General features: G+C 40.3%; 3 protein-coding genes across 4 annotated transcripts; 2 read left to right on the top strand and 1 right to left on the bottom strand.

The window, feature by feature from the left end:
- Positions 1-2,533: 2,533 nt before the first annotated feature.
- Positions 2,534-54,947, top strand: LOC146674163 (serine/threonine-protein kinase 26-like). The gene is made up of 12 exons (XM_085394447.1): positions 2,534-2,816; positions 41,787-41,855; positions 42,029-42,190; positions 42,395-42,451; positions 42,877-42,985; positions 43,918-44,075; positions 48,935-49,120; positions 51,456-51,598; positions 51,701-51,806; positions 52,080-52,136; positions 52,355-52,482; positions 52,719-54,947. Exons 1-12 carry the CDS (start codon positions 2,796-2,798, stop codon positions 52,732-52,734), a joined length of 1,212 nt encoding a protein of 403 aa, XP_085250573.1. The 5' UTR covers positions 2,534-2,795; the 3' UTR covers positions 52,735-54,947.
- Positions 54,948-55,225: 278 nt separating this feature from the next.
- LOC146674162 (FERM domain-containing protein 7) lies at positions 55,226-76,517 on the bottom strand. Its single transcript, XM_085401046.1, has 12 exons — positions 76,389-76,517; positions 63,841-63,945; positions 63,720-63,762; positions 63,514-63,592; positions 63,341-63,438; positions 61,793-61,907; positions 61,280-61,427; positions 60,788-60,883; positions 59,856-60,019; positions 59,273-59,341; positions 58,970-59,045; positions 55,226-58,659 (listed from the first exon to the last, which is right to left on the bottom strand). Exons 1-12 carry the CDS (start codon positions 76,515-76,517, stop codon positions 57,424-57,426), a joined length of 2,358 nt encoding a protein of 785 aa, XP_085257172.1. The 3' UTR covers positions 55,226-57,423.
- A 50,879-nt stretch (positions 76,518-127,396) lies between these two features.
- Positions 127,397-246,039, top strand: dachb (dachshund b). Of its 2 annotated transcripts, XM_085394426.1 has the most exons (12): positions 127,397-128,286; positions 192,501-192,616; positions 212,101-212,211; positions 220,680-220,907; positions 223,275-223,444; positions 224,368-224,473; positions 224,932-225,006; positions 229,996-230,096; positions 230,911-231,058; positions 231,212-231,388; positions 231,982-232,047; positions 244,837-246,039. In XM_085394426.1, exons 1-12 carry the CDS (start codon positions 127,643-127,645, stop codon positions 244,872-244,874), a joined length of 1,980 nt encoding a protein of 659 aa, XP_085250552.1. In that variant the 5' UTR covers positions 127,397-127,642; the 3' UTR covers positions 244,875-246,039. The 2 variants fall into 2 exon arrangements, with proteins under 2 accessions (XP_085250552.1, XP_085250562.1); XM_085394436.1 differs by lacking the exons at positions 223,275-223,444; positions 224,368-224,473; positions 224,932-225,006.
- The last annotated feature ends 2,755 nt before the right edge of the window (positions 246,040-248,794 follow it).

Raw genomic sequence — 248,794 nt, 5'->3', positions numbered from 1 at the left:
GCCGTGTCCAAGTTCATAGGCTGCATCCTCCTGAGGACCTGGCCTTCACAGTCTATGTGGACCAGGTCCTTCGAAGGCTGGAAGTGAGTGGCTGTGAAATTGGACCGTCTAGTCTTCAGATTTGCATCACCGGCTGTTTCAGTGGAGTTTAATAAACTCAGCCGTCTGCTCCTTGCTATCTAAAATATAACAGGATATTGGTGTAACTTCTCAATCATGTCACACTGCTGTTTAATCAGTTTTCCGTTTGACATTTATTTAGCTATAATCTCAGCCAAACCAATTTACTCACAAACAAATAAAACACGTGGCAGCACGGTGGCACGGTGGTTAGCACTGTTGCCGCACAGCAAGAAGGTCCTGAGTTCAATTCCACCATCAGGCCAGGGTCTTTCTGTGTGGAGTTTGCATGTTCTCCCCGTGTCTGCGTGGGTTCCCTCCGGGTACTCCGGCTTCCTCCCACCGTCCAAAGACATGCAGTTTGTGGGGATAGGTTAATTGGATAATCCAAATTGCCACTAGGTGTGAATCTGTGAGTGAATCTGTGAGTGAATGTGAGTATGAATGGTTGTCTGTCCTTGTGTGTTAGCCCTGCGACAGACTGGCGATCTGTCCAGGGTGTACCCCGCCTCTCGCCCTATGACAGCTGGGATTGGCTCCAGCACCCCCCGCGACCCTGAAAAGGATTAGCGAATGGATGGATGGATGGACAAATAAAACATTGAAAAAGCCAAACAATAAAATTTTTAGGTTATCTAAGTGAATATATTATATTATATTATGTTTAACCTGAGTAGCGAAAGACCGCGGGGGACTGAAAACAATGTGCCAGGAGTTTGATGTTCTTGCCGGCTCTAGTGAGCCTTGATCCCCCGGCTAGCTATCAAGCTGGTGGGTAACAGACGTCTCCGAAAAAAGTTAGAGCACTTTTGCAAATATTGATGTCTTAATAAATCGAGCAGATATTTGAAGTTTACACACCTACATTCTCGCCTGAAAATATGTTAAAAGTTTATTTTGTGACCCAGAAAGAGGAATAAGAGTAATATTAAAACTAAGTAGTTTCTGCCATTGTTGGAAAGTGGAATTGGCTGGGCTGCGCTATGAATTCTGGGATATGGTGGGCCATGAAGGATACACCCGACCCATCCTTCAAATCTGGGGAAAAGGAGGATGCGTTTGTCTGCTGCATTTGGAGGAGTCTACGAATTGGGACAGCCATCAACGCGTTGCTGTGACGTAATCGACCTACAAATGCAGCCTCAGAAGGATGCAGGCTATGAATTTAGACGCCCACTTAGAATGATGCTGAAAATCTAGTTCATGCATTTATCACTTCTAGGCTGTACTACTACAATTCAGTATTATCAGGTTGTCCTAAAAACTAAAATGCTGCAGCAAGAGTACTGACAGGGACTAGAAAAGAGAGAGCATATTTCTCCCATACTGGCTTCCCATTGTTGGCTTCCTGTTAAATCCAGAATTGAATTCAAAATCCTGCTCCTCACATACAAGGTCTGAATAATCAGGCCCCATCTTATCCTAATCCATATCACCGCATTAGAACACTGAACTCTCAGCCTGCAACCTTACTTGTTGTTCCTAGAGTATTTAAAAATAGAATGGAAGAGAGAGCCTTCAGTTTTCAGGCCCCTTTACTGTGGAACCAGCTTCCAGTTTGGATTCAGGAGACAGACACTATCTCTACTTTTAAGATTAGGCTTCAAACTTTCCAAGCCTGGCCAACTCAGTTGGAAGAGCATGAGCCTCTTAATCTCAGAGTTGTCGATTGGAGCCCCATGTTGGGCACTCCTGTTGCATATTTGTCCTTAGGGATTATTACATTATTTTAATAAATACTACATAGTTTTATATAGTATAAAAGGATTTTAATAACCCATATAGTTAGGGTTGGATCAGGTGACCCTGAATCCTCCCTTAGTTACTCTGCATTAGATCTAGGTTACTGTGAGATTCCCACGATGCACAGTTTCTTCTTCAGTCGCCTTTTTTCACACACTGTGTATTTAAATATTAGTTGTTATTAATCTCTAGCTCTCTTCCACACTATGCCTTTGTCCTGTCTTCCTTCCCATAACCCTTAACCAGCTGTGTCAGATGGCCACCCCTCCCTGAGTCTGGCTCTGGTGGAGGTTTCTTCCTGTTCAAAGTTTTTCATTCCCACTGTTTCCAAGCATCTGCACATAGTGGGTCATCTGATAGTTGGAACTTCTTCTTAAACCCTTCAGTATAAAGCCCTCGAGGTGCCTCCTGTTATAAATTGGTGCTATATAAATAAAATTGAATTGACCTGAACCGATGTATCTAATGAAGTGGCCGGTAAGTGTAGGCAGCTGTTGATTCGAAGCAGTTTTGGACTTGCACCTGAAGGCAGCATGAACCACAGATAGGAACAGTTATGAACAGCAGGTGGCAGTAGAAGTGTGTGCGAAGCTGACATTCACACACCGTCGCTCCTCCCTTGAAGGAGGCAGAAAGCTGCGCGTCATCCTCTCCGTGCACTTCTTCTTCTGTGCTCACTTTGTCACTGTGTGTTTGTAGTTTGTTCACTTCAGCCGCCTGCAAGTTAAACCGCCGTTCCTCTCGGATACAGTTTCTCCACTTCGAAGTCAAACCTCTTTACTTATTTTTCTTTCGAGAAGTTTATTTCCTTGTGAAGAAGCTCGACGAGGATTAAAAAAATATATATAGTAGAAGGCAGTAGTCAAAGAAGGAGGAGAATAAAAAGTGACAAACCTGGAGGAGGAACAGGGCGTTCATACTTCGAAGTAACCATGGAAGTTCCTGGTATGCAGGTAAGGAGAAAGGTGGACGTGCTGCTGCTGCTCTTCTCTGGGTTTTCAATCGTCCTCATGAGAAAACTGAAGCGGGTCTTTATGAGAAGTGGAGGGGAGATTGTGCAACTGCTGCTGCATGTTTCTTTCTTTTGTAAGAGTGATTGTTGTGTATATGAGCCATAGGAACATACTAACATACAGCGCTGTGTATTCAAATAAACAGACATAGGTCTCCACATCCAGTTAAAAAAACATCAGGGAAAAGTGACTCGTCAGATCTTCTCTAGCTGTGGAAAATGAGTTTATGGTCAAAATCTCACATGGTGTCTAATTGTGTATTTATACCTGTTTATTCGACCTTAGATGTGCATGTGCTGACTCATAAAGTGATGTAGCTTCCCCAGATTGTGGCTCTGCGCTGTGAAATGAAGCTACACTTGTGTAAAATGTAGCTTTGGTTCCTTAAATTGAGCTGGCTTTTATTTTATGGTGTCTAAATCCCTTAAGTTTTGGCATTATATTTACATAGTTGCTCAATACCTTGCTCTATCAACCTTTGTGTGTTTACATCTGTAATAAGTGTAATTCCAATACCTCTATACCAGCTTATATCATAACTTTGGTGCTCAAAGTTTAGTTTACAGGGCCTTTTCTCTTGATGTGACCTATAGTGTGGATTTAATGACCCATAAAGTTATTTAGCTTATTGAAATTGTGAGGTTGTGGTATTTTATATCGTTTAAAGTGTACTCATAATGGAACTCTGGGGCCATAAATTGAGTTTCCTTTTTATTTTGTGCTTTTTAAATCACTTTAAAGTTGGGTGTTTTACTCAAATAATTGCTTAATAATGTGACTTAACTTCTCCAAGTCGACTTGATAATAACCTTGCATTATTATCATCTATAATAAGTATAACTATAATCTATACTAGCTTATATTGTGACTTTGGTGCTCAAAGTTTAGTCTAAATTTTGAATTGAAGTTTTTGTTGCATCAAGTGCGCCTAGTTCTAATGTTTAAATCTTTTAAATGAAACTGTAATCTTCATAGAAAGGTTTATAAGGTGGCTCGGCTTCTACAAAATAAGCTTACAGTAACTTTTTAGGGTGTTTTTGTGTCTTCAGTGGTAACTGTGATACTTGCATACACATAGTTCACAGTGCCCTTACCTCTTAATGCGACCTATAATGTGTGTATGATGATTTATAAGGTGACTTTTAGCTTTCTGAACTAGTGAATTTGTAGTGTTTATACAATTTAAGGTGTACCCATGATGTCTCTCCGGTTCCCTAAAACGAGTTTTATTTCATGGTGTTCACATTTTTTAAAGTGAACTAATATTTATCGATATTACCTCATTATTGAGTTTACTGTATGTTTAAGGTGGTTACAGCTGTAAAAGTGTGAAAATAGTGTTTCTGTAGTGGCTTATGTGTTGGCTTTGTTGCTTCATATGTACTTTACAGTGTCGTGTAATGTGTCACGATGGCTTGTGTTGTGACTTTGTTTTACCAACCCAAGGTGAAGTGTGACTGTGGTTTACGTACCGTCGGATATATACATGCGATGAATTACAGTGTGACTCTGCTGCTGTATAAACGAGTTTATTTAACTCTCTTGTGTATTTAGGATTTAAGACTTCTAAATAATCCAGATTTACCGTGACTTAATGTGCTGCTTGTAATCCAGGCACACTTTATGATGACACAATGTTTCTGCCTCTTATCACATCCATATATTTAGTTATTATCAGCTGATATCGCAGACTCACATTATATTGACCTTAATTCTCCTGAACCTGATGTATTTTCTGATTGTATCACTTTTGTGTTCATGTAATGTTTCCATAGTGACACATTTTATAGTCCTCTGTCTTTATCTCCTTAATGATGTGAGCTATGCGTAACTCAAAAGGTGTGTCTAGCCTTCATGATTTCCCGTAACACTCCATGTGTTAATGGCCCATTCTGTATCTGTTGCTCAGGAGCATTGATTGATATCTTTTATAGGACATCCACTGCCTTTAGTCTAGTTGATTAAAATCTACTCTGGGATCATCCTTCCCTTGGAAGTCATATTAGAGGAAAATCTTCAGGTATGCCAGACTTGTGCCAGTAAGAAACAAAAGGTGTCTAACGTGCACTAAAAGTGTGTAAACGCCTCCAACCTGTTGCTCAGCCGGCTTTCAGGTGTGTCTACCTGTGGGACTGGCTCGCCGTGTCTGCTCTGTGCGTCCCAAGTGGGCGGGGCCACAAATGGTGTCACAGGCTGCTTACATCAACACACCCAACGCCTGGCACCAGCTGCCACAGCATCGAGACAGACAGCAAGGTTTGCTGCCAGTAAGAGCAATGATGCATAGTGGAAAGTGCTGTGCAAGACTGGAGCTACCTGATCAGTCGATTAGGTGATAGGATATTTATCACTTGTTGGGTATTCTTTTAAGCATAAATATCAGTTATGGTGGCTTTCAGATCGCTTTAATAAAAAAAAAAAACCCAATATGTATATATTTGCTTATGTGGCTGGGAATTATGTATTGTTGGCCTAAATGTATAAGTAACTTTGCCACTTTGATCTCTGGTAGCTTAAAGGTGATATAAATAATTTTTTATGTTAAGGAAGAATTGAATCGCTAAGTGCGTTAAAAGGGTGCTTATATTATAACCACTTGGAAATAATACCAGAATTTGTAGTGAAGATGAAGGTACCTAGCATCACTATAATGCTAACCAACTGACCATTGGCATCCAGCGTACAACTAGACATGCAGTGCAAGCTGCTGTGGCGAGCCCTTGTGACAAGATTGGTTAGCAAGCTAAATTTATAGTGTATGAAAGTATCAGGTGATAAGCGTTTTTGCTAATTTCATGCTAACTAAAAGAAATGATAAAAACTTTACTAAAAATGATGATAATAACAAAATGAATGGGCTAGTGGTCTAATAAACTGCAAATCCAGTAATTGTATTTAGCAGAAAATGGATTAAAGGTGTTAAAGTGTTAAAGTCATGAATAGAGTCAAAAGGTCCAGTACAGTGACTTGAATTAGCCAAATGGGCAAAGTTACCTAAGCTAAAGGGCTTGATATTTTTTTTCCCCCGCTAAAGCAAAACAAACTTGGAAGAGGAAACAACATATCTGTTTCGCATAATGTCTAAAACTTGTTTTGACTGCCCCTAGGTAGCCAAAAATTTCTTTTAAATCAAGTTTAAGACGCATGGTTGCCATTATTGCAACATTTGTTGTTATTAGACAGCTCAAAAAATAACCCAAAATTTGTGCTGGAGTGTCTCATTTTGTAAGAATTATCCTGTAACAGGTGGGGGGGTATTTAGCTTAAATGAATGAGTTTACAAAAGCGGTACAGTAGCATAATGGATGATTTGTGGCTCAGGATATCAGTTTCACACATACTTTGAACCTCTAGTTCCTCTAGTCCTTCCTTTCTGCTATCAGTGGAAGCTGCTGAGAGATCCCAGCTCCATGGAAAATGTTGTGTAAAGCCTGAACGATATCACTCGGCTGACTCTTACGTTGGTTTCTGGCTTGTGACCATGATTCAGAGCCTCTTTTGAAAGAAATCTTACATAATCCAGAAAAATAAGCTTGATATCATTTGAAACAGTGCTATCATTATAATTACACAAGTGCCCCCAGCTGACTCCTTTGTTTATGTCTTTTACAGTCTGTTACGAATAATAAGTTCACTGTCTGACTGTGATATTTGCTGCCTTGGGCATCACATCGTTGTGTCAGCTCTTTCATGGGTTTCCACACTATGTTAAAATGGAAATGACTCTCTTAACAAATGCCCTCAAAAATACATGTTTGTTATATTGAAACGCTTTCTTCTTCTTTTTTAACCGTGCAGACATGGCAAAACGTAAGATTTCCATTTTACCAACATGGGGGGAAAAAAAGGAAAGCACAAGGTATTCACATCTGAGATCACTGAACTTATAAAGTGATCGACAAACTTCTTCTCTAATATCAATAGTCCTACATTACGCAAGGTTAGGCGAGGCCTAATCTTCATTGATCATAAAATCTCATTAGCGGGATTGAACGCTTAATTAGTGGAAAATTTTGCAATGTTGGGATATAAAAATTGTGTTTATTTTTCCACAGAATCCTAACACTGTGGGCGAAATTCCATCTTTGGTGAAATGTACAAATTTCCACTGATGCCTAAAATCAAATCTAGTGGCGCCACGAAACACAGCTACTAATGTATGATCTCACACTTGCAAATCAGAAGCATCTTGACAGTATGGTTTGAGTTGTTGATTGTCACAGAAGAAAAATCCAATGACTCAGCTGGCACTGTGATTGATTGCGTGCTGGCAGGTATGCAGGAACATGTTTTTATGTTTGTTCTTTCAGTAATGGGCTTTCAGTTTTAGTGCCCCATGGCGGTTTAAGGAGGTCATTCCCTGTCAAACAGTACAAACTTGAGGCAAATTCCACCACTTAAAGGTATTTCCCCAAGAGTTTGATTCTGGACATTTGCCTACCTTCCTCCTCGGGCTCCTGCCTCATGCTACACTAATAAATTTTGTTGATCTAATATGAATTTATGTTTAATTCGCAGAATATTATTAGAACTGTCACTCTGTTGGGCTTTGAACTAAATATGACAGTTTAGTTGAATCACATATTTTGTCAATCCAGGGAATCACCCTCAAAGTCAAATATACTTAGGATTTCCAGCCAGCCTTCATTTGGCCAAGAAATGGCAACCAGAGATGTACCAGTCCTACTTTCTACAGTTCTGATCTGATAATGATCAATGACTTTGGGTATCAGCTGAAATCCAGTAGTAATCTGATAGCAGTGTCACATTAATGAGCTGTGATTATGTTTTTTTAAAAAAAAGAACCGGGAATCGTTCTTTTGTGTAAGACAATGAATTGAACACTGGTTTCGTAACTTCGTAACTACAAAACAATTATCTCTACAAATATAAACTGTACTGGTAATAGGTTTTTCTTTTGTTTTTTCTAAATTTAAGGTACAGATGAACATAATAAAACAAAATTAATTTATATTATCCCTTTAATTTATTCACTCTAGTTTATTTTCAGCTGTCTGTTAGTCTTTGCTGCTGTTAATAACGGCCACGTTAGATTCTCCTTCCCTGGTTCTCCCCTGTAGAGGGGAAGCTGAAAAATATAAAGCCAGGTGACGGCAGAACATTATATTACCATAAGTGTCATAAAGTATTTCAGCAAGTCTTACACCGCTTGTAACGAAAGTTACAATTTTTTTTGGTTGTGTCAGCTAACTTGACAACAGTTGCTGGTTTGAATTAGTGTCATGGCACTAATTTGTGCGACGGGTCAGAGCATTTTTGATGATACCCGATCCAGCTTTTAGATTGGACTGATATCCAATCCAAATATCAGATTAGTGCATCCCTGCAAACGATTAATGGAAACTTTACCCCAATCAAACAATAGCATTTTATCAGCCTCGCTGAGTAACAGTTGTGTAATTTTAGTACCTGAAGTATGGCTGGTGTAGATTTGAAGTTTTATTAGACTGGAAGTGCAGCAACTTAAAAACCAACTTAAAGTTAACTCAGCTGGCAGACTAGCATAAAAAATGGAGCTACGTATGGAGAGAGAGAGGAAAAAACTAAACATGGGTTTTAGGTGTTAAACGTCTGGCATTTTCCTGTTCCTGCCATTTTTTTTTAATTTTTTTTTTACTTTGATTCCTGCTCACTGATCCACTACAGGACTTTACTGGCCTTAAAATACAAAAACAAAAAACCCACATATGTGGATGCATCGCTTAATTATTCACAGATACCAACTGTCATAAGGTGAACTACTAAATTAGCAAATAAAACTGTCATTAGAATAAAAACCAATCAGCGATTGACCCAGCTGGTTGCCTGAAGCAGATATATTTCAGTCACACAACCCTAATGCACTGTAATGTAAAAGAGCCTCTTGAGGCCTCTTGAGTGCGTTCTGAAAAAAACAAAACAAAATTTTTTCTTCATTCAAACTTCATTTAGGACATTTAGCAGCAGTGAGAAATCCTAAAGATTTCAGGATGTCAGCGCAGCATCTAGCTCGGCGGTAGCTCGTTAACGGAGATTTGCCGTGTTGTGGCGTTAAGGTCATTTCAACGAGATTAACCTGAAAGCACTAGTGGGAACACAACGAATATGACTGCACATTTACGCCGACATCATCCTAGTGCAAAGACAAAAACAACAAGCATGCTACTAACTTTAGCCGAGTCATTTAGACAGCTGTTAGCACATGATTCTCCTTATGCTGCTGAGAATATAGCCCAGAAGAAGCGGATAGTATAGCTTTTATTTTGGAAAGAGACATTTCTCTGTAATAAACTCTCTTTTCCAAAGATGAGTGATTCCTCAATCAGATACAGGGCTTGCAATATCGCTAGCCCGACGTCCTGGGGCTAGCGATTTTTTTCAGTCGGGCTACCAAAATCTATCTCTTCCCTGCCCGTCGGGCTATTGTAGGAAAAATATATGTCAATGCTTTTGCATTCTTTCAGAAATGTAGCTGGGTAATTATGTCATTGGCAGCGGTGAGCCACTGTCAATATGTGACATATTGAAATCGCGTTTGAATTTGCGCTTGTTTTTTTGCTTTCACTTTGCAATCGTGCGAACTGTGTATAGAGAGCGACAGCACTGATCTGTGAGTGATGATAATTTGCGCACCAATTCCTCTGACATCGTCTTATTAATCGTTAGCTTACTATGCAAACATGACAAGTGAAATCTCCGGCAGCAAGCTTAAACATGTGAGAGGTTGATCGCGCAGAGAATCGCTGAGCTTATGTGAGTGCGTCTGTAAAAGCAGCAGGATATATATTTGACTACGATGACCTGGATGACTGAGAACCTTCACAGACAGATATATATTTTAGTTCTGCTGAGCCAAATAAGACAGGTCAGGGTGAAGAAGTGACAGCCAAAGAAAAGCTTACCACAAAACGGAGAAGTTATGACAAATCAGACTATAAGGCAAAAAGAAAGTGCAGCTTTATGGTTTCATGGACAAAATAATTTCTGTGGCTGCAATATGACGAGCTAAATAACCAGGGCTGCACATAAGTGGTCCGCAGGTGCGCATTCGCTGTCAAAATAAAAAACACGCACAAGGGTTAGGGTTAAATTTAAAAACTGTACTTTTGAGTTAAAATATATATTTATAATTTTAATAAATGACAAATTAAGAAGGCATGAACATTTTTTTTGTATCGAAAAAATATCGAACCGTGACACCAAAGTATCGAACCGAACCGTGAATTTTGTGTATCGTTGCACCCCTACTACAAACGTCACTGCTGTTTAGTTTTCTGTCTTCATTTATGCTGGAAGTGATAACAGAGCTGTACGTTTTACTTTGTTCCAAAACCCCGCAGTCAGGACATGCTATATTGTTTTTAGATAGACGCTAGCGAGCTAACTTCCTGCTAACTTCTAACTCCATTAAATGTCATAAATTCCGTTTTCATGGATGCCTGGATGTTAAACTCAGTTGTTACACCTGGTAGAGCAGAACGCTGATCATTTTATTAAAGATGAAAGACTTTAGACAGTTTTTCAACTCTCAGTAATGCCATAGTGATCGTTTGATATATGGACCTGCAGCGGAGTTTAGACCCAGACACGGCTAGTGACGTCAGACTGAACAATCGGATTGTCAAAGTGGCATACACCTGATCAAACACCTGGGAGTGGCCGCTTCTCCTTCTGCTCTTTGTCATTTTTACGGCTGCACCTTTTCAGCGCTCCAGTTCTCACAGCCTGTACGTATCTGTGGCTATATATAATCACAGGCTCCACCACCCTGAAGGTGGTGTGTTTGTGTTTTCCTGAGTGAGGAATTATCAGCAGCTACCAGCCAGCTGCCTGCAAGTTTTGATTATAGAGCGTGAGTCAGTCTTTCTGCAGCCTGAATCATAGTAGAGCATTCTCACACCCCTCTGTTCATGCGTTTGTCTTGTTTATCTTCACATTTTCCTGGATGAGGACGTATAAACAGAAACCGCCTGACGGCACAAGCGGCTCCTGTGTTGGACGGAGTTTGAGTCATTCAAGTCTTCAGTTTCACTCAGTGCTGGCTTCAACATCATTTTGAGGAAACGAAATGATACAAATTATACAGAAATGACTGGCAAGTTATAAAACTGGCCACTTTGTTGTAATTGAGATGTTTTTTTATTTCTTGTGTGACTGAAATTGGTCATTTTTGTGGTTTGAGTTGTTTTATGTAAACCTACCAAACAATTAGTTGATTCTTTTGAAGAATTGATAGATAAATCAGCCATTAACCCATCAAAACAAAAAGAGTTGGTGGTCTTTCAAAGCCACACAGTAACTCAAACAGGGCAGCGGAAGATCGGTAAGTCCTGTGAGGTAAAATGACAAAATTACTGTTGTTGTCTGTGGAGTCTGGGGGATTTTGAGAGAGCAGTATAATTACTTCAGTTCCTCATTGGAAACGGCTGTCTGATGAAATGGTGAAAATACTCTAAATATAGCTAACACTTATAATTTGTGGTTATCGTTTTTTTCAGTTGACAGTAAAATATTGTGGTGCTGATTGTTCTCAGCATTGCATTGCTTATCATCTTGTGCAGCTGCCTGCGTTTAGATTAGGGCATAATTTTTAAATGTTGGATTAGTTATAGGCGACACAGTAGTCTGGTGGTTAGCACTGTCTCGTCTTAGCAAGAAGTTTTGTATTCGCCAGCTGAGTGGGACCTTTCTGTGTGGACTTCTGCATGTTGCCTCCAGGTACTCCAGCTCCTTTCCACAGCTCCAATAGCTTATGGGACCAATTATTGATTTTAAATATTTTTTTGTTTTTGTTTCCTGCTTTAAAATAAAAACAGCCAACCACTAAAGAGGATTTTACCTTCCACCAATGGAAAAGCACCAAATCTGTGATAAAACATTATTTGACCAGTCTTTTTTAGCATAAAATGTTTTTTCAGGTGGCAAAAAATAACTGGACTGCACCGGGCTTCCTTTAGATTCAAAGTTAACCTAAGAACCACAGACTCAACAATTTACAGACCAGTCAACCTTATAAACATAGTTATTCTAAAGCTTCAGTTTGAATGGGTGAACAACATAAAAGCTAGTAAGTTATAAGTTCTCTGACAGCAGGTTATCCAGCAAAACTACTTCCACGCACACGGGTATTTTTCTAAACAGAGATTTTCTGTTTTCGTTTACAAAAAACAAAATCCCGTTCACACGTGCAGTTATGGAAATAATATCTCTGTCGGCATGTAAATGCAAAAAACGAAGTCAAAGCTCTTAAGAGCACACCAAAGCAACAGGTGGACAATCGGGAGTCTATGTGAATTCTGTCTAAATCAGTGGTGCACAGTGTGACGTCAAAAAAGGCCGCACTCCTTTTACATTGCTTGACTAAATCTCTGTTTTCCTCATCCACGCGTAAACGGCCAGACAAAGTTTTTGAAAATTTTCACATTGGCAGGACTTCTTAAAACTCTCCATTTACGTGTGGATGAAAGGCCCAAACATGTAGAAAAAGCTGCGTTTTGAAAGATACCAGTGTACGTGTGGAGGGGTGGGCGGTATAAACGGTATACGGTAGAAACAATATAAATTTGGCCAACGATAGAGATTTTGACTATACCGCTCTACCACGATAGGGCATGTTGATGGAGTCATCGAGCTGCGCCTGTTTTGGTCAAAAGCATTGCAGCGGCTGCAAACAACATCATCTGTAAATTATGCCGGGCGACAGTAATAGCAAAGAGACGAAGCACTTTTGGAATATGGGGAAAGCCAAAAATAGCGCTTCCTCCACTTCCCTACCATTGATTCATTAGTGCTGAATTCTCTCGCAGCTGCTCTATTCCCATGTTGTTGCAGTAACCTGACTAACCTCGTATTGCGGATGGATTATCTCAGTTGTTCTCTTGACTGAAGTTTGGTCCGTTTATAGCATTTTGCCATGCAATTGCATTTGTCCCTAACCACCCGAAACCCTCACATTAACTTTTACTGAGTGGTAAAAAGTTTGCGTTCATCCTTCAGCTTCACTGTGCTAATGTTATGCTAACATAGCTGTTTTGCTAGCGATCACGTAGCACGTCATTATATACCAGCTAGTCCGACTTCAGTAACCTTACAAAAGTCACTGCTGTTTAGTTTTCTGTCTTTATTTATGTTGGAAGTGATAGCAGAGCTATACATTTTAATTTTTTTTAGAAATCTCTCAGTCAGGACATGCTATATCATGTTTAGGTGGAAGCTAGCGAGCTAACTTCCTGCTAACTTCCAACTCTGTTGAATTTAATAAATTCAGTTTTCATGGATGCCTGGATTAATTGTTACACCTGGTAAAGCAGCAACGCCGATCATTTTATTAACGATGAAAGAATTTAGACAGTTTTTAACTCTGTGATGCTGCAGTGTTCGTTTGACTTTGGGACCAGAAGTTAACGGAGTTTAGGACCCAGATTACTCCGTGAGGTTCCTGACTATGGCAGCCGTAATGCTCCAACAATCCATCAAGCGGTGCGGCTTCATAGCTTACCAAAGTCGTACTAAAATATTTTTGACAGATTTCTGCGCGCTGTGTACCACATAAAATCGGTTCGAGGTCAGTAAGCACAACCAGAATTCCTACATAAGGTACACTGTCGATTTTTGAGAAAATTAAAGGATTTCAAGTGTGCCTTATTGTGTGTAAAATACGTTATACAGAAGAAAAGAATATATTGCGATATATATCGTTACCGCACATGCTTCATATTATACCGTGATATGGATTTTAGGCCATATCCCCCAGCCAAATGTGGTTCCATTTTTTTTATACATTGACAAGATGTTCAGTTAGCTCAAAGTCTTTCAGTGATTTTGGCTTTCAGACTACAAAACATAGTACACTTTTCAGCTTTCAGCTTTCTACTGCTGCCATTGCCCTGTGTGCTTGGTGCTTGTTTTTCTTCATTATATTGCATGAGTGACGTCACATGGTCTTGCAATCTTCTAATCTGAATGTGTTCTCCTTTGGAAATTTGGCACAGGTTGATTTAGTGTGAATCGGTGCTCTGTAGTAACAACGTAGTTTACTGCCCACTTACTGTACGTAATACGCAGCTAGTGCTGGCAGGTGGCAGAAATATGTGCCATTTCCCAGCCTCAAAATTTGGATAAAAATTCATTAAAATACCAGATACTGCCAGATAAAGCTTGCAGGAGCTTGGAGTAAAATCTTTGGATAATGGTCAAATAATTTTATTTGTAGATAATATGTACTTATTTTTGATATATATTTGACTAAATGCAAGCCATTGGTTTACTTATTTACCTAATTTTATCTGGTTTGAGAGCGGGAGGAAACACAAATTCTTTGGAGACCGCGTCATGAAGGGCATCTTGCAAAAACATCTGCCAAATAAAAAGTGCAGGGCCAGCCACAGTGGTGACCCATTGTGAAAAAGAGACCAGCCAGAAGTAGATATTATTTTGGCTGCACATCCCTAGACTTTACTTGTTTTTAACTTGTTTTAATAGTCAACTTGTTGCCAATCACCTATTATTGGCCCTACTTGTCCTTGATTTTTTTTCAGTACTGGCTGTAGGGCAAAAACAAGAATCCTAAATATCGTTCACCTGCTCCCCACATAGTTGCTCATCCTGCAGCTGGACATATGCCAACATATGGAGCTGTAGCTGTCAGCTATAAACGGTCTTCTGCTCGGAGGATCTGCTGTTAGCTGGAGAGCCAGTCAAACCAGAATCTGCAGTATGCTGAGAGCTGTTTACATGCAGCCGCTCACCGACGTTCCTCGAGGACAAAGAACTGCCATCTGCACCTGCAGTCTAAGATGTGGAGTTGTAGTCCCACCATAGGAGAACAGACAGATAAGTGTTGCAGAAGGTATTTGCCACAAAGTAAAGAAAATATTTTCAGAGGAGTAACATGTTTTTAGAAAAGCAATATCCGTAGAAATTATAAGTGCTTAAAAAGTCTTTGTTGGTGGCTTTTGTAAGCTTTGGATGAGGGCTGTAGTCAATCATTGTGTAGGTGGTAGAGGTGGGCAGCTCAATATAAATATTGATAGTATCGATACTTGCACTGGTATCAGTATGTGATTGATACTAGCACAATTGGATCGATATTTTCTTCCTCTCCTCAAAGTCTAGTATGTGGAGAGTGGGCTGGGCCTATCCCTGCTGTCTTAGGCCAAAAGGCTGGTTACACTGTGGACAGCTCGCTAGTCTATCGCAGGGCTACCACAAAGAGATCATTCACACTCACATTCATACAATGTATGTATGTATGTATGTTGCATACAATGTATGTACTGCACTGCTGTCATATGACATGAACCATTCTCACCCTCCAGCAGCTACTCTAGAGTTTTGACTTAGAGGAAGCAGTAGTGAAGGACTTAACTTATTGTATATAATAAAATATGTTGGTATGTAAGGTGAAAGCATGGTGCCATTATCATTTTACAAAAGTTGTTTTGGAAATTTCGCATCTTGGGTGATTCAACGCATCATGTCATGTTTAAGAGGAAAGAGGAAATGTTAAAGAGTGCTGAGAGTTTCACATGATGCTGTCTGCAAAGGTCATTTTGGAGAATGCTGTGTTTGTACTTCCTCCTCTAGCAGCTGTGACCTTTGACCTCCAACAGGGACATACTTGTACACAGACTTCTCTTGTTTTTGGACAGCACTTGTTAGTAAAAACATGGTCCTTTCTTGCTCAGTTGCACAGTTTCCACAGCTTTGTCCAAGTTTTCCAGGGCAGTGTCATGTTTGTGTTAGCAGCTCACTGACCTCTAACTTTAAACTTTAAACGCTTCTCTTTAGTGCTTCTACCTGACCCGACTCCACCTCTTATCACCTGCTCTGAGGTAGGGCTGGGCGATATATCGAGTTTTTTTTTAAAAATATCTATATATTTTCATACGAGATATAAGATGTGACAATATCGTTTATATCGATATAGTCTATGTTACGTTATAATTATACTTGTGGAGCCGCAGGTTTGCCTCTCTTTCGTCCACTTTTGTCTCTATGCAAGGTTACTCGGCCTCGCCTCTCCTTCACTGAACACAACTCCCCCTCCCCCATAGCTTCACCTGCAGGCAATGACAAGATGAAAGCGGAAAATCTCTGTTAGCGAGTTACCGCGGATCGCCCCGTGCGTGGGGCTGGACGGCGTCAACGTGTTAGCGAGCTAACCGCGCTAACCACATGCAGCCCGGAGGGGCTGCATGGCCTAAAATCCTTTAATTTTCTCAAAACTCGACAGCGCGCCTTATGTATGAATTCTGGTTGTGCTTCATGACCGCGAACTGATTTTATGTGGTACACAGCGCTCAGCAATCTGTCAAAAAATGTTTTAATATGACTTTGCTAAGCTACGGAGCTGCACCGCTTGATGGATTGTCGGAGGATTACGGCTACCGGGGAGGAGCCTTGCGGAGTGATACGTACTGTGCTTCCAACGCAATCAATCAATCAATCAATCTTTATTTATAAAGCACTTTTCATACAGAAAAAATGTAGCACAAAGTGCTTTACATAGTTAAAAGCAGCCCACCCCACCCTCCAACTCACTCCCCACACTCTCAATACACATATATCCCCCCACCCACACACACATACACACACGCGCACACTTAAAGAGTAAAAATTGGGCTGGGCTCGCATGAGCCAAGTGAGGAAACATTATAACAGAGAGCCGTCTGCACCGGGAGCCGGTCACAGACCGCAGCCTCCGGGCTGGGCACAAAGCCGGAGGGAGGCAAAGGAGCCCCCCAACCAGGCTGAGAGGACCCCAGAGACCCAGCAGCCACGGTCAATAACAGCCCCGGTGCAGAGAGCGCCCTCCGAGGAAACACTGGAGATATGACGCAATACGATGTATACAGGGTAAAATGATAAAATAAATAAGAACAGGATACAATATAAATATAAATATAAATAGAGTAAGAAGATTAAAAAATGAATAAGAATAAAATCAAGAAATATTAGGTAAATCCTAAATTAATAATAGAATAACAGGATAGAATAAATAAGCATAAAAAATAAATAAACGCTAAGTAAAAGCTAAATTAAAAAGGTGGGTCTTGAGCCTGTTCTTAAAAACATGTACGTTCTCTGCGGCCCTGAGCTCCTCCAGCAGGCTGTTCCACAGACGAGGACCATACCACTGAAAAGCTGCCTCTCCGTGAGTATGTGTCCTGACTTTAGGGACAATCAAAAGGCCAGTACCAGAGGACCTCAGGGTCCGCGAGGGTTTGTATGGTAAAAGCAGATCTGAGAGATAAGAAGGCCCAAGACCATTAAGACATTTAAAAACCAATAAAAGAACTTTAAAATCGATCCTGAAACACACGGGGAGCCAGTGCAGCGATTCTAAAACCGGTGTAATGTGGGCCCGCCCTCTGGTCTTCGTCAGCACACGAGCTGCCGAGTTTTGCAAGAGTTGTAAAGTTGAAATATTCTTCTTAGGAAGACCAGAGAGCAGGGCATTACAGTAATCAATGCGACTGGTAATAAAAGCATGCATCAGCATCTCCGTGTTGGCCCGAGAGAGAATAGGGCGGACTCTGGCTATATTTTTTAGATGATAAAATCCAATTTTGGTTACATGTTTAACATGTGGGATAAAACCAAGCTCAGAGTCAAAAATAACACCCAGGTTTTTCACTTGTAGCAAAGGACATAGTGAAAATGCCTCTAATTTAGACAAGAGTTTCTCTCTCTGAGCCTCAGGACCGACAATTAAAACTTCAGTTTTGTCCTGGTTAAGCTGTAAAAAGTTTTCTGCCATCCAAGATCTTATATCCAAGATACAGTTAAAAAGGGCATCCATTGGTCTGGTGTCATCGGGAGACACAGAGATGTACAGCTGCGTGTCATCAGCGTAACTGTGGAAGTTCACTCCATGCCTCCTGATGACACTGCCGAGAGGCAACATATACAAATTAAAAAGTACAGGGCCTAGAACCGACCCTTGAGGCACACCACATGTCATTTTATGGATGTTAGAGGAGCATGTATCCATACTCACCATAAAAGATCTGTCAGAGAGATAGGAAGTGAACCAGTTGTGTACAGCACCAGAGAGGCCCACCATGTGTTTCAGTCTGTTTAAAAGAATAGCGTGGTCTACTGTATCAAAGGCTGCGCTTAGATCCAGTAGCACCAGGACTGAGAGCTTTTGGGCGTCCCAGTTACATCTAAGATCATTTAAAACCTTTAGGAGAGCAGTCTCTGTGCTGTGGTTCACCCTAAATCCAGACTGGAATATCTCCAGGATCTGTCTATCATTGAGAAAATCAGTAATCTGAGTAAAAACAAGTTTTTCTAAGACTTTACTTAAAAATGGTAAGTTGGATACAGGTCTGTAGTTATTAAAATCATTACAATCCAAATTGCTCTTCTTCAGAAGGGGCCTCACCACCGCCGTTTTAAAGGCAGCAGGGAAGACACCCAACTGAAGAGAGCAATTCATCATGTATAAATGCTCAGCCTCAAAAAATCCATAAAGTGTTTTAAAGAGTGAAGAAGGAATTGGATCTAAAAGACATGTGGTGGGTCTCACTGTGGAGAAAACCTTCTGAAAGTTCTCAGCATTAACCAGGACAAAGCTGTCCAGTGTCTCCTCAGGTACAATCGAGCCCTCAGATGTGTTTACAATCATATCGCGATTAGATAAAATATCAGATCTGATGGCGCTGATCTTTCCCCTGAAGTGGTCTGCAAACTGCTCACAGAGTTTTAAGTTGCTCGGAAAATATTTGATGGTTGATATTATTTTTATTTTTCCTCCATCTCCTTTCTGCTGCCCTGCAATTTCTTTTGAGTTTCTCGTTCTTCGTTTCTCCAGGGTGATGCATGTTTTACGTTAATCTTTTTGGTGGTGAGTGGAGCAACGGAGTCAAGGCTTTTCTTCAGTTTGCTGTTAAAATAACTAAAAATCAAATCGCAGGGTGCAGGTAAAATCACAGGGGGGCATTTGACTAAAACCCTGGTAAAATTTGCAGCCACTTCAGAGGTTAGATAGCGCCTCCTCACAGTTCGCACCGAGGTCTTCCGCTGAATAAAACCGGTGATGTTAAAAAACACACAGTAGTGGTCAGAGACAGCCAAGTCAACAACAGAGGACACGCTGGTGGACAGCCCATGGGTGATGACCAGGTCCAGAGTGTGTCCTCTGTTGTGAGTCGGCTGCGTGACGTGCTGGATAAAATCCAAACAGTGAAGAATGTTTAAGAATTCTTTTGTTGCAGGGTCAGAAGGATTATCTATGTGCAGGTTAAAATCACCGGTTAAAATTATCATATTATATTTTGAATGTATGTTTGTTAAAAATTCTGAGAATTCCTTGATAAAAGCAGCGCTGTCTTTAGGTGGTCTATAAATTGTGACAGATAAAACTGGAGGGCTGCTGAAAACAATAGCATGGAATTCAAAAGTGGTAAAATGATCAAATAAAATTTGTTTGGTGGTGAGTGTGTTGTTGGCTAAAGATGCAGTCCCACCACCTCTCTTACCACTTCTAATAGAAAAAGAGAAATTAAAATTTGGTGGGGAGGCCTCAGTGAGAACAACTGGTGCATCCGAGCCCAGCCATGTTTCAGTTAAAAATAAACAGTCAAGTTTATTATCTAAAATTAAATCATTAATAATAAAAGACTTGTTCGACAGAGAGTGTACATTTAAAAGTGCCATACTGATTGAGACTGGTGGATTATTGACAATAGAGTTGAATGGATGTTGATATTTTTGAAGAGGCCGGAGGTTATTAATGTTTTTGGAGTTACTGGATTTATGATAATTCTGTTGCTCTCTGTTTGTGATTATGACGGGTATTGTGTTGACTGTGGGAGAGAAAGGTCCTAGTCCAGAGTTTTGTGTATTACTGTTAAAAGTGGAACAAATATAGGAGCTGGGACCAGGGGAACATCAGTCAGTGGCAGACAGTGGCGATGTGCGGGAGTGCTGTACGCCAAATGCCAAATTGGCGGACAGCAAACGGCGTCCCCAGGCGTTGAGGTGGAGCCCGTCTGCCCCAAAAAGATGCCTCCTCTCCCAGAAGGCATCAAAGTTGTTAATAAAACCCACGCCGTGGGCGATACAGGCAGAGGAAAGCCAGGTGTTAAGGCTGAGCAGCCGGCTGAAACGGCCTATCCCTCTGCCACAGGTGGGGGTGGGCCCAGAGATAAAAGCACTCACCTGCAACTGACCAAGGAGGCTGAAGAGTTCGAGGAAGTCCAACTTCAGCAGCTCAGATTGCTGTTTGGGGATGTCATTGGTGCCGATGTGGATGATGAGCCGGTTAACCTGTGGGTGGGATGCCAGAATGTTGGGAATTCTGTCCACTATGTCAACAACAGTGGCTCCCGGGAACGACAGCGTGAGCGCCCCCCTCATCCGCACGTTCCTGACGATGGAATCCCCGAGGACCAGCGTGGAGAGAGGAGGTGCCACCGGGGGCTGTTGGCCATCTGAGACGCCCGCGCCGTGACACCGGGGGTGTTCAGATGGAGATGCGCCAGCCGGACTGCGTGAGTGACTCCCAGGTAGCCGCGCCATGGGTCCTCTTCTCCGAGGAGCCGGGGTAAAGCACAGCTCTCCGCGGTGAGTTTGCACCACAGCGTCGGGTTGCCCGCCGCGGCTCCGGGGGCGTAGTGGTGGAGATGGCGCAGACCTCAGCGACACAGCGGGATGGCGAGGGCTAGCGGTCAGAGGAGGAAAGTCCACAGGATCCAGGACATTGAATTTATTCTCCAATACTACCGCACCGGAGGGGTGAGGGTGCGAGAGACGGATCCTCCTGCCCCCTCTGCAGCCACCACGCGTCTCAACCATGGTCCATGGCGCTGGTTGGAGTGGAGTGGAGCTGACCAGAGCCTTGGGTCTGGCCCCTAGCTGAAACCAGGAGTTCTCGTCCTTGGCAGAAGCACCAGCGACGCAAGTTGAGAGCCTGTGTTGACTGTTGGCGGGATCTTGGGACACAGCAGCTGGATGGTGCACTGTGTCGGCTAGCTCAGCGCTAGTAGCGGTGGTTTGAGCAATATTACCGTACTGTGTGTGTGTATAAGGACCACAAATGGCACCTGTTCAGAGACGTGGTGCAGCTGTGAAATCTGTCTCTTTGTTATTATGCTCAGCATCTATTAGTTTACATTTTGACTGCACAATTGTGAGCTTTTTGTTATGCACAAAAATAACATTGTTTTCTTTTATTTATGGACCATGATTATTTAATAAATGCTGATAATTTATTTTTGAGTAATTTCTTCATGTACATCTACGCTGTATGTAAATAAAAGTGCCCGTGTGACAGCTGGGACACAGTGTGACTAAGAACTCTCTTTTTGTTCTTACTTTATGGCTTTAAAAAAATATCGAGATATATATCTTATATCGCCATCCAGCTAAAAAATATCGAGATATGAATTTTGGGTCATATCGCCCAGCCCTACTCTGAGGCATGTGTGTCGTCACTATATATACATCATCAGTCTCTGTGTGAGATCAGTCTAAATATAAAACACGGCGTATCTTATCTCAGAAGCATATAAGAGGCTATAAAAAGAATGGAAAAATGGGCTCTGCTGATTCAACAGGAATTCCTTCAGGAAGTTTGGAAATGTGAACCAGTTCCAACTTATATTAAAGAAACCCATTTTATTATCTATATCTGGAAGTTGTAAATAATTTAATATATATAATTACACTTGCAATTGGGTGTTTCCGCTTCATAGAATGAGTGGCGCTATGTTAATTAGCTGAGCGATCGATATACTGATACACAAAGTCGGTGTTTTACCAATGATTCGATCAGAAGAGTCACTGACTGTTCGCTGTTTGAACAACTGTGAGAAGCAGGTGTGGTTTAGTCGTGTTCAGTCATGCATGACCAGATGAAGTTCCTCTTTTACTACATTTATTCTATTTTAATTTGTAGTTGTGGTGTTATTTTTAGGGCATGCTTCAAGCTCGGTCATTTGCATATAAACTCTTAAATTCACTTCAAAAACCTTCCACATGCCTATTTTCTGTTTGTCACATAGTTTTAAGGAGACACCAGTACATATTTATGGAAGTCTGTAAATTTAAAGTCATTTACAGTAAGCAATGACCCTCAGAGAATATTTACTTTTCAAATTTGTTTTTGCTGTCATGCACCAGATAATGTATTAAACCAGTGATCCTGCTGACTGGTTAGCTTCCCAGCAGTTTCTTGAGGTTAATGGTGCTTGTGACCTAATGGTGCTGGTTATTTAATAGTCTTCCAGTGTACCCACTTGATATCAACAATGTTAAAGCCAGTTAAAATGTTTATCGAAGTGACAAACAGAATGCAAATACACCTGAGCTATTTTGCATTTGCTTAAACGTTAGCATGAAACGCCTTTTTTCTGAGTATGGGAACTTGGTTTGTTTACCTTTTGTCTAATTCCTGAATGCCTCTAACTGATAAGCCAACATTAAAAATTCCCCTGCTGCATGTCTAATCAGACCCAACGTGAAACAATAACTAGAGCCATTTTTCTTTTTTTGAAGTCTTATAAAAATGGATAATTTAACAGTAACTTAACAGTCTGTAAAATGGTCAGTAATGGTTGAGCAGCTGTTGAATCTTTAACTTCCTCCTGTTACCCAACTGTTTTTCTTTGAGCACCCGGGGACAGAAAGGGCAAAGTGTGACCTCTCAGGGTCACGTAATCCTGCTTTTATTATGATCTATTTATATTTTTTATAGTGTGAACCCCAAACCAGTTTTTCCCTGTCAGTGTTTTCACATGACAGGTGAATGTTAGCACTGTCATTGTTGGATTTTTTTATTTTTTATTTTGATGCTTCATGATTCAGTTACATCTATGAAACGGCGATTCTACACCTTTTTACTATGTCGATTGTAGTTTATGATCAGCATATGCAATATGTCTGTATTTACCACGTCTCCTCCTTAAGGGATGAACCTATCTGAACGAAACTTTGCAGAAACATCATAACATCTATATGAACATCGACATGTTTAAAAAAACAAAACAAAAGTAACTCCCCAGTTGTTGGGATTGAAATGTACATGTTCATTTCATCATCCTCATGTCAAAATGAGTTTTCCAACTTCACAGTCACCACAGTTTGGATGCATGATGGAATGTTGAGCATTTTTACTGTTTACGGCAATATTTTTTAATGGTCACCGTAGTGGCTATATTAATTTCTTCAAGTTCTCTCTTACTCTTATATTTAAAATGACCACCCTATGGATGGACAAGCCACTGTTTTTATGCGTACTTATGTTAACAACAACAATAACGACAATAAAACTATTGAGTGGCTCCGCACACAGAATTTACAGAAAATGCACTATTTTGTTATATATATATATCGTTATTGGGATAATAAATGTTTATGTCAGGATATGAGATTTTGGTCCTATCGCACAGCCCTATTTCGAATATGAAATAAAGAATTGAAAAAGTGTAAATGTGCAAGGACTTGATGGAAATGTATCAAACTGTATATGAGTTTTATACTCAAAATAATCCTTTCTGTCTACGCTGTTACGTTAAAGGGTAGCAGTTACAGGCCTTTAAGCTACATGAGGGTGTGGTTTGTTTGTTTTTTTGTTTTGTTTTTTTACAGCAATCCTAAAAAAACACATTTCGCAGTGGATTTGCTAAGCAGGGCAAAATAGTGTTTACATGCTCTCAGTAGATAGCTTTACAGGTGAATTACAACAGTTGTGCTGCTTGTTAAAGACTCCTTTTCTGTAAATTCTGTGAATCTCGGGCAGCTCGACTTGCGGGAAGTGTTTCCAGGTGGGTGTCGTGTACCTGGAGTTGAGTGTTTTAACAGATGCATGAAACGATACATTTTTAGACACAAGTTGTAAAGGCCGCCGTTTTCTTGGTGAGTATTTATTACACGGCGTGCTGCGGGGGAAAGCCTGTTCTAACGTTTGAGTCTAAGGTAAATTTTTTAGCACCTGCCGGCTCTTTTTTTGCTTCTCATCCGTAAATAATCTGCTCTTTCACGGGATTCAGTTTATTTTGAAAAGTCTCAACGGGATCTTCAGCTTTATTGTGGAAGGTTTATGTGGAAAATAAACAAGCGGATACGCGATGGTTTTACCGTCGTTGTTGCTAACGAAAACGCATAAAAACAGACGCTTGTCCGTCAGTAGTGTGGTTATATTAAATATAAGAGAAAGAGAGAACTTTAAGCAATTAATATAGCCACTACAGTGACCATCAAAACGATGAAAGAATATTGCCGTCAATAGTTTATTTTGTGACACCGCGAAACAAACGATAGCGTAAAATGAAACGATAGACGTTTTTATATCGTCATCCGATATATATCGTTGTATTGAACAGCCCTAAAGACAAGTTTCTTTCTTGTTTAAAAATAAAATTTATTAAATTTAGACATTTATGAAGGAAAAAAAATTTCCACTGAGCAAACATGTCAGTAAATCTGGGCCTTGAGCTGTGTTTAAAACTGCAGCGTCCACTCAAAGTGTCACTTTGTGAAGAGAAAATCATGTTTTTGTTCAGGTTCAGTGTTTCAGTAGCAAAACTGATCCAGTTTAATGTTTGTGATGTAAAGGAACAATAGTAAAAATTGGTTTGCTGGATGTTTTACCCGTTTTCTGATAATTCACATCAAAATTTGAAAGGGTCATATCACCATGTAGCACAGGTCAAAACGGGCTATAATATATGAAAGGACTTTTTTGAATTTATAGGTCATTGGACTTGAAATGAATAACAAAAGCTTTTTTTTTTTTTTTTTTTTAACTTTTACACAAGTTACACACTAAACTTTAGTAGTCTTTTTTTTTTAACTTTTTTACTTTGTTCAAATTAAGTTTTAAAATGCTCGTTAAGAATAAAATTCTCAGTTTAGTCATGGCTACTGTACAGGTGTAGATAGGAATGCTTGCAAAACAGACGGTGTCTAAAATATTTAATATTCTCTATTTTCTCCCCTCTGAAGACTAATGTCTTGGTTTTTGCTTTAGCTGTTTCTATTTTAAGCTGTGACTGTTTGCTTTCCAAACCTTTTGATGGAAACACAGAACACCCGACCAGAACAGAGCCGTCTCTGTGTCGGTGGAAACGCCCCCAACTGACGTGCTTCCTCCCTGAAGGCAGACGTGAGCGTGCTGCTGCTGCTGAGAGGTTCAGGAGCTCCAGCTTTCATACACTCTCTCAAAACCACCCATAGAGACCACCAGGGGCCTGTGGGTGCTATTCTTGGTTTTACCGCCCATTAGTGTTTTTGCATGTTATTTACTTGCAGTTAAAATTACATTTATGCTCCGGTGATGACAAAAATGCACAGTTTGAAAGACGGTGGATTTTAGCGTATTTCCTGCGACTATACTAAATGTGAAGCCTCTGCGCTTTTACTGCACAGAAAGAAAAGTTAAAACATCTGCAATTTAATGTTTAAAGACCTCTATTGTTTAGTTTTACATATAAGAGTCTCCTAAACTCTGTGGCCTGAGGAGGAGAACACCCAACACTGAAAGTATTTGAAATATGAACATTTAAAGGGCCAAAGAGGAATAACAGCACTTAAAAATCCCCAGTCTGCTCATACTTCTAGATTCGTGGGGTTAAACATAACATCTGATTCAAACATTTTTGTGCTAAAGTTTTGTTAAAGTCATTTGGGTGAAGCCATGAGGGCCAAGAACTCTATTTTTCTTTGTTGTCATCAGCAGGTTTATGATGGCTCGGGGGTAAAAACAACGCTGAGCTCATGCTGCTAAAATAATGTGACTGAAAATGATAAATAATGCTGATTGGATAATAGACGAGGGAAGGGAGAGACACTTTCTCTCCGTCTGTCTCTGTTTGTCTTTGAGGAAGCCACGTGGCTCTTTTATCATATTCTTAGATCATAATTGATAAATAAACAGTCACTTTCAGGACTTCCTTATTGGCTTGAAGTGAATTATGAGGCAGGCGATTATGGATTTCCCAGATGGCAAACAAGATTGTACCAAAGGCTTTAATTGCTTTTGGTAACTTTTGCCTTACTGTAATGTAGATGTAGATGTTAATGTAGATTTTTATAGAATTCATTTTATTTAGATGCTTTTACAATTTAGGTTTTACCCCTTTTTGTGCTACATGAATGATTCTTTCTGTTCTCTTTTTTTTTTTTTTTTTTTTTTTTTGTTTATTTCCTTGATTTAAGTTTTGGTCCATAAAGTGTCAGAAAAAAAAAATATATATATATATATATCAGATACCCTAAACCTGGGTATATTACATTTGTTTAATATGTAAAAAATATTAAATGCTGGAACCTGAAAATATTGATCCTTTAAAGAGAAGGAGTGGCTAATTTACAACCACAAACAGCTATGTAAACCGAAAATATGTCAAAGGGCTGTCACACTCACACAGGTATTTTAATTGGCTGTGACAGGTGGGTGTAGCTGGGCTGGGAATTACAGGAAATGCATTTAAGGGAATGATAAAGACATCACTCAGATCACTCAGATCCAAGAGTAGAAATAACTATTTCAGCCTGAGTTGGAAAAGAGTAATCTTTTATTTTTTCTTTAGCCTCTTCTTGTTTTTGTTCAGTCTTTTTAAAGTTGTTCATTCACGGTTCAGTTCATATCTCAGTTTTTGGCCTGCAGTCTGGAGCTCTTTCTGTAAAGACGTCAACTACATCAAAATTAGAGCAAAAATATTTTGTGATGTTCTTAATTACAGCTGCATAAACAACATGATCATGTGACTAGTATACAGATACATGTTTATAATACTAAAGCATTTTCAGTGTTGGGAAGGTTACTTTTAAATGTATTTCACTACAGATTGTAGAATACAGGGCCCAAAATGTAATTACTCAATGTGAGTAACGTATTCTGAATACTTTGGGTTACTTAGCATATTAGTCATGCTTTTCACAACTACATGAATGTAGCAATGACATCCTGCAAATTCTTGTTTGTTTTTCTCTACCAATTGGCTTGTAAGCCCAAATCTCACTGAGTAGACAATTTATTTACTTTAGGGGAGAAAAGACGTATGTCAAGATAAGATGCTAGCTTGGTGGCGAGTAGCCTTCAGTAATAGTAATAAATCGCACAGCAATAGAACATTGAAAATACTGAAGTGCCATATAACTCAGGTAGCTACCACAACTAAAGCAAGGTAGTTGCAGCAGGCTAACTTTAGTTTTTAAAAAGAACTTCTTCCAGATGTTTCTTTAGGTTGGAGTCTTTTGACGCTGAGAGCAGCTTGTTTGTTGGCAGAGTTTGCATTGCACGGTCAGATTTCGCTCATACCTTTCTTCTTTAAATATGAAGTGGTGGAATTTCCAAATAAGAAATGCATTCCTGCCCGTGCACTGCTGGCGCTGTTGTGCTGGCTCCAGGTCCATTGTGTAACTGACGCCATCAACATACACAGAATGCTTACATTAGTCTCTTATTGCGTGTTTTGTTTGGGTTTCCGGCAATGCATTTAATTACCAAAATTAGAAACGGAAATGACCCCCATGAAATCCATTTATTCCAACAAAGTAACTGCATTGTAATTATCACCTATTTAAACCGTATCTGTAACAAAATACATTCATATTTTGTATTTTAAATACATAATGCCGGTACATGTATTCCATTACTCTCCAACAATGTGTATTTTCTTTACCTCAAACTGTTTTACCACGAAGCTCAACTCAGTTAAATGCTGTCATGTAATCCTCCTGATCTGTGTTTCTTAGTTACGTTCTTGATGACCACCCTAAAGTCAAATTTTAAAAAAACTAAACAATCAGGCCAGTTGACAAACCTAGAAGCAGTTCAACATTTAGACAAGAGTAAAAATGTTTTTATTGACACCTCTATAACAACTCTTTGTGACTGGTTTCTTGTCATGAAAAGATCTAGATTAAAAAAAATTACTTACTGTACTTATACTTAGAGATGGCACGATACCACTTTTTTATGTCCGATACCGATATCATAAATTTGGATATCTGCCGATACCGATATGAATCCGATATAGTGTTTTTTTAATCAACAAAACTGTTTTTTTAAATATCTTGCTGCATTTTGTATAAGTTCATACTGAAGTTTAAAACAACAACTACACTAAAGCTATTCTGTTATACCTGTATGCAAAAAAAAATGTTTCATAGTTCAGCAATACTGATCAATCTAATAAACTTAAACCTACACCATCCTCCCTATTCTGGTATTTTAAAGAGTACTTAGCGTAAATATTAAGCAACCTAACTAATAGGGTTCCAACTCCCAGCAACAACAAAAATAAATAAATAAAAAATAGGGAACCACCCCTCACGCTCCACCTCATGATGCTTAATCGACGTAATCAACTTTAATTTGATGCAGTGTGAAAAAAAAAAATGCACAGAAATCAATTATTTTTCAAGAAATATTAAATAAATTCAACATCTTTCTTCAACAAAATTGCAGACTGCACAGATGGTACCTTCCCAAAGGAAAATGTACTATAGCTTACTAGGGTATATTAGACTTAACAGTTACTATATACAGTAATGGACTTCTATACATTTTACATCAGATTAAAACTTTGGGTGTAAGATTCAGATAATTATTTATTAAAAGCTCGACATTTTAAATGAGAATAAGAAAGAAAGTATGTCTTTGTGCCCCCTTTTCCCTGTTAATGCCCTATCGGCCCCCCTGGCTAAACTTTGCTAGATCCGCCCCTGCACAGTTACCAGCGTCAGCTACGTAGAAAAAGATCCTGGTGTAGAAAGTAATATTAAATAAATTCTAACAACAGCTGATCAAGCTTAAACGTGCTGCTGTTGTTCAGCCGCTGGTTTCCTCTTTCTGGTGCAAAGTGGGCCAAAAACAAAGAAGAGAGACGGACTCGCGACAGAAAAGCCGATCAGCTGATCATTGATCAGTTTCATGATTGAAGTAGCAGCAAGAAGAGGCAGTCGCTTGTTAAGCTTAACGCAGGAATGCTTTACAAACATTCAGAGATGCACTTACACACTTGCTTTACTTCTCTCGGGATAACTTTGTCGGAGATGAAATGCCGGGTTGCTAGCGAAGCTCCAAATGCTATCCAGACCACCACAGGTCCTGCATGCCACAGCCGCTCTATCACGTGATGCATACTGCTCCGAGTGCTAACGTTCTGAGGCGAGTTACGGCGTGTTGCAAGTTTTGTGAGGTGCTTTCGTGATATTTAATGGATCAGATTACATTTTTTATTTTTCTCCGATATCCGATCCAGTAATTTAGGTCAGTATCGGACCGATACCGATACGTAATATCGGATCGGTCCATCTCTACTTATACTGGCAGCAATTTCTCACCTTTAATCACGTTTTTCAATAACCAAATACATTTTATTCCCTCCACTATAGCAGGGGCGTCACCAGGTTTGTTTGTTTTTTGTTTTTTTTTAATACGGTGTCATGAGGCTCCAACAACTAAGTTGGTGGGGAGGTTGTCGGAAAAGCCATACCACTGCATCCCTTTAGATTCAGACAGGCACCATGGCCTGTATAAAAATATGATTTAGTTATCTCCTGTTTCTATTGCATCCTGTCATGTTATTCCCTTGACTTAATTATCTATTGCTTTTTATTGTTTTAATGTACATTTTAAATGGATTTACCTTTTTTGAGCACACAAACTGTTTTCATAATCCTAGTCACATTCATACAGTGCTTTTCTCTAAAATTCACAGACCGATGGATCCACTTGCTTTAAGTATCTTGACAAACTGAGTTGGTCAATCTGCCAGCCTTCAGATTGCTAGATGACCTGCTTTACTACCACAACTGCCCTGTCCTAGTGTGCCTAGATGTTAAATGTGAAGATATAACTGCAGTTTTTGTCATTTCAGCTGTTAGTTGTGCTTTCATGCAAAATGTTTTTTTTACTTAGTCACACAGGCATATTTTCCTTCAGTTGCTCCTGCGTCATGGTGCTTTTACTGCTTTGTGTTTGTTGGTTAGGTTATTAATTTAGGTTATTGTACAGAAAGTTATTGTCATGCTCTGCATTGCTGTGTTCTCCTTTCTGCATTCATCCTTTTTTTTTTTTTTTTCTTCGCCTCTCTGCACCAAGCTAAAAGTATCATTAAACAGTAACCGCTGTATTTGCTGACAGGGTGTGGCAGCATTGTGGGTACTGAGTGCGCTTCTGTGTGTGCGTTCTTTTTTTAGTCCAGAGAGGAAACTCAAACAGAATCATAGGAATATCATACACTTCTGTGACCAGCACGTTTTTTACATGTTACTCCAAGTCTGAGGACAAAATGTGAGTGTGTTTCATAACAAGTGCATGAGGCCACTTAAAACACAAAAAAGGCCCAGAGTAGGGCTGTTCGATATAACGATATATATCGGATGACAATATAAAAACGTCTATAGTTTCATTTTACGCTATCGTTTGTTTCGTGGTGTGGCAAAATAAACTGTTTACGGCAATATTTTTTCACCATTTTGATGGTCACTGTAGTGGCTATATTAATTTCTTAAAGTTCTCTTTCTCTTATATTTAATATAACCACACTACGGATAGACAAGCACCTGTTTTTATGCGTTGTCGTTAGCAACAACAACGATAAGACCATCCCGTGTCTGCTTGTTTATTTTCCACATAAACCTTTCAGAATAAAGCTCAAGATCCTGTTGAGACTTTTCAAAATAAACTGAATCACGTGAAATAGTTTGCAGAGTATTTACGGGTGAGAAGCAAAAAAGAGCTGGATCCTCAGGGGTGGCTATAGCTCAGGTGGCAGAGCAGGTCAGCCACTAATCAGAAGGTCGGTGGTTCGATCCCAGGCTGCATCCTGGCTGCATGCCAAACATCCTTGGGCAAGATACTAACCCCGTGTTTGCCTACTGGTGGTGGTCAGAGGGCCCGGTGGCGCCTGTGTCCGGCAGCCTCGCCTCTGTCAGCGCGCCCCAGGGCAGCTGTGGCTACAATGTAGCTTGCTATCGCCAGTGTGTGAATGTGTGTGTGTGAATGGGTGAATGACTGAATGTAGTGTAAAGCGCTTTGGGGTCCTATGGACTAGAAAAGCGCTATACAAATGCAGGCCATTTACCATTTACCAAGAGCCGACAGGTGCTAAAAAATAAACCTTAGACTCGAACGTTGGAACAGGCTTTTCCCCGCAGCACGCCGTGTAATAAATACTCACAAAGAAAACGGCGGCCGTTACAACTTGTGTCTAAAAATGTATCGTTTCATGCATCGGTTAAAACACTCGACTCCAGGTACACGACACCCACCTGGAAACACTTCCCGCAAGTCGAGCTGCCCAAGATTCACAGAATTTTCAGAAAATGTAAAATTTTCGGGATTTATATCGTTATCGGGACGATAGATGTCTTATATCGGGATATGAGATTTTGGTCATACCGCACAGCCCTAGCCCAGAGTATATCACACCGAGATAGGAATCATATTAAGAGCCAGATATGGATACACTTAATGGACGCTTAATTGAACTGAATATGCACATCGCACAAAGCCTTCGCATATATATATATATATATATATATATATATATATATATATATATATATATATATATATATATATATATATATATATATATAATGGTGGAAGCTCCTGTCAGGCATCATAGCAGCTAAGATGAACAGGCACATGGGTCAACACATGAGCGGGGCACAGGAAGGGATGGGCAAGAATAACAGAGGCGCAAAACACCAGCTACTTGCAGACCAAGCAGTCAGCCGAGACTGCAGGACCAAACTGACCAACCACTGCCTGGATTGATTACAAGAAGGCCTATGACTCAATGCCCCACACCTGGATCCTGGAATGCCTAGAACTACATAAGATCAACAGGACCCTGTGAGCCTTCATCAGGAACTCAATGGGGATGTGGCGGACAACACTGGAGGCCAACCTCAAGCCCATAGCACAAGTCACCATCAAGTGCGGGATCTTCCAAGGAGATGCTCTGTCCCCACTCCTGTTCTGCATAGGCCTTAACCCCCTCAGTGAGATAATTGACAAGACTGGCTACAGATACCGACTACATAATGGAGCAGTTGTCAGCCACCTCCTGTACATGGATGACATCAAGCTGTATGCCAAGAGTGAACGAGACATCGATTCACTGATCCACACTACCAGGCTATACAGCAATGACATTGGAATGTCGTTCGGGCTGGAGAAGTGTAGTCGGATGGCAACAAAGAGAGGGAAGGTAGTGGATCAAACGGAGGGGATCAAACTACCAGAAGGCAACATTGCAGACATAGAGGACAGTTACAAGTACCTGGGGATCCCGCAGGCGAATGGGAAACATGAAGAAGCTGCTAGGAAAGCTGCAACCACCAAGTACCTGCAGAGGGTCAGGCAAGTCCTGAGGATTCAGCTGAACGGTAACAACAAGATCCGGGCTATCAACACCTACGCCCTGCCCGTGATCATGTACCCTGCTGGGGTAATAGGCTGGCCAAAGGAGGAGATAGAAGCCACTGACATCAAGACAAGAAAGCTCCTTACCATGCATGGAGGGTTTCACCCCAAGTCCAGCACCCTGAGGCTGTACGCTAAGCGGAAGGAAGGGGGCCGGGGACCTGGTAAGTGTCAGCACCACAGTCCAGGATGAGACAACGAACATCCACGAATACATCACGAAGATGGCCCCAACTGACAGCATGCTCAGTGAATACCTCAGGCAGCAGAAACCCAAGAAAGAGGAGGAAGGCGAGGAACCATCATGGAAGGACAGGCCCCTGCACGGTATGTACCACCGGGAGACAGAGAAGGTGGCTGATATCCAGAAATCCTACCAGTGGCTGGACAAAGCTGGACTGAAAGACAGTATGGAAGCACTAATTATGGCAGCACAAGAACAAGCACTAAGCACAAGATCCATAGAGGCTGGGCTCTATCACACCAGGCAAGACCCCAGGTGCAGGCTTTGTAAAGATGCCCCAGAGACAATCCAGCACATAACAGCAGGGTGTAAGATGCTAGCAGGCAAAGCATACATGGAATGCCATAACCAAGTGGCCGGCATAGTATACAGAAACATCTGTGCCGAGTATAACCTGGAAGTCCCGGGGTCAAAATGGGAGATGCCCCCAAGGGTGATGGAGAATGACCAAGCTAAGATCCTGTGGGACTTCAAGATACAGACGGACAAAATGGTGGTGGCTAACCAACCGGACATAGTGGTGGTAGACAAACAGAAGAAGACGGCCGTAGTGATCGATGTAGCGGTTCCGAATGACAGCAATATCAGGAAGAAGGAACACGAGAAGCTCGAGAAATACCAAGGGCTCAGAGAAGAGCTCGAGAAGATGTGGAGGGTGAAGGTGACAGTGGTTCGAGTAGTAATCGGAGCACTAGGTGCAGTGACTCCCAAGCTAGGCGAGTGGCTCCAGCAGATCCCGGGAACAACAGCGGAGATCTCTGTCCAGAAGAGCGCAGTCCTGGGAATAGCTAAGATACTGCGCAGGACCCTCAAGCTCCCAGGCCTCTGGTAGAGGACCCGAGCTTGAAGGATTGACCGCCCACAGTCGCCCAGCATAATTTGCAGATGATGTTGTTTGCCGCCTCTGCAATGCTTTCAACCAAAAAAGGCGCAGCTTGATGACACCATCAACACGGCTATCACAGTAGAGCGGTATAGTCAAAATCTCTACCGTTGGCAAAATTCATATAATTTCTACTGTTTCTACCGCCCACCCCTACTGTACACAATGATTAGTAAACAGTTAGTTAGTGTTGTTTTAAGAGATCTGAAATGTAAATGTGTCCATTTCTAAAGCGTTAACAAGAGGCCTGTCTCTCCCTTATCTTAATTTTATCTCACATTCTGTGCTGGATAGCTTGATCTCCATTTAGTCTGCTGAAGGGCAATTTACAAAGATTCTGGACTTTAATGTGTGATCTATATCAGCGGTCCCGAACCCCCGGGCCTCGGACCGGTATCGGTCCGTGAGTCATTTGGTACCGGGCCGCGAGAGTTGAGGCTCAGGTGTGAAATGTATAGTTGTCAGGGCTTTTATCGGTTTTCAGCCTTATTTTGTTATCGTTTTTATCATTTACTCGGTTTTCCTTGGTCTTTTCACGTGTGTTATGAATAAATGTTCTTTTTTTCAGTACCGGTACTAGTTTTATTTTGTTGTATTTATCCGCGACACCTTAAAGGCCGGTCCATGAAAATATTGTCGGGCATAAACCGGTCCGTGGCGCAAAAAAGGTTTGGGACCGCTGATCTATATTATACATGATGTAATCTAACTAAATTGAAACATTTTATTGTGAAAGGTTTTAAAAAAACCACATGGACAAGTTACAGACTTGCTTCTCATCTGTAACTCATGCAGTAGACCACATGCTTACCCACAGATTATAATAGAAGTGGGTTGATAAAACCCGTTGCAAAAAAATGGCCGCGAAATAAAGATGAGTCAAGTGAGGTCAGAGGAAAGGTAAAGCATTGCTTGTTTGCAGGAAGTCGGTTATGCTGTCATGCTGTTGACTGACATGGATAAAACCAGAAAGACCAGCAGCAGCAGCAGATTTGGTCCCATAACTGTGGTAAAAATCAAGAAAAACAGGCAGGAAACTGCAGCAATGATTGCCTCAGAGATCTAGATCTATCAGATATGTCTGTTTATGGAGTGCTCAGAGTAAGAACGAGTTACATGACGTAACCCAACCGCGAACTGTGGCAGTGAGGCTTTGATAGCAGGTTTGAGAGAGCGTAGGTGGGAACAGTCCGAGAGTTTAGAGCTGTTCTTTATAGAAACGTAGGAGAATTTGATTGTGAACCAGAAAGAAAGCTGGTAAATAGGACCGTTTTTTTTTTTTTGGTTGCCTAGCTGAGCCTCTAATGGATTGATATTATGTCATATGTCAGCCACCAGTATTCTTCACTCTTCATGGTAGGTAGTTGTTCAGTCGCTCGTCTAGAAGTTTATCTTTGTCCACATCCTTTCAATTCTTTCGCCCATCGTAGCAACAACATTCTGCGGACTTTGGCCATCACTTCGCTGCAAACGGCCTCCTGCATGAACATAGCTTTAGACACAGAGTGCTAGGAAGCTGATAAGCCCGAACATCAGTCATGTTTTCTCACAGTGATGTTGGGGAATTGTTGATGCAGTCATTAAACCTAGTTACAAAATTAACCAGAAAATAAAATATCAGATGGAAATCTCACAATTTGCCAGGCATTAGCCAGTGACGACATCCTGGATTATCCTCTTTTGTGACTTTTAGAAGTTTCTCAATAAAAGAAAAATCTGCAGATTTACTTTGTATTTTATTCTGAGACTGAGCTTATAAAGAAAAGGTGTTTATTGCGGTCATAGCAGAGGGACATTTTTCCATTGGCTTCTTTTTTCAACCAGATGAGTTGCCTCCTGCTGGTCATTAACAAAAATGCAGCTTCCATGTTTGCAAAACTCGAGCCATTTTATGTCCGTGATACTCCGAGAAGACTTAGGCTACGTTCACACTGCAGGCGAAAGCGCATCAAATCCGATTTTTTTTGACCCTATGCGACCCATATCCGATCATGGTATGACAGTGTGAACGGCACAAATCCGATATTTTCAAATCCGATCTGGGTCACTTTCGTATGTGGTACTGAATCCAATACATATCCGATGTTTCAGAAAGCGACTGCTGTGTGAATGGTCATGTCGCATTAAATCAGTCTTTTACGTCACTGACACAAGACAGACGCCAATTATCAGCGCCGGAGAAGTGCCCGAGAAGACATCGCGAACGCTTCCTGGCCATCCGGTGAAACTGCATAACCTGCAGATTCTGACAGAAATCTGCAACTATCCTTTGAAGCACCGCTCCCCTAAAACAGCAATAAGGATCATTATTAGGTTATCTACATTATTATGTAAATAACAAAATAACTTAAAGCAAAAATTGGGAAACATGAAGTCCGAAGTCTTTATATGCGTGAATGGGTGGATGACTGGATATGTAAAGCGCTTTGGGGTCCTTAGGGACTAGTAAAGCGCTATATAAATACAGGCCATTTACCATTTATATTAAGGGCCATCAGTCAAACAATATAGTTTGCTCTGGGTCTAAACAGAGCGCGTTGTGTGTGACGTCTTCTTTTGCGCATGCGGGCCGCTTTGAGCGTTCACACTAGAGCGCGTTTGCTGTCGCATTTTATTTGTAGTGTGAACGAGCAGACAAAAAAATCGGATTTGATCAAAAAATCGGAATTGAGCATTAAGACCTGCAGTGTGAACGTAGCCATAGTTGTAGAAACTGCTCAGAGAATAGTGAATTACACACAGTGTAGAGGTAGGCGATATAAACGATATACAATAGAAACAATATAAATTTGGCCAACAATAGAGATTTTGACTATACCGCTCTACCGCAATAGCGCATGTTGACGATGTCATCAAGCTGCACCTGTTTTGGTCGAAAGCATCGCAGCGGCTACAACCATTATCATCTGCAAATTATGCCGGGCGACAGTCATAGCAAAGAGATGAAGCACTTTTGAAATATGGGGAAAGCCAAAAACTGCGCTTCCTCCACTTCCGTAACATTGATTCATTAATGTTGAATTCTCTCGCAGCTGCTCTATTCCCATGTTGTTGCAGTATATTAATAACTAACCTTGTATTGTGGATGAATAATCTCAGTTGTTCTCCTGACTGAAGTTTGCCCCGTGTATAGCATCCTGTTATGCAATTGCATTTGTCCCTAACCACCAGAATCCGTCACATTAACTTTTATCGAGTGGAAAAAAAGTTCATCCTCCAGCTTCACTGTGCTAATGTTATGCTAACATAGCTGTGTCGCTAGCAATCACGTAGCACAACATTATATACCAGGTAGTCCAACTTCAGTAACCCTGCAAACACCACTGCTGTTTAGTTTTCTGTCTTCATTTATGTTGGAAGTGGTAGCAGAGCTGTACGTTTTAATTAGTTTAAAAAAATCTCTCAGTCAGAACATGGTATGAAATGTTTAGGTGGAAACTAGCGAGCTAACTTCCTGTAAACTTCTAACTTCGTTAAATTTAATAAATTCAGTTTTCATGGATGCCTGGATGTTAAACTTAATTGTTACACCTGGTAAAGCAGCAACGCTGATCATTTTATATGAAATAATTTAGTCAGTTTTTAACACTCAGTGTTCATTTGACTTTGGGACCTGAAGCGGACGGAGTTTTGGACCCAGATTACTAAGCTCCTCACTACGGCAGCCGTAATGCTCTGACAATCCATCAAGCAGTGCGGCTTACCAAAGTTGTACTAAAACATTTTTTAACAGATTTCTGCACGCCAAAATCTGTTCAAGGTCAGTAAGCACAACCAGAATTCATACATAAGGCACACTCTCAATTTTTGAGAAAATTAAAGGATTTTAAGTGTGCCTTATAGTGTGTAAAATACGTTACACAGAAGAAAAGAATATATCGCGATATATATCGTTACTGCACGTGCTTCAAATTATACCGCGATATGGATTTTAGGCCATATCGCCCAGCCCTAACGCAGTGTGTGACACAGAATTAAATGTGTGTGACACAGAATTAAATGTGTGTTTCTGATTACTTTGCACAGCAAAATGAAGATGGTGTGCTTTACATTTTATTGGTTTAGGTGATTAAAAGTGTCAAACTTTTAAGTGTGGCTTGAGTGTAAATGTATTTCCCAAGAACGTTGCAGTCTTAAAATATAACTGGAAGTTGCATCAGTCTGAACTGCTGAGCTCATTCTACATGTGAAGCATCACAATGATAAACACGGATGTTTTCTTCCTGTCGATCAAAACTTTCTTTGTTTTTCAAGATTTCTGTGAAATTGTCTGTGCCTACTTGTCAGTTTTCAGCTTTGAGCACTGACTCCTTTTTGGGCTTCTTTTTTTTTTTCTGTCACGGCCACGACGGCTTTGCTTGGAAACTCGTGCAGGGTTTTGAGTCTGTGCGAATGCAGAAATGGGAGAAATGAACTGAAATGACGTGTATTTCAGTGTAAGTGCTGCGCTTTGAGCCGCAGCAGCTTTTAGGAAATGAGTGTAACTCAGATAAGTACTGTGCGCGCGTGTGTGTGTGTGTGCTTGTGTGGTCACGCAGCTGTGTGTGTTCAGTTCCTGTTATCTTCAACTGTCATGCTTGTTTCCTTCTGCACCTCATTGCTGTTTGTGTGTGTCTGTGTGAGTCTGTGGTAACAACATTGCATTCATGTTGCAAAGTTTTGCGTGTGAGGAAATAAGGCAGGTCGCTGGGAATGTGATCAAGTTTTTTTGCGGGTTTTTTTTTTTGTTGCTCTAATAATTCATCTTTTATTTGGTTTCACTAATGGATCCATATTGATACAGTCTTATATCTTATAGCTGTTTTTGTTTTGTTCTGTTTTGCTGTTTTCACTGCCTTTTAAAGGTTTTTAAACCAACATTTTAATTTTTACGTGTTCATTTTTGTTGTTAAGTATATTTAATTTACATGACAAGTCAATGTGCTATATAAATAAAGTTGTCACTGTCATTATATCAAATGATAAATACTGTTTTAAAAAATTCTCTCTGTGTCCTCAAAACGTTTTAGTTTGCTTTGAGGGATGTAAAAATCCAAATGTTTCCATCCGTCCATCCTCTTCCGCTTACCCTTGTCAGGGTCATACGGGGGGGGGAAGAGAACACCCTGGAAAAGTTGCCAGTCTATCGCAGGGTTAACACATAGAGACAGACAACTATCCACACTCACATTCACAGCTTTGGCCAATTTAGAATTACTAATTAACCTAACTGCACTAACTGCATGTCTTGGACTGTGGGAGGAAGCTGGTGTACCTGGAGAGAACCCATGCATGTTTTAAAATATAACGTACAAAACATTTGGGCGGTGGAAGACAGTATAGTGTTTGATATTTTTTACATTGTTATATTGTATCGATACAAGGATACTAATGTTGGGGGTCCAGACTGCATTAACTCAACTGAAAAACCACCCAACACTAAACACACTGGGTTTGCTCTGAATTAGAAAGTAGCTTTATCAAGCTAACGGCTCAGTCACACGAGTAAAAATACTACAACCAGCTCCGTACGTCTTTAAACTCCTGTGGCACTACGTATGGCAGGTTTTAGTGACAGTGTTGCATTCTTCTGTCTCATTATGCAGCAAATAAAACTGAAGTGAGATCATTCTTATTGAATAAATCAGATGTTAAAAGATTTTAACTTTGAGGATGTAATTTGCATTTTAAAAATGATTATAAATTGCAATATATGCTGTTTCAATACTCAAATTAATGCAAAATGTTAAAAGTCACTACACCAAAAGGTTGATTCTGTTCATCTGGATGTAGCGTTTTCAGTGGGAGAAATGCCCATTGTTCATTCAGTGGTGCTAGTTCCAGTCATTGTGCAATGACTTTATAAGATTGGGGAAACCTGCAGTCAGCTGAGACTGAAGAAGTCACTTGGATGAGTGACGAAACGCTACGTCCAGATGAACACAGTCAATCTTTGGGATTTACTTACCTGGAAGATTGAGCATGCATCAAGATGTTAAAAGTCACTATAATATCTTATTATTCTGTCTTTCTGCCTAATTTCAGTGATTTTATATTTAAAACAAATCCTGCAAAAACAAGGGCAGCAATTACTCATTAGTAACTCCTCTGCGAATCTTTATAGCTGAAATATTTTGTGCATGATAAGCAGCTGTTTGTTCAGTGAATTCAGCTGAGGGTAGTTCAGCCTCGCTGACCTCATCGTACCTGGTGCCAGTAAGGGTGACTCTCCAGCTTGCAGCGAATCTGCAGAGCAGGCACCTGTATTTACACAGCAAGGTCAGCACACCCACAATATCTTTCTGGGCTTCTCTTAGACTAACATCTGCAATCAGGCTTAGCGACTAAAGGCGGCTATCAGCTGGATAAGTCGGTCACTACATCAGAAACGTAGACTGGTCTATTAGCAGCTGATTTTTAACTATAATTAATTCTGTGATTTAATGGAAGTAGAGCAGCTGTGAAAGAATTCAACATTAATGAATCAATGGGACGCAAGTGGAGGAAGCAAGAAGAAAGTTGAGTAAAGTTTGACTTATCTGACTGTTTTGTTTCCCTTAATGTGCCTTATAACCCGGTGTGCCTTATGGATGAAAACAGACCCATTCATCGACAGTGCGTCTTATAATTCCATGCTCCTTATGGTCCAAAAAAATACGTATTTGACTTATTTATTTGGCACACTGCAGTTTCATGTTGCAAAGCACCTCTTTTTATATTGTGTGGATATCATACATGGTTATGCTCGGGATATATCGGCCCATTTCCAATGGAAATGCCTTTTGGTTAAACTGTCAGCAAGGAATTTGCACTGTAAAGTTTTTATATCGCTTTAATGCAATTATAAAGAAACAGCTGCTTGTTTAAGTGGAAATAAATTGATGCTGGTTTTTTTGCACTAATAAAGTTGTGGAGTTGTAAAGTATTTTGTCTTGTGTCAATTATATTGTCAGTTATATCGTTATCGCAAATTATCAAATATATATGGTGATAAATATTTTGCAATATTGCCCTGCCCTACTCCCAGTTTGTCTTCGTACCCAGTAGGCACCAGCTGTGATGCTCTGATGGTTGCTTTTTGATGTGCTGAAGGTTCTGGTGTGTGTTATGCACCTTTGACAAGGAATAATTAACACACACCTGAACTTTTAAACATCCCTGCATCTAAAGCATCATCAGGTATGCAATGAAGGAGGCTGGTGGATGTTTTTATTGAAAGGCCTGTAATGTTTTATGCTACAGCTAGGGTGTGGATGCTACCTTGACCAGGTCTTTCTTAGAAGTTAGATTTATAGAGCAAACAAGGGAGGATCTAACAGGTGATAATCCATTACATTAACTGGCTGTTTATTGACATGCTTAACAGAGTTTTAGGCCTGTTCTTTCCAGCTGCGATGGCAAATGAAGAACAATAGTCTGTAAGGTCACCTGGTACAAATAGGTTCCCTGTTTTACAATCATATTACCATATTTAGGTTCTTGGTTTTTGTTTTTTTGTTTTAACTAGCTTGCAGCCAACAGGAAAAAAAAGGATCCTCGTATGAAGCTATACTTCTTAATGATGCTCATCAGAGACAGACAAAAACTTTAGACACTCTTGAAACCCTCCTGGCAACTGAGCGCTGAGATCCACAGGCCTTTCTTGGAATAGACGCATACCTGTTGAGCTCACACGTGACCTGCTCTGGAGGAGGTTTCATCTGCAGCTCAAGTTACCGTGGTGATGCACCTTGGGAAGAAGCACAGTGTAAAGCACAGGTTGAATGTGAAGTTAAGAGGATAAGTCCCTAAACTAAGGAAGGAGCGATAGAACTGCCTGAACTTTCAAAATAAGAGTTAATTATTTACTAGTAATTCCTGATCAGTTTACACATGATTGTTACACCTGGTGGCGCGCCTGAATAGGCTCAGTGTGTCGATGCATTAACACTCATGAGCCAACAGTTTTACTGGAAGTTATATAATATTCAAATGTGTAATAAACACGCAGGATGTGCAGATGTTTTTGGATCAATTTGACGTCAAATGTCACAGCGCTGCTGAGCTTCAGTAACAGAAATCTGGTTTTCTGTTGCTGTTGTTGGAATTGTAAAAATACATTCAATTTCAAGCTACAGCTTATTTAATAATAAGAGAGACGTTTGTCTTAACCAGACTGGCCATTCCACGTCATGATGTCTGTCCGATATTCCAAGCATGCAAATGACTTGGATATCTGCTTCTGGATATTATAAATGATAGAAATGTGTTTTTAATCTATTTGCAAATGAGCAGCATGAGTCTGTTTGTGTTTCAGCCCGTGTGGTGCATTTATCTTAATTTGTTTGAGACCTGTAGTTTTGCTAATAGTTTATTATTTTTATTATTATTATTATGGAGCTGTTAACTCTTTGTTCGTCGTCTCCTCAGAGTACTCAGCTCGATCCAGAGGAGCTGTTCACTAAATTGGATCGCATTGGAAAAGGATCTTTTGGAGAGGTGGGTGTAATTTATTATTTTTTGTCATCTTCTCTCCTACATTCACTTCCTTTATCCCCCTCATTTTTATTCTTTCTCACCTCTCTCTTTCTCTTCTTCCTCTCCTGGTGATCCACTTTTGTTTTCTTACATCCATGTTTTTTCACTTCTCTGCCTCCCGTTCCCTCCTGCAGGTCTTCAAAGGAATCGATAATCGCACTCAGAGCGTCGTCGCCATCAAAACGATCGATCTGGAGGAGGCAGAGGATGAAATCGAGGACATCCAGCAGGAGATCACGGTGCTCAGTCAGTGCGACAGTCCGTACATCACCAAGTACTACGGCTCCTACCTGAAGGTAAGGCGGATATTTTCATTCAGCCCGGAAGCCGATCTAAGTCAGGTTTAAAAGGAATTCCACAGGAGTGGGGAGTGTTATTTTCCCACGGAAAATTTTTCACCTACTGCGAACTAAGGATTTTTTTTTTATTCCCAGTATATTGTAGTTGAGTCATTTTTATAGGCACATTGTTGGAAGTTTATTTGTAATTCTGTCTTTCAGGGAAGTAAATTGTGGATCATCATGGAGTATCTTGGAGGGGGCTCAGCACTCGACTTGGTGAGTCTTTATGTCCATTTGTAGAGGATTTATTGTCCATGAAACCTAGTAAGTGAAATAATATCAAGTAATGACTAGAGCCAATGTTTGTGAGGTCTCGCTAATAGATGTAGAAAGCGTTTAATCTCCTATCCTTTAGTTTCATCCTCCCTGTTTTGGAGAATTCTCACTTATGAGTATAAACATCTCTTTGCACATAAATACAGAGAAATTAAACTTTAATTCTTTTAAATCAAAATAAAAAACAAAGTTTTTAAAACTCTGTTTAAAATGAGAAAATCTGATTCATTAACATTTGATTGTCTAATTTTCTGTGTTGGGACTTGTCTTGATTGAAACTGGAATAGGGTGTGTTTGTGAGCCTCCGGCATATCACAGTGTATTTTATACCCGTGTCATCACTCTGCGTGTGTGTGTGTGTGCAGCTGCGGGCAGGTCCGTTTGATGAGTTTCAGATTGCCACCATGCTGAAGGAGATCCTGAAAGGGCTCGACTACCTGCACTCTGAGAAGAAGATCCACAGAGACATCAAAGGTGCGGCAGGTGCTGGTTAGACTGTAGCGCCCGGACCTCTAACACCGATTCAAATATTATATCATTTAAATGAAAGTAAGATTCAGAATCTGAGAATCGGTGCAGGTGTTGGTGCCTTAGGGGAAACGAAACTTCCCACAATTGACGACCTCTTTCATTGGAAGCCCGTCCATTTAATTTATGTCGCAGGATCCATGCAGAAAGCTTTCTTGATCGCTGATCACTACTTGATTTTCTCACATTTGACAAAAGATTTTCATATTCTGCGAGGCTGTGACACTCGAGCGTTACTGAGCTGGGTATTGAAGTAAACACTGTCATAGAAACAATGAAGAACTTCAACATGTTCTCATTACCAACTGTGAAACAGCTCTCAGGATGTTGATCCACCCACACAGGCCTGAGAGCAGGTTTAACATGAGGTCTGAGTAGTTTGATTCACCCTGATGTGTTTAAATCATATTTCAGCCTACTTATGGAACAAAATGACTGGGCGTGCATCAGAAGTTAGTGAGGGTGATCTCTGCCTGTGCAGATATTCTTGGAAAAGCGCAGAAAACGATTCTAATGTTTGTCAAACTACGTCTTTATTGATATATCCTGATGTGTCAAAAGTCATCTTTAAGAGTATAGGGGAAGTCGTCAGAAGGAGGAAATGGAAAAAAAAATTTTCAAACCCGTGAAATTGATACTTACTTGATACTTATTCTTTAATATGTGCTAACTTTGTACTCAACATCTTAGCTGTAGGGGTTCAGAGATGAAGGACAGCCGCTTTAGTGGAAATCTGGAATTCTTTTGCGATTTTTATACTTAATTTGACAGCATTAGAATCAGAATTACATTTATTGCACAAAATAACTACCATTAGTTGATGATGTTACTCAGTCCGATGATGTTGCAGAAAGGTTAAATTATTTGCTTCTCTGCAGCTGCCAACGTCCTGCTGTCGGAGCAGGGTCAGGTGAAGCTGGCGGACTTCGGAGTGGCAGGTCAGCTGACAGACACGCAGATCAAGAGGGAAACCTTTGTGGGAACGCCGTTCTGGATGGCTCCTGAGGTCATCCAGCAGTCCGCCTACGACTCCAAGGTAAGACACCTGTTTATACCGTTGCAGATTTCATAAAGGCCATTCATAATCTTTAGCTTATAACTAGAAGGTAGTTGTGGGAATTTCAGAATGCAGAACCACCTCATATTCATTCAAAATGAGCAAACTCTGGCTGTACAAATAAGAGACATTTAGAGGAAGTGTCTTATACAACAGTTCTGCTTGTTTACATCACCCGGACAGCGTGAACTTTTGAAAATGTCCATCAAAACCTGAAGCTTGTACTTCCACTTCCATCTAACAATGAAACTCTAACTTAAAGTCAACAACAGCCATGTAACAATGAGCTTGACGACTCTGCTGAGCATGTGCTTGAAAACAAAAGAAAACTGCCAAATTTGATCAGAATTAAATGTCATTAACATAGTTGCAGTTGTACAAACTGCGTCTGCACTGGACCTGGAGGCATAACACGAAAGAGTTAAATGTAAAACAAACAAAATACTTTCTATTGTGCTGCCCTTCTTCACATCCACTCAGCTCCTCTTGGAAACTGTAATTATCCAATTATGTCTGAGGTGCCATAAGTATGCAAGGCACGACAGACATACCTTTCTATATATGTCTTATTTGCACAAAAGGACAGTAGGCAAAGCATATTTTCACATTTATTTTTAGACTTTATTTTGTTGTTGTTGCTTTTTGCATATAGTTTTTGGGTGTGTTTTTCCAAAAAATATACGCTAAAATTAAGAAAACTAATCAAATTAAGAGCTTGCACATACTGGTGTATTAGCTATACTGTTAAGTTAGGCATTATCCTAATATTGGGTGGTTGTCTAATAAATTTGTTAAACTTGAGAGAAAATTATTTTCTCATAAGTTTAATGACTTTGGGCAAGGTTCACAACAAAATAAAGTATAAAACTATTCTTATGTTAAGCTAATAGCTTCTCATAGTCAAAAATACAAATGCTAAGGAATGGAGAAACCTGTGCTTGTTAGCATGTTAGCATGCATTTCTAGCTAAAGGCCTGATTGTGATGCTGCATTGGTAGTCGGTAGTCACATAACAGCCTTTAACAGAAAACTTCTAATCAGTGTTTGAGACTTATTTTGAAAGAACCATCTTTTAGATTAGTGCAAATTTTCCTAGTTAATTCAAACAGCACCTATCCTTATACCAAGACAGGCATTTTCTCACCCTTTAAAAGTCCACCAGGTCTTAAAAAATAAAAACAATAGACTATCCCGCTTTGTGATTTTCCTCCTACTCTGTTTGCGTGTTGCTGTAGCAACCCAACACATGTGGATTTGTTGTTGTGGCCCACTTTGCATTATTTCCACAGTCTCTAGGGTTTATTTGCATCCAATAGAGACGCTGCTGCCATCGTGGCGATTTTAGCTTTTATTTGATGAGGATGATGATGATGATCGTCCACTTGGTCCCCAGTTTAGAAGGGATTCCCTCACCGTGTCCTTTGTTTGTGTATCAAAACAATGACTTCAGCAGTGAATGGAGTTAGAAATGCACCTTGCACCTGCTGGCATCAAACACGCAGGTTTTGATGCAAGTCACAGAGCAAACAAAACTGATGAAATTTGTATAAAGAGGCGGAGCTGCTTTCTGTCTGCTTGTTTTATAAGTGTGTTCTTTGGAAATAAGGCAGATCCATTAGGGTGTTTTCACTTGACCTCTTGATGTGGTTTGGTTCATGTGTCTTTGTGCGTATATGTAACACTGCCTTCATGTGCCTTTGTGATTTATATTGTGTATTTTGGCCTTAGAGGGATCAGGTAACAAAAAAGGTCTATAAATGATCTAGAAATGTGACCAAAAACTCATTTAAGCTGGACTCGTTCATTATCTCTCTGGCACAGTTTAATTGCTCAAATATCTGCAGGAGACCATCATTTAAAGCAGGGGTCCCCAATCTCAGTCCACGAGGGCCGGTGTCCCTGCAGGTTTTAGATCACCCTGGATCAACACACCTGAATCACATGATTAGTTCATTACCAGGCCTCTGGAGAACTTCAAGACTTGTTGGGAAGGTAATTTATCCATTTACATCAGCTGTGATGGATCAAGGACACATCTGAAACCTGCAGGACACCGGCCCTTGTGGACTGAGATTAGGGACCCCTGATTTAAAGGTTTTTTTTTTAAGTTTTAAAGGAATAATCATGTAGTTTGTGAAAAACAAAAACAGGTTCAAGTATGAATGAATGTTTGAGTCTGTACTGTTTTGTTTTTTTGTTTTTAAAATCCTCTTTAAAGGGAAGGAAGACAAAGTGCAACTTGTTGAAATACCGAAGGCGGTTTGGAGACTTTGCCAACGGTTACGTAAATGTAACCTGAGAAGTTAGAACAAGCCTGCAAACAGAAGACAGCCATTGTACTTTGCTGTGTGTGTGTGTGTGTGTGTGTGTGTGTGTGTGTGTGTGTGTGTTGCCTAATCTCATATCAGTCTCGGTCACAGACTGTCAGTTGTCCTATTAATACATCAACCATGTGACTTTGACCAGAGGTATTTGAATCTCCGCACCATTTACAGAAGCACTTCCTCTGTCAACCAGCAGTATTTTCAACTTTCTCAAAATAATCTTGTTAGTTGATGTTACAGCCACTCATAACCCATAATTCAGTTATATTTCTAAGAAGTCTTGCCCTGTTTTTCAGTGACTGGCCTGAACAGCCATTAGCGTGAGAGCAGTGTAAAGCCTGCCAGAGGCTGATTCAGGACAGTGACATGACTGAGAAATGTAAATGTTTTTACAAGTTGAATATGTTTCTTTAACTCTGCCCTACTGTTTGCCACTAACACCACAGTTTCCTGTGGGGTTTAGTCCATACAAGTAAAAAAAAAAAAAAAAAAAAGCAGACAGGAAGTGGGGGGAACCTCAGCTAGATCGAACTGTAGATAAGTGTAAGGGTTCATCTGATGCACAGATCAGCTGCTCTGCATCACTGGTTGTATTAGAGGTGGAAGAGGCTTGGATCGCCTTTTTTTTTTTTTTTTTTTTTTCTTTTTATCTATTTTTTAAATAATAGTGGTCTGCCTCCAGCTAGGGTAATAGTTCAAAAAGGTGGTGCCTCCTACACTTTATGTTGTGTTGAGCTACAGTTGAGAGTTGTGCATACACTCACCGGGATAGTTTTTGTTTATTCTTCTACGTAAAAAAAAAACCTTTCCAGGCACAGAACAAATTTTTGTTAAATCCTTCTACATATCACAGAATTTATGAAATCACATTAGAGAAAAGAAAACACTGCAAAAGCTAAAAAATAAATAAATACATAAATGATGAAACAAAGCAGACGTGTTATTGGGGAAACAATAATGCAATGTTCGACCTGATGAAGTGACAAGCTAGCAGTAAATGGCTAACATGAATATACAGTGTTATATGAATCACTGATTAAAACACACGTTACCTCGTCTTGTTTTCCTCTCACAACAATGATGAAATCTGTGCTTCTTTTAAGCGTGCCTCAGTGCAGTCCTTTACATGTTTTGGTTTTTGTTTCTTCTGCCAGTGGTCCGTCACGATATTGTGTCCCCAGGAACCTTTCTGTTTTTGCCCTGTCTTTCTTCCCTCACGCCAAATCTGTCACGGCACATTGCTGTTCCTGGTTTGCGCCAATATGAATAAAATTTTATTCTACTTTCTCTGTATTTTTAGTGCTTTTGCAGCATTTTTCTATTTGCTGGAGTTTTATTCGTTTTTTTTTTTTGAGTGCAACTTACGGGACCCAGACTCAGGCACAAATTTGGTCTTTTTCCTCTTTACATGGAAGAAATCTAATAAAACCTTATCATGAATAATCTCTAGATGAGTAGTTTTCTCATTTTTGTAGGTATTTATTGAGAATTAACTTGTTTTATACCATTTGGTGTCCATCGGGGGGGGTGGGTGGGTGGGTGTGTGTGTGTGTGTGTGTGTGTGTGTGTATTCCTACCACATGCTGCCATATGGTCAGTGTGACTGTAATGGAGCTGGCAGAGTTAACAGTCAAATAGTGACTGAGCATCCTGTAGTAATGTGACCCTGAACAGCACTGCTACAGCTGAAGTCTGTGTGACTGTGTGTGCATATATAAGACAATGTCTGCTTCTTGTCTGGTCTGCCACATGATTGTTAGAGCAAGTTGAGAAGATGGGATATTCAATCGTTCATGCATGAGTAACGGCTGTGTGTGTGTGTGTGTGTGTGTGTGGACAGGTATTAACATCTTCATGGGGACCAAAAATTGGTAGTTTACTATACTTGTGGGGACAAACAGCCCTTGTGGGGACCAAAATCAGGGTCCCCACAAGTTTGAAGGCATTTTTGAGACTCAAAATGTGGTTTTAGTGTCAGGTTGAAAATTAAGTTGTGGTTAGGTTTAGGGTAAGGGTCAGGGTTAAGCATTCATTTTTGATGGTTAGGGTAAGCAGCTAGGGAAAGCATTATGTCAATGAGATGTCCCCACAAGGATATAAATACAGGTTTGTGTGTGTGTGAGTGTGTTCCTCCTTACCAGCTTGACATATGTTTAGTGGGTGTCACAGCCACCGTGCAAACAGAAAGTCAGCCTGACTCAGCATGTTGGCGTGTTTCTGCCTTTATGTATTAATAGCTGCACAGCCTGTATTCCTGTATCAAAGTTGTGCTAAAATAATCTTTACCCAATCACATGAATGTTTAAAGTCATTTATAAGGTTAAAAAAAAAATCAGATTCCTTCATGTGTCTCTGTCAGTTTGTTGTTAAGAATACAAAATCCCCTGTGTTGTCTGGGTATGAGTATGTCTGCTTTACATAGCCATAATCCACCTATAAACATGCAAAAAGTCTGTTTAAAGCTTTGATCACTGTCAATAACATGTAAATGTGTTTATTGTTTGCCCCTCCCAGGCGGATATTTGGTCGCTGGGCATCACGGCCATCGAGCTCGCCAAGGGGGAACCGCCGAACTCCGACATGCATCCAATGCGAGTGCTCTTCCACATCCCCAAATCCCCTCCTCCAACACTGACTGGTGATTTCTCCAAAAGCTTCAAAGAGTTCACAGAAGCTTGCCTCAACAAGGACCCTTCTTTTGTAAGACTCACAGCTGACACACACATTTAATGCAATAAACCTTTGGGGGTTTTGTAATTTAAAAGTATTTAGCTGCCATATCCTTTGAGTTCTATTCACATTAAAAATCTATGTTATTTTAACACTGGTGGAAAGTGCTTAAAATTTTCTCTCTGCATTTCTGTGACATTTCTGGTTTTACTTTAGCACTTTATCCCTTTAATTCCTACTTGGAGTAATCCATATTTCTCTTTTCTGAACTAAGTAATTTCTGTCACATTTCGCTCCTGCTTGTCGAACAAAATAACTTTGTGTGCATCACAAGTTAGTGAGGGTGGTCTCTGGACTTCGGAAAAACCCAGAAACGATCCCAATGGTTGTCAAACCGTGTCTTTATTGATATATACTGAGGCATCAAATGCCATTGAGTGTACAGGAGAGGTCATCAGATCTTGTTTTTATGGTGAAAGAGCTAGAGCAGTTGCATTTACGTGACCAACAGTCTTGGTAACTTTCTGAGGTCGTTTTTTTTTTTTGGGGGGGGGGTTTCAATTACCCAAAATAAGCTGCCTTGTATGTTTTGTTGTAAACCCAGAGTTCATGTAGCCTTCTGTACATTTACCTCTAAATGTACTGAGTTTAACTCACTGCTTAGCGTTTTGATATTTGCAGCATTTCTTTCACCACATCACGAGAAACTAGCTTTGATTTCCCTTAATTTAGCCCACTCGGTCTGTATGTAGCTGGCTGATGGAGCTCCTTACTAGCTGACAGTGTAAAAGATGCGATGTTATTATAGCTAGCTAAAACTAAAACTCATTGTGGAACATACAGTTTAGTTGACTCAAATAAAATAAAAATAATTAACTTTTGAAAAAAATGAAAACTAAGTGAAACAATTTTTTGAACTTCCTAGAGAACTAAGCTAAAATAAAAATGCAAAGGAAAACATCCTTAGTTTTACTATCTGTTAGTTTGTGAGTCACCAAAAGACTCTGGATGTCTATGAGACAATGACACATTATGAGTCACCTGCTTTCAAAAAGTCCACTGTTTTTTTTTTTTTTTTTTATTGCAATACCTCGACTAATTTTTCCCCTAATCTTGCCTCTGGCACGTGCGTTTGTCACTGTTCAGCTAGAAAGAAGTCTGAGAAACTGAATAACATTATGAGCAGCATCCAGAAACACTGTAACAGAAGCAGATTGGTTATTTGAAAAATTAACTTAATAACCAGTAGGTTGAACTACAAAACTAATTTGCTACTTGGTATTTGTTACACTGGTGACCACATACAGCTAAGAAAATTGTTAGATTGTAACAAGTTCCAGATGGCAGTCGCTTCCAGGTGTCAAACCTGGGCTACGTTTGGCGTTTACAGCTCATTTATGGACCTAGAAGTTGTGTTAGCTCAACGTGGTCCAGGTATCGCCACACACCTGACATCTGGCCGATATAAGGTGAACCTGGGGCTGAGTTAATGTAGCCTGAGTCAACACCATCTGCTTCCCAGCTGGGCCCACCGGGGTGTGGGAAGCACTTGGATAAGTGGCGCTGGTGTCAATACTTAGGCACTATTTACAGTGTTTTGTATACTTACTAGCAAAGCTTACGAGTTCAATTTCCTGGCAGTGACGAGGCTGTCGGCATACACGTCTTAGACTGTGTTTACATTAGCTAGTAATATGAATAACTAAGGAAGTTAGTTTACATTTGTACTAATGTTATATCAGTCATAAATGTTAGCATTTCCTGCTGTACGGAGAGACGCGCTACCACATATGTGGCTTTATTGACCCCAGATTATTCATAAGCTGTGTCAGTGTTGGGAAATGGTAGCATGGACTGGGACTTCTATTGTGCGTTTTTACTCTGATTGAGCACACAGAGTGCTTTCTGCTAAAAGTCCCATTCATGCAGCCCGTAATATCTAACAATCACCCACACACAAACTCTATTGGTCATCAAGGGCAACTTAGGCTTCTGATTGGTGGCTTTACCTGCTGGGCCGCCATCCTTGTAAACTCCCCCTTTAGTATTTTGTGAGCTTGGCGCAGATGGCTTCATTTCCTACAGTTAGGGTGGTTTGAATATTTCAGGACAGCTTCCCTGTTCTCTGTGTGTGTGATTTACGTTGGATCCTGCTGCCCCCTGCTGGTCACTTCTGTTTTCAGCCTATCTTTCTGATATTCTTTTTCTCCATCTCCTCCAGGAAAGCTGAAGCTTTTTTAACTTTTCATCTTAAATCTATAGACTAATAACATCATGACCTGTTTTTTTTGTTTTTTGTTTTTTATCTCTTTTCAAAAAAAAAAAAAAATAAAAAAAAATTACAATCAGTTTTCTTGTCCTGCAGCGTCCCACAGCCAAGGAGCTGCTCAAACACAAGTTCATCGTCAAACACTGCAAGAAGACGTCCTATCTCAGCGAGCTGATTGACAGGTACAGGAGGTGGAAGGAGGAGGACCACAGTGACAACAGTTCAGACGACTCTGACAGGTATTGTCTCTTGATTTAGCTGGAACTTCGTCTTCAGGTGTGTGTGAGCAGAGAGGTCCGACATCTATCTGTGCATTTAAATGTGTTCATTTTTTCTTTAAGTGAATCTAGTAATAAGGAAAACAACGAGTCTCCAGAGTGGTCCTTCACCACTGTCCGTAAGAAGAAGCAGGACAAGTCAGATAGCAGGACCATCCTCAATGGAAATGTTAGTACCACCTGTGTGTGTTACTTTGTTTTTTAACTTGTAGTTGTTTTTACTTGTATTTTAAAGTCAAATCAGAAGTATGGTCCATAATGGTCTCGCTAGTAATGCCTCAGTCTCAATCATCTAGCCGGACCAGCCACTTTATTAGTTACACCTTGCTAGTACTGGGTTGGATTTTTTTTTTTTTTAATGCAATATGAGGAAGTCGGAGGTCAGTATAACTTGGATTCTCACAGTCTTTTGTTTTCTTGTCCTCTTCATCCTTGGGTTCAGGATCAGATGAGTAAATCTGCCAGTCTCACCACAGTCATCTCCCCCGTCTTCACAGAGGTTGGTATACACAAGTCTCCTAAACATCAATACACTCATCCTTTTGTTTCAGACACTGTTTTTGGGATCAGGGAATATGTAGTTATCCTGCCATTGATTTTGGGCTTTTGTGCTGATTTTTGTTGGAGGGTTTTGTGGTAACCTGAGAGAAGTGAGCTAAAATAAAATTAAAAAAAAGATTTTCAAAAATGATTCTTATTGTTCAACTTCTTCTGTAGTTGAAGCAACAGCACAAGGAGCACTCTGAGCAGCGGTTGGCCATCGAGGAGCTGGAACGTAACATTCGAATAGCTGAAGATATCTGTCCAGGCATCACGGACAAGATGGTCACGCATATCATTGCCAGGTACCAGAAGTGTAACCTTTTCTAAATACAGCGTTGCGTTCCTGTTTCTTTCAATTATTTATGACAACCTTCTCTCATTACTCAATTTCTTTTATTGGAAGTTAATTCTCTTATTTATGCCAGAATATGATGCTTTTATTTGCCCTTCGTCCTGTTTCTTTCTCCCTCTTTTACATTATTCAGAACAGAACATTTGTATCCTCCTTCATTTGTTAACCAAATATCTTCCTCCTCAGATACACAACAAATTGAAAGATGGATGGATCGACCCAGGAAAAAGAAAAAACATGAAGAGAGAGAGACTGTGTTTCCTTTACGGTGACGCTGCTGGATGATGAAAATAAGGCAGATTTGCTGTGCAGTATCTGCTTGCTGTACACACACACATCTCAACACACACTCACACACATGCACGCACACACACTACCAATGTAATATATACACTATATTAAACATATACATATAAATTCCCTGCTGCTGGTTGAAAACCTTTTATCTCCCTATGGTTAATTAAAAAAAAAATCCACAACAATAACGAAAATAAAATCTGATGTATAGCTTTTATTTCTGATCTGCCTTTACCATAATGTGCCTTAGTTCTTTTTGTTATCAGTCATTTTCTACATTTTCTGCTGTCACTTGTTTTCTTAAGAGGTTTTTGTAGAAATGGCTCACGAAGGAAATGTAATACCAAAGAAGGTTCTCGTCCATCAGCAGTGGTATGTTTTTGTGTCATGTTTTTGTGTCATGAGTTGCCTGGAGTCTGTAGATGTCTTTATTCTTGTTTAGTAGCACTTGAGACAGATGATATGCCAATATTACATTTGTTTTTTATTTTTGTTTTTCAGTAATGTCTTTCAGTTACAGTTCCCTGATCCCAGAATTCATTCAAGGTGGTTTCTGTTAAAGCAGTGTAGATCCTTCAATTTTACTGTTTTGTACAGCGACTTTCTTGAATATTCAAGGTGAAAAGCCTCCTACTCTAAAATGGTACAAATGTGGTGAATTTATGGAACTTTTTAATGTCCAAATGTTCCTAAACTTTTAAATTTCCCCATCAAGTTTAATAGCTTATCTCCAGTCTCTGGCTAGCTTGGCTAGGTAGCCAGTTGCCTGTTAACTGGTAGGCTAGCTGTTATTGTAGCTACCCAAAGTTGCTGGCAAGATATGAGTAGTTAAAATGCTGAAAATGGCTGCCATGTGAATAAGGCTGGTTTAGTTAGTTTTAGTAACAAAGCCACTGGCAGCACACAACTGTTAGTCCAGATTTATTTTGTTATGTTAGTCTTGCTAGCCAAATAGTTAGTAGCTTGCTAAACAGTAAGCTAGATAGCTGTTGTTGTTACTGCCCTTCTCTAATTAGCAGCAGTTAAGGCTTTAATCACAGAGGCTTAGAGACCAATCGGTGACCTAGTAGAGGGGGGAAAGAAATGTGTAGTCCCCGATTGATTGGCAAGTGGTTGCTGGAGTGTTCTTGCACTTGCTAGCTTCAATGCAAACCTCCTACCAATTGCTTTGGTTGCTAGCAGATTGCCACAGTTGTTTGTAGTTTGTACGGAAGATGCAAAAATTGTCTACACTGATCAACTACACCAAGTGGTAATGAAACCTTGAAAAATGTGGTGCCAACTGGAAACAAAGAACGTTCCTTTGTAAGTTTTGCCTTACCACTGAAACCAATACATTTCATTAGGCACATGTCCTCTGTTTCCATTACAAATTTTTTCCAGTTTCACTACCACTCGGTGTTTGGTTAGTGTTTGCAGATAAGTCGCCATCTTCCATGCAGACTGCTGGCAAACATGGCAAGCTGCAAGTGACTGAAGCAGTCACGAGTCTTTCAGTGCAACACACTCAATGCAAACACGTTTATCACTTGCCAACTGATTAGGAGGATATGCCTTCATTCTTAGCAACTGGAGGTTACCATGCAGTCACTGACCAGTCTTTTTGACTGAGGTACAGGATGTTAAAATGATGAAAATGGCTGCCATTTGGTGAGTGTAACTACGTTTGATAACCCACACCCAGTAAGATTGAAGGAATCTTTTTTTTTTTTTTTTTTTTTTTTATTAAAGAATACATGTTGACATGTAGTTATGACACAAAGGTCTTCCAGTGGCTGCTTCATTATATGTAGCATTTTGGAAAACTTGGTAAGTTTCAGATTGTGTCAGAAAGTTTTACGATATCTTCCTTAATAGACAACATTGGAAAGTAGCGCAGGTTTTTTCAAGGGCATGAAGGGACCTGCAGTTGAAGGTGTTACTGATAGTTTGTACCAAAGACACTATATAAAATTCAGTCGCTGTATATTTGTTTCGTTTTTTTTATATATATCATAAGGGATACAATGCTTGTTGAGGGGTAGATGTAAAGTGAAAGATGTAAGATTTTACAGCAATGTACTCATTTTTTGTAGCGGGACTTAGAGTTTTATGAATAAATATTTAAGTTTGATTCAACTGCTTTCACTGGGTTTTATTCAGTGATTATGAGTTCCTTTATTATATATTTTTTACAATCTTGCACTTTATTAATTTTAACACAATTGTCTTCTTGTTTTTAATCCTTTAATGACAAAATGCGACTGTAATATATATAAACCCAAAGTTCACTTTTTTCTACAGAAGTAACAATACATTATATAACTACATCACCCAGAAAATGATTCCACCAACATTATGAAGGCATCATACCCACACACAAAGACTTTATATTTAAGTCCTAGAAGGTCCTTTTCCAACAGACATCAAGATTAATTTAGTCATTTTCACACAGATTAAAAATTATTTATTTTTATTGGTGTTTGATTATTTATTATTATTGTTTTGCTCTGTTTTTAAACCATTGCCATTAGTCTGAAATAATGTCTCCAAATACAGCAGTATGTCAACATTAAATAACACAACCTGAAATTCAGATGATCTGATCGGGATCAAATTGACCACCATTTTAGTCTGTGGGAAAGGTTAAAGCCAGCACAACTACCACATTGCTAATAGTTCGCTGGTCCAGTGGGATCAAAACAGACTCCACATGATTTCAGTCCAATCCACACAATCTGTGAATGTTAGATTCCAGTGCTTGATAGGCTGGATTAACTGGTAAGGGTATGGCTAGTGTTTGCATATAACTATAAATGCATATAAACGGCAACAGGGATTTCATTCTCTCTTAGAGTTTTTTTTTTTTTGTTTGTTTGTTTTTTGGATGTAGCAACAAGGGTCTTTGTTGATACACATGTCGCTTATGTTTTACTTTGGACAGTCAGTGAGGACGATCACATAGAAATATAGACAATTATGGACGATTAAAGGTAATGCCAAGAATGCAGATTCTTGGCGTATTCTTTGTACTTTAAAACTCAGTTACACACAGATCGGTTGTTGTTCCCTTGGCAACAACTATTTAGTATGCAAAAAATATGTTTTCCCTTACCAGCTGGCAGTGGAGGTTGCTGCCTGTGGTTAGCAACGTCAAAGATGATAAAATCAACACTTTCCAATAGATGCACTTTTCAGAGTTTCACCACCACTAGGTGATTGTTTGTAGTCAAGTCTCCGTCTTCCACGCAAACTGGATCACCGTAGTGATCTGCCAGTGAGCAAATCAATCAAAAAGAGGTTTTCAGTGCAGTACCATATTCATTTAGCGGCTCTCACTTGGCATCCACTGCCCAGTCAATTGGGGAATACAGATTTTCTTTATCTACCAAGATTTCAGGGGGGTTGTGACCAAACACTCTCCTTTTTTTACCAGCAACTGATAACTTGTCCAGATATGGTAAATTCTGGCTCCAAAAACTAGTGTAACAGTGGCCGAAAAGCTAACGTCACAGTTGCTTCATCCATTTTTTTTTTCAACCTAGGTATGCTTTTCACACATGTACTGCACATAGCTATAGAGTGCTTCAATGAAAGGGGTTACAAAGCAAAAAAGCAACATAGGCACTGGTCTGCAGAAATGTGGAAAAGTGATACGTTTGGGTGAGCCATCCTTAACCATACTGTCAATAAGTGAGAGACTGCATAAAAGACACACATAAAGACATCAAGAGAAAAGCACAGCCTAGAATGCTCGGCCCTTAGAGCATCTGTTGGCTCTATTAAGACATTTGGGGTATTTTGCGGTTTCCTTTTTCCGAGGGGCCACGTTAGAAACTGGGACTTTTTTGGATGGCCACACCAATAAGCTTAATTGATGCAGCCCTGCAGTCCCAGTTTCTCATGTAGTCCCTTGGAAAAATTATTGGCCCACCCCTGCCTTAGAGGGAACGAAAAATGAAAACCAATAGAAAGTTGTTCTGGTTGACCAGTTGTATGGGATGTGAGTGGTCTATTTCAGGATGACAGTGCCTCCACCTATATATGGGCCTACCTTATAGTTAACACGGCTTAAGGAGTAGCCTATGAACTTCACAGTCACCAGATTGCAACTAAAATTAACATCTTCAGGAGACCAATGTGTCTCCATTTGATGATCATCATCAAGACATGAAATGAGGGAAAATATTTAAGAAACATGGTGCCCATACCCCTCTGGTAAAGGAATGTTTGAAGAGTTAATGTTGTAGTGGCTCAAACACCTTAACAAAAAATTTAAATTGTTGTCTGCTTTAATTTGTCAAACATCTTTAATTTCTAAAATACTAATTATTATTATTATTATTATTATTATTATTATTGTTATTTATTTACTTGTTTTTGTAAGCTTGCACCTATAAAATAGCCACTAAAACAGTAGCCCCTTTTCAAAATCTGAGGTTTTCACTTGAAGAAGGCAAAAAAATACATTTCATCTGCCAGTGCACCTCAAAACGACACACTTCTTATCTAATACATTTATGGTGTTATCTACAGTCTGCAGAGGATGTGCTATTTTAAATTATCCTTCCAGTTTTGACTGTGATCATCAATCGCTTTAATGTTTTAATCTTTTCTACAGCGTCACTTCAGTAACCTTTGCCGCTCCTTTCGTATCCGCTCCTCCTTCACTCTTTTCTTTCTTCTCCTCTTCACCCTCTGGCTCCTTCTTTGCAGTTTCTTTTGCTGTTGCATGCTCCTTCTCTTCCTCCTCCCCCTCTTCCTCCTCATCAAGTTGGAGACTCCCCGATGAAAACCTCATCCTGGCTAGTCCAGCGGACCGTACCATCTTGCCTACCTGAGGGGCAGGGCAGTAGTATGGATAGAAAACCTCCGGGTCTGAGTCGCTGTAGCTTCCCGCAGTGCTGCCAATCATACATAGTGAACTGGGGCGTTCAGGCAGAGGGGAAGAGTTTAGTGGGAGGTAGGTGGGTCTGGAGGGGCGCGTCAGGTGGGGGTAGTAACCAAGAGGGCGAAACTCAGAAGCAGGGTTAAAGGCAGTGTTTGAGCTCCTCGAGAGGTTTAATTTGACATCAGGTTGGCTGGCTACACGGCGAGGCAGTCCAGGAAGGAAGTTGGAGTCATCGCTGTAATGACCCGCCTCTGTATGTCCAACGCCCCTGATTCTTGCACCATTGCTTCCTGGTTGGTACATTCTGGCCAATCCCAGCCCACCTGAACCACTGGAGCGGAGGTTTCTCCTGATTGGTGAACTAGATGGCGAATCGTGACACATTGGGTAAAAAGATGGCCGTGTTATGCCATCCATTGTCACATAATCCCGCCGTCTTGTATGTGGAATTCGTTCCAGTGAGGAAACGGTAACAAATTCCGACAAGTAGGGATGTCGGTTGAGTGGCGAGGAGCCACCTAATGGGAACGATGGGAGGACAGGATGATACTGGTAGGCAGGGCTGTTAGGGTAGAGAAGGACCAGCTGCTGTCCTGCGTCTGGATGTGGCTGGGGGTTGGGTCGACGTCTAGATCGGTTTCCATAGACACCAGCTAACCGCTGGGCTTGGCGCTGTGTCCCGATTCGTACCCCCCTTGCGTCCTCTACTACAGATATCGAAGCAGATCTCGTCTTCAGTGAGGGTGAAGGCGGCGTTGTCTGGTTGACAGATGGAGAAAGAGGAGTGACTTGGGAGAGGAGGCGAGGCCTCTGGCTGACCTCAACACATGAATGGCTGCGTTTAGCCACTCTTTCGTTGATTTCAATATCATTGTCTTGATGATGCGGGTCCAGCTGATCCTGGCTGTGTATTGCCAGAGCACGACTTGACCGTGGGAATGGGTGGGAATGTTCGTACACCTGAGAAGAAAAGGCACGAACACTCGAGTTGTTTTTATTACTAATATTTTGATTATGCTACCATTAATTAATTCGCTCATATGATATCAGAGTATGTATGTATTAGATAATATCAGAGAACTGTAAAAAAGAAGAAAAAACGGCCCAAGAACATGTAATGAAATTTTGAAAAACCCATAGCTCTTCAAGTTAATTAAACAAAATCATTAAAAACAGATAATAGAACAGTAGCTGTTTTAATTTTGTCAGACATGAATATGCTTTGTGTGTCAAGTAATAGTTTTAAAGACTGAACAGTCATATTTATTACCTGTTTGGAGACATCTGTGAGGAGATCAGGAGAAGATCGACATTGTCTGGGGTCACAGTCAGTCTGACTGTACATCCTGGACAGACAGAGAAAGGAATAAAATAACGGATGTTATACACAGACTATAAAAATTGATCACAAAATATTCCTCTGTTCCAGATCCTTTGACCTTTACATAAGATGGCTTAATAAAATATGTTGCCGTTTCAAGTACTTAAAGCTCCTTGCTTTTGAAGTACATGCATAAGCAAGTTTCTTGCTTATGAAAAGGAAATTGAAGCATCAATAAAATCTCTCTCTCACTTTTCAAAGTGTGAAGGCTTCTTCTCCCCTGATCCCAGACACTCCAGCAGCTGCTTCTGGGTCCGACCACTGCCAAACAACATTACTAACATCAGATGGACACACTACCACACCTGACTGAAAACAAAGAGTCTGAATATTCATCAGAAGAAAAGGGTAATAAAAAAACGCTCACAGTCCATCATATTTCTCAGGTTTTTGCTTATAAATCAGCAAATGACTTTGAGCACAGTTTGGTTCAATTCTAACCAATACTATCAGTAGGGATTCTTGTGAGTTGTGGACAGACTGATCACCACGACATGATCTGTCCTTTGGATAAGCTGGAAAGCTCAGGATGGTTTATTCAAACACTACAAGAGTAGGTAAGTAAAAAGTTTTGTGAGTCAAAATATTTGTGTACAAGCTTAAATCCAGATGATGTACCACTAAATGGTTGGAGAACAATTCATGCATAGTAGACACTGGAAGTAAATGACTTTGATTTTGGGCAAAAGATGATTAATATATATATATATGTATTATACAAAAGCCTGAATGCACCTTCAGATTATAGCATTATGTGCACTTGTCTGCATTTTACCTGTATCTGAAGCTGGAGCCTTTACATGACAGCAGAGTTTTGTGTATGGCCTTTGGTTCCTCAGCCAGCCTGAAGAAAGCATGGTACTCCACACACATCTTCCAGAATGATTTACACACATCACGGCTGGCCATGGCCAACTCTAGTGTATCCTTACACGAGGGCTGGATGGACATGAAATAAGACGATGATGAGTCAAATATTTACAACCGCCTCTGTATAGCATGCTGTCTGCACTTCAAGTCCCAAAAAGTCTTCTACCGGAGAACTTAAAAGCCCCCATAGGGTGCTCTGTGGGAACTGGCACCAGTGCTCTAGCTGTAGAACCTTTACATTAGTAACTTGGTAGCTGCTATGGATCGGATTTGATCTTTACATTGCCTATTTGCATGCTGTTCACAAGTACTTAGAACTACTGGCCAGGAGATCTCCACAAAAGCCTTACTCTTTTGGCCAGAATGTTTTGTTCCTTCCAAAGATCTCTTAAATATTTGGACCTGCCCATTTTTCATGCATCCATCACAAGAGTCCCCTGTTCACTCACAGGGGAGTGAGACATAAACTCACTCATTATTCCATACTAAATACTAATGGTAGGTGTGCCAGTTTAGCTAACTGGTAGAGCAGGTGACCACATGCCATATGGCTGAAATGCAGATGTCCAGGATCGAGTCTGGCCCATGGCTCATTTCTACATGTCTACCCCACACCACCACCACCCTTTCTTTTCTACTCTTAACAGCTCAACTATTGAATAACGGCCAAAAAAAACCCCCCATCCATCTGCTTCCCCTTTTCCTTTTTCAGGGTTGCGGGGGAGCTGGAGCCAATCCCAGCTGTCTTAGGGTGGGAGGCAGGGTACACCCCTCAAAGATAAATCTTCATAGGACAAAAAGCAAAACCGTGTGGCCCAAACTGGACCAGTTTCTCACCCCAACTTTATCATGTAGTTTGATGAGGAAATGCTTGCGTTTGAAGCTTAGCTTGCGGATCTTTGCCCAGCTGAATGTGTTGATTTTTGTGTTTCCCTGGAAAAACACAAGAAAAAAATAATGAGAGATTATATGTAATGTGTAGTGTAGCATCTGCACACATATTTAGCCTCAAACAGTGTTCCTCTCCTAAACCTGTTAGTTGATTTTTGAGAAATGCACATGGAAATTGTAAACTTTTATTGGTACTGTAAAAACTAAAAAGGATCACCGACGTCCTCAGGTTTTATCTCTACACATCTCGCATATCTTGTTTTATCTCGCATACAATGAATGATTGTTAGTTTATTAGATCCATTAAATTTATTGTGTTGTAACTTCACAAACCAACTTTTTTATGCTAAAACAGCAACTCCTAGCTTAGAAGAAGAGGAAATTTTTCTGATGGAAAAAAATAAAAAGATTTGTCCTTTTATGTGGAAGTGGACACACCTGAAAGACTAGCACTCCAGAGTGTGTGACAGCCAGATTGATCCTCATTCCCTCCCCATCATAGGCAGGGTAAGGCCTGATTCCATACATGTCCAGCTTCCTCGCCACCTCCAGCAGCTGGATGTCGGAGTTTGCTGGAGAGAGTCCTCTATGGACAGAAACAAAGAATCACAATTACAATCCAGCCTCTGATTTATGGAGAGTTGGATGCATTGCTGTTGTTTTGCTGCCAATTTGACCCAGCAGTCACTTCTGCTTTTCCAACAAAATTTCTCCTAGTTAGACTCAAACAACACGTCAAATGCATGTTTCAAAAGTGGCATTTTGGTTGGAAACCATCATATTTTCAAATCTATCGTCTTTTTAAAAGAATCTATGGGTGGGATGGGGGAAAGAGGCACAGTCCTACGTCCAGTTAATACTTTGCCCTTTCTCTCTGGTCAAAATTAACACTAGTTTGACAAAACTGTCCGCATACTACAGAGCACCAGTGTCTTCTGCTTCACTTCATACCTGTGTTTCTTGTGAAACTTGATGATTTTGTGGTCCAGATATTCCTGGTTGGGAACATAGTGCTTCATCTCCAAATGCTGGCAGTCCAGCTCCTCATCATAGTCCCCTATCTCTGCTGTAGCACAAATGCAAATGCATGCAAACACATATTTAGTTTCTCTGCGTTTTAAATATTTAATTGCAGTATAGTCACCATTTTTGGGCCATTTGGGAAGGAGAGAATCGGAATGGGTCGTTGCTCTAGAGGGAAATCTTTGACTAAGTAAATGCAGTATATGAAACACATTTTCAAAAACATAATGTATATAATGACTATGTACTCCCCGGACCCTTTATTAGGTACACATGCAGAAAAATGCATGTAGCCATGTAAACATATAGATTTCCTACCAAAGTTCAAATTTTAGTGTGGCACAGTTGTTGGTACCACATGGGCTCATCTGAGCATTTCAGAGACTGTTAATCTACTGGGAATTTCCCTCACAACCATCACTAGGCTTTACAGAAAATGTCCCAATAAAGATAAAATATCCCACGAGCAGCAGCTCTGTAGGTGAAAATACTTTGTTGATTCCAGAGATTACAGGAGAAGGGCCAGACTGCTTTGAGCTGATAGGAAGGCAGCAGTAAATCAAATAACATGATATGAAGGTATGCAGAAGAGCATCTCTGAATGCACAACATGCTGAACCTTGAAGCAGATGGGCTATAGCCGCAGAAGACCAAACCAGGTGCCACTGTTGTCAGTGAAGGCCAAGAAACTGCCGGTGTAATTGTAAGAGGATACTTTCTTAAAATACACATTTAAACAGTTGAACATTGTTTGAATGCCATTGCCTATGCCTATCCTCTGATGGCTGCTTCCAGCAGGATAACACACCATGTCACAAACACGACAATGAGTTCACTGTACTCAAACGCGCTGCACAATCACCACATCTGAATCTGAGCACCTCTGGGATGAGCACCTGCGTCTGTGTAATGCTATCATGTCAATATGGACCAAAATGTCTGAGGAACGTTTCCAGTACTTTTCTACGGAGCCCCGCAAGGGACATGGGGGAAAAAAAAATTAAGACGGACTTTTGCGAGATCTCGCAAAACAAACTCAGGATCTCACAAAAGTTTTAGCCGCATTCTTTGGCGGCCGCCAGCTCGAAGCCGACCGGGAGGTCGAGGCACGATGTGCCGGGAGAGCGGTGTTCCTCCCGGCTGTAGTAGGTCTCGACCTCCCATTAGCTTCGAGATGGTGGGTGTCAGATCTCCAAAAACGTCGGAGCACTTTTGCAAATATGTGATGTCTTGTAAACCGAGCAGATATTTGACGTTTACATAGCTACATTCACAACTCGAAATATCTTAAAAGTTTTGCGACATCTCGCAAAAGTTTTGCGAGATCCCGAGTTTGTTTTGCGAGATCTCGCAAAACTTCATCGTAATTTTTTTTTCTGCCATGTCCCTTGCGGGGCTCCATACTTTTCTGAATCTTCCGCAAAAATAAAAAATAAAAAAAAAATTACAGCAGGTGTGATGCACTTTGATGCTTACACTGCAGTATGTGAGAGACCAGCAGGGCGGCACTGTTGTCATTACAGGTCAGACTGCCATTAGACAAGTCCTGCTTGATCTGTAAGGCAAAAAGATACCTGTGCACACACAAAACAGTATGAGTACACCTACTGTGGCATTTCACATATATCACATCTATGCTCAGACTTTACCTGGTGAGGCCTCTCTTGAGTTGTCCAGGATCTGGTGGAAAAAATTTGACTATAAACCTGAAGAATAAATCATTGGTGTCTGACAGAGGGGAAAAGAAAAGAGATTATAGACGTAGGACAATGGTGCCAACGGAGACGTTGAGATCTGGAAATATTTGGAGGAAATATGAAGTCAGAGCACTAATCTTAGGACAGATATGACTTACATTTGATCTGTTTGACCAAAGGTTTCAGCAGCTCCAACCAAACCTGCAACAGAAACTTGTTAAGACATTAAAAACCTCCCGCACTGATCTGTGCGTATCTGTGTGATCCAGCATTTCTTACATAATTGCCACTGTGGTGTCTGAACTCCAGGCCAAAGTACTCCTTCTCCAGCAGTTTCAGATGACCGCACACTTTGTTGTAGAAGTCGCCACCTAAAACCTTTTGCTGGAAGAAAGAGTGGGAGAGAATTAAAGTGAGAAGGATAATAGGACTTTTTAATTGAGACGTTCTTAAAACTAAAGTCCGGGAGTGCTCCTGGGAGCCCAGAAAAATGTGCTACAGCTCAGTTACTTTATCCACTAATACTTTGCTTAATGAGAGTTTGCATAATCATGGCCATTTTTTTTCTTTCATATTTAATTAATCTGTGGAAGATATGCATAGGGGACATTAAATGATTAAAAGACAACAGACAGAAAAAGTTGAGGCATGACAGAGGACAACGGCAGAAAATTTTGAACTGTATCCATGGAAACTGAGACCTTCATTGCTCGTCTTACTTAACCTCCTAATGGTGAACACGTCAGGCGAAAGGTTAAGATTAGGTTTGTTTGTTTTTTTCACTAGTTTGTTAATTAGGCACATTTTCAAATATTAGAAGGTGTTGCCTTTCACATGAAGTCTCACACATTTCTTTTGCCGTCATGGTTACAAATCTGTAAAAATGGTGTATTTCAACTAATGTCCCTGACTCTGGATTCCAGTGACTTTTGGGTCATTGGAAACTCAGTTTGCTGGCAGATATGTATAGATATATAAACCTAAGGGGTCTTCTCTGCCAATGCCAAAAGCACAACTATACAGGCTGATTTGTGACAAATGCTGGTTGATGAATGGGATGCCATCCCACAGCAGTGTGTGAATGAGCTGGTGACCAGCATGAGGAGGAGATACCAGGCTGTGTATGGTTCTTCCACATGGTACTGAGGTCCATTTGTTCAATGAATAGACTGTAAACTGTTGCTATGTCTTGTTTCTTCAGACTTCAATTATCCAATCCATTAAATTAAACCAAACAAGACTCAAGAATAAATTGTTTGGCCTTGGCAGAGAAGGTCTGGCTTGTTTTTCATGGACAAAACCCGCATACTCAACTCTGCTGCTCAACTCACAAATGTATTTCCCTTACAAACGTGGCTCCATTTGAAGGGAAATAATGAACAGATTATAACAGATATATACACTGCATTCCAAATTATTATGCAAATTATATTTTTCTCTGTTTTTCCGAAATAGTCGATTCATATGACAGTCGGCATCATTTTCGAGTCATCGACCAACAGAATATAATTCAAATGTTGCTGAACAAAACTCCCAATGAAAACAGTATGTTCTTCAAAAATAAAAAACTTAAAATGCACTATTCCAAATTATTACGCACACAGAGCTTCAAAAGATTTTATAGGTTGTAGAGAATTCAAAATAGTCATTTGTTGAATTTGCAGCATTAGTAGATCAATTTCACTGAAATCAAAAGCTATTTCAATCAAAAACATCTTAACAGATCAAGTTACATATTAACATAGGACCCCTTATTTGATAGCAGTTTTACAATTCTTGCATCCATGGAACTTGTAAGTTTTTGGAAAGTTTCTACTTGAATGTCTTTGCAGGATGTCAGAATAGCCTCCCTGAGCTGCTGTTTGGATGTGAACTGCCTCCCACCCTTATAGTTTTTTGCTTGAGGATGCTCCAAAGGTTCTCAGTAGGATTGAAGTCAGGATGGGGACCACAACATGAGTTCCTCTCCTTTTACGCCGATAGCAGCCAATGACCCGACTCACTGGACCCTCTACAGTTTGCATACCGCCACAACAGGTCCACTGATGATGCCATAGCCCTGACACTACACACTGCCCTGTCACACCTGGAGAAGAGAGACACGTATGTGAGGATGCTGTTTGTAGATTACAGCTCAGCATTCAATACCATCGTTCCCTCGAAGCTGGACAGGAAACTGCAGGATCTAGGACTGAGCAGCTCCCTCTGCAGCTGGATCCTTAGCTTCCTGTCTGACAGACGCCAAGTGGTCAGACTGGGCAGCATCACCTCATCCCCCATCACACTGAACACTGGTGCTCCACAGGGGTGTGTACTGAGCCCTCTCCTGTACTCACTCTACACCTACGACTGCACAGCCACTAACAGCTCCAACATCATTGTGAAGTTTGCGGACGACACTACAGTGGTGGGTCTTATCACCAACGGTGATGAGACGGCTTACAGGGAGGAGGTCAGCGCCCTGACCCACTGGTGTCAAGACAACCATCTCACCCTCAACGTCGCAAAGACAAAGGAGTTGATAGTGGACTTCCGGAGGTGCAGAGAAGTACACACCCCCATCACCATCAACGGCGCTGCTGTGGAGAGAGTGAGTAGCTTCCGGTTCCTTGGAGTACATCTGGCTGAGGATCTTACGTGGTCAGTACACACAAACAAAACAGTGAAGAAGGCGCAGAAGCGCCTCTTCTTTCTCAGGAGACTGAAAAGATTCGGCATGAGCCCCCGCATCCTCAGGACCTTCTATCACTGTGCCATTGAGAGCATCCTCACTGGATGCATCACCACCTGGTATGGCAACAGCACCGCCTACAACTGCAAAGCTCTCCAGCGAGTAGTGCGGTGCTCTGAACGGATAATTGGAGGTGAGCTTCCCTCCCTCCAAGACATCTACAGGAAGCGGTGCCTGAGGAAAGCGGGGAGGATCATCAAGGACTCCAGTCACCCCAGCCATAAACTGTTCAGACTGCTTCCATCAGGAAGGAGGTTCTGCAGCATCCGGTCCCGTACCAGCAGACTGAGAGACAGCTTTTTCCATCAGGCCATCAGACTGCTGAACACTTCATAGACACCTCAGCTTCACTACTGGAACTTCAACATTATGCACTCCACACTGTATATAAATGCCACTTATTTTGCACATATTCAACTCTGTATATTTTATATATTTTATTATTATTATTATTATTATTGTTTTATTTTATTTTTTTACTATTTAATTTGTAAAAATGTGTATACACACACACACACACACACACACACACACACACTCTCACACACACACACACACACACACACACACTCACACACACACACACGTAGGAAAATATTTAGTATACACATCCAGAAATGCATACACTATTATATATTGTACATATATTTATTAGTTTCAGGTTGGCCATTCTTGTATTTTGCTCGTTTGTGTTGTTGTGTTTGCACATCTCTGTTGCTTGTGGGGCTCGCACACAAGAATTTCACTCGCATGTGCTGTGCCAGTGTGCCTGCACATGTGATGTGACAATAAAAGTGATTTGATTTGATTTGATTTGATGCAGAGGTGTTCCTTGTAGCATGAGATGGTGCATTGACTAGCATGAAGATGGTTATGTTGCAGAAGGCACAGTTCTTCTCTTTCTACCATGGAAGAAGGTGGTCAGTCAGAAACTCCACATACTTTGCAGAGGTCATTTTCACACCTTCAGGGACCCTAAAGAGGCCGATCAGCTCTCTCCCCGTGATTCTGTCTCAAAACATGACTCCACCACCTCCTTGCTGACAACGCAGCCCTGTTGGGACATGGTGGCCGTCCACCAGCCATCCACCACTGCATCCACCACTGCATCCATCTGGACCATCCGGGGTTGCACTGCACTCGTCAGTGGCCAAGACTGTTTGAAAATTAGTCTTCATGTAGTTCTGGGCCCACTGCAGCCATTTCTGCTTGTGAGCATTGGTTAGGGGTGGCCGAATAGAAGGTTCATGCACAACTGCAAGTCTCTGGAGGATCCTACACCTTGATGTTCACAGGGCTCCAGAGGCACCAGCAGCTTCAAATATGTGTTTGCTGCTTTGTAATGGCCTTTTAGCAGCTGCTCTCTTAATCTGATGTATTTGTCTGGCAGAAACCTTCCTCATTGTGCCTTTATTTGCATGAACCCATCTGTGCTCTGACTCAGCCACAAATCTCTTAACATTATGGTGATCACGCTTAAATTTTCGTGAAATATCTAAGGTTTTCATTACATGTCCAAGCCATTCAACTATTTCACTCTTTTCAGCAGCAGAGTGATCATTTTTCCTTCCTATATTGCTTGAAAATGGTGGTCTGCTTCATAATGTGGAACATCCTTCTTTAGTAGTTTTTCCTTTAATTGGGCTCACCTGGCAAACAAATGATCATAGGTGTCCGAGATTGATTTCAGTGATACAAAGAGCCCTGAGACACAATTCCATCCATGAGTTTAATTGAAAAACAACTTATTTACTCTTTATGACACTTAAACACAATTTGCATAATAATTTGGAACGCAGTGTATATAAGCTGTGCATCTTTCCTTTAATGTTTGTTGTTAAATTACAATGTTTAAGAGTTTCTGCTACTACTTTTGTTTGCACACCAACCTAATTGGTGTGACCCCCTACATCCATGTGAAGTTTGTGACTCCAGCCAGAAATTAAATCACTTTGAAACTGGGTGATTATTTTTGATATGTCCTGTTTTTACCTCCATTTCTGTCCTTTAAACTAACAGTTATATTTCCTCTATTCCCCCCCCCCCCCTTTGTTATTTTCTAAAAACTGATATTTATTCAATCTTGTCACAATCTTATATAACCAGATATTTTACTATTTTAATCACTTGTTATTTAAGTATTTTGTATTTAAGGGGCAGCCAATCAGAAGAAAGTCCAGTTAAAGCGAGGTTGGGGCGTCAAGCCACACTGGAAAATGTAAAGTCAGGTGCATCTCCCACATCGTCATGATTATTTTGAACTCTGGATCATGCAAAGCTTTTCTAGTAGAGTCCAAGAATAGAAATGTGGAGTCAGATCAGAAGAATGGGTCACTTTAACCACATTAGACAAAAATACAAATGACACTACAAACATGTAAAAGTACTGCCTTATTGTTTATCTATTTTGAAGACCCTGTGTCTTAAATTTAATTCAGGATTAAATCAAAGTAGTAGTGTGTGCCCACATGGAGCCCTGAACCTGTCTCTGGTGTTTGTGCGGTGTTCACTTACTGCAGTGACACGTTTTTGCTTTTTTTTTAGCCTTCACCGTCTTATAGCTGGTGTTTAGTGCCCTGTTGGGGGGGGTCACTGGACGTCCCTCATTAACTTGTCATGAGGGAAGGAGAAAGGTTATTAGGGGAGAGGGAGGATGACGAAGGACATGGCAGCTGTAACTGATTATAGAGAGAAGAAGAGGCCTAACTGATAATTACTGGAAGCAAACAGCCGCCCACAGATCAGCAGAGCAGTTAGTTTCCAGCAGAGCAGAACAGAGGAAAAAGTGAGCGATGTGCAACTTTGGATGTGAATTCAAAGCAGAAAACAGCAAAACAGTTTCATTAATGATATCTGCACAAGCTTACACGTGTTTGTTTGACTAGTGAAGGGCCTTCATTGCATACAGCAGTGGAGTGTTAGCTCGTTCCAGCTGGTTCCAGAGGAACAAACGCAGTTTTGTCAAATCTCAAAGACAGGCACAGAGTTACCTTTGTCATAGGTGTCATGACACATTGCGAGGTAGCAGTAACACTGAACATGTCCAGCTCATCACGTACGGACAAGTTTAAATTTCAACATATTGGTTAAGTATTATTTTTCAACATGTGCGGTTGTACAGGCCATCAGGCTACTGAATCACTGCCTGATTATTGAACTGTGATGTACACATTATAATACAGTTTTATATAATAACACCTGTACAATCTGTATGTCCTACCTTAGTATGACTATGTACATCTAATTGTACTTTATATTTGGACTTAATTCTACCCTGATATATAGTTCTTGCATTATTGCTGTTTATTTCTATTTCTTATTATTCTTTCACATCATTTTATTTATTTTACTTTTGTGAATTGGACACATGCAGTTCACAGAAAATCCACCAGGGATCAGTATTTCATGCACCAGAGGGCACAAAGTTGCCAGATGTAGCAAAAATAATACAAATTAAAACTCAGTCATTGACCCAAACCAGTTAACCTTAAAAGCTTTGGACTGAAACCAGAGACTCCAGAGGAAACTCAAGCGTGTAAGCTTTATTCACAAGTTGTTCATAAACCAAACATAGAAATTGCTGTCATGGTCCAGTGACGCGTCACAGTTCTCTGTTTTAATCAGCGGACTCACCTCAGTCTTGGTGTCACAGCTTTGATAAACTAATCTGAAGGTTAAGAAAACATGACCTGAGTGACTGAACCATGCACATCGGGGAAAAATTCAGCATGACAGAACATGTCTAACATTTTACGGATTAGCTACCACAAGCTTTGCTAAACATCCACAAGGTGCTGCCATAATTGTTAAGCAGACTGTAGCAAACAAACACTATTGTGTATTTCTGTACCATTAAGCTATGATGAGTAACATATTCAGTTCTTCCTGTTGAAACAGAATAAATTCCAGCAACCTATAACATCTCCAAGTTTCTGGCTTTGATCCTCAACCCGCTGGTAGGCAGCTCTGAACACCACATCCAGAACACCCTGGATTTTGTTGAGAAGGTGAGAGATGTCATTATGGAGGCAGATGAAACCATGGTCTCGTACAACATTACATCTCTCTTCACTTGCATCCCAGTCACGGAAGCATTGGAGGTAGTTCGTAAGCGATTACCGGATGACCCAACCTCAGCAACAGGACCACTCTCAGCATCAACCAAGTGTGTTTGCTTTTGGAACTGTGTCTTCATTCAACCTACTTCACAAGGGTCAGTTCTACAGGCAGAAACATGGGTGTGCCATGGGCTCCCCAGTTTCACCCATCGTGGCCAATTTGTACATGGAAGAAGTGGAAAAGAGGGCTTTGTTATCCTACCATGGAACACCACCAAGCCATTGGTTCAGATATGTGGATGACACCTGGGTGAAAATCAAATCTGAGGATGGACCACAATTCACGGATCACATTAATTCGGTGGACCAACACATCAACTTCACCAGGGAGGATATGAAAAGTGGCAGGTTAGCCTTCTTAGACTGTGAGATTTCCATCAGTAATAGGGGATATCTAAAAGCTGACGTGTACCGTAAACCTACACATACGGATCAGTATCTAAGGTTTGACTCTCATCATCCACTGGAGCATAAACTGGGTGTCATCAGGACGCTACAACACAGAGCGAACACCATCCCCACTGACACAACGGCCACAGAAGCAGAAGAGCATCACATCAAGATGGCCCTGAGTAAATGTGGTTATCCCAGCTAGACTTTTGTCAAAGCTGGAAAGGCACCTAAAGAAAGCTCCAGCTGATCCAGGAGAGAAAGACAACCGCTGCCCAAGCGAAAACCTGCAGTGATCCCATATGTGTCAGGAGTATCGGCGCAGTCGAGACACATTTTTTTCTAAACACCGGGTCTCTGTGGCTTTCAAACCCCAAAACACGCTGCGCCAAAAACTGGTCCGGCCCAAGGATCGGGTCCCCGACACAAACAGAGTAACATAGTGTACGCTGTTAAGTGCCAGGAGGATTGCCAGGATTTATACATCGGGGAAACCAAACAACCTCTGGCGAAGCGGATGGCACAACACAGAAGAGCTACCTCGTCAGGCCAGGACTCTGCAGTCTATTTACACCTATAGGCCAGTGGACACTCTTTCAAGGATGAGGATGTACACATCCTGGACAGGGAGGAACGCTGGTATGAGCGCGGAGTCAATGAGGCCATTTACTTGAAAAGGGAAAGACCATCTCTGAATCGAGGAGGGGGCCTAAGGGTACATCTTTCACCATCTTACAATGCTGTGATTGCAGCCATTCCCAAACTCTCTGTGAATGGTACTCATCGCAATTCATCAGTGATCTTTGATCAATGAGCCTTGATCAGTGGTGTTGATCAATGCTCAAGAGAATTTGCATATTAATGATCAAGGAACTGACCTCCCAGCCCATTGTTCCTTCAGTGGGCTGGTTTCAGTCATTATGCAAATGTACTGTTTATAAGATTGGGGAAACCTGCAGTCAGCTGAGACTGAAGAAGTCACTTGGATGAGTGACGAAACGTTTCTCCCACTGAAAATGCTACATACAGATGAATAGAATCAATCTTTTAGGACTGCACAGAAATGGTTCAGGAATGGTTTGAGGACCACAACAATGAGTCTGAGGTGTTGACTTGGCCTTGAAGTTGCCCATATCTTAAGCAAGCATCTGTGGGATGTGCTAGACAAACAAGTCCGTTCCACGGAGGCCCTACCTCACAGCTTACAGGACTTAAAGGATCTGTTGCTAACATCTTGATGCCAGATAGCACAGCATGCCTTCAAGGGTCTAGTGAAGTCCATGCCTCAGTGAGTCAGGGATGTTTTGGCAGCAAAATTAAGCTAAATTAAATTTTATTCATATCACACTAATTCCCAACTACAGTCACCTCTAGGTTCTTTATATCATAAGGTAAAGACCCCACAGCAGTACAGAGGGGGACCGACACAATATTAGGCAGGTGGTTGTGATGTTATGCCTGATCAGGGTGTTTACTAAATTTATCACATTTTATTTTTTCCCTATTCTGTCCATCCATGCCTTTTCCTTCAGCTCTCTTTCCTCTTGTACAGACTCTGCTAATGTCCCGGAGGCCGCTGGGAAACTGACAGGGAAGAAAGCATGGGCATGGAAAAATGGAGCTCCTTTGCTAGCACAATACTGCAAGCCATGCACACACACTCACACACACTCACACACAGATTCTTTTTAGATTGCAATACTGCCTTGCAGGCGACGTTACCATGTTGAAAAAGAGGCCCGTTGGTCTGCTTTTTCTGACCTGGATAGTAGAGCAGCACATGGCTGTTCATAGACAGCAGAGTGTTTACACCTCACACAGCTGGTAAACATCTGCAGCTGTTTGGCCCATTAAAAAAATAAAATAAATCTTTCTTTTGACAGACTTAATTAAGTCACCAAGAAGTGACTGTTGTTGTGATTTTAACCTCCTAAGACCCGAACTCTTCCACGACACGCATTTTTAATTTCTCTTTGATATTTGGGCTGATTGGGGCCTGATGAATGTAAAAACAAAGAATTACCAGATTTTATTTTATTTTTTACCTTATTTTTTTTTAAGAAAAATAAGAGCCACATATGAGGATATTAATTTCATATTTTGATAGAACAGTAGCAGTATAATGTCCTCGTAAGTGGATATCAGGCCCTTGTAGAGCAAAATTGAGTATTTTAGTCTAAATAACCCAAAATGTGATGTCCACATATGTGGACGACAGGTCCTAGGAGGTTAAATAAAATTAAATTGAATTTTCCATCTAAGTTTAATTCTCTGTCATTACTTTGTGGTGGATGTGCTTACAGCCACATGACTTATGAAGCTGGTAACAACATTCAGGTTTTAGGAGGTGTTCAGAGACACACTGTACATACAACCACAAAACTTTTTCCAATAACTTTTAGCAATGCAGATGTTAACAACTGTGATATTTCTGCTTGGTATCACTTGATAATGTCAGATAGATCAGGCAGCGTTTCATGAAAGATCCACTTCCTGATGCAACCCCAAATGGCTATATGTGTCTCTAACTGGAATTGTTGACATGCTAACATTGGAAACATGCTAGCACAGTGATGATACTGCATGGCATATATGTATATGCATCTGCATATGTAAGAGCCTGATGCTGTGGCCTGCTTTTATCCCTCAGGATGGCGTTTCTCTGCTGTACGGCTATTTCACTGCGAAAACACATGCTGGCAGTGAAGTTTCTCTCTTCTAATAAAAGAGAAAAATGAGTTCAAGAATAACCAGAAATGCATAGGAGTAAACAGGAGCACTTAAAAGACCTATCAAAGTGCGCCGATTTGACATATAGTAACATTTCTAGGTAGGTACCTATCAACTTCCAGCACACCCACAGCATAGATTTGATATTGAAATCTATATCATGGTAACTTTAAAGTAGCTCGCCAACATCGCTAATCCAATAGCTAGTTCTCTGACAATGTTGACATGTGCCATTTTTCTGGTTTCCGTAGCTCTAATAACACGCTTATTGGCCAGGGGTGATTCTGAAGTCTTCTGTTTGCTGTGACAGTAAAATCAGCTGTCATTCAACATTTATCAGCTCCAAGTCCAACATGAACAGCTCAGGCAGTCCTGATGGCAGATCAGGAACATCAATGCACAAGTATGAATGCAAACAGTACAGGCTATCTTTCTTCTTCTTCTTTTGTCCCTAGCTGGTGGTTGTCCACGAAGCCAATACATCGCTGTGGGTGCCGTAGGGTTTCCATTTTGGTCAATGATGCATTCCCAGGCCTTGTGGTCTCTTGCCTTCACATTTGCTTGCTCAAGGGTTAGGCGTCATTGTTTAAAATCGTCTTCAATTTGCTTGATCCAAGTCTTCTTAGGCGAGCCACGCTTGATTCTCCAGTGGGCGGGGTGCTGCTGCATCAAAAGGTGATGCGGCAGATGTGGCCAAATCATTGCAGTCACTTCCTAATCCACTCTTCCATTGAGGGCTGCTGGTGACATTGACTACGTATCACGCTGTTGCTGAGACGATCACGGAGGGACACTGAGAGAATCTGACGCTAAACAGCAGATTTGGAAGCACTCCTGTAGGATGCTGTTCAGCAATCCTGAAGCACCTACAACTGTAATGAAACTTTTTTTTTTAAATCAGGTTACAGGGTATTTTTTAACTGACTTCTGCCTGTCATTATGTTACTGAAGACTGCATCAGTATATTTAATGCTGAGTGAAAATTAAACTGTATTAGTAATGGCAGTATTAGTCACTGTGATGACTAATACTAATATTTAAAGACAATTTCTCTCATTTGTGCCTACCATGTGAAACAGCCCACGTAAGAGTTTCTGAAAAGACATTTTGGAGCTTTTCCATTTTTAAAGAATGAAAGTTTAGACAGGAGGTGGTTCAAACACACCATTTCTAATGAAGAAACTGGGGTTTGAGCCTCGTTAATGCATTAATTTCAGTTTTTAGGGGGGAGAGCAGTCCTAGCAATGCATAAATCTACACAAACCTGCCTTCACAAACACTTTTCTGTCGCTAAACAGCACCTGCAAGACAAACAATCAACTGTTACAGCTGTACCAGTGTTGTCAGAAAGCTTGAGAGTTTGTTTCCCTATTTCATCTTTTTCCCTATTTTACTGGACAAACTAACAGAGAGAGAGAGAGTCAAGAGTGGCAGTAACTCAGGTGGGAGAGGTTTTGATTGTTCTCCTCACTTGTGCTAAACTGCACTTGGATATGACACTAAAACTCAAGTTGCTAATGTTAGTAGGCAAGCAACTCACATTGTAGTTCTCTTTGTGAGCCACTAAGGTAAAACGGTGTTATGTAAGTGCAAGCAGGAAAGGACATAACACACATTTATCTCCTGTGTGTTCTCCATATCATATAATCCATCATTTCTTTTATGTCACAAAAGCTGTGAAAGCTGCCGGGGGCAAATGTAATTGCATGTAAACGGACCAAACTTCAGCCAGGAGAACAACTGAGATAATCCATCCACAATACGAGGTTAGACATTCATATACTGCTGCATGGGCTGGGCTGTAGTTACATCGTAAGGTTTTAAAAACCGAGCTCTAAAATGAATAGTGGCAATAATCACAGAGAGAGTCTCACAGTTATCACTGACTTTTTAAAGGTGCTTGTTCAGATTAAATAGAACAAGATGCAAAGCATTAAAACATGTTAAAAACACAACAGCCTTAATAAACTCAGAGTAGTTTGGACCCGGAAGCAGGGTTCATACATCATCACCGAAAGACCAGATTGACAGACCTGAAACTCTTTCCATCTTTTTATACAGTCTGTAGTTATCTGTAATAGATAAATTAATTGATTATTGAGTGCAGCAATCTTGTGCTTTTGTATCTTTGATTGCAGTTTTGCCACTGATTGAAACCCACCTGAAAAAATAAGTACATGGGAATATGGTAGTATTGCTACAGTATACTGGCCACAGATCTGCTATTTATTTAAATATAACTTGCAGCGCTCTTCTTCTGTTTTTGATTGTTCAACAGAGATAATCAGAGACACGGGGTTTGTGTCGGATGTTGGTGCCTAAGAATAAGGAACACTCATGTTAAGCATAAATGTGAAGCACATTTATGCTTAAATGGTCAGTTTCTGTTTTGCAGTCTAACTAAATAAATACTTTAGTACAAGTACACACTCTCTGCTGCATAAAGCACGCTATAAAAACCTAAAATAGTGTCTATAAAGCAGGTTTAACTTATATTAAACAGCAGATTAAACCCTGTCAGACCAGAGAAGTGCATGACCAGGTACTCCCAGATAATAATCCTCAATATTATATTAAAGCGTAAATGTTGGAGAAGAATCCAGTCTGAACAGAGCCCGTGGTGGATTCCCCCTCTTTGATTTCTTTCTTTTTTCAGGAAGGAGGGGAAGAAAGTTGCAAACAAAGTGACAGAAAGCTTTATCAAAACGGGGAAAAAATAATATCCAGACAGATTTAAAACGCATATTCGACACATTTGATCATTTATAATATTGTTTTGAAGAGAGACACGTGCTGTATGTGGATCCACTCAGAAAAGTAAATATGAATGTTTTCACTGCCCCCTGTGAAGGGCTTACCTCCACTTCGAACGTGCGCTCGCTGTCATCCAGGAAGACCACGCGCAACCGGAGCTTGGTCTCCTTGGAGACCCGGGACTTGGTAGTGAGGTTCTCGAGTCTCCCGGTCCGCCGCTGTCGGTCCCCCATCTCTCCCGCTCCTTTCTGTTTGTCTGCGTCTCTCAGGAGAAGTAACAACTAAAACAACTACGATCGTCCATTAAATCCATGTCCACGAGAGTTAATCCCACGAGAAACGGCTTCACGCGCTCCCCGCCATTACCATCAACACCAAAACCTCCACGATCGTGTTCATCCTCCCCTTCGCTCCTACCGCTGGAGCGCGCGCTCTCCGGATGCGCAATGACACGCTGACGTTGTCTCCAGACAGCCAGACCTCATCCAGCTTCTCGTTCACTGAGAAATCACTGGATTAAACTCACTGCACATAAATATTACTGCGCTTAAACACACTTTCATGTACTTGTACTTTAGAGGAGTAATACAGCTCCCACCTTCTCATCTATTGTGTCTTTTTATTGGCTATTGTGACAATTTCTTATTTATTTTACACTCACAGGGCTTTGTCTTTAAAAATCGCCTAATAAACAAACTTTACTCACATTTCACTGCATTCACCTTTAAAAAGTGCTTAGAGTGACTTCTAACACTGTGATCTTAAAAGTTGATTATTTAGACTAAAAATATCATCATTTGCACGAAATGTGGTGATTTGATACTTTTTAACAAGTTACTGGGACTCAACGGGACACTGTCACTGTGTTACTGATGAGGAGTTCTCACTGTTTTTTTTTTTTTTTTTTTTTTTTACGTTTTAATACAAAATAGTTTATAAATTAGCTCCACATCAGCCACATCAAAAGAGTACAGCTCTACTTGCAGTAAGCATCAATGCATGCGTAATAATGATCTAATACTTTATAACAGTACAACAGATCATTATATGAGCACACAGGGGGCAATTTGAATACTTAACGGATACTTACTCTTTACTCATAGCAGAGGTTTTCTGTGGTCTCCAAGGATTAATTCTTAGACCTGTTAGAAATCCTGTATTGATGTGACTAAAAAGGCACCAGAAATTGTTTCGTTCATCTTTCTTTTATATTAAGGAATGTATCCATGTTCATCATTACTACCTATGCACTACACCACAACTGTCATTTTTATGCTGTAGTTAGCTGAATCAAAGATAATAATTCACTATACATATACACATACGTGAATATGTACTGGATTAAAAAAAAGGCCAAAATGTGTGAATATAATAAGAAAAATGTTTCAATATAAAATTAATTTTAAGATGTCTTTATGAGTCTGTTAAAGTAGGTGCTGTCGTGTTTTTATGGCTTATTGTACATCTACCAACAGCTATCAGTAGTACATTTACCAAAGTAAATTTTTATGGACATATTTAAATTTTATGCTTGTAAAACACATTTTTAGTAAAATATGTAGGCATGTTCAGTATATAAAGAGACAATATATGGTGTGTGTGTGTGCATGCGTGTGTGTGTGTGTGTGTGTGTGTGTGTGCGCGTGCTGTGTGTGTGTGTATGTATGTGTGTGTGCTTCACGGGAATAATATGAATTTCACGGTGGCTGGACGCTTTTAGAGGACTGACCTGTCCAAAAGTAGGCTAGTAGTGCAATGCCTTCAGTCGCCTCCAGCATGGACTGAGCACTTTGTGCGCGCGCGCGCGCGTGTGTGTGTGTGTGTGTGAGAGAGAGAGAGAGATGGCACACATATGAAATGTTGGTCAAGACACATCCTCACTTGGCTTCCTTTCTTTCATCTCCTACCGTCATAGATGCACACGCTCACACACTTACACTAAAATGATGAAAATTACAAATTTACCTGAGTACATTTGAAGCTTTTTCACATTTCCGCTTCATTATTTTTTCATTTTCGGGTACTATTGTTGCATTTTAATTTTAGCATATTTGTGAGGTAAGTTAAATATTTGATCAGATTTTATTCCAATATGTTGATTTGAAAACTTCAGCTACAAGTTACTTAATAGTTTAACATTATGCACACTAAATATTTTTGAGCTTTCAATTACTTAAAGAAATAAACATGAAAAATGACCAAAAACAAGTGCAGGTGTCACATGTGTTGACTGACTGAGCTGACATTTTTTCACTATTTTTTTTACACCTCACAAAGTAAATCAGTGGTTCAGTCAAGAGAATAATGAGCAGATTATAATGTTAAAAAGCTATTTAGAGGTTAGCAACTTTAACAAATTAATTATAAGAAAACAATGTAGCAAATCTGAAAATATAGAATATGATAATTATGATTGTTTCATTTATCTTGCACAGATATAAACAGAGCCACATAGTGATTACTCAGGACAACAGCAGATTAAAAAACTAAATGTGTTATATTTAATTACATGTGATGTAAAGGTAAAAAAAGAAGAAGAAGAGAGAATTAAAGCAACATAAAGGTCTTTATCTGTTGTACTGTTTGCTGTGATCATTTTCTTCCGCTGTGATCACCAGATGTTTTAGGCCGTCACATCCTTTTCTGTCCAGCAGGGGTCGATGTTGAGGCAGCTTTTGTAACTCTTTTTTTTGAGCGTCTTAAAGATGTGGCAGAGCTGTTTTAGCCTCCTCATCTTTCAGCCCATCTTCCAGGGGCGTAATTTCCGGGGAGGTTATGAACCCCCCAATAATCAGACCCAACCAATAAAACCCCCATAAAATTATGAATAATCTTGCATAAATAGGCTGTTGATTTTCTTTACTCATATCCGTTATTACCAGCAAAATAGTTTCACGTTTAATCATCTGAGTTTACCCAGATTTATTTATTTATTTAGACAGAGATCTTGACCCCCCCCCCCCCAATTTTCAGCACAAAGTTACACCAATGTCTTCTCTACTGTTGCAGACCTTTTAGGCTGTGCAGGTGTTGCAGATCCTTCTAAGACAGCTGGAAGGTGTCAGTGTTTTTCATGTCCTTCTGCACTACCCTCCAACATCCTGAGCCACATGGTAGCACCGAGTTAACATCACTATTATAGAGCCTGGTCTTGGTTTTAAAGTTGTGTTGCTTCAACTTCCTGAAGTGACTGAGCTGGCTATAAAAGCACCTCAAGCTTTGTTAACTCTGCCTCTGATGTCTTTATGGTCACTGCCTATCAGGCTACCAAAGTACTTCAGCATTCTTCAGGGTCGACCAACTAACATGTTATCATCATTTCTGTCTACTTCTGGTTGATATATAGACCGGTTTCCTTGGCATAGTTACACAACACAACATAAGATGAGGCCACACAGCTGAATTTCCACTTAAGGTGAGAAATTTAAGAATAAATGTATAAGTGCTCAAATCATATAGGGACTTTTAAGCAAAACTGGAGCCTTTGAGACCCATCGCGTTCTTGGTAAGAAATCTACTTTGTGATGTAAGATTATGTTTGTAGAATAAAAGTTTATCTAAGCAAATCTGCAAAGATCCAAAAAGGCTGAATGAATAAAAATACAACAGTGATTCAAAGGACAGAGAGCACAGTGATGATTTTATAGTGCTGCAGCCTGGTGGATCACATTTATTTGTCAGTACTACAATCAGACCACTAGATGGAGATAAAGGCCTGAGGATAATCCAGAGTAGCTGATAAAAAGGTCCAGTGCAGTAACACACACACACACACACACACACACACACACACACATATTTGTGCTTGCATCTTTGTGAATACACTTGCTGACTTCATCTTTACCTTAACCTGAACTTTTTGGATTTGTGCATTTTGACAACCCAACATTTGTACCATCAGTAGCAAAAATTTGGGTAATTTCCATGGGAAGAATGTCATACTACCCACAATCTGTAGGCCGCCTTTGCCAATTATTGTTTATTTCTTTTGAGGAAACCACTCTTGTATCCATGGATCGTGGGCCCATCAGTTCTGTGGTTGCCAGCATTTTCTTTTAGAATAACTTGTCCTAGATTGTTCACAAGGATTATGTGTGTTGATGGAAAATAGCTAATAGTCAGCTAAAAGGTCCTACTACGGTCAAAAACTCAAACCAGCAGATTCCTGAAATATGACTTATACAGATTTATTCTTCGTCCCATCTCCCCACAATATGAATAGTACAAGTACTAGTATAGAACAGCTCTTTGAAGTTATATCCAAAGACCCATGGACTAAAACTGAAGCCAGTTCTCACAAATACAGCAGCAGAGGCACACTTTATACCATCACTTAAACTAAAATGTGTCACTGAAAGTTAGTGATTTACATAGTAAATTATTATTTTTAGTTCACAAAGACAAGGTGTCCACAATTTGACAGTCTGCTTAACATGGACTAGCGTATTTTTGTGCTTTTGTTTGTGGTAAGTACCTCAAACCCAGTCTGAACACCCAAACATGCCTTTAAAAGTCTGTCCCACAGTGGGGACCAGCCAAAGTTGTCCTTGCCTTCCTTAAATATCAGAAGAATTAGAAATTTAAATTTAGGGCTGTCTGGCAAACACACACATAACCTTTACTTGGATAGGCCTATTTTGTAGTCTGCTTGGAGAACACTTTTATAGTTGGTGCCCCTATGCCAAAATGTGTGGGCCTGAGCTGTACCACCCCCAGTTTGTCATAAAGAAATGGGAGGTACACAGACATTCACACAAAGCCTTGCCCCTCTGATTCAAAAATTTCCATTTGCTGGACCCAAGTGGAGTGTTGCAGGTGTGGAAGGTATAACAGTTATGTAAATTTAAACTTCAACCTTGCTTTGCTAGTCCCCACAATATGTCTATGCAAACAAAGTCCCTAATACAGGATCACACACAATAACTGCTGGCATAAGACTTACTTTACAAGTTTTCACACTAAAACACATTCACAGCAAACACATTTTCATCCCCACAACAGGAGTAATACAAAGACAAACATGGCGAGTGTACAAACTTTATTAGAATACACGAGTGTTACTTTTTACTCCAACTTTATCTTTCACAAATTAATCGCTAAAAGTGAGCCGGAGGCCTCGATCGGCCTGTTGAAGCTGTAAAGAGAGGCCAAAATGACAGTTTGTCCACAGGGATGCAGAAAATGTACAGTAAACATGAGGAGTTATTCTGATACTGCAATATGAACCTGCCTCTCTCCATCTCCACTCACCATCTGCCACACACACACACACACACACACACACACACACACACACACACACACACACACACACACACACACACACACACACACACACACACACACACCTACCTAACCTGTCTGACACAGTAGCATCTGGCGTCTTTATGCTGCTGCCTCTCTCCTGAGACAGACACACACACACATACTCTTTACTACTGCAGCAGCAACATGTCACAGGATCATAATTTACCTGCAGTTTAATAACTGACACAGGAAGTCATTTAGTTAAGGAAATCCCAGAAAGTTGAATCTCCCGCTGAAAACGCTATGCCCAGATAGGGACATTGAACTTTCTGCGACAAAGTTAAAGTGTAGTTAAGGCACATTCAGAGCTAAATGCAATTAAGTTTTATTGCCGCTACAAAAAAATCCAAATATGAGTTTTACATTTTTATCATATCATTGGACTTTATAGACTTTTTGCTGCTGTACATATTTTAATCTATTTAAAACAGTTTTATATTTAAGTAAAAAATTTTCTCCCGTGTTGAGCCAGTGCTGGCTGTATATTGAATGACAATAAAAAGTCTGTCAGTCATAACTGAGTCGTTGAGGATGTACATTGTGTTTTGTTTGTTTAGGTGTATAATCTTTTGTGTTTTGAGGTCAAAGAAGAACGCAGTCACTGCTGGGAAGTTATAGTATGAAATCTTTGTAGGTGGAAATCCAAACCTGTTTTATGAAACACAATAAAGTTATACCAAATTTTTACCACTGTACAGTTTAAAGGATGAAAAAATATATGACATGGCAACAAGACTAATAGAAAAGAATAAACTCCAAACTCCATAGCTGAATATTGCAGTTCCCCCAGTGGCCACTTGAGGCTGATCTACATCAGTCCCCACAGTTGATGTAAAAAGGTCCAACTTTACAGCATTATGAAGCAAATTTACAACATACACAAACCTTTGTGGCCAGTTTCCCTTTACATAACTCTGAGGTGGATTAATATATTTGCATACTGGAGTTAGGAGTGTGACCACATTGATTATTAAGTGTCCTGACCAGAGATAGGCAGTAACGTGTTACTTGTAAAGCGTTACTGTAATCGAATTACTTTTTTCAAGTAACAAGTAAAGTAAGGGATTACTATTGCAAAAACGGTAATTAGATTACCGTTACTTTCCCGTAGGAACGCTGCGTTACTGCGTTACTAAAACCGTGATTTTTTTGCGAGAATGTCTCATGACAGTGATATAAGGGAGTGCGCTGTTAGTGACAACAGCTGTGTGCAGATCAACAACGGACAATATATCGAGTGCTGGGAGAGAGTATGAGCGTGCAGCGTTTAACGCTTGGAAGTACTGACCTTACTTTGAGTTTGATTCCATAAAAAGTGACAAAAACATTAGTGTCCGTTGTGCGTGGGAAGAAAACTTCTTTTTACAGCGAAAAAAACCCCTAAACTTCCAAGCAAGCACCGAGTGCGCAACGACGTAATGGGAAACTCACAGAGAAACTCGCAGATTCTTCCACTGACCGCTGCGGCACACCTGCACCAGGGTAAACCTCCGCCTACCCTACTCCTGCTTTACAGGTGAAAATAGAGCAACAGGACCGCTAGTCTTTGATTTTATTTATTTTCTGCTGTGTTTTACTTGCATCTATTTGAAAGAGTGAGTGTAAACACAAAAAAATATTTTATTTTATGTGCTGGAATGTGTAGAAAATAGCTTTAAATGATAATTTCTTCCAGTAAGAGAATGGTGCATATAATAAAATTTTTGCTTGATGCATAAAGTTAAAAGATTAAAACTAATAAAACAAGTTTTAAAAAGAGACTTTTCCATTTGATTACATTTTGTATGATGGATTATGTAGGAAAAGTAGAATTGGGCTGAAAGATCTATCGCTTTATCACCTATTCAGGTTGTAAATCGTGTTTTTAAAAAGTAACTAAGTAACTAAGTAATTAATTACTTTTGAAAAAGTAATCAGTAAAGTAACGTGATTACTTTTTTGGGGAAGTAATCAGTAATTAGTTACTGATTACTTTTTTCAAGTAACTTGACCAACACTGGTCCTGACACAGGAAGCTCTAGCCAAAGTGTGTCTGCAAGGGGTCAATCCTGCCAACTGGAGTCACTGAACTCCACTATGTTTGTGCTGGTGGAGCATTTTTAGGGCATGTTAATGGACTGCCTGATGTTATGGGATGCTCTGTGGTGCAGGGCATCCAATAGGTGTATATACGAGTTTTGGTGAGTAAAAGTCTAATACTTTATTAGTCTAGTATTAATTAACAGGTACTTACATCTGTACAGGTTATGGATCCAGTCGGTTAAATATATTAGTTGGTAACTTCAGCCTCTTCTCTAAATATGGCAGTTTTGTCTCCAAAAAAACAACAACAACATCAACAAATGGTTATATCCATGTTTTTACATTACAAAATTTTTCCATTATTCGTCCATGTCTGCCTCATACCCAGCCCTCTGCTCATCCCTGAGGAAGTAGTCCCACATGGACTGTGTTTCTGTTCTGGATTGCACCACCTGTCAGCGAAGTTCTCTATTCAAGGCAGCCTCAGGTTCTGTAAATCAATCCACTGGGACTCACACGCTAACCCACACTGAGGAATTCATGTATCTCTGGGTGTTGCTGACGAGTGTGGAGTGGTGCTTTACCCTGTACCGGATTGCTGTTGTGTATGGCAGCTCTTGATTTACGTGTTAGAACTCTAGAGTCCTCAAAGGTCTCTGCCCTTACAGACTCGATTTTGATTCAAGAAAATGGATGGATGGATGGATGGATCTTGACCCACTTGCCAAGTTTGTGTGGACTACAAGTATGGCACATGTCTAATGTGACTGCTAAGCCCAAGAGCAGTACTCTAATGCTTCTCTAACTACAGATGTCTGCTAATTTAAGCTCAACTAGAAATCACCATGTTATGTTGATCCACCCTTTCCCCCCCCTCTCATCCAAGGGTGTGTGTAAGGGTGGCTGTCACCGGGCTGGGATTTGCAGGATACAGCCACGAGAGCTCGCCAGCCTGTCTAACAAAAGTTAGAGGATAGAGGGTCACCGCTTCGAGAAACTGAAGTGTACTTGGGTCCACATTGTTAAACACAGGCTAATGAGGAAGTGAGGAGGAGGAACAAACATGCTTGACTGTTAAATCTGCATCGTAGCTATGTCTTAACTGCAAACTTTTTGGTAACCCTACACCGTAACCTGATGTGTATCTTCCTAGAATTATAACCACATCTTGCTGTTGATGCAACCCACACAGATATAAATCCCGTAATGGTTTCGACCACTTGTTTATACCACATCTTAGGCTCTAAATAGATCCTCCACCAAAGCATAACTTTAGCATCAAGCACCTGGGCCTCTTAGAGATAGTTTAGGAGCAAAAGCTTGAAGTTGAATCAGTCTGAACTCTGATCAGGATGCCTGTAACGAGGGTTTCAGAGCTGGTCCACCTGGTAGGAGACTCCAAGGGTAGACCAAAATCACACTGGAGAGATTGTGTATTTGGACCTGGGTCACCTTCAGATTGTCCAGCCTAGACTACATTCAGCAACAACAAGCCAGGGAAACAAACATTTATTGTTTATTTATGCAAGTGGAAAAATTGTACCCCATTTTTTTTGTTTGTTTGTTATCTTTTCTATTAATTTTGTGTCTTTTTGTTATTATCAGATTGACTTTTCACCAATAAATGCTAATAAATAATGTTAAACTGGGGCTCTTCACCATGAGCCTTTGGGTGTGCCAGAGTCAGTGACATGCAGACTGGTTCAGTAATGCAAGTCCACAAGGAGATGGGAGGCACTACCCATAATAACTCTGCCCATTACCTATTATGAGACAACCATCAAGAAATTGATAGATCCTTGGTAAACACTATTTTAATACTTCTTTAAATAACATACATGGCAATTTATAAATGCCGGATGCATATTTTTAGATGCAGAGAGTTGGTTAGGCAGCAAACGTTTAAATATGCCAAACTATGAAAGTCAGAAGAAGAAAGAGAAGAAATGTTCAAATACAGAAGTTAACATCTGCTTATGGGGGAAAAAAACCGACATTGAATAGTCGGTCATTATGAAACAGGAGATGCACCGTGACCAAAAAAAGGGGACAGGATGTGGAAAAACCAGGCAATCTGACCGTACATGTGCTGATTTTTGAAAAGTCTGATGAAGTGTCTGCTGGAAAAAAGCTGCTGAGAACAGAGCAGGGCAGGTGCAAGCCATTAAAGCCTGTGCGGAAAGTCAGAAAACTGGATGAGATGGAGAAAGGGAGCGAGACAATGGCCACCTAAAGTCACCGACAGTCAGACTTTCTGGCTCCGCGATCAGTAAACTCCACCTGCCTGTTTTGCCCAGGTGCTCAAAACAAACTCCACTTTCACTTTCTGCTCATCTCCTGCTTCCTCTCCATGTTTCCCATCACTGCAGACATTTTTTGATCATATCAGGACACTTTAAAAAAATTATATATCTCCAAACTTGTGTATTTGACCCCGTTTATGTGTCACTGATTTATTTTTTAATGTAAAACTGAGGAAGGAAGCCAAACTTTGGGAATAATTGGACAGAGGGACATTATTTTAGAAGCAACACCATTTCATACAACTATTTTTAAAAACTTTCCACATATAAAGAACTGAAATGTCACTTACATTAATGGGTTTTCAGCATTTTAAACTGCTTTTTGGCTTCTCGGTTGGGCAAATCAAACAGCTTTAAAAACGTGGGAAACTAAACGGGCACTTCTGACAATTTTGTGACATTTTAGACCAAAAGATTAAATAATAAGCAGAAAAAAATCCCACCGATTATCTGACAATGAAAATAACCCTTAGTTGAGGAAACTTTATGTTAAATCTCTCCAAAAACTCCCTATATTGTGATTGGATCTCTTCTGTGGCAGTGATGGATGAGCTGTTTCCTGCTAAATGAGTGAAAGAGTCGTTAGGCCGAGCTGACTCTCAGATGTATCAGTGATTGTGTCACATGAATTTATCAGCGGTCAGACTCAACATTTAAGGCCTGGAAAAGGTAAAAAAAAAAAAAAAAGGAACAGAAAAAAAATGAAGTGAGTTTCCTGGCGGGTTAATGGGAGATAATGGAGGTCTGATTGTAATGTGCAGCAGGACGGATCTGATGTGGGAAAACAGAGAGAAAGCTGAAGGCAGAGATTCTATCTGCTGGGAAAAACAAACCTGCATCGCTGCTTTTCGTTCTTTCTTTCTTTCTTCTTCCTTTTTTTTGCTACTTCTCTCAGATATGATGCAGTGCAGTTTTCTTTCACATTTCCTCTTCTTCTACTTTCATTTTTCTTTGCTTTTTCAAGCATTCCTGATTCATTCATGTTGTTTTACTCCCATCCTTCCAGCCTCTTTCCCATCTTACCTCATCCTTCTCGATTCTTTCTTTTCTCTCTTTTCTTTTGTTTTCTCTCTCTCATTGCTTTGTGCTTTCTTGTTTTCTCGTCCGTCTTCCTCCAAATAATTAATTATTTTTCCTGAACTCTTCTACATTCCCCTGTGATTCTTTCTTTTTCCCTTTCCTTCCCGGTTCACTTGTTTGATGCGTCTCATTTTTCTCCTTTTCTCCTCTTCCTTGATTCCATCCTTGTCTCGTGCTTTTCTCTTGTCCTTTTTCATAAACCTTTCTCTTAATAATTCAGTTTTCTCTAAATGTTTCTTTCCTTCAAATCTGTTTTTGTTCTCTCAGCAGTTTAACGTTTCTGTCTTTCCTCTTAACCCCTTTTTCTTTCTGTCTTCATTCTTACCGTTTGTCACAGCCTTTGTTTTTACTTTTTTAATGTCTTCTTCAAAATATTTTCTATTTCTTCATTCTTGGTGCTTTCTCCTCTTGTGATCTTTCCACATTATCCTCCTCTTTTTCCTCCTTTTCTTTACTTTCTTCTTCCTTGTCTTCTTCTCTTTTTAACCTTAAATAATTGTGGTTATTATTAAATTACTCATATTACATTAAAATCCATTTTTGGTGTTATGCAACAATGTTTTCCTTTTTTGGGAGATCTTTTGATTAAATGTGGTTATTTCCTGTTTTTTAAATTAACTATGCAAACTATTGCATATAAAGGTCTAATTTTTTATTATTTGAATAAATCATTTGTTAAAACTTGACCTCTGCTTTCTTTCTGTTTCTTTAGTTATTTCTTTTATTTTTGCCGCTAAAGTTTGTCCTCCGTTTCTCTCTGCCTGTGTCTCTTGTTTTTTACATGCATCTTTTATTTTGATGTAATGGGCACTTTTTCTTTTTCAGTCTCCCTTTTCCCTCCGTCTCTTCATCCCATGTTTTTCTTGTTCTCTTCTCTGTCTTTGCCTTCTCCTCTTGTTTTCTTTCACTTTTTTGTTTCTACTCATTGTTTTTGTTTATTCTTCCTGTTTTTATTTTCTTATTTTCATGTTTCTTTCTCTGCTATTTGATTTTCTTTCTTTTATTTATTTTTTTTATCCTCATCCACCTCTTTCCACCTTCTCTGTTTTTAAAATGCTGCTCTCCTTCCTTCTTTCCTGCCTTTATTTCTTCCTGCTCTTTTCTCTGTTCTTTCCAGTTTTCCCAAAAATTACCTTTTACCCTCCCTTTCTTCCCCTTTGTCTCGTTCCCTCATATTCCATCCCCCCCTCCTTCTTCTCCACATCATTCCTCCATCTCTGCAGTGCTGAGGGCTGCAGAGGAGCCTCGACGGTTAATTATCCTGCTTCAATTACATCCACTTACAGCGCGACTCCATTTCACACCCCGTCGTCAGCCTCGAGAGGCACGCACACACTCACACACACTGAATGAAAGAGATATGGAGAGCACAAAAGGTCGTGTAAATTCTGTCTCACTCTGGTATTAAAATGCTTTTTTCCCCTCTTTCACATGTTCTCCCAGCCCATATGTGCAGCAGTGCAACGAACTGTCAGCACCAATTCAGGACGACATCTGCCGAATTTCCTGGCTTAAGTACAAAGCCTAATTTTCCAATCACATGATGACGAGTGTGAAGATTTACAGATGTGTCTGGCGGATGTCAAAGTGTGCTCCAATTATGTGAGCAGTAAAACACATTTTCTTTAAATGTCAGTAGACTGCAACTGTGCAGCTACACATTTCCCATTAAGGCCTTAATGGGAAATATGTACTCTATTGGCAACAATGTAAGACGACCCTGATTATGAGATGACGCCCATTTTCCAACAGCTGGTTTTGTTTAAAAAATAAATAAATGAAACTTTTGCTTTCCTTTATTAAAAAAATGGGAAGCAAAAGTTTATTTATACCCTTACGTGTATAAATAGCCTTCCTCTCAGTCAGTGTCACCATCTGTGAATGCATTCTTTTGGAAAGTTCCTTTGAGACTGTGTAAATGTTTGGGTTTTATCTCAAAAGCCAAACTAGGGGACAGATCTGTATACACTGTATACAGATCTGAATAGTTGTAGATGAAGGTGTAATTGTCCCAGGATTTTATGCTTTTATTAAAATTATTAAACCTTATGATATTTGCAAAAGGGGCAGAAAGATGTGAAGTGTAACTGTAGGAGTTTTTCTATTTGTTTTTATTTCTTTCTTTTTCAAAAGAAATATTTGAAATTGTGTTTTTATAGCATGTTTCAAGAACAAAAGTCAAAATGTGCTTTACAATATAAAATAAGACACAGAATCTATTTATGCCAAAATGGCATAAATAGATTAAAAAAAAAAGAAATGCAAACCTACACAGATGAGTTTCAAGCTTATTTTTAAAGATGTTGTCCACAAATGGGTCTTAGCTCCACAACCTCAAAATCTTCTTTTGACCTTAATGTGGTCAAAGGCACCACCAACAACCGCTGACCAGCTCAGAGACCTAGTAGTTACATGCAGATATATTGGTTCAGGAATACAGCAATCTAAAAACAATTCCCAAAATCTTTAATTGAACTCTACATTTTCTAGGGAGTAAGTGTCAAACGGACATCAGTAACTAGATTACGCCTTCAATATAGAAGAAAGCTGGAGACACCGTGTCCAAGCAGATCCCTGTTACACTTCTCTGAAGTTTACTGCCTGGAGAGCACGTGTTGTCTGTGCTTTGTAATGTAACTTCGATGAGTTTGCTCAGTCAGGCACAGGCATCCACACAGACTCTTGCGCTCGTCACCTGATGGCGAAATTTCCATAACGCAGACCCAGGCGGACCCTAGCAAACTTTGAGTAATTTTCTAAAATTCATTCAAATTGTTCATTTTTTTAGTTGTGACTGGGCTTGTCTAACAAAAGCTGTTTTAGCCCCGGGCTAGCTTTTGTCTGATTGGCTGCCCCTCATAGATGGAGGATTTTTACCACATGGTGGGTGGGATCAAGTGCCCTGAGCTTTTGGCTCATCAGATTACGTAACTCATTGTAATGCTTTAACTTTGTTTAATATGAACATTAAGTCAGATGGCTCCACCTCCTTGGTTTTTTCATTCTCGCTTTCACCCAGTCCTTGCTCATACTGGGTCGTCTGAGTGTTGGGATCTTCTCTGTCTTTGTCGGGTGTTTATCTTACAGCCTGTTGTGACTGTTTGGTGCTATAATTAAAACGGAATTGAAAATCTAACATTGCAACAGTTCATATATGACAGAATAGGTCTCCAGATAAAGTAGAAAAAAGTAGAAAAGTGCTATGTAAGAACTAGTCTTACCATTAACCATTGAAAGGCACTTCATCTTGAATTATTTCATGGAGACAAGGTTGCCTGTAATCGCACACTTGTCCTGGTTTGGCTGCACAGTAAAAATTACTCAACACTTGACTGGAAAAAAAAAGAAAAAAGAAGTAGTATTCGTGTTCTGTTCACCTGTTTTCAGTGACTTCTTTCCTGTTTTAAGCCTGAGCAAAATTTGGCATTGAAAAAGTAAAAAGAAAGAAGGAGGAAAAGAAGATTGAAGGAGGTTTTATCTTGTGCAACAGGCAGCGTTAAGAAATGAGACGGGTGTTTTTTGACTGAGAGGGCAAAGCAGAAAAAGGGATTTGTCTCCAAATGCAGCTGTAGCAACAGGCAGTGTGAGTGTGTGCAAGCACAAGTGTGTGTGCAGCTAAATGAGTTATTGAAGCAGAGACATCCTCGCGTCTGTTCTTGACTGATGAGAGCTGAAAATAGGATTTATGTTTGAAACAGAAGGGGACGGCTGTAAGCCAGTTAAGACGGCTGGAGAGCCCATTTCACACTGAGGAAATGGAAGTCGGTGTGAGACGTTTGTTTGAGGGTTTTGCTCTGACAACAAAGATTAAAAGGTACAGATTTTTAACATTGTCGATAGCAGAGCATTTCGACAAAACCCTGCAGAGTGGATTTAATGTGAAAACATTGGTTTTGTGTTTCGGTTCGAACATGGGGAATAGAGCTTTTTGATTGTTGTACGATTGTCAGGCCTTCAAAGATGTAACTGAGTTTCCTGGAGAAGAGGCCAGCTTTCTCTTGTATTGGTGTCAGTGAAGCTCAAACAATACAGGCGCCTGTTGCCAGATTAGGCTGTTTTCTGTCCAACTGCCCTAGTTTTTCTTGAACTGAGTGGGTATAAAAAAAATTTGGAACAATTTCTTAGCATTTGGGTGGGTTACATTGCCTTAAAACCCTTAGAGCCCAATTACCACAATTTGTGTCATGAATGTTGTCTGATTCACATATTTAGATCCAGTGCGAGTTACACTTTCTGGGCATATAGATATCTCAAATGGCTTTTATGATTAAACACCCTCAGACTGGCTTAAAAAATTATACAAAGAGATTTGCTTTGTTAAACTTGCTTGAGAATACCTTGTTTTCAATAGATTGACAGATCCCAGTTAATTAAATTGAGCACTATTAACATTAGTTGCTAAATGCAAATTCTGTATAATTTCTTTTTTCCAAATTCGAATTCAAAGCGATGATGAGCTGGTCCTGATGGGAAAAAAACAAAACAAAATTCAGGGTTCATCCAGTTCTCTTCAGAAGGGAATAGCATGGATAATGTCATGATTTCATCCAGGAGTTGAAGCTATATCACGGCTGCTTTTGTACATATTTCAGGATATCAGTGCGCCACTTTGAGCTCTTGTTGACAGAGTTAGGTCCACATCTGAGGAGGAAGAAAAATAGTTTCAGAGAGCTGACTGACCTGGAAGATCGTCCAGCTGTGTCCCTGAGGTAAAACAGTATTATTTTAGTATTATTATTTCCATATCGTTCTATACTAAGTACCGGTGTGCGTTTTGAGGTATGCCGACACTTGTTGCCAAATACAGTGATCTGATTGGTCAGATCTGTTTATTCTATTTGTTTTTTTAATCTGAAAAATGTGGTTCGAGCTGCAAAAGTAAGTGCTGCAAATTCTTCCTGTGAAATTCCATGTTTGCTGTGAATGGCTTCATTAAGAATAGGCGACTCCAAAAAGTATTTTTAACCCACAAAATATTTGCACAAATTTTACACGTTTGTTGTGTAAAGGCCTTCACACTAAACGGTTGTGTCATGGTTCTGAAATTTGCCCCAGAGCTTTTCTGACTTAAGTCTTCTTATTTGATACTCTGTTTGGTTCGTAGTGGGTTGTTATTATTAGTTTCATTTCCATTTTTATCTTAGCTAGGATTTTTGTTTTTTAGTATAGTTACACATGTTATTTTTCTTAGCTTTTCCCTTGTGTTCCTCTTGGTCAAGGTTTCTCTGCATTTAGTTCCTGTATTGCTTTGGTAGTCCTTTCAAATAATTTCAATCCAGTTTTATTTACATAAATCACAACAACAGTCACTTCAAGGTAGGGCTGCGCAATATGACCAAAATCTCATATCCCGATATAAGAATTCTATCATCCTGATAACGATATAAATCACAAAAATGTAACATTTTCTGTAAACTCTGTGAATCTCGGGCAGCTCATCTTGCGGGAGGTGTTTCCAGCTGTGCGTCATGTAGCTGGAGTCGAGTGTTTTAACAGATGTATGAAACGATACATTTTTAGACATAAGTTGTAACGGCCGCCGTTTTCTTTGTGAGTATTATTACATGGCGTGCTGCGGGGAAAAGCCTGTTCTAACGTTTGAGTCTAAGGTTTATTTTTTAGCACCTAGCGGCTCTTTTTTACTTCTCATCCGTAAATAATCTGCTCTTTCACGTGATTCAGTCTATTTTGAAAAGTCTCAACAGGATCTTGAGCTTTACTGTGACAGTTTATGTGGAAAATAAACAAGCGGACACGCGATGGTGTTACCATAGTTGTTGCTAAGGACAACGCATAAAAACAGGCGCTTGTCCGTCTGTAGTGTGGTTATATTAAATATAAGAGAAAGAGAGAACTTTAAGAAATGAATATAGCCACTACAGTGAACATTAGAACGATGAAAAAATATTGCCATAAACAGTTTATTTTGCGACATCACGAAACAAACGATAGCGTAAAATGAAACGATAGATGTTTTATATCGTCACCTGATATATATCGTTATATCGAACAGCCCTACCTCAAGGTGCTCTAAATTGTAAAATTAAGACCCTTCCATATTACAATGAAACATCTCTCTTGTTTCTTGTACTTTATCCTTGTACTTTCAGTTTTACTTCATTTGTCTCGTTACCCTGATTAGTCTCTCAGCTGTTATTTGTTCCACACCTGTTCCCTATTTCCCTGATTACCCCTTACTGTGCATCAGCTTGTATATATAACTTACGTTTTCCATTTGTTTGTTCTGGTGGCATCTGCATACGTTTATTTCAAAGCATATTTCAAAGTATGTCTGTCACTGTATTTTGCTGCCTTCCACATGGACTTTGGTTTCTTTGGACCTTTGCAATAAAAGTTTTTCTTTTTTGTTTATTTCTGCCTTATTTTCACATCTGCAGTGGGTCCTCGTTGTGCTAGATTATGACAGTTTGGCTTTTTTAACATCAAATGTGTTTGTTTAATTTTTAAGGTAGTGAAATCATAAATGAATGTACCAGATTGTTTGGAAAAGAGAAATAGCTTCGCAGTTTCATCTATTTTTCTACTTTTCAGCCGCAGGTCACTCCAGGAGGGCTGGATACTATCCCAGCTGTCGCATATCAGGGACCACCACCATCATCCCACCCAGCCTCCAGGTCTTCTGAAACTGTCCAGTAAAGAGGGAGGTTTTAAAACAAAACAAAACTGGTCAACCATGTCTCTAACATGTCTACTTGGCATCTTTATATTGTCAGAACCAAAACATGCCAGAATCTTCAATCTTCAATCAAGCTTATGTGTTACTGTAATCACATTACATTTTTAGCAGTTCAGTAGTATAAATGCTGAACAAATTCAGTCATTTCATTACTGTTATATTTCCAGTTACTGGTGTTACATTTTTTGTGTGTGAGGGATATCAGAATTGAAAACACCCACTGGCAGTAGATCAAAAAAATAACTGGCATCTATTTATCGTCACATAAAACATGTCCATAGCTACAACTGTATCAGATAGTAGTGGCCTACAGTTTGAAATATGGAGAAATTGACTCTTTGTGATCATAATGTTGTGTATGTTGTGAGAATTATTATTATATGCAGATTATTTACAGTACTGGTGTGCTTACAATACACAATGTCATAGGTTACTTGTATGAAATACATTTCTGCTTTCTTGGATGACTTAGATGAAAGACTTGTCTCTATATTTTGTCATAGTCTTTGAGCTCAGCTGCAATTCAAAACCTCAACCTCTTACAGAGCTTTGTCAAAGACATGGGACCTTCAGTGCAGTACTTTATGAATCAGAATCCGAATACTTTATTAATCGCTAAGGAAATTATGTATGCATTAACGTAATTCAATTCAATTCAACTCAATTTTATTTTATTTATATAGCGCCAAATCACAACAGTCGCCTCAAGGCGCTTTATATAGTACAGCAACGTACAACAACGTAAGCATTGAGAATATAAACTGATGCTTTAAAGGTACATTTTGAGTCGGGATGCCTCTCTAAGGTGAAGAATTTTCGATGTAAAATTTAGGCCACAGTCATTTTTATATTGCACAAATATTTTCACCATACCAATAACCAAATAATAAATAAACTCTGTAGATAAGTAGGTAAATTCATGAATGTCAATGTGGTATCCCTTCAAGAGACAGAGACCCTGCAAACGGCAGTGTGGGGATAACAGAAATAATTTAGAAGCAGCAGCAGACAGGACAGAAAATGACATTAATTTAAGAGGTTGAATCTTTTACATTCATTTTCGGGGCAGAACACAGGATTTGCCTCTGACACAGCAGAGAGCATTCATAAGCCAGTTAGGAGTTTAGTGCAGCCTATTTCACACTAAGAAAATAGAGCCACATTCAATACAGAATTTGAAGATAAAAAATAACCTAATTACAGCAGCATAACACTTGATTTAATTCACATTTTGCCAAAGAGATTATTCTCTTTTTCTACCACATAAATGGTTCTCAACAAAGCTGACAAAAAAAGACACCAAAGGCTAATCTGTGGACGAGTCATAAGCCAGTTAGAAGAATCGAACGACAATTTCACACTAAGTGAGACTTCTTTGACATACTTAGCTTTGATGTGCAGAACAATACCCTACTTATCAGTTGCCTCCAATCCTTTGTTTTCATGTCATTTCTCAGCTGTTTATTAAATAGCAAAAGTTGCGTGAATATTTGGAAACATCTTAGTCATCTGGTCTAGGGTGGCACCGGCCATTTGTTAGTGAGGTGCTTTCTTGCAATATCTTTGTAATGAAAAGTTATTGTTTCCAGCTATTCCTCGGGAAACATGCCTTTTTTTTAAAAGTTACCTTTTATTACTATCCCAAGCTTCCAGGTAGGTAGGTAGGTAAAAAATGACCCCATTCATTTCCTATGGAATTTCATGTAAACCTATGATTGCTTACCAATTGTGACTCTCAAGAATATATATTCTGTGCTTAAAATGATTTCACACAGCACGAACTAACAGATAGCAGGTAGCGATTCATCCCCAATAATCGTGTCGCTGTAGATGAACAGCTTGTACCATTCAGGTGGAGTTCCAAGTTTCTACAGGACATGCCAAACTAGCCCGCCAAGTATGTCGAAAGATCTTTTATAAAGCACGCACCATAGATGGAATGGATTACACAAACATTGCCCAGAAGTCGTGCAATAGATTCAGAAACACAGGGTGCAACTTCACCACAGATAACTTTTTCTCCAGTGCGTCTCTTGCCCAGCATCACTTAGAGAAGGATTTCATTGTTTTGGGGACACTACAACAGAACAAGGCAGACATCCTTCCTCTGATTCCTTCCACGCCCAGCGAGTTTTACAGCACAGATTTTAGATTCAGCGGCAGCCTTACCATGTTCAGCTGTGTTAGAAAAAGAGGAATGGCTCCTGTGCACAATGCATCACAGCAAAGTGGAGGATGGAAAAGAAGTGAAAAAGACCAGAAGTGATCACATCTTACACCGAGACCAAAGGAGGTTTACACACCATGACCAGATGGTTGGCACCTACACCTGCAAGCATCAAACACTGAGGTGGCCCACGGTGCTGTGGTACAACTTACTTGACATCCCCACTGTGTATGCCTACACTTTTTCACAGCTCAGCACCCTGAATTCAAGAATAGCATCAGCGATGGATGACAGGTCACACACGAGAAGCTCATTTTAAAGATGTTAAAAGTAAAAATAAAAAAATATGTCAAACATTAAATCTCTCAAGTGGGACCAAATATAATACAAATGATTACTCTTAACAAAAATAACAAATGTGGCATAAAAAGACATTACTCCGGGTAATTTTCCTAATCAGTCGTGCATCTAAGGGTTGATGTTGTGTTGGTATGTTGCCATCTTACTGTTTTGAAACTGACTTTTGGAGGTTTTTTTTTTTCAGGCAAGGGGTTACGAAAGGTTTTTGACCTTGGTAAGTATGCTCCTGTAAAGACATCCAAAACCCAGAGCAACATTGTGGGGATAAGACAACGAAGTCTGGGTGAGCGTCATCATCAAAAGACACCTTATGAAGCAACTCATTAGTTATTAAATCTTCCGCATCTATATAATGATTTTCTTGACAGTTACTGTTTGTTTACTTGACACCAAAACAAACACTCATGCACAGGGAGGGGATATGCTAGTTTGTTCAATGCCACAGGTGCTGATGATGCTGATTATGTTAGCCCTCTGTAACAAGACATTAATGAACTTGATGATAGAAAGGCTTTTAAAACCTTTTTTGGGGTCAATTTACCAAATACTTGGTTGGAGAAGATGGCTGCTGAGTGTCCAGAAAGACTTAGCTTCAATTAGCTATTAGCATGAGCTTGGCGATGTGCTTCTTACTACCTCATTCTATCATTGCTCATCACAATGATCAACTTCTTCCTCTGGATGTTTTCATAAATGTGATTTCATCAACTGGCGGCTCCAAGCAGAGCTACTGAAGCGAAGCAGAGTAACGGATCCACAATGCAGTTCAACGCTGCATGACGTCAACCCATTCAAAGCAAATGAGAGGCAAAAGCGGTGAAACCCGAAACACACACCTGTGAGTGGCCTTCTGTGGCCTTCTGCACTGAGCAGCGAGTCTCTGGTTTGAATTTTCTGCATATTACTCTCTTCAGTATTTTCCATCTGTCTCTCGATGTCTATTAAAAAAACAAAGAATAAAATAAGAATAGGTTTCAAACATATGTGCAAAATCAGTCATTTCTATTTATTTTTTAAAAGTAAATTTCCAGGATCACCTTCTTCTTTACTCCCACTTTTGGCCTCTTCTGTTTCCTCTCTGCTAAACTTTGGTGGCCTCTTTTTTTTTCTCAAGTTATCAGATCTTTCGCCAGAGCAGCTCAGTCAGAAAACAAAGGTACAAAAGTACTAAGTGCAAATTAAAGAAGCATGAAAGAGAACGTTACCTAAGACACATGAACCCAAATTAGAATAACAAATTACATAAGGTGTGTAACAAAAGACTATGTGTAATGTCATTAATAGGGTGTATAATGTGACCAGAAACACTGGTGGTGGAAAGCAGCTGGTGCAGCATGTCTACGGTTACACGTGCACTCACTCGTGTTGCATTCATTTTGCACTTTGGGATGGTTTGTATTTTTAGTGTCTGACCTGGCTATTCTTAATTATAAATAAGATGACATAATCCAAACATGAGCTTCAACATAATCCAGTAATTTAAAGAACTTTCCAAATTGTAGTATTTTTGCCTCCGTTGTGTTTGTATCTAGACAGCATGAGTTTAAATACTGCTACATACACTCACTTAAAGAAATCCATAAAGTGATTAAAACACAAGTCAAATTACATGTCTGACCTTAAATTTATATGGTTAAAATAAAATCCCAGGCTCGAGAGTGTGTGTGAAGTATGGTGTTAAAAGGATTGGAGCAGATCTCATTATTACAGTGGACGGGTTTAATCATAGTTTTCTAGATGGTGTTTTCCACTTGGTTAGCTCTCTGTCTCTTTTTCATCTTACAATTAGACGTTTGCTAAAATATGCCACGGCTGCTCTTAAAGCACTCCTTTTTCCTGTGATTGGTGTATTTTTAGATTTTTGTTTCTATTGCTCCTTTTGTTATTGTTTTCTTACATTCCACCAATGCTTTCCTTGTATTTTCACTGTTTTTTTCTTTCAATGTTGTTAAAAAAGAGAATATTAAATAGTTTCCAATGGTATTGATGAAATGATGAAAGTTATGGAGAGATCTACTTTGTCTTTAATATAATGGAACTCAGCAGTACTCATGTTGGCGTGCACAAAGTGCCAAAAAAACTAAAAAGTAATGTGGTAATATAATTAATTTTCTTTCTGATCAGATCCCCCAACAGAAGTACCATGCAGCGTACTTTACAGTCCAGCTCAGTGGCAATGTTTATCTGCTCTCACACTGTCACGAACATGTGTTTTCATCATGGGTAGTTGGTGTAGACATAGCTGCATTTTAAAAATCATGATGAATACCTTGATACCTCTGGTTTGTGAAACCACTTTTCTGAAGCCTTCTGTACACAAGACTTTGTACACAAGACGGACCAGTTGCAGGAACCCAAAACACGGTAGGTGTGTTTTATCATGATTCATATAATACTGATGACAGATTTTTAGGCTAATAATTAGGCTAACACACTTACCTCTCATCTTCTCTTTCCTCACAAAACCGATAGATCCTAAACTTCTTTTAAGTGTCTCCCAGCACAATTCTTAGCATAATTTTGTTCCTGCAACTGGTCCATCGGGTTATTGTCTCCCCAGACACACTTCCCTTGTGCTTTTGGAAATCTGTTTTTTCCTATTTCTGTTGTTGCTTTTCCTATTTCTGTTGTGTTTTGTGTGCTTTTGCAGCGTTTTTCTTATTGCTTGTGTTTTCTTAAGTTGCCATCCATTTGGCTTCTCAGGGCCACCGTAGTTGCCACATTAGTTTGGGTACCAACAAAGTCCTCCACTGAATTTCGTTGGTGAAACTGAATCACACTAAAGCACTGAACATTTTTCTGTACATCCTCCATTTGAGTCCTGCATCAAAATTGGAAGTCTGGTGTTATTTTGGTAGAAAAAAAAAACTTAATTTATTATTTGTGAGCAACTACAGATAAAGTGTTCCTTGACCAGAAAGTTACCCAACCCAGTTGTTGGGTGATGTATGGCAAGCCCCCACCAAAAAACCCAAATAGTTCTTACAGATGTTTGTGGATATTTTGAATAACCTGTTATGATTTCTTTAAAGAGAATTACTGCTGATTTATATGAGATTCACCCTTTCCAAAACTCACAACCAGAATAATCTTGATGGATAAACAGCACCACGTGGCTGTTTTGTTTCAGGAAGTAGAGAAGGTTGATGGTTTCGATCCATCACACCAGCGTGTTGAAGTATCCTTGGACAAGATACTGGGCTGTAGTATAAGTTAAAGGTTCTTAGGCAGAGAAAAAAAAAGCACTTAAATGAAAAAATAAACAATCCTTGTAGTAGAAAAGCATCATGCTAGCCCACTTACATGCTTTAAATACATAAATTCAGTGTAAGGACATCATGGGAGGTTCCCTTCTTAATGAATTAATTCTACATATAAAGCCATTGAAGCCATGAGTCAACATTTTGGGTTCTTATCTTAAAACCTAAAGTTGGGTTTCAACTTACTCAATAATTTGAGTCTTAAAGTCAAAATTTCAAGATATCTAAATCAAAATTTGGATTTAGTTCTACCCTACACATTTTTTCTTTTCAGTGGCAGAAACAAGCTTGCTTATAAATAACCCCTGTCTTTTTTTTTTTTACATGAATTATTTCAAGGTGATCAAAGTTCAAATCATGTCAGTTTTTCTGTCCTCAATCTCAGTCTGTCACTAATCTGGACAGCAACATATCAAACCATTAAAACTCTTTCAGGATCATTTTATAAAACATTATAGACTTTATAAGAGTATGAGTTCCCTACCCTTGTTTTGCTTGTGTTTATCCTTGCCTTTCCTTTGTTGCCCCATCTGTCTTTTTTCAGTCTTTGGATGTTCAGCTTTTATCTTCTGTATTTTAAGACCCATAAAATCTTGGATTTTTTTTTATCTTAAGCTCAAACCTCAGCCTCTTGCTTTCTTTTTCCCTTCTAGATTTCCCTCTCATTCTTTCCATCGATGCATATTTTTATTTGTGTCCGCACCTTGCACTTGCTGTGCAGGAATTCCCCTAAACTTTCCTTCCTCCCTCTATCCATGTCTAATCATTTTCACACACTTTACAGGACTTTGATGGTTAGGTTGGATGAGCAGAGGAAAAACAAAGAAGAGCAGGGTTGTGGAATATCTGCGCCGTGTTAACTGGCACCTCTTTAGACAAAATAAAAACATTCCTTCTTCTTTTACGGAAAAATTGCTAATAAATAATCCATCTATCTGTTATACATTCACAGATCTGTCACACCTGAGTTCATCCTTCATCCCCAGTGTCCTGCTTCGTGTTTTAAGTTGCACCATGTGGCATTTTATTAACAGTAAATCCCTAAGACATTTGTTTGCTGACACGGCATCAAATTTTGTTGATAACAAGCCGGATTGACTACAAGGAAGCACAGGAAGAGGGCGCTGTTCAGACAAAGTGTGAGTTTTCTTTTAGCTTTCTCAAAACAGAAAATCCTTTGGGGATTGGGACCAAATGAAGCTTGACAACCAAATGTTTTAACGTAATACGACCAGTTTAAAAAGCTGGTAATGTACATTAAAACTTACAATTCAGTTCAATTAAGCTTCATACAGTTCTGTCAAAATTTAAAGATCACTTGAAAAAAGGCAAAAAATCATATTTTGTATGATTGGATCTTAACAAGGTTCCAAATAGAGCTTTAACATGCAACAAGAAGGAATGAGAGTGAGACAAAAACAGTTTTTAAGCATGTCATTTATTAAAACAACACTTAACATGAAAAAAGGCTGTTTTACAGCTGATCAAAAGTTTAGGACCACATGCCTTTAAACGGTCAAATCTGGGCAAAGATGTGGGTTCATTGTCATTTTCTGTCAGGTAGTCACACTGTCATGACGTTCTGATGAACGTGGTCAGGTCGTTAAACTAAATAAGCAGGGTCTCTCGCAGCACCACATCGATGCAGAGGTGGGATGCAGTAAGACAGTCATTTAGAATTTCTTAAATGATCCTGAGGGTTATGGAACAATAACGTCAAGTGGAAGCCCCCTAACCATCAGATGGCATCTGAGGCTGAAGGGCTTAAAATAAAAAAAAAAGTCTTCAAAGGCCTCGGATCCTTGAACGCCACAGAACTGACTGTTCGGACTTCGCAAGAGAGGACCAAACATGGGACATTGAAATGTGGAATAAAGTGTTATTCTCTGATGAGAAAAAAAATGTAACCTTGATGATCCTGATGGTTTCCAAAGGTACCAGCATGACAAGCAGATCCTACCTGAGATGTTTTCTACGTGTCGCAGTAGAGGGGGCGCCATAATGGTCTGGGGTGCTTTTTCCTTCAGTGGAACAATGGAGCTTCAGGAGGTGCAGGGGCATCAAACGGCTGCTGGCTGTTACAAAAATGGACAACAGTTCTAGACAGTAGATGCCCTTCGTGCAGCCATCTTTACCACTTGGACAAATGTCCCACTCACCTCATGGAAACCCTTGCATCAAGCATGCCACAACAAATTTCTGAAGTGATCAACAGCAATGATTGAGCTACTCATTGCTGAGTTCATGTTTGGAACTTTGATATCTGTTTTGGGGGGAGTTTACAGGTTTTTGTGGAGGTGTGGTCCTAAACTTTTGATCAGCTGTAAAACAGCCTCTTTCAGTTTAAGCATTGTTTTCAATAAGTTGCATGCTCAAAAAATGTTTTGCCTCACTCCCAATTCTTCTTGTTACATGTTGAACCTCTACTTGGAGCCTTGTTAAGATCCAACCATGCAAAAATTTTTGCCATTTTTTGCCAGGACTCTATAAATATTTATTTATATATGTATATGTATATATAACACCAAATCACAACAATAGATGCCTATGATCATGTGCTTTGGCGACAGTGGGAAGGAAAAACTCCCTTTTAACAGGAAAAAACCTCCAGCAGAACCAGGCTCAGGGAAGGGGAGCCATCTGCTGCCACCGGTTGGGTTGATAGAAGGAAAACAAGACAAAGAAACACTGTGGAAAAGACCCAGAGATTAATATTAACTAATGATTAAATGCAGAGGGGTGTATAAACAAAGATGAGTGAAGAAAAACACTCATCAGTTCCAACAACATGCCCACATATGCTGTCCAATCAAGAATCTGAAACTTTTTAAAGAAGAAAACACACAGAAAATGTGGGTTAACTTGATGAAAACAGCACATGCAGTCACTCATAAGCATAACCAAATTTTGGCATATTTTTAAAACATCTCTGGTAATGTGTTTAGAAAACAACAGGAACTTGAGAGTAATATGACAGCTGATCAGTAAGACGGCTAGAAACCTGATTAAAATCAACATCCGGAATACATCTTTGGGGAAAAAAGGATTAGGATGAAGTTTTAGGTATTTAGCTTCGTTCAGCATCGTGTCACTTTTAGCTGCGTGTGGGATTATTAAAGATGCAAAGTGCGTGCTTGGGTGTGTGCGTGTGTGTGTCTTTGCCTTTTACTCGGCATCTTAATGACACCGCTGCTGAACCAGCGAAACGGAGTGAAGAGGATGAAAGATGGAGAGTCGGGATGGAGGGAGGAAGGGAGGGTTAGAGAGGAGAGATGGACGGTAAATGCAAAAGATGCAAGACAGGATGAATAAAGAAAGAGATGTCACAAAACCATGGAAAGAGGGACAAAGAGGAGAAAGATGGGTGCATCAAAAATAATAAAAATGAGATAATAAAATGTGATGACAGATGACAAAAATTATATTTATTCATATTTTGCTTGTTTTTAGTAAGTTTTGATGTGCGTTTGGATTCAACATTACCCGTCATCCCCATATGTGTGTGTGTGTGTGTACTTTAAATTCACAGCTGCGCACACTTATTCCCTGTATGTGTGTGTATGAGTGTATGTGCCAGGCTAATGCCAGCCTGGGTGCGAGTATATGCGAGTGCATGTGTGTGTGTAAACAATAGAGTTGATTAGGCGTTGCGTGGCAGTGACAGCGCTGAGGGGAGATGATTAATGATTCTCTGTTTAATGTGATTAGTCCATTAATACCTCCTGTGATAGCTCAGACTGGCTAACACTGGGGAAAGGTCAGTACACACACATACACAAACACACACACGCTGCTGTAATGGATCATTAAGGAGGTCAAAGAAAGGAGTGCTGCTGTAGTTTCCTGTTTAAGAGTCAATAGTATTTTCACTTTAATGTGATTTTTCCATTAATACCATTATACACACCTTAAAGTGAAAGCAGTGATTTCACTGAGATACATACGCATGTGAATTATGGAGACTTTCAATGCTGTGAAGCACTCTCTGAGTTATTTAACGGATTATGAACATTATTTCAGGTAAGGCTGTGGTATTAGAACATATCCGCAGCTGCAACACTGACCTGAAATCAACCCGAGCATGCAGTACAATAAATGACCACTAGATGCCAGTGCCAAAATATTTCTTCCATAGTCCATCTAATTGCAGATTTATGTTTTTGCTACCCATGTTAAACTGTAAACTGAAGTAAACATATTTACAGCCTTGTGCAAAACACGGTTTTTGTGTCTATATAAATGTAGCACAAAACGTTAGGAAATTTCTGTTTGGTTGACTGCTTCTTATCTCTCGTACCAATGGAAAGCCTGTTTATTTTCTCCTAAATGGTGACTGTAATGAAAATTTGTTTGTGTGTTGAGAAAAGCTTCTCTGCCACTGCCAAACAGCTCAGTCTGGTATTCAGTCTCCTGAATACCAGCAGGGATAGCCTACTCTGAGGAACCCCTGAGTAAGGTACTGTCCCAACACACTGTTCCCTAGATTGGTGGCTGCCCACTGCTTCACTGAGTGAATGGGTTAAATGCATAGAGGAATTTCCCCACGGGGATCAATAAAGTACACATTATTGTTATTTCCGTAATTTATTGGATTGGATAATTAAAGTCTAAAGAAACAAGACATTCCTGCAATGTAACAGTTTATTCGTTTAGCAAACAGAGGCCTCGGGAGTATGTGGAAGAACCATGCACAGCCACGACAGACTGGCACCTCCTCCTCATGCTGGTCACCAGCTTGGTCACACACTGCTGTGGGATGGCATCTTATTCTTCAACCAGCATCTGTTCCAAGTTTGTGTTGTTCTGTTGGTCACAAAATAGGCTGTTTGGCATTGGAAGAGATTTGGTGAGCAACCCACATCCTCAACTATGCTGCTCATTGTTTAGTTGTTTCCTGTTTTATTGTGACAGTGGTTGTTCGCTGTGTCACATGTTAAGGTTAACTTTCCCCAACTGCATATTAGGTTAATTGCCTGCGTTGTTTTCACTCAGGTGTTTTCAGTTGTTTCCTCCCCGTGCTTGTCTGGCATGCATTTATTGTCCCATGAGTGTATGTTTCCTTACCCTGAGTTCTCTGAGTTTTCTACCATTGGATTCCCTGCTTGCGGTATGAGTCGATCTTTCTCTTACCACCATTCTGGTCTACTGAGTCCTGCGTTTGGGTCCACACCCAACCTCCCACAGAGCCAATCATGACAGTTGGCTCCTTTTGGAGCATTTTAATATAATAATATGGATGCATAGTTAATTTTAAGTTTAATTTTCAAAAAATGTAAGTGCCCACCTTTTTAAAATGTAACCTGGAACTATAGATATAGTATTTAATGACTGCCTAACAGATTTGTTTTTATTTTACAACAAGAAAAACATGAAACAGGAGCAGGATTATCAGTTAAAACATATCAACCCCACATTTGAAGTAGATATTTATCCTTTATGTTAAACTGATTGTGACTGGAGGTGTTACTGTACAAACCTAAGAGTATGTCATTTATTTGCACATTTTAGTCAGGAAATATGGAGGAGTTGCTTCTTATTTCAGCAATTCCGACTATTCATGTGAGTGCAGAATGATCAAACTTCTGGTTTGACCCCCCCTCTGTGCCGCCTTTGTTCAAGCCAGACCAGTTGGAGCGTTAAGAGAGTTCACATTCTTCCATTAATGCCCAGGTGAAATTCCAGCTCTCAGTCAGCCCCTCTGCGCGTGTGCAAAGGAGAAAACCCCTCGGAAATCAAACATCTCTGCTGCTGTCTGGCAGCTTTGAGGAGGAAACTCTGCCACGTTGCCAGTTTCTCTCCACAGAGCTCGATCTGTTTACCACCGAAACCAACACAATACAGAGAAAATCACCAGCAGTACAAACAGGCTTGATTTCTAGGCTGTGTTTGAGTCGGTGCTTTTTTATTTATATCTGTGTGTGTCTGTGTGTGTGTGTGTGTGTGTGTGTGTGTCAGTCTGCATGTGGCCTGATCCGTGTGATTTCACAGCGCTACTTTTTGCGTTTGTGAAGTAAAATTGTATCTGTCACTTAATTTTTGACTAATCATCTATGAAACTAATCAATAGTCAGCACTGAATTGGTTTGTGTATTTTAATGCACTTCAGTTGTGTGCGTGTGAGTGAGTGAGTGAGTGTGTGTTTAAGTGTTAATCTAACCAGTATAGTTAATATGTTGTTCTCATACTCTATTAGCCACTGTTGACAGCTGATGATTGATCTTCTCATCATTTCTCCCTCCAACACCCTGCGGTGACTGTGTGTGTGTGTGTGTGTGTGTGTGTGTGTGTGTGTGTGTGTGTGTGTGTGTAGAAGTGAGAGGTGTGCAAGTGTTTGTGTGTATTAAACCTGACTTTGTGTCTGGTGTGCCTTGAATGTGCTCCTGCAGTCTGCTGGTTAAACTCATAAAAGTAGCTTATTTTTTCAGTGTTGTGTTGAAACCATGAGGTGACAACTGCTAACAGCTAAGCTAAAACACTGGACTTTAACAGTGTTAAACTTTTAAATATCTGCTGAGGTCCTTTGGTCTTTACCTGCGATATTCTTTATTAATACAGGACGCAAACAAAAAAAGATGGAGAACAGTAAGAATGTGATGCTAAGTTTTCCAAAAAGAGATATATGTAGCAAATTATAAAACAAGAACTACTGAGAGAGAGAGATGAAAATGATCAAAATGAGGTGTAAAATAACCAAATCATGTGACCCAAAAATGTTAACACACCCTCAGTGACCGTTAAAAAAAGGCACAAAATAATGCACTTTAAAACAAACACTACTGCTATCACTTAATTAATTAATTAATTAATCACTTAATCCCACAGCTATAAAAAAAAGAAGCCTCTGTCACACAGGCCTAGACACCTGACAGCAACCAGCACTAACTCGTGGTGAAAGAATATGATTCTTGGCCATTCATGCAGGTCTACAGACAACTCAGTGAGCTCCTGGTAACCACTGGTTGCTATGGTAAAAGTGTGTACTCTGCAACCGGTTGGTAAGTGGTTTCTGGCAGTGGTTGCCTGTTGCAAATATGAAACTGAGTGCAAAGTGATTACTGCAGCTGCCTGTAGCTTTTAATGGACAACAAAGAATTATCTGCAAACACTCTGTCAACTACTCGTCAAGCAGTAGTGAAACTACAAAAAGTGAAACTCAAACCAGAAACTGAGAATGTCGAGAAGCTGGTGTCTTCCATGCAAACTATGGGTAACTGTGGCAATCTGATAGCAACCAACGCATCACAAGGTTTTTGGTCCAGCACCCTCTTTACAGTTTCACCTGGCAACAACAAGCAGCCTCCAGCAACCACACACTAGCTGGTCGATGAATATTAGTGGTTGTCCGGAGGTTGCCAACTGGTCTCTTGGCCCGTGTGACTAAGACCAAAAGAGATCAAATGAGACAAAATAATCAAAATGTGAGACACAAAACTGGAACTTGATGTCGACACTACTGGAGAAATTAAAAAAAAAAAAAAAAAAAAAGATGAAATAACATCGAACCAGGTCGCTTTATTGCTGTCTTTATTACTGCCCCTCTTCTTACCACACACTCAAGCCCTAAACTGTACAAAAAAGTACCCTTTACTTGTCCTTGTTGGGAGGCGCAGGGAAGAATTTAAATCCTACCAACTATCTGGAAAGGTCATAATGATTTGTTAAATTATGGCATTACAAGAAGCTTTTACTACAATGCTGATGGATTTTGGCTGTGCATCTACAGGATGACTCTATTTAAGAAATAGAGTCATCCTGATGATCTTCTGGGATTTTTCCACAGGACTAGGGTTTACACAGAATGGCCCAATAAAGAGAAAGTATCCAATGAGCAGCACTTCTCTGGGTGAAAATGCCTCATTGATGTCAGAGGAAAATGAGCTGACAGGAAGGCAACAATGACTCAAATACTTGTTGACACAAGGTATTCAGAAGAGTGTCTCTGAACGCACAACACCTCAAACCTTCAAGCAGATGACCTGCAGCAGAAGACCACACTGACCACACAGCTAAGAATTGAAGCTACAGTTTGCACAGGCTCACCAAAACTGGACACAAGAAGATAGAAAAATGTTGCCTGGTCTCACGAGTCTTGATTTCTGCAACAACATTCGGATGGTAGGGTCATCCTGCCTTATGTCAACACTTCAGACTGCTGATGGTGGCATAATAGAGTGGGGGATATTTTCCTTGCACACATAGGGCCACTGAACATCATTTAAACTCCACAGGCGACCTGAGTATTGTTGCTGACCATGTCCATCCCTTTATGACCACAGTGTAGCCATCTTCTGATGGATGCTTCCAGCAGGATAACAAATCATGTGACAAACCTGAAATCATCTCAAACTGGTTTTGTGAACATCCCAGTAAGTTCACTGTACTCAGATGGGCTCCACAGTCACCAGATGTCAGTCATGTAGAGCACAACTGGGATGGAGCGAAACAGGAGACTGATAGCATGAATGAGGGTGATGCTGTTATGTCAACATGGACCAAAATCTGTGAGGATTATTTCCAGCACCTTTGTGAAGAATGTATATATGATGATTATATGAGATGATGTAGGATACAGGCAGGCTAGTGGAGACAGCTAGAAATAGCAGAAATGTGCACAAAGATGAGAAGCAGAAACACACATGAAACAAGGCATGACATACTTTCAAAATAAAACAGGAAACAGAGAATAAAGGTGTTGCTCTAAGTATTACAGCTCAGAGGAAAAATGTCCGGTATGATTTGGAGGTAAACTGTCCCTCTCAGTCTTGATCTGGGTTCAGTTTTGTTTTATGTAGTTTATATTTCCAGGTGTTTCACCTTTGAAATCCCCTGCAGCACTCCCTGAAAGAGGTAAGTGTGTGTGTGTATATTCCTCGTGTAATACGAATAAACAGGTGTTAGTGTGAGATCAGAGACTCTTTGTGATTCTCCTGCCGCACACTTGCTTTATGATTCCAGCCGATAAGACGGGCCACATTTTTTTACCTTAAAATCTTACCTGCCGCAGGTTTAACCTTCCAGCCCGCTTTGTTTTATGGAGCTCACCTTCACTGAGGCCTTGCATGGTCTTGGGAAAGCCTTGGCAGCCTAACACAGCCAATAACTCACCGCAGCTCTTCAACAACGCCGTTAGAACTCAATTATTTTCCACCTTTGTTGAGTCCCGAGCAGCACTCGAACAACCCTCTGCAGCTCAAGAGACACGTGAAACCGCCCAAGTTTTGCAACCACGTAAAAAACGCCTTTTACATTCGACAGCTTAAAAACCCCTTCAAAGCGGATCAATCGCCAAATCCAGACTGGGGGAAAATTAAAGCAGAAACGCCTTGCGCGATGGCTTTCAAGTTGGCAACTGGAAAAAGTTTTCGGGAGGCTAACGAAGCTGTTATCTATATGAGAAAAGTTAAGCTATACATTGAAATGCATATCTGAGGCGATCGCAATTTCAAAGAGTCACTGGCGCTTATCCAATCACACAGCAGTCAGCCTCCCCCCTCCCACCCCCTTCTGTCTTTTTCCATTTTATCTATACCTCTCACACGTTCCCTCGATCCCACTCCCCTCGTCTTCTACTACTTCTTCGTCTCTGTTTCGGCTCCTTTTCTCTGAATTAGATCCATGTTTTCCTATCTCCCCCCCACCTCTCTCTCTCTCTTTATCTCTCTTAAAGAGTGTTGATCCCTTCCTCGCTCTAGAAACCTTGGCGACAAGCTCGAGAAAACACACACATAAGCACACGTGCACACACACACACGCATTTTAATTAATACATAGATTTAAATTGTGATGCCTGTGTGGTGAAGTGATATACACCCCCGCTAGTTAAAAGTCTTTTTTATTGCTTAATCAATGTTGAAATTAATATGATTTAACTCCCGACCTCTCGTTACACACACACACACACACACACACACACACACACACACACACACACACACACACACACACGTACGCACACACATACACATGTCTGCTGGGTTATTAATTATAACACTAATTAACCTACAACTAATGATTTGGCCTCTATGTGTGTGAGTGTGTGTGTGTGAGATGAAGATATTGCGCTTGCATTAAAAGTGTGTGAGTGTGTGTGTCCATGTAAATATATGTTAATTTGATTCCCTGATATGATGGATTACAGCGGCTTACGATAACGACAGTGAAACTTCTCTTCAAAGCTCCGGGTTCGTTTCCGTAATTCCGTTTGGCACCCGGATCAATAAAGTTTTCCGAGTCAAATTTAAAACCAGAGCCCTCGTCCAAATGCTTTTCATTCTTCCTGTGCCATTTCCCAGTCTCCCCTGTTGAATCTTTATTTATTTATTTAATTAATTATTATTATAATTTTTTTTAGGAAATGAAATCTGCAGCACCTCCTGGGGGGGACCCGGAGAGTAACCCCCCTGCCTCGGAAACAAACCAGCTTTGGTTTTGATTTTATTCGACTGAAGGTGGTTTCCTTTCAGATTTTACTCTTTAATGTTCACTTCTTAACTGGTGAACGACCGGCTCTCCTACCGCTACACTCGGGCTAAGTGCTGTCCTCGAGGGCATTGCAGAAGGAGTTTAGAATTTTCCCATCAAATACTTTTTTTTTTTTACATTTCAAAGCTGATTAAATGTTTCCCAGCTGGGATTTGAACCAGCAACAATCCAGCTGTGAGCTCTGACAGAGTTACTTTCTACCTAAAATCACAGTCAGTCATTACCGGGAACTTTTTGCAGTGTTTACATGATGACCTTTAAAAACCAGAGAAATCACAGTGTTGGTGTTGTCTTTGCATTGGGTCATCTTTTAGTATTTCTGTCAAAACAGAATAAAAATTGTGGCACCCGCTCACACAGGAAGTGAGTAGCAGTGGAAACCGCTGACAGTGAATGACATTCAGCGATGTTACGTCCCAGATTACATGATTTAAAAAAACAGGTATGGAGGAGGGAACCCAGTACACAAAATTATGATTTGGGTCAAAAGAACATCTTTAACCAGTCATGGATGAAATAACTGCTAACCCTCTGGATCCGGAGAATCAGTTCAATGTAACTCTGAAGCTGGGTGAGAATTAGTTCATGTGCTGATTCGTTGGTAGCTCAGTGAGGCTGCGAAGCAAACTGAGGACTACCGACCCAAACTAAGGCTTTAATTCAGCTGTTTAAGAAAACATAGGTGCTCCTCACGTCACATCACGCTCACCCTACAGATACTAGAGCTTCTAGATTTTAGATTTTTAGCTCCCTTGTTGGACTGCGGGACCACTTCACGTGAACGTTTACAAGTTTAATGGCGTTTATGGAAAATTCAGTTTTACGCACTTTCTATCCATCTGCCTTTTCCTTCCTGCTTTTCCTTCCTTTGCTCACTTGCTTCATCTCCTTGCATTGCATCCTCTGTCCTTCGCCTTAGGACGAGGACTATTGATTTTACACACCTTGTTTAAATTGCGTCAAATACACACTCACAGTCTCTCACTTCTTTATTTATCCCTCTCCTGCTGACACACACACATACACGCACACACAGAGCGGTGCATTGTGACAGCCAGGCTGACAATAGGTGGCTGTCACAGTGATTGATGGCACTGATTATAAGTTAATAATGAAATAAACATTAAAAAACACATTCAATAAAGCTCCCCATTAATGAACCTATCTATCTATCTATCTATCTATCTATCTATCTATCTATCTATCTATCTATCTATCTATCTATCTATCTATCTATCTATCTATCTATCTATCTATCTATCTATCTATCTATCTATCTAAAGGAAAAGGTGTTCAGTGACACAGATGATATTTCAGTCGTGATGGTATTTTTTAGTGTTAATAATAATAAAAATATATGTTCTGATTGGCATCTGAGACTTTTTTCAAAGAGAAAAGACAGCATCATCTGTCATTTCACCAAATCTGTCAAAAACACATGTTTGCACTTAACTGATGAAGACCTGTAGCCTGTTGTAATTCTGACTGAGACAGACATAGAAAGTGTGGGGAGGCTGGGGTGGATGGATGGGTTGGGAAATAATTCTACTGTTACATGGAAGGTTTCTGTTTCTACCGACTGTGAGTGACTGATTTCAAAATAAAATTCAAAGAGGCGTTCAAATAAATGTTGCTGATGTCATAATTTAAAAAAAATTGAACTGATAAGATTAAAAGATAAAAGTTGGAGACTAAACATACTACTAACTCAGCTTAGATATTAAAATCTCTGCACCACTATGATGACATTAGCATGCAGATTATGCCAGCTAATGTCTCTTTACTAAAAGCTTTTTGCTAGCAGTTTTCTGTGGAAGGCACCTGGTGTGGTCTTCTGCTGCTGTAACTCATCTGCTTCAAGGTTTGCTGTGCATTCAGAAATGCTCTTCTGCATACTTTGGTTGTAACAAGTGATTATTCAAGTTAGTTTCCTTCCTATGAATTCAAAGCAGTCCGGTCAACATTCACAGTCACGTAAATCACCTTTTTCCCCCAGTCTGATGCTCAGTTTGAACTAGTTGCTGTCGTGTGGTTGGCTGATTAATACATCTACACTATTGGTGTGTAAAGCTATCACATATAGTTCAATTCTAAGAAGAATTTTATTTGGGTAAAGACTAAAAAAACAAAAAAAGGAAAACAAACTCTGCATTGCTTTGACGCACAATCATGTAAAAACATGACCCAGTAGGAGGGAGCTGACTTTCACATCAGCAGTTTCTAAATAAATAAATAAATAAAGTTGAAAAGTTTTGAGAGGAGAAAGGGGGGTAGAGAGGGAGAAGTGCGCATTTTGGTAAAAACAGAAAGCAGGACACAACGGTAACCGACGGCAAGCATCATCAATCAGAGTTTGAAGACATCGCTGTTGGCAAAGACGACAAGAACAGAGAGAGAGAGGGTAGCATCAGGATGAAGGGATGTAAATGCAAAAAGAAAATGAGTTAAATATAAAAACAGAGAAAGAGGTGATGATGGAGGATGCTTTTAACCTTTATCCATGAAAATGGTGGGGATAGAGAGAGAGTAGAGAGATTGTGTGAGTATGAAAGAGACATGGGGAGAGACAGAGGCAGCTGTGTTTTTGGCCTCTTTAACTGTTTTAAAAGAAGAATTAGGACAATGAGCAGTCACCTTGAGACCTGCCCTCTCTCTCCTAATCTCCCTTTTTATGTCTCTCTTTCCGCCTCTCATACTTGCTGCTGTTTTTTCCCTTTCTTTTATCTCCCACTGCCCAGTCGGATCAAAAAGTGGCACAGTGAAATTCCTTTGCAGATATTCCTGAGATAGGTGGTGCTGGGAGCTTACGTAGCTTGTAGTCCTGTTTTTGATCCTTTTCCGCCACTGCTGGCTGTGTGGTGCACGCATAGGCCATCAAGAGGAGGGGGTTAGACATTGTTCCCCTACGTGACACAAAAGTTCTTCAACTCTGTCAAGTTGCATGCTAAGTCAACCTAAAAAAAGCATTTCCTCTTGTTTATTCTGAGCTGCCACTGGTATTAACTACCTGACCTTGAGCCAAGACAGCGCAGAGATCCCTGTCCCAGTTAACACCACTGCAACAGGCATCTGGATTGGCGCCATTTTCATTCATTTTCATCATTAATTCTTTAACAAAAGAAACATTAAGTTAAATTGATTGGGGCAGATGAGACAAAGACACACTGTGGAAGTGAGTGGGTGAAATAGAAACACTCAGTGTATCATGGGAAGCCCCTAGCAGCCTACACCTATTACACCGTAACTAAGGGAAGATTCAGGGTCACCTGATCCAGCCCTAAATATATGCTGTATCAGAAAGGAAAGTTTTAAGCCTAATCTTAAAAGCAGAGATAGTGTCTGTTTCCTGAATCCAAACTGCGAGCTGGTTCAACAGAAGAGGGGCCTGAAAATTGAAGGCTCTGCCTCCCAATCTACTTTTAAATACTCTAGGAACAACAAGTAAGAGTGCAGTCTGAAAGCAAAGGTCTCTGTTAGGTACTTTGAGGTCTTTGAGATATGACAAGGTTTCAGTTGACCCAACAACAATAATAATAAGTTGTACTTAATTGGGAGAAAAGTTAAGCAAACTTTGTCTGGAATAAGCAAACAAGTTAAAAGTTTGAGTCCGGTCACATCAACATTTTCAACTGTGTGTGTGCACTAAATCCTCATATAAAGTTAATCTTTGCCCAGCATTTGTTAAGAGGTTGTGTAACTTTATTAAATATATCTGGCATAGTAAAACTAGCAGTACTGTAGTCCTGTGGCATTGGTGAAGACTCCCCTTTAGACACACGCCTAACCCTGTTTGTGTTTTGGTTTAAAGCCTTGTTTTAATTTATCTTATGTTAAAATCACTACATCAAACTGCAAACATAACATTTCCTGTAACCGTTTCAAATTAAAAGCCCCATGCATTTCAGTGGAAAGAAGTGCACTAATGAGCTTTAGAGATAAGCTTTCATTCATGTTTATGCTAAGCTAGGCTAATCACTTCCTGGGAAAACAAAAAAACAAAAAATTGAATCAGTGTACATCCTGACATGCTTTTTTTTAATTTTTTTAATTTTTTAACATACTTGATATCTTTATACAATCCACCAATTTTAGACTGTGCTGCAGCTCTCTTGTGGAGTAGTTTATACCCCAGGGAAGGAAGTTATATAAAATTAAATGGTGCGACACAGCTAAAATGATAGCTTCCTCAGTTTAGGACTCTCTGACTGTCAGTTCCTTCAGAGGTCAGTGTGGTTAAAAAGGTTTAAAATCACTCAGCAGTGCAAACTGTCTCACAATCAAGTTCACAAAAGCTGGATTTTAAACAGAACTGCAGGTTTTGAGGGCGACTCTATTGTCCCAGAACTTTGAAATTAATTAATCAGCACTGGACATTTTACTTTTTGCGGGACTGGGTCCTTAATTTTCCTTTCTCCTAAGTCTCCTCTCCCTCTGTCTTTTCATCCCTCTGTCCTCCCTCTTTCTCTATCCTTGTCTCCATCCCTCATTCATTTCTCCCTGTCTCTCTCTCCTCCATCCTCCTCTAAACTCTGTTCTTTCTGGATGAGCAGGTTTTATGAGTGGAGTGATAAAGAGAAAGGGGGGGATGAAGGGCAGAGAGGGAAGGAGAGGTGGAGGACAGAGAGGGATGGAGGTAAAAAAAAGAGAGGGGGGGGAGAGAGAGCGAGAGAGAGAGAGAGAGAGAGAGAGAGAGAGAGAGAGAGAGAGAGAGAGGGAGATGGGGATAGAAAGAAGTAGAAACAGGAATGAGCTCAGTCTTTATTACACCAGACTGGATATTGCCCAACATTTTTTATGGCATAAAATGTCTGTCCCTTCCTGTCTCAAGGTTCATTCTGATTTGAAACTTTTAAACTCATTTGTAAAAAAAAAAAAAAAAAAAAAAAAAATCACAGTGGTACCTGAAACGATCTCAGCATTCAGTAATACTCAGATTTCAGTAATACATTAACTCCTTCTATTTTGATTTTATTTCTTTTTGATGAAAGCTATATTTTCAGGTACAACACAAAGATTTGTAGTTAATTCTATGAACTGACTTCATAGCATATATTGCAGATTACTGCATTCGCTCTGTGATATTTGTTGATGTTTTCTGGTTACGATCAGGCTTGGTTTGAGTTCAACATGATCCAACTTGATTTGGGACAGGACAAAAGTGTGGGTTGTAAAAAGCGTCCAACAGGAAGCCAAATATCAAAGATACTGAGTTTAGTAATGTCACTTTTAGGGCTGCTGATTGGACTTCAATTCATAGATTAGCCTTATTGTCCCAAGGAGTATGTGCTTTCACAGCCTTCATTCATTCCACAAAGAAACATCTGACAACAAGTAACAACACCTTCCCAGCAACCTTACATTATGACATTATGGCCCACACATTGAGTGAAGTCATTTCAACACCTGTCTCACAAGTGACTGGAGTAAGTGAATGTTTTCACTCGTAACAAATGAGGCAGCAGACACCTGCGGACCAGCAGCAGTGCAACCTGAACTGTGCAGTTCCGGCAGATGCGATCTTTTGTTTTGTTTTGTTTTGAAACATTTTTTGGGGGCTTTTTAGTCTTATGTCAAGGACAGTGGAGAGAAGAGAGGAAAGCTGGGAGAAAGCTGAGGGGTAAGACACACAAAAAATGGCCCTGGGGCACATTCAAACCCTTATATCATTTAGGTCAATTGCTCAACCCAGTGAGCTAAACCGGCACCCCTAGCTGGGGCAGCCTAATGACTGTCTCAACTTCTAGGTTGTTTAGATCCAGCTCCTTTCTGAGCTCGAACTCCTGGTTCCAGATCCCGGATGAGCCCCCATTTGTCACAGTCCCCAGAAAATCCAAGAGATGCCTGGGAGTAATCATAAAAGTACCCAGGCTGATAAAGGAGAGAAGAAGATAAAGTTGTGAACATAATTAGAGAAGTAAGGTGGAGAAGATTTGGACATGTACAGAAGATTGTGATTGTGAATATTGTGAATATATTGACAAAGCATATTGAAGATGAAGCTGCCAGACAGGAGGAAAAGCGGAAGACCTCAAAAGAGGATCATGGAGAACATTCAGAGGGTTGGTGTAACAGAGGAGGATGGTAGAGATTGTGTGAGATGGAGGCAGAGGATTTACTATGGTGACCCCTAAAAAGAGCAGCAAAAAGAATAATAATAATTAATAATTAAACTTAAAAAACAAAACAAAAAACAAGCTGCTATTGTCAATTTAAAAAAGGAAATACAACAAAACCAGGAAGTTGGTCAAAACAAAAGGTCACATCACTCGTCACCCAAACACAAAGCAGCGTATACCAAGCACTTTAAGCTCATTTTACATCGTACAGTCCACTTTGATCTTAAGTGGGCCAGACCAGTTAAACTCTCCTGTCATTGTAAGGAAGTTTAACTAAATATTTAATCTCAGAGATTCAATAAAAAAAAGAGCAATTTCACCAAAATGTCTAATTTTGTAATAAATAAAGTGTAAGAGTAGGAAAAGTACAAGTTCTGGTAGCTCATTAAACAGTCTGTCCTGTAATTATATAACAGGAAGTTCTAATTCACAGAAAATTTGTTTTTTTTTCCCACTATGGAAAGTGACATTTCTATAGTAGATGATAAAAAAACGAACCTTAAGTAAGTGTAATATAAATGGCAATGGTAGCGCTGCTGATAGTTGCTGTTAGCCCCTGATAGCTGCTGTTAGTTGATTCCAACACTGTTACACTTTCTCAGTCGGAAAAGATAACCTATGAAAATACAATTAAATGTCCAAAATGTATTCCCTCCTTCACCTGTTCCAAAGTCATCCTGTGGACCGAATTAGAATCTTTGCTGGACTGCCTTAGATTTGACACCCCTGGCCTAGAACCTAATTACTCCTTTGCCTAACCACTGAGTTAAGTCAGCTGTAGGTTCATCGCAGTAGGCCTGTAGCACTGTAACATCAAATATAACATCACTTTACTTTGTCCTTTACCCCTGCTGTTACTATAGACAGCAGAGGGCGCTTGCTAGTGTGCACACAACCTTGAGAGGTCATGTTACAATAAAATATACGTCTAAATTTTCTGGGTTGTTTTAAGGGTAAGACTGATAACTTTGTACAATTTGCCTCTTTTATTCTAAATATACAGCTCCAGAATTGAGTGTTATTTCTCCTTTAATAATGCAGTTTCCTGAATCTACACAACTTATTATCTTAAATGATGCATTGCGTTATTTTGGGAGGTTAAAGAGCTTTATTCCAAGGAGCAACAAAGCCATGTAAGTGCCAAAAAGTGACAGGTGAATACTTACTTTTTGATAAATACACCCTTTCCTATGATGTTTGTCAGGGGGGAAGAAAAAAAAACAGTTTAATGCATCAAGCTTATATTGAATGGTTTCACTATCGACGGATCTATTTTCCACCTCATGTGAGCGTAAAACAAGACAGGGATTTTTATTGAGTATTTGGGCCGTCCATTGAGTTTTAATTTAGCTGATGAATGTTGCTTGTGGAAACAAAGCATCGCCGTCGCTGCGCCCCGGCCCCGAGATGCTCACACTGCAGTTTGACACTTGGTAATTGTGTTGTTGAATTAGATTATTAAAGAACACAACTTGAGCCGCCGTCGTCAACATCATTGCTGGAGGTACAGCCGAGGATGATGGGAAAAACAAATACAGACACACTCACACACATACACACTCACGTGCCATCCCGTACTTACTGTAGATCATCACAAACTTGCCTGTATGCAAGCAATGTCATCTACTGCGCACACACAAACACACACACACTGTAATGGCAGCTGGGGGCTGTTGTGTGTGAGATGGATGGTTTGACTTTAAGCTTGTATAAATAAAAGCTAAATAAATCCTGATGGCCTCAAGTGATGGCTCAGATATAGCAGCAGTGTGTGTGTGTGTGTGTGTGTGTGTGTGTGTGTGTGTGTGTGTGTGTGTGTGTGTGTGTGTGTGTGTGTGAGTGATGCTCAAACACTTTGGTCAAAACCTGAAGTGCTTGTGTGTGTGTGTGTGTGTGTGTGTGTGTGTGTGTGTGTGTGTGTGTGTGTGTGTGTGTGTCACAGAGACAAGAGTTTGCAAAGACACACACACACTCACACAGCCCGAGGCTCTTTCTCATTCATGTTTTTGTCCCAAAGTGAAATAAAAAAAGAAAATTATAAAAAGCCGGCAGACCAATGTCACCCAGCACTGGAGTCTAAAATATTCTCCCTTCATCTTTCTCTCATGTCCTCTTTTCTTTTCTTCATCCTTTTTCTTTTCATCTCCCTCACACACACAATCTTTGTTGACTTGTCCATCCACCTGGCCACTTTGAATTTTGCTTCATTATTTGCATGGCGAGCAAACCTATGGAGCAGTTTGAATACAGATTGTCACTACACAAAGACGTGTGCTTTAAAATGCTCTTGAAACAAAGTTTAGACGCAACCTAGGTGTTTGTTATCTGTAAAGAAGACCCCAACAACTCTTCACTCTTTCAAAGGGAAAACCTTCCAACTTTTCCCACCTAGCGAGTTATCATTTTATTAAATGCTGAGGTAATAACAATGAAGTTCAGTTCAAGTCAGCTGATACAGACAACTCAATCAAAGCAGCCCGTTCTCACTCCCGAGGCATAATATAATGACGATTTGTCGAGTCCGGCTGCTTTCCTGAGGAACGTGAAAGGTGACCGTCCGCGTTCTTATGCTACACGCCGGGTTATGAATGAAATCCAGTAGAATGATGCTCCTGCAGTAATACACGTTCCAGCCATGTATTCCAGCCCTAACCCTAACCTTATCCCTAACCCTAACCAGCCCTTTAATGACGTTAGATAGTGTTTTCCAAAGCATTTTAAGTAAAGCGAACGTACGTGTGTAGATTCATTCCAAACGGTTCTCATGTTTCCTAATTTTTCCGATCTCGTAATCTAGGCACATGTTGGGTGCCCGGAAGCGTAATATATCGACGATTTGTCACCTAGCGTAAAATGTTATGCTTTGGGAGTGACAACGTATTGGTCAAGACAGGTCTCATGGTCCTGTGCTGAGGCCAGTACTGTGAAGCAGGATTTTATCTTATTTATGTCAAGGTATGAAATCACCACCAAACTACCAAAGAACTTTTGGGAAATATTATATGCACTTCTGAAGCATCACCTGGACCTCTGTGTCTATAAGAATCAAAATATGATCATCAAACAGGACACCTACACTGTAGTCACTGACATCATGCCAAATTTGCATGTAGACCAAGAGTATGTTTCAATTCTGTTTTTAGGGCCTGAACACTATAAGTACAAAGCTCCTTGTGTATCTGCTCTGTTTATTATTATTCAGGCAAATGCAGGGATAGCGCACTTTCCCCAGAGATGGACAGCCCCAAGAGCCGGCAGCTAGTCACATTTTTGAGGGTGAAATCAGGCTCAGAAATTTTGCACACACATCAGGTCTCGTGAAAATGTACGTATTTCATTGGACTTGTACATAAGTGCTGCTTACTGGAGCCTTCAATTTTCAGGCCCCTCTTCTGTTGAACCAGCTTCCAGTTTTGATTCGAGAGACAGACAGTATCTCGACTTTTAAGATTAGGCTTAAAACTTTCCTTTTCACAAACCATATAGTTAGAGCTGGATCAGGTGACTTTGAATCCTCTCTTAGTGACGGTGCAATAGGCGTAGGCTGCTGGGGGATTCCCATGATGTTGTTGAAGTGTTTTCTTCTTCAGTCACTGTTACGGCTGCTGTCACAGGCTGAGGTTCTGAAATGTAAATTTGAGTGTGCAGGTGCACCTCCAGGAGTGGTGGATCCCGAAGATGGTGGGCCCGGATTGGATGATGACCTGGAGGCGGAGTATATGACGGCGCGGTTGAGGATGGCAATCCATCCAACCTCAGTTTAACCCAACCTGCTGGGGCTGCAACATGCTCTGTGTTGTTTTGTGAATCCAGGGGGAAGTAGGGGTGGATCGCCTTTTCTGAGTCTGTTTCTGCTGAATGGTTCTTCCTGTTAAAAGTGAGCTTTTACATCCCACTGTCGCCAAAGTGCTCATAGTGGGTCATATGATTGTTGAGGTTTTCTCTGTTTTCTGTAAAGAGCATTCAAGAAACTGTGATTTCTTTCTGCCAACTATGATTTGGCATTATATCAATAAAATTTAATTGAATGGAATTAAATTATAGTGGTACCAATAAAGTTGGAAAAGGTAAGCGCCACTGCTGTATTTCACATACAGATATGAAATTTGGTACACATATTAAACATCCCAAGATGCACAAAACATCCTCTTGGAGTTATCCCCTAAAGCCAAGAGGAAGTCTGCCATTTTGAAATTATGATGTAATTTTGGCATCGTTGTTGAGATTTCCGGTTGTTGTACTTTTTCAAACTGCTCCTAGGGTTCTAATGGGATCATTTTAATTTTGGGTCAGTAAGAACTACAGATGTGGGCCATGCTAAATTACCAAGCTTTTGAGTTTTTGTTGAAGGGTGTGTCTATGACACCATTGCGAATTTTGCTCATTCGCCTTAAAAGTTTAATTTGCTGTCATTCACACATACTTTATCCAGTCTGGACTAAACTTCTTGTGTGTGATAAGGGCCCACCCCTGAACACATCTGTGTGGAAATATTTAATGATAGTCAGAACACCACCTAGGTACAGAAGGAAATGTCATGTTTTAAACTTTGAGGTACAGATTTACCGTGGTTGAGAAGAATTAGTTAAAATTACATCAGGAAAATCTTAACGATCTTTACTTTATTTTGAAAACAAATTTCAATGCATCACCATAAAGCATGAAATGACTGTAACTCAAAGTCACATTCTTCAGTCTGGACCAAACATCACAGCATTGATAAGAGTTACGGTCCAAACTGTTCAAATGGCTCGATCAGCTTGAACCCAGTACACCCTCATTTGCACTCAGGTATGAGGGCCCTCTCATTGTTGCTTGCAGCTTTAATTATATTTATTCTTTTTCTCAAACTCTTAAACAACACTGAAGCTGCAGCTGAAAAAAAATTGTTCTTTAAACATTTATTTAATGGGATAATTAATAATAATAATAATAATAATAATAATAATAATAAGTAATTAGATTGATTATAATCATCACCCATCATTTAGTTAAAGTCTGTGGTACTTTGTTTATCAACAAAAACATTTTTATAAAATCGTTAAATGTAAGGTAGCCAAACACGAACACAGATTCTTTTTGTAACCACAGCTGTCAAACTTTTCTGATGTCTTCTTTGGTTCAGTTAAAACCCAGCAAACTTCCCTCAAGCATACATCATTGTCAAGTGGCACCGTACGACCTGCTGCCTGCACGGGAGTTTCTCTTTTCACTGCTGCAACTCATGTGGTTAAACAGATGTTTCAAGGAACAGAGTCCTGGATGTAGGAACGCTGACTCTGCCTAATGAATCCTGACAAACTTTGGCGCAAAGATGCACCTGTTGGCTGCACTGTGTACTGTTTGTCACACTCAGAAAATATAAGACCACATTGTGTTTAAATGAAGATAATGACTGAGTGAAAAAGAAGCCTCTCATTAATAATGTTATAGTTTTTAGACTTTTAAGAAAGCACAATGATACAATAATGTCACAGCCACATAAGAGTGTAGTGTCATGCTGTGACTCAAATACTCCAATGAATATCACAGTATGAATATATTAGAATTTTGCAAATATATACATGAAACCAAGTTTTGCATTACTTACTTTCTAGCCTTAGGAAAAACAGCACCTGTTCACTTCAGATTGAATAAGGGATCCGGTAGGTTATGCTAAGAAGGTCTTCATTGTCACTTTGCAGCACAACAACATTCCCCAGTATGACAAAAAGATGTGTACGGTCTCCATGTAAAATATTTCCAATGTAATATATTTTAGATTTCATGCTTTGATGTGTAAATTATATTTTACTTTGTGCATTTACCTTATACTTCATGCACAGTCCTTAGGTCCTATATTTCCTTCCCTCCTTGTCCTGTACCTTTAATGTTGATAGTGTTGCAGAGATCTGGTGTTTCATAGTTTTTATCTTTCTCTTTGTCTTGTCTTAAATATCACACACCTTGTAAGTTTTTCCAGCTGCAAATCTATTACAATGACAATAACTTGAAGTCTTGAAGTTCTTCTGAAGCCAAAAAGCGACAAGCATATCACACACGCCTCCCCTCTGTAACTTTATCAGCAATCGCCAGCTGTTGGGCTGACAATGGGCAGTTGTGAAATGTTAACATGGTGGTGTTTTTTCTCGTTGGTGGAGAGCAGTGTGACATCATCCATGAAGGTGAATGTGAGTCTTTTCCTGCAGCTGCTGCCACTTTTTCTTTACCCCACAGTAAAAACTGCACCAACACAAAAAGATGACATACAGTTAGTCAGGACGACTGATTCAATACGCAGAAAGCAGTAAAAAAAAGCCTTTTGTCACTTACATCTTCCTCTGTGTCTCCTCAGGGGATGAAGAGCATTTTGCAGACAAGTTTTTCCACTTTTGTCACTCTCCTCTCTCTTGTCACCTCCTTCATTTTGCCCTTCTGTCACTCTCCCTCCCCTCCTCATCTCTTTCTCTCTTCTGTCTCGGACTTCGCTCCTATTCCTCTTTGCCTCGCTCTCAGCATCCCAAAGTCCAACTCCAAGTTCATATCGGTCATTATAACCCCACAGAGAGATATTCACCTCCACTAAGAGCTCATCTCTCTCTGTCTTTCTCTGAGTCCAGCTTCAGTCTGATCATTATTAGTCCTGAGAGACAAATTATTGCCCTCGTGTCCCTCTGACACTCTCCTTACCTCTCTATTCTTTTCATCTCTGTCTTGTTCCGTCTCACCTTTTTCATTTTCGGCTGCTGCTCCACCTTTCCTCCTTGACCTCTCTTGCTCTTTTTTCACCTTTATACTTGTACTTTCTCTCCTAAATTCTTTAATCTTCATAGAACTACTATAGAGGTCATAAAGTCATAGATTATGGCTTTTTTTAAAATCATGCTGCATATATATTTATAAAACCCCAACAAAAAGATGACACCCTTTGATCAAGCAGAGAGTGACATATAGACGCATGGTGAGTACAGAAACAGTGCATCATGGGAAGCCTAGACCTATTGCAGCATAACTAAGGGTCACCTGGTCTAGCCCTAACTGTAAACTTTATCAAAAGGATTAAATGCAGACTGACAAGGCCCTGGGAGATGGGAGTTACTGATTCTGCCATGACCAGGTGCTGATGGTTATCCTAGAGTCACACCAGAGAGAGGTTACAGCAACATACAAACCAAGCAGGAAGTCTTGGTGGTTGAAAGTCAACCTGTGCAGACAAGCACCGTAATGTGGTTCTTGTGTCAGATTTATTTCATTGAAGCAAGTGGTCCTGCTGGAATTGACCATCCTTTTGGAAGACCGGATGGGAGAGAGGTGATAAAATAGAACCACGTATAAGGAGCTCACAGGTGACTGTCTAAGCAGGGAATAGAAGCCCGATGCTAAGGTTTTGCCAACTTTGACCTTTCAACACCGACCTTGAGAGTCAACAGGACCCTCAAGCTTCTGGGGATTAGATGATGGCACAGCAAGAGAGCCATCAGGTGTTATTAGCGTTGCTGAAAAGTTAGAAAAAGTAAAATTTCACCTCTAAATTGTGTTTTCTTACCCCTCCCGATGCAAGTGCATAATCACGTAACAGCTGCTGTTTACCTCAGCTATCAATGCTGGGTGAGAAGTGTCAACCTTTATTTGCTCTGGAGGAGGCTGCAATACTTTGAGAAACGAAACGAGGATATATCCCAAACTTTTATGTTGGTAAGTGCAACTGTTTTGCCACTGTTAGCCTCTGTTAGCTGCTGTTAGTGAAACATTCTTTCAAGAGGATCAAACAATGTTGGACTCAGACACTTAGTGAATAAACTCTCATAAAAAGTGAGAATGTCACACTGTTTATCAGAGGGTAAATTAGAGTTTTTAGGACACTTAAGCCAAATATTACCCAATGATGTTAGCTTATAACCAGCTCTTGGTGTTGTTTAACTTACTCATTGTCATCTTTCCGCAGATCCACACATGGAACAGTCACATGTCTAATATGCTGACAATAAGTAATTGTGACAATATTGAGAATAAATGAGCATGTTTATGCACATTTTCATGTGTCAGAGCTCTGACTTCAGTTCAGGAGATGAGGCTTGAGGTGAGGAGGAGGACGATGACATTTTTCTTCCCCTTCTATTCTTTAGAGAAGGTGACTGTTTCTCTGATGATAAAACATAGGCGTGATCCTTCATAACTTGAGTCTGCAGTTGTGAATTAATATTTACCTCCATAGCACGTTGACGCCTACGAGTTTTCATCTCCTAGTACTACGTATGTGGCCGTTCTTTAATCACAAGTAAAACATGACTGAGCAGTGATGCTCGTCTCATCTAAGTTTATGATGCATCAGTTACACACTAATCAGTGCATATTTTTGAGTACAATAAATTTTTTCATTAAATAAACATAAAATGAGTGTGCCTTTAAAGATGTGATGTGCTTTATGCTTGAGTTTTTGTTGCCGTCCATGCAGCATTAAGACAATTTAAAACATCCCAAACAAAAGTAAAAATAAATGCACAGAAAAATGCCTTCCTACTTTAAGTGCAGTGAGGGATGGAAGACAGAAAGCAGACTTCTTGTTTCTTAAATCTAGTGTCAAGTCAGAAATAAATCATCCAAAGTTCCTTTCTTTTTTGTACTAATTTCCCTCTTTTGTTTGTTTTGTCGGTGCGACATCTCGGTCCTGACTGAAATGATTTGTCTCATCAGAGTAAAAACAGAACATACCAGACTTTCTGTCAGTCTGTGCAAAGTAAATCTGGATTTTCAAACATTATTACAAATTTTAGCGAGCTCTTCTTTCTCCCCTTCAGTATCATCATCTTCTCTCACTCTGTGTGTTTCTCTCTCTTTTCAGTCTCCCTTTCATTCAGTCAGGGTTTCTCAGTGTAATGAGATTACACGGGATTATAAAGCTCCGTCTGTCTGTAATCCACACCACTCAATCCCATTTCACTGCTTAAACACACACACACACACGCGTGTGAGTCTCTTTGATGCTGCACAGTGATCTCTTTTCTTTTAGAGCTTTTGCTTTCTTAATCCCTGTCCTCTTCTTTTGTCACATAAATGATCACCATGGGTCATTTAGCTTCTGTTCTCTTCCCCAGCTTCCTTTCCTCATCCTCTTGTTTCCTTTTCTATCTCCATTTTTGGGTTTTCGATTGTTATCATTCTCCCGACAGCATCCTTCCTCTCTGTTAAACAGAAAGACTAAACCAGTTTGTTTCTTTCATGTCTCCTCTTATTATTATATTTTAAATGTCTGTGTTTTCATCCTTTCTCCTCTTTCCTGCCTTCCTTCCCTCCTATGTCCCTTCCCTCTTTACTACCTTCTTTCCTTTCGTCATCAATGTCCTTCCTTTCATGCTTCCTTCCTTCCTTCTTTCCTTCCACTTCTGTTTTCTCAGAGCGTTCTTCCAGCCCTAAACCTAACCTTATCCCTAGCCCTGACCATAACCTTATTCCTGACCTTAACCAGGACTTTAATGATGTTAAATAGCGTGTTTCTAAGCGATTTGAAGAATAAGAGCGAACATGTGTAGGTTCAGTCCAGACGGTTCTCATATTTCCTCTTTTTCCGAGGTCGTCATTTAGGAACGTGGTGGGTAGCCGAAAACGTAATATGGTGACGATTTGTCACCTAGCGTAAAATGTTACGCTTTGGGAGTGAGAACGGGTTGGTTTTCTTTGCCTTCCTTCCTTCCTTTCTCTCATTGTTGTTCCTTCTGTCCTTTTTTGTATTGTTACCTGCTGTTCCCTTCTTTTCATTTCCTTCCTTTGCTCTTTACTTCCAAACTGTGATTTCTTTTTTCTTCCTTCAGCCCTTCTTGTTGCTACCGATTTTGTTCCCTTCATTCCTTCCTTCCTTTTGTCCTTGTTTATACTTTTTTCCACATACTTCCTTTCTCCTTCCTTCCTTCTACACACCTCTTTCTTGTCCTTACTTTTTCTCCCTTCCACTATATATTTACCCTTCCATACTTTTCATCGCCCTTCTTTCCTTATGTTTATTGTTGTTCTTTCTGTCCTGTTTTATTATTTATCTTATTCTTCCTCCCTTCCCATCCTTACCAATCTGTCTTTGTTTTCCGTACTTTTTATCATCACCTATTTTGTTCTCTTTCTTTCTTCCTTTCTTACACTGTCTTGTTTCATTCTTTCCACATCTGTCCTTCCTTCCATTTACTTTGCTGTCACCTCTTATTCCTTCTTCTTTTCTTTTCTTTACACCTTTGTTCTTTTTTTTATCATCACTTCGCCTTTGCTCAGTTTGTTTCCCTTCTTTCCTTATTTTATTTGTTTATTTCACTGCTCTCCCTCTCTCTTCCCCCTCCATTCTTCCTTTCTTGTTCCTTCCTTCCTTCTTTTCTCTTCCTGTCATTCATTGCTTCCTTTTTGCCTCTTATTCCTCTTCACTTTGTTAATTGTCACGTATGTTGTTTCTTCCATCCTTCCTTGTCTTACTTTTTGTCTTTTTCCTTTTGTTTTCCTCTACTCATGTCCTCCTTCTCCTTCCTTATCACAGTTTTATTATTTCTTCCATCTCCCCTTCCTTCCATTTCTTTTATTTTTACCTGTCCACACCTTCACCTCATCATTTGATTTTGATCTTCCTTCCTTCTTTCCTTCCTTCCTATTGTTGTTCTTTTCATTCTTCTTTACGTTTACCTACATTATTCCCTAACTTTCTTCCTTTATTTCCTCCTTTCTTCAATCCTGCCTTAAATTTCCTTTTCCTTGTTTCCTTCATTAAATATATATTCCTTTCATTTTCCGTCTTTCCTTGTTGTTATTGTGACCTGCTATTCCTTCTTCCCTCCATCCTTCCATCCTTCCTTCATTCATTCCTTCGATATTGCCACCTATGCACACTTCTTCTTTATTTGTTTTTCCTTCCTTGTTATTTCCATTCTTTTAATCGTTACCTGTGTTGTTCCCTTCTTTCATTCCTTTTCCCTTTTCACCTGTTTTTCCTTCTTTCTCCCTCCTTTCTTCCTAAACCTCAGCTGTTCGCAGGTCATCCTGCACACGCACAAACACGCAGCATGTAATTAAAAAAAAAAACTCGAAGAAGAAAAAGTTCCCGTTAGAGACTCAAGCAACTCGTGAGAAAGTTCATGTAGCCGCAAAGCGAGAGATCTGACCGATACCCTCCACACATACACACACAAACACACATCAATGGGGGGCAATAAAGTCCTCCTCTCATTTCTACACCAATCATCTTCACAGTCCTACAAAGGACCGCGTCTGATTGGCCCAATGTTTAGTCAGTCACGCCTACAGGAGGCGGGGCTACGGCGAGGGCTGACCCGGACTCTGCTCCAGTCGCTTTTACGCACAGACCGGACAGTCCGCTTTCCACGCACGGATACCCGGAGCGAGAGCTCCTTCTGGATAGAACGAGAGGCGAGTGGAAGCTGAGGCGAGGAAATCAAAAATAGAAACGGAAAAAGTGAGCGGAAGCCCAACAGCAGAGACGCACAAGTGTTGTTTTTCCCTCTCCCAGCTGGACAGAGCGAGAGGACGAAAGAAAGTGCGTGTGAGAGTGTGAAAGCCTCAGTGCGTGCGCGCGTCTTCACCGCTGACCTTCCGTCATGTCGCTCCCCGGCTCCCCTCCGCTCCTCTCGCCGGGCTCGGGCGCCCCAACTCCGGTCGCGCTCTACCGCTCTGCCCCGGATGCGCTCCACACATCCGTCGCCTCCACCGGCACCTCCAGCCCGGCGCACACCAACTCCCACTCCCACTCCCTGTCCCCGTCTCCACGGCTCACCAGCAGCATGCTCAGCGCTTTCCTGCCTGGACCGGGAGGCGCACTGGCCGGCTTGGGGAACGGCGGCTCCACCGCCCCTCTGGGTCCCCTGAGCGGGTTGGGCTCGCTGAGCACAGCCGGCCTGACTCCGGGCTCCCCCAGCCTGGCGCAGACTTCGTCCGGCTCGGGTCTGTGCAGCGAGTGCAAACTGGTGGAGGTGCACGGCGTGAAGGTGGCCAGCTTCAGCGTGGACGGCCAGGAGCTGATATGCCTGCCGCAGGTGTTCGACCTCTTCCTGAAGCACCTGGTGGGCGGGCTGCACACCGTCTACACCAAGCTGAAGAGGCTGGACATCACGCCCGTGGTGTGCACCGTGGAGCAGGTGCGCGTCCTGCGGGGACTCGGCGCCATCCAACCCGGCGTGAACCGCTGCAAGCTCATCTCCAGGAAGGACTTCGAGACGCTGTACCAGGACTGCACCAGCGCCAGGTCGGTCCGCACTTTACGCACTTTTTCATATTTCAAGAAAAAAACCCAAAAAGAGTTTGTCTAATTTTCAAACTTCTTCCAGCGTGATTGAATCGCGACATTTAGAGAACTTTGAGTCAGTTTAGCGGCGGTTTCATCCCCCTTTTAGGACTACAGCCTTGGATTGGCTCTGCGTCCGCACGTTTAAACTTGTGTACAAAGTGGTCCTGCAATATGTTTTTTAATGAAATGATTAAATTTACTGTGACAAGCATGTTTTTGGTAAAACACCGAGCTGTGGGAATCCTGATCTTTTGATATGAAGTTTTTCAGCAAAATCCTCCCGAAACTTTCCTGAAATAAATCATCCAGAGTCTTTCTCTTAATTTTATCCCACTCTTGTTTCTCTTTCTGTTCACAGCTCATTCATATTTCTATTTAGACTCCTGCTTCCTTTGCATTTCTCTCTCTCTCTCTCTCTCTCTCTCTCTCTCTCTCTCTCTCTGTGTGTGCTTCTAGGGTGCATTTTTATGACACTCTGCAAACATTTGTTGGAGGCTCGGGACTGTTTTTGATTAATGGTTATCTTCCACACTTCCTGTTCTGTTATCAGCACTGTTCCTTATTTTACTTTGGATGATGCTTTTACTGTATCGACTTTGGAAGGTGTGTGTGTGTGTGTGATGCTAAATGAGCACACAGACAGACACATGTTTCATTAGTTTGGTGTTTTTTTACAGGAACAAAAAGCTTATGGCAAACAAATGCAAAGTAAACAACCCGCTGCTTTGTCCTGTTTACACATAATCCATTACCTTATATCTCACCAGCAGATCTGTGTGTGTGCGTGTGTGTGTGCGCATGTGTGTGTGTGTCAGTGAAAGGGAAAGAGCTTTTCTGTGTCTTTATGTGGTGTATGAAAGGTAATATGTGTGTGAGAGGCTTTAACGGGAATCGAGTGGATGTGTGTTGCAGAAATGCAGCATTGATGTGCGTTTGTGTGTAAATAGGCTTTTCACTGTGTGTGTGTGAATACTTGCTGTACACCTGCCACCTCACCTGTCTGAGCCCACAGCTTCTATTTAGCTGGCTTCAAGTTCAAACTCGAAAGTGTTTGTTTTTTTTCTCCAGTGGGTTAAATTTTGATGTGAATCCACAGAACGAAGCAAAAATAGTTCACAACACACATTTCAAATGATTTCAAAATAACTAAAGAGAAGTTAGAAGCTGCAATGAACTCTTTGGACTTGCTGTTGCTTCATTGCATTCACATTTTAAAAAAATTATTGTCACTAATATAGAAAAGATTAAATCAAGTTTTGTTCAGACAGTCAAACCAAAGAAGTTAAAATATTTCTCCAGTTTAGCGCTGAGTAGAAGAGGCCTCACAGTTTTTAGAAATGTCTTTTATTTGCTCAGTTCTGTTGTTTTTAACTGTGTCGAGCCTCATTTACAGAACATATTGGAAGACGTTTAAATCAAAGTGTTTTTGGTTTTACACGATTTGTGTTTAGTTCTTCTTTTAGGCACCTCAAACTGAATTGAAGTGAATTCGTTTTGGACAGAAAAAAATGTAACTGCCACAATTTTTAAAAAACCTTTTGCAGCATCTCCTGTGAAATTTCCGATTTTCCGCACCCTCTTTAAACTCTGACGTTTACTGTTTTCCACAAAGATGACTTTAAGACTTTCTCCCCGCTTCTTTTTTCCCTCTTCATATAGATTTAAAGTATTTCGGTTTTAAATTTAAACTTTAAAGATGTCGGGGAAATTTGACATAAAGGTTAAAAAAAATTGGTAATTGGTCATGTGAGAAGGACAGATGCGTTCTGAGTTCAGAAAAGCAGGTTTAAATGAGTTCATCACTCAGACTTGGCCTTTTTACCAAAATGGTCACAGAAGTTTTTCTTTTATTATTATTATTTTTAGCTGTATTTTGCTCTGATGGTCGTCTTGGAAAGAGTCAAGTGATCCAGTACCAAAGTTTAGAAAGATCACCTTCAGTCAGTCTGCGTTCTCAGTTTAAGTAAAGTGAAATTCATTCATTACTTAGAAAAACACTGACGATTTAAAATATTTAAAACCAGCCTTGAGTTCTGGCCAAACTCGTGCCGCGATTGTCGAGTTTATTTGATCACCTCTGCCGAGGAGCTCGTGCTAATTGCTCGGTTCGCCCGTCTGTTAGCGGGAATCTTCAAACCATCTACAACTCGTTGTGGATGGAACAGGTGGTGCTTGGCCTTTCTTAGAAATTAATATTTTCTTTTACCGCTGCGAGGCGTTTCACGTCAAATCTTCACAAATACAAATCAAATTACATCCCGAGATAATCTGACAACTCGGTTCGTGCCAAGAATTACCAGCCTGGGTGGGAGGCGCTTGTCCTCGGACTGCTCTTGTTCTTAATTTTACACTGATGGGCTCGTATGCATTGGGCTGTCTCATGCCATGTTTTTGTTGCTGACTCTGGTTGCATAATTTATTAAAGTTCACTGTCCCTGTGCAGGAAAAAAAAACACTTGGCAGCCGATTTCTGCGCTTTGTGCCAAAATTTGCACTTCTGCTTATGATCATTACTCTGATGTTAATGTTTTCAATGTCAATCTCTTATAGACATCCATAAATCTGCTTAGAAATCAGACATAATGGTACACCTCACAAAACCTGGAACCTACCTGAGAATCATCTATAAGTTTACGTCACTATCAGTGTGATCCACTGCGAGCTGCCTGTACAAGCAGACGGGAGCTGCTACGTCTAGCTTTAATGAGACCAAACAGGCAGGCACACTGGACCCCATCAGCAGCTTCTCTGATGGCTGCGTTATTCTGGGGGAGGAATTTTGCTGGCCCACCTTTGCTCTGACCTTTATTGTGTGATAAAGCTCTTCTCCTCTGATGGGAGCGATCCGTTCTGGGGTGACACTGTCTCCCTATCCGTGGGGCACCAGAGATGACTGAAAGGTTTAATTATGATGGAATTTAAATCCACTTTTAACAACCTAAACCAAGTGCTTCACAGCGCTCTCCACGCTCATGATTGAAATGCTAAGTGTGGGAATCTTATTTGGGATAATGGTGCTCGATTCCCTCAGGTAGACTTCCACAGACTCGGATAATCAGTGCTGAGGAGGGGTGGAGGTGTTCTGGTGGCTGAGGATTTGAGGTGGATATTTACCACTAATACTGGAAAATGTTGGGGTAACGTTTGTGATAATCTCTGGGCTGCATCTCTGTCAGTGAGTTAGTTGCTGGGGTGGCGGTAGCTCAGGAGATCAAGCAGGTTATCTAATAGTCAAAAAGTTGGTGGTTTGATCCCTGGCTGCTCCAGTCTGCATCCAACATAGCCTCAAGCAAGACAGCAAACCCGGAGTTCCTTTCTGCTGCATCCATCAGCGTGTGAATGTTGGACAGAAACCACTTAGGTAGGAACAAAACTGCTTATATGACTGGGTGTCAAAGGAGAGTAGAAAAGCACTGTATAGGAATTGATCAAGTCAAACGTGGCTTGAGGAGTCTTTTAGTTACGGCTGTTTGGCCCGTTTGTAGCTGAGGCATCATCTCGGTGAAGAAGCGGGCTGTTGGGAGAACTTGCCTTCTGTGGATTTCATCTCCATTGTCTTCTGTCTCTTTGTGTAATCCTGGGCTGGCTCCATGATGTTGAGATCAGGGTGTGTGTGGGTCAGACCATCTGTTGCAGGATGATTTGTAGCTGAAGATGGTTAGTTTTTATGACTCCTGCCGAGTGTTTGAGCGTGTCAGCTCGCTGCAGAATGAATTTAGTACCAGTTGCGCCCGCTTTCTGATGAGAATCCAAACCTCTCAAGCGCCTCATATATTGCTGTGTTTCCAGAAACTCCTTAACAGAGAAAGAAAGAGAGACAGTGAAAGTTCACGCGAGGGCTGCAGCTGGAAGCGCAGGATGTCGTCTGCTGTTATTTTTGTTGATGGATGAACGGCTTTTTGTTTGCGCTCGTTCAGTATCGGCTAATAATTAACGGCAGATCATGTTGCTGTGGAGTCGCTGGACTGGTGATGAGTGGCCTGTTTGTTTCTTGTTTTTTGTTAAAGCTGACCACACACACTAGGTTACACTCTATTAAGCATGACATGTTCAGTCCTCTAGCTATTTCATAAAGAACAGAACAGGCAAGGTTCGTTTTACGACTTTGCCTAAATTCACAGGTGTAGTTCTGTTTTGGGCTAATTTTCTCTTCTTCCCAAACCTTTCTCCTCTCAATCTCAATCACCCTGCCTCCCCTCTCTTGCCCTCTGCTTCTCTCACACACACTCACTTTACACAGCGGTACATGTCAGGGGTAATAATGGATCATGCGAATGCACATGGAACAACACGGCTGGAGATCCATTGTTGTTGAACGCACAGCGAACACACACACTCCTCTCTCTCCAATCATATTGACATTCTTCTAATGCCTCTCGCTCTCTCTGTCTCTCACCCTCTTTAATGCCCCCTCCTCCCGGCTATTCCCTCCCTCGCTTAACATTATTGTCTGGGAAAAGAAAGAAAAAATTAAACGCTCAAAAAAAAAAAAGAAAAGAAAGAGAACTCCCACTGGGCTTCTGCATAGTTTGTCTTCTCTGTAACCCGTGTGTTTGTGTTTCTCTGTGAGTGTGTGTGTGTATAAAAGCAATCACCGCTTCTATCCACTCGTACCTCTGGTGTCGGTTTTGTTAACTTATGCCTTGTTTTGTTTTAATTTAAAGTGCTCTTGATGTTGTTTTTATTAAAGATCTGCCCTTTTATTGACGTGAAAGAAAAGAAACAGGAAAAGGAGACCTGATGCGCGCGAGTAAGAAAGTGAAACAAAGTTCCCACACTTGCAGCAGCTGAAGTCTGGCAAAATGAAATATGAGTTATTTAACTCATTCACTGCCATTGACGTCTATAGCCGTCATTGGCAGTGAATGAGTTAAAGGAGGTGACATCAGCTGCTTGTAACCTGCGGACGTTAAATTGAGCTTACAGCGCAGACCTTCAGATCATTTTATTCTTTGTTTCTGCTGGAGAAAGAGGGAGGGACGCATTTTTAATGTCTTCAGTGTCTTTGTTAAACTTTCCTTTAAATAACTTGAGAATCGAGCCTGGTGTCACAAACGGCGCGTGAGAAAGAGGTCAGGTCATTTTGAGTGTTATTGCGGGATCAATGTTGAGAGTGGTGCCCACCTGAGTGTCATTTTACGCCATTAAATGACATGTGAGAAGTTTAAAATGTGTTGACGTGACAAAGGCAAAACATACTACCTTTGGGTTGAACACACAAGCATATTTTGCTGCTCGTTTTATTAACTTTCCATCCAACTGATAAAGTCACAGTCTGAGATTTATTTTGTAGTGCACAATCACTGTGCTCTAATTTTGAAAGTTTAGTTGCTTATAACCGCCCAGGCCTGACCTTCCCTGTCTTATATTTCCCCACCTGCTGGTTGACCAGGTTGTATCATGAACTCCACCAATGCCACCACCCCAGACCGCAGCCAGAGGCAAAATCAGATTTCCCTAAACTGATGTTGTTGTTGTTCCTGGATCATTGTAATTAACGTCGGTCCACATTCAGCACTCCAAGGGACCAATCACACTGTTGTGATGTCATAGTTTTGCAACGTGGAAACACCCTCACACCAATTGCACAACCCTAACCCTGACCATGATCACGTCTTGACCCTGACATCACAAATCTATGACATCACAACAATGCGATCGGTCCCTTGCAGTGTTGAATGTGGACCCAAGTTTATTTCGATGATCCAGGAACAACACCAACACGGGGATATTGGGTGCATTGGATACCACAACCTGCATTGGGTGTACAACTACTAGAAATGTTCTAATGCAGCCCACTTGCCCGCTGCGAATGCGATGCAACATTAGCTGTGCTAAGCACATTAGGCATGTTCCTTATGACTAATTTGTTAGCTGTTTTTAAACAAGAGAAACCCTTATTGACTAGAAAACCCTCAAAAAACATTTAGAACATCCCTTCAACCGTCCAAGTTAAACATTAATCACGCCCCTCATTAAACAAATCAAATGTAGCTGAAATATGCAGCACATTGACCCGAGTATACTGTTGCACAAAAACACGCATTGTCAGATCAGTTTGCAGAGTTTGGCTAACCTTATCAGTGCTAGCACCAGAAGCCTTGGTTTCTTCTTTGCTAGCGTCTACACCCTGGTGCAGAACAATTTTACGCATCGGTTCAACTGCTTTTGTTATATTCTAGTTATATTTTATCCTGATGAAGCCGACAGCCAGGCGCTCATTTTTGTTTTTACATCAAAGTACAGCAAAGGAGTGCTAGCTAACACGGCTGCCATTGATTTGTTTTCAACCTCCGTTTGTTTAAAACTTACATTCAGAGGGAGCGAGAGAGGGGGCTAGTGATGTTGTAACATCTTTAAACTAGCAGCTTAGACGTTAATAAAATGATAATAACAATAATACAGTATTTCTGGTGCTAATGCGTCGATGTTAGCAGTGTTAAAGCATCTGGTCAGCATACTTTGAACCAAAGAGTTCACAGGTTAAAGAATGGTTAACGGTCAGGTAACGTACTTAATACTTGACTCTCGTTACCACAAGTTGCACAATTTGATCTGGTTGCCACATCACTGCTAGTTTATTTGTGTTTGCGTGCTCCATTTCGATGGAGTCGAACTCTGCACTCTTGCAACAGATCATTTTAACTCAAACCATAATTTTTCCGCCCCTAAACCTAATCAAGTAGTTTCAGTGACTAAGCCTAACCAAACAGCATCTGAAAGCCGCTCCCAGATGAGACTCATCTGAGCAAAAGTCTGTGTTTTTATGGCACCCACGAAACTCCCCTGTATGCAGTTTCAGGAATGCTCACAGGGATCCTTTAAGACTGTTGATGTGGTCATGTTGTTGGAGGACTGGTTGTTTTTGTTGTATCCTTGAGAGTGTTTGTGTTGCCCTCTAACTGAACTAAAAAGGTGGAGGACTGGTGTCTTTACTGCCTCCTGAATGTAAACATTATTTTGCTTAAAAACGAAGCAGACGATCTCTATCAAACCGCAGAGCTGTTTTGGACTGAGTGTTTTCTGCCTCCTTGTCACCTCCTTGCTTGTGTGTGTGTGTGTGTGTGCGTGTGTGTGAGTGAGAGAGAGAGAGAGAGAGAGAATCGATAGTGAGTGACAGGTGGGAGGGTTGCTGATGTCGGAGTGTTATTCTGGTCTCTCCTTATCACGACAGGCTGTTAGAGCCCACACACACACACACACACACACACACACACACACACACACACACACACACACACACACACACACACACACACACACACACACATACCGATGACGGAGGTCGCATTGTCTGCAACGCAGGGGGAGAAAAGTCGTTTTGGTTTGTTGAAGCGTTGCAGCTTCACACACTCTCGCAGAATAACATCCGCACACACTCAGCGTGAACTCCTTTCATCAATTTGCTGTTTTTCATTCTTTTACATGGGGCATTAAGTTCTTTTAATGGAGCACAGTGGTTTGTAAGACACACAGTCAAATGTGGTCAGTCGCTTTGCCTTCTGCCTGAGGTGTGTGTGTGTGTGTGTGTGTGTGTGTGTGTGTGTGACGGAGTAGAAAGCACAAACAGAGCTATCAGTTGTCACACTGTGTCAGGTTACATCTGTGTGTTTGTGTGTCTTGTTCTTGTCATGTGTGTCCTGCTGGTGCTTGTGTGCGTGTGTGTTGTTTCTGTTGGTGTGATGTTTCCCACGCACGCGTGCGCGCAAGTGTGTCTGGTTTCAGCTCCGCTTTGTGCTGTTGGTTAATTGATAAAGGTTAAAGCGTTGGCCGGCGGGGAGCTGAGGTCACCTCGCTGCAGTGTGACAGTGCGCGTTAGCAGCGAGGAGGTGACCAATCGGACGTAATCTTCACACATTGCATTAATCAGATTGATCCGTGACAAAGAGGTGCTTTTTTTTCCACCCTTTTTTTCTCGCAGACAGGCACAAAAAATTCAAGTTTGTTTAGAAGTCTCTTATAATCGCCACACAGTATGAGAGTTTTATTGTTGTTCATTTATTTGATTTTCTGAAAGCATCTGCTCACATTAATGCACACTGTGAGCCCGACAGGTCAGTTAGAGTGCTGCTTTTCACCTGTTTAACTGTAACTGGAGACGCCACAATACCAAACATGTGGCCGTTGGTAGTAGTCCAACTGAAAGAACGTGGTCCTCAGGTCCAAACAATCTGTAACGTGTCCCTGATAATTTGACTCGCACACAGAACAGCAACAATTAGGTCTCGTGTTTTTCTTTCCAACAAAATAGTTTCCATTTTTAAAGATGTAAAAGGAAACGGGCTACAGTATGATCTGCAAAACCTTAACTCATGAAACTAGTGTTCAACTCCAATGTGGCAGCACAGAGATTTTCCTCCATCAGGGTTTCCAGTGTGATGAGTCCCACTGGGCAAGGAGCGACACTAAGACAGCAACTACCAACTAACCACTAACTAACCTGAAGAGTTACACATATGAGTATCTGAGAAATTTTAGTTATTGTTAACACATAATTGAGAATATCAGATTTTAACTTATTGCAATCTGGATTAGAGCCTGACCGATATCTTAAAACTGATACTGATACCAATATTTGGTGGTTTTAAAATTTCCCAAACGATGTGTGTTATGTGTGGCTAATTATGAGTAAGCTAACATGCCAGTGCAGTTTAAAAATATTCTTGTTTTATTGTCACAGCAAGTTGTGGATTGCTCGTTTACGCTCCGGATCAGCTGGTTGTTGTTTTTGCAGCATTCCAAAGAGTGCCCTCTGGTGGCCAAACTGTGCAACATCAGTATTCACAACATGGTTGTTCCTCCCATCTCTTCTTTACTACCTTGATTTTCATTTATCGTTTCATTCATTTACAATATACTGGTGCTGGGTTATTAGAAATAAGGAAAGTATCAATATTTGATTTATTTCGTTCATCCGGCTGATTGACCAATAAGTTTATACCGTAGCAAGGTGTCTGTTGGTTCCTCTATCTGTCCACTATTCAAAACAATCACTACTCCTGCTATCTTCCTTATTTAGTCAGATTTGGTCACACTGATCGTGTAATTGATCTTCACTCAAACTGCAGACAAGTCACACTTGTCCTTTTATGGCAATAATGATGGATTGTTAACTGGTTGGGCCATTGTCATTTGTGTTTTGTTTGTACATTGCTTTGACTTCATGTCTAAAAACACCAAAAATGTAATTAAATGCCAGTTAAATTCAACCTAGTCTCTTACAAATTAATATCTAAATATTTCTGAAATGTTTTATATGTTGTAATTTTTTTCCAGTTATTGAGCTTGACTATAATTGCTAAAGGGCATGCAAGCCTCATCATTTTCGTATCGCAGACTCAGGGTTGTGTAGGTTCCTGTATTTTAGTGAGTGAAAGCAGTTTGCTTAAGGTTTAAAAAAATCTGGTAATTTTGATTTAACATAAGTAAACACAGTCTGTGTTTTGACTGTGGGCTTTCTCTCCTTTAACTTCTAAATACGTGCTTTAAATTACGGTGCTGATCGTGAGCTCAACAAAGATGCTTAACACCTATAATTCGTGCTGATATTTCAGGCATTAAAGAAAAAATGATCAAATGAACAACAATTAAACGACAGCAAAAGACTAAAAAGTGTTTTCTCTGCCCTTATCAAACTGCTGTTATCGTTTAAACACTGTCATGAAGAAAGAGAGCTGACATTTCGGTTGCCATCGAACATACATGTGGCTTGTCTTAATCATTAAATCGACTAGCTCGCATCATGTTGATAAAACACGTAATTATGGCCACAGTTATGTTTACTCAAAAACATCTCTGTGTCGTATCAGCAGTATATAAATATTTCTGGGAGATGGGCTTAGACAACTGCACAGCTCATCTCAGATTATCGGGTTCCTCACACCCTGTGTACAGTTTGAATGTTTATCACATTTTCTATCCAGCCGCTTGGTGGCTGAGTGTGTGCTTGTGCATCTCTGGGGCCGAGGAGGTGGTTTCATGCTTCACTTACCAACCTACCAACCGGCCAGGGCGAGCGACACTGAGGAAAGATGCTCTCTCTCTCTCCTCCTGTTTTCTGGATGAAAACAGATAGAAGAGAGTGAAGGATCACAGAGAGGGAGGGAGAGCGTGAGGGAGGGAGGAGTGAAGATCAAAGCAAGAAATATGACCCTCTGTCACCATGGAAAAGAACTGATCCTGTGTGTGTGTGTGTGTGTGTGTGTGTGTGTGTGTGTGTGTGTGTGTGTGTGTGTGTGTGTGTGTGTGTGGACTGAACAAAACGGCAAAAGGGGAGAGGCAGGTCAACGTGTGTGTGTTGGGAAATAGATAATGTTTCACAAAGGCTGCTTCAGTCTCCAACTTTTGAGCCAGACTCCAAAAGCAGGGGGCGAGGGACACTGATAGTTCTAAAGAGAGAGCGAGAGAGGAAGGAAGTTGATTTCAGCAGGAGAGCGGGAAGAATAACAAAAATACAAACATTTTCTATAACATTCTGACTCTTTTTGTGAAACATCATCTTTTAAAACTGCTCATCTGGCCAGCTGTGGGTCAGACATGCTAAGTCTCTGCTCCCGACTGGCAGACATCTCCTATACTTAACCATTAGTTACGTAATTAGTAGCAACAGAAAAGCAGCTCTTTTAATAGTAACCTGCCTTATAGGCTGGTACATATATGGCACTGAACACTCACAGTGCTGTTGACTACATTCACACAGTGCTTTATTGTGTGTGCCTGGGATCGAGCCACCAAACATCAGAAACACCCTAACATTTCAGTCTGTGTCTGCAGTGTAATGTATATTTATTTCTGGCCTATCAGATACTGTTGGGTTGAAATGCCTAAAGTGCCCCTTGACCTTTGGTGTTCTTGTTACCCTGCTTAGTCTCAGATACAGATAGATCCTGCACTGACTGAACAATACTAGCAGCTAATTTAGTTAATTAGTAGAACTAACTTGAATAAGTAAAAGTGAAAACACGCAAATATTATGACTGTTATCATAATTTCATTGTGATCTGGGGCGCTCCTGCTGGTACAGCCTACTTTACTTTCTCTTCATGCTGGATAAACTCCTCGCTCACTCTTTTTCCTCTTATGTGTTTCTTCTTTTAAAAGTCAAAATTTATTTTTATAGCGTCAAATCACAGCAGCAGTATGAGCAATCACTTGGCGACAGTAGGAAGGAAAAACTTCCTTTTAACAGGAAGAAATCTCCAGCAGAGAACCAGGCTCGGGGAGGAAGACAGTTTATTAAAAGTTGCCATTATTATTTATTTCTAATGTATTATTATGTTATATTTGAGATTCTTTCAGATGATGGTTCTAGGATGGTTCCCCAGGTCACACACCTCTTCACCATCCCTTTCCATAACTATTTATTATTATCATTATTATTATTGTTTTAATTTATTCTGTGGTGTGAATTATTGCTCTTTGTCAAACCTATCAGTGGTTTTGGTCCGTCACTTCCTGTTTGTACAAAGATGTGCACAGTTATTGTCTTTCTTCTGTTTACTCTCACACCTGTTGCGACAGATGGCTGGCCGCCCCTCTGTGAGCCTGGCTGTGCATAAAGTTTCTTCCTGTCAAAAGGGAGTTCTTCCTTCCCACTGTCACCGTGTATAAAACAGGCGCGACTCATAAACTAATGTGTCACAGTCTTTGTTTTCATTTTTTTCTTTTTTCTTTTTTTCCCACTGAATGTAAAAACGCTCCAGCTCACTGTGGACAGCCGGCGAGAGCTGTAAGAAATGGAAACCATTTTTCAGATTTAGCTGCTCGGTGTGGACGCACTCCAAGTGACAGAGAGAGATCGAGGGACGGGGAGGTGAGAGAGGAGGGAGGGAGGTTGTTGTCTGCAACAAGATTATTTGATGCCTGTGAACACACACACACACACACACACACACACACACACACACACACACACACACACACACACACACACACACACACACACACACACACACACACACAGTCTCTTAGGTGCACTTAGCAGATTGGTTTAGAAATCGCATTAGGGAGTGTCACAACAGCTTTTCCTCTCGTTCACCAGGTAATCTCTCCATCTCTCCTCCTCCTTTCACCTCCTCCTCTTCTTCTCTTTCTTTACCCTTCTTCTCCTCTTCTAGTTTTATCCTTTATCGGGTTTAATCTTATTTTCCATCCTGCACTTCTCTTAACTCCCTCCTTCTCATCTCTCCCGTTCTTTTCTCGATTCAAACCTTCAAATATTTCCACGTCATTTTCTTCTTTTCTTTCCTTTCCTCTGAGTCTCCTCCTTCTCTCCTTACTTCCTGTGTCTCTCCATCTGTTCATCATTTTTTGCCATCTTCCTCCTTTCTTCCTTTGATACTTCATTTTTACTTTTTTCTCCTCTTTCTTCCTCTCTTCCACCTGCCCTGGTCCCACACCTCTTTTTCTCATGTTTTTCTTTCAGTTAATCTCACTCCTCTCTTATCCCCTTCCTTTTCCTTGCAGTCATCATTCTCCAACCCGTTCCTCCTTTTCTGTCCCTCTTTACCTTCATTCCCCTATCCCAGTGTGTCTTCTCCCATCACTCCTCCTCCTCCCTTTTTTCTTACAGCTTTCCATCTGTCGCCCCTTTCCTCCTTTCTTTCCGCATCTCCCGCCTTTTTTCTTTTCTCCTCGCTCTTCTTGTTGTTCTTCCTCCTCTCCTCCTCCTCCTCTTCTTTCTCCTCCCTCCCATTCTTTATTTTATTCAATCTTCTTGTCATTTACCCCTCCCTCCCTCCTCTTCCTCCACCTGGTCTTATCTCTCTATTTATTGTGACAGCTTGTCAGAGGTGTGCGTTTGTGTGTGTGTAGAGAGGGGAAGAAAAAGAAAAAGCGGTTGACAGATTTACAGTTTTGAGCGAGCGGCATCCGCAAACTGCAATATCAAAGCAAGGGAGAGCGAGAGAAGAGGAGGAGGAGGAGGAGGTCAGAGGCGAAGGAGGAGATGAAAGGAGAACAGAGAGGAGGAGCTGAGAGAGGGTAAAGAGAGGGCAGCTAGGGGGGATGACAGGTGATGTGTGTGTTTGTGTGTGTGCGCGCTCTCCCACAGACAACATATTATTAATAAAAACAGGAAGAAGACGTAATTACTATCCATTTTTAAAACACAGTGACGTGCAGATGAGAGAAAATAATTATAGCTGAAATCAATTAAAAACATGACAAGAGCATACATACATATCCGAGTGAGTGTGTGTGTCTGTGTGTGTGTGTGTCGCCCACCACTGCTCGTCATACAGAAACTTTACCAGACAGCGTGTTATTAGCAAAAACTTTGTGTAATTTGTCATGAGCAGTGTGAAAACATGTCAGGAGCATGTGAAATTCAAAGTCACTTCTTCGTCTTCTTCTTCTTATTGCGCGTATTTTCATTTTTTTCTCCCCCCCCCCCCCTTACTTTTTATGCATGTGTGCAGCTTTTGTATGAGTGTTTAAGTTTTTATTGTTGTGCCTCTGTGTGTGTGTGTGTGTGCTTCACCACCTCCCCGCGCGTCAAAAAATCCTTCCCAGACAGCGTGTTATTAATGAAAACGTATAATAATCCATTTAAAAACATGTCATCATGATTAGAATAATAACAGTGGTTAAACTGACTGAGACGTTTATGGAGGAAGAAGTTCTCATCATTCTACCGGTGTGTGTGTTTGTGTGTGAGTGTGTTTGTGTGTGAGTGTGTTTGTGTGTGTGTGTGTGAGCAAACAAACACGTTAGCGCTGCAGTTGAGTGCCAACTTCCCAAACTCCTGCCGTTTCTTCTTTTGTTTACATATAATAAAGAGATTCTGGACAAGAAAATGATGTTACAACAAGCGCTGTTCACCAAATAAAGTTTGGAATTTGACAACTTGGTCATGTAAATTATATATTTTTTCTTCTCTCGTCTCGTGAGGGGATGAAGTCTGTACCTGCAGTTTGAAGTCTAACATGTGCAAAAAATAAAACAAGATCCCGAGGATTTAGACTCGAATACTTTCTCTGTTAGTCAAAGTTTTGCTCCGTTAAGTCAGTGAGAAACTTGAGAAACTCAAGTGATGTAAAACGTAAGGAAACTGCTCATATAGTCAGGTTGCCGGACTAAATGCATCCAGATGCCTGCACTGAAGAATCTAGTATGTATTTAGGAACAGGTGACACGTAACACAGGCATTTAAGGAGCTTTTACAGGATCATATTTCATAATCATGAGCGTTAGCTTCTTATTGTCAATAAATTCTATATCTTATTCCTCGGTGACATAAACCTAATTTTTACTGTCAAAAACTGTAGATCAGCCGCACTTCCACTGTTCTGCTGCCCCGAATACTCACGACAGCATCATATTTGTATTGATCTGCAGCTGAAGCGTTACACAACATGGACAAAAGTACTGGGCTAACCCGCTTCATCTTTGAATGCAGGTGTTTTGAGTCCCTTTGCCACAGGCGTGCAGTCTGTCTTTACAAGCACTTAAAGAACGGGTCGTGCTAAAGAGCTCGCTGAGTGTGATGCTGTGATCAGATGCCACCGTGGCAACAAGTCAGTTTGTGACATTTCTTCCCTCATATATACTCCACAATCAGCTGTAAGTGATAAGATTACAAAGTGGAAGTGTTTATGAACCACAGCGGCTCAGCCTCAAAGCGTCAGACCACATAAAGTTACAGCGCGGAGCTGCAGAGTGTGTAAAAGTCACCAGCGCTCTGCCAGCTTAAAGCTCCAAACCTCCTCTGGCATTAACAGCAGCACATTAACTGTAAACCAGGAGCTTCATGCCATGGCAGCTCCTGGAGGTGTCATGTGTAGGTGTTTCAGTACGTTTTGTCCACATAGTGCAGACCCCAACAAATGTACCATTTCCTCCAGTTTGGTTAAACGCAGCTGTGCTCAGCTTTGGTAAGAAATAATTAAATCTGTATGAATTTAAATTTCATATTTTAAAGTTGTTGTGAATTTGTATCTTAAGTAAGAAATAATACGTTTAGGGTTTAACGACTTTAATGACTGTCTTCCTTCATGGGCCATGTACTATGCAGCCCAGTTGGGCAAAGCCAGTAAAACCAGTGGAAAGTACAACGAAACAGACATTTATAAAATACATGAACAACCTCAAATGTCTTAATTTTCCCGTATTTAGTTGTTTTTTTATTACAAATAAAAGCAAAGGAATGCGTTAGCACGGCTCCTTGACTGAAACCCACCAAACTGGGACAAATGAACAGTTTGATTAACAAAAACTCTGAGATGATGCTGAAGATCACCAGTGAACCACTTCGGAGTAGGTTCAGGGTTAGGTTTGTAGTTTAACTGCATGCATAGTTTCAGAAACGTAATCGCAGCTCTTTAACATCCATTTTGATCCTGGATTCTCCTGTGCGTATGGCAAACAGGTAACAATACCATGCATACATATGAACGTCCTCCCACACTTTCAAAAAATGTTTCTAACCTCCTGTCACGCTTTAAAATTCTCATTTCACTGAAGTAGTTTTCATGCTTCAATAAAATATGTTGTATAAGTTGATATAATTAGTTCCAATTTTTTGTGCACGGCTAACACGATATTATTCTGTTTATTGTTCTGCTTACGGTGTATACTAATGTGAATGAGATATACGTTTAGGTGCTTGTTATTATGCCAAAATAACACATTTCCTATGAAACACTGCTAGTGCTACACACTTTACTTTCTAAATTAATTGTATGTGCTGTAAAGCAGCTTAGTATGTTCTGTATTTTAGTTTCAGCACAACTGCTTCATCTATCCTTTAAGATCTTTGTAGCAAGTCCTCAACCAAACCTAGGATCTTCAGTCTTCATATATGAGCTTGTTAAACTTTGCAGCACCTGCACATTAGCATTTTTTTAAAATACATTTTTACCACTTTAAGGCTTCCTCAATTCACAGCTTCACCTGCAGGGAAAAAGCTCTCATTGTGAAAACAATGTTTGTTATCCCAGCTATGAGCTTGTCATTTAGTAGCAGCGTGGTGTGTATGTGTGTTTGTATGTTAATTTATCTATGCATGCTATTGCTTATCACATGCTTTGTGTTGTGTGTGTGTGTGTGTGTGTGTGTGTGTGTGTGTGTGTGTGTGTGTGTGTGTGTGCAGGCACACATGCTGTCGTTTTGATAGCTTGTCATTGAAGCGATCCGGTCCACTGTAATTTTCTACTCCAAGAAAACAATGCAACAATACATGCTTCGCTGTCATAAAAAGACTCAGCGCTCTGTGTGTGTGTGTTTGTGTGTGTGTGTGTGTGTGTGTGTGTGTGTGTGTGTGTGTGTGTGTGTCCATGCTTGTGTCAACTGGACTTGTGCAATGTCTTTATGTCTTTCAGGCTCTGTTTTCTCTCATTTTTTCTCTTTGCTTTATGTTTTCTCTTGTATCTATTTTTTTTACCTGCTGCTTGAATGTTTGACGTATTGGTGTCACCAATAAATCATTGCACGAAAGTGGGGAAAGAGGGACAGGTAGAGCAGAATTAGACACGCAGTGGATGAAAGGAGGTTTGTCATGAGATTTTCCTGGAAAAGGTGGAATGATAAAATCAGTTTTAGAGTCAATTTTGGTCTTGGGTGTAACTTTCAAAGAAAGTTTTGTTGTTCTTTTCCAAAGCTGATCCTTCTTTTTTCTTTCTTGAATGGCTTTTTAAGTCAGCTGAGTCTTCATTGAAGTTGATGCAGTGAAGTTAATCATTAAAAAGTTTAATGATTTAATGATTAAAATTCTTGTATGTGTAGAAAAAATAACACAACTGTACATTAGCCATATTTTCTATCTGCAGCCTGGCAGGTTGATGAATTGTATGAACGTTTAGAAAAACATCCTCACAAAAGCCCATAAACACATAGTGGTAAAAACAATGACATAAAACATGAAAAACATAAATAAAAAGTTACTTTTAATGATGATGTCTGTGTGAAATCAAAGTCAACCAAACAAACATGTGAATCGCCTGCAGGAATGCAATAAAGTGAAATTAAACTGCAGCTTAAAGCCAGTAAAATCACATACTGCAACCTGACATAAAAGCACAGTGGGACCAATAAAACTACATACTGTAACATGAAAGACTGCTGAAATATAGAGCAGTCATGCATAAAGACCAATACTGTTCATTCATTAACTCAGTTTTAATTATGGTGGTGGGCAGTTTAGTGTACAATTATGGTTTTGTAGAGCGTTTATAAGTTAAAGTGGACCATTCTGGCCACTTATTTGCTCCTATAACTAGCTGGCTGTTTCCTGTTTTAACTAGACCACCTTTTAAATACAGCTCAACTCTTTCATCTTGTCTATAGTGTTGCAGGTAGAAGTTATGCTAGAAAGCCTGGTGCCAGTCCATACTGCAGTAAGTAATGGATTTCATTACTGAACTCAGTTAAACAGTTTAAATTAAGAATGTTTACAAAAGTTAGAAGGTTTTCTGGCATTAATTAATTAATTCAGCCATCAACTGGTTGAACTGCACCAAAAAATTTCTTAGGATTGGTTTGGTTGCTAGCAGGTTGCCATCGTTGCCCATAGTTAACATGAAGATGTTGACTAGCCACAAATTTAATGATGATATTTACTTTCTAAGTATTGCTTGGCAAATATTGGAAAGTGTTGGCAAGTGTAGTACTTGGCATCTTAATGCAAAATATGGGTAACTATGGCGCTCTGCAAGAAATCAAAGCAAATGTACAGGGATTTTTGGTAGAGCATCATACACCTATTCACAAGCAATTTCACCGAGTGACAAAAAGCAACCAATCCCCAACTGGTTTGGGAATACACTTTTCCCCTCGTGACAGAGGGACACCGACTGGTCTCTAGGCCTGTGTGGCCTGGGCCTAAGCTGGCAGTGTTGAGGTAGATCATCTAAATATGAAAATAGAAAATATTTCATTAAAAATGTTTAATTAAAGCTGGTGAAGACTAATTTTCACTGGGAACTTGGAGTGTTCGAAGGGTAACCCAAACTACACTAAAATTTTCTGCAAATTTGTCTTACTAGCATATCTCCAAAGGTTGCTTCTGTTCATCTGGACGTAGCTTTTTGTGGGAGAAACATTTCGTCACTCATCCAAGTGACTTCTTCAGTCTCAGCTGACTGCAGGTTTCCCCAATCTTATAAACAGGACATTTGCATAATGACTGAAACCAGCCCACTGAAGGAACAAAGGGCTGGGAAGTCAGTCTGACCTGCATCCAAGTGACTGAAGAAGTCGCTTGAATGAGTGACGAAACGTTTCTCCCACAAAACGCTACGTCCAGATGAACAGAATCAACCTTTGGAGATTTACTTACCTGGATGATTGAGCATGCATCAAGACGTCTTACTAGCATACTTATTGATAACTTGTAAGTGCTCGTACTGTATTGCTCTACATCTCTATTAGGTGCTGGTATAAATGAGGGAAAACTTACATTTTAAGTCTTCTCATAAACTTTGTTTTGTAGCTTAAATACAGTTTAAATATTCCAAGATCACATCTTTAATTTGAACCCACATATACCGAGCCCTTTATTATATTCCCAAGTAATGTGTGTAGCTTCATAGCAGTGTCAGCTAACACCAAGACACAAGGTCAATAAATCAATAAATTCAAATGTTCATCTGATTAAATTAATGTATGAATTCGGTGTGTTTATTGGTTTGAAAGGTTTATTTTCATTAGGTGGTAATCAATTACGCTAGCAGGCTGTTTTTAAATTACCACAATCTGATAATAAAAGACTGAGTAATATAGATTCAGTCACTGGAAGACCACTAACCAGGCTTAGTTTAACTCTTAACCAATTTTATGAGCTCTTGTAGACATCTGACATTTTAGAGTCCAAGCAGATAGTAGCTAAGCTCAGAGTTTAGCCACAAATACAAGCTGACACAAATCAATGAATCAGGGACTGAAGGTAATCAAAATCAATTTGCTTTAAATAAAAAGCCTTCAAATCTTAATCAAATGTATAAAATCTTTAACACGGCCGACACAGCAATTTAACACCAGCAGAAAACGGTTAAGCTACGGGGCTCTGTGCTAATCTGAGGCTGCATTAATCATTGATTTGGTGTCTGCCGGTAATTGATATGTAAATAGCATGTTTAACCTTCATTTACATGTGCGTTTGTGTTTGTGCCGAAGTCGCACACAAATGAGTGTGTGTGTTTGTGAGAAAGCCGGAGCGAGTGTGGGAGTGCAAGAGGCATGTTGAAGGAGGGGCGGGGGGTCGCTTCCAAGTTACAAAAGAAGTTAATTAAAAATGAAAAAAGAGATCGAAGGGAGGGAGGAGGAGAGGGAAGACGGGAGTGGACGGAAGCAGTCGGGGGTGGATGGAGCGGGAGGGAGGGGAAAAAATAAAAAAAAGGAGGGAGGGAAGCAGTGTTTTATTGAAAACGGGTGGACAAACAGTGTGTAATTGGCTGGGGCCGCAGGGGCTAAAGGAAAGGTTCAAAGAGAGGAGAGAGCGATAGAGAGCAAATTAACAGATAGAGGAAGAAAGATGAAGGGGAGGAAGAGGAGGAAAGGAAAGAGATGACAAGGGAGAAAGACAGGGAAAAAAGAAATTGTTGACTCAGAGAAAGATGAGATTGGTGGATAGAAGAGTGAACTATGTTGCTTGGCCAAAAGTATGTGGACAGCATAACACCAGTGCATGGTTGTTAAACTTCTTATTTCTAAAGCACAGGTATAAATCCTCTGCTGGAGAACCCTCCTCTCATCTGGGAAAGTTGACCAATAGATTCTAGGAGACTTACCTCCACGAGTGTGTTGTTTCAGCTTTGAGTGAGATAATAACAGACAATCCAAGTAGTCTGGTTTGAGTTATGGATCAATGAACTTTGGAAGATTTATCCATCTTGTTATGTTGGACGTTGCACTTCATTTGGACAAAGTTATCCATTGATTTCCGGTCTTGAGGTCGCACTTAAATTTGGCCTTTCAACTCTCCCAAGGTGTGGGATGATGTTGAGGTTGGTTCTTTGTAGAAGTTAGTTGGGTTCTCAAACTCTACTTGGAAAACAGTCTCTATGGGTTTGAGTCTTTACGTAAGGCAACAAGTCCTCCAACTAAATAAGAATCTGATATCCACTAACCATCATCCCACCCGTTATCTGAAGAATAAAAGTGCAATAGTTTGAGTTCATGGAGAATAAAACACTGCATTTTCAGATTATCTCAAAAACCAGCAAACATTCGCTCCTTGGCAGAACTATTTTATGCAATTAGGAATATGTAAATGGTCAGAAAGTTATAAAGCTTATGTGTTTTAATAATCATTATAGGACCTATTATTATATATTTGTTGTTAATTGACGACTCTTGATTAAAATAGCTATTAGAGTCCTTCTCTGAGGGACATTACAATGCTGTTTTCTGCCGTTTTCTAGCTCTTTCAGAGCTAAACTGAAATTTTGAGTTAGTATCTTAAAAAAATCAACTCACTAAGAGTCTGGAACTTTTGTCTTGCCGATGAGTAACTTAAAATTTTGAGATACATATTCTGAGAACCCAAAACATCTGGGGGAACAAATTGTAAAAATCAAATCTTGACTTACAGACAACAAGAACATTTTTTCCAGAGGTGGAAACAAGCGTCCACACGTAGATGATAACAGCAGTCACATTTGGACAGTTTCATCCAGAATTTCTATTGATGCCTGCAAAATCTTTGGCTCCACATCTCGTCTCACACTGGGCTGTTTTGCTTCATCTCAGATAAATCTAAAAAAAAAACAAAAAAAAACAGGGCAGTCCAACTACTAGTTTAAGTGTAGTGACTGCCCCTCAGGTATATAAGGTTTATTAGCATGTGGTACATGCATGTCTGTGTGCGCACGTGTGTGCTGACGAAGGTTTATCAGATTCTCAGGAGGCGAGGGGGGAAAAAGCCAGAAGAAAGAGAGGTAAGGGAAAAAGACGGGAGGACGGAGGTATTCTCTCGCTCCCTGTCTGATTGAATGGAAGCTGAAAGGTCGCGACCTCTCTCTAAACACTCCACGGTTCTCAGCATTAATCAAATAACACTCAAACACACGCACACACACTCTGAAAAACACACACACAGTCCTGCGCTGACCTTCACACACTTGCATTCACGTACACCGATCATGCATACATTTAAAAACACACACACACACACACACACACACACACACACACACACACACACACACACACACACACACACACACACACAATAATACAGGCTTACGTAGGCAGATGCAAATAGCGGGGTGGCTTGCATGTGACACACACACACACACACACACACACTCTATCAGGTGAATTTCGATGGGATTATACACGCATGTGTCACTATATAAACAGTGTGAAATATCCTGTATGTGTGTGTGTTTGTGAATATGTTTCTCTTAGTCTGCATCTTCTTTGTGTGTCTTCCTTCATGTGTATATATATATATATTTGTGTGTGTGTGTTTGTGTGGTCGTAACAGTGACATCTGCACCGTTGGCTAAACAGCTTGCGAATATGCTGATAAAAACAACGCCGGCAGCCAAATTTACAACACCTATAAAACACACTCCTCTCTCCCTCACACACACAGACAGAGGCTCACACATACGTAAACACACACACGTACACTCAGAGGGCGTATTATAGTGAGATTTACGATGTGTCTGTGTGTGTTTGGGTTTATTGCAGTTTACAGGACGGCAGGATCGTCTGTGTAAGCAACAACTACTATCTCTGTGTGTGTGTGTGTGTGTGTGTGTGTGGGAGAGAAGTGTGTGTTTTGTTTTAAAAGGACATCCAGACTCAGAATTTGACTGTAAGACTTTATTTTGTTTTGGTCGCAATTAAATTATATGTTCGTGTTCCTTTTTCTCTTGTCGTTCCTTTTTGTTTTGCAGTTGTTCATCACGCGCAGCATTTGTCGCCACTTCTGACCTTTGAGCTGTTTTAATATTGTGTGTTTTTCTCTGTTGGTGCTAAATTAAATGGGAACATGATAGTTTGTTATCTGTGTTGTTATATTAGTAGGAACGACTGAAGGTTTCGTGTCGTCACCTCAGTCGACAGTTGGCTGCAGTAATGTGCTGAGGACGTTAGCGATGTGGTAGTAAAGGCCAGGACATGATGACTGTAAAAACGTAGATTTACAGTGCATGCAGGCAACAACAACAACACAGCTCTGTCAGCACACCTTAAAATGAGACATTGTGTATATATATATATATATATATATATATATGTAGTGCAATTTCTGTGCCCCATACACCGCACAGTTACAGGAAAACTCTTATTTATTTACTTTTAATGATATTTGAAGAATAAATCTAAACACGGTCATTGTCCTTAATCGGTGCATGAGTACTGGTCACAGTGGTTTGATAATACATTGTTCTTTACCACACAAATACACATGAATCCTAGTCTAAACATACCATAATTAATATAATGACTACATTAGTACTTTGAGGATATGAAGTTAAATGACAGTCCCATGAGTCTTTGTGTTTGCAGAAGAAGTTTACATGCACCACTTCTCATTATGTGGGGTAAAAAGTACAGTTAAATTAATACAAGCAAGTTCAAAAAGTACTATAAATTGCAAAGCTGGTGGGTTAAATCGCAGGAAGTCGGTCATTGTTGAATGTTAATCCTTTATCCAGAGATAAGAGGGAACCAGGTCTTGTTTAAGTCTAGTCACAAATAACACTGTATATGGGTAGGAACCCAAAGCAGAGCATCTGAACAGAAGGTAAATATTAAACATTTCCTCCCCTTCCTTAATCAGGATCGCCATTGTGCCATCGGGCAAGGCACTGACCTCCCAGCTTCCAGAGCGATCTGCAGCTCAGTGTGCCTGTGAATGTGTGGGAGTGTGAGAACGTGCAACAGGAAGTCATTAGAAATGAGTGTAAACATGCTCATGAAACATTTTTGCTGGATAAATACGGCACCATTCTCAAAAAGAGTCAGTGCACTCGGAGCCGGAATAAAAGGCCACGTGTGTTTATGCAGCCCTATATCAGGAGCTCTTAGCCCTGTTTTTCCAGCATGTAACCCACACTGAGTAAATTTAGCCTCAGCCTGGGACTCGGACAGAGACAGAACACACGTGGCTGTCAGGATCGAGTGGACCAAAGCTTGTAACCTGCTGCATTTTATAAGAGACCATCAAGTGCATACCAATTAACCAAATGCTGTTTTTTTATGTCAACAATGTAAAAGGAAATAGCTGAAAATTCACCTTCCAGTGCTCATGAGTTGACAAGAATGCAACACGCAGTTTGGACACCTGGCTGAAAGCATACATGACAGGTAATCATCCCTCTACAGGCTTGAAATGTGGCTCTATAACGGTGCTAGTGGCAGCCTGTTTTTAGAGTACAAAACAAAACATAAATACATACTTTTCAGTCCACTTCTGAAGCCACATATACTGTATTTATTCTAATGTTTGTATTATGAAGGTTTTATAGAAACGAGTACCCTGGCAAGTACCTCAGCGTTTATGTCTACAGATAGTTTGTAGCACCTGTCTGTAGATACTCCTGCATCATAACAAGAAGATAAGAAAACAGGCAGTAAATGTATATGAAAAGAGCCAGTAAAAGTACTAGAAACCTATTTGATGTACCCCCACATGCTAGACTCAAGCATCCTGTCATCCACACTGTTTCTCATGCTCAAATGCATGTAACTACTCTAAATAAACGTTATTTGACATCGAAATCATTTAAATGGCATTTCCTAAAGCAGTCAAACTGTCATTGTTTAGGTCTGTTTTGTCTAAACTATAAATACATTCATGTAAACCAGGGTGTTGTAAACGTTATCCGGCATGCTCCACTATACAAGCCAAAAATAAGCTTCCCACACCCACATTTTTTTAATGGTCATTACCATTAAAGAAGAATCCAGAAAATTCATGTATGTAGTGAAGGAGGACATGCAGAGGGTTGGCGTGACAGAGGAGGATGCTGGGATAGAACAAGATGGAGGCTGATGATCTGCTAAAGGGAGCGGCCGAAACAACGAGAAGATGAAGACCAGTAAAAAAAACCCAAACATTTAGTTAAAGGTCATCAGAAAGCATCCAAAAACTATTTTTATTTATTATTCTGTATTTTCATAAACATAGTTATGTAAAGCTTCAGTTACACATGCTTGGAGATTGAAACCCTGCCAACCAGCGTGTATTCCCCAACCTGTTGGTGAGTGGTTGTGATTTTAAGTAATCTTTTATGAAATCATTTTAATTCCATTTATGTTTTATATTCATTTGAACTTTTCAGGTATTTACATTTTTTTATGAATTCATTTCAGGTTCATGAGTACACCTTGTCGTTGCTTTACCCTCTTTTCCACAAGAACCTACAGTATTTGCCTCGGCTCGTCTTAACTCTGTTTGGATTTTAGGGTTTTCCATTAGTTGGTAGTACCTGATACTAGGTACTTGTTTTTGTACCTGCTTAGCTGGGGTTCCAAGTGAGCTGAGATGATTGGCCATTGCTGTCACTTGATGAGTCATAAGAGCAAAACTGCCATGTTTAAAACCCGTGCCCCTCGAGTCTGACAAAAAGCCATACAGCGTGTATCAGGTAACCGTCACTTCGACATCCTCCATTGCTGTGGTGTGCCTGTGCCGCATAAAAATGTATATAAATTTTTTTTAAATATATATATATATATATATATATATATATATATATATATATATATATATATATATATATATATATATATATATATATATATATATATGTGTGTGTCTGTGTGTGTGTATGTGTGTGTGTGTGTTTGTATATTACAACAGTGAGCTTGAATTCTGTGTCAAAGATTCAAGTTGCAGTTATTTATATGTCCTATCACCTTAAATCTTCACTCAAAGACAAGTATCTTTGACAGTGTATATATAGATGTATTATACATAAGAGACAAATGTTGTTCCTTCAGTATGTTGGCATTACTAAATTTGGCTCAATGCTTACATACATGTGTAAAAAGAAAATGTACGAGCTGTGAAAACTGTTGCTGATAGAATGAAGAGTAGACTGATATAATTAAATATTCATTTACTGGGTAATAAAATCATACCATGTCATAACTGCTTTAAGTCATACAGAATAGATATCAGAGCCTTAAACAGGCTGACTTCTGCTAAATGGGTCAAACTGGGCAGAAAGTCTACAAACACATAACATCCTTATAGAATATGATGTAACACTATAGATCAACTTACCTCAGAATATATAAAGCATATAAACAATTACAGCAATATGATGCAACAAACACAGCAGTGCTACTAATCCAAAATACTCAAAGCTTCATAGAACTGAAACAAACATTTATTTTTAGCTCCATTCTGCTGCTGATACATACTTTAGGTTTCTGAATGTTAAACTTGTTGCTGCCTTTCATAGTGTGTAACTTGAAGGCCCTGAGTACTTTCTCCCACACTGCAAACACTGGGAGGATAAAATTATTTGAACATTACCTAATAAGGCTGAATCAGGACAGACAATTAGTTATTCTAAACTTTTCTAGCAGTCCTTCACAAACAGGGAACAGTCTGTCTATTCTCTCCATCTGTCAGCTGCTGCTGGCTCTTCCTCCTCCTCTTCCTCACACACTGCTGAGTTTGTCCTGGTAGATCATCAGGGGTGCAAAGCCTCACAGATGATGTGCAGCAGTGGGTCCCTCAGTCTGTCCTCACTCTGGACACTTGCAGTTGTCACACATGGAAATCAAATGTGTGATAAGCTGCAGGATTCAAACACAAGTGTAACTTATAAATACATGTTCATACTTTTATTCCACAATCAGAGAGAAAGAAACAGAGAGAGAGAGCAGGACAGACAGGTGACAGTCTCAGGTGTATACACTGCTACAAACAGGAGGATTTAGTTTGTGTTATTATGAGTGCTAAACAAGAAGAGTTCCCAGATGGTACAGTGGACACATGTGTGACTCCTGTGATTAAAGCATCTTTCTTTCAGCTTAACGAGTGAACCATCAGCTCGTTCAAACACACGTTAAAGTCCGTTTGGCTCGACACCACCGAACAGAGGCAGCAATATAACATAGCTAACATTAACAGTGCAGTGAATCCTGCTTGTGCCGTGATATTCAGGACTGGAGAAAAAGGAGAGTGGAAAAGTACGAGTTGTAATCGAGCAGAAACGGGAGCTGGAAGCATGTAAATATAATAATAACCACTGCAGCCAAAAAGAGTGCCTGACGAGCCCAGTTGTAAGTAAGCTATTAAGATTCAACTGTACACCGTGTTCATGTTTTCCTCTGAAACAATAAGCTCCGCTGCAGCAGCCTTTCAACACCTCTCTCTGTCTCTCGCTAGCAAACTTGACCCAGACAACAAAGTAAAGCTATTTTTCAACCAGAGGTCCCTTTACTACGGTTCGAAGCCGCGGACCTTCAGTAATAGTAATAAATCACATTCACGTAGTTGTAAACAGCATAATAATTTATTAAGTAATCCAGAGTATTCAGAATACGTTACTCTCATTGAGTAACGTAACTGAATACGTTACAGAATACATTTTGGGGCATGTATTCTGTAATCTGTAGTGGAATACATTTTAAAAGTAACCTTCCCAACACTGGATAATATATGTAAACTACCCTCACATCAGGACAACTGAAAGTAGCAAAAAATAGATTTAGAAGTTTATTTTTGGTCATTTTTCTGGAGAAAAAAAAAGCACTTAAAAGCTCATATTATCAATACAGATGTGTAATGTTGAGTCAATATTAGCTGGACTTTTCCACGTTTGCTTAAATAACTATTGTGTGTTTTACTTTGGTCCTTTTAAGTGTTTCATACTCAAAAGTCTAATCTGTGGTGTGGGGTAACAGTTGAAATCCAATAGGATAAGCTGGTCTTTAAGGTGTTTACATGGCAGTTTGCAATAATAAGAGGCTTAAAGTGGCTGTAATTGAATTTTTGGAGTGAAAGTAAACAGTGATGGGAAGGTTTGGTGGGAATCGAGCTGCTCTGAAGATGAATATTTTCAGCCTCAAACTCAAGTCTGAAGTAGGAATGTTTGTGAATCTCTTAACTCGTCTCATGTTGCTACTCTTTTTTTCTCCCTTCCTCTCCGCCTCCTCCCTTCCTCCACTCCCCCGTCCGTCCATAACCATCTCCCTCTCTGTGCTTCAAATTAGACAATGAAAACAATGAATTTGGTGTCTGTTTCTTTCTCTCCCAGTCTCACCCTCCCCCATCTCGCTTGCCCTCTCTTGCTCACTCACGGTGACCCTGCTTCATACTCTCTTGCTCATGCCAACAACCAATACTTAACCCTTTTTTTATTCCTCTCTTTTTCTGTCTTTTACTTTTCCACTCTGTACTCGGACATCCTTTTTTCACCCTCTTCTTTCCTTATTGGCGTCTAGTCTTTTTCTATTTGTCTCTCTCTTTCTCTCTCTTTATTTCTATGTGATTTCATGCTCCAGCTGCCCCATTATCAGTCTGTCTGAGGTTGTGTTAACACCAACAATACTGCTGCACACACACTGATAGACGGATAGATAGTCAAGTAGTCAATGAGCAGATCTGATCCCTGCAAACTGCATGTTTTATTTTTCCACTGCGGCCGATCCAAGTCGAGTTTAGACAGAAGTTAAAGCTCAACTCGAGAGAAGACTTCTGAGTTTGTCAGCTTTCTGCTTAACTTCATAACACATTTTCAATCTCATGCAGTTTCAAAAGAATGTAATCATAAACCCGAACAAAACCCAAATTTTAACAAGTCACAGGTGTTGCGCCAAGTGGTTTCCCTTTTGTTTCACCCCACAAGGTCAACTTCTTAAGCTGTTTATGGAAAAAGAAGTTTGGGTTTCAAGTTTAAGTTCAACCTGACCAGAAACAGAAAAGCAAATGAAGCAATGCAGAGTTAAAAAGTCTCTAACTAATTTGTTTTGTGCGCTTAAGCAGGATTTAATCAGGACAAGCTGCTGGTGTCATGTGTAACTGTGAAGCTCACAGACATGTTGTTGTCTCATCGTGTTTCTGTCTTTCTATATTTTCATTCCTGTGTTTAAGCTGCGTGTACGTGCAGCACATTTAAAAAAAGAAGTTAAAACTTAAAAACATGTAAAGAGGAAAATGCATAAAGTCTTTTTGAACATCAACAGTTTTTATAGATTTAAAAATCAGGGAGTCTTTAAGCAACAAATCTTTAGCCATCTCATTACATTTACTTACACTCAAAAGATTCTTGGCCCCCAATAAACACAAAGCAAAAACATATTAAAATGCAATTGAAACATATAAAATCAAAGCTTTACTTTTTCAAATAAAGTAAAATATATTCTGGATAAACTGAATCTATATCAGTCTTGTAAATTTCATTTGACCAGAATCCAATAAATGTAACTTTTTACATTGTAAAATTACTTACATTCAGTAATTTTACTTATCGATTGATTGGTTGTACATTTATTGGCTGCTCAGAGTGGTTCTATATTGTAGTGGTTTGCATGTGCCAAGTCAAACATGTGGCGGCTCCTTATGTTCAAGGATGAAGCTAAAAGTAGTTGTTGTTGGCAGATCTTTGAAGAAGAGGGCTTCAAATTGTATAATTGCTTGAACTCATGGGAAGAGCGTATGTGGTAGCTTTAGTCGACCCTCTGTGCGGCTGCATCGTCACAGCTAACCTCCTGATCCTCAACAAAATATTCAAAGTTTCTAAGTGTGTCCTTTGCTTCCTAAAGGATGCAAATTTAAATACGACACATGTAATTTCTGTAGTTTCTTCGGAGGCCATCCTGGCACCTGCAGACGTCTCTGTTCTGGAGACGTTTTCCACCAACTCAACCAGAAAAGACACAAAGGACTTACTTAGTAAAAGTCCCCTTATATGTTGAATTTCTGCCTGGTGCTTAATTTTTATTTTATTTTTAGATAGATAGATAGATATAATTTTATTTCGAACATGCAAATATAATTGAAATAACAGCAGAAAAAACAACAACAACAAAAAAACTTAAAAATCATCAAGTTTTCATGTATTTTATTTTTCCTTCTCTGTACATAAATGAAGACACTTAAAGTGTTCCCAGTCCAAGTGTAACGATGTTAACAGCAGACCAGCTCAGCAGTCAGATGTTTCATCAAACTTATTAATAATAAAATGAGCATCAGATTATTTATGATTACCTAAAAATAAATTTGTTTACCTTCTGCTGGAAGTGGCTGGTTGTGATTCTTGTTGCGTGGCTTATGGTCTGAAAATAAATCTATCCATGTTACCAAAGGTCCCTCAGAGACAGGACTATTTTCTTTAGCCCAAAAGTGCTCCGTTTGAAAATAGGAGGACTCGGATGGAGTCCCAGAATTTAAAATAAATAAATAAATATATATATAAAGCTTCCTACTTTTATCAAAATGTTTGAGTTACTCTTTTTTGAGGATTTTTTTTTTAAATTTCACTCTTTTATTGTCTCTCACTTTAATTCTGCTTGTTGCTAAATATCATCCAACACAAACAAGGCAAACAATAGCTGCTACACAAATATACCAAATAGGAAAGTCTCACTACAAATAAACGTTTACACGTTACAGCTGGAAAAACGGAGTAAAACAAATTCACCAAATTAAGAAAGAGCAGAGTTTAGATTTAATCCACTCGGGTGTGACATCGTTTTCTACGCGACAGCCTGGCTGTGAGTGTAATATCAAACACATGTGTGACATGTTTCTGCAGGACAGTGGTTTTTATCGTCACTCTCTTGACCTTTGATCTTGTGAAAGAACGGAAGAGAAGGTGGGGAAAGATTGATGTTGGAATCAAATGCAAAGTTTCTTTCTCTCTTTCCATAATAGACGCACAGACAGAACGTCTTCTTCTTCTCTCTCCTCCTTCCTTCTTCATTAATCACTCCCTCCCACCGCTCCCCTCTCTCTCTTTCCTCCCTCCATTCATCTCGCCTGTCGGTCGTCTGTCTTCTTCCTCTTCTTCTTTTCTGCTTTTCTGAATGATGAGGTGCTTCAATCTCTTGTGAACCCCTTCATTCTTTCATGTTTTCCCATCTTGCATCCCTCTATTACATCCCTCTTTTTTCCTTCTTCTGCTTTTTCCCAATCCTACCTTTCCATCCTTCTTTCCTTCCTTCCTTCTCATCTTCCTTTCCTTCCTTCTTGTCCTTCCCTGCCCTCTCCCCGTCCTGTCATCCACCTCTCCTGTGTGTGAGACCCAAATCTTTTCAATGTTGTTGTTTAGATTCCTTCAGGATTTATCAAATCTCAGCCATGTTTGTAGTTTTTGTAGTTTTTGGACAGCAACCCTTTTATCTGTCTTCTTCTTCTTCTTCTTGTTTGCGCTAATGTAAAGAGAGAAGGAATGTGTATTTGTGTGTGTGTATGTGAACATCCATAACACTAACATGACTTTTACGCTTGTGTGTTTATCCTGTGCTTTCATGTGTGTTTTTGTTCAGATTCACTCCTCTGTAACACTTCCAAAATCTGACTTGTGTGTGTGTGTAAACTCATCTTTTAACTCAAACACACAGAGCTTAAAAGCAGCATTTCCTGCCTCAGAGGATGAAAGCTGCATGATTATTTGTCCTTTGTGTGTGTGTGTGTGTGTGTGTGTGTGTGTGTGTGTGTGTGTGTGTGTGTGTGACCCACTTGAGGCCAACAAATACCACAGGCCTTGCTGTTCCTGTGAACTCATTCTTGATTTTTTTTTTGTCATCAGTGTGTGTTTGTGTGTGTGTATGTGTGTGTTTGGGAGGAAAGGGGAGCGAGAACATATGAGCCTGAATGCGTGCACCTGTGTGTTTGTGTGTGTCTTCCTGATCGGATGGTTGTAGATTAGAAGTGGAGAGTTCAGAGAGCTCTGCCAGCCTGTAGTGTGTGTGTGTGTGTGTGTGTGTGTGTGTGTGTGTGTGTGTGTAAGGTTCATTCCCTTATGCTTTGTTTTGGGGTGACCTACAAAAGCCACATTTGCTGCCACATTCTCCTCTCCTTCTGCTTCTGTCTTTGCTTCATGTTGTAGTAACATTTTTACCATATTGTACTTTATTCACTCTTAACTTAAATTAGAAATTCCTGAAATGACCAAGAATTAAAACAGGAGGGAAGCAGTGAGAGGAAATGGTATTGGATAAAAGAATTTTAAAAGAGTCAGTGTTGACTGTGATCCAAGGTCAAGCTCAGCAAATCACGTTATGGACCTAGGAAAAGTCTTTTTAAATGGAAATGCCATTGCATCAAACATCTTACTGCTCTTATAACTGTTTTGCTTGTAGTCGTTCTGCTTGTGCCTGTTTGCAAAGAATCTAAGCCTGGTTCATTTTTGTAGCTCTAATTTACAGATGTCCCCTGAACACATCACAGAGGCAAAACAAAAACAAAATATTATTCAGCAGGTGTCAGCAGGTGTCTGACTGTATAGAAATGTTGGGAATCAGAAGCTGTCCCACAAACAGATGGGAGTCACTATGGGAGAAACTTTACCCCCAAAAATGAGAACTGCTCATCCAAATAAACTCGGCCCTGTGTTTACTCTGGCTCCCAGCAACGTGAGGATGAATAAATGCTGAGACAGGCATAGGATCAAAGGACAGAGATTTCACAAATCCACATTTTTCTTTCTTTAATGAAGTAATTGAGCAGATATGAAACTACGCTAGTTTTGATTCAGAGCAGAAGATTTTTTATAGACTTTTATGTCGGTCTGTAACTGTCTGTCAGACACATGTCTCAAACCAACTAATCATCTAAAACCTCCAGTTTTGTAATTTTCCAAGGAAAAAAAAAGAGACTGGCTACAGTATCTCCAGATTAAACGTCAGTTTTCAATGACCCAAACAGTCTATCAGCAGATATATTTTACCCTGTTGGGTGGATGGGATAGCTCCAGTGGATGGACAGAAAATAACCAACAAAGTTGTAGTTTGGTCAGAAGTTTTCATTGTGACCACAACTACAGCAAAATAAACTCAATGCTGTGCACCTGCATGCCTGTTTTCTAAGTCATTAACGATGCTGTACAGTCATCCCAGAAAAAGAACAATTGAAAGAAATCATTAAAAGATCTAAATTACCATGAGATTCAAGCCAATGAATGAGTGGATGTAAACTTCTGACCAATTTATTGCACAGTTAGACATTTTTAAAGTGTAAAGTTTCCACATCACACACAGTTAGACACTTTACAAAGGAGATGGCTATTGTGTACCTGGCAACAGTGCAATATTTGTTGCTTTTATTGTAAACTACTGGCAGCTGTTATGCAATCAGCTTCTCTAAACTTCCTCTGTTATCATAGCGTGTTATCTGACTTCCTGTTTTTTTTCTTTCTCTTTGTGGCTGCTAGTGCTTCTATTTGAAGCAGGAGTTTAACTTTAAATTGTACTTGAAGTTTTAGGGCTCAGTTTAAACAAACAACAGGCCAAATCAAATGAGTCTATTTGTCTCACAGACTGTATATAAAGTTGGATCTAACCACCGTCGCCATCATCACTCACTGGTTAGTCTCTTCAGTGAAGAGTTGAGCATTTCTTCTCCATTTTCATGTTTTGAAATTGGACAGTATGACTTAAATGAGCCACACCTTAATTTTTAATATTGCTCATCCTCCTAATGACACTAATACACCAATAATTTACAAAATCGACTTCATGGTTTATTCAGTAAAAGCCTTGAAAGTAATAGCTGAGAACATAAATTAATTGGCAAAGTATTTACTGAGGTCATACACAGCAAATCCAGCATGTCCAAATTAACACTGTCGGATTTGATTTCAACACTATTAAAGTGTCTATATGGGTCCACACCAGAGAGTGTTAATTTAACTCTTTTTGGAGAGTTGGTACGTTAACTCTGATTTAGTGTTAAACACCAAATCTGTCTGGAGTTGATAATTTAACACTTGGTGTTAAGAGTTTATATATTAACTCTCAAAGAGTATTTTAGTTTAACTACGTAAGAGTTATCTTCTGATTCATTCTAAAAAGCGGGAATTTTACTGTTCTGAACTTCTAGAAAATTTTTTTGGAAATAAACATTTACTAAAAAGACGCAATGGTTTTTGAAAAACATTTATTCTGAACTGTGCACCACAATTTCAAAACATCTTCTGAAAGATGTAACAGCATACATGTTCTCACTTTCATTAGAATTTTGTTTATCAAAAGGTCTGACATGGTAAATGCAAATAACAGCATTCTCATCACTTATTTCTTCAATACAATATGCATGTCCTTCATTCATCCCTTTGTGGAACTTCAACGCACTTCTGCTCTCCCCCATATTCCATCTTCACAAGCATATCCTGTGCGGAGATTGAATAAAAATTAGTTGACGCTAATTAATGGCACAAATAATCCAGTAAACAATTGCAGCACAGTAAAAAAAAAAAATGGAATCCTCTTTGAGCCATTACTTGTGTAAAGTATTTTCCCAAAAGACAAGGACACAGGCAACAGGTAATACTGAACTAAATGTAAAACCTCAACCTTTTTCATTTTTACCTAAACCGTGTGCACAAAACTCTGGAGGGATCTATGCTAACGTAGAATCCAGTCAGGACGTCAGCTACTGCTGTTTGCTCGTGTTTTTTGTTTTTTTTAGCACCATTATACCAACATTTCACATTCTAGACATTGTTTTAGGTGTATTTGACCAAATGTTTGACTGAAAATTCACATGCAAGCTTTTTTCAAGGCTGTGGTATTTGCCCGCAAACAATACCTTTCAGCTAGCTAAAACAGAATATTATGCTATCAGCGAGCAACATGGCTAATGCCTTTCACACAGCTTTGTCTCAACTCCAAAGAGCCACAGAAGTAAAAGCTCATAATAATAATTGAAACAATCGTTGAAAAAATGACTTACCAAGCATGGCAAACAACTCAAATATGTAGAGCAAAATGTTCTGAAACGGCTTCACTTCAGCTTCGATTGGAGCCGTGCTGGGGGCGGAGTCTGTGAATTCACTCTGTTGGTGTCATAGCCCCTCTAGGAGTTCAGAGTTAAGAGGTCAGGAGTTAATGTTTCCATTGTAACACCTCCAGATTTGACAGAGAAACACTCATTTTTAACACTCGATTTTAACTACTATCATTTTACACCTCAGAGTTACATTAAAAGAATGTGACTCTGCTTAGAGTAAAATTAACTCTACTTTTGCAAGAAGACTATTAACACCAAAAAATTTAACACTTTTGAATTTGCTGTGTAGAGCAAAAAGGAGGGCCCTATTCTTATAAACTTCTCTGTATTTGGACTTTTTTTAAGAACCAAAGATGCCATCCCCTGGTGGCCATTACTAAGAAACCAGGTTTGAGGCATACCTCCATAGCCTCCACCTTTCTTTAACATATGGTATAAAACTTCTCTATATTCATTTTTTATTTTTCTAACCTATAAGTCGAGTTTAAGATGATTTGTACTAAATTAATTAAGAAATTTAAGACTAAGAAAAAACCTCGAAATTAAAACGTATCTTAATCAGGAACCCTGAGGAACTCCTGCTTAAAACTATCAGTCAGAACATGTTTGAAATTTCGTTAATTCCAGCAGTTAACTGTAAGTGGAGCAAAATCCTGGGGGTGGAGTTTTGTCAACTGACTGAGAATACAGTCCTTTGACTTTGGTTCCAAGTTAAATTGACTGAACTTCTATTTAATATGTCCATTAGCAGCTGAAGTGTTTCAGGATCTACAATAAAATTTTTCTCTTCTGCATCTTCTAACTTAAAGATGTTGTAGTCTTCTCCACCACACGTCCGAAATCCCATACTTATGCTTGCCACGTGAGAAGTATGAACACAGGAAAGGCAGTAAACTAAACCAAATTAAACACGTAGTGCTGTTTATACCCCGCTGCCTTCAGGGCTTAACTACTCTCTCACTTATATTTGCTGTCACTCAGTGCTGTCCTCGGGGCATGTCCTAGAAATGCTGAACACAAGAGCACCTCAGACTGTGTGGTGATGATTCAAGCATGCCAGACAAAATGGACAGGCCCCCCTTACTGAATATTTTTGGCTTAAATGAGAAAATTGCAACTAAAATCTTTCATCCTGAGCTTATAGTAGCTTAACTTGCTGGTGGACACACAGCTGTAGGTTTCACTCTGTGTTTGGTGTTATTTAGTCCAAAATCAGCTGACTTCTTGGAAATTTGAGTCTCTGTGATCAAAAGCCATCTAATAATTATGCCATCCTGTGGTGAAATCATCATCACAGTTATATTCCATCGGGAACAGTGACTTCATCATAGTCAATGTCATCAAAGAGTCCGATGACTCAGATAAACTTCTTAAATCATAGAAATTATTAATTTAATCCCTGTCATTATAATAATATAGAAGTATATGGAAATAGAGATTGCAGTGGGGGCAGGGGAGTCTAGTCATCATTCTACTGCTCAGTGACTCGATAGTGTAGTGGTTTACACATTTGCCGGACAAGTGAAAGTTCTGAGTAGAAACAAGTTAGACTCGATATCTGCGACTGGGAGTAGGGATTATTTTGTTATAATTTATTGTTGTGGTCGATTAATGTTGAGGTTTTGCAGACATATGACCACGAACCACATGACTTAAACTTGTCTGCTATTCTGGATGTGTGAAAACCATGGTGACAGTATCAGGTCAAGTGAACAGGGCCCCAGTCACACAGGCCTAGAGACTGGTCAGTGACCCACTGGCAACCACATGATGCTTAGAAAAATATATATTCTCCAACCAATTGGCAAAAACCTCCTTGTGATTGCTTTCGTTGCTAGGATGAGCTGCAGACATAGTTTGAAATGTTAGTGATGGACTTGTCTACAAACACCGTATGGCTACTCTTTTCTTTGCAACCAGTTTCACCCACCAACAACCAGCAACCTCCAGGAACCACAGCCTACACATTTCCCTAGCAACACCACATCCAATATCGGGGACAACTCTTGAGCAATGGTGTCAGGTGAGAAACTTCCAATAGCACAGTCTAGAAAGTTAATTTATTCCCATAATTTTAGGACAGATGTGGGTAAACCTGGACCCTGTCTTTTAAGTAAAGGAAATCATATTTGTGGAATAAATAATTATTTAGCTGTTTATGAGTGTACAATGACAAACTTGAGTACATGGGTACTTTATATAGCTGCAGTTCTTCCCCCTATTTTTCCGTTTCCAGTTCCATAAACGTACTTTATTAAGTGTGAACAGAACAGAACTTCCATGAAACTATTTGTTTACTCTTGAAAACTTGGAAAAAAAATGTAAAGGTTAAACTACAACAGAACAAGTAAAAGAAAACAAAAGTGTACTAGTCACCTATGAGCAACCACATTATCAACCAAAGCCACAAGACATCCAACACTGACTGCTTCATTTGCATAGCCGTTGTCTCATGTGTTGTTAAATAAAAAAGAACAAAACAGGAAAATTATCAGTCAGCTATAATTAATAGACGACTAATGCTGACTCCATTAAAGCTTGTAGCTGGTTAAGGCTGACTCAGCAGAATGTGGAGAGCGCGGTGGCCTCCCTGAAAACAGATTAACTAGGCTACGACAGCATAATGAGGGCAATAACAAGCCAGTTTATTAAAGAAAAACAAAGTTTGGTTTGCTGTCTGTGAAATGTAGTCAAGCAGAAAGAGAGAGTCACGTTTTTACAGGCCGTTTGCTTCCAGGAAAGGGAATGAGTGTCACAGACAGAGAGAGAGGGAGAGACGATGTGTCACTCCGGGCCTGATATTTACTGGAAACACCGGTGAACTCATAAGCAGAGGCTTTGTGCTGTTTCACTGGTGAGGTTTTAGAAGCAGATACAAAGAGGGATGAACAGAAACAGACTCTATCCATTGGTAGATAAACCTAGAACGACTACGCAGAGGGGAATGTGAATCAACATTATCCTTTAAGGTTTGGTGGGATTTTAGGTTCAAATCATTTAACTACTTAGAGGTTATGCCAGAGTCAGGCTGCATAATTTCGGCACCATCATGGGCCCATGTGACAGATGTAGCCATGGCAGTTGATGGTTTTATCTGGCGTAAACCAGTATTGCATCTTAACACCAGCTTATCTCGCCTGATATGTCAGCTTCCATAACGTGTTTGTGACGCCCAACAGGAAAGCTGATATCCAACCCAATTTCACTCTTATGTCATCACATACTGAGACTTGGTTAGGACCTGTAGGTGTCCTCTTTAGGATTATTTATTAATGTAACAGGGTCTGTAAGAGTCCCTAACCATCTGAAATGGAATCAGTGAAATCAAAGGAGGTGTAACTGTCATAATCAGAAATCTGTGTGAAGCAGGTGGGACAAGTTTGCTTTTTAAGATGTCTTTTAAAATTGTGTCTCTTTTAATAAACCTAACCAAGTAGATGTCTTATCATCCAGGTAAAGAAATCCCAAAAAAGATTGATTATGTTCATCTGGACGTAGAGTTTTCAGTGGGAGAAACGTTTCGTCACTCTTCCAAGTGACTTCTTCAGTCTTAGCTGACTGACGGTTTCCCCAACCTTATAAAGGGTGCATTTGCATAATGACTGACACTAGCACCACTGACTAACAATGGCCGTGAGCTCAGTTTCATTATCGTTAATATGCAAACTGTCATCACCATTGGTTAATGACCAATAATCATTGATCAGTGGTTTGAAGAGTAATGAAACTGAAAACGCTGCCTCCAGATGACCAGAATCAACTTTTTTGGTAGATGCTTCGATCTTGATGACTGAAAATGTTGCAAAACAACACGAAATTCAGATTTTTTCTGATCCAAAATTGTGTAACATGTTGACACACCAACGTCCTCAATAAAACACACCATGAAATGGAAGAAACAGATTTTGGGTTCAACCAATTCTCACATGAAGGCAACAACAGGGAGAATTTCATGGTTTGAACCAGGAGTTGAAGCTGTAGCTGCTTTCAAAATCATTTCAGAGAGCTGATTGACCCGGAGCAGCGTCTAGCTGTGTATCTGAGGTAAAATCGGATTATTTTACTATTTTCATAGAATGGCATAGTCACTACCGGTACACGTTTAGAGCTACAGTGCACTTGTTGCCAAATGCCGTAATCTGATTGGTCAGATCTGTTGAAAATCCAGCTTGATTTGAAAAAATAAATGCAGAAAATCTGAAAAATATTTTAAAATCAAGAAATATTTAGATGGATTTTACGCATCCAATGTGTAAAAGCCTAAAAGGTTGATATTTTCCATGTTTTTTTTTTTTTTTATTTGAAGTTTACTGTAGAGATTTGCCTGTAGATTGAGGTGTGTGTTCGTCATGCTTCTAAAGCTTTAACATTGTGTCATTGGGCTCGGGCTACAATAACATTTGTCCTCTGCTTTATTGGTGTGACTTTCATTTCATTTCAGTGACTTATTTATCATATTTAGTGTTTTACTGTCTAACTGCTAATGTGGCTTGTTCTGAGAAAGCACCTGACATGTTCTGAATCTGGTGTTTACATAGCATAACATCCTGGTTTCTATTGGACTGAGGTAGCTGGTTAAAGATTTATCTGTGTTTCTGAAACAGGACGGGTGTTATATGTTTAAACAGATAAGTGTTACATATATTTAACATAAAAATAAGGAAATAGCTGGGATACTAATAACTGTTCAACTTGCAGCTCACACACCGCTTTTACATTTTCATTTCCTCACGCCACCATGCTCCAGCTCACCTGGTGTCGTTTAATGCAAAATGACAACGCTCCTGGTTTGGAGACCTGCAGAAATCCCCTGATGGCAGAAACTGTGTCATTTTGTATTAAATAGATTGTGTTTTGGAGCATAATGTTCTTGGGTGGCTGCTGAAATGAAGCATTGCGTCACTCTCAGCTAATGTACCAGCTGCAAAAAGGAGCCTGAACATGAGAAGGTCTCTTTTGAGAAATCTAGTTTTTATACAAATTAAAAGATCAATGTTGTTTCTTTTTATTTATCTTATCAACACGACATCCAAACTGTAGCTGTAAAGACTCACAGGAGTGATCCATTAAAAGTCTTCGGCTTGAAGTAATTAGAACAAGACTGTTTATCGCTGTAACCATGCAAGTCAGGTCATGAGATGTTTGTTATGAATGTTTTCTTGTGTTAAGGGTTGCTCTAGGCCCTAGTCACACAGGCCCAGCGATGGGTCAGTGGCACCCTGGCAACATCCAGTTGCTAAAAAAGCTTATTCCTTCAAGACTTGGTGAGTGGTTGTTGGAGATTGCTAGTGGTTGCTAGCACACAGTTGCCCAATCAAATCAAATCAAATCAAATCACTTTTATTGTCACATCACATGTGCAGGCACACTGGCACAGCACATGCGAGTGAAATTCTTGTGTGCGAGCCCCACAAGCAACAGAGATGTGCAAACACAACAACACAAACGAGCAAAATACAAGAATGGCCAACCTGAAACTAATAAATATATGTACAATATATAATAGTGTATGCATTTCTGGATGTGTATACTAAATATTTTCCTACGTGTGTGTGTGTGTGTGTGTGTGTGTGTGTGTGTGTGTGTGTGTGTGTGTGTGTATACACATTTTTACAAATTAAATAGTTTAAAAAAAATAAAATAAATAATAATAATAATAATAATAATAATAAAATATATAAAATATACAGAGTTGAATATGTGCAAAACAAGTGGCATTTATATACAGTGTGGAGTGCATAATGTTAAAGTTCCAGTAGTGAAGCTGAGGTGTCTATGAAGTGTTCAGCAGTCTGATGGCCTGATGGAAAAAGCTGTCTCTCAGTCTGCTGGTACGGGACCGGATGCTGCAGAACCTCCTTCCTGATGGAAGCAGTCTGAACAGTTTATGGCTGGGGTGACTGGAGTCCTTGATGATCCTCCCCGCTTTCCTCAGGCAGCGCTTCCTGTAGATGTCTTGGAGGGAGGGAAGCTCACCTCCAATTATCCGTTCAGAGCACCGCACTACTCGCTGGAGAGCTTTGTGGTTGTAAGCGGTGCTGTTGCCATACCAGGTGGTGATGCATCCAGTGAGGATGCTCTCAATGGCACAGTGATAGAAGGTCCTGAGGATGCGGGGGCTCATGCCGAATCTTTTCAGTCTCCTGAGAAAGAAGAGGCGCTGCTGCGCCTTCTTCACTGTTTTGTTCATGTGTACTGACCACGTAAGATCCTCAGCCAGATGTACTCCAAGGAACCGGAAGCTGCTCACTCTCTCCACAGCAGCGCCGTTGATGGTGATGGGGGTGTGTACTTCTCTGCACCTCCGGAAGTCCACTATCAACTCCTTTGTCTTTGCGACGTTGAGGGTGAGATGGTTGTCTTGACACCAGTGGGTCAGGGCGCTGACCTCCTCCCTGTAAGCCGTCTCATCACCGTTGGTGATAAGACCCACCACTGTAGTGTCGTCCGCAAACTTCACAATGATGTTGGAGCTGTTAGTGGCTGTGCAGTCGTAGGTGTAGAGTGAGTACAGGAGAGGGCTCAGTACACACCCCTGTGGAGCACCAGTGTTCAGTGTGATGGGGGATGAGGTGATGCTGCCCAGTCTGACCACCTGGCGTCTGTCAGACAGGAAGCTAAGGATCCAGCTGCAGAGGGAGCTGCTCAGTCCTAGATCCTGCAGTTTCCTGTCCAGCTTCGAGGGAACGATGGTATTGAATGCTGAGCTGTAATCTACAAACAGCATTCTCACATACGTGTCTCTCTTCTCCAGGTGTGACAGGGCAGTGTGTAGTGTCAGGGCTATGGCATCATCAGTGGACCTGTTGTGGCGGTATGCAAACTGTAGAGGGTCCAGTGAGTCGGGTAGTGCAGAGCAGATGAAGTCCCTGACCAGCTTCTCGAAGCATTTGCTTACGATGGGGGTCAGGGCTACAGGTCGCCAGTCGTTCAATGAGGAGATGGTGGAGGATTTGGGTACAGGGACGATGGTGGCCATTTTGAAGCAGGCTGGGACTACAGACAGAGAGAGGGAAAGGTTGAAGATGTGCGTGAACACTCCAGCTAGCTGAGCCGCGCATGACCTGAGGACGCGGCCGGGAATCCCGTCCGGACCAGTAGCTTTGCGTGCGTTCACCTTCCTGAAGCACTTCCGCACATCCTCCTCAGACACAGTGTGCGCACTGACGTCATCCGCGGTGCGGAGTTTGCATAGTTTGCATTAGAAGATATCGACGTGTCCAAAGCAATAACAAGAACCTTCCTGCAACCAAGTTCACCTACTAACTGCCATCAGCCTACAACAGCAACTCACCAACCCCTCGCCCACTGGGTGGGGGATGTCTAACCCTGTGACCAGAACAAAGTGACAGCATGAAGCTGTCGGTTAAAACGTTCTACACATTAAATTAAAAAATGCTAATTTATTTTTCTTTTCATGGCATTGAGATGGCTGACTTCATCGATATTCTTTGTAATTCATAAATATGAATTTAACAGAGCTTTGTACTGTGTAGGCTGTGTAGTTTTAACTAAAATCTTGCCTGTAGCTTTACTGTCAGTTCACATAGTTGTATCTATAAATATATAAATAATAATTTAGGCTGTATAACAGGCTTGGGTAGCTATTTACATCTGCTTTTGAACAAAATTTTACCTAATGAACAAATTTTGGACTATTGCACATTTTTGATGGAAACATGCTAAGTTTATTTGGGTCAAGTAACTACAAATGTATACGTTGCATCTATTTCACATAATACATTTCACGTTTTTTGAGGAAATTTTTGAATGCCTCAGAGAGATAATTAAAAAAATAGTTCTGAAGGACTAAAATCAACACAGCAAAGGTCTCAGCAGCTGCCAGTTGAACAACAGACGAACTAAGCAGATGGCGGTGAGGTTGTACTTTGAAATGTTAGCGTGACCCCACAGCAACAGTAATAATGAAGCTAGTGAACTCCCCCTCCCCTTCTTCCCATCGACTAACTGATAACAGAGTTAACAGCCTAATAAAGTGATACAGTTTGTGTGTAATCAAATACCATTGAGGGCCTTATAAAGTAGGACACTGTTAAAGCTGCAGACCGAGCCGCTCGGCTTCCTCCGACAGAGCTTGTTGACGCCACGTTTGGATCAGATTAGATTAAAATCACTCGGGCAGAAGGAGTTAAACACCACTGACAGATACATGTGCATCCAGGAGAAGGTGGAAAGTCTGGTCATGTTTGTTCTTTCTTTTTGTTTTTTTTCCCCACGTTCACCTATAAGTTAACCAAGTGAACAATATGTCCATAATATCGCCATTGGAGAGTGCTGATCAATATGAGCAGGTCAATAAAGACTTCACCAGCTGCTGTTTGTGGCTTTACTTTCTGTTTTGAAGCAGGATCCTGCCCTCCCCCTCCTCCTTTTCCTCCAGCCGTTCACCACCAACAACAAACACAGCTGAATATTTAACCTACGAGGGATGAAAAGCCCCTGTTCTCATGCCAAAAAAAGCACATGACAAAGCAGTTTTATTGTTCCAGTAGTTAGTACAGTGATATATTGCCTCCTCACTGGACGTTTCTCCAGGATCTCTGCTCTAATTAGCCAGATTACTTCTCGCTCCCTCTGTTGGGAAAATTTGATTGTATTGTTTGTGTCATCTACAGGCCACCGTAGCTTGAGGGGATGTAACAGTCTGTGCCAAAGATGGGTGGTCCAGTTGGAGGTCAAGAAGGCCACAGATGATACTTGATAATAACCTTTTATTAAAGTAGGTTTATGTCAGATTTTTTACTAATTAATATAAACACAGAATTCAGCAGAGTTGAGCAATGAGAAAGGAATACATTTTTTTTGTTTTGTCCCATATATGTTGTTACAAAGGTGGATGCTCATGTTAAGCACGGTCAATTTTATAATAATGAGGTTTATATACAACGTTAAAACTTTTGTATCTAAATGATGTCATTGAGAGAAGACATGCCAAAGCAGAAGCCCCACCCACCTCCCATTGAAATCCTCTGTTGGTGAGTGACAGCCAATCAGAAGAAAGTTGTCTTAAAGGGAACTAAAGTGCTTGTTACAGATGATGAACTACACAAAGGCCCAGTATAAATGAACAGGTATTCGTTTGAAATGCGACTCATGCAAAGCTAACATACTTGAGTCCAAGAATTAAAAATATGGCACTCAAAATGAGCATGCTGAAAATTGACACTGGAGAACAGACTGGGGTGACTTGTACAGAGCACAGGATTGTGTGTGTTTTAATAGATAGGAAGTGCTTCAAGCTAGGGAAAGACTGTAGTTTGTCAAGCAATTGACTTTTTGTGTGTTAAATAATTTCTGAAATCTTTGCCTAACCTAGAAATAAAGTGAAATAAACATTACAGCACCAAAGCATGAAGATTGGGAATTCATAAAAGAACCATCTTTTATTTTGGTAAGTACTATCATTATACAGAGAATAATCATATAGAGTGTGTTCTTTACATTCAAACTCTGAAAATGTCCCCCAGATAAGAAGAAAAATAGTATTAATGTGTTATTAACGTAAAAAAGAATTGTATTTTAAAAAACTTGGAAAAAACTCTTTCCTAAGTTAAAGACCTTCTTACAGAAAGTCATTATTTGATTGGGGAGAGAAACTGGGCACTCCATATTTTTCATCTTAATTTTCTGTGCCAGAATGAATAATGAGCAATCACCCACGTGGAGCACACAGTAAATAACGACATCATCATCATCATCACAGAAGCAAAATCACATGGCAGAAAGCAACATAAAACCAGCGCTGGAGTCTAAAAATGAAGTTGGGATGACTTGATACCATATCTTTTTGTACAAATTCCATTTGTACAAAAAGATATGGTATGGGATTATCATTTTTATTTTGATACTCCCATGTTTGTCTGACCTGCACTGCAGTTAACAATAAACAAATAAAAAGGTATGTATTGGGTGGAGCCTTCTTAAAATCAAATCAAATCACTTTTATTGTCACATCACATGTGCAGGTACATTGGTACAGCACATGCGAGTGAAATTCTTGTGTTCGAGCTTCACAAGCAACAGAGTTGTGCAAAATACAATAACATAAACAGGCAAAATATACGAATGGCTAAATCTGAAACTAATAAATATATATACAATATATAATAGTATATATATATAATATATATAATATAAATAAAATGAAAGTCTTCATATTTTCCTGCTATGGTGGGTTTTCAAAATACCTCCAAATGTTTCAGTTTTGCCGATAAGCTGTCTTCTTTGTGCGATTATCAATGGAAACTCTGACTTTGTTTCCTGGCTGGGGAGTCCTTGCTGCTGAAAGACGTCCAAGTCTGAAACTCTGCATTTAAAGTCACTTTGTCACCATAAAGCCGTTTAATGTTTCTGACTCCATATCAGCTGTTATAAAGGGGGAAAAAGGGGGAATTAAAATGGTTTAAATGGGTGTGTTAAAACCCGGCAGCAGCCTGAGAACGAGGATGGTCAGCCGTTAATAAAGTTGATATGTTAGTTCATCACTGTAAAACTTTACAACTCTTTGAATGTTTATCATTTTTTATAATAACCAGCTCTCTCTGTGTGTGTGCGTGTTTTATTACATTACAGTTATCACTTTTATAATGGCTAACCGTGTGTGTGTGTGTGTTTCCTTACATGGCCAAGCAGACCTACCACCAGGGTGTAATAGAATAAAAGCTAATCTCTGTGTGTGTGTGTGAATCTGCAATAATAATATATTCTGGGAGATTCAGAGTGTGTGTTTATGAAAGAACAGAGCTGTGTGTGTGTGTGTGTGTCCACTGTGACCAGTGTAAACTAATATTGATTCAGCTGTTGGTGTTATACACTAGTCATAAAACTGGACTTATTGTAGGATCTAGGCTTACCTTCTGACTCTGTGTGTGTGTGTGTGTGTGTGTGTGTGGGGGGGGGGGGGGGGGGGGGGGGGCGCTTTCTCATGTTTCTGTGTGTGTGGGTGTGGCGGGGTCCTGGGTTGGATTTAGACCATGTGCAGTTTATGTGTCAAATGCTTCACATTGCAAATCAAGAGCAAAAACAATCAAACTTTGAACGGTTCGCCGTTGCCCCCGTGTGCTAAGGCGTGCGGTTGGGTAAAAGTAGTTTTTGGGTTTTACGATGTTTCAGATTTATCTTTTCAGGTCTAAGTGTTCACAAAGACTAGCATTGTGGTTTGTTCCAGTCAAGCATTTATTAATTCATCAAATCCGTCAGTTCAGTTCTCTGTGCCTTTGTTAGTTTTAGGCTAGCTTTGTTTGTTGCCTATCTGATTGGCATTTTGTTTTTTCATTGAAAAATCATCTGGGCTTCAGTTTGTGTTGCATCATTTGCTCAAACAGGAAAATTCACTGTGAAGTTGTTGTTGGGGGGTTCTATTTTATGTGTTTGTAATTGCTCTTTGTAGCTTTGGTAACACTGAAGGTGATTTCCTGGATCTTTTTGGGCTTCATCCCTGACTCTTTTGCCTCTTTTCCACTGGTACCTACTCAGTTTGACTCAAATCTACTCTACTCTGTTTTGCTCACTTTCCATTACAATTGAATACCATCAACGTGCGTGTGGTCGTTATAGCAACATGGCCAAATGTCCCGTGATATCACTTGTATGCAACACAATAATGGAGTACGTTGAGGTGATGGTATACCTGCTGGTTCATACATGGCTTTTTGTCAAACTCGGGGCCAACAGGGTTGGTGTTTGTTTAACCATTTCCCTCGTTGTCGGGTTTCAAAAATGGTGGTTTCAGTTTTGTTAAGTAGTCGCTCTCATGAGATTGTCTGGGCTTGCTTGGAACCCCGGCTGAGAAGGTACTAAAAAAGTACCTGATATCAGATGTTAACAGAAATCTCTAAAACAGAGTTGAGTAGGTACTGGTGGAAAAGGGCTGTCTTTAGTCATTAGACTCAGTTTTCCAACACAAAAACTTGCTTCATACGGAGGCCCTGACATTATCTGTCGCTCTCTAATGGTGCGTTCAGACCAAATGCAAAGCAAATTTGTTGTGTGGCACAATTACAGACAGTAAAAAGTCAAATTTGCATATGGTGAAGTGAATTCAGATTCATATATTTAAGAGAAGTTTTGACCAACGTTTAAAAGGTTTTAGAAATTCTGGCCCAAAATGGATTCTGTTGATGTCCCAAACAATCATCATTGCAGGATGAGGTTGATTAAATTAAAGTGTTCCAGATGTATATTTAAATTTTATGCACATATTTACTTTAGGTGGGAACAATACTACTTTATAGGTACTTCCCAGACCGCAGAGTAACCAAAAATAAATAAATAAAATATGGCATCCATAAATCAAGAAAAATGGTAAATATTTTGACTTATTAACTCTAAATTTCAGGTTATTTTCCTTTTAAAAGGAAGTTCTTTTTCCCTACTCTTCCCAGGTCTTTGCTCATATGGAAACATCAGTGTAAAACACCTTGGGATAACTTTAGCAGGGAATTGTTGCTAAAAAACTACTGAACTAAATAACTGACGACTACTCAAATGATCATGTTGTGTTTATAATGGACAGTAAAAGAGTTGGAGGTTTGAAGAGATTCTAGTATAAAAGTAAAATAATGCCCCTGTTTATTTACAGAGGGCAGCATTTCCCTGAAGCCTATTTTTTAGGGCAGAAAGCGCTGCTGGTGTGGGTGAAGGAGAAAGTGAGAGTGTTTGTCTCTTGGTGTCCTTGCATGTCTGTTTGTGAACAAGAGAAAGATTCAGACTGTTTGTGTGTGTCGCTGTGCGTCCACGTGTGTGTGTGTGTGTGTGTGGGGACGGTGAGTAATACTGCATGTGTCATTCTGAGTCCCCAGAGTTTTCTTCTTCTCTTCTTCCTCTTCTTTCTCTCTCTCATCATGTCCCTCCTCCCTCCCTTGCTCTCTCCCTCCCATCTGTCTTCCCTTTCTTTCTCTTTCTTTATTTCTTCATCGCTCTCTTCTCTCCTTTTTCTTTTTTTTTTCTGTGACATTCCTGTCCGGCACTCAGAGTGTCATCCTAGTTTTCTGCTGACTCGGTGCTTCGCTGACACACACACACACACACACACACACACACACACACACACACACACACACACACACACACACACACACACACACACACACTCCAGCTGTTGCGAGTGGGGGCGTTTATTGGATTGTCTGTGTCCTCTATTTGGATAAGGAGAAGGGAAAGAGGGAGCACGAGGAAGAAGGAAGGGAACAATGGAGGACAAGAAGGGACAAGAGAGGCAGAGGAGCAGAATTAAAGGAGGATGGAGGAAAATGGAGTAAAAAGTACAGCTGAGGGGACAAATTCAACAAGCTAGAAGCAACTGATAACAATTATTAGAACGTGATATGTTTTCCATGTACTGAATTTTTCCATTAAAGATTAACAGGAACAGAAGGTCTTAACGAAGATGCATCTAACGTGTATGTGTAATGAGCATTTTCCACTATTTTTGGGCTCCTCACAAACAAAAAAAATGTACATATAAATCAAGAAATACTATAGTGTTCAAACAATTGATACTTTCCTATTAGCAAGTGTATATTTTTATATATTTTAGGTGTTTAAGATTGTTTCATCTTAAAACATTTAGCAGGCAAAATTAAAAAAAAATCTTTTTTACACTGTACTTGTTAAATGAGGGAAGAGTTTGAACAATGGTTATTGTGCACATAATGTCTGCGTGGTGTTAAAAATCTGCATAATAACAATGAAATTTATGTCTGTCTGGTGCTAAATAAAGTGATCAATTCTCAGTGTTTTACAGTCTGATGACAGCACAAGGGGCCGACATGATCTGCATTGTGACAAACACACGTGCACGTTATGTTCGAGCCCCTCCCCAGAGAAATCGTTGAAAAGATAAAAATGGGTGTTTACTGGTCGACAGGACAGTAAAACAGATGAAGGAGCATTTATTTTCTTCGCATTATTCACAATCACATCTGCAGCTCCCACGAGTGTTTCCGTAACTGCGGCTTCTGAATTTTAAGGTGGCCACAGGGCTGACATGTACACTTATTACATTTTAATGCTTTCATATTGGCATGCTTTTGCCGTATGGCAGGTGTTTGAAAATCCCATAATACTGACCTGTTTACCTGGAAACTGTAATTTATATCATAAAGATTTGTTGTAAATAAAAGAAACATAAAATAATAATGTAAGAGTCATATTTTAGAAAGTCCCAGTGGTGAATAAACCTATGTACTTAAAAAAAGAGTAGGTATTATCAGGTCATTTGACATCCCTCTTCTGAAATTTCCCTTTCACGGACATTTACCTGGACTCAAGAATGTAATGTAGAATGGCTGAATAAAGGTTCAATAAACACTGCGTTTAAAAAAAAAAAAAGTAATTCTTTCATGGTTCAGGTTTGAAAGAGTTACGGAAAATATGAATGCACTCCAATCAAGTATATTTCACTGATCGCAAAACATGATTGTAAATGATTATTTTTTTAAATTTAATGCAACCCTTTACATTTTATTTATGTAACAAAATTACTTTAAAAAGTTTCACATAATTTACTTAAAGCTGACATTTTAGGCTTGATTTTAATTTTTTTAGTGTGGATACTGAGTTGTTTTTGCATGTAGCACGCAGGTGGGAGACAAAACAATGACATATCATTTGTTTTGTCGCCACTACAGGTTATAGTTTAGGCAAGTGTGTTTATCTTACAGGAGGCTGAAAACAACCAGATGACCACTTGCTAGTACGGCACAGTTTTCATGCCTGTGCACATTTGGTGAGCTTTGTACCGAAAAGCTGGCAGTTTCAAGGCGGGTTAATGTCCGATTTAAGTAGGACATTTGTGTTTTCACGTTCACCTGCATCAGGTGATGTGTAGAAAAAATCAGGGCTGCAGTTCTCATGGCTTGTGTTACTCAGGTGCCAAATACAGCCTCATCTATGGGTCTACACATTTTTCCTGCACTTCCTGTACATCTGATAGAGATCATTAACTTAGACATGTAACTATGATGTACGATAAAAGCTTTCATCTTAGCAAAAGCCCTTAGTTGCCTACACATGACCCCCATGTGGCTTAAGAACATGGCGCTGCTTACATTTTCCTTAAATCTACTGCGATAATAAATTGATATAATTTGACCAAAATTTCAGCAAAAGGCGATTTGAACTTTCCGTGGTGGTCTGTGTGTTCCTTTAAGCGAGGCCAGCGGGCAAAAGATGGACTGCGGAGACCTGAGACAGCAAAGAGAGGGAGCAAGCGGTAGAAAGACAGGAGGCGAAATGAAGAGAGGCTGAGATAAAAGATGGCATAGGTAGGAAGAGAGCGATGGAGAGAGAGCAGATGCTCTGAAAAGAACAATGGAGGAAGAGAGAGACATAAATGATGGTCGGTAAAAAAGAGAGAGGGAGCAAAATGAAGAGAGAGGGGCAGATGAAAGATGACAGGCGTGGGAGGCAGTGGACGAGTGAGAGAGATAGACTTAGAAAGGCAGCAATAGAGAGAGAGAGGAGAGATAAAAAGATATTAGGTGGAGGAAAGAGCAGCCGAGTAGAGAAAGAGTGAGGGAGGGGTGTGAAAAGGAGGGAGAGAGAGAGATGACAGGATGAAGAAGAAAAGGAGGAGGAGGAGAAGAGGTGAGCGTCCTTGCACTGTCAGGGGCGATCGATGGCACATCATTTACATTACACTGACTTAACTGCAGAGAGAGAGAGAGAGAGAGAGAGAGGAGGGGAGAGGAGAGAGAGATGGAGAGGGGAAGGAAGAGATTGATAGAGAGAGAGGGAGGAAGGAAAGGACAGGTAAAAAGGAAGAGGAGGAGGAGGGATGGATGTAGGGTGAGGAATGAACAGTCAGAGGAAAATTAACTACAGTTGTGGAAAGATGGAGGGATGGTGGGAAGAAGGCAAAGAAAGAGATCTGATGAAGGTTTCTCTTTCCCTTTTGACCGCGAGGCTCAAGCAGTGCTAAGGCCTTTACACAACGAGCACATCGCGAGAGAGCAACACGAAATTCTGAATTTATCAGATCCAAACATGCAGTATAAGTTATATATGTATATAAACCTATTATATTATATTATATATTATAACTATTTTGTGGAAAAGCTTTCCTCAAAAAATTTAACTGGTCCTAGTGTTTCGAAGCAAGAACAGGAAGAAGGCAGCAGGGAGGATTTCATGGTTTGACTTAGGAGTTGACGCTGCATCCCGACATATTTCAGGATGTCAGTGGGGCAGTTTGAGCTGTTGGGACCAAATCTGAGGAGACAGATTTTAAATAACTAAAATAAAACTGGAAGCTAGACTCTTGAAAAGACATAAGATAAACACTTTCCTTAAATTGGAAAACAAACTAAAAAAAAAAGTTAATTTGGTAATTTGGTAAATGTGTTCTCACAGTCTGCCTGATGAGGGTGTGATGGATGTTTTTATTGTGCCCTCGGATGTTTACAAACCCTTCATCCTTGTACTGATTTTCCAAAACCTTTCCTGAATCTAAATGAAATAAAAAGTAATAAAGACTAAAACCAAAACTAATAAACACTAACTAAACTTAAACACTTTAAATGAAAGCAAACCCCTTTGGACACTAGCAAAAAGTCAAAACAGACCACAGTACGTCAGGCTGAAGGACATCACGTCTGACACTGTGGTCAGCAGCACAGGAGCACCACAGGGAACTGTGCTGTCCCCTCTTCTCTTCACCCTGTACACCTCTGACTTCTGCTACAACTCTGAATTATGCCACATTCAGAAGTTTGCAGACGACACAGCCATCATGGGGTGTATCTGGGATGATCAGGAAGAGGAGTACAGAAGTCTGGTGAGGAACTTTGTCGCATGGAGTCACACAAACCACCTGCAACTCAACACCTCAAAGACTAAGGAACTGGTTGTGGACTTCGGGAGGTCAAGAGAAGGTCCACTGCCGGTTCAGATAGAGGGGGAGGAGGTGGAGGTGGTCAACAAGTACAAGTACCTCGGGCTGTGGGTGGACAATAAACTGGACTGGTCATGCAACACAGAGCACCTGTATAAAAAAGCCCAAAGCCGACTGTACTTCCTCAGGAGGCTGAGGTCTTTTAACATCTGCAGGAAGCTCCTGAGGATGTTTTACCAGTCGGTGGTTGCTGGAGTACTTTTCTATGCTGTGGTGTGCTGGGGGAGCAGCACAGCAAAGAAGGACTCATCCAGGCTGGAGAAACTGATCAGGAGGGCTAGCTCTGTGGTCGGCATGAAGCTGGACACTCTGGTGACAGTGGCAGAGAAAAGGACATTAAAGAAACTGATGGACATTATGGACAATGCCAGGCATCCTCTGCACACGGCCATTAACAACCAGAAGAGTCTGTTCAGTGACAGGTTGCTTCTCCCAAAGACAAGAACTAACAGACTTAAAAACTCCTTTGTCCCACACGCCATCAGACTGTTTAACTCCTCTCTGGAGGGGAGAGGGAGGGGAAACAGGAGGACAAAGGAGGGGGGAACAACTAAGCTGTAGTGCCTCTTCACCTCACTGTGCAATACCTTTGTAAATAGTCAACAGTGCAATAGACTCAATACTTGAAATGTGCAATTCACTTGTATTTTTATTTTTTATTCCTATTTATTCTATTTATCCCCTTTGTATATTTTATTTATATTTGTTTCTGTATTTATATATGTGTGTGTGTGTGTGTGTGTGTGTGTGTGTGTGTGTGTGTGTGTGTGTGTGTGTGTGTGTGTGTGTGTGTATATATATATATTTATATATATATAACAATTCTGTAACTGTAACTTCGGTCGTTGCTGTGCTTTTTTTGGAAATCGAATTTCCCAGAGGAACCCACCCGAGAGATTAATAAAGTTCTATCTTATCTTATCTTAAAACACAGTAAAAGAAAAACTGATAAGCAAATACAAAACTACCACATCTGACCCAAAGCTGTGTGCCTGACATAAAATAGTATTATTTTAATATTTCAGCATCAGTGAGCTACAGCACACTTGTTTTTAAATGCAGTGATCTGATTGGTCAGATCTGATTATTTGCATGTGAAAAATGTGATTTCTTCTTTATTTCCATAAACAGAAGATAAACAGCACTATATCCTTTTTGGTGGGGTCCTTGACATTAGGCAGTATACATCTGCTGGTGATGATCAGCATCTTTAAACTGGCAGGTATTTGCCACCACTTCCTCACCCAATATGGGACAGTTGCCCAGTTTAACATTATAATGTGAGCAGAAGTCCCAGTATAAATGAACTGGAACCAGCCAAGAACATATGCTCCTTAACATGATAGCAACTTTCTCTTTTCACATATTAACGTCTTACTGTTACTGTGAGTTTCATAAATATGGGATAAATTAGGGATTAGCTAACCAGATACTCTGCTGCTAAATGTTTATCTAAAATCCTTTTAAGTCTCATTTGCGAGATTGTGTGGTGCTCTGTGTGATGTTGAGCAGTACAGGAACTGTCTTCTACAACTCTCAGCACAACTCCAAACCGTGCCACCTACAGGAATACTGTGAAGATTACTGCATGGTTGGATGAATTAGTGATGGTCAGGAGGAGGAGGAAAGAGCACTGGTGGAGGATTTTTGTGAAGCGGTCTGGGAGGAATCATCTGTTGCTGAATATTAATAAGACCAGAGAGACCAGGCTCGACTTCACAAGGAAGATGGGGGCTTCCTGGCCCATGTCTGTCCTTGGACAGGATATTGATGTGCAGGTGTACAAGTACCTGGGCATGAACAAGAGGCAGAGATTTTCTGTCGCTGTGGTCAGCTGAGGAGCATCATGAGAACTGGTGACACCAGTGAACTGAATGATCTGATCAGGATACCTGGTTCTCTGATTGGCTGCAAACCTGGAAACCCCTGAAGCTGAGGTCACCGAGCATGCTGTTATCCATCATGAATAGTCCTGACTCTGCACCTCCAACAGGACAGGCAGCGGAGCATCTTTTCTAACACACTGAAGCAGCACCAATGCCACAAGGGCACTTGCAGGAAGTCTTTCTTACCACATGCTAACAACCTTTTTAACACAAGATATCTGTTTGGCAGAGAGTCATCTGCCAGATGTTATTATTACAGTATACCAGTGGAAGCAGATGGCTGCCCCTCCCTGGTTCTACGGTTTCTTCCTGTTGAAAGGGAGTTTTTCCTTACCCCTGTCACCAAGTGCTTGTTTGCTTGTAGGGGCGTTGTATGACTGTTGGCTTTCTTTCTACTGTTGTAGGGTTTTTACCTTATAGTAAAAAGCACCCTCAGGCGACTGTTGTTATGATGTGGTGCTGTGAAAAAACTGAATTGCTTCCATCTTGGATAGAAAGTATCAAAAATGAACATTGCTAATGCATATGTTAATTATAGGACATTTCTTTTTAACAGTGACTTTCAAGCTGAGTGATTTAAGGATTTGTTAGCAATTAAGGAACTCTCTCTGATTTTGTCTTTTATGATTTCTGTGTAAGAATAAAGAACATTAGGGACAAATAAAGGAAAATAACAGAGGTTGAATGAGAGGAATAGAGGGTTTTCAAGACTATTCTGCAGACTAAATCTATTGATTATTGAATTGTTAGATAATCTATATTTTCTATGAAAACCACATAAGTCAGGGTCTTTGGGGAGCTTTTATATAAAGTTGCAGGTTTGCTTGAAGTGAAGGCGGCTTCCCAGCTACAGTGTAACCATCCATCCAGCTCCTCTAATCCTCCCTGTGTTTCTCCTTCCCTTGCTCCGTCCCTCCCTCGCTCATACCATATGTGACATTCCTTCTCAATGTGGCGCATTGAAAACTTCCTGTTGTTATAGTTTGTTATGGAGAACTTCAAAGAGACGGCGAGGGAGGGAAGGCAGGGGGTGGGGGGGCGGACACACAGAAGAGGAGAGAGAGAGAACATGGAGTCTGTTATAGTTTTACCTCTTAAATGTTAACATGTGAGAGCACTGTGTATGCCTGTATGAATTATCCCTGCCTGTGTGTGTGTGTGTGTGTGTGTGTGTGTGTGTGTGTGTGTGTGTGTGTGTGTGTGTGTGTGTGTTTGCCCACATGCCGAGGAAGTAAGGTAATGGCGCTTAAAGCCATCACACACTCGCACACACTCACGCAGACATGCAGACACACGTTAGCCCATCGACCTGTATAACTTGTCTCGTCAGCGATTGTGTGTCGCTCAGTGTATGACTGTGTGTGTGTGTGTGTGCCATGTTTAATATTTAATAGGTGCTGGTTAAAAATGCAGGAGTGTTTTTGTCTCTTGTCCCGTTGCACACCTGTTCCACTGGAGAGAGAGAGAGCGAGAGGGGGAGATGGGTGGTGGTAGATGTAGAAAATAGAGATGGATGCAAGAATGGCAAAATGGCTGCATAGATGACTGATATGTAGATGGATTGATAGAAAAAAGAGGATACTAAGAATGGGTACGGAGGATGTGCAGATAGATATTTATAGACAGATGATAGAGAATGTGTGTTTGTGTGGATAGATGCATATACAGATAAAGGATGAATGGATGGAGAGGTAGAGGACAATGATTCCTAGAAGGATGGACTCTGATATAGATACAAAAATACGAATTGATTGGTACAGCAAAGAAAAATAGACAGTGTAGGTATAAAAGTGGATGATTGGATAGATCCTTTGATTGTTTGATTGAGTGAATAAACAAATAAATTGTGTATAGGCGACTGGAGAGGCCACTGCTTTTTGGGTTTTGTTTTTTCAAAGTGGCCAATAATTAACATGTAAATTCCAATTGCTTTTTGAGAATTGCAGTTCATACACAGACATTAGCAGAGATATGCCTAGTGAATGACCACCGAATATAGACTTGTTGCATTGGAAGTCTTGCGGAACAAAGCGCCATTGTCGAAGCCTTTGGCTCAGAATTTTCTCTGACGTCTCTTTGTCCTAAAAAAGATTAAGTCTTAGACTGAAAACTTTGTCCGTGGTGGTCTTCAATGAAGTTTCCTTTCAGTCTGGGACTTGATACGTGTCTGGGAAAGCAGCTGTTGAACTTACAGGTCATGCAACCTGATAATTCAGTAACACAGTATCCTCTCCTTTTTGTCCATTTGGAAGAGTTTGTAAATGAACTTGTGAATAGGCGGTATCAACAATTATTGGTTGTCCAATTGCTAAATGTTAGCATACTTGCCAAACCTATAGAGCATATGGTGGCATAGATGGAGATACAGTTGATTAAAATATGAATAGATGGATATGAGATTTGATACATGTATATACCGATCAGTCACAACATTGAAGTAAATATTTGTTTTAGATTTTAGTTTTGAAGCCATGGTATTCTGCCTACTACTGTGTAGATTCATCTCAGCAGGTTTGTCCTCTTCAGGAATGGTCATAGGACCTCTGGGGGTGTCCTGTGATGCCACTTGATGGTTGAAAAAGGGTCCTTTTTGGTCCTGTAGGGCGATTACCTCCCAGGATTCGGTTTGTTCAGGGGCATGCTGTGGATTCTTGATATCATTGGGATTTGGAAAACCTTGATTCTGGGTGAACAAACTTGGGCTCTTCGTCTTCAGAGAAGGAAGATGCAGTAGTTGGGGAGCACCATTGCCATAGAGAGTGTGCTTGGTTTGCAGCAATCTTCAGGTTTATTAGTACTTGTCAGAGTATATCCACATGAATCTCAGAGCCGAGTGCAAAGACTGCATTATAAAAAGATGGTAAGCGCTACTTGACCAATCAGTGGCTTTAATGTTAGGTTGCAGATAAAGGATGGATGGAAAAGCTGGATGGATTGTACATGTGATAGATAGACTGCTAAATGGACAAATGAATAGAAAAATAAGATGGGCAGAAGGATAGATTAAGATTTGAGCAGATGTGAGAAAATAAGTATAGGATAAAAGACAGGAAGTGGTAAGATAAATAGTAAGTAAGCAGAAATGGATAAATAGGGGTGAAAAAGAAGCGAGGGATGAGAAGAAGGAGAGAGGTGTCATCAGTTAATCAATACAGGATCCCTGTTTCCCTCCACTCTGTGTTTTAGGGTGATTTTTTTTCCTCCTTTATTATTTTCGCTCTACTTCCCTTATCAGTCAATACTTATTATTGCTTACCTTACTCCAGTGCTCTCTCGCTCTCATTCTCTCCCTGTCTTTCTTTCTCTTTTTTCCCCACCTCTTCCTCTGGCTCTTTTTTCTCCATGTCGAAAACGAAAGACAGAAAAAGAGAGAAGGAAACACACACACAATGAAGTCATTCATCTGTCCAATCAAAGAGGCGGAAGCCCAGAAGAAAGTAAACATCCATCTCTCTCTCTTTCTCCCTCTCTCTTGTGAGTCCGTGAGCGTCCATGATTATGATGCCTTTCCTTGTGAGTGAGTGTGTGTCTGTGTGTGTGTGTGTGTGCGTGGACAGACATGTATCCCATTTCTCTGGTGTCTCTTTAAAAAGAATGGATTGTTGTTCTGCTACAAACAAAGAGTAAAGACACACAGAGAGGGACAGAGAGGATGTAAGTCAGTGACACGATTTATGATGGTTGAGAGGTGCAGGGAGACAGAAAACGGAGAGGGAGCAAGAGGAAAATAAGGAGGAAAAAGATGGATGGAAAGAAGGAAATGTATAAGTGTCCACCAACCGGCGGTTCTGAGACAAAGAAAATAAACGATTAGCAGAGGTTGTGACATAATTTGACCTGAAGTTGTGAACGAGAGAAAGTACGTGTGGGGACGAAGTCTAAGACACTGCTGAGTAGAATGAAGTGTGAGATGCAGAATAACCAAAAATGTAATGTCCCTGTATGAGGACACAGGGTCTCAGGAGGCTATGCAACTGTAGCCCTGCAATGTATGCTAGCAGGCAGCTATCAGTTAAATGGGGACAAGGCTTCAGTGTGCAGAAACACAAAAAAGTGCCACAATCGAGAAACCAAACACATTTTCAGTAAGACTTGGAAATAGTGACCAAGCCCAAACTTACCAGACAAAACAACCAAAAGAGTGACTTTTTTTTCTCAGATTTTCTGTACTTAGTCTAAGGAGCTTGGAAAGAAAAGACCTGGATGACTGCGAACCTTCACAGACATCTTCCTGTACTTAGCATTGCAGCAACAAGAATCACCCCCTGCTGATCATTAGCAAACATGTAGTTTGAAAACACCTTATCACTGGCTTCACTTTTCAGACCCAGAAGTCCCCCACAGGTGTGTTAGCCAGACTGGCGACCTATCCAGGGTGTACTCTGCCTTTTGCCCTATGGCAACTGGGATGGGCTCCACCTACCCATGCGACCCTGAATAAGCAGAAGATGGGTGTTAGCGTGTCCCAACAGTCGGCCTCAACAGCTGGGGATCAGATCGCCAGGCCCTCCACCCTAGACATACGACACACTGGAGAGAAGATTACGTCTCCTGAATGGCCTGGGAACACCTCTGTGTCTTTTAAAAGAACTGGAGAAAGTTGCTGGGCTTCTTAGGGTGTTGCCCCCGTAATCCATCCCTGGATAAGCAGAAAAAATGTTAGAATTTGTAAGTGCTGTATTTGGAGCATTCCTACAACAGACAGATGAAAGAAATATCCAAACAATACCAAAAATATATAAAAATAACTGAGTAACATTTCAGGATTATAACATTTTGGACTGTGACTATAAAGCTAAAAACTGACACATAAACAACAATAAGGCAAAGAATGCATCTGTAATCCTAAAAAAATATACTTGTGAAATATTTAGTTAATGTAAAAAAAAAAAAGGAGTAAAAATGTTGAATAGATTTTTTCAAGGGATTCAACATTTGAAAGAAAATCTTGACAAAAAAGAAAACTCTAATAACAGATAAAGTAAAAGATAATGAATCTATCTAAAACTCACTGAGAACCCATTTTATCCTGACACCAAAAATACAGAAGTTACAAAAACGTTTTACTTATTTGATGAGGGGAAAAAAAGGAAACAAAATCCAAGAACAAAGCCAAATTTGGAGGGCCGAGAGAGAAAACCAATAAATGAACAAGAAGAGGAAAAACCAAAAGAAAATGAGGAGGGGGAAAGATTAGCATGCTGATGGTGAGATGGGAGAAAGGAAAGAGTGAAGATGAAAGATTTTAGTTAAAGAGGGTTGACCCCTCGCTCAGCCCCACGTATTGACCGCACTAGGCTTTGATAAACTACACTGTGTGTGTGTGTGTGTGTGTGTGTGTGTGTGTGACCTCTGCACGTTCTGAGCTAAATCAATCTGTCAAACGTGTTAGCGAATCCGTGCTTATTCACCGCCATGCCTGTTTGTGCGTGTGTTATTTGAGTGTGTGTGCAGGCATCGGTGTGTGTGTGTGTGACCGACCCTGACCGGCCATCAGAGCCAATGACGGAGTATTGATCAAGGCTCCGTCACCATAGAAACGGCCATTTGGGAGGACAGGCGATGGGGCGCGTGTGTCAAAGTGGGAAGACTTACTTCAAGGTGGCACATCAGATCGTTGGGGGTGTGGACGTGAGTGTGTGAGTGCGTGTGTAAAATGTCACCTTCGTGTTTTCCATTCGTGGCGTGTTCTGGTGTTCTCGGCCAATTAAAAGGTCATCAAATAACCAAAAAACATCAGTGGCAAACATTTGGAAGCTACTGTGTGTCTTACTTTAATTAACCTCCATAAATCATTACCTGTGTAATTATGAGACAATATTATAATTGCTGTAAACAAACAGGAGCAGACTGTGTCTCCTGTATAATTTTTCAGCCACATAGTTCGTTTCAGTCATGATTTACCCCAGCTCGTGTTTTATTCTGAGAGCTCACTTTAGCTCCACTAACACTCATTAGACTGACCAAAGTACTTTTTTATCTGTAGGAACACAATAGCAATCAATGAATCAGATCTAGTATAATGCCACATGCATGTGTGCAGCAGCATCATTAAACACACTGATTAATAAAGCTCTAAATCTCTCCATAGGGGAATGAAGGACTCTAGTTTGGACTTTATTCCTTTTTAACGATGCATAAAGAAGTTCTAGGTTCAAGGTTGACTTAAACAGAACGAATATCTGTAGTAACGTTTACTCAACTGTGAAGTGATGTTACAGGATTTAAACCGGAGATGTGGGTAACTTGAGATGGCTGTTTCTTCTTGATCGTAATGAAGCCCATCCAGTGTTTTCAGACAGAGACCAGTGATGAGTTACTGCTGTAGTGTTTGGGCACTGTGACAACACAGAATATCTCCATAGCCAAGAACATACATGTACCATACCATGCTATGGTTTAAAAGATGAATGTAGCTTCTAGTTCTGAAAAATTAAGCCAACCCTCAAGCACCTTGAGCCTGTATTATTTCTTATGGCCAGCAGGGGGTGAATCCGGGTCTTCTGATTATATAAAAGTCTATGGCAGGGGTGCCCAATCCTGGTCCTCGAGAGCTACTGTCCTGTAGCTTTTAGATGCGTCCTTGTTCTGACACACCTGAATCAAATGAATGGCTTGTTATCAGGCCTTTGCCAAACTTGATGGCATACTGAAGAGGTAATCAAACCATTTGATTCAGTTGTGTTGCAGTAGAGATGCATCTAAAAGCTGCAGGACAGTAGCTCTCGAAGACTGAGATTGGGCACCCCTGGTCTATGGGAATGTGACCACATGGCTTCCTCTCTCTGTCGCCGCTTTAAAGGCCTTTATGTTCACTTTATGGGCTCAATTGTGAGTCCACTTTGTACATTATGGTCATTTTAACAGGCAAAGAAGAGTCTAGGGTTTGGTCATTGTCTAACTATTTATCAATCACAAGTCAATTTCTCAATCAGATCCGCCACTCGCTCATCGCATCAGGCATCAAAACACGGAAAGAAAAGCTTAACTTCAGGATTCTGAACTGGACTTAACTAACTAGTGGCTGACATCACGGTGGCTACATCCATCGGTTTTTCTAACCACGAGGAAGTCGGACATTCTGTAATCCTTTATACAAAAAGTCTAGTTAAATTTTTGAGACTGTTATTGATTATGAGTCTTAAAGTATAACATTTGGACAACAGGGGGTAACTTTATCTTTCACTTTTCTTTTGTCTTCCACTCCTTTCACAGTGGAAGTGATTCATTTTATTTATACTTCTACTGACCCTTTCAATCTTCTTTCTATTAGTAAAAACTGAATAATAGGAACAGTTAGGTAATAGGATCATTGACGAGCTTAACATTTGTAGCTTATGTTTCTAAAGTTGTCTCATGCATAGACCTGTTGGGGCCAAAGTTCTAATATCCTCCATGCATGCATTCTTCTTTTGCTTATCTAATCCAGAGTCACGGGGTGGGGAGGCTGAAGCCTGTCCAAGAGGCAGGATAAAGGGTTAGGGTTTGGCCAGTCTGTCGCAGGGCTAACAGGGAGAGACAACCATTCACACCTATGGGCAATTTACAATCTACTAACCCCACTAACTACATGTCTTTAGAGCGCTGGAGCTGGAGTATCCACAAAGAACCCACGCAGACACAAGGACAACATGCAGAGAGAGACCCGTCCATTTGAAATAACCACAAATATATCTCAGTTGGGCTTTGATGAAGCCATTTCCACTTGTTCCATCTGAGACATTACACTATAGATTCGCTGTGGTCATCATCCTGTCGAGGGGTCCTTTAACATTTCAACTTCATCTTTCAGACAGATGGACTTGCTCTATCCTCAAGCACTCTGTGTTATGATCCTCAGCCCTCAAATCAGCAAAGCCCAAGGCATAGCATTTCACCACCAAAAGCTCAACAATTATTCTCAACAAAAGCTGTCTTTGGTCTGTGCCAAGCATATCTGCTTCTGCTATGGCCAAATAACTCTTCTGACTCACCTCTCCAGAGCACATTTTGCAATAGTTACACCTGCAGACCAGGCAGGATGAACGGCGCCGATTCTACTGGATCATTCGTCACACATTAATTAGAGTTGGGCATTGTTTGGAATTCTATGATAAAGATGTCCGCAATTATAGGAAAACTTTGACTCAAGGTCTAGCTGGGACTTGCAGCATTCCCCATGGAGCAGTTGGCAACATTTATCTGCATCGCACATGAAAATTACAGGAGACTACAAGGACAGTCTTCCTGTATTTGGGATGAAAAATTCCACAAAAAGAAGGCTGGTTGTGTTGATCCACATCCACACACATGCACACGCCAAAAGGGTCTGATTGGAACCAGGCTAAGAGAGGCCTAAACCTTGGTTGAAATGGAAATGAGAGATAAATGTGGACAGGTACAGAGGTTAAGGGTGAAAGGTCACCGGCATAACTATCCCACATCTTCAGTGCAGAAACAGGAACCTGTGGACAAGAAGTGGTCTTGTTGCTGTTTGCAGTTGAGGTTAAGGGTTAACAGATGAATGTAGGTCAATGGACTGGCTCTGAAGTTTCTGTGTGTGTGTGTGTGTGTGTGTGTGTGTGTGTGTGTGTGTGTGTGTGTGTGTGTGTGTGTGTGTGTGTGTGTGTGTGTGCATATATGTAGCATGTATGAGCATATGTGGTTCCATTTTTTTCCAGCTCATGTCTATGTGATGTGTATGTGTGTGTGACCTGCTCTTTGTTCCTGTGCTCGGTGCAGTAAGGAGAGTGGACCGTTGACGAGGATTAATGCCCAACATATGGCAACCCTACGGGACACACACACACACACACACACACACACACACACTGCAGTCATTACTCTGAACAAAGAACTGTAAGGCTAATGAGAAGGCGATATCATGTGTCCTCTATACACTCACACACACACACACACTGCATGAATTCATGTGGATGCGCACAAACACACTCTCATGTTGCTTACACATGGATGGATGCAGATGAGCACACACACACACACACCTGGTACTGTAACATGTATCCATTGTGTGTATGTGGGAGTTGAAAGGTAGCAGAGGGTTGTTGATGGAAAGGTTTTAAGGTTTGAATGCAAACACCTGCGCGCGTGTGTGTGTATCTGTAAAAGAGAGAGAACAGGGAGTTTATTGCAAAGATGAGTGTGTGTGTGTGTGATTGAAGGAGGACGAGGTGAAGCAGAGTTCAGAGGAAAAGTGAAGGTTCATGTTTTCATTTCTTCATGCTCCTCTGCCTCTCTCTCTCTTTTTTTCGGTTTTTGTATGTGTGTTTGTGTGTGTGTGTGTTTGTGTGTGCACGTCTTTTTTCTCACATACAGATCACACCCAAAAACATTTGCAGACGTTTTCTCTCTTTTAGCACACTTTCTCTTTTCTCTCTTGCTCCGCACCTCCCAGTGGGATTTGACCGATATTCAGTACTTGACACGTTCCTGGAAAACCGCACAGCCACTCTGTAGTCTCTGCTGTTGTAGTAGCTGACCCGTCTGTAAGCCCACACCCTTGTTAGGTGCTTTTCAGACTTGCACGCACTTTCCATTTATCTGATGGCTTCATGTTTGAATAACAGCCCTGATGACTTTTATGTAAAAGTCATGATGACAGTCGTACTAATTGGAGAAGGTGTGTTACCTGTAAAACTGTATCTCCAAAATGAGGTTAATTCTGTATTCATATCTGGACACTATGAATGATATCTACGCTAGGGCCTAAGACCATTTACTAGGGAAAAACAAAGCTGTTTCTCAGTATATCACTAGAAACACAACTTAATGCACTGAGGGCCACAATTAAACATACAAAATTATGATTTCATAAGTTGGAAAAGCATGTGCATATGTTTCACTTTTCTATATCAACAGCTGGTATGAATAAAAACAGTAATATTTGTTTTTTCTTTTATTGATGTACAATTAAAAACCAAATACATTGCTGTCATGTGTAGATCTTATCCTTTTAAGGCATTATTCTTAGTGTTTTCAAGGTCTTTGCAAATGACATTAACATAACAGAGCAGTGCTGCTTTTGTTGGGACAGTGTTGGTATAAAGACTATAAAATCCAACTAAAAGGATTATTTAAGAACACTTTTACAATCACAAAACAGTGCGTTACTTATCTGTGTATTGCCCCCAGGTGGAGATACAAGACTAGTGTCCCATCTAAAAATGATGACAGAAACTTATAAGCTGGATGCATAAATTTCAGATTTTGTTTAAAAAAAAAGTTTTATTAGAAGTTTGACCCTCCAGGTTTTTTCAAATGACTTTGTTAAACTGTGGTTGCACGACAGCTACAACACAAGTGGCTCAGTATTTCTTGGTTTAACTGTCAGCAAGCAGATGAGCTCCATTCTACTTATTTATTTAATAAATTTTTGACGGGGTAGATTGTGTACCACACATTTGCCATATTTAGCACTGAAGTCGTTTCCCTTTGTTTCAAAGTCAAGTAATAAAAAGCTAGTTAGCTATACAAGCTAACGTTAGTGCCTTCTGTTAGCACAGGGAAAGTCACACTTTTGTACTTTCATTACAGAAATCTTAGGTTTGGAAAATAAAGTAGAGTGTACCTGCTTCTATTTTTTCTAATCTCATGCAGTGGCACTATGTCGAAGTCTTGAACAGGTTTTATTTTTTGGCCTCTCGCTCTCTCTCTCTCTCTAGGTGTAAATGACTTTGGATGGCCATCTGTTACTTAGCTACCCTGCAGAGAGTTGGCCTGCATGCGCACCTCCTCTGTGTGTGTGCGTGTGTTTGTGTGTGTGTGGCTTCCTTTATGTTTAGCCGCATGTGTTCAGTTACAGTATTCTTGTTTGAGTGTGTTTATTTATGCCTACGTGCACATGCATAATACAGTAGGTTGTGTGTGTGTGTGTGTGACAGAAATAGGGGGGTTGAGAGAGATGCTGGAGTGTGTTGAGTGTTTATTCAGGTTCACTTGCTCATGTAGAACATGTATCCCAGCTTATGTATGTAAAAAGAATGCTGTTTTACATGAGTGTTAGCATATTTGTTCCTCCTCTGTCTCTCCGTGAAGACTGTAAACTCCTTAAAGTCCATCGGCAGCAATAACAATCTGCATATCTAAACAACATTTAAGTTTTCTGCTGAGTTTCCTTCCAGGAGCTTCTTCACAGGAAAAAGTCTGTCAGCCATACTCAGGATTTCAGAAACACTTGGTGGACATGAGACTTTGTACTTCATAGTCTTTCAGTTGCTCAAAGGGCAGGATGAAATATGTCGGTGAGGCAGCTTTTACTTTTTTGCTCGGAGTCCTTGGAAACTTGTCTGCCCGACACAGCTGACAGTGTTGATATCTTTATATGGAAAACAAAGACCTCAGATGTGAAACTGATATACATGAACCTAAGTGCTTTGAATGATACCGTATTGTATCATGTTTGATGCAGATGGTCTGAGAGGCGTGCACAGATTATAATGGCTTCATTTTTCTGCACTCAACCCTGGAAAATCTTAGAAACTAATCTCCTTTTCTCTCTCTCCCCCTCCAGCTCTCGCCCAGGCCGTCCTCCCAAGCGTTGTTCTGGTGCAGGGATCCAGGAAAGCCCCAGGCTGCTTCACCCAGGCCTCCCCGGCCTGCTGTCCCCCAGCCTGCTGTCCCACACTGGTAAGAGAAAGAGACCGAGACATGAATGATTTTCTCGTTTTTAATGCATCTTATTACCTTATTGGGATTTATTTTGAGTCCTTTTTTTGTTGTTCCAGCAGCTTCTGAGGACTCTGTGATAGTGCCCTCTACTGGTCAAAGTAATTATGACAGAAAACAGAGAGGAAGTTGTGTAGGGAGGAGGTAGGGGTGGATGGATGGGTCAACAACTGCTGTTTGATGCAAATTACTTTCAATAAATACTCATCTAACCCAACCAAACACAGGTGGAAAAATCTGGGATCGCATACAAGCATAAACTGTGTTGATTTTTAGATTATTTCCAGACTGAAGAATTTCAGATTCAGTGACTTGTAGGGACTGAAATCGTCTCTTTGATGCTTAATTTAAACATACAATGCTTTTCATGCTAACATGTCCCGCGACCTGATGTTGTAAGTCTTGTATATGGTTTAGGACCAAAATACATCAATGACCTCCTGACCCAGTATGAACCTTCCAGATCCCTCAGGTCATCTGGATCCGGTCTTTTATCAGTTCCCAGAGTCAGAACCAGACACGGAGAAGCTGCATTCAGCTTTTATGCTCCTTATATCTGGAACAAACTCCCAGAAAGCCTCAGATCAGCTGAAACACTCAGTTTATTTAAATCCAGGTTGAAGACTCACTTATTCTCAGCTGCATTTGAATAAAGCACCAAATCCACACTTTTAAGCTTAAATTTCAAAACTTACACTAACTACTGATCTTATCTATTTCTGATTTTATCTGTTTTGATTTTATATACTGTTTTGTTTGTTTGTTAAGTGGGCTTAGAGCTCTGGGTAGCTCCCCAGCTGGGTCTAGACTGGGTCTAGAGAGTATTTTAAATTCAGGGAATTTAAAATAGAAAGTAGCTCGTCCACAGAAGGACTGGTAGCTCCCCTTACGATAAGGGTTCAGATCGCGCGAACAGGTGTGAAATGTGTGTGTTTAGTTAGTTTGTTTGTTTGCTTGTTTTAATCAATTTTAAATCATGCTTTTTATTTGTTTTTGTTTCTAATGTCTCTGTAAAGCACTTTGAATCACCTTGTTGTTGAATTGTGCTATACAAATAAATTTGCCTTGCCTTGCCTTGACTTGCCTTTCCATGAAAATGGAGAGCACAGGTAATGAGGCGGGTTTTGCAGATGACAGGTCACATACAATGCAACGTAAGGAGGATATTTTCTTCCTTTCATACAAGATGCAGTGATGAGTGACGACTTCATCACCTCTACCACCTGTGGTAAAGCACAGCGATACACTGGATTGCTTCCATACCAGCGGTGTAAGAGCAAACAGGAAGATAACTGAAAGATTGTGGGGAAATCTGTGGGAAAAGTTGTTTTTGTGCCTAAAACTGCAAAGATCTCTAAAGTGATCAATGGTTAGTAGGAAATGAATGTTCCTGTTAGCTTGGGCTGTGTAATTAGCTGGTGAGGGCTGTAGATTTTACGAATGCTGTGGGCATTTTTGCACTGAACTGGAAGAGAAAATTCAACTTTTAACCAGTTTAAGCTCCTTTACAGCACTTAAAGTATTGGCTGAACACAGATTTTTGTTCACATATTTTTTCAGTCATTAGTCAAGGACATGCACTCAATGACCAGATGGACTTGAGTATGAGCAATAAAGGATTTTCTGGTGCATTTTCAGGAAGAACTAATGAAAAGCTCGGTGACCATTAGTTTCCATGAATTTCTAATTGGGTTTATGAGTATACCTAAAATTTGATTAAGAAATGACTTGTGTTCCCTTTTGTGTCATTAAGTTTGCACATGTTTATGAATACGTGGTCACAGGAACTTCAGTCGTGTTTTTTAATGTGAAATATTATTTATGCATAGTCTTTACTTTGTTAATACTGCACAACAGTTGTCATATCAAAGTTCGTGTTTCCCCCTCGACCGCTCTAAATTTCGCTGCTGGTCGGTCCTGAACGGCTCGCGCTGGTCGGCTCACTCTGTTACTGCGTTTCCGTGTCTGTTTAATGGACCTAATGTGTTTCCCGCTCTGTGTTTGACACGTGTTTCAGTTTGCGAATTGGTGACAGCTGGTAGAGGAGCCAACTGCTGGCCTTTAATGGAAAAAAGTATCACATTGTTATGCTTATAACCTCCAGAGAAAATGACCAGTAATCCTCATAAAGCTGCGCACTGACACATTTCACTAATTTTGAGCTTTCACATTAACATCTACCATGAATCCCGAGCGGGCTGTATTTTAAGGAAACACTCATATGTTTTTTAAATTTTTTTGATCAAATGTGTAAACATCTCTGTAGTGCCTGTAGTGCTGTTTAAGCATCTAGATTGTGTGGATGCAAGTTGCCGAGTTGTAGAGATACGGACGTTGCTCTGAGTACTCACAATATGTTGCTCAGAGCACCATAAAATATATTTGTACGCTCAATAGGAATGTCTCCTTCCAGAAATCATGAGGTGTTTTTATGCGTACCCTGTTGTGAGCAGTTTCATGTAGAAACAGTTTTCTCCGTACCTTTTGCATCTGCCAACCAAAGAAGCGTGCAGATGGGTCACTCCGTTATCAGAGCAACCAAAAACGAAGGAGGTCCCCACTCGACCTCCTCAGAATCAGCTATTACAAGCATATTTAATGAAGCCATGTAAAATATAAAACAAGAAAAAAACACAGTGTGTCAGAGTATAGTAAATAATGTGGATCCATAAAAGAGAGCATCTGGGCAGGGCTGCAGCCCACCTTTTGGTGATCTGTGATGTGAAGTAACCAACACGCATCGGTACTCCGAATGTTGGAGCTCTTTTCCTCTATCCTCATCCTTTCTTTCTGAGCAATCGAGATGGCAAAGAAAACAAAATGAAAGGCTCCCTCTTTTTTCCCCCTCCTGTAGCCACAGAAAGTGGAAATGGAGGGAACGCAAAGGATAGAGGAGGGGGAGAAATGGAGAGAAGAAAGGAGGGATGTCGCCAGAGGAGGTAATGAAACCTAAAAATGACTGCCAAAGTACTGAGGAAAACATGGTTGGAGGGACCAAAGAGTGGGAAAAAAAGACGGAACCGAGGAAGAGGCAAGGAGTGTGACAAAAATGGCGCGATGGAAGATGGATAAACGAGTGGATGACACAACGAAAGAAAAAAACGGGTAAAGCGAAGGAGACGAGGAGGAGGAAAAAGACCTGCAGAGAAAGAGAAAGGGAGAGTGAACGAGTGCAGATTGCATGGTGGTGTGATGAATGACACGTCTCTGGGGTCCCACTCCTCCATCTGTCCATCCTCCCCCCTCCTTCCCTTGCTGTGTCCCTCTTTTCTTCCCTTTCCCTTCTTCCTCAACTCGTCTCCCTCCCTCCTTCCTGCTCTGTCATCCAGGTTTTCATGTTCTTCATTTTTTAAGTCTCTTCTTTTCCTCCTGCCTGCATCTTCCTTACTTTATTACTTCCTACTTCTTTCACTCCCTTCTCTTCCCCCCCATGTCTGCCACCTTTCTCACTTTATTCTTTGCTTCCTTTATTTTGTCACTTTATCCTCTTCAATCTCCACTTCTTGTCTCTCCTACTCCTCTCCTTTACTTATTCTGCTATTCTACTTCCTGCTTTCCTTCTTTCCCCTCCTCCTTCTTTCTTCCTTCCTCCCTCCCCTTTTATTTCCTTCTCTATCTCCTCTCTATTTTCTTCCCTCCTCTTTTGTCTACTCATTTTTGTAATTGCTTTCCTGTGCCTCCTCTTTCTTCCTTTTTGTTTCTCCCCCTCCTCATGCTTTAATTTCCTTATATCCTTTACTTTCTTCTGCTTAATTTGTTCTTGTAACCTTTCTATCTTCCTTGCCTTATTTTCCATCTTCTTCCATCCTGCTTCCTTCATCTTACTGTCCCCTACTTGCCCTCCATTTTCCTAACCTTTGTTTTCTTCTTTTCCTTCCTTAAACTTGCTCCTAACTCCTAACACACTTCCTATCCTCCCTTCTCATTTCCCTTCATTCCTTCACTCTTCCCTCCTTTTTCCTATAAGTTTTCCTCCATTTTCTTCCTTTCTCTTCTTGTTTTTTGTATCCTGCTTGATTGTCTCTTGCCTTGCTTCCCTGCTCTGTTCACATTTTTATTCCTAAACTCATTCCATTCATCTTGACTCTTCTTGTAAACTTTTCTATCCTTCACTCTTCCTTCTTTTTCTTAGTTCCACCATCCATACCTTGTCTTCCCCCCTTTCCTTTGTCTTCATATTCCATGATTTTCTTTCCATGTGCCACTCATTTGCTGCAGTTATCTTCTTTCTTTCTCCATCATTCCTTTTTGCTTTCCTGCTCCCTACCCCATCCCTTCGTCATGCCCTCAGCGTCATTCTCCTCACCTTCTTTTTCCCGTCTTTGTATTCCTCCTTCATCCCCTCACAAGCTCTTAATTTTTCCTCACTTTCCTTTTTTCGTGTGCTGTTTTTGTATCCTCCTTGCTTCTTTCGTTCTCTCCTTCCCCCTGTTCCCTCTCCCCCAATTATGTCCTTTTTTTAAAAGAAATCCAAGCATCTTTCTTTCCCTCCTGCTCCCTCTATCAGCTTTCTTCTCTCTCCTTTGTCCTTTCTGCTTTTTTGGGGTCACTACCCTTCCTTCTCTTCTTCTGCTTTCTTTCCCTTCATTTCCTTTTTTCTTTAATTTGTCCTTTCCTCTTTTATTTCCAGCCTTTCTTTCCTTTCCCTTTCTTTCCTCCTTCCTTTCATTTTCCAGATCTTCCTCCTCCACCTCTTTTTCCTTCCTGTTGTTTCTTCTGTCATTTCTTCAACCCTGAATTCCCCCACGCTTTCCCTTTCTCTTCCTCTGCTCTTGCCTCCTTGACTGTCTCCTTCCATCTTCCCCTCTCACCTCATCGTGGTCCCACACTAAACTTTCCTTCTCTCCTTCCTACCCTCATTTCAATCATCTCCTCTTTCCTTTCCTTCCACATTGTGAACCTCCTCACTTCTCTTCCTCTGATCTTCATTTTGCTTCCTCTTCATTCTCCACATATTTGCGTTTCGTTCTTGCCGCTCTCGTTCCTTCAGATCTTTCCCCTCCATCACCTCGCCAGTTTTTCTCCTCCATCCTTCCCTCCATCCCCCTTGACAGTGACTGTTGGCCTCCTTCTCTCCTCCCTCTCCCTCTACAGGATAAATAAAACATGGTTTTGTTTAGTGACATATGGACACAGCTCACTGTGGCATACTAATGACACACACACACACCTGATATATGTGTGTGTGTGTGTGTTTGTTAAACATTAGTGGAACCCAGAGACAACATTTGCTCACTTATGATCGCTCATTAGCTCACACACACACACATACACACACACACACACACACACACACACACACACACACTCACGCACATGCATGCACAACATATATAAAACACACACACACACACTTGGCAGTTGTCAGATGTCGCATTCTGTCTCAGTCACACACACATGCAGAGTCCGTCGTCTTAGTGGCCCTGCGTCCATGGAGACACCACGTTGCTGGGGGAGACGGGCTGTTGTTTACGACCTCGCGGGCGCCACAGCAATGGGGGGCATCGGCCAATCGCAGATGGACATTTATCACACGGTTAGGAAACGCAGAGAGAGGAGGAGGAGGAGAGAGTTTGGAGGAAATGGTGAGAGAAAGGCAGAGGACATGAGGGCGGAAAATGAAGAAGAAGAAGAAGAAGACGACGGGACAATGAGGAGGGCAGAGAAGAAGGGAGATGTTGGAAGAAATCATGGATGAGGGAGGAGGTGGAAAATGTGGATGGAGTACTTTAAAGAAAAAAGTAAAGAAACCAGCCGACGAAGACGAGAGAAAAAAAAGAGTGAAGAAGGAAAAAAGGTTCAAAACTGAGAAACAGAGAGGAAGGAGACAAAAACAGGAGGATGGAACGTAAAGATGAGAGAGAAGAAGGGAGGGCAGGAGGCGTCAACAACAGCGAGAGAGTGATATCAGTTTAATTGGCCTCATCTTCCTTAACAAAGACGCTGCGATGATAAGCGTGGGAGTGTGTTTGTGTGTGTGTGTGGTAACCTATGCAGGGTGCTGCGGCACTCATTTGACTTGTTAATTCACTTCAAAAACAGCTCAATGGTTCGCCTTGTCTTCAAACACACACACACACACACACACACACACACACACACACACACTTACAGGGATGCACAAGTGTGCCATTTTTTTTCTTTTTTAAACACACACCTATAACGGACTTTGTATCCATGCACAATTGGTGCGTAAACACCTTTCTTTAGCACAGTCTTGTGCAAATACATCCAATTTGAAGTGATGAACACATCTGGCTGTATGAAAACACACACACGCACGCACGCACGCACGCACGCGTGCACACACACACGCACACTCTGTGTAGGTTACAGATGAAGTGCTTTCAATCTTGTCCTAAAAAGAATACACTTGTCGGAGGACTCTTATGTGCACCTGCAGAGAGAGAGGGAGAGAGATGAAGGAGGTGGAGTGGGAGAGTGAGAGGGAGGGAGTCTGAGGAGGACTGAGGTGACATTAAGTTTTTTCTTTTTAATCCTTCCCCTCCTGCTGCATCACTTTTTAATCACTCTTTCTTCATAAAAGCCAGTGACGTTGGCCAGCGCCTCTGACAAAGGAGCCTATTATGCCCTGTCTTATTTTCAGGCAGATATACAGTTACAGTGGTGATGCTGATATTAGCCATATCCAAAAGTTTGCAGTAATAAGGTCAGTGTGTGGCGTACACTCAGTTTCAGGCTTTCATGGAGGGAAAATATCCTTAATATGGGCATCTCAGGCACAGTGAGAACAGAAGCCCCACCCACATCTGCTGTTTGCATGGATCAGCCAATCAGAAGAAAGTTTGCTTACTGAAAGGATGGCTTATTTCAGATCAAGGTTAAACTGAGGAGCCACGCATACACCCAACATAAGATAAATGAGGATTATTTTTGAAGTGTGACTTTTGAACTTTAATCTGTAACTACAGACATGACTATGAAAATGAGATCATAACTACTGACTTTTAACAGGAAAGTGAACCCACAAACGTCAGGCAGTAAAAAATACAAATCAATCACACCAACACACAGACATCAACTTGAACAGTTAACAGAACATTAATAGTTAATGGAAACTATAATAGCCATCACTAATAGGCGATGTATCTTCTTAAACATTCGTTTTTTGGGTATAAGGTGGACTTACATTTACCTGTAAAGAGCCTCTCATCATTGCTAATGACTTTTAAACTTTCAGCTTTGATTTGGTTTTGGCATGTAATCAAGTACTAAAAGCTCTAACTGGTGGCTTTATGAAGCATTAAATCGCTTAAATTGTTCATCTAATTAGACAGTAAAGTCCCAACAAATATTTATGAGGCCGACAGAACCCATAATCATTGATTTTTACTTCTGACCTTTAACCACTAAACTGAGAACTACCATTGAGCAGTTGACCGAATAGGCAATAACTTTTGACTGAATATGATGGTAAATCTTAGTAGGCAACAGAACCCCAAACTCTAATAGTCTAAACTAAATAATAAGTATATATCATAGTGAATAGAGCCCTAATACTGGATTTCATTATATTACCCAAAGTTTACATCAAACATTGTCTTCAATGGGCTTTCAAATCTTGTTTCTATTTGACTCAAGTCCCTGACCTACAAACCCAGTTGTTATAGCAGTTCATAAAGAAACCTAATGGAAAAGTTTGTATTGATTCGGGAGAACAAATGCAATCCCCAAGCCTTCTAGTTTGAACTGTTCAAAGTCAAAGACTTTGCAAAAACAATCACTCTCCAGCTAGTGTCTATTTCCATTTGAAATAGCACAAAATGGCGGCTGCAAAATGGCTGCAAATGGGCATCGTGAACATTCAGTAAGAGCTAAAGATGGGCGACCTAAGTGCCAGAGTACTGAGCTGAAATCTATTTGACTCAGCACAAGAGCAATCGACTGCATTTGTAAATTGGCACTCTCGAGTGCTCGCCGGAAGAAAGCGAAGGGGAAAAACAAAAAAAAAGCCAGAACAGTGTGTTTCTAAATTCAGAACACAAAGAGCAATTTCTCTGTTTTCCTGTTTGTTTTATTCAAAGTGTCACTCCATCTCTGAGAGCACGTTCAGAGCACTTCGTCAGAGATGTAGGTGCAGTGGATTAAATATTTACAACCGCAGCCAAATGGGGTGGGTTTCACGCGAGCTCGGGAGGGGGGTTCAGGACTGTTGAATATCACCCAACGGCCTCCACCAACAAACTCAAAGCTATTAAAGACTATCCAGACCCACTGTGGAGGACACTGTCAGATCTCATTTAGGATATCGCCTGCCATGTGGTGGATGCTTTTATCAAGAAAGGCCTTTCAGTAGCTAAAGAAGGTACATGTTTGTGATGCTAAGGAATTAGTCCAACTATTGTATTATGTAGGACATGGACTTAAAGTTTTGTGTTTAGAAGTAGGTTTTGGGTGTAGCATGTGAAATGTAGCATGACGTTGAAAATAAAATCAAATAAAAACCACCCACTCCTGGTTACCCAATTGATGAGTATTAAGTCTTTATTGAACTTTGTCTTGCAAAAAGTTTCAAGTCTGGATTTTTGGATTTTCTGCTTGTGCTTTTTCAATAAGTAAAGATTAAACAACTAATGACAACAAGGCCTTTTTTTATTTTTTACTTTTTTAAAATACCAAATCAGATTTTATTCAGAATTAACAATCCTCATCTTTGCATGCAACAAACCCAAATCCCAACCTGCTATTGGCACTTCAGGGTATATTTAGGAAATATTCAGCAAATATGAACGTCTGTAATTTACAATTTCACAGACCTTGTTATGATACCATAAATTTGATTCTTGATGCTAAATAAAAGAATACATATACACACAGATCTGTCCTAACATTAAGACTCCATGTTAAATACTGTCTAGGTTTTCCTTTTGCTGCCATGATAATAACTTGAATAATGAGGTTTTCATTTACTAATATGTGCAAATGTTCTTACCCTGTGCAAGAAAAAAGCACTTAAGCAGAATTGTTGTTGGATTTATGACGTGTGTACTGGCCTGTCTTGTTCTTACCACCATGCATATATTAGCAGGTATCATCAGACTGCTTCTTATGTCAGTTTTCTACTTGAGTAGAGTCAAGGCACATATATAACATGTCATATTTACCCATTCACACACACTCAATACAAGCGTTTTTACCTAACGTGCACACTCTGAATGCATTAGGAGTAACTTGGGTTTCAGTATCTTACCCAAGGATACTTCAGCATGCCAGGAATCGAACCACCAGCCTTCCGGTTAGTAGATGATCTACTGTACACAATCGCCTCAAGCTTACAGCAGCTAGTATTCCCAGGTGGTCTCCCATCCAAGTACTAACCCAACTGTGCTTTGATTCTGAGATCTGATGAGATCAGGTGTGCTCAGGGTGGTATGGCTGAAAGCCAGTGAGCGTACCAGGTGCCACAATTTGCAGCCAATCTGCATGCTCCCTGAACACTGCCAGAGAGTGCGATCTGACTGTGAAACCACACGCTCATTGGCTACTAACTTGTCAGTCCCAAGTTATTAAACTCATTTGGAAAGTGTTTACTTAGGTCAACTTTGGTTACGTTCACGTTGCAGGTCTTAATGCTCAATTCAGATTTTTTTGATCAAGTCCGATTTTTTTGTCTCCTTGTTCACACTATAAATAAAATGCGACAGCAAACGCGCTCTAGTGTGAACGCTCAAAGCGGCCCGCATGCGCAAAAGAAGACGTCACACAAAACAAGCTCTGTTTAGACTCAGACCAAACAGTATTGTTGGACTGGTGGCCCTTAATATAAAGACTTGTTTCGGACTTTACGTTTCCCAATTTTGCTTTAAGTTTTAAGGTTATTTTGTTATTTACATATGGCCCAATAATTATCCTTATTGCTGTTTTAGAGGAGCAGTGCTTCAAAGGATAGTTGCAGATTTCTGTCAGAATCTGCAGATTATACAGTACAAATAAAATGTTCACGTTTCTCCAACATTGTCTTCCCAACAGTTTCACTGACATCTACACGGGATGACCAGGAAGCGGCCGCGATGTCTTCTCGGGCGCTTCTCCGGCGCTGATAATTGGCGTCTGTCTTGTGTCAGTGACGTAAAAGACAGATTTAATGCGACTTGACCGTTCAAACAGCAGTCGCTTTCTAAAACATCGGATATGTATCAGATTCAGTACCACATACGAAAGTGACCCAGGTCGGATTTGAAAATATCGGATTTGTGCCGTTCACACTGTCACACCATGAACGGATATGGGTCACATAGGGTCAAAGAAAATCGGATTTGATGCGCTTTCGCCTGCAGTGTGAACGTAGCCTAAGAGAGCCGTTCTTCCCATTGACATATATCAGACCGGAAATCTTATTGGCACCACAGGTAACGCCCTCTGGTGGCTATTAAAAATGAATGCAAGTTCTAGAAACTTCCCGTTTGTCTTTATTTTTCAGACTCAGTAGCTATATCCATCTTCGACATTGTCTGACACTGGACATATCAGCGTGATTCATATTACCTCCCTGTGGTTTCATTGCTGTAGCCAATTGGTGTAAGTGACTCAAATAATTGGATTTTGTAACATAGGATAAACTTTATTTATTTAAAAATGAGATCTAAAAGCACAATGGTATATTTCCACATACTGAACAGTAGCCTATTAATATTACAGGCCAAACAGGCTAATAATAGCCTTTATGAATGTCATGCATGGAGTATTGCTGTAACAGATCCCGTTTTAGCAACTTTCAAACAGTAACGTTAACAGATTATTAATATTAAGTCACTTTATTTCTGGACACTAGTTTTTAAAAAGTGTAACACCATCTCAGTGCTGGTGGGAAAATCCTTGCACTTTCTTACAATCTAGTCCTGACTTTTGCCAAGTTATGCTGATGATTCTCTGTTTTCTCTATTGAGATCTGCTCTGTACTCCTTGTTTTTTCACTCCTCCTTTATCACTTCTCCTCTTCTCCTTTCCACCGTATGTCCTTCGGAAAGCATTACAATGCACAAGATGGAAAAAAGAGATGGGTAAACGATGTGCAGACAACCCACAGGGGGATGCTGAAACACACGCACTTGAAGACAAACTGGAAAATATATATATTCCCTCTCTCTGTCCTACACACACACAGACACACACGGAGGCTATATGATGCGTGTGCCTTTGAAGCAGTCTGTCAATCAATCACACACTAATTCCCAAGGTTTCGTGGTCGCCATTAGGGACGGGGGTCGATGCTCGGTAACCGTGGACACAGCGGACAGCCATTGATCTGAGATAGGAAGAGAGAGAGCTGTGTGTGTGTGTGTGTGTGCGTGCATGTGCGTGTTTGATAGTCATGATGGAGAACAGTATTGTGGCTCTGGCTTTGCTATTGATCGTCTTCTGGTTGCATTGAGGCGGAGCGGGCGTTCTGACTCTGTATCTGAGTGTGTGTGTACATGGAGATCAAATGTGTGTACGTGTCCACCCATGTGTGTTTCCTGTATCTGTAAATGCAACTCTGTGTGTGTGTGTGTGTGTCAAGGTGTTCCTCAGAGTAATCAATGTGTAAATGCAGTCCTGACCCCACAGAGGGACTCCATTTTCTATTTTAACCCCATCCCCTTGTACCTCTCTTTGTTTTCTATTCCCAAGCGTTCATTCTCAAATTTGAAAAACTTGAATGGAACATCTTGACTTCAACTTTCAACGCAACAAAATGAAAGTGACTTATTTATGTTCTGCACTTGTGCCCACAAGTACAGGACAAAATATCTCAACAACTTTTTTTCAGATGAAAACTATTAATGAATAATAAGTCTGTCATTCAGACGACAACAAATACAGATACCATCCATCCATTTTCTTCCATTTGTCCAATTAAGGGTGAAAGTGGGTTTGATGTGGGATACACCCTGGACAGGTTGCCACTCAGGGCTAACACAGAGAGACAGACAACCATTCACACCTATGAGCAATCCAGATGGTGAATTCAAAGTGTTTAAAGTGGGTTTAACTGACTGTCACTGTTTCTGCATGGGTTCTGTCCGGGTACTGGTGCTTTCTCTACAGTCCAAAGACATACATGTTAGGTTAATTAGCCATTCTTAATTGCCACTAAGTGTCTCTTTCTTTGTTAGCCCTTTGTCCCATTGGCAACCTGATCAGGGTGTACCCTGCCTCTTGCCCTGTTGTGGCTGGGATAGGCTCCCTGCACCCCTGAATTGGATAATTAAAGGAGCTTCTTTGATATGTAGTAAAAACATCTATGATAGCATCACTTTGAAACCAGGTTGCTTTTAAAAAACTGTTCACAGATATCCAGTAAGATGTTTACCTGTTGAAAAAAGGTAAGGAAGAAATAATAGATTAGATTGGAGTTCATTTGTATTCAAAGAAAAGCAGCAACATTTTTGATGAATTATGAATATATATATTTTACCTTCTTTACAGTTACTCTTTTACTCAAAGACATTTGATACATTAAATCATGACATTCTCATCCATCAACATGGCAAACGTTCAAATCTTTCCTTTCTAATCAGAAAAATGATTTTAAAAAACTTAGTCCTTTCCAACAGGTGTTCCACAGGGATCTATTCTCAGCCCACTTGTTTTTCTTCATGTATAAAAGACTTCCCTCAGCTCTGGAGCAGGTTTTCAGATGTATGCTGATTACATGGAGATGTATGAATGAGGTAAAAATCATGCAGAATTTGGTGAGTGCCATGTTAACAGCTCTGTAGCTTTAAAAATAAATGCTTTTCTCAGTGTGCCAACATCAGCATGCTAACGAGCTATATTGTTAGTGTTATACTACAGCATTAGATGAGGTTAATCAAAATTACGTTTTTGCTGACATTTTGAAGTAGGACCCAGGTTGAAGTGTAAACCTGATCGTGATGTTGGACAAAAACTTAGCTGTTATGAAGGGAACATTTGTTTCAATCCAGTAATTTTGAGGTTCTCTCAGTCACAGTTTTCCAGCTAGCATTTACTACTGTTCCTCGGGGGGAAAATTAATGGCATTCAGTCTCATCAAAATATTCAACTTAAAGGTACAAACCTAAATTTGTTGTTGCATTGGTCTAAAGTGAAGCATCAGAATATACACAATTTTATAGTTCTCGATCCAGTAGTTGTTGAAACCATGAAGCCTGAGAAAAGTCAGTTCATTCATTGATTAGTATATAATTTTAAGGATTCATCCTCAGAGAGACACAAGTACATGTGCAAACTTTTATGTCAGTCCAGCTAACTCAAAGCAACAAATGCTAAATTCATTGTTGCAATAGAAGAAAAGTCAGAGGTTTTGACCTGTTTCATTTGGGAATATTAACACAGTGTCACACATATTCACCTAACAATTGTACACTCCTGAATGAACCGTAGTGGTATGAATTTCGTTGACACATTGACACTGTCCTGGTTAAAGAGCCACATATTTTCTTCAAATCTTTCCCATAATATAGTTTTGTTTCATGCTTCTTCGTTCTTTCCCTTTTCCCCATAAAACAGCAAGTTTTTCCTTTCACTTTTTTTTTAATCTATCTGACCTTCTTTCCTTTATCAGTCCCACTTTTTCCCATGCCATTCCCCTTTTTTCCATTTTCAAACTCCCTTTCTATGTTTGGGCCTTCCTTCATATCGTCTTGTCTGAATGTTTTTCTTCATTCTTCCTAATAGAAGACTTGTCTTCACTTTTTTCCCCTTGAACTATCACTAAGGTATTTCACCCATTAAATGAAAGATTAATAATACAAACATCTCAGTTGTGTATATTAAATTACAAAAGCTATTTCTTGAATTTATACAGAATAATTTTAAAAAATCATGGAAAATTACGTGACATGATTTAATTTAGAATCATGTGCTTTCTTTAGCGTTTTTGGGCAGCAGTTCGATGGCGTCGACTCAAGAAAAAAAAATTATTTTTGCCCTCCTTTTTTCCATCATCTTTCTTCATTTCATCCTCCTCCTCCTCTCTCAGCAGGCAGCAGACAATACGTCTGGTCACTCTCCCTCAGGCTCTCTGAATAGACCTCTGTCTTTCTTTCGGTCGCTCTTTCTTTCTGCTCGATCTGTTGTTTTTGCCATTCGTGGACTGATTAACAGTCCGAGTCATTGTGTGCTGAAGAGGAATTTCAGTTTTGGCTTTGCCCAAGTTTTCTTTTTTTTGATGTGCAATGTTTTTTAAAAACTGGAACTGACAAATATGTAAGTGTGTAAATGTTTTGTCATATCACCTGGTCCAAAAGTAGGTATGATGTCCAGTCTGTACAGCTTTCGCCCCGAACTCAGGAATTTTTTTATTTATTTTATTTGCTACATTTCTCGTATTTGCTACATTTGCATAAGAGAAATGTCACATTTTCATAATTTTTGATAATTAAAAATCCATTTAATTTTCTGTCAGAGAATATTTCCCTTCACAAGTGTTACTTTATATTATAAATTATAAAAAGTGTGAAAACCTATGAGTCAAAATTGATCTAAAGCTAATGGTTATTTTCCATATTACAGTTTTTTACAGACGCTAGGACACATTTCTCAATACTTAGGTCACTTTTGCAAAACTCCTCACACAGTGAGCACAACAGAAGTCTATGTGGGCTAAACTGAGGATCAGTTATCATTGTTTTGGCACAAAATGCATTCAATGACTACATCTCTCAAATTTCATGAATTATCTTCTCACTCAGACACAACAACTGCCAAAAATCTTTGTACGTACAGGACATTTTGCATGTGCTTACATACTGTTTTCAAAACTGTTAAACTTATGGTCAAAACAATAACACAATGCAAAACTTAAAAAGACAGCAAAATTCAACAACAATATTTTATTGAAACATATTTTAAATCTAAAAATGCAGTTTAACCAGCCACAGCTGATTCTCATTGTAGATGAACATCTACACAGGTGTTACTCCTTCAATTTTTCAACTCCTTCAATTCTGGCAGCCAGAAGATTATTTCCTAGGTGTATTGCCCTAGATGACATAAGCTGTGATGTGGATGAGAACCTGTGGCCAAATGGAGGAGACCGAGTAGAATAGCATTACTATTGTATGTCTATCAGTGGATGGTGTGTATACAAATTCTTGTATTTTGGGATTACTTAGTGCAAAAAAATAAAAATACATAAACAAATATTAACAAATTCTGCATGATGTCTGATTCATTCCAGTAACATATATTGAAATTATAAAGAGAGATGTGTCCTTGTTTTACACAAGAAAACACTGTGTAATGCTACATGTTGTTAGTGTTTTTTAGGTCACTGTTTTGTGGGTGACAAAGTGTGTTTGTCGGCTGTCAACCTTTGCTAGTGTTCTGGAAGAATGAGTTTATTTGAGACCTGAATAAAGTGTTTTGGTAGTTGTAGTGCATTTTGAATGTGAAATGAACTGCTTTGCCAAGCTGAAGGTCAGTTAGGAGAATTGTGTGAAGAGTTTTGCAAAAGTGACCTAAGTATTGTGAAATGTGTCCTAGCGGCTGTAAAAAAAACTGTATTTCAATATTGTACTGCATTCTGCTATTATAGTTTATTATTATTATTATTATTATTATTATTATTATTATTATTATTATTATTATTATTATTATATATTTTCTTAAATGATCCTATATTTTTTCTTTTGGTATGAAAATTGTATAAAACTGCCTCCTCATCCACAGGATAAGATGAAATGCACTGTATTGATCTAAAAGTGGATAAACTCTTGGGTTAAAGCAGCCAAACCATAAGCATTAGCAGAATAGCTCAATGAAATGAAATAAAATAAAATAACACAAAACCAAAATAGCTCCATAAAGTTTCTGCCTTTTTCAGCTTATTGTGTTCAGTGTTTTGGTAATGTTTTATACAGTTAGCATTTTACACCTAATGTTTTTGATAATAAAGTAAAATTAAGTAAAAAGATAAAGAGATAGACACAGTAAAATAAACAGGCCGTTTTAAAATAACAGAACCAGAAAGCCTGTTTAAATACACAAGTTTCTAACTGCCGTATTTTCACGACCATAAGGCGCACTGTGCTAAAAGGCGCAGTCTCAGTTATGTGTGCCCTTACTGTATTTAACACACACATAAGGCGCACTGGACCATAGGGCGCATACAAGTACCGTATGCGTATTTAAAAATAAAGCGGGAGCAAACCTGAATTCGGTACCTTACTCACATTTCTATTGCCGGTAATCGTCATCATCAACAACACACAAGCATACAAGTGTGCATATTTAAAAATAAAGCAGGAGCAAAACTGAGTTTGGTACTCACATTTTTATTACCAATAATTGTCATCATCAACAACACACAAGCATACAAGTGTGCATATTTAAAAATAAAGCAGGAGCAAAACTGAGTTTGGTACTCACATTTTTATTACCAATAATCGTCATCATCAACAACACACAAGCATACAAGTGTGCATATTTAAAAATAAAGCAGGAGCAAAACTGAGTTTGGTACTCACATTTTTATTACCAATAATCGTCATCATCAACAACACACAAGCATACAAGTGTGCGTATTTAAAAATAAAGCAGGAGCAAAACAAAGTTTGGTACTCACATTTTATCATCAATCAAACCCATCGAAGTCCTCATCCTCTGTGTCTGAATTGAACAGCTGCGCTAAATCTCCATCAAACATGCCAGGTTCACTGTCTTCACTGTCAGAGTCGCTTTCCGTGCCGTGCGGCTCCTCGGAAACGATGCCGGCTTTTGCGAAAGCTCGAACAACAGTGCCAGCAGACATGTTAGCCCAAGCATCTACAATCCATTGGCAAATTGTGGCGTAACTCGCCCGGCGCTGCCTTCCACTCTTAGTGAAACTGCGTGGAAAAAACCACCTGGTCTCCTTACATACACCTCCCTCAGCCAGTCTTTCATCATTTCCTCATCCATCCAGCCCTTTTCATTTGCCTTAATGATGATTTCTGCTGGAAACTTCTCTTTAGGCAAAGTCTTTCGCTTAAAAATCACCATAGGCGGCAGTTTCTGTCCATTAGCATGGCAGCCAAGCACAACAGTAAAAGAAGACTTTTCGTGCCCCGTTGTGCGTATCGCTACCGTGCTGGTCCCCTTCTTCTCCACAGTGTGACTCACCGGGATGTCAAAAGTGAGCGGGACCTCGTCCATGTTTGTGATGTGGCTGGGCTGGATGTTTTTGTCGCCGATGTGTTTGCTGCAGTAGGAGCGGAAGATGGCCAGCTTTTCCTTATAATCCGCTGGAAGTTGCTGCGCTACCATAGTCCTGGTCCGGATGGAAAAATGGCACCGTTTCATAAAACGAAAGCACCAAGACGGACCTCCTTGGAAATGTTCAATGTTCATCTCTTCAGCTAGTGAAACTGCTTTTAGCTGAATGGTGACTGTCGAAACGCTTCTCCCGCTCGCTCTTTGCTCGATGATCCACCGCTCGAGTCTTTCCTCCAACTCGGGCCACCTCGCCTTATGTCCGTGGAAACTCAGCTGCGTTTTCTTGACCTGCCGGAGCTTGTTTTCCAGCTTCCTCCATTTGCGAACCATCGATTCGTTAATCTTAAATTCTCTCGCCGCTGCTCGATTTCCATGTTCCTCCGCGTAGCTGATGGCCTTCAGTTTAAACTGTGCTTCGTAAGCGTGTCTCTTTGCCATTTTCAGGGTTGTTAAAACAACGATGTCCTGCATAATGCACATACCTGTTCTTTTATACAGGTATGTGCGATTGTCCCGGTATATACGATCAACGCCCACACTTCACCCTTTAACGTTCTCATGGTGTTCTCTACTACGTCCTCCTTACAACACATAGGGCGCACCGCGCTATAGGGCGCGCCGCACTTTTTGAAGAAAATCTAAAACTTTTAAGTGCGCCTTATGGTCGTGAAAATACGGTGCTTTTTAAGAGTCCCAGCGGAGGTCATTAAATAAGAATCTAAATAAATAATAGAGCAAAAAAGTGAATGTAATACAAAAAGGAACTTACTAAGTTAAAAACTGAAAAAAAAAGTTACGAGATATATCTAAAAAATCCAGTTGATGAGTTTTGTGCTTATTAATAACTGCAATAACTGCAAATTTAACGAATCTAAACATCACAATAACCTTGAAGGTGATAGGACTCACAGTGCTCACCCTTTCTATCTATTAATCAATATAACAATCATGGGTTCACTCCAATACCCTGTGAGGGAAATGTACTTTTTTATTGTACATTTGCTGGCTTATAGGACATTCAATTAAAATATTTTGATAAGTATTTCTTTTCACTTCTGAATTATGGAGATAAATATTTGTATATTAAAGCATTACATATACACATCCACACAATGTTAAGCTGGTAGAGACAGTTATAACTGCTTCATGTGCTGCTGGGGAGCTTAACTTTGGAAAACAAATCCACCTGTTACGAGTACATAAATGTGCTTAGTTACTATTACTACTGATTAAAGATCAGGTCTAGTTTAACCTGCACACAACTTCCTCTCCTCCACACCTCCCCCTCCTCCCTCATCTATCCCTCCATCCTGCTTTAAATTAAATTTCAAACAACCCCCTTTTCCCTTCCCCCTTTTCCTCCTCCATCCCTCTATCTTATTTTCTTTATAGCGTACAGACAACTGTACTGTGTGTAATGGACATTCCTCCAAAGCCATCAACCGTGACCGGGGCAAAGCCAACTGACCTCCACACACACACACACGCACACACACACACACACACACACACACACACACACACACACACACACACACACACACACACACACGCACGGATAGCAGTGATAAGCATGCATGCATTCCCTCACATTCACATTTATACATGAAAGCAAACTGTACAGACACACTCAGCACAATGCAAAAGCTCACGTGCACACTCACACACATAATAGGGGTTTTACACAATAAGACACACACACACGCACGCACACACAGGGTCATCTCTCTCACTCTGCTGGTTGTTGTGTATAGAAGTCAGTTCCAGGTCAGTGCACAGAGCCAGGGATCTTAGTTCATACAAAAGGGTGTGTGTGTGCGTGTGTGTGTGTGTGTGTGTGTGTGTGTGTGTGTGGGGGGGGGGGGGGGGGTATCTCCCTGTATGCGTGTCACATTCTGCATGTGTATCAGCGAATACACATCAGGCCCAAGGCTCCTGAAACTGCGCTCACAACCTGAAACATTTCAGCAAAACACTGGCACTGAAAAGAAAATTTGACAGCGACAGCCCAGTGCAAGCATCTGTGTGTGTGTGTGTGTGTGTGTGTCCCAGCTTCCTGCAAGTCATCATGGGTAAAGGCAGGTAGGACTTGGGAGGTCCAGGGACGCTGTAACAAGTGTTGTGATTGGTTATTCATGAGAAATGGTTGAACTTGAGAGCAGCAAATGCTTTAATTTGAATTTTGATTGACTGGCATGACGGTGAGCCTGAAGAGCTATGCCATGATGAAACTAACCGTGTGTGTGTGTGTTTGTGTGTTTCAGGCCTGACAGCTGCAGCCATGGCCGAGCTCCAGAAGCTTCAGAAGATGAAGATGATGATGAGCCTCCAGAACGGTAATGAGTCAGACAACGAGGACTTACACTCCAATACAGGTAAGACAAACACACACACAAACAAACACACACTTACATTAGCATCCAAAGTTATTGGGTACATTTCAAGTCTAGTTAGTCAACTGTTTCTGGAAAGTTCCTGTGAATATCGGTGCTAAATCGGTGGCAAATTTGAGTTTTTAAGCCCAGTTTCTTTTATTATGCAGCATAATGAACACTAGCCTGTTTATTTTGCAGATGTTAACATCATTTAGCAGCTTATGATATAGAAAGAGGGAGCTCATTGCTTTAGAATTCTTTTGCTTTTCTGCAATTCCATGGAGCGATTATTGTATTTTAAACCAGGCTAAACTGGCAAGCTGGAGACCTAAATGAATAAGCCTGACCACTTAACCGTTTACAGTAAAGTGACAAACATGAAGCAAAAAATTAACAACCAGCGACGGACTCGGCCATTTGCAGACAGCTACAAACAGAAACTGCTAAAAGCTAATTCAGCATACTTTAAAAGGTTATGTTTGCCCAAGTCTAAACAAATAATTAACTGTATCCATGGCACCATTAATGCACACCCCCACTGCTACACTCTCTGTCGCACACACACATACTCCCTTTTGTAAGGTCTAAGATCCATGGCTCCGTGCACTACAGAAAAAAAGGGCTTGTGATGTAGCGCACAGCCAAGTACTGTAATTAAATCCATGGCACATTAAACTTGTAATCTCTAAATAATAAGTGCGATGAAATCAATTAATATCAACTCTTTAGCTTTTTAAAATACTAAGGCACACACACACACACACACACACACACACTTTTCCATCTATAAATGAATAATTATTAAACCCAGCAGCTTTGAAAGCAATAAACTGTTTAGTTAATCAACAAAAAAAAGGAAAGAGCAAAGTAAAATGCAATGTAAGTGTAAAAATATTACGATATGTGTGAAAGTGAGCCAGTCTTCAACAATGACCTGAAAAGACTTTAGTTCTTGCTAATCATTCAGCCTGCTCGCCTCACTTTTTCAAAAACTGAAGTGTAAACCGACACGGATCAGTAAATGTAAGAGTGGACTGTCAGAACACAGATGTTGTGTGGAAGTCTCCAGGGACACAAGTACATGGTCATAAGAGGTGTTTAAAGACTCCAGGAGCCAGTTTTAATGAAAGTTGGTCACAGATGGTGTTATTTTATATAAATTAGTTATTTTGCGTTTATTTCTGAGTATGTTCAGTCACTTGAAATTCATAGGTGCTCACAAGCTAGACAAGAACTGTATAGGTACAACATAAAATATACAACGTAATGTGAAGACAAAGAGCTGAATTCATGAAACTTAATGGTTGAAAATAAAGTAAAAAGGTTTCTAATTAATGCTAACAGTGCTTGATAAAGTTATTTTCAAAGGAATTCATTTTTCTTTTAAAGAAATGTGGTAAAAAAAATACTCAAGTAAAAAAAAACCTGCTTATTGTATTATATACAGGAAAAGGAAAGTATACCCTCTTTCTAAGGTTGTATTAAAAATTATAAAACCTAAGCTGAAGACCAACATGACATATTACACTGTGTCAAAATTATTTCATAGAAACGAAGCCATTCTGTTGTAGATTTGCTGCTGTGCTTGGGATCATTGTCCCGTTGCAGTTTAAACCTAAGTTAAACCAAACTTTAGCCATCAGACCGACCCATAAGGGCCTTACGTTTGACCCCAGAGTCAATGAGTTCATGTCAACTCAGTGACTGCAAAGAGCCTGGGTCCTGTGGCTGCAAAACAAGCACAAATCATCACCTCTCTAACTACCATGCTTTACAGTTGGTGTGAAGTCTTTGTGGCAAATATGTTGCTGTGCATTATTGTTAAAGAACTCCACTTTGGTCTCCACCGTCTAACCAACTTAGAAGTCTTGAAGTTTGTTCACATGAAACCAAAGCCACACTGTCATTTTGTTTTTAGAGATTAAAATTGTTTGGAAATGTCCTTTAACCCTTCCCAGATGGTTGGACAGCAAATTTGCTTCTCTAAGATCATTACTGATATCGTTCCTTCTTGATTTTGTGTTAACACACACCTGAATGCTTCCGACCAGCAGTTTGCCAAAACTTCAGCTTTCATAGAAGTGCTCTATACTGACGATCAGTCAATCCAGAGGGTGAGTAGCAGCCGTGTGTTGCCAGGTTCTGTTCTTAATGGGGTAAGCCTTGGTAAATATGCCCAACCTTACTGTGGAGTGGTGGTATTTATTTAAAAAAAAGACAAATCAATTGCACATCTAAAACAACATAAATTAATGAAGAAACGTTACAGATATAACAATGATTTTAAAAAAACCAATAATAATAACAGTCAAGTTGTGCTTTGGTAGTGTAGTCTGTAACTCTCGTCTTATTTGAATTTCAGTACACCACAAACAAAATTTGGGATCAGGGGAAATCATTAAATTGCAACTCTTTGAGATTTCTGCCTTTTTGTTAATGTAAAACCTCCATTTACTTTCATTTTGAGGTCCCTGAAGATCGATTAACACCATTTAAAGTTTCTTGTCTGCCTGATGACTGCAGGGTAAAGCAAAAAAAGACAGAAGACAGGAAGGAAATAAAAGACAGACAAAAGAAAAAGAATACTTCAGACAAAAGTAATGAAACTAAACCTGAGTGCCTGAATTCCATGGAAATTTGCTCATCTCTTATGTAAGTTCTGGTCAGATTACAGCCTGACAATAGCTGAAACATTAAACAAATGTATTAATCAGTCCTTTTTTTTAAATTTATAAGTATTATGTTTTAGTCCTTTTTCATAGGTAACTTAGGCACACACGTGTTTTCCGGCTCAGTCAATCTCTGCTGTGTTTGCTTCTCTGAATTATTAAAAAGACAGAAAACAAAAAGCAAAAGGAAAAGAAAGGAGAGAGCGTGGGGTCCTTCCTTCTGTTTCCACCCAGACTCTCCTGTTTCTATTTTTCTTTCTCTTCCTTTTCTTCAGCTGACCTGGCAAATGGGCCGATAGAGTTACTCTATTCTCTCATTTTCTTCTGTCGTTTTTTATTTATTCCTTCCTGCTCGTCTCTGTGTTCTTCTCCTTCTTTTATTTCATTCAGAGTGATTTTTTTCTTCTTTGTTTTGTTTCGTGAGTGCGTGGAAAGCCTTCTTTTCATTGTCCGACCTTGTTTTCTTTGTAAGGGACACTCACACCGGCCTGGGAAACTGTGGCGGACAATAGCGCAGAGGAACGAAATGAAAAAGAAAATAAAGCGAGAGGAAAAATGGACTCACGAGGAAAGAAAGGGATATTTAGGGCGAGAGGAAAAGGGGAGAAAAAGAAGAGATATTTTGCTGTTTTGATGGGTGAAAGTCGATCGCTCGGGCTTGTCCAGATCATGGTGACAGTCACGTTTTTTAAAATGTATTTATTTGTATTTCCTCTCATTAAAAATGAGAAAAACACAGATTGGAATGATGGAAAAATGAGAAGGACCAATTTATGTGTGAATGGAAAATATATCTTCTTTTTTTTCAATGGAAGAACGAGGAAGAGGAAGTTTAGGAAACAATGGCAGACATGGGAGGAGAGGAAGTGCAATAGAAAGGACAGAAGAAACAAGAACTTGAAATAACGTGTTCGTGAGGAGTTGCGCAATTCATATATTTGTATTAATCGCAGGTTTATTCATAAATACAACGCAACTTTTTATATTTTTTTAAGCCTACTGTCGACACCAGCAGGCAGAAGGATAAGAAAATAATTACAGAAGCGTTTTGCACATGAGGACAAATGCATTAAAACAGAGAGTGCTGGATGGTAGGATGAACCTGTTTACGACCCTGAGCCACATTCTTTATAAGCTCGGGGTCTTGATATCTCCGTGCTTCCCATTCCTGTCCACTCAAAGACATTACATGTAATATAGCAAGTAAACATAAAATATAGAAAATATAAAAATTGTGATTCTCCTTATTTTTACTCATAAGGTTAATTTTTAGATGTTGCCTTCAACTTCGAAATCAAAAATCCTCCCTTGGACAAGATATCAAAATGGCAGATAATTATTGGTGCGAGTTGTTTGAAAGACCATCAACCAGCAAGCAGAACCTAACAGTGAGTACCTCAGAGGGACAAAGTTAGAGACGCAAGGCTTGGATGGTTTGAAAAGGAGGGATAGTTGATATATTGGACAAAGGATGTTGAAGAGGAAGAGCTCAAACGAGTTACATGGATGTAGCGAAGGAGGACATGCAGAGGAGGATGCTAGAAGTGGGGTGATATGGAGGAAGGTGATCCACTGTGGTGACCTCTGAAGGGAGAAACCAAAGGAAGTGGAAGACAGTTCTTGGCGTTAAAAGCATGTCACATGTGTACAACAATTAAAGAACAAATGCTATAAGTGTACACAAATGGTGTAAACTGTCCATGGTTCAAGAGACCACCCCTCTGATTGCTCACCTGAATCTTCTTTTTCTGCCGCCTTCTTGAGGAGAGAGGACAGTTGACATGCTGCTGCAGAGTTAAACCTTTGCATCGTCGGCCCGCAGTTATTTCTGTATCATTAACCAACATGAAACCTGACATTTAAATCATAGCGCAACACTTTTTGTGCCATTCTGTGAGTCACATCAGCACATTTAAAGTCTTCTTTTTTAAATGTCATTTCACATCACGCCATTTGTTTGTCCACACCGATGTTTTGTGTGACGGTGTGATTTGGTGTGTAGATGCAGATGTTCCACAGTGTCACACTGGAAATAAAACACTGTAGGTGGAGGTGAGAAAGAAGATGGAGTTAATAAAACCTATGAGGAGGAAAAAACTGCAAATACTTCATAGCAACATGGTGATTTCATATAGAGCAACTTTGTGGCAGCAGCTTTGGTTATAAAGTGCTTGTAACATGACATATGTCTCCATGGCAGCTTCTAACCATTGAACAGTGAGAACATGTGAGACGCTGGGCCAAAGCATGTCAGCAAAATTACTCACGTGTCAGGTTTTTGTGTCGAGTTAGAAAAGCAAACAAGTGTTTTTTCTGTATAGAAACGTGGATAAATACTAAATAACAAATCAATAAATATGTTGAATCCTGGATATGGATTTGTAAGCAATGAAATTTGAAGTAAGGGGGTACGAACAGGAAAACTGTAAACTTCATCCTACTCCTTTTCGAGCACACACATTCTGTAGACATCGATATATACATGATGATTTTTAAGTTTTGTTTTTTTCTCTTGTTATTTCAATTATATTTGCATGTTCGAAATAAATCGTATCTATCTAATATAAATGAATGAAATCAAAATGAATTTTTGAACAAGAGCAGTGTTATTTCAGTGAGGATTACTCAAATTAAAAGGGCCATAAACTCAAGAGTGAGAGATGAACACATGGGTAATTACTATTAAACCACATTGAGATGATATTTTCTTGGTATTCACAAAGGAAGGTAACGCCATATCTCATTATTTTTCAAATCTGCCTCTAATTGCTTTATTAATGGAGAAAGAGCTACATTACTCGAACTCCTGCTGATTATTATAGAGCTGCTGTGATAGGAGACAAAATCACTAATTAGATTATGTTTGCAAACGTTCACTGTAGTGAAGGAAGCAGTTAATGTATAAACAGTACATTTGCATAATGACTGAAACTACTTGCACTGACGGTGAAAGTTTAACCTTTTAAAGCACAACTTTTCCTTTGAAGGTGACTAGTGCCTGCAGACCAGCACAGTCTCTGGGCCTGTGTGACTGATGCCTAAATAAGCTGTAGGAGAAGAGAAGTTTTGTAGAAAACTTAATTTGACACCATAGTTAGTGGCATATAAACCTAAAACAGGTTCGATCCATCCTGTCTTCTGCTTACACTTATTAGGGTTGTGGGTGGGCTGGAGCCTATCCCAGTTACCATAGGTTGATGTTTTAAAAAGTGAATAGGTGGAGCGATGACTTTAACCAAAACATATTTCTTCCTGTTCATGCTGGTTGTCCTTTTGTAGTTTAGCATCAGAGGAAATGATAGGGGTCATGCAGTCCTTATTGTGTGTGTCAACTATATCTGAAGCTAATGAGGGTTTAGGAATCTGAATTCATCTATCCAAGTGGATATCCTCTGGAGTGAAGTGGATAGAGGGCAAGTAACAAAAACAGCAAATTCTTTTTCCTAAAAAGACCATAAGGTCAGAAGATAAAGTCTCACAACCCTCTTATTAGCTTTAAATAACTTGCTTTGGGTTTAGTCCCCACTCCCTCACACTAAAAGCCTGTTAAGACTGGATTTTATTTTACCCTAATGTTATGAACAAGAGGAATGATTACTGACCCCAAAATAAAGGAAACAAGAGCCACAACTTTGCAGCAGCTAAATTGAAATCCAGGTGTCAGAGCTGCAAGCTGTAGCCTCAGAGCAAAGGTGTAAGTTTCTAAGAAAGTTGGAGAGAAAAAGGAGGAAGAGACACACAGAAGACTCACACGGAAATGCAAAAAAGGCCCAAAAAAGTGAAAGACAGAGAAACATGGAGGAGAGGCAAAGAGAAAAAAAGAGGCTGGGAGGTAGAGGACAAGGCCAAGGAAAAAATGAGAAAGAGAGAGAGAACATCTGCCCATCTGTTTATACTTCTTTTCTTCCCCGGTGTAAATGGCAGAGGGGATGAGGCCCAGCTGTCATCCACACACACACACTCTCACACAGACACACACTCACAGAGCGCAGGGAATTCAGTAGGCAATAATAGAGAGAGACGGTTGCTAATTCAAACTAATGGAGGGAGATGAAGATGGATGAGAGAGGGAACAGGGGAGCAGAGAGAGAACTGTGCAGAGCGAGAGAGGCAGCACTATACAGAGAGAGAGAGGGAATGAAGGTGTGAAGTGAGAAAGTGATTAAATTCATTTTGGATCCAAACAACGGAAAAAAGTTGTGGTGATCATCATTTTATCACAATAATAATGCTTCAGTCAGTCATTTACACGCGTGTGATTGTTTACAAGCTAAATGTATTTCATTTATCATTTTTAATTATAAGAAACAGGATTTTGGACACTTTCTTTATTCCCCTTTAATTTAACAGACAACCAAATGTTTCCTGCTGTTTGAAGAAGCTTTGAAAATGTACCAGGATTTTTAGATCAATTCTATCGATCGATATATCCATCAGTAGTGGTCTGAGTTGCTCCACAGAGACCTCGGCCTTTCTGAGAAAACATGTAAAATTAAATTTGGCTTCTTTTTTTTAACCTGATTTATGTGCACTTCGCTCTTTTCATATTTCCACTGTGAGAGTGTCTTTTACATTTTGACATCATCTATAGTCACGCTAATCTCTCTCCTTTGCTCTGGGTTTTTGCCATGTGCTTAACTCCTGTGCTCCCCGCATACAGAGCAGAGCTACATTATGCTTCAGTCACTTGCTTTAAAACAGAAATTCAGAAACTCATCAACAAATAGTGACGTAGTTGCTGCAGGATGGTAGTTTAACTGCAAAATTATACAGGTGCTCTGCATTATTCCTTTTATATAGGAATATAACCAGAATGCAACCAGTCAGCGTCAAGATGAGTCGAGTCCTGTGCTGTAAAGAAACGTGTCAGAGACGAGCTGCAGTCATCGGCGCAGACTCGCTCAAGTTGATTGCAACTTGTTGGCAATCTGTCTAAGAGTGATTACAAGTAGAGTTGGACCACCAGTCACTTCTGATCTAAAGTGGTGGACCAGTTGGTCACTGCAACTACTTGCAATCAGTCAACAAAAGCAAAACAAATCACTGGGCAACCAAACATTTTTCCTGGTTCCTGTCATATTATACTATAGTGAGCCATTAAGTGCAGGGTACCACTAGCTGGTTGAGCTGGTGATCTATATATTGAAAGAGTACTTGCTGCACAGGCTTTAGATAAAACAACCATACTACCTATTTAATTCATGGCCTTGGTAAACATTTCCTTGAGAGTTCAGGGTCTCAGTAGCTAATTTTAAGTCTAACTAAACAGGAAGTGACGTTCAGTTTGTACATTATTGTCCACCTTAGGGTAAAAAAGGATGATAAAGCAGGGCATGCTTTACAATAGGCAGGTTATTGAGATCTACAGCCTACTTGCTGGTTTCACAACAGTAAGATGGCAACAACAAAAATGCTCAACTCAAGATTTGTAATGCCTTGCTAGCCAGTGGGTGGCTTGATAGTAACTACATCTTTTATTTACAGTCTATGCTGAACACAGTTTTGTAACAGGTGTCGTTATGAAATGTCAGCTTTTCTGTTTAAAGGTTTAAAGGCTGTGGTTACAATTTTGGAGGGCTCTAAAATAGTGGTACCCTGTCCGACGCTGTTGTAAGACTGTAACAGAAATTAACTTTTAGCCACAGTACTTTATAGGGTCCTTCTTTCCCCAGAAATGTACCCAGAAATGGATGAACCGATGAACTGTTGTTTAAAAACGAGGGAAAAAAGACACACAAACATGTATTTGTTTGTTATTTTTGGACCATTTGGAATAAAAATATCTCCATCTCTACCCAGGAGGAAGTGAGTGTTCCTGGGATAAGGAGCGTCTGACCAGCCCCCCTGCTGGTGCCCACAGCGGAGGGCTGGGAGGAGGAGGAGGTGGTGGTGGTGGAGGAGCACCACCAGTGGGAGGAGGAGGAGTAGCTGGTACTGGTGGTGCAGCGGGAGGTGCCGGGAGGGGGCCCGCCTTAGGAGCTGTCAATCAGCAACAGCAACTCCAGCAGCAACAGCTACTGGCAAACAGTGAGTGCACACATCCACGCCACGAGAGACAAACCACAAGGAAAAAAAGGACAACACACACACACACACACACACACACACTGAAGGTGTGTGAGTTTGTGTGTTTAAAGGGTGGCAATATTTGTTAATGTACGCCATTTAATCTGTTCCCATCTCCTGTATTAACACTCTGCCGGGATTAATCAGCACACACTCTACTAAATGACTCAATTCATCAACACCACACACACACACACACACACACACACACACACACACACACACACACACACACACACACACACACATAAACAGAGACACACTCATACTCCTTTTCTAACTGCAGAAGTAATATATTTACACACAAACAAACACACACACACAAAAAGAACAGCGGCGGCAACAAACACTCACATTGATTATTCTATCACTTCAATCGTCACGACAACAGCAATCAGTGTTATTGTTTCATTGGAATGAAAGCAGCCGCTGTACATTTGTGTGTGTGTGTGTGTGTGTGTGTGTGTGTGTGTGTGTGTGTGTGTGTGTGTGTGTGTGTGTGTGGGACAGCTGAGGCGTCTGCTCAAGTGTGTACATCTAGCTGGGAGCTCGTCTTGGAAAATAAGTGGCCTATCTGAGGGTCAAGGGGGGGGGGAGGGGGTCACTGAGGTTGGAGGTCAGAGGTCAAGGTTGGACTTCTAAGAGGTTTTGGAAGGGGGGTTTTAAAGGATGAATCGAAGCTAATGGATAGTCCTAACAAACACGGTGAAATGTGTGGTTGGTGATGTGCATCTGTGCATGAGGTAAAGAGAGGAAGACGAGGGGGAGAGAAAGAGGGCAAACTGAGAGGTGGATAAGAGGAGGATAAAAAGGAGAGCTGGGCAAATAAACGTAAAAGTGTTGCTAGAGATAAAGCACAAAACCTGGAGACAGGACATGCAACAGTACAGGATGTATTCAAAGAGCGCAGGCAGAGAATAAAACAGAAAAAAACCTACAAAACTGACCTTCTCTTTTTCCCTTCTTTCACCTCATCACCCTTCAAACCTCTGACCTCCGTGTTTTATTGGTCTTCCTGTCTTTCTTTCTCTCTGTCCTCCTCTGCTTGGTTAACTTTTGTTAGCGAGACATTCGACACTGAAATGACACCTCTCCTTCTCCCTCTCTCCTCAAGGTTAAGTTCAACCTGAGTTCACAGACACAATCTCAGACTGTGTTACTGTCTCGTTTTCACCATCAAGCTTCAAGTAACCAAATGTAAAAAAAAAGAGAGAGAGAAAAAGATCTCGTATGTAATATTTTACTTGGGTTAAAAAGAAAACATATTCGCATTTTCTTCATTTCATGTCATATTTCTGCTGTTACACTAGTGGATGCTCCTCTTAAGTTAAGCTGCTTTAAAGCAATGGTTTGCAAGCTTTTTCTGGGAGGCCGCACTTGTGTTGTGCCTCACCACCTTTATAATTTTTTTAATTTTCTCATTTGTTTTTATTCTTATTTTATTTTCACTTTATGTTTTTAATCCTGTTTGATTTCAGTTCTTTGCCAGGGTGGATTTCCTTGTTTTAGTTTGCTTTTTATTGCTTAAAAATGTTTAGTTTTGCTTTAGTTTTTATTAGTCTCACTGTTAGTTTTAGTCTTTTTTTAATTATTATTGCATGGCGGACAAATGTCAGATGAACACTCAAATAAAAAAAAAAGACTACCCTCAATAAACGTGAAATTAATTTTAAGTGAATATGCACCTGAAATATATAAAACCAAAGGCTTATTTATGTATTTTAGTTATTAACCATTCAGGAAAATGTGTAAAAAGGCAAATAAATGTGCTTTTACAGATTTTTGTGTGTATTTTTTAACAACTTTTTCAAAGCAGTGATTCAGTTTTTTTAGACTACTAACTTCTCATTAAACAGTCATCAGTGCCTCATCAGACAAGTTGTAATTAAATTTTTACCAGTTTTATTTTCATATTTATTTTAGTTATGTTTTCCAAGTTCACAAAATCATTTCAGTTAGGTTTTTTTTAAGTCTGTTTTTTGCCTTTGTTAAAAGTTTTTTTCACATATAGCTTTAAGTTTTGTGTTTAGCTTTGGTTAACTATAATAATCTTCTGCTCCACAGCCAACAACTCTTACCAATCACTATTTGCAAAAAAAATTCTCAGTTTCATTTAACTGAAATCAACGTCAGCACAATAGCATCAGCAAGAACTTTTCTCTGAAAATTTAAATAAATGATATGGACTCATCTTGGTTTCACTTCCTGTCTTTCACCTAGTTATTATCCACGTCCCACCAGTGGGGTCCACCTCACAGTTTGAGACCCCCTGCCTTAATGTCAGGTTTCCTCAGAGTGAGGAGAGTTTATCCTCTTTTTGTCTCTCAGGGTTGGATCTGCCTTTTATGATGATGCCCCACCCTCTGCTGCCCATGGGGCTGCCGCCTGCGTCTGTTGCCATGGCGATGTCACAGATGAACCACCTAAGCACCATTGCCAACATGGCCGCTGCAGCCCAGCAGATACACACTCACGTACACCGTGCACCTGTCATCAAGGTAACACGACACGCAACTGCAGAGGATCCGACTGGGATCCATGAGGAACTCCTGTGTGAAAAATCTTTTACATCTTTACATAAATCTTTTATTCGAGAGTTTGTTTGCCATTACAGTGCTCTTTAGTCTTATGTGGCTACTGCAGCCCACCAGATGATTACCATATACCCTACTTTTCTAAATATTTAGGCTGCGCAATAACACAGTAGACCCAAATATAAAGATTAAAGCCTTTTATAGAAGCAGATTGAGTCCTTAAATTGTTAAGAAAAGCTCATTTGGTTTAAATTGCAGTGCAATCAGTATCAGCTTTAATTGACCAAGTATGTGTACACATGCAGGAGTTATTTTTCTTTTGCTCTAAATGTACTTCACATTACACAGACAATAACAACACGTACGTCATGTTTATACACATACATGCAGTGGTGCAGACTGTGAAGATGTTGGAATAGATGTTAAAGTTTCTAAAGATGTGTAATGATGTATTGTTTCATAATAATAAATACATATTTTAAGTGAAAATAAATACATGCAATAATTAAATACATTTTTCAAGCAAAATATCCGGAGGGAATTTGGATTTGGGAAGCTTGGCTGTGTTGTTGTCAGTTTGATATCTTTAAGTTTTGGATTTTATTTTATTTAATCAAATTTCTGACAAAATATGAATTAGTTGTATTTCTACAACAAATACACATTCATTTAATCATCTCACGTAAACATCTGTGCAGCGGACCATCCAAAGCCAGTCTTACTCAACTTTGTAATTATCAATGAAAAATTTAATAAAGTTTATCTTTATGACATGTTGAGAATGATTATAGAGAGAGAGAGCTTTAATCACTGGCAGCCAGTTATAAGCCAGTGTAACATGTTTGAATCTCTCCACTTACTTTCATTCATTGCCTCTCCTCCTGCAGGAGAGAGTGTGCGACAGCCCCTCGCTCTCCCCGTCTGTTGACGAAACCAATACTCCTCTGCAGTCGCAGCCCAGCAGCTCAGCCTCCAGCTCGCCTGAAAGACTGGGTACACACACACACACACATACTCATCACACACACAGCAAAGAGGCAGATTAAATGCAAAAATCTGAGAAACCATGCAAAGTACTCACATTTCCGCCTCTTGAATCAGAGGATTTGCTGCTTTCTTTGTCACATCAATGTAAACTGTGTACTTTGAGCTTTTTTTAAGTGATTTGCTGACTGGTTATCATGAAAGTAAGTTTTTAAACATAAAAATAAATCTTTAATGGTTTTAAGCGTCTTAAATATGTCTAATTTGGTTATGCTGTCTTTCATTCTTGAACACAGGCAAAACATAAGTTTTTAGTAATTGTCTTACATTTTTTTAAACAAAGCAGCATGTATAGTAAAGATCTTACACACTAGACAACACACAAGTAGGAAGATGTACATGTATGCAAACACATGCGTCCACACTGTAATGCCCACACATAACCAGAGCATGCTTTCGTTCAACAGGACTGGTGTCAGCTGATGCAGATGTTGCGCTGACCAACTCTACTCCACCCATCAAGAAAATAACAAAGGACAAAGGTTGGACCACACACTCGCGCACACACTTAAATATAAGTGAGGATATTCCATTACTTGCCTTAATCTAAGCCCTCTCCCGGTTACTTCTGACATCTGATAAATTTCCTCACTTAGGAGGGCTTTCCTCATCTACTGTATTCACACGCACACATGCAGAGACAAACACACACTGAGAAACAGAAGAGTCAGGATGTTCTGCCCCTCCTATTGATCACCTGTCTCCAAACCATCAATCAGATGAGCAAGGGAGGGAGAGATGGATAAAAGATGGATAGATGGATGTGGGGTGGGGGTGAGCGAGGAAAGCTAAGTGAAGGAAGCGTGGCTAAAAGGGGTCAGGAGGTCACGCACTAAAAGCAAGCAGGGCCTCTCCTTCCTCCTTCACACTCTTTCTTCTCCACCCCCCGTCCGCTGTATTTTCCATTCTTATAACACATTATTCTTGTAATTCCTCTTTCTCCATCCTCACCCCCTCCCCCCACCTCCACCTTTCACGCTCCTGAAGCTCCACTGCAGACATCAGCAGGAGTGCTACTTCCTTTAAAATCAATAAGGGCTAAAGAAAAATAGATAACTCGGTCTCGAAGATTGTCTTCTTAATCCGATATCTGCGGTGGAGTCAGGCCACGTGACCCCCCCGCGCCAGCCCTCCTTCATAAATGTGATGGTGTGTTGCCTTTTATAGTAGGCTCTGTGAACCAATCAGAACTGAGGCTTTTTAGACTGTGTTGATGTTAGCTAGTGAAAGCATCAGAATTACTTTAAGAGCTTTAAGGTTCACAAACACAATTTGTTTCACATAATTCAGTTGTTGCTTTTTATCTATCAGAGGAACTATCTAACACATAAACACTCTGCCATGTATGGATGAATATGAAAGTTTTCCCAGATGGAGGTTCCTAATACAGTTAGAAAAGTGTTGATTACAGGTGGCAGATTTCTCATAATCTTTAAAATGATTCATTTAAAAAACGCTTTTTACCACTCGGCCATTAAAGGTTGATGTTGTCGACACCTGCCTTTGTGAATACGATAATTGACCGGTTCTTATATAGAGCTTCTCTACCTGAGTTCTCAAAGCACTTTGTCCAACTTGCCTCATTCACCCATATAAGCACTTTTTTTCCTGTGCTTAAGTGTTTTCTATCTAACATTCACACTCCGGAGACCAACTTGACTTAATATTTTCTCCAAGGATGTTTAGACTGAATGAGCCCGGGATTGACGCGCCAGCCTTCCAATTATTAGATGACCTGCTCTACCCCCTAAGCCAGGGGTGGGCAATTCCAGGCCCCGAGGGCCGGTGTCCCTGCAGGTTTTAAATGTGTCCTCCTCAACATGTCTTGAAGTTCTCCAGAGGCCTGGTAACAAACTAATCATGTGATTCAGGTGTGTTGACCCAAGGTGAGATTGCCCACCCCTGACTTATACCATAGATGAATCCACTAAAAATCACAGATTTCACTAGCTGGGCCCATGTCCTCGTTTTAGGATTGACAACGTTTTAGTAGGTAAAGGTGAATGCTTGGACATGAATTGGCCTCGAAGGGGACTGGCGACGGCTCCTGGGCCTGGCAGATCCCCATGTACTAAATAGAAGTGAAGAAGTTAAAGAATTGAGTACAAGGAGGGAGGGAGGGTGGGGCACGTAAGCGAGAATGAACAGTTGCAGAACTGGTGAAACCTATATAGATGGCAACCGGAAGGAGCGTGTTTAGAGGCGTGGTCCCGCTCCTGAAATTCAGATACATAATCTCCAAAAGTTTGAATCTTGGGTCAGAGATCAAATTTTTTGAAAATCTTGAACATGAAAATCTTCAAGAACATGATCATTCGAAAGATGTCATGTAGGATTTTCAAACTGATACAACAGGTGTATACACTAAGAACCTTGGATGAGTTTGAATCTTGGTGAGTTTAAACTCTAAGTCGAGGTCAGTGATGAAGTTTTATCAAACTATTAATGAAACGGAAATTAAATGTAATTTATTCAACTTCCGCTGCATTTTGTGTCCGTTTGCAGCGTTTTTCTATTTGCTGGTGTTTTCTTAAGTTACAGTCCGTTTGACCTCTCAGGACCACCGTAAGAAAAACCTAACTTTGTGAACATGATAACTCCAGAACAAGGCGACGTAGGATTTCCAAATTGTTACCATAGGTGCTTGTAGTAGAAACTAAAAGGGAAGCACTGATGGCCACCTTTCATTTTTGGAAAATAATGGGTGGGAATAAACCAGGTGCATTAAGTTCTAGCTACAGTGTCGCTACCAGAGATGATCTCGGCGACTCAAGACAGTGATTGTGATTCCAGAAGAGTGATTCCAGAAGAGTCTACTCTTTTACGGAGGCCGCATCAAGCTGCTTGCTATGAAGTTTGTCTGTGAAGAAATTTTTTTGAATGATGGAGCAGCCACACTCCTGCGTGTGAAAGGATGAACCCTAACCTGAGCGTCATTCTGCAGAACGCTTTACAGAACCGGGTCATTTACGCATATTTACTCGACTCTGAAACTCCCAAAGGCTGCTTTTGATGTCGGTAAATGAACGGGGTCGTCTCCTTTCCTGTCTGGAGATTTTCAGATGTGGGTGAAAGAGGGGTGACGCACTGCAGAGGACGCTGGAAAGCACAAAAAGTCCATCAAGCAGACTGTTTTTTGTTTGTTTTTTTAACAGCTTGTTGTGCTGTCGCATTTTGACATTCTAAAAAAGGACATGTTACAAATCAAGTTGTTGAGTATGGTTGGATCTACTAATTGGAAGGATGGTGGTTTGGTTCTGGTTCCTCCAACCTGCATGTCAAAAAGTCTATGGGCAAGATCCCGTGAACGTTAGATTCAAAGTTCTTGGTATGGAAAAAATGTGGCTGAATGAGCCTTTTGTAAGAAGCTGCTTTAAATTTAAGTACATTTACCATTTAATTGATGTTTAGAATTATTCTATATACGTTCTTTATACATTAGTTATAAATAATAAACAGACCTACATTTTTCCATGTATATAATGCATTCTTTGCCTTCCAGGTAAATTTAAGATTGTTAAATGCCACAAAAATCAAATATTGTACAAATGATTCACTCTAGAACAAAATACATATGTTAGGATAATTTGACTCCTAAGTCTTAAGGAGTTTATGTGCTAAAAGGATTTTATGTTTTATTTTCAGATAGACAGGAAAGTAACCTACAATATTTACTGTGTCTGTAGTGTAGTTGGTATTGTTGGAGAGTGATTCAACAAAAATTATGTATTGAGTAAAAAAACTTTTAAAAGCCACAAAAAGACACAGGAAGTGCTGCCGCTCCTCTCTGGGGTGTTAACAGACCACAATGTTCCCTGTGGCCTCGCTCCATCTGGACGGTGTAGTGCAGTAATTACTGTAGCAGAGCAACATAATAAACCAAACTTGTTATCAAAAATGACCTGACAGCGCTTCAAATCCTTGGTTGTATTTTTATTGTGTCTTTTCTTTAAATGGAAACTTGGAAGTTGACATGAAATTTCATTCATAGTGTTTTTTATTCTTTCTTTAGTAGTATGAGCTGTAGTATGGATGGTATGAACTTCAAATTGTAGCCAGCCAACAATGAATCTCTTTCACCATCTATTGATTTTTCAAAATAAAAGCTCAAATATGTCTAACACTGATGAACATTTCCTCCAGCTCCTGTTTTTGTTCCTTTACTATCTCCTTGTTTGTTCTCCTTATTTAATCTACCTTTTTTTCTTAAATCATTCTCTGCTCTTCCACCTCTTCACCGTCTCTACCCTTTATTTATTCATTATTTATTTTTTGGCCAAACATATTTTAGTGAAAGAAATCAGGGTAAATATATGAAAAGCCTGGCCGTTTTCAGTGTTTGATAATGAAAGGGGTGGCAGGGGTCTGAGTGAAAAGCAGAGGAATAAAAAAAATGGAGGTGATGAATCAGTGAAGATGGAAACATAATAAGGAGATAAAGCAGAAAAAGAAGCATTTTGAGGCTCAAAGCAGCTATAAATGAGAAATAACAAATATTGTAGTTAGTGTAAAAGGGCTTGCTCATAGTGGCAAACTTGCAGAGAATTATGAGTCGATCATTCAGAAGTGACAAAAATGTTCGTAGGGACCAAAAACAGAGCTAAAGGTGTGTTAGTACTGGACCTGCAACTGGAAGATGGTCAGTTTCTTTTTTTTTTTTTTTTTTTTTTTTTCTAAATGATTCTAATTGCAGAGAAATAAGGAAAGGAGCAGGGAAGACAAAAAGGGTTGAAACGATAGAAAGGATAACCTGACATGGATTTAAGGAAATGGGGAAAAGAGTAACAGAGGGAAAAAAGAAGCATGAAAAGATGAAGATGAAGAAAAGAGATGAGCTGAGGTGGAGAAATAAATGATGAAGGAAGATCTGGGAACGATGGGAAAGGTAGTCGAGGGATGTGTGGATGAAGTGGCAGATAGGGGATGGAGATTTTGTGTGTGTGTGTGTGTGTGTGTGTGTGTTAGAGTGCATCTTAATCAGCGTTAATTTCACAGCAGAGTTAACCCAGTTGTCAGTGTGTTAGGCATTAAGGGCTGAGCAGACACTGTGACGCACTCACAATGAACACACACGCATACACACACAAATCAAGGATGTCTTTAATCCTTGCCAATTAGTACCCCACATGATTGTCTGAATACTAACGACCTCAGAGTGTGAGTGTGTGTGTGTGTGTGTGTGTGTGTGTGTGTGTGTGTGTGTGTGTGTGTGTGTGTGGGGGGGGGGGGGGGTTTGGTGTAATTGATTTCTGTGACGCTGCTTCGTTGCCTTTTATACCTTAGTAAACATTTCATAAACTTCACTCTGACTTTGTGACAAGTACTGTCGAAGGAACCTTTCTTCTTTTTTTGAATTTGTGGAGCAGGGTCCTCACAAATTAAGACAGCGTCTTAAATGAACCAGGCAGATAAACCATTTCATCAGGTCCAAAATATTTAAAGTTGCCTGCTCTGTTCACTGTTTCTCACAGAGGAGTCTCCGCTCGGACAAACCCTGCCGCCCGGGTTTCCTGCTCCGTTCCTGTTCGCTGACGGCCTGTCGTCAGTGGAGACCCTCCTCACCAACATACAGGTGTGATGCTGTTCTCACTGTCACTGTCGCTTTAACAGCCGCTGGGAAAAGGCAGCAGATGGACTCCAGGAGTACGAGGGACTTATTGCACTTTTTTAATGCTACTGCAAAGAACACTACAGCAATATTACATTAGGTCATATAATTCTTATGGTTGCATATGTTTGGAATGAGAAGCAAGACAGAATACGTGTGTGTGAATGAGAGGGAAGCAGGTGGAAAGGAGACGAGGTAGTGAGGGTGGATGAGTTTGAATACCCGGGGTCAACAAAGACAGGTGACGAACAGAGTGGGTGACGAGGAGTGATCTGAGAGAGAAAGATGAAGAGGATGTAGATGGTGGTGCTGTTAAAAAGACAAGGTGGACACGATTAGAAATGAGGGACAGCTCAGGTTGAGTGGTTTGAAGACAAAGTTTGGACATGTGCAGAGACAGTGGGTTAATGAGTTAAACAGTCACTTGAACATGATGTAACAGAGCTGATGCTTTTGTAATGAGCATGTGTATTAGCTAACTAAAGTAAGGAAACAAACACGTATGGTCACAGTCTGTAATCGTGACATTTCTCTCCTCATCTCTCTGTTTCACTAAAGAAGTCCTTGAAAAAATTAAAAATCGGTAAAAATAATATAATTTGGCAGATGCACTTTAACTTATACAAAAGAAAAATTCATATATACAAATTGGGATTTAATTTCTTTTCTTTTTTTTCTAAGTACTCCTAATTTAAACACTGACGACACGGCAGGTCTCTGTCTCATCTGCACGTCCTGAACAGTGTTAGAGGTTATAAACTCCAATCTGTGCACTCAGGGCCTGCTGAAGGTGGCTGTGGAGAATGCCCGGGCACAGGACAAACAGATCCAGGCGGAGAAGAGGGAGCTGAAGATGGAGCTCTACAGGGAACGGGAGATGAGAGAGAGTCTGGAACGACAGCTCACCTCTGAACTACAGAGCAGAGGTTAGAGGAGGAGGAGGAGGGGGGGGCATTTGACAAGTTCTTTGAAGATGAGCCTCAAAAGCAATGTTAGAACATAAAGGGGCCGTTAGAAAGAATGGAAATTTGCCAGTGAGTTACATGGTAGATACAAGACGAGCTATCTTCTTCCTCCAGCCTCCATCCAGAAGCGGCTGAAGAAGGAGAAGAAGGCCAAGAGGAAGCTGCAGGAGGCGCTGGAGTTCGAGTCGAAGAGGAGGGAGAGAGTGGAGGACGCTCTGAAACACTCGTCCTCGTCCTCCCCTTCTCCTGAGCCGCTGCACGCTGCCAACAACAACAACAACAAAAAGAACGGTTTGTTTTCTCGCCGCCTCCTACTTCTTCTTCTTTCGTCTTTTTAAATTCTTCCCTTTGTCGCTTTAGCTCGACCTGCCTGCGTTTAAAACTGCTTAAATGTTTGCCTGTTAGATGAATGATTTGCCCCCCCCCCTTCAGCCTCTTGTTTACCCTAACAAGCAGCTTTAAAAGCAGAGTTATAGGCTGCTGCTGTTTTTCTGTCGTCCTTCCATAAAATTCGGAATAATCACCAGCAGCAGTAAACGTGCAGTTAATCTGTCTGCGTGGCACCGCTGCAGAAAAACAACGCCAGCGCAGTTTGCAGCACTACGTCTCGTAGAAGCAGCTCCACGTTTGCTTCAGGTTGGTGCTCCTGTGCAGGCCGATGGCAGTGACTATGCCTGTTTATCATTAATAAGGAGAAAAGAAGCATAGCAACGCCCACCGATGTGATTCTCACGAAGAAAAAAGTTAAAAAAAAAAAACACTGTCTGGGGCTGGACCCTCTGTGGATCCGGTTTGTCTTTCACCTGCACGCAGTTACAAGGTGCTGTTTGTTTTTTATTGGCCGACCCACTGAGACTCTGTCTTGTCTTTGTGTTACAAACCAGACGCTGCTGTAGCCGAGGACAAACCTGAAGTTAATGGGAACCAGCAAGACAACGGCGCTGTACAAGGTATCCACACACACACACACACAAGCGCGTGCTCATTCAGACACAGTCACGCCGATACACACACGCGCAAACAACATGACGCAAAGTGCCATACGTTAACAGACACACACATGGCAGGCACATGTGTGTGTTGGGGCCCATTTGAGATCAGTGGAGACGTTAAGCAGGCGCAGTGGCCTCCCTTTGATGTGCACCTCAACAGACACGCATGTGACGACGAATGTAAATATTTCACAGAGCTCATGTTTAAGTGTGTGACGGCTGTGTGTCAGTACGCAGGGCTTTAAGCTCTCCGTGCTGGAATTCCAGCGTGTCTTAGATTTGACAGTAAATAATATTCATGGGAACTAATCCTGCTTTTTGTTTAACTGTCCTGTAGAAACACGTTTTTCTATAAAAAGACTAAAAGAACATGTCATTGAGATACCAACAACAAGAAGAACAGAGTGACTGAGCTACTTGGCAAAAGCGACTTTGTATCAAGGCTACTTGTTTGGTTATTGGCCCGTTACTCTGCATAAACACTGTTGGGAAACCAACTGAGCAACAAACACTGAAAATTATACTTGCCAGCCACTTCTACTAGCAGGCTGGAGCTCCTTGTACCTTCAGAACTGCCTTCATTCTTCATGGCGCACATTTGACAAGGTTCTGGAAACATTCCTCAGAGATTTTGGTCCATTGACACGACAGCATCACACAGCTGCTGCAGATTTGTCAGCCACGATGTGAATCTCCCACTCCGTTTAAAAACTTCTTCACCTTAACGTTATTTCAAAGTTCTAAAGCCTACCCTGACCTTAATGGCTGAGAACTTGCAGGCTTTCAGCAGGTCATCTTGACTATGTCTGCATACCTGGTATGCGATTGGCTGATTAGAGTTCTGCATTAGCAAGCAACTGACCAGGTGTATCCAGAGCCATTAAATGGAAGAGTTACGTCATCTCCGTTCATTCCAGTGGAGTTTTTTTTTTGTTTTTTTTTACAGCAATGGCAGATCCTGAAGCCTTGCAGTAGTTCTGAAAGTTATCAAAAGATGCTAGGTGCGCGATAAAGATATAATAGCACAGAGGTTTCATATGCAATGTTTCAACTGCCTTCTGCATGACCCACGTGACAACCCTGAATTCTGAACCCCAGCTGACACAACTCTGACTTACTTACGGGCTCTGGGTGTACCTGACAAAGTAGCTGGTGAGTGTACTAAGTGTATTTGTGTGCACATCTTCTTGTACTTCCATCTTTGTCTGGATCAGTTTAAGGTTTTTAAGAAATGTATAAAGTTTTAGAACAAGATAAACAATATTTATGGATTATTTTAAAATCAAACTAAAGGTTGAACAATTAAGAAAATAGGGACATGCTTATTAAAAAGCCTGTCATAGCAGAAGGTAGCTTCTGGCTGGGCCCGGTTCTTCCACATGGCTCTTCCTGTCATTGGGGACTTCTTTCTCCCCACCATCACAAAGAGCTTACTCGGGGAGGCGGGGTAAATACAGAAAGTAAGAGGAAAGAGAGCAACAACATTAGAAACATCCTTGACGATCTTTTGGAAATTGTTTCAATTTTCAAAGACAAAGGACATTATTTAACAAAGATTTTGCAAAGTGAAGCAAAGAGAAAGATCAATCTTTAAGTCAAAACTTGCATTTATTCGAGTTTGCATTTCTTCAAAAGTAGTGAGCTGTTCAGTGGAAGACATTTTAATAGAGTGCAGACTTTCTTAAAAGCTTAGTCATTTAGAAAATTCTTTGTTATTACTCACAGCAAACACATTTTAAAAGGACTGTAGTAAGGTTAATCAGCATATTTTGAGACTTGCAGAGACTAAACATATGGCGAGTTATTTTTAGATGCCAGCAGCACTTGGTTAAAGAAAAGATCCAAGTCTGGTTTAAAGACAAATTCCAGAGTGAGTTTATTTATATTTCACTAAAACCACAGTCGTGTCTAACCCGAGCAAAACTGATTTCGTGACCTGCGTTTAACTCCAGCCTGGGCTCAAATGAGAGAGTCGCAAGCTCTGCACTCCTCCTGACAACTTCAGTTCAAGCTGCCTGAAAGTGAGACGACAGTTTAGTCAAATAGAAGGTTAAAGTGGGATTTGGCAGTTTAGGAAAAAGTCACATGCCTGTTTTCTGACCAGTGCTACTGCTGCCGCTCTGGGGGTTACTACACTTTGTGGATTTAGCCAGCTCCGTTCTGTGTTGTATGGTGGGAAAGCTTGTTTGCACCACTGTAATTACCCATCCACAAGTCAAAATTTCAGGTTATTATCTCAAAGTTTTAACTTCCTCACTCTAAATTTTGAGATAATAACCTAAATTTTCAGCTTATCTATGCAAACAAGAAACAAGCTTCCATAACTGTCATACTGTCACTGGACTGTCGTAGTTTCATGGCTGCTTTCCGGCTTAAAATGAATAAGCAAATGCCATGTAAAAGAGCCAAAATGGAACTTTAACAACACATTATATAGCCTGTCTGATTAATGTAACTCGTAAATAAATGGCAATACTCGTGTGGGCTTTAAATTTCTTCCACTTTGTTAGATTAAGTTGATGAGCAGACTTTATCCTTAAAAGCACCAGGACATCCTCTGCTGCCCTGTCCTTCTGGCAGCTCTCTCCATCTTTAAAAGTAAAGTTTACATCCAGTAATGTTGTAAACTCTCTGTAAATACAGCTACAGTGCCGCTGTGTAGCAGAACAGATGGACACACATTTGTTTGGTGATGTTTGTTGAGTAGATTAGATTTTTTTCCCATTGAATTAAGGCCTCTGCACATCAGGCGCATAACAATTAGGCAAGCTAAAAATGTTTTAGACTCACCTGTTAATCACACGAACCACGTGATGTCACCGGACAAATTCAGAATAAACAGATATGGCCAATCAGACCACTGCATTAGGCAACAGGTGTGCTCGTAGCTCAAAACATGCAACAGTACTGATTATACCGCTCAAATCGCTCTCTGCCTCCTGAAATGTGATCCCAACTCTGAGCTCAAAGTGCTCCACTGACATCCTGAAATATGTACGAAAGCTTCAACTGCTGGATCAAGCCATCAGATTCTCCCTGCTGCTGCCTTCTCCTGGGAACTGGATGAACCCAGAATCTCAATTTCTTAATTTTCTTGTCTAGAACCATCAGGACCATCTCATTAATGCTTGATGTCGATTTCATTTTTTTGTTTGTGTGCATTTTTGATGATGAATTTTTAACAAAAACTAACACTTTTGAACAACTTCGGATCCGAAAAGTTCAGAATTTAATATTCTTGTTTTTTTCACAATGCGCTTGGTGTGTAACAGCCGTTGACGCTGAGGTGGTGGCGGTAAGACATGCGAGCAGCCACACCCAAAATTTAAAGAAAAATACATAGTACCACCACCTCCACAAAGTCCACCTTCTTGGACTGATGGTGCTCCTGAGTGTCGCTCACTAAAGCTGCAAAGCAGAATAAGTACCACCACCATCTCCAGCTGTGGTCCAGGATGAGAGACTATAACGGCGACCTGATCAGATGACCTTAAGGAAAAACACAAGACAGGAAGGCCTGGAGCTAGGTTGTTAAGTCTAGGCTCTTTCAAAATAAGAGCATGGCTACTGTTGGGATTAAAGAGGCGATAGTAAATCGGTGATATCTTTGGCACACACAGATGAAAATGGATAAAACGAGTGCCGACTGTTAAAAGGACGTGTGTTGGTTGCGGGGTGGGACTGTGGGGTGACATTAGTTTCTGATTTGTTGAGCATCTCCGTGGCCTCGGGTGGAAAGAACGGCAGGCTGTAGCACATGAAAAATGAACTTGCTTTACTTTATTATTTATGAAACTGCCAAACAGACTTATTTACTTATTAATCAAAGGTGCACCTCTGCGGATGGGTCCGGCCCACTTTAACCTTCGGCCGCAGATGAACATAACCTGAAGGAAGCGGCGCTGGAGTCTGACTGTTTTCAGGTGGAGGAGGTTGAAAAGTTGAGCTGAAGTGGAGGAAAGGTCCAAGTCCGAGTTATTGGTTTGGAAGTGCATTATGCCAATGAGGGTCCTCACAAGTACAGCGCCGGTGTGTGCGTCTGTGTTAGTATGCATGTGTTGTCCTCTTTCCACCAGCTGTGCTCAGTCCTCCCTGACATTGAAAACCTTCACTTGAAACTCTGCGTGTGTATAAATGAATATCTACAGGCGCACACCGTGTGTGTGTGTGTGTGTGTGCTCTGTACCTGTAGTTGTGCATTTCTGTGTGTGTTTGATCCACACTCTTGTGAGACAGGGAACTCTAATTAGCTCTCACTCCTCTTTAGACCCCTTTTAGATCCCCTCTCTTCTGCAAGCCAAGCACTCCGACAAACACACACACACACACACACACACACACACACACACACACACACACACACACACACACACAGACCCACCTGATTTCATTAATGTTGATTGGCCCAGTAGGACCCCTTTGCACACACACACATAGACAAATACACACTCATCCCTCCTGCCATAAAAGCATTTTGCACCTATGGTGGTTTACTTACACACAAACACACACACACCTCTCCCCTGCCTCTCTCACCTTCCACACTCTTAATTAACGAGTGAGGAAGAAAAGTGCTGAATACAAAGAAAGACATCGCATTACAATCAAAAAGAGAGAGAACGAAGGGAGGGAAAAACGATAAGCAAGGGAGGGAAAGCGAGAGAGGGTTAAAAAGAAAGGAAGTGAGATCCGTTTCATTTGGTTGTTAAAAGCTGACCAGGCTAATTGGCCATGTAAAAAAAAAAAAACGAATTGAGGGAAATTAAGACAGAGAAAAGGAAGTTAGAAAGGGGGAGAGGGCGAAGAAAGTGGAGAAGATTTAGAGGTTGTGGGGTGGGAGGCTCTGAAGGAGGAAGTTAAATGATTGAGATGGGGAAAGGGGAAAACTGAAGGAATATAGAAAAGAAACATGGTCAAAAGTAGGAAGAGAAATGGGAGAGAAAGGGAGATTTGGGAAAAAGAGAGATGCAAAAAGGGAAGGATTTGATAGGGAAAAGGGGTGTGGAGTGAAAACAAACAAGAGAAGGGACAAATAAGATGGAGGATGGAGAAAAAGGAGAAAGGTTTGACTGAGATGGAGAAAGAGAAGAGGAAAATGATGTCAGAATGAATGAAAAGAAAGGATAGGGAAAGGTAAGAAGAAAAGGAAGAGGATGATGAGTTAAAGGCAGTAAAATGAAGCAGGGAGAAAAGGTTGATGGAGCGAGGGGAAGAAAGCAAAGGAAGACAGGATAAGAGTAAATGTATGGAAAAAGAAGAGGGAAAAATCAAAGGATACCAGATGTTAGGTGGAAAGAGCAGGATGAGAGGGTGTCCGTGCGTATATGGACATCGTTTTTATATGGAGTCCCAGACACGTGAAGGGGGAGCAGAGGAAGGGTTAGAGAAGAAATGAAACAGTGAGGATTAAAAAAGATGAACAAACCAGGGAGGAAAAGTGGGGTGCAGTAGAGGAAGAGGTGGGAAAGGAGGGCAGCAGGAGGAGGAGGAGGAGTGGAGAAGGTGGAAGACTAAGCAGGTTCCTTGGGACGGAGTTGAAAAATGTGACCTTGTTCCGAGACCTGGTGACATTTTCTCCACCCTGCTGATAGACTTTTAACAAGGCAGGTCAGCGTCATTTTTAACTACGACAGCAAACACACACACACACGTGCACGTGGGCTGGAGGCGTATTTTATAGTGACAGATATAGGTGAGAGGGAAGTGTACCGAAGCAGTTACAAAAAGGCAAGACTCAGACTCACAAAGACTCAGCGACTTCATGTTTTGTTATTTATTTTATTTTAGCAGATAATAATTTGAAGAAAAGAAATCAGTAATAAAACATCAGAGAAGAAAAAGGAAAAACGAGTGCTAAAAAGCGAGTTATTCTTAGTCTGTAAATGAATGTTTGGAGCAGAAACAGCCAGTAATTCACAGCTTCCTGGTTTTCTTTTGTCTTCTTTGACACTGAACTGAATATTTGGGCGTTTCGTGAACAAAACAAGTGATTTGTTGATTTGAGCTTTGGGAAAAATGCGATGGACACATTTGGTGCTATTTTGTAAGAATGATTAAGTACTAGACAATTCATTAAGGGCTTCAAGTAACAATTACTTTTATTACAGATGTATTTTTGTTGATTATTTGTTTTTTCTTTCCTCGAGGAAAATATTGGAAAGCATTTTTGCCCAGCATGTTGTGTTGGCCTAAGGTTTCATTTGGTTCCACCCAACAGTCTAAAACTCAAAATACATACACACAGTGTTGCAACAACATACTGTAATATTGATGTTTTAAAATGTTTGCATATTATCAGAATATCAATAAAAGTTTGGCGGTTTGCTTTCTTCTGTGGATGCTCATCCACATGCTACAGCTGTGTTGACTGCACTTTGGAGGATTCTTTACTTGAAGAATTTCTGGCCTTCCACCAAAAGAAAAGTACCAAGACTGTGAGGAAGAGAGTCCATTTAAATTAAAGGTTAAATTTAATCCATACATATGTCTTTATGAATTATGGACCAAAAACTGCATCTATAGATTTATGCTCAGGGACACACAATGTAGGCCTTTATTTAAATATAGCAAGGTGTCGCAACTTGTCATTAAGGGTACAGGGAGGATCATCATGTGGCATTAAATACACATTTTATACTTTATGGGGGAAAGACTTAAGCTGCGTTAATTTTATTAATAATAACTAAATGTAAATTTGATCATCAGACAATGAGCTTGAGGGTCTGTGCGGACGTCCTAACTGTTTTTTCGTGACTCCGCAAACTGAGACCTGTGCCGTGGACTTCAAAGTAGTCGTAGTGCCTGGCCGTTGGGTCTCCAACTCCATGTCCACAATGTAGTATAATTTGACCCACAAATATCCCTGGAACATGGACTGATTTTCCTGACTGTGGGCCTCTTGTGCTCTTCCTAGACACACACAGTTCAGTCAAACAGTAATACATCACGTATTACTTTGAACTTACATTTGCTATTGTGAATGTATATACTCTTACATTATTTACATTCTTAAGTGGTCTGTAATCTAAACAAATGAACAGTGAGTAAAGTGCTACCTAAGGTCTCAGTCACGCAGGCCTAGAGACTGGTTGGCAACCCCCTGACAACCTCTGAGGATGTTGGCATTTGCTGAGTGTTGATAGATAAAATCGGTCACCAAGGGAGTGCTTACCAAAAGTCTCCTTAAGATTGCTTTGGTTGGAATCAGATTGTCGCTTCGATAGATCACGTCTGCAAAACTGGGAAAAATGGGTAATAGAATGGAGACTGTTGCATCGAATAACGCACAACTTTTAGTTTGAAGCCAAAGGCAATCACAAAGAGGTTGTGCAACACAGTTTACTTCTTTGCAACCAATTTCATATAGTGACTACCAGCAACCTCCAAGAATACACATTTTAGGGTAGTTGTCAGTTGGGTGTGTGTGTGTGTGACCAAAACATAAAGTAGTGTTTCAGGAATGTCCTACTGGGAGGAGGCCCCGGGGTAGACCTGTTTCTCAGCTGGTGCAGAGATGCTCGTGTGTTTCCCCACATGAGCAGGAGAAGGTGGCTTGGGTGAGTGTGGTCTGGGCTTGTTCTGGACCCAGACCCAGATAAGTGTCAGAAACTGGATGGATGTACAGTATGAATGGATGGACATCAAATTTACCAAACACTGTTATACTTTCAAAAAAGACCTTTACTTCAATGATACCGTACATAAAAAACAAATGCCTGCTTTTGCCCTTGTGGGCCACAAATGCAGGCGAATCCGGGCTCGTTTGGGATGAATTCGGCTGCGGGGCCAATAATTTTGCACTTCCTTATGCAGAATCTTTACACATAAGTTCAATATTCAGGCAAAATCTCAAATTACGCTCTGGGTGCAGCTGCTCAAACGTGAGGCTCTGCTGCTTTGTCTGTTCTATGTCTTTTGGACCGCAAGATGCACAAAAAAAGACATTAATACAGATTTCCTGGAACTGTGGGAGCCTGGAATTGACATTTTCAAAATTTCCACCAAACAAAGAATAAATAACAGGTCAAAAATAAAACAGATTAGTTCCAGTGGACAGTGGAAAAATGAGCGCAGCCATACAGGGAGTGCAGAATTATTAGGCAAATGAGTATTTTGTCCACATCATCCTCTTCATGCATGTTGTCTTACTCCAAGCTGTATAGGCTCGAAAGCCTACTACCAATTAAGCATATTAGGTGATGTGCATCTCTGTAATGAGAAGGGGTGTGGTCTAATGACATCAACACCCTATATCAGGTGTGCATAATTATTAGGCAACGTCCTTTCCTTTGGCAAAATGGGTCAAAAGAAGGACTTGACATGCTCAGAAAAGTCAAAAATAGTGAGATATCTTGCAGAGGGATGCAGCAGTCTCAAAATTGCAAAGCTTCTGAAGCGTGATCATCGAACAATCAAGCGTTTCATTCAAAATAGTCAACAGGGTCGCAAGAAGCGTGTGGAAAAACCAAGGCGCCAAATTACTGCCCATGAACTGAGAAAAGTCAAGCGTGCAGCTGCCAAGATGCCACTTGCCACCAGTTTGGCCATATTTCAGAGCTGCAACATCACTGGAGTGCCCAAAAGCACAAGGTGTGCAATACTCAGAGACATGGCCAAGGTAAGAAAGGCTGAAAGACGACCACCACTGAACAAGACACACAAGCTGAAACGTCAAGACTGGGCCAAGAAATATCTCAAGACTGGTTTTTCTAAGGTTTTATGGACTGATGAAATGAGAGTGAGTCTTGATGGGCCAGATGGATGGGCCCGTGGCTGGATTGGTAAAGGCCAGAGAGCTCCAGTCCGACTCAGACGCCAGCAAGGTGGAGGTGGAGTACTGGTTTGGGCTGGTATCATCAAAGATGAGCTTGTGGGGCCTTTTCGGGTTGAGGATGGTGTCAAGCTCAACTCCCAGTCCTACTGCCAGTTTCTGGAAGACACCTTCTTCAAGCAGTGGTACAAGAAGAAGTCTGCATCCTTCAAGAAAAACATGATTTTCATGCAGGACAATGCTCCATCACACGCGTCCAAGTACTCCACAGCGTGGCTGGCAAGAAAGGGTATAAAAGAAGAAAAACTAATGACATGGCCTCCTTGTTCACCTGATCTGAACCCCATTGAGAACCTGTGGTCCATCATCAAATGTGAGATTTACAAGGAGGGAAAACAGTACACCTCTCTGAACAGTGTCTGGGAGGCTGTGGTTGCTGCTGCACACAATGTTGATGGTGAACAGATCAAAACACTGGCAGAATCCATGGATGGCAGGCTTTTGAGTGTCCTTGCAAAGAAAGGTGGCTATATTGGTCGCTGATTTGTTTTTCTTTTGTTTTTGAATGTCAGAAATGTATATTTGTGAATGTGGAGATGTTATATTGGTGTCACTGGTAAGAATAAATAATTGAAATGGGTATATATTTGTTTTTTGTTAAGTTGCCTAATAATTATGCACAGTAATAGTCACCTGCACACACAGATATCCCCCTAAAATAGCTAAAACTAAAAACAAACTAAAAACTACTTCCAAAAACATTCAGCTTTGATATTAATGAGTTTTTTGGGTTCATTGAGAACATGGTTGTTGTTCAATAATAAAATTATTCCTCAAAAATACAACTTGCCTAATAATTCTGCACTCCCTGTAGAAAAGCAAGCTGATGTGAAAGTTTTTGATATTTTAACTGGAAGAAGTTACAGGTTCGAGTTTTAAGGACAGCACTGTCGGAGGGGATCAGCGCGGCTCTCCACTCTTTAAGTTGCAGGACAATTTTTAAGCACCGGGCCAAACCTGCTGCCTAAAGGAGAAAAAGAAGGACAGGAGAGGACAGAGAGAAGAATGGGGCGGGATAAAAATAATATGAGAGTAACAGATAGAGGACAGGAGGGAGCAGAGGGGAGGTGAGGAGGAGGAGGGGATGCATGTAGAATAGAGGGATGAAAGAGGAGGAGAGGAGGGGGTTTGAGTGGATTGTGGAGTGATAAAAATAGGGAAGGGCAGGAGATGAGAGGGATGAAAAGGAGGGAAGGCAGGGAATATGAAGGAGGAAACGAGGGGCGAGCGCGAGATGAAAGAGAAAATTTAAGAAAGTTTCTTTTTTTTAAGTCCAACACAGAGACCATGGGTCTGTTTCATATCCAAATAACAAAGAATCATGAGCAGAGGACAAAACAAGAGGGCAGGAAGATGACTAAGAGCTTAAAAAAAGTAGTAAGGTAGTAGAGGGCAGGAGAAAGAGAAGTGCAGGGTGGAAAGAGGAGGGAGGGCAGGTTTATGGTTGCTGTTATGCAGAAATGTAAACACTTTGCAACGTTCGCAGAAAACAATGACACCGCAGGGAGAGGAAGGTTTGCACACGTGTGTGTGTTCCTGTTGTATGCATGCGTGTGTTCGGGGTTTTAGTGTGCGCACGTGCTCCTGTGTGGGTGGGTGCAGCAACAGCACTACGGGGAGCGGAAGGAGAACGACGGAGGTGAAATGAGAGGGAGAGAAAAAAGAGAGGAGGGAGAGTCAGTCGACCCTGGCAAAATTGGAGAGACGAGATTTCTGTCGTAAACGGCATAAAGGGAGAACAAGTGAAGAAAAAATACTTCCTGCTTTAATGATCATAAAGAAAGGGTGAAGTTCCTGTGCAAACGTCTCATTAGACTTTAAACTCTGCATTTTTAATGCGCTTAAAGACACTTTAGCTCAATTTTAGTTGCTACAAGTGGAAATTTTAATTCATATGGCCAATTTTTGGAGGAAAATGTTTACTGAGTTAGCCTTCAGGGAGTATAAATATGACAGCGGAGGAAGGAAAGAAGCAGGGATAATGTGTCACCACCTTCTGGATTTCTGTTTTAGGTTAGTGCAGTCGTTCCCAAGCTTAATATTAGCCAATTTCTCAATCTGGAAATAAAAACAACAAAAACAAGTTTTTGGCCATACCAGCTCCCCATTTTTACCTGCTGATGATTTACATACTGAGGTTGATTCCCAGCTTTATTGTCAGCAGTTCTTAGCCTCTCCTCCCTTTAGTTAATTATAGTGTTCAGTCTTTGTTATTGTCATCACCCTGCTGGCATCACCAAGATTGTGAACACACTAACTCAAGAATGAGGATTTTCAAATTAATAGCATAGATGCATCTACTGAAAATCACAGAAGAGTTCAAACCTCATTGACCTTGAGTTAAAGTCAAGCTCAAGTTTTCTCAAAATCTTGTGAAAATGATGACTCGAGAAAGATTTTTAAGCTGATACCATGGGTGCATCTACTAGAACCATGTTTGAACCATGATCATAGTGCATCATATACACACTGTACAGCTTACCTGTTGCTCAGTAAAGAATGTTCAGCTCCTTGAGCAGTTTTGCAGTAGCTGGACGGGCGGATTTGCAGTATGTAAAATCACTCCATTGGCACATTTGGCGGTCAGACAAACTAGCTCAAGGTATTGCATTAAGAAGGTAAAAAAACATCATTACAATTTAAAACTGGCTAACCTTTTAGCATTCATCTGCTCTGTAGCAATGCATTTAGAGTTAGGAAATGGGTTACGTCCAAGTCACACAGACCCCTAAGTGATGCCATAACAGCCAAGAATCCTCACAGACTTCAGCAACTGGTGAACAAAAAAAATCGAAACTTTCATTCACGTGGGTGGTTGGTGTCAGGGGATACACATTTCCCCCCAATGACTGGTGGTTTCCAGGAGGTCACAGACTGGTCCCTAGGCCTGTGTAACAGCGGCCTTAGCTTCACATCTACCCCTTTATAAGGATTTTTTCCCCCATTTGGCAGACTTAAATGGAAATTTCATCGCAGAAGAACTCTAGTCAAGAAGAAGAACTCGTTATTTTCCAAAACAAGTTTTGGAAAATAACTTTGACCTTAAAGAGCAACTTATCTCCAACGTTATCCCTAAGTGTTTAGCCTGGTAGATGTTAAGGGGTTAATATTTTGCCAGTTGTGTGTGAAGCTGTTTTTTTCCTCATTAAATTATTCCATTAATGTCATTTTAAAGGTCTGGCAAACAAATTATTGTTCTACCATCTAAATGTATAACCTGGGCTTTTTGCAGTCTGCTGACCTAGGACTGAAACATTACTAAGGAGACAGACACAAGATGCACATAGATCTTCTTCTTTATGATCTGCATGTTTGGTTTTGCATACGTTTTATGCCAGATCCCCTTTGTGATGCAGCCTTCCCCTTTTATCTGGGTTTGGGATCAGCACCATCACTGGCTTGTGGCTGGGTTACAAGATACAAATAGATAATGAAAATAATTAAAAAAAATAAAATAGTTGCCTAGTTTGATACAATCACTTCCATAACTTTATCAATGTTTTACCAAAGAAACAAGTTCTTCAGTTATTTTAAGGTAGTATCTAAATTTATTATCACTGGGATATAGGGATTGCTGGAATCACTAGTCAAATATGATGGAAGCTGAGAGTTTTCTGACTTTGTGCCAAAGGATCCCCCCCCCCCCCCAACACACACACACACACTCAGTTTTATACTTTTACCAAGATATTTGCTGTTCTAGCATTTTCCCAAACATTTTGGTTGTGGCAGGCCTGGAGACTTTCCCAGCAGTCAAAGGACGACACATGGGTTACACCCTGGGCAGGTCGCCAGTCCATTGCACCCATGAATTCTAATAATTGTTGATTCAGGAATCTTTGAGTGCTATGCTAGCTGCATGTGCTACCTTTTTTTTCTTTTTCTTTTTTAAATGACATGTTTATGTTTTTGCCTAGAATCGCGGCCGTTTCTGAAGACTCCCATGATGTTCTAGAGGGAGACTCCGCCTCCAGAATCCCGGCCCTGCACAGAAGAACTCCACCAGCCCACTTCCACGGCAGCCTGGATCACCACAGATATGACCTCCCCAGGCGGGACTCTATCTTTGCTGCAGAGCGACCTTTTTTTGACGTTGCTATGATAAAAATGGGACTACTAAGAGACAAACTCCCTATCTGGACGTACTTTGGGGCCTGTCTCTCTACCTTCTCTTTCTCCTGCTTCTTCTTCTTTTTAGACAAACTTCACTCCATTCATTCCTCTTTATCTGTCCTTGCAGCAGAACTTGTTCCTCATTTGTTTCCGAAACTGAAAACTGAAAGTCATTCCCAAGGATTTGAAAAAAAAAAAAAAAAAAAAAGAGGCAGCAAGATGTGACTGGGCTGGATGACGTCAACATACTCTCAAATTCGGACAGATGAGAATCAACATGGTTGGACATAATTTAGAAAAATCAGTTAAAAGAAAAAATTCCAAGGCTGTTGATGATTTGCAGGAGCTAAAAAGTTTCAACTCTCACTCTCTAAGTGTGTCGCTGGACAAGAGAAACAAAAAACACACAAATAAATAAATAAATGAATAAAAGGGAGGCATGTATAAAATATCAGGAAGGAACAAACTGAAGATGAAAAGAGGAAAACAACTTGGGAGGCTATTTCTGTCTTGTGTTTCATTAATTTTTATTTTCCGTACAGGGACTGAAAAGAATGCATGGGAAAACTTTTGTGTTGTTGTTTGGCTTATTTTAACCTCCATACACTCCTTAACTTGAACTCTCCCTTTTCTTCCCCCTCTTATGAACTCCCCACCACCTCTTCATTTCATTTCTACCTCTTATTTTTTTTAAATCCTTTTTATTAAACCCCTCCCATCCTTCTGTATATTCCCACTGCCCAATTCCTCTCTTTCATACTTGTTTTTTTCCCGTCTACCTCTTCGACGTCTTCTCTCTCCCTCTCTCTGTAAAGGAGACATTACTCTGAAAATGTTGGATGCAGCTTTTCGATGTATGAAGTATTTTCTATCACCCTTAAAACAACCTATGGAATCAGTTTATGAAACAATGCAAGAGTTAAAAAAAAAAAAAAAATGCAAAAAAAAAAAAAATGCAAAAAAACAAAAACTGTTTTTTTATTGCAATGGAGTGATTTTTAGACACATACTATCCTAAAAGTATGTCGAATTCTCTTCCTCTACATTTGACCTTTTCACATTTTGATGCCCGTTCCTGTTACCAGGAAGTGTTAGTACAGTTTCTGTTGTTTGTCAAACTAAAGATGGGGAGTTTATTTTATTATTATTGTTGTTGTTATTATTATTATTTTTAACTGCCCTGAAAAAAAAAGGTTTATGAACTTTCTATAACTCATTCAGTTTTGCTCCTTTTCTGTTGGATTTGAGAACTTTTCAGTGATCAAACGTACCGCAGGTGAAGACGCTCTCCTGCAACATCAAACACCAGAAAGCGTTCACTTCCTGATTTTCTGACCTACTAAGAGTGCAGACTGTGTTGAAGTTTTGTTTATTCCACTGCGTGTTTTGTTTATTTGTTGAATTACTATTTGAAAAGTGTACGGGAGGAACGAGGGAGGGCTGGGCCAGGGTGGGTGGGCTTAAAGGGATATTAAGTGTAGATAGAAATGACATTCAGCGTTTTCTTGATTTTTGTTTTATTATGTTTTTCTCCTGATGATCTCTCAGTCTGTCACTGTTCTCTGGGTTTGAGCTGACTGCAAATATACAGTATTATAATGACTGCTGTCTCCTGGTGTTTTACATCATGAGTTCATGTACGTTGCTGACTTTATGTGAACGGCATCATAAGCTAATACGATTTAAACACTCTGCAGAGTTTTGAACCGTAAAGTCCTACGAACTGTGACACCACACTTTCTTGTATCGAGTTATCCTTGTGTTTACAGAATTTAATGCTCTATCACTATGTTTTTTACAGACATGGGGGAAAAAACTACGCAAAGCAATTGTGCTCAGTGTATTTCTGGTGGCTTGAGTATTTTTAAATTGGATGTAATGAACGAACAGCAAGGCATTGCGTCAAGCATGTCTGATTACTAGGAGTTAAATTCAGATGAAAACAATTACGATTTCATCCTAGGCACCCATGGAGAAAATAGTGGGTGAGGTCACAACGGCTGTGTAGGTCATTATTATGCACTCCAGGACAGAGGTGAGTAATTAATTTTCCCATGAGGGCGCACATGAGAAACTGGGCCGCACTAGTAAGCTCAACTAAATTCTACTTAATATTAATTTGATCTCCTTATGTTGTTTGTGCGGCCCTCCACAACAGTCCACATGGGACTATTGTGGAGGGCCGCACCATGTTTCTAATGTAGGCCCTTGAGAAAATGAACTCTGTCCTAGAGTGTGGATAAATCATGTAGATAGCTACACACCTCACACAATGTTTTCTTTGAAGCTTCAGTCGCAGTTTTTTAGCAAGGTTAGTTTTTTTTAGACAAGAAGAAGTTCCAGTAGTTGAACAGTGTAACAGACTGATATAATACCATTTTACTCACCAAAATTAAGTTGAGAAACTTTCTAAGCTTTGTTTTATAATTAAAAGTGAATGTCTGAAGACAAGGAGAGAGAAAGAGTTGAGCCAGAAATGCCCAACGACAGATACAATTCTTGATTACAGATTTGATCATTATGATCCAACTTTTTGCTTTTTGTATTCATTTTCACCACAACATTTTATCTTGTTATAAATCAAGCACACCCGGCCTTTTCAGAGGAGTATTTTTACACTCACTCACTGTTTACGTCAGCTTTAGCCCATTTGAAAATGAAGAAATCTTTGAAGGTTGCCTGTTTGGGTCTGTCTTGAATCTTTCCGTTTGTTTGTGTCACTGATGATTTCACACCACTGATGATGATACTTTGTTAGATTTTGGAAAAAAATCATCACAGATGGTATTAAAGTCAGACATAGGACATGAAGTTTCACTAACAAGTTAATTAACGTGTAATTAACAAGTTGTAATTTACATCTTGTTAATTACAAGTCCTCAGCCAGCGAGCACACCCTGAATAGTCCTCCTCAAATTTAAGATAATCAAAATTTTAAAAATGGACTTAATTTTTTATGGAGATTCTGTGTTTATAGCTGTAGGGCAGTGGGCTATTTTTTTCCATAGACTTCTACAGGACAAGAAGTCTTTATGCATCCACAGCCATCACCCCCTGCTCACCATTAAAAAGAATGCAGGTGTGAACCATTTGTTTGTTTGTCAGTGGTGAAAATACAAGAGTTTCCACAAACCAAGCATGGTTATTGTTATTGCTATGGTGCTGCTTTGCCTCTTAAAAGCCTCCAGACCATACTATGTGCTGCAGATTGTCAGGACTAACAGGAAGAGTTTTGCTCACGAGCAAATAGGTTACTGTTTCATTAGCATTTCATGTTTTGCCATGAGAACAGGCTGGCTTTGGTCTTCAGATGTCTGAGCGTCTCTCATCCGATCTGCTTCTGGGGTCACACGACTGAGGTGTTGGTTAGTTATGCTATGACTCTTTGCCTTGTGGCCTTCTCTTTACCATCTAAAACACCCACTGTTCTGGGCATCCACACAGATTTGAAGCCAGACGAGCAGAGACCATAGAACGTCAAAGACATTCTAAGAGCGATGACAGACATAATAACCACGGGCAACGCGAGGTGGGCAGGTTTTGAGTTAACCTTTTATCAACTTTTAAGTGAACGACTGACATGAATACCAATGACAGTGAAGGATAACATTGATTGACATGTTACAGGGTGGTAAATATAGATTGGCACTTAGGCAACTGGAAACCGGAATGTCCACTAGGGACCAACAAAGGGATAAATGACAAAGAAATCACTTCCTGTGAGGACCATTACTCCTCCTCCTACTACTACTCCTTCCACCT

Source organism: Rhamphochromis longiceps, linkage group LG3, assembly GCF_057381845.1.
Source record: "Rhamphochromis longiceps isolate RC_006_pf linkage group LG3, R_longiceps_female_GT1.1, whole genome shotgun sequence".
NCBI lineage: Eukaryota > Metazoa > Chordata > Actinopteri > Cichliformes > Cichlidae > Rhamphochromis > Rhamphochromis longiceps.
The sequence above is the reverse complement of the archived record's forward strand: the minus strand, read 5'-3'. Positions and strand labels throughout refer to the sequence as shown.

What these genes read in the sequence shown, in the direction of transcription:
- LOC146674163 (XM_085394447.1), top strand. Translation starts at nt 2,796, where the DNA reads ATGGAAGTTCCTGGTATGCAG. An exon ending in ACTACGGCTCCTACCTGAAG is followed by an intron (nt 42,191 to 42,394) that starts GTAAGGCGGATA and finishes TCTGTCTTTCAG; the next exon opens with GGAAGTAAATTGTGGATCAT. An exon ending in GGACCATCCTCAATGGAAAT is followed by an intron (nt 51,807 to 52,079) that starts GTTAGTACCACC and finishes CCTTGGGTTCAG; the next exon opens with GATCAGATGAGTAAATCTGC.
- LOC146674162 (XM_085401046.1), bottom strand. Translation starts at nt 76,517, where the DNA reads ATGGGGGACCGACAGCGGCGGACCGGGAGACTCGAGAACCTCACTACC. An exon ending in CTCAAGAGAGGCCTCACCAG is followed by an intron (nt 63,439 to 63,513) that starts GTAAAGTCTGAG and finishes GTGTGTGCACAG; the next exon opens with GTATCTTTTTGCCTTACAGA. An exon ending in AAGCCTTCACACTTTGAAAA is followed by an intron (nt 59,046 to 59,272) that starts GTGAGAGAGAGA and finishes CTGTCTGTCCAG; the next exon opens with GATGTACAGTCAGACTGACT.
- dachb (XM_085394426.1), top strand. Translation starts at nt 127,643, where the DNA reads ATGTCGCTCCCCGGCTCCCCTCCGCTCCTCTCGCCGGGCTCGGGCGCC. An exon ending in ACCGTGCACCTGTCATCAAG is followed by an intron (nt 223,445 to 224,367) that starts GTAACACGACAC and finishes CTCCTCCTGCAG; the next exon opens with GAGAGAGTGTGCGACAGCCC. An exon ending in GAAAATAACAAAGGACAAAG is followed by an intron (nt 225,007 to 229,995) that starts GTTGGACCACAC and finishes TGTTTCTCACAG; the next exon opens with AGGAGTCTCCGCTCGGACAA.